Below are 287,277 nucleotides of genomic sequence, written 5' to 3'. Positions count from 1 at the left end.
CATTGGTTGATTCTGACCTTGTACTCAATCCTGCCCTTCCCTTGGGAACTCCAGGCCAACATTTCTGTGACTACAATATATTCGTCCTTAAGGTTAATATAGGAATTGGGAAGGGATCTCTCTCTTCTCAGTGTTTCTGATGTTAAAGTAAGACAATCTTCTTCACGCAGTGGGAGTCTGCTTGGTTCTCTTTCCCATTCTACCATCCTCTCCTGCTAGGTCTTTGAGGCATCTCACAGATCTGCCTGTAGTACTGGCCCCAAGAACCAAGGAAGATCAGGTGAAGGATGAAGGACAATAAGCCTTGAGATCTGTCTGTGGGCCTCTGCTAGTGATCCATTGTAAATAATCCTTCCTTCATTGGTTGTCCAAATGAGTTCATCATAATGACCTGATTCCTCCACTACTGACATGTGCTGATACCCTCTCTTTCCTCAAAGTCCTTTCTGAGATCTTTTCTTGGAGGCTTTGGATGAAGGAGCTTTGACTTCTTCTGGTTGTATGTTTTGATCTACTTTGTCACCAAAATAAGATTATATAGTCTGAGTTTTTTCCCCACTATTTGCTTATTTGTCCAGTCATTTACTTCAATTTTTAGCTCTTTGTTAAGATAGGTCTCTCCTTCCATTGATGGGGATGTGAATATACTATCCCAAGCTTCAGGGGTTTTGTGCAGCTGTTTTCAGAACTACTTCTGGGGACCTGTAAATTTTCAGTTCTTCCACAGTGGTATGATCAAAGGAGAGGTGTTTGATTCTCTCCTGGCCTGTGCTCTGCTCTGTGAGTGACCACAAGCACTCTTTTCTGCCTTGGAACTGTGAGGAGGATTCCCTTTCCTCTACCCCACAAGCACCACCATGCCAGCGTTCCTCCTCACCCTAGGACTCAGGACCACTACCCAGGATGGTGACCCAGATCCAGGCAGAGCAAAGTAAGAGAATCCTGTCTCAGTCACCAAAGAGATCTCTGCAGCCTTCCTCCAATCACTGCTAGATCTCCACACTGTCTGTGGGCAGGGAGCTTCAAAGCAGCTTCTGCATCTGCCTCCCTCCCTTTTCCTTCCTCCCTCCCCTCCCACCCAGCCTCTACATCATCCCATGACTGGGGACCATGTTCCTCTCTCAACCAGGTCCTATAGAATCCTCCCACCTTACCTTGGAAGATTCCTCTGGTGTTTGTGGGTTGAGAAGTTTGGAAACCACCACAGTCGCCAATCTTTTAGTGCCTGAGGCCTGCTCTGCCCTCTCTATATCACCCACAGCCCACTGGACTGTGCCCCACTCCCAGCCCCTCAAGATAGAACTTTCACGTCAACCTTCCAGGGTATTTTGGGCTGAATATGTATTTCACTGTCATTTAGGGATTCGGCTGCTCTATAATGTGTTCAGAGTCATTGTTACAGGCATTTGGAAGGGTTTGGGGGAGAGCTTAAGCTGGTCCCTGCTTTCACTCCCCCATCTTGGCTCCTGCAACCCCTTTTCTCCAACAACTTCTGCTTCTACTAAAGTTTGCCCTTTCTATGTCTCTCCAGTGGAAAAGAAAATGTTGTTTGATAGGTCCCTTAGAATGCTGAATTCAAGAAAGGTCTCTAGTGGAACACCACAAAGTATTTTTATTAATGCATTTTTTGTTCTGCACTTAATGCACACCAATTAAAATGGGCACTTCAATTTGCATAGAAGAACAGGAAAAAGATGATTGTGCATGAAAAAAGTATTTATTAGAGGATGTGGGAAAACTGAGACACTAATGCACTGTTGGTGGAGTTGTGGACTGATCCAACCATTCTGAAGAGCCATTTAGAACTATGCCCAAAAGGCAACCAGATTGTGCATACCCTTTGAAAAATGCAGCAATGCTGTTTCTAGGTCTGTATCCCAAAGAGATCAAAGGAAAGGGAAAGGACCCACATGTGCAAAAATATTTACAGCCACTCTTTCCGTGGTGGAAAAGAACTGGAAATTCAGGACATGCCCATCAGTTGTGGAATGGCTGAAGAAGGTGTGGTATATGATTGTGATAGAATACTATTGTGCAATATGAAATGGAGAACAGGGAGATTTCAGAAAAACCTGAAACACTTGTCCAAACTGATGCAAAGTGAAAAGAGCAGAACTAGGAAACGCTGTACATCATATCATCGACATCTTCTGGTGATCAACTGTGAATGACTCAGCTTTTCTAAGGACTCATGAAGGAAAATGCTATCTACATTCAGGGAGAGCGGATGAATGTTGAACGGAGGTGGGAGCGTGTTTTTTTCACTTACTCTGTTCTTTTTCATGTGTTTTTTTTCCCCTTTTGAACTGATTCTTCATTTACAACCGTGACTGATGTGGAAATATGTTTTACATGATAGCACAATGTATAACCTCTACCAAATTGCCTACTATTTTAGGAAGAGGGGAGAGTAGGGGAGGAAGAAAAATTTGGAATTCAAAAATCTTACAGAAGTGAATGCTCAAAATTATCTTGACATGTAATTTGGAGAAAAATTAAAATATTGTTACACTTCTTTGCAAGTGTATATCTCAAAGCTGTCCTGCTTGTCTTTGCTTCATTCTGGCCTCCCTTCTTCTTACTGCTGTTATTAATGCTTCAATGATCCTCTTTCCTCCCCTTTTCCTACTAGGGATTAGTTTTAAGGGTCTCTCAGCCAATCAAGAGTCTCATCTGTCTCCATGTCCCCAGCATCACAGGGGACTGCCCATATCTCTCTGGGCAAAGGTGTTCCATTTACTAAGATGCATTGTCTGGGTCTGAAAATGCAGGTCTAAATCTGGAGCCTGAATTCATAGTCACTTCTTTTTTTCATGAAGTGGATAACTTGATTCACTAAGAATCTGAGGCCAGCCCAGGATGAGTTCTGTGGCATCACTTCCGTGGTACTTTTCTTTATCATACTGTTTAACCATGAGAACAAAGGCCAGGTGTAAGAAGTTAGGTGGAGTTGCATAACACTGTTCAGAACTTCAGAACTAGGTCTCATGAGTGGACTTCTAGAGAAAGTTTGTGGGGATGGGGCCTCTCTCCCACATTTGGAAATGACCCATCAACATTGCTAGGTGGCCACTGGGTGGGAGATGGGAAAGGAGAAGGCAGGTGAAGATCCATAGATTTAAGAAGGAAGGGATTACAGAGAAGGAAACTGAGGCCCAGATATCAGCAGCACTTTCTTCCAGGTCACAACAGAGCTGTGATTTGACCCCAGGCATGCTGAATCAAAGTGCAGATGTCTGTCATCCCTGCCACCTTTCTTGTCCTGAGAGCACATACATGCAATTGTCAGTGAGTCCCATCTCCATCTGTAAAACTGAGGGGATGGTCTGAATGAGACCTATGGTCCTTCCAGTGTCTCTACAAATATAATGTGGTTGCCAAGATGGTGGGCTAGCTGTTACTGTATACATTGTTCTCTTGGTGCTGCTTAGTTTGCTCATCATTATTTTAATAGATTGTGAGTTCTTATGAGGTTGCTTCTCATTGTCAAATGACCTGGATTCAAATCCTTCCCAGTTCTTTCTGATGATCCTCCTGTGCATCTGCTGCATTCCATCTTCCTGGCTGTTCAAGTACCAGCAAGTTTAGCCACTGATGGTACTTCCTAGATATTACCCATGGGGAACTGATGCCATAGCAGACCTTGCTTAGATACTCATTAAAAAAAAAGATCTCTGTCCAGTTACTTTAAGATGACTTCATGTTCTGCCTACACCTTCTCTTCTTCAGGATATCAGCCCTAATTCTATCAACTGCTGCTCATCTCACTAAGTTATCATTTATTATTATTTGTTACAAGCTATTTCTAACGTATTCTCAATCCCTTTGCAAGATTTCTTCTTTTTATATGTAGTACTTCTTAAATCTCTCTGTGACTACTACATTTTTTCCATATGCTCAGAAATGCCATTTATTATTCTACGGGTTTTCTTTGCTCCCTTGGCCATTACATTCCAGACTGATGAAACATTGGCCTCCGGCATGGGGCATTTAATACATCCTGAGTTTCATGACTGTGTTCATTACTACAATAAACTGTTTTACATATTGAAGAATGATTTGAAACTTTCCCCAAACCTGCTGCCTTTAATTAAACTGAGGTGATTCAGGTAGTAAATTTCTTTCTACCTCCTTTCCTCAAAGATTCATGGGTTTGATAGTAAATTTTAGGCAGATTCTAAAGCCTATGTTGGAGAACCAGATCTAACATATAAAACAAGCTTTCCAAGGAATTAAGTCATATAAATTCTTAAATCATTGAATCAAAGGCACATTTGCCCTGCTCTAGCTAATGGGTGTCTGATGGTATTTTGAACTAAAATCACTTGGTAAACATCCAAAGCTACATGCTTCTCCTTTATCATAGAGTTGATAGAAATCCAGGCTCAGGGTCTACTCTGCAAAATCCCACATTGCCCCAGCAGATCTGGTCCCCTGTGTGGGAACCTAGGTCTGAATTCTAGCAGAAGTCAGGAATGGAGCTGGGAGGAGAATGAAAATGGACCAGCTTTAGCATATTCACAAAATGGCATCTCCAGAAGGGGCTCACCTGATGGAGGCAGGAGACCATGGTGAATAGACCTCAAAGTCTGCCTCAATAGTAGGATGCTGTTCCAGGGTGAAGAAGCCTGAAGCACCAAGGGAAGGTCCAGTTTGAGCCAGTAGGATATGGCTAATTGATATCAATGGATAATAAATGAAGCCCACTGGGGGAATCCATAAGGTATAGTACCAGAAAACCATGCCCCAGACTCTTAGGGTCCCACAGAACCCTAAGAGAATGAATACTAGCCAACCTCTAGGGATCCATCGCCTCCCCCCCTCCTTCATCTTTCATCCATTAGAATGTAAAAAAAAAGTTTATTTCCTTCCTTCCACCAATAAGGACAGTCTTTTACAAATGGGTTTGAAGGGTGACTTATACCAAGATTATCTCATTTGATTCCTACAACTGTGGGAGGTGGGTGCTATTATTATTCCCATTTTATAGCTGAGGAAACCAAGGCTGAAGAAGGTCAAATGGCATGCCCAGGGTCACACAGCTAGAAAGTAACTGAGCCAAGATTTGAAATTATCATCATCTTCCTGAGTTCAAATCCTTTCTCAGACACTTACAAACTGTAGGACTCTAGGCAAATCACTTAACCCTACTTAAATCAGTTTCCTCATTTGTAAAAAAAAAAATCTGGACAAAGAAATGACAAACCTTCCCAATACCTGTCAAGAAAGCCCAAAATGGGGGCCCAATGAATTAGATATGACTGAAAGACAACTTAGAGAACATTTTGATTCTAGGTCCAGTACTCTGGTCACAACACCACCCTGTTGTCTGTGATGTGGCCCTTGTCTGGCTCATACTTTCTTTTGATTTTCCCCCAAGGTCTCTTTGCTTTGAAATTGTTTCATTCCATGTAGTTTAAAGACTATGGATATTTGGGATAGTGACATCTATTTAAAGGTCATTGTCACATATTCACCCCAGATGTTCTATTCAGGCAGATGTGAGCCCACAGACGTGAGCCTTGCAGCTCCATCTTGGGCTTCATCCCAGCTCCAGAGCAGCTAATTTGCCAGCCCTGGGGGACATGGAGGGGTTGGTCTTGACAGGACTTTGTCATTTGGATAACCATGTAACTTTGGATGTGTCATCTCAGCTGCCTAGTCAGGTCTTTCTAGGTACTGTTTGCCACCTGCAGTCCTGTGCCACCCAATCTCCACCTCTTCATTACCTCCCTGGTATCAATCAATCAGTCTGGGCTTCTTAAGGCTCCTGGTGGCCTCCCCTGATTCCAAATGGTGGCTAGAACCCCCTTCTCTATGCCTATCAGCTCATCCACAAGCCTCAGCCTTGTGCTCAGAGCTTCATTACTACCATGATGGGTGGAGAGTACATGTGGATGTCTCTCACGGAATCCTTTGGGATTCTTCGTTTGGGTCTTTGCCATTTCCTATGTTTGTTTGTTTTTTCCAGAAACAAGACACTTCCAATTATACTAAACAAACCTAGTGGCTTATACCTTTGTCAACTTTTCCTATTGCTTGGTGAAATGAGATTTGGTCCAATAACATTCCTGTAATTGTTTAACCTTTAATGTGCTCTTGTATCCCAAATATGAACCACTTGGCAGACAGAAGAAGGGGGCTTGGATTGGAATTCGTATCCTGACTCTGCTACTTACTACCTATGCTGAGATAGCAAGCAAGGCGCTATCACGATCCTCATTTTACAGTTGAGGAAACTGAGGCAGACAGCAGTTAAGTGATTTTCCCATCACATAACTGGTATGTATCTGAGGCTAGATTTCAACTCAGGCCTTCTTACTCCAGGCTCAACACTTTTTCCACTGTGCCACTAGCTGTCTCAGAACACCTGAACCAGTTCTTAGGAACAACCAATCACTGGTAGCTGTGGGATCTCTTCACTTCCATCACCAGCTTTCTGCTTTTCAAGTTAAGACCTGTCAGAGTTCAGCAGTGCATTAATCCATGGGAGGCCAGAAAGGTGATGGCTTAGAAGAAACAGATGAGTTGTGGGCCCTAGGATTCTCTATCCTGGCCATCTTTCCTGAATCTTGAGGCTCTCCTTGATGCTACCCCTTCCTCCACATGGCATCCAGAGCGCCCTTCCCTGATAATTTGCCTATCACCCTGAGGCTGCCACCTTTGCTGAATGAATGGTCTCATGAACATGGCCATCATTTCAGTTGGTCTCCATTCTCGAAAGGAAAGGTTTCTCCTCTCTCAAAGGCCTTCCCAAAGCCATGATCGTGTTGCATTCAGATCACAGAGGACTAGGCAATCAACCTGCTCTGGGGACACATTTTTTTTTTCTTGTAACAGTATTTACAGCCACTCATGTTCATCCTCAAAATTCCAATTCTGCTTAGAGATGTGAACAACAAATTTTGTATGCTGAGATTTTATGAATATTAAGCTAGAATTCCTTCAGCTATCAAATAAGTCATTTACTTGTGCCATAGAAAGGAGAAGCAGGATTCTTTCTACCAGCTGAAGTTTATGTTGTCATCATCAGAATTTCCATATTTTTATAGTTTTATTAGCATTTATACATCACATTTTACATTTGAGAAAACAGCTTTATGCTCATTTTAATGAGCTGCTCTTCACATCTATCAATTAGTTTTAGTAATAGAAACAGGGAAATCAAAAGGATTTTGAAAACGAGGATGGAGCATGTGCATGCAAATCAAGCTTTAATGGCTTCCATCTGTACATGGTTCCCCACGGTCGCTGCAGCTTTGGGCGGGTGGGGATGGGAGAGCAGAAAAGGCACAGGTTTCCTCATACTGGACCAGAAGAACAGCTTAGCTCAGCTCAGTCCAGCTTGAAAATAGGAAGTAAAAGTCAGGGAGATAGCCCTGTTTGTGCATGCATGCACGCACACATGCACACATACAGCTTATGAGGGGCTGGGGTAAGATTTGAGCCCACGACTTCTCCACTCTAAATTCACCTCCCTATCCACTGCACTTTGGAGTTATTTCTGTTTTGTGTTTCTCCTGAATAATGGATGATCTACAAAGGAACTGGGGAATAACCAGAGATGTGCTGGTAAATATTTAACTATAGGCTCTCTGAAAATATATACGTATACTCTATAAATATTTACCTTTAATCTGCATTAGTAACATTCCTCCCTTTCTTAAATCTGGGATATTGATAAACGATAAATCAATATGTGACTTGTAATGTTTGCCTATTTCCAAGGTATAATTCCTCATATTGAAAATTTAACAACAGGTTCCCATGGGTCATTTAGCGTGAGTTCCACAACCTGCCCTGCCCTTTATTTTATATTAGCGTTACACAATAGGATTCTGAGCAGAGTTCCACAGACTTTCAAAGACCCAGTCCACAGGCTCAGAGACCACCCAAATGAGGAATCCCTCTTTGAAATGGTGTCTGTCTGTCTAGATCATCATGACACCAAGTGCCAGTTTAATGAATAGGTTGCCTTCCCTGCTGTGGGCTTCTCAGTGTTCTAGAATAGGTTCCAAGCCTGAACCCATTTTCCTTCTAAGCAGTTTACATGGGTAGCTACAAGTTTTTCTTCTAGGCTATCGACAAGCCTCTAGCTCTGCCTCACTAAATACTGTGTCTTTCTTGGCCTTCATTGTTATCTCTTCTTGTCATTGACTTTGCCAGGCCATCAGGGTAGATTTCTGGGGAAGTAGGAAGACTGATATAATAACTCAGCATGGTTTCCCCCAAATGTTTTCTCAGTAGTCTTTTATTACCTTACCTTTATTATCTTACTTTCATTTCCTACCATGCCCCCCATTACAGAATTTGGGAGATATTGTTTTAATCAAAAAAGGGTAATTTAGGGAACTGAGGCAGTCAAAGGTATTTATCCTAGAGTATTTAACCTAGGTATTTAACCTAGACTTTACTAGAGTCACCCTGCTAGCGTCTGGGGTTTGATTTGAGCTCAGAGCTTCCTGACTCCAGCATTCTGTGCACTGCAGCACCCCAGATCCTTCTCTAGGTTAAGAAAAAGAAAAGGGTGTGGGTGGGAAATGGATACACAGGCTCAGTCCAGTAGTCTATGGGGCAATTGTGTGCAGACTGGCAGCTGAGGGATCACAGATTGTCAGGAGGCTCCCCCACCCCCACCCCACCCTCTCCTGTAGGGAAGGGACAGAGGGGCATCCTTCCATCTCGTCATTACTGACAAGCACAGTCATTAGAATTCCACATGCTCTGATTAGGATTCCATTAGTTTGAGTCTTTCACTTCTGTTGTTATGGTGACTGTGTAAATGGTTTGTAAACTGCTAGGTGCAAACTGATCCAACACCTCCGCTATGCTGAGTGCTAAGAAAAGGAAAGGTTTAAAGCTAAGACTTTTATTTCAGCTTGCTTTGACTTAGTAGAGGGATAAAGTCCAAAGAGAGGTGACTATCATGAGCTCTAAGGGCTGCTAGGGGGCGCCAATCTAGACATGAAGTGATGGGGGCCTGTCCCAGGGTAGGGACAGGGTTCTGGGTGACCTGACTCTGTCAGAGGATAGAAGTACAAAGAATGTGTGTGCATTCACAGAATAAATGTAAAGTGAAAAAATACAAACACAAAATAGTCAAACCCAAGGTTAGGAGGAGGGGGGGGGGATTTGGAGGTGGGGGGAAGGATCTTCTACAAGGTGGAGTTCCAGCTGCCTCACAAAGAAACAGAAACCTTTCTCTATAAACTGGAGCAGCTTAATAAAATTAAGCTTGGTGGAATGGTGATTTAGAAAGATGGGCACAGTTTTAAGAAGGAATCCTCATTTTTCTTGTCTCTTGGTCGCCTATGACAGCAGTCTTGTGAAAGCCTCTGGAAGTCTGTTCAGAATATGGTTGTGTAACGCATGAAAAAGTGCAGAGATTGACCAAGGATGATCAATTAAGTTGAAGCACAATTATTAAAAATACAAGGCCACAGACTTCAGGTTAAGGACCTTTGGTTTAACAATATAGACTCACAGGATTTCCGGGGTGGAAGGCACTGGAAAACCTATCTCAAACTTGGCCCTGAACAAGAATGACCTTAGTCAAGAAGCAGAGATCAACTGCTAGATAGTATGACCTGAGTCGAAATTCAGCCTAAAACACTTACTAGCTGTGTGACCCTAGGCAAGTCACTTAATCCTGCTTACCTCAGTTTCCTCTCTGTAAAATGAGAAGGAAATGGCACAGCTCTCCAATATCTTTTCCAAGATCCCAGACGGGGTCTTGAAGAATCACAGACTATGTAGATGACTGAACAACAATACAAGGGATCTTCCCTTGAACACTTTCAATGAGTGGGGACCTTCCACTCCCACAGTATTGCCCTCTTGCCCAGCTTCAACTAGCAGCAGGATTTTCCTTTCTTTGAGTTCTGCTGCCTTTCTGTCTCTTCAATCTATTTATTGATCAGTAAGCAAGCATTTCTTACACTTCATCCGGTCTGTCAGTGTGTGAAGCCCTCCAGCACTGGTTGGACCCACTTTGGCCAGTGCTAAAATTCCCTTAGAGTTGAGGGAAACCTCAGAGTCATTTGAACTAGAATTCCTCCTATTGTTAGCTATTTCTAGACACCTTTCATATGTATGATAATAGCATGCAATTCTTCTGTGAATTTGTGTGCATATCCTTCGAACACACACATATGTGTGAATGGAGAAGAATGGTGTGTGTGTGTGTGTGTGTGTGTGTGTGCATGTGTGTGTGTGATTCCTTGGCTCTTAGAAGCCTTTCAAATATATTGGATCCCAAGTTGTTCTTTTCTTTCTACCATTTCTCAATTTATGACTTTCATTTTATTAGAGTTGCATAGATTTGTTAATACAATAATTTATCATTTTCATATGATTGATGTTTTATCTTGTGATACCATCATCCCTTGTTTGATGAGGAATCCCCTCCCTCCCCAACTCCAGCTGTGAAAGGAATTAATAGCATTATTTTCTCTCTTTTTTCAAAATGTTGTTACCTTTTAACTTGCGGGTCCCATCTCTATCTTAAGCTTAATTCTTGCTCTGAATCTAATTTGTACCAAATTGTTTTCCAGTTTTCTAAATATACCTAGGCTAGTGACATTGTTTTTTTTTTTCTTTGGCCTTGGAGAGCCAGGAAAAAGAGGGCTCAAAGTCTCCTTTCCCAAATGGATAGGGGAAGGACAGGAAACATCTTGCAGAGGAAATGAAATGGGAATTGACAAGAGTGCAGCACTGGTCAGGATAAGTCTGGGAGGGCATGAGATTGTAGGCCCCTTGAGGGCAGGTACTGTCGTTTTCTCACTTGTATCCCCAGCACTTAGCACAGTGTCTGGTACCACATAATAGATGTTTATTGAAGTGAATGTTGTCACAACAAAAGAAGGAGCTTCTCTTTTACCAGTATAGTTAATATTTCTAAAACTTTGTCAAATGAGAGGGGAGGAGGAGGAGCATAATTGCTTTATTTTTTCTATTTATTGAGTAGCAATTCCCTTTTGGCAAACAATGACAACTTTTAGTTTTAAAAATGTATTTTTTGCTCCTTAAAATGCCTCCACTGCCTGTGCTTTGTAGGGTTTCCAGCACAAATGACTAGGGTGCTTTGTCAAAGGTTCCATCTGCAAGATGTTGATGAACATCTTGTGCTTTGGGGTTTTGGTTTTTGTGTTTTTACTATGATTAATTATGTTTAGGGTCTCCCTAATGACAATCTTTACATTCCATGAATAAATCTAACTTTGCCAGAGTGATTTTTTTCTTCTGTAGACTTTTTACAAGGATTTTAGTTTAAATTTTTGATCAATGCTCATTAGTGATGTTGACCTGCAGATCTCTGTTTTTCCTTTCTCCTTCCCAGTTTTAAGCATTGCTACCATACTGGTCTCATAAAGAGGTTTAGTAGGATGCATTCTTAATTTTTGAGAATAATTCTGATTCATCAAATTATTATTACTTTTTCTTTAAATGTTTAATAAATTTCCCTGTTAGTCTATCTGAATCAGACTTTTGTTTTACCCCACCTTCCATATGCCCCCTCCTTCCACAGCTCACCCCCAGTTGTGAGGAATCTACCTCACAATAATTTTGTTAGATATCGCTATTATAATTTGCATTTTACAGATGGGGAAACTGAAGCTGAAAGAGATTAAGTGGCTTAATAATATTGTGAGCTTCAAATGAGTTAATATGTGAAGTGCTCTCCAAGTTCTAGCAATTATTATTTAGATCCAGACCCTCAGATTCCGTGTCCAGTTTTCTCTCCTTTCTGCATGCACTGACTCTTGCCAGGAGGAGTCTTTAGAGGATGGCAGTCATGCTCAGGGAAATCCACAGCAGTGGCCTGAGGTCACAGCAGCAGCTTGAGCCCAGGAGCTGCTTTAGGGATGTGAAGAAGCCCTTCATTTGTTGCTCCACAAGGATCGATTCCTCCATCCCCTTTGTCCAGGTCCCTGCAGCCCCTGGCCTCTTTCCCTTCTCAGTAGCAGTAGCAACAGCAACAGCAGCAGACAGGATGTAGGAAATCAAAGGTGCTAGGTTTAAAGAACAGTACACAGGCACATGTCCAGATGTGACCATACATGTGCACATGTAAGTATGTGCGGCTCTGTCCTTACAGGATAAATGCTTTAAAGGTTAAACTAGAATATCGTGGTTAGAAAACAGCTCAGATTTTAATCCAATTGTTCTTCCCTAATTTATGAGTTTTACTTAGCCCTCAGCCTCTGCCATTACTTTGTTTCCACGAAACTTACGCATGTAGCAGCCTATAAAATCACACAAGCACACTCCCAGAGGCAACCAACCCTTCTGCTGGAGCCTTCAGTGCTGGGATAGCTACCCAGGGTGATATATCTGCTCAGGCCACCAGATGGCGCATCAAGCTCACTGTTGCTGCTACCAATGCCTGGCCAGGACCTTGATTCCCAAACCTCAGCCGGACTTATCTGTGCGGGACTGGAGTTCTAGCGAAAGGTTCATTGTCAGTCATTTCCGTTGTGTCTGATTCTTCATTTAGAGGTTTTCTTGTTAAACATACTGGAGTGGTTTGTTAATTCCTTCTCCAGCTCATTTTACTTGTCCCAGCTCATGCAGTTAGTAAATACCAAAGGTCAGATTTGAACTCAGGAAGGTGAGTTGTCCAGATTCCAAGCCCAGGGCTCCATCCACTTGGCCTGGAATGGTCCCTAACAGATATCTCCAACCACTCTAGGTTTCCCCACCCCCAAGACTGTTAATTCCAGAAGGATGACTCATTCATATGTAGATAATCAAAGAATGTTCAATTGAACCTATCAAACAAATAAATTAAAATCTGAGTAAGTTGGAAAGTGAAAGACATTACATGAACTTCCCCTGTTGGGGCTTTGTCGGTCTGGGATTTGTTGGTCTGAGATTGTGTGGATCTGGATTTCTCCCGGTTTCCCCCTTTCATCTCGCATTATGCTCCAGATCAGTAACATAGAGATAAGCAGAGACCCAATTCCTTAGTACCACGCTTGCTTCTTCTCAGAATCTTGAGGGTGGAGAAGCCTCGGGGTGGGAGTCATTATTGTCTCTCTGTAAAGGCTTTCTTCATGATGTAAGACTGGATGTTGTTTTGTTTCCACAAATGTTCTTCAAAAGTAGTAAAATTCCTAGGCTGATGGGAGCTGGTGATAAGATAAGCATGCACAACCTGTTCTGCAAGGATGATTGCTCTATTTTATAGCTGGGAAATCTGAGGCTAACAGAGGTGAACTGACTTGGCTGAGAGTAAATGTCTCTGTATCAAAACGTGAAAGCATCTCTCTTTTAAATTGTATCTCTTTAGAATTGTAGCAGTTAAAGTATTCCTTTAGAGGTTATAGAATTTCAAAGTATCTCTTTCAAACTGCACAATTTAAAGTATCTCTTTAGAGATTGCACACTTTCAACGTACAGAAGAACCTCAGTTTACGAGTAACCTGGTGTGCGGATGCTTTTCTGGGTGAGGAAAAATTTTTTGCAAAATTTGTCTTGCAGGACATACAAAAATTCACACTATAAACATCATGTTTAAACTTGAATGGCGTGGAAAGGGATGAAGCTCAACTAGGGCAATTTTTTTTATTTTTATTTTTTGCTTTATTCACTTTTTAAAAGTAAAACTCCCAATCAAAGCAGCTATCTTTTACAAGTTCCACCCCCCCCCTAAAAAAACCATCAAAAACAAGTGTTGTTGGATAGAGTCAAAATCGAACATTAAAAAAATCAGAGTCAAAACATGAAAATGATCCTAAAAAACAAAAAAAGTGAAAGCAGTAGTACTAATCTTACTTTTAGTGAAAGTAGCATAAGAGAGAACACTCCTGACTTTGAAATCCCCCATGTTCTCGTAGAAAGAGATTCTCCTTCCAAGCAATAAACTTTCCTCCTCCTCCTCCCTCTCGTCTCCTTCATGACTCTTCTCAAAGGTAAAATGCAGATTAATTTATTTTATTTTCAGTTTATATTGTATACTAATCATTGCTATTTATTTCAGCCACATTAGGGGCAAAAAAGGTACTTGGAATTATAAAGAATTATTACTATATGAATATTTTTGGGATGTAGTACTGATCATACAACTTTATATTTGTTCCTACGGGAAAATTCACTTTGCAATACAAACAAATCACATGATGGACAGAATCTTGGAATGAATTAAATTTGTAAACTGAGGTTCTACTGTATCTCATTAGAATTGTAGAATTTAAGGTATTTCTTTAGAGACCATAGAATTTTAAATATCTCTTTTAAACAGTGGAATTTATACACCATCTTCTCCGCATGCTTCCACAGGTTGGTGTGAAAGAGACCTTAGACTAACCAAGGCTGTGCTAGTAAAATAAGTCCACACACCCTAACTATAGTAGATATATATATATAATTACATTTATAAATATAAACATATATACATATATGTGCATGTATATATGTAGTATGTATTTATGTAATTATATAAATATACATAAATGTGTTTTAACATTTAATTATATAAATATATTTATAAGCATATAATTATAAAATTATAAATATAAACACAAATATAAAATAATAATAGAATGTATGACAATATATAAATATACATGTATAAATAATTGTTGGGGGTGTAAGCTCAGTTTCATGTGGACAGTCTCGGGCAGGTAAAAGTGAGGACTTCTAAACCTCAGAGTTCTCATGAGGCCCCCCAGGGAACAGCTGGGAATTGAGGCGTGAGACCCGGGCTATCTCGTGCGTTTCTGCCTCTTCTCGTGGGAAACGTGCTGGGAGAGAACATCCCACCCTTGAGATTAACCCATGGTCTGAGCACACCTGTTGTTTACTAGCTAAGGCTGAGAGCAGGCATGGTATTCAGGTGCAAACTATGCGGTGGGAGAGCTTAAGAAGGGTCAGGAAAGCCTGAAGGCGCTCTTCGCACTGAGGGGCCCTTAGAGGGCAGAAGGTCCCTCCCCTCTCCCGCTCCCATTCTCTTGCTGTACGATCTTTGTCTCCTTGGGAGGAGGAGGACTCCTCTCTCCTGAGGAAGAATTCCCCCTGCACATGTAGCCAAGACCCTGAATAAAGCCTAACCCTTGCTCGACTCTGGAAAGTCTCTTCTCTCATACGTTTATCCGGTTTGGCCACCGAAGACCTGCGACAGGTAAGGTAAGACTCGGGTAGCCCTCAGGCCTCAAGGCCGAACAAATAATTATGAAATATAAGTATTAAATATAAAACATGTATATTAACGTAATTGCATATGTAAATATATTTATTTACAGATGTTTATACTTCCAGATTTAATTTAAATATATTTACTGTAGTTGGTGTATGTATACTATGGTAAGCATGGTACTGCTGTATGTATAGTATAGTGCTCTACACACACACACACACACGCACACACACACATGCACACACAAACACGCACACACACACACACACACACACACGCACACACACACACACACACGCACGCACACACACACACATGCACGCACACACACACACACACACACACACGCACACACACACACACACACTTGAAAACAGTAAAGTTAAAACCATTCAATACTGGTTGAAAAAATAGAGAGGCTGATCAGTGGAACCATATACTCACTTAACAAACAGAAGCAAATGAAGTCAAGCACCCAGTTAAGGGGGAATGGACTCACCGTTTGACCAAAGCTACTCAGAAAACCAGGCAGAGTCTGGCAGAGGTTAGGTACGAACCAACATTTAACTTTATATACCAAAGGAAACTCCCCAAAGATGCATGACTTAGGCAGAAAAGTCAAATCTTGAGGAAATTAGAGGACTGAGAAGGAACATAGCTTTCAGAGCTATGGCCAGAAGTAGAATTCCTGACCACAAAAGAGGGAAAGTGGATTGATCACAGATGACATAAGGGATGGTTTGAATTACAGAAAGCTAAAATATTTTTGCAGAGACAGGAAAGAGCATTTGAAATGAAAAAAGGAAGAATTAGTTGGGAGTAGGGGTGGGGAGCAATGTTGTGTGTAGTGCACTTCTCTGATAAAGGTCTCATTTCCAATATACAGAGGGAAGGAATTCAAATTTCTAAGAACAAGTAAAATCCCTTCCCCACCAGATCAATGGATATGAAACAACAGTTTTCAGAGGAAGAAATTCAAATGACCAACAATGATATTTGGAAAACTCTCAATAATAACAGTAATAGCTCATATCTAAACTGTGCTCACTCTTTGGCAGGCACTGTACTAGCACCTCAATTATTATTTCACTTGATCCCCACAACTCTTGAAGGCAGGTGCCATTATTACCCCCATTTTATGGATGAGGAAGCAGATACAAACAGAGTTTAAGTGACTTGCTCAGGATCACACAGCTATTGTCTTGAACTCATGACTTCCTGACTCCAAGCATGAGGCTCTATGCACTGTTGCTTTGAATCATTAATAAGCAGTGAAATTCAAATGAAAACTCTTCCAAGATTCTACTTTAAATTGGCATCCATCAAATTAGCAAGATGACAAAAACAGAAATTGTCAATATTAAATGAGTGGTAGGAATATAAACATAGTAATGTGAGTTGGTTAACCATCCTGGAAAACTTTTAAAAAAATATACCCCAAAAGTTATTTAACTCTGAATATTTTTTTTTGAAGGTGAAGGAGACAGCATTTATTAGGTACTTACTATGTGCCAGGCAATGAGCTAAGTGATGAACATTATCATCTCACAGGATCCTCAGAACAATCTCAGAAGATAGGTGCTATTATCATTACTCCCATTTTACAGGTGAGGAAATTGAGATAGACAGAGGGTGACTAGTCAAGGATCCCATAGCTAGTAAGTATGAAATCAAACTTGACTCTGGGGTAGCTAAGTGACACAGTGGACAAAGTGCCAGGCCTGAGTTGAAATCTGACCTCAGACACTGACTAGCTGTGTGACCCTGGGCAAATCACTTCATCCTGTTGACCTCAATTTCCTCTTCTATAAAATGATCTGGAGAAGGAAATGTAACACCCTCCAGTGTCTGCTAAGAAGACCCCAAATAGGGTTATGAAGAATTAGACATGACTGAGATGACTGAATAACCACAACAACTCCAGACTCAGTGCTCTATCCACTGTACCATCTCTGACTCAGAAACATCACTTGCTAGGACAGTACTTTGGGGAGATCCAAGCATGAATAACGAATGCTGTGATATGGTTAGATCCACGTTTTCACCGCACATTTCTATTGGGCTAAAACAAGTGACCACATTTGATTTACAATTCTACTTTGAATAGTTTGAATTCAAATGATAGGCCAATTTTATAGGATTCATTATCTGCACTAATAGACCCCTACCTGTAGAACATCTCTCTTATATGAGAACTGGAAATGAAGAACCAAGCAACCGATAATTCGGGAATGGGTAAACTGATTAGGGTCACATGACTATAATGGAATGTTTTTATGCCATAAGAAATGAAAACTGGGATGATTTCAGAGAAGCCTGGGGAGACTTGCATGAACTGATGCAGAGTGAGGCAAGCAGAACGGTGATAACTATTTGTACAACAGCAACAGCATTGTAAAGAAAAACAACTTAGAAGACTTAAGAATTCTTATCAAGGCAATGACCAGTAATAATTTCAGAGGACCAATGACAGAGAGGTGAGGGACTCAGGATGAAAAAGGAGATACTCATATCTATCTATCCATCCATCCCTTTTTTCTTTTAAAATATATAATTCATTAAACATGGTACTTTCAAATCTGTTCTGCTTGTCTGATCCTTTTCCTTTTCATTCCCCCTCCTCTTTCCTCCCTCTCCTTCCCTTTTCCATCCTTAACTCTCCTCTCTCTTCATTCCAGGCAGTTAGGTGGTGCAGAGCACTGATAGAGTACCAGTGCAGGAGTCAGGAGGGCCTGAGTTCAAATCTTACCTCAGATACTTGACACTCACTAGCTGTGTGACCTTGGGCAAGTCATTTAATCCCAATTGCCTCATCCTGGGTCATCTCCAGTCATGCTGAGGAATATCTGGTCAATGGATTCAGATGGCTCTGGAGGAGAAGGGAGGCTGGTGACCTGCACAGCCCTCCCTCACTCAAAACAAAGTCAAGTGCAAGTCATGTCGTCATTTCTCTGATTGCATGGTCTTCTTGGGCAATGAAGGATGAACACACTATGTCTCTTCATTCCTCTTGCCTCAAATTGACAAAACTCTATTTCTTTCTATATAGTCTTTATTTTTCTATAGCTCTTATTTTCATGATTTTTTTATAATTTGCTATAGTTTTGCTTTCATAAAACTTTGCATATTACTTCATGATTAATATTTTCTCTTTGCTGTGAACTTATGTTGTTTATTACATCAATTTGATTTTACTTTCTTGGGTTGGCTAGAGAATAGTTAGGAACATATATGACAATGACTCAGAACGAATACTAAATACATAGATTTAAGAATTATTGGCCCAGAGATGATCAAAGAGCCCTGGACAGAGCCTTGGGGGATGCCATTCATTAGTGAGTATGATGTGGATGGTGAAATGGTGAAGGACACTGAGAAATGGTTAGTCAAATAACAGGGCTAAGGCAAAAAGAAAACCCCAAGAGGAATGATGGGAAGAGAGGTTTATAGCAACACAGCAACATCAAACACTGTGAAGAGGTCAAGGAGAATGAGAATGGAGAACAGACTTGGCCACCAAAAGAGCATTTGGAGGAGTTCAGTTATGATGGTGACATGGGGAGGTGGTACAGAAGGCCAATTCTCCCACAAGCACTCCAGTATAGAGGTCAAACCAGCCCTGGATTGAATAATAATCCCCCAAAATCCAAAGAGTATTCAATTTAGGATTATACAATGAACTTCCAGAAAATCTGTGGGTCCTGGGAAAGGAGACCTGGTAGGAAAAGCAGCAAAAACTAAGGTAGACAAATTGGACACCTTTGAAAAGAGCATTCAAACTTACATGGAGACTAAGAACTTTAATCCTAAAAAGAATTGTGGGTCATAAAAGGTGACTGCTGCCATGAAATTAAAAGAAACTTGCTCCTTAGAAGGAAAGCTATGGAAAATCTTGGGAGCAAACTAAAAAGCAAAGACATCATCTGGCGAGCAGTTGTCCAGAGAGTCAAAGCTATGGTTTTTCCAGTTAATAATGTATGGCTGTGAGAGTTGGACTATAAGGAAAGCTGAGTGTTGCAGAATTGATACTTTTGAATGGTGGTGCTGGAGAAGACTTCTGAGAGTTCTTTGGAGAGTAAGGAGATCAAATCAGTCAACATGTAAAGAAATTAACTCAGGTTGTTAACTGGAAGTTCAAATACTGAAGCAGAAGCTTAAATACTTTGAAAATGCATGGTTACATCAATAGATGCAAAAATGAATTTCGATTTAATACAATAATTTGTCTTAAAAATGGTAAAAAAAAATGTTGGAACAAATTAACTGCTCCTTTATATAGTAAATAATATCCAGTTAGGTGATCTAGTGGATAATGAGCTGGCTCTGGAGTTAGAAAGACTTGAGTTCAAATCCACCCTCAGACTCTTAATAGCTTTGGGACCCTTAACAAGTTCATTAACCTCTGTTTGTCTCAGTTTCCACAATAAAGAAGTATAATAATAACTACTTCCTGGTTTTGTTAAAAGAATCAAATGAGGTAATATTTGTAAAAACTTAGTGTAGTGCTTGGCATGTAACAAGTGCTTCATAATTATCTGTTTCCTTCCTCCTCAAAAGAAGAAAAACAAGTTGTCAACAACCATATGGAAAAAAAAAACCCAGCAACACTTCAATGTATGAGTAATAGATAGACAATATAAAATAACTCTCTTCAAACTCACAGGCATCAAATGCAATGATGACAAAAACAGAACACAATTGTTGGAGGGCATGTGAGAAGACAGACTCACTATTGCTCTATTGAAGCTGTGAATTGGTCCAGTCATTTTAGGAAGTAATTTGGAACTGAATTCCTGAAGTCACTTCACTACATACCCCTTGAGCTAGCACTGGAAACCCTTTGACCACAACCTACTACTTGTGGGAGACAATCCCTCATCACAGGGAGAGGAAAAGGAACTGTACATATAAATATATTTATAGCAGCTCTTTTTGTTATAACAAAGAATTAGAAAGTGATGGTATTCCCATCAAGTGGGAAAAGACTGAACAAAGTATGTTACAGGAAAGTAATGGGCTATTATTGTTCTGTAAGCAATGATGCGCTCAAAGATATCTGAGAAGCACTATAGAAAGTGATGCAAAGTGAAGTGAGAAGAAACAGAAATGCAACGTGCACAGTGATTTCAGCATTGTAAAACACAATAACTTTGCTTTATAAATTGTTTTAACTTTCATTTTCACTTTCACTTCCAAGTTTTCTTCCTCTTTCTCCTCCCTCCATCATCCATGATATGATATGATATGATATGGTATGGTATGGTATGATATGATACCCATTTATACACAGCACAACAACTTTGAAAGGCTCAAGACTTCTGAACTTTGACCAAGTGAGACCCCAGAAGATGAACAAGGAAGCAAGTTTCTTTCTACCTGCTGATAGAGATGATGGACAAGGGACTCAACAAGGTGCAGAGACAAACACGACGTTTCAGACACTGAAAATGTGAAATTTTGCTTTGTTTCACTATGTTTCCTTGGTACAAGAGAGGTTTTCTGTGCTTTTTGGCTGGAGGTTGGTGAATTGATGGCAGTAGGGGTGGCAAGTAGGGATAGTAATTGCAAAAAAAAAAAAAAGAAAGAAAGAAAAGAAAAGAAAAAAAAAAAGAAACATTTTCCTTAAAGCAATCTTAGAAGACAACAGAAATTCCTTCAGTGGGAGAGAGATTGACAAGAAATCTTTGGAACTAATGGATTGAGGTTGTTATGTAGTTTTTAAAAACTATACATAATAAATATTAATATATTAAAACAAATAAAAGTTTTTGTTATCATGTTTCAGACTGCATACTAATAAATGTTGGTTAAATAATTCGTTGATCATTTTGGACTACACCTATAGTTTCATTGGTGAGGTTAGTTTTTACAACTAAAGTAGATCAGCACATTTTCCTGAAATGTATGGCCTTAGAGACTCACATTTGAAACCAATAAGTTAAATGACCTGTGTAGATTCACATAGGCAAACTTGAACTGAACTTTCCTAGACATGAATTGAACTCAGGTCATTTGGACTCCATGATCATTTCTCTATCCATTATCCTATATTACCTCTCTATCAATTGACTCTAATTGCATTTCTAAAAGGCAGGGCCAATAGCTTGAAGGATATTCACTTTATTGCGAAGCCAAGAAAATAAAATATAAAGTGGATAGAACTATGGAATCAGAGCTGGCAGACTGTTTATCCTTTTGGTTTCAGAAACAACATTTTGAATCATTTGCAAATTGAGGTACTTGAAATATATTGGAAAATTCAAAAACTAAAAGTAAAAAAGTCACTGCCAGACCCACCCACATGGGTACATATTGCTTCCATATTTCCATGTAATTTCCACATAGATAGTTTACAATAGTCACGTTCAGCTAATGTTTAAGGCAGCAATTTTCCATTTTTATGACTTCTAGATACCACATTAACAACATTTGCATTGATTCTGATAATAAAAAGGCAATCAGTATTCAATGAATTGGAGAACCGTCCTAGGACCAGAGAGCCCAATGTCTGGCTGCTTTTATAGCTCTGTTTTCCTTTTGAGCTCCCCTGGTACCTTTCTTTCACAAACCATTACATTTCACAGTGTGCAGACACCTCGGGAAATTCTTTGGCTTATCATAATAAAACAGTTCCATACAGCATCATCACTAGAAGTTATCCTGCATGTGAGACAAACTTCATTCATGCCTCTGGGACAGTAGTGAAAGGAGGCTCACTGTTGCCCAGAATTCTAGAAAATAAAATTCCAGCTAGTACTTGGTAGAGTCATATTTTCTGCCCCCCCCCCCCATTTTCCCCATACTCTCAAATTTAGTTGATAGGATTTCTCTTTAATTGAAAAAAAAAATGAGCAACATTTTCTTTGGGGCTGAGACAGGAAACAGCGACAATAACAATAAAGGACCTTAGGCAAAGGAAACATCTTAGAGACCTTCATGCAATAGGAGCTAGTGAATTTTTAGCTTTATTGATACATTTTGATTGGGAAAAAATAGACACTTCCCAAAAGACAACTAAAAAGTACAATCCAAAAACACGTTCCATTTAAACACTTAAGAAAAAGAAAAGAAAAAAAGAAAATTTGCCTAAATAAAACATTCTGATAACATGTTTGTAAGTGATATTACACAATGTTTTCCTTTTCTGTGATTGAGTTACTTTTATCAGAAGGGAAGAAGCCTTGTGGCCTTTGGGATCAACTCTTCACACACAGATAAGGAAATCCAGCCCCAGGAAGTGAAGGCATTTAGGGAAGATTTAAACGTGGGTCCTTTGCCTCCAAATCCTTACTTTTTCCACTACACCCCATTGCTACATTTTCTCATCTGAAAGAATAGTTCTAAACTCAAGTCATTCTTGACTTCTCTAGTCCATGATTCTCGATGTAGATTTCTTCTTCTAAAACTTGATTTTTTCCTATAATTCAAATCATGTTTTAAATATATTAGAGGAACCTGATATTTAAAATGGTAATACTTATTTTGTAAAGCTAATGCTTCTTTAAAAATCCTCTATTCTTTTTGGGATCTATGTCTCTTAGAGGAGATTATACATGTCATGTTACATGAAGAGGCACTTGCCTGGCCAGTTTCTAGTGCTTAGCTCTATTACATGGCAGAAGTTAGGAACACTCAATGTGAATTATATGGAGATTGGTTTAACTAAATAGTTAACATGTGTGGGGGAGTGGGTGGGGAGAAAAGAGATGCCAAAAGAAGGCAGAGCTATGTTAGTCAAATAAAAGATAAAAACATAATTCTGGTAACAGCAATATGCCAACTTGATAGCCCTTATTAAATATTTAAAATTTTAAATGTATGAGTCACACAGATGACATTCAACAAGTGTGCTATAAATACCACTGGACTAGATGGCAGGTGGGGTGAGAGTACAAATAAAAGAGAATAATTCATTTCCTGAGGAGCTTGCCTTGTAGTAGGGTTACAGTTTATGAAAAGAAGAATAGACACCAAGATAATGAAATAAAAGAGACATGGTGGGTTCCCTGCCCTGGGAGGTCTTGCAAGGAAGGCTTGATGGCAGCTTGTCAAGTACGTTTCAGGGAGAATTCCTTCCAGGTTTGAATGGCTCTGGTTGGTTGCTGACTTCCTTTCCAACTCTCAAATTCAATGAAGAGTGCCCTATCTGTTCATTGTAGTTGAGCAGTCTTGTCGCCTCTCCATGTTGATGTCACTTGCATTGTTATAATCCTGATAATGCTCTTTTCTCCCATTCTCCATCACTTCACTCAAGTCTTCCTATGTTTCTGTGATTTCTCCAAATTTGTCATACCTTATGGTGATGTAATAATTTATTGCATTCATGTAGCATGGTTTATTTAGTTACTTTCTTGAGGTCTCATTAAGCCTTCAACTTCTCATGATAGGCCAAGAATGTCAATGTACATAAAGTTATTTTACGTGATCGATGATCTTCTTACCATGCAGTCCTGGTAGTAGAATCTCAATTTCTAAATTCTAAATTTCAAATTCTACAAATGTTGGGTAATTCCAATTTATTCTCCAGAATAAATGCATGACTTCTGAGCTGCACCAATGATGAATTACTTCACCTATCTTTCCCATCCCCAGCAACATTGAGTTTTCCCAACTCTTTTTCTTTGTCAATTTGACAGGTGTGAGTTATTCCTTAGGGATGTTTTCTTTTTAAAGATTTTTTTCTTCAGTTAGTGATTTTGAACAAATTTTCAGAAACTTGTTAATAGTTTACTTTTCTTATTAGGCAGTTTGGTGGCATGATGGATATAACATTTCCCTTGGGGCCAGTAAGATCTGAGTTTGAATCCTTCTTTGGATGGGAAGGATCCACTGGGTAAGGAGAGATTCAAGATTGGAGTGAGGGATGGGTTTGATTGATAATTAGCTGGGGAAGGTAGGAGATGATCAATCCTTGATGAGAACAGGCACCTTTTGTCAGTGACTAGGGTAAAGGGGGAGAGAGTGAGAGAGTTAAAGATGTCATCAGGTGACATCTGATGAACATGATGGGAAAAGAGGGAGCTCACATTTGCATGACTTAATCTTCCCAGAAAAGTAAGGGGTAAGATTCTTAGCTGAGAGAAGCTTGGGGAGGGAAGGAAACTTTTGAAATTATTTCTGTGGCGAGAGAGAAAGGGAGAAAGGAGAAACCAAAGGGCTGCCTTGCTGCAGTGAGGCCCAGCTGTGGCTGGATAACATGAATTTGTAATAGAGCCATTTCACATGTCAGGAGATTAACTCCACCTGTATCAGCAAGTCATGAGTAGGACCAGCAAACATGGACAATAGGAAGAATCAAAGTCTCAGGTTTAGCAAGAGAATATTGGTGATAGGACAAGGATGCATGGAATCCAATGACAGAGTACTGGGGGAAATTGAAGTAGCTAACTATCAGATTCAGGTCAAGGTTGGGGGAGGGGCAGTGAAGTCAGAGTAAAGTACAATGAGCTAGAGAGATTGAAGGCCTCAATGAGGGTGAAAAATAGGAATTGTTGTAGTTCAATCATGTCTGACTCTTCATGACTTCAAGTGGGGTTTTCTTGCCAAAATACTGGAGTGGTTTGCCATTTCCTTCTCCAGCTCATTTTACAGATGAGGAAATTGAGACAAAGAGGATGAAGTGATTTGCTCAGGGTCACACAACTAGGAAATGTCTGAGGCTGGATTTGAAGTCAGGAAGATGAGTCTTCCTAACTTCAGGCCCACCACTCTGGTGCACATGATGGTGCCCCCTATCTACTCTATCCCTGACTGAAGATGAAGTCAAAAGGAAGCTCATGATACCATAAACTATCTTTAAGGAAGAGGTGAAGGGATTCTTCAGAGATTGAAGAGGGGAGTCCAACAAAAGAGCCATATGTTTCAGGATACTCACATTTTCTGGGATGCCAGTATAAGTCTACACAGTCTGATTTTATTTTGTCTTTGCATTCTCAACATCTAGTACAAGGCCTTGCATATACTAGGTCTTGAATAAATAGTGACCAGGTGATATAGCGGTTAGAGGGTCGGATATTGGAAGACATGATTCAAACCTTGATTCAAATATATGCTAGCTGTGTGATCCTGAGAAAGACATTTAGTTTCTCTCAGCCTGCTTTCTCATCTGTAAAGTGGATAATAATGACACCCACCTTACAGGGTTATTTTGAGAATCAAATGAGATGATATTTGTAAAGTGCTTTGAAAACCTTTAAGCAGTATGTCAAAGATAGCTCTGCATAATAAGAACACTAAATGATGGTCAAATGAATGAGTGAATGAAAACAATTCTTAGGCACTTTCTGATTACTAAATGCTGGGGCTCTCTGGTTACAAATTCAAAAGGGAGGCAGTACCTTGAGGAGTTTTCATTCTTACAAGGTAAATAACATTTCTATTGTTGAGCATTGGCCAACAAGAAGTACTTTGGTTTTGAAAGGTCCAAGAATGTTGAACACTACAGAGGGGTGGACTGGGACACACTTTCTAGAAGCCATTTAATGAGGATTCCATAGCTGGAAAGATGGGAGAAGGGAAGGGCACGTGGACAGTGGAAAGGTGGATGACAAGAAGATGGCCTAGGAGTCAAGTGCAACAGCTTGGGCGTGATTAGACAGAATAGGGCATGTGAAAGACTCCTCTTTATTGGTACAACTGACAGTGGGGCAAGGGAGAGACAGCCAGATTTCCAGAGAAAGTGTGAGGTTCTCTACACCATGATCTGTCACCTGCAAGGTACATTAGGCAGAGTAGATGGGAGAAGGTGGCTAGTCTAGAAAAACAAAATGACTTGAATTGAACTGAGTTTAATTACTTCTAAATTCATTCATTCTTCCTTTGGGTCAAGCCACTGAGAAATGTATGTAGTCCTACTTTTGTCAGTTGTTGGACTTAAGTAAATTAAACTGAGTGATTTAAAGGATTAATGGAAGAAGAAAATACTATAAAGTAAGATTAAAGTTATTTACATTTTAAATTCCTGCTGTCTCTACAATCAGCTTATGGGCAAAACCCCTTATTGTTAAAAGAAACTTAATTTCTCCTGGTAAACAGTTCTGCTAAATATCTCACATTCTAAGAACCAGAGGGAGTTCTGGTAATTTCAGATTAGCCAGTGTCATTTTTAGCACCAGGAAAATATACTTCCTGTGGATTGACTCTCCACATACCTCCAGTTAATCTGGAGAGTTGAAAGTGTTTACCATCTTCCAGACAACAGAGATAGTCATTGTGTCTTTGGAGGCAGTGAACATGGTCGACTTTCAGAGCCTTACAACTCTGTTAATGGGGTAAGATGGCCTTAGTCACTTGGTATAGAATACAAATGTTTGCTTAGCTGACCACTTATTAGAAAGAATTTCTCTGTCCACCTTGGATAAAGTCACACCAGATATGACCTACAGTCTTTCTTCTGAAAATAAAGGGCAAGCACACATGATACTTAAACATCCAAACCCTCACTAGTGCTTTGACCACAATCTTTTGGCTTTCCTCATTCATTACAATTTTATATTTATAATGGAAATTATAGAATAGATTTCTGTTTGGGTTTGGATTGGACTAGATGACCTGACTGATAGACTGTGGTTCTGTGAGTCTGCGAAACTTTACCCTTGGGTAATATATGTCACTCATTTTCCATAGGGCTATTTTTTAATATGTATGGTGCTGTATAATATTACCATATTTTATCTCTTACTGTCAAAATAATCCAGACTTCTCTGGTTTGAAGGGAGGGCCAAAACATTTTATATGGGTTTTCCAGATTGCCAGGCACCATACTCCTAATCCCTGTGATATGGGAGGCATAACTGTACTCTGAGATCCAAGAAGACCGATTTCCTTGTTCCACAAACAAGAACCACCATCTTCCAACTCTGGGCTGTGGGGGAAGAGCTAGAGTATGTGCATCTTTCTACTCTGCCATCTTGACTCTGACCCCACATAGGGCTAATTTCAATATTTTTTCTCTTTGCTTCTTCTAATAACCAACATAACCTCCTTTTTACACTATGATTTACAAGATAAGGAATATGTTAAGGAGGAAAAGAAAGTGAGCACCATGCAGATCAGCGAGGTCCAGTGATGCTGGAGAAAGCATTTTTTTTTCTCTTTGTGTTACAAAATAATGATGAATCATAGAATATGAGATTTCAGAGGGACCTCAGGGAACAAACAATCCAACCTACATCTCTCAAATGTTTCCTTCCATAGAATCCTTGACAAGTATTGCCCTGGCCTTTGCCTGAAGAGTTCTGTCCACAGTAGGAAAACAAAAGAGGAAAAAATAAACATTTGCCAGTAGAATATGGAGACAGGGTTTATCTATCAATTCATCCATTGAGTTTATCCATCAGTGAGCTGCAGATCTCTTAAATAAATATTGTATATTGACAGTGAACTGACCCAGAACTGAATAAGAAGAAATCAGTTGGATTGTATTTCAGAAAATTCACAGAATATTTCCTGACTCCTGATTCCTCCAGCTGCAAAATCCTGGCTCCTTATCACCAGTGTTCAATCAATAATGGAAAGTGACTAATGGGTCACAGAAGTCCAGCTGCCTTGCAGCTGAAACTTTTCTATTTGTAATGTCTCATTTGTTGGAATGTAAGCTTCTTGAGAGGAGGGACTGTATTACTTCTCTATTTTTACCTTCAGTGCTTTGCACATAATAAAAAGTGCTCAGGAAATCATTCGTTCATTTCTATGTTGGACAAATAAGTCAACTTTTTCTGGCCAAACTGATTTCTGGCCTCTTTTAGACCTTCCCCTCCCCCTCCAGTTGTGGGACTTGATTTACATCTGTTATTATTACAACAGGTGGTGGTTTCATTTCTCTTGTACATTGCCCATTTTTCATCATCAATTACTTGTGTTTCAATAAGTTGGGATTAAGTTTTTTTTTTAATTGAATGTCATGTATTTTCCTCATTATTCTTTCTCCTACCTTTTTTCTAACTCTGATCCTTACTCTGAACAAGTCAGTGGTCTAACTACACACAGACAGCTAGTTAAAGGATAGTTCCCATATCAATAATGAATCTTTTTCTTGTCTGTAGCAATATAATCAATTTCACATTTTGGTGATGGGATTACACACTCATAGCTTCTAGCACTCATCAATTCTTTTCTTAAAGAAAATGTTCATGAGGTAAAGTGTGAGGTTCTTGTTTAGTCTATTAGACTTTGTACCTTCTCCTTCTTTCCTTCCTTCCTCTGAACTCCATTTTTTTCCAGGTTTCTCACCATCTTCATCTCTGCCCATGTTTTCATTGAAGTCACTGAGTAGCAGGATTCAGGTTGATTTTGCTTTGAAGGTCTTGCCAAGACCTTGAAATAATTTTTCTGCATCTCCATCCTCTGTTAATCATGAATTAGCTAAGCAGGTAGGTGGATATAGTGTAGGATTTGGAGTCAAGAAGACCTGAGTTTGAATGCTGCCTCAGACACTTATTAGCCATGTGATCCTGGGCAAATCAGTGGCAATAATAGTAGCATCTACCTCCTCCAGGCTGTGTTGAGGATCAAATGAGTTCACATGTGTAAATCTTTTTATGACCCTCAAGATACCATAGAAAAAATAGTGATTATTATTACAAAGTGCAAATATTTTCATGGTGGTTTTTTGCAAGTAATTATCAATAATCATGCAATAAAAGATGAGTAACTGCCCCAAGACATAGTGTTTCTTTGAAACTATAATAAAACCAACTCCCACAATACATTTATTTGACTATGCAGGGTGTAGTTGGGATCCATTCTTCCCATCAGCTGCAACTTTCATCTTCTTGATTTGTTCACAGTTTGAACATTAGGATTGATATGATTGGCTGCTCCTACAGAATGACCAATCATTGGTCATTGGGGCTCCTTGGGGCTCATTTTCATGAAAAATGAGGCACTGAAATTGGGATTTTGGGGGGATATTGTTAATTTCTAAAATTTTATTGCAAATTATTTATTTCAATTTTTTGTGATTATTGAAACACATTTTCTCTTACTTGGGAATTTGGGGGATATTACCCAATTCATGGCCAAAAGATTTGTAAGAATGCACATGTCATTTCTATAATCATTTAAATTAACTTAGTAACTTCCAGCGTGTGATTAATGCCCAACAACATCCCTAATTAGTTCCTGTATAAATCAAGGTCAGAATATCAGTATTTCTCTTCTTGTTTCTCTGTGACCTACAATTTGGGGCCATTCCAGCAAACGATCACAAACTTGAGCATTTCCAAACAATTCAGCCAGGACTGTTAATGAACTAGACAAGCAAGTGATGAGTTTTCCATCATTGCTTATGGAAGCCAGGAAAGCTCCTAGTTCACTAACTTGGATATTGGCATTGGCACTCACTTTTAACTTCCAGATTTCCCCCCTTTATATAGCATTAATTCTCAAGGACCACACATAGAAGTGAAAGTAGTAGGTGATCTAAGTAGTCCTCTCTCCAACTACAGTCTTGAAGACAGTCTAAAATTACTAACTGTTCTTTCCTCTTATCCCTTACCTAGTTGGGTAACTTGTTTATAGGATGGCCCATCTCTGAGGCCATCAAAGAGCTAGGGGTGAGGTTTCTTAACTTTTTTCCCTTGTGCTTGTTTTGCATGTCTTTATTGCCAAATAGAATGGTCCTTCCTCAAATTTCATTCTTCTTTACCTCTTTGTATCATTTGGCATGCTTTAGTCTCTTCTACTTGATACTCCATCCTTTTTTCCGTTTCCATGTAGTTGCTCTCTTCCCATTTTCCTTGTATCCAACTGACTTCTCACTCTTTTCTCTTGGCTTTTCTTCTACATCACAGGTCCTAACTGTATGAGCTTCTTAAGGACTTGTATTGAAACTTATTCCTTTTTCTTTTGGAACCACGTCAGTGGCTGGTCTCACCAACTCCAATGCCATATTATCATCTTTCTGCAGATGTTTCCCAGATCTCTATAGCCAATCCTATTCTGTCTCTGGAGCCTCAGGTCTGTATTATCGTCTCTTATCAAATGTCTCATAGTCCTCTTCAACTCAACATATCCAAAACAGAACTCCATCTTTCTCCCAAAGCAGCTTCCTTCTTGAAATTCTCTATTATTCTCAAGAAAGCTGCTGCCATCTCCGTTACCCAAGATCATGACCTTGTTATTATCCATGATGTTTTATGTTCATTTATTCCATATAGCCAATCTGTTGCCAAAATTTTTTGTTTCAACTTCAGTGAATCTCTAAGACAGGATCCCACCTCTCCACTCATATGATTACCATCATGGTTCAGGACCTCTTGGCTGGATTATTGCAGTAGTTTTCTAACCTTAATTTCACTCCTTAACTTCGAACCTTAACTCACTCCAATCCATCTTTACAGTGATTCTGAAGTGACTTTTCCAGAGTGTAGGTCCCTCCACCCACTCAGTAAACTCCAGTGGCTTCCTATCACATTCAGGCTAAAATATAAAGTCCTTTGTTTGCCATTTAAATCTTAAGATAACCTAGTGCACTGTTATTTTCCCAACATTCTTATACTTTAGTCTACTCCATGTACACAACAACCCAGTCCTACTGGCCTATATATGATTCCTCCCACACAGCACTTCACATTTCATCAGAATGCTTTTGTATTGACTGTCCTTCATGCCTGGAACACACACACACACACTCTCTCTCTCTCTCTCTCTCTCTCTCTCTTCAATTCCACCTCCTTGAATACTTGGGTTCATTAAAGACTCAGCTTAAATGACAGCCACTGTAGGATGTTTTTCAAAGAATCTTCCCCTATAACTTGCATCAGCTTTGCGCATATGTGATTATATCCATGTTGTCTCTCCCAATGGCACGAAATGTATTCCTTGAAGGGGGGATCCTTTCTTTGTATGACTAGTTTATAGAATAGTGTCTGGTACTTAATAAGTGCTTAATGAATGTTATGGTGGTTAATTAACTTTGGAATTAATTATAGTTGATGTTCTGTTGTATTAATTTCATGGTCTCTTCAACATTTTCCTTTCCTTCTTTTTTAGTATATATTTCTTCAGAGATACACTTTTTCTCTAATGACTGCTTTAGCAACATTACTTAAATTTTGGCATGTTTTCTCACTGTTTTCATTTTATGGGATGATTTCTTATTTCTATAATGTGCTCTTTGGCCCACTTATTAATAATGATAGAATTACTTAGTCTATTTTTGGTATAGTACTTGGATTTCATTTTTTTCATAGTTCCTTTAATAAATACTATTTTAATTTTTTTTATGGCCTATAAAGGATGAGTTTAGGATTACTGTTTTTCTAATTTTATCTGTAAGTTCCTTCTGTCACTAAACAGGGCCATTTTTAAATGTGCTGCATGACTCAGAACATTACTAGACTTCTTGATATTCCTCTTCAGTAATCATTATTGGTCTCATATCTAGTTTTCCCCTACATTCTGTTCAAATCCTTAATATCATATTAAAGATAGAATCACAGATTTTAGAGTTAGAAAAGTCTTCAGAGACAGTTGAGAAAAATCATGTAACTTCATTATACAGCTGAGGAAATTAAAGTCCAGAAATGTGAAATGACTAGCCCAAGGTCACACAAGTTGTAGGTGAGATAACCAAGATTCAAATCCAGAAATTCTGATGCTGGTCCTGTACTCAATGAACTATACCATGATACCTTATTTCCTTTTGGTTTATCTTTCTTTTAGTTTTGGCAAGTTCTGAAGGAGGGATGCTAAGATAATCTGTGATTATTGTCTTGTGATCAAGGTTTTTCACGTTCCATTTAATTTTTGCTTTAAGTCATTAGCACATCATTCACTTGCTCTCTGCAGGAGATGGGAGGACCCAGTGGAAGGTCTTGCTAAATTTGAGCTAAGTTGAATTTGACAAATGTACACAAACAGCATAAGTAGAAAAAAGAGTCATTTTGAAACTACAAGGAAATGATCCTTATTTTCATGATACCTGGATATTTGAGGAGGGATTTAATTTAAGCATCAACCCTATAGGAAATGTGTTCCATGCAACATAGAAGCAAAAAGCTTATGTTATTGTCATTCTCATCATCCTTTGAAATTCCTTTAACATCTACACATTTATGTATTTTGGAGCCATTCTCATTTTCCCCCACGATCATTTTTTTCTTTTCCTATTTCTGCTAAGTGCACAAAAACTCCAGCTTTCTAGCTCTGTGATTCTGGCCAAGTTTCCTTTTCTTCCTTCAATAAAACCATGGAAGTACACTGGTAATGAGAACATATCTGCTATCAATGCCACCAAATCCTGGACACTTGGGGAACAAAAAGAAACTGAAAGAATCATATTCTAATGTCCTTTGCCTTTCACATTGAAGTATATGTGCATAACCAACATGACCTACAGATTTCTTCTTTTTTCTCCCTCTCTGCTTCTGATGTTTGCCTCCACTTTACAACAACACTTAGGTCAATAATAGAGCAAGGACATCAATGGTGAAATCCCCTTCTCTCTTGAATAAATCTAACCAGGGTGACAACTTCCTTCCTCCTTCAGTCAAGTCTCACCCTCAAACTTCACCCTTTGTAATGTTTTCCTGTGCCCTTGGTTAAATTCTCCACAGAGGATTTCCCTGATGCCCTGGAATGCCTCCCCCTAGGGAAAGCAGGGTAGAGGCAAGCTCTCTCTCTCTCTGTCTCTCTGTCTATCTCTGTCTCCTCTCTCTCTGTCTCTCTGTCTCTCGTTTCTCTGTCTGTCTGTCTGTCTGTCTGTCTCTCTCTCTCTCTCTCTCTCTCTTTCTCTCTCTCTCTCTCTCTCGCTGGCTCACTCATAGGAGTCTTTGATATCGTGTTACTCCATTTTCTACACAAAGGAGGAGGTGGGCAGCCTGCTCTCACCCATTACAGATGTTGCCAGTGCTCACTCATTCGCTCATCTAAATTTGGGATTCTTATTAAACTGTCATGTTTATAACTCAGAAGCACAGAACATTAGGAAAAAAGTACTGGCCTTCAAAAGATGGATTTTTTTCAAAGTCCTTAGAAATCTTTAGAAGCTTGATCAATCCCCCCTTTGTCTCTAGCTCCCTGCAAGAGTACTCAGTTATCCATGTAAATTTTTGGATTTCTTCATGGCTGAGGTTTCCTTTGATCTTCTCTCTTTCCAGATTCTTCCTTTCTAGTTATTTTGATTGATCTATCAGTGGCTCTGTGACAGATTATGTTTACAGTGGAAATGGTGATGGATTTGGAGTCAGAAAACTGGGTTCAAATCCTGGTTCTGCCAATTACTAGTTGTGTGACTGTGTGTGTGTGTGTGGGGGGGGGGGGGTCAAGTCTCCTCCCTGGCACTCAGTGTCCTTATTTATGAAATGAGAGAGTTGGACTCTTGTTGTTGAGTTATGTCCAACTCTTTATGACTCCATTTGGAATTTTCTTGACAAAGATACTGGAGTGGTTTATTGTTTCCTTCTTCAGCCCACTTCACAGAGGAGGAAACTAAGGCAAACAGGGTTAAATGACTTACTTAGGTCACATGGCTAGTAAGTGTCTGAGGACAGATCTGAACTAGGATCTTCCTCATTTCAGGCCCTAAATGAGTGGTCTGTCTTTCATGCTACCTCGTTATCCCAGGGTTGGACAAAGTGACCTCTAAGATACCTTCCATCTCTATATCTATGGTGCTATCAGCCTATCAATGCATACATCCTCTCCAAAAGCACACAGATAGCAACTATCTATTGCTTCTTGCCTTGTGCAACACCTGTCACGTCACATGGAACATACAGTGAAGACAGAGACTATGGATTACATTGAATTTGTCCAAAGTGGATGTCAAGTGACATCATATTCCAGTCATCCTATAAAAATTTTAGAAAAAAAGTATCTTTCTACCCTATGGAAGAGCTTTGTTGGAGCTCTGGGTGAAAAAACAACTTTAAGTATGAATATTTCCAAAGAGATTGTTCAAGTCAACATACAGGTGGATATGGCACTTCTGATATTTCCAGATCAACCAAGCATTTGGGAGTCTCAGTGTTGATTGGAACCAATTCTAATCCATTTGCCTTTTTAGACAAGGTTTTATTAAGCACTTTCTATGTACAAGGACCTGTGCTAAGCACTTTACAAATATTTCATTTGCTCCCCACAACAATCCTGTGAGGCAAATGCCATTATTATTTTCATGTTACAGATGGGGAAATTTTATCAGGTTTTTGCAGGCTTACTCACAGGAGATAGAAATTTCCTTCTGTTTCTGTTGCTAAAGAATGGTGTGGGCTCCCTGCCAGGTTCCATTTGACCATGGCAGAGACTTTGTGAGCCTACTACTAAATGGAATGCCAGTTACCCAATGGAATGCCAGCATTGGTAAGTGTCAGGAAGTGTAAAACCACAGATTACCATTCCCTAGGGGACTCAAAGCCTGAGTATTTCAATCTCACCCTGTTGAGTGTATTAGGAACACTGAGAACAGAAAGGCAATAACAAAACCCTCAAAGCTCAGTAGAGTCCCTGCATGGCTTTATTTAGTACAACTCCACTAAGAACAGTGGGTGCACAGACTTTATACCGTACTTGATGTTGTTTGGATAAGAGTCACACCAACTTATTGACTTTTGTGTGGGGGTCTCAAAGGCTAGAAAAGGTCCAGTCACTCCTAATCAATATATTTTTTTCAGCTGAGAGAGGATGAAATAAGCCTATCAACTAGCCACGACTTTAACTCAAAAGAGACCTGCTGGCAAAAAAAAAAATAGACAGCATAATGTTTAAGTTTGTTGTCAAGATATTCAACAGGGAGACAGAAATTTTCTAGGAGGTTTTGGTGGTTATGGGATACAAAAAGTTAGTGTAACTATGCCAGACCAAGTTATCAAAGGACTGGAAAATTAGCTGTCTACTGAACAGCCAAAGAAGAACTAGTTGGAGTCTGATGAGCAGGTAGAGACAAGCCTGAAAACTTACCCCTCATCAGACTCTAAGTCGAAGAAACCACCCATTAGTTGCATAAGGATTGTCTGAACCAAATACTGGCTCAGAAAGTGGCATTCCTAGTAAAGAAAGCACTGTGTTGTAAGTCAACAACCTTGCTTCAAATAGAAATTGACCCTGGTGCACATAAGGGGAGGAGGCTAAACCCTAAGGCAGCATCTATCTGTCTAGAACTTTCATTGTAGACCTTAGGGTACAGAGACACCCCAGAGAGACTTTCAATAGTGGGAGACAGCCTGGGATCACCACATGTACAGGTGTTCTTACTTGCTAATCACATGATGGGCAGCAGCCTCTGACTGATGGTAGATATGGAACTGAAACTCGAGGTACATTCAAAGGCCTTGTCAAACTCACCCTTATGTGAATGAGATCCTCTCTCTTCTAGACCTCATGCTGGCCATACTCACCTCAGTGTTAGCCACCATCGACCACCACTGTATTTACATTTCCCCCAGTAACTCATGTGTACACTCCTCCTTATACAACCTCTTTCCTCCTCCTATACTTTCCTCTAGGGAAAGACGGACCAGACTTACCACAGTTTCTACATAGACCATACCAATATCAAGAACTCATCTATCAGCTCAAGTCTTTGGAATCTGCCCCTTCTTTGGCAGATTTCATTTCACAGCTGTTATCAGTTGAAGAGGCTGCCATGCACCATGCAGTTAGTGGAACAGAACCAGTTCAAGAATGTCTAGACAAGCTTTGAGGCTCTCCAAGCAACTTATTTTACTCATCATCATGGCTGTCTTTGGAGCAGGCTTTCCAGGCTCTTCAGTGGGGCAAGTGAATCAGTGACACTGTGCATGTTCATAAGGTCTGGCCTCATTGTTTTGGCTGTCATAAATGGTATCAGTCAGTGGGTCTGACACTGATTGATTATTACACACAATGTGGATGGGATAGAAATCTCAACTGTTGAGGTTCTATAAACTTAGTTTGGTGTTCACAAGTATAAATTGTAAAGAGGTTCAGATCTACACATTTTACAGAGATGGCAGTTTATTAGGTTGTTTTAATGAAAGACAGCCTGTCTTGGGAAGATACCTGTGTAAAATATGAGCTTGGAAAATCCCATGATTAGTAGTGTGGGGGGGGAGGGAGGGAAAGAGAAAAAAGTGGACAGTCTTTTGCCTTCTTCTAGAAAGTAGTGTTACCAACTCTTCAGAAGGAGAGTGGGCCTTTGAGGGAACTCCATTCAGTCAAAGGGAGGGGGGAGCTGCATAGAATGGCTCAGATGTGAATGACAGTTCAACTTACCTTGTTCAATAGGATGACCTGGTGGCACTTCTCCTAAGAATAAAGTTAGTGAGCTTGAATTCTCTTCCTTCCTTCCCTCCTCCCTTCCTTTCTTCCTTCCTTCCTTCCTTCCTTCCTTCCTTCCTTCCTTCCTTCCTTCCTTCCTTCCTTCCTTCCTTCCTTCCTTCCTTCCTCTCTCCCTTCTTTCTATTCTCTTCCTCTCTCCATTTCTTCCTTCCTCTCTCCCTTCCCTTCTTCCTCTCCTCTCCTCTCCTTCTTTCCTTCATTCTTCCTTCCTTCCTCTCTGTATCCCCTCCACCTCCCTTCCTTCTTTCCTTTCCTTTTGGTACCACCTCTGGAACAAATACAAGATCAATGACATAGCACTTCTAGGTATTTCTCTCATGCCTGTAATGATCCTCCAGAAGGAATAAAACCTGACCCAGTCCCAACAACATCAATAGGTGCAAATGACATGCCTGTGAAAAGAAGGGTAGTTTACAACTTGTCAGAGAGACAGTCTGTCTATTTAGAAATGCTTGGTTTTATACAAAGTGAGATTGGGTACAAAAGGAATATTCTTTCTGTTGAAAGGTTACAAATATTGTAAAGTACATAAAAACAATAGTCCTTTTGACACTGATGCTCAAGAAAATCATTAACAAGGAAATCCCCAAATGAAGGTTTGTTGACCTGGTTGACAACAGGTCAAGGACAATGCACTTGGCCTAACTGATTATTTGGCCAATCCAGGTTACATCTTAGACAGCAAATGTCCATAAGGCACAAGTGCCTGACATTTTGGCTTTTATTTCAATATGAAGATAACTGTGACGAGAAAGCATGAAAAACCTCTCCAATTGGAGCTGACACCTTAAAAAGCAAAGATGGACACCCTCTGACCTGGGGGGAGGGGCACTGCTTTCATGGTGTGTGTTTGTTAGATCTCTGGGATGAATTCATATGGGTGACCCAGATCTACACAAAGCCTCCTTGTTTGGTTGGTATTCTTTTGAATAAAGTCTCTTTGGCATAAGTTTGTGGATGCATAGATTTTCCCAAGAATGTGGAAAGATCCAGTCTTAATGAAAACACTGGATAATATAGCACATTGCATCCCTCCAAAGCAATGGAGCCCCATCCCCCCATGCTGCCATGGTGTGACCATACCCTTTTATTCCACCTCTCACTTCATTACGTTGATAAGCTATGGCATCCTCTATCTTTACGAAGACTCCTCTGTCTTTGGTCTTTACTATTTAGTCTGGAACCCTACCTATCCCAGTGCTCAGGGAAGTCTTTTGATGACTTTATGGCTATTTGGACCATGAGAAAGCGACAGCGCCTCTTTTTGTAGCCATAGTCCATAGCACAATACCTATATAAGTAGGTACGTAATATATGTTAATTGACTGTCTGATAGTGGCATCCTTCCTTTTAATCTTGGGGTCAGTGTAACAGGGCATGACTAGAGAACCTGATCTGCCATGGCAGACTTCATCCAGGTTTAGACATTGCTGATCATATGAACAATCTGAATACATTCAAAGCTGGTTCAGTGCCCAAGGATACAAACATTGATGAACTCAAATTTCAGGAGGCTTTCTTGGGTGTGTGCTCCAAAAGTTTACCAGGAAACTTAAAATGAGGTAGTGCTACTTTCTGTCTGGATGCTCACTGAATTTGGCCCAACATCAAACCTGGAATGTGCACCTCACCCCAGTCAACCCAGGCCCACACTCTGTCACTCTGACCATCAAAACCACGGGGTGAGTCACAAGGAAGCTTTGGTCTCTAAAGTAGACCCCTTTGCTCTGACACCTCTTCTTCCAAGAGCCCAGTGGAGGTGAAGAAGACAAAAGCAAGTTCCAATGCTTATTTCTTGTTAGGATTCTAATTGCATTTTCAATCAGTCTCCACTGAAATAGGACTGAAGCTATGTTCTGTGTATACATGAAGGTTGTTGCTGTTGTGTTCATCCTTCGTTTTCAAAGAAGACCATGACATTAGAGAAATGATGACATGACTTGCACTTGACTTTGTTTTGAGTAAGGGAGGGCTGTGTTAGGTCACCAGCCAAACTTTCTCCTCCTGAGCCATCTGGATCCAGTCACCAGGTTTGAAACACAACAATTGAAATATGTGCATGGGGTGATGAGTTCCCTAGGGCTCTTGAGGAGCAAATGACCAAAGTGAGAGATTAAGTCTAGGGATGAGGCCAAAATGCCAAGACCTTCAGGTGATGGTGGCTACACTCAAAGGAAGGGGGCCAGTCACCTGAACAGTTGCTTCAGGTTGGCTTAAGGTCACTCACTGAAAGTCAAGAACACAGAGGTTCCCATTTGTCTCTGGAAGGGACATTCCATGGCTGTCCTGGTGAGAATGAAAGGAGAGCACAAAATGAAAGAGGTTTTCTGGCCAGTAGTGTATACTAGGGATGTCAAGATTTACCCAGAAGGAAGAGAGGTCTCAGCATACTCAGAGTTTCTGTCGCTTATTCATTGTGTGACCTTGGACACGTCCCTTCTCTCTGAGCCTCAGGTTTCAACTCTGTAAAATGGGCTGGTTGATATCTAAGGTTACTTCTGACTCTAAATCAATGATCCTATATTTAAAAACTCAGAAGAACCAGGATAAAGGACTCCTTTGTGTTGGGATTGGAAGCTCAATTCCGTGTGGACGGTCTCGGGCGGGTAAAAGTGGGACTTCTAAATCTTAGAGTCTTACGAGGCCCTCCATGAACAGCGGGGATTCGAGAAGGTCAGACTGAGCTAGCTCGGCTAGCTCGGGTATTTCCGCCTCTCCCCGGGAGATACGTAATGGGTGGAGTCTCCCTGCCCTCGAGGTCGTCCCGGATCTGGGCACACTATTGTTATCTAATAGCACGGTATTCAGATGCAAACTGTGTGGCTGAAGGTTAAGTAGGATTGAGGAAGCCTGAAAGCTCTCTTAGCACGTGAGGAGCCAAGAGGACAGTAGGCTCCGCTTCTCTTCTTTCCTCTCTCCCCTCCCCCTCTCTCCCCGCTTGTACTTCTACTTCCAATCCCTTAAGATCTTAGCCTCCTTAGGAAATCTCCCCCTCTTCCTCCTAAGGAAGAATTCCCCTGCACTTGTAACTAGACCCTGAAATAAAGCTCAACCCTTGTTCGACTCTGGAACGTCCTTTCTCTCATATGTGCATCCGGCGTGCCCAGCCGAAGACCTCAGAGGTGAGGTAAGAAGACTCGGGTAGCCCACACAGGCCTCTAGGCCTGGCACCTTTGCCTTTCTTTTCATCTGTCTCATCCTTCATGACCTATCTAAAATGCCCTAGCCTTCACAAAGACTCCCTTCCCTGCTCTAAATCAAATCTTTGTATTTTTTTCCTACTGATTGTCTCCATTTGGCACGGTGTCTCTTATACTTAGGAACTGATTAAAAATAATGCTTTAATTGAATTATGGTTACTTGTGTTCATATCTTATCCTTCTGACAATATTGCAGGTTTGGGAGGGAGTGAGGATTTATTTGTTCTTCTGCCTCTCCCCTGGAGAAGTCACCATTCTTTTCCCTCAAGCAATTCTCTCCTTTCTAAGAATGATGTAGTAAGATAGACCACTGCCATGGGTTTCACTGCTTCTTCAGTCAGTCTATAAATATGGAAACAAGGTATGCTACTTATTTTATATTCTTCCATTCTGCCAGTGAAGGTAAGTCAAGAAGGATGCAAAGATGACTAGGCAGGATTATTCCTGTTTGCTCTGCATATCTAGAGAGTATGAGAAAGGTCAGGTATGTGGACCATCACTACCCATGCACACATTCAGTAAAGAGAGCTAAGTTCTTAAGGACACATTTTTTGAGGGGATCAACTACTGAGTTCATTGATGTAGCTTAGAAGACCAAAAAACAGGGTCCTCTTCTTGGAGGTCTGTGCATAAAACACACAGCAACCCTCAAATACTCTATTGGTATGAACATATGTGGCCAATTTTTGCATCATCCATTGATATGTGGGGTCTGTGGCAATGTGAAAAACTCCAGTCAAATCATTCTATTCTCTTTTGAAGTGTTGGGTGGAGAAACATCTGAAATGGAGTAACCTTGAGCATTGGCCATGTCCAATCTAAAATTCGGCATGTTCCCCCTAGTCTATCTCAGCTTCCTAATGCCGCTATTCTAATTGAGGGCCACATTACCCTTCCAATCACTCAGGGTAGTAACCTTTTGCTTTAACCCTCCCCCTCCATAATACATCAGCTTCTAAATCTTACTGGTTTTGCCTTCATACCCAGCCTTTTCTCACCACTCATACATGCACCACCCTAGTCCAGGACCTCAACAATTCTTTCTCAAATGGCTAGTGCAGTGGCCTACAAATTGGTCGCCCTCCCTCTGTTCTCTTCTGCCTCCAACCAATCCTCCACACAGCAGCCTAATGCTCAACTTTCACATCATCATTGTCCTTTATGAAAATCTTTAGTGGCTCCTGATTTTCTAGAGGATAAAAGATGGATTGGCTGGCCTGTTATTAAATGGCTTCCGTGGTCTGGCTCATCTATCTCTATATCCTTTTTGACTTGGTGTACTAATTTTTTAGCCAAAGTAGAACTGCTTACAATTATAGGAGCCTAGAATCACAGATTTAGATCTGGAAGAGACCTTAGTGGTTACAGAGTCCAATCCTCTCATTTTACAGATAAAGAAACTAAGGAATAGATTAAGTGACTTGTCCAGTCTCATATAGATAATAAGTGTCTGGTGATAGTATCTGAATCTAGGTGTTCCTAAGTCCAAGCACACAACTCTAGTCACAACTCCATGTTGTACTCAATTTGTCCTAAACTCTCTTACCTATGTTCTTTTGTGCAAGCTAAGCCTCAAGTCTGGCATGCCCCCATGTCCTTTATCACTGCCTGTTCATTTTCTTCTTTTCCTTCTGACATTTATGGAACACCTTAGATTTACCCAGAATTTTTCCCACCTTACACTCATCCATGTTTGCTTCAATCTTGTGACATCAGACCCCCAGCTCTTCCATGGCAAGACATTTTCTTGGCTCCAGGCATTTTCTCTGGCTATCCCCCATTCCCGAAATTCTCTTCCTCCTCATCTCTACCTCCAATGAAAATCATCTCCTATAGGAATCCTCTCCCAACTCCTTTTAATGCTGGTGTCTTCTCCATTGATTATTTCCTTGTTCACACACAGGAGTTTGTTTCTTACACCTTCCCTTCTCCACCCAAACCCTAGGAGCTAAGTACTGTGTGCACAGCTATCCCCATTTCGTATATGAGGAAACTTTGCAGAGTGTTTCATATCCTATAATTATTCAGTGTGTGTCAGTATGTGTCTCCTCCTTTGCTAATTACCATCTTCCCAAAATAATCTCTAATGAGCTCACTCACCTTCACAATTTTAAGGAACTATCAAGTTTTAGATCTTCCCCAAGTCATTCATTTCAAAGATGAGGAAACAGAGTTCCAGGGAAGGGAGGTCATTTATCAGAGTCACAAATTGATTTGTGATGAAAGCAGGAGTCAGATCCTGGCCTAGGGCTCTTTCTACCATGCTGGGCTCCCTCTCGTGAACTTATTATATAAATTCAGGAAATTTGAATGGAAAACTATTATGAACTAACAAGAATGTCACTATTAGTCCTTTGAAATGCTTCAAAACTTCCTTGGGTTATACTTTGTATGACTACAATTAATAATTGAGCCGAATTAAATCCCTGTATGACTTTGTTCCCTTTTAAAAAAAAAGAAATTGTGTCTGTTTAATCTGCTCCTCCCTATTCAGGGAGATTTGAGACAATAACCCAAGACCCAATAAAGTGATTCTGTCCATATGCAGCACTAAGTGAATGGCAGTTTGGTAATTATCAAAGCAGGGGAAAAATGAAGTGAGTCATTGAAATTTTTCTAGGTAGACAGTTAATCTAGATGATTCACAGTCTTCTGGATTCGTTGATCAAATCAACACTTTCATTGTTGATTTAGATAAAATAATGGATGGCATATTTGTCAGATGAGCCAATCTCTCAAAGCCAAGATGGATGGCCAGTGCATTGAAAGACACTCAGAGTTCAGAATGATCTTAGCTGCTGACAGTGGTAATTCAGACTTGATAATATAAAATATAATGGGCATAAGTGTAGGGTCTGGCACTTGGGTAACACAATCCAGTGGCTAGTCAACAGTTCATCTGAAAAGGGATCTGGGATTTGAATTGACTACAAGCTCAATATTGAGGCAGCAGTGTGACCAGGCAGGTCATAAAGTCAATGCAGTCTTAAGTGGCAAGAAAAGAGACATACCATCCATACCTAATAAGGTCATTGCCTCACCATATTCCCATATGGCCACACAACATCTGGAGAATTGTGTCCATTGGTGGGTATTAGATAAAGAAATACACTGATTAACTGTATCACCTCTGATGATTTTATGATGATGGGTAAGTCATTTCACCTCCTTACTCTAGACAACTCTCTCTGTTGAAGAGAAAGGGCCAACCTATGATGATAGAGAGGATTTCCTCACCCAGAGTAGTTCCCTACTGCAAGGAAATAGCAGTTCAAAGCTTGTCTCCTATTGATAAATTGGGCATTGTCCTGAGGAGGAGGGGCTTGAGCTCATGATAAATGAAGATTGGGTGAAAAAAAGGGGGCTCTACCGCCTAAAGAAGAGAAAGGGGGACATGGGGGATGACTTTAGCGTATCGGTAGGACTTTCACTGGTAACAGGGATCTGTTTGATGCCACAGATCAGAGACAGGGCCATCTTTAGGTTTGATGTTAAGCTTTCCTAGTAGTCTCAGAGAGTAGAATGGATGGCCTCTGGGAAGAGGGGCTTCCTCTTCCTCCTGGGAAGTCTTCTACAAAAGTGACATGACCACTTGTCATAGGTGCTGGTGAGAGGGCGCTTGTTCAGATCTGCATTGTCCCAAGAGACCTCAAGCGTCCCTAATAAGCTTGACTAGTGAACATCCTTGGAGAAATGTCACCCCACCCTCTTCACGTTGTCTTGCCTGTCTTCGTTTCACTGAGCACACAAGCACATGGTCATCCCATGACAAGGAGCCAGGAACTTAAAGGTAACCTCCCAAATCATGAAGGACATCAGGGGCCCCTGAAGTTTGATTAACAACTTACAAAATAGATAACTTACCTTATGTTAAAAACACAACCTTTCCAAAATAGGAAACATTTAATATTGTTTTACATTCCACTATCCTGCAATTTTCAAGACATTCTTGTTAGGCAGGATTTTGATAAATTGATTGACAATATTCTAGAGTCTCTTTTTTCCCCCAAAGATGTACACTTTAAATAAAGCCATTAAGTAGTGGAGAGTGTTAAAATTCTAGAATTCTCATGGTAGGCTAATCAAACAGCTCCATCAAAAACGAAAGGGAGAGAGAGAGAAGGAGGGGGGGGGAGGGAGAGGGAGAGGGAGAGGGAGGGGGAGGGGGAGAGGGAGAAGGAGAGGGAGGGGGAGGGGAAGAGGGAGAGGGAGAGGGAGAGGGAGAGGGAGAGGGAGGGAGAGAGAGATAAAGGGAACTGGGGAGAGTAGGAATCCTTGATATAAATTCTGGTTCAACGGAATCAATGGAAATACCACGTGTTTGTTAACACTTGCTTTTTCTTTTCTTTCCTTCTTTTTTTATTTTGATTTTTAGCATCAGCTAATGAATACTTAATGGGATTACTTGGAAACCTTGCACAGCTAACTATAAAAGTAATAGAGAAGAAATATTGGGATTCCATCGCATTGGAACTTCACTAGTTCCCAGCATCATACATTTCTTTTGTTGTTAATGTGACTTAAATAACTATGTGACTTTAAATCTTGATCCATTTTCCACACTATCAGGTGACTCCTCTTACTTGGAGGCTAGGTTTTGATAAACTAGATATTCAATTGAAAGTAAACATTTCATACCCATTAACCATGCAAAGTTTCCATAAGGCCATTCAAATCTGATAGAGGACAGCATTGTGGCATCTTGTGAATTTGCTATAGGTTATATTGCTGACTACACTCAAAATGATGTAACAAAGTTCTAGACATACTGAACAAGGAGAAACAACACATTGGATTGGAAAACACAAAACTCAGGGCAGGATTCTCACTCTCCCTCCCTCCCTCCCTCCCTCCTTCCCTCCCTCCCTCCCTCCTTCCCTCCCTCCCTCCCTCCCTCCCTCCCTCCCTCTCTCTCTCTCTCTCTCTCTCTCTCTCTCTCTCTCTCTTCTTAAAAAAAACATGTATTGAATTTTAATTGTTTAGTAAAGCAAGCATTACATAATGCTTTCAGTATTTTAAAATTAATGGAATAAAAGTTTACATCCAAAAAGATGAATGGAAAATTGTGCTTTCAGACAGTAGTGTTAGTTATCATACAGGATTTCCCAATTCCCAGTGTGTCTCCCTATGGGATACTGAGGGAATGTCTCTAAGATCACGTCTGCACTTGAAGTTTCCATCCCGGTCCTGTCAAAGGTTAAAGCATGTGCTTGCCTCCAAGTAGCAAAGACACCCAAGGGACAAAAGGATCCAGATCTCCTGCTGAAGATAATAGCATTCCCCAAAACCTCGGCGCTGTCTCCCCAATAAGTAGCTTTGACTCAGACTCTCTGCAAAACATGAGAGTGCCTTGGACTCCTCGGTAGGCAAACAGAGCAGAACTGGGTAGCAGACGGCCAGGAAGGGAAGGCTACTCTGGTGTGAGGTGCCATCAGGGGCTTGTCAGTGCCACAAGCAGATGCTGCTGCTGGAGTGACACGTGGAGCCTGCTCCAGCTGGGGAAAGGTACAGTTTCCCATTGGGGCAGGCACAGAGCTCATATATAGTCTGTTGAGGTGCTGGGGAACTTGGTGGGGCAGATGAAAAGGAGCCCACAGGCAGATTTCCCAGACGAATGTTGTCTGCATTTAAAAAGATCTAGGAGGAAAAGAAACCATAGTTTAATGTTTCTGGACCTGGTAGATCCCTTCAGAACGTTGTCCCAATTCCTGTCATACTCTATAATCCTTGCCCATGTCCTTCCCTATGTTCATCTTCCTGACATCATGGAGGAGCACTTCTTTTGACAACCAAATGATACCAACTGAATTTGCCAGCTGTCTGATAGCTGGTTCCTCATTTTTACCAATCCATCTTAGAACTTGAGATTCTTTTTAAAGGAGCAGAAAATCTGGGCATAGTCAGACATGTAGCTTTGATTAGTGGGAAAAGTAAGTAAAAAAAAAATCCCATGGCTGTAAATTATAAAAGGCAACCCAGATCAAAAGGGAAGGAAAGTTTTCAAGAAGAAATTCTCACCAAAAGCTATTCCCCAATAGAGAAGTGGTCAAAAGACAGAAACCAACAGTCCTCAAAAGAAGAACTGCAATCTATTATCAGCTATATGAAAGAATGTGTCAAAGTCACTAGAAACAAGAAAAATGAAAATCCAAACCCTTGGGAGGTTTCTTCCCATGTCCAGAAAATGGCAAACATGAGAAAAAGATAAGGAATGATAGGAACACTGACATCCCAGCACATTTTTCGTAGAGCAGTAAATTAGTACAAATACTTTAAAAAGCAATTTGGAATTATGCAAATAAAGTGAATAAAATGTCCAAATACTTTGACCCATAAATTTTGTCACTAGCCATATATCCCAAGGTAGTCACTGATAAAAAGAAAGTCCCCATGTACACCAAAATATTCATAGAAATCCTTTTTTGTTTTTAAAAAAACAGGGGAAACAAAGGTTTCCATCCATTGATTAATGACTAAAAGTAATGTAGTACATGAATGTAATGGAATATTATTATACTGGAAGAAACAACAAACATGATGAATACAGAGAAGCATGTAAAAACTTACATGAACTGATGGAAAGTGAAGAAAGTGGAGTCAAGAAAATAAAAAATATAATGATTTCAACAACGTGAAATGAAGAACGATACCTGCAAAACAATCTAAAAGAAATGTTGCAAAATGACAAAAAGTTGGCACAGCCCTATGAAGACATCTACCACTGTTTGCAGGTTTGAGAGTTCAATAGATGTGGAATCGACTTTTTCAATGTATAAAAGTTTGGTAATTTTTTTCTTCTTTGTCTTTTTTCCTTAAACAAAGTTATTTGTTCTATAGGAATGATTCTCCAGAGATGGGGAATGAGAGAGATGCAGCGGGAAATCAAGGTCACATAAAAATAAAACGCTAACAATATCTGCCTTCTCTTAACATTGTTAAGCTGGAATTGTCCACATGCTGAAAGGCCATACTTATATCCACTGATGCTACTAGGGATGCTGTGCCTGGAAAAGAGATTGGGGGGATAAAGCAGAGCTGGATAGGAGTCCAGGATAGCTATTTTCCAGTGTGTAATGAAGCTTTGAATAGAAGAGCTATACAACTAATTCTATTTGTCTCTGGAAAGCAGAGGTAGGGAAAATTGGTTTAAATTGCAGAAAGATAAATATAGGATCAATGTAAAAAAAATGACACTAGCAATGAGAAAACTACATCAAAGTGGGATGGGCTGTTCTAGGGGGAAGTCTAGTCTCCCAAACCACCGGTTTTCAAGTCCCCACTGTGGATAAGCATTTATGGGGTGTGTTGTTTAGAGTGTTTTTATTTCAGATGTGGGTTGGGTGAAGTGGCAGCCCAAGTCCCTTGCAATGCTGTGATTCTGTGATTCTCCATGGGCCTCAGTTTCATTGTCAGTAAAATAAGAACTTTAGACAATATCAAATCTAGGGTCCCTTTAGCTCTGATCGCTATGATTCTATAATCAAAGCAAATGCAATAGAGAAGCATTAAATCAGCAGAGCCGACTGGTCCTCTCTAGCTACTTTTATTCAAATATTTTATACAAATGTGATTTAAGAAGACCCTCAATTGAGTCAGAGTCTGGACCATCTATTTACATAGTAAACATTCAGGAACTATTCTAATGGATATAGACATTTAACCACATTCTAAAATTTGAGGATAGATGTTAAGAATAGTGTATAAATATAGTTTTATGGTTTATAAAGCATTTTACAAATAATATTTTATATGATTCTCACAACAACCATGCAAGGTAGGTGCTATAATTATCCCCATTTTGTAATTGAGGGAATGATGATGATAATGATGAAGAGAACAATGATGAAGATAAAAATGATGATGATGATGATGATGATGATGATATGGTGCTTACTATGAATGAGGCATTGTGCTAAAATACTTTATAATTATTATTTCACTTGATGTTCCCAATAACCATAGGAGAAAGATATTATTATTATATCATTCTCAGATGTGGAAACTGAATTAAATAGCAGTTAAATGACTTGTTCAGGGTTACACAATTATTAAGTGACAGAAGATGAATGTGAACTCCCAACATCCTGACTCCAGACCCAGCTCTGGATCAAGTGATAAAATGAGTACAATATAGTTAAAGACAAGTATGATTCATTAACAGAAGAATTAACTAACAGCAAATATGGTTGAATCATGTTACCAGCAGCAGGTAAGCTGACCCAAGCTGACGTGATGGGATTCCATGTTGAGAAACTATTATTGCACCAACACTTTCTAGCAATGGGACACCTCAGTACTTAAAATTATATCTTATTTCCTCAAAGTGCCATCCACTAACCTTACAAAGATCACCATTCATCCCTATAAGCCTCAATATATAGTTTAATGATCAAAAATAAATTCCTTGTGTGGTACCTAAGATTCTGTTACTGAATTTCTCATCTTGTTAGTCATGTGTCAGTCCATTATGTTGGACCTGGAATTGTGCCATTTCTTACTTGTTCTCACCTAACAGATGTTAAGGTTGAATGAGGAACTTAGCATCCCTTCCACATCTCAGTTAGTCAAAGAGGGGCTTTAGTGAAGGACTAGTGGGATCATCTCACAAAAAACTGTGAAGCAGGATGGGAAATGATTCATTGTCCAGATGCTGTAAAAAAGTCAATTTAGCAGATAGGTTTTGGTCACATAAAAGACGACGTTTCCGTCATTATTTTGTATGGCACCAAAAACCCTATGTTGACTCCATCCATTGTTGGAAGCTTTTGATTCATTCAATAAATGAATAAATGAAAAATGTGAAAAATAAATGCGCTTATCAGCAAAAAATTATCTGAGTAATACATCTAGAAACATATCTAGTTGATTTTTAAGATAACAAGACAAACACAAGCATCACAGGGAGAGAAATTAAAAGACAGAGGGGACCTTCTTGCCAAAGAAGTAGAGAACTTGAAAGAGAAAGTGACAATTTGGAATACTAAATATAGAAGTAGTAGAGCATTTTGGAAGAGATAAGCAAAAGATAACAATACTAGGAAAATTCATGAATTTTATATGCCTGAATTTTAAAGTAGGATACAGATAGATAATTTAAGTATCACATTTCTCCAATTAGAACATAAAATATAAAGGCAAATAATACAAGGAAATTGTAAAGCATGCTTGAATGTAGACAATAAAGTACCGACCAATCCAAGTTACCTAGTACCACTGAGGCAGGATGGGGAAAATATTTCCAATTCAAAGGCATGTAGTAGTTCAATATCTCCACTTCAATACCAAACAAAAACTTATTACAAGTGGTTGGGAGAAAGACCTTCAAATATGGAACGAAGGAGGAGTACAAATTCAAATAACGCAAGATTATTCTATAGTCATGAGAAATCAGAAGAAGAAATGACATAAGATGTTACATAAAAATAAAAGAACTCAAATTACATTTGGACTACATGAACTAAAGATTTTTTTCCATTGGCACAGGGATTATTTGTCTCTATCAATGGATGGTGTTGATATACTTAAAATTTGTACCCTAAAATATTGCTGCTAAAAGTTTACCATATTATTTAGTCAATGAAATCTTCATACATTGTGCAGGTGAACTTCTGACTATTAAGGTGAATTTCAGGCTATCAATCAAGTGGGATTCCCAGTGAAATTTCAACTTAGGAAATCATATATTGAACTCTTGGTCTTATGACACCATAACAAGCAACCACGTGGTTTAGGCTTTATATACATCATGGGGAAATAACTAAACTCAATCTCTTACCAATGGGTTAATCAATATTTTTGGAGACCTTATGATAGAGTATTCACAGTGAAGTGGAAAGAGCGAAGAGTGTATAGTTATGGCAAAACTGTCCTAGTTAATGAAAACTATAAAGATACTCTTGATTCAAGTCTTGCTGAGCCACATATCTGATTCTGGACAAGTCACTTAATATCTCAAAGTCTTTTACCTGGACTCAATTTTTCTTTGAACTGTGAGAGAAAAGATAACAAAGAAACATTCCAAAAGCTATTTTTGATGAAAGCAGCGCCCAAGTTAATAAGGCTTTCCATTTGTAACAAAAGCTTGTGATAGGAGCCCAGTAGGAGGCGTTTATCTCCACACTTCCCTAAACTATGTCCTTAACTTCTTAAGTCCATTCATCCTTCCCTAATCCACAATAAGAGGACTGCACAAATCTAGAAACAATTCAGGAGACTTGCACTGAATGTGTGTTTGAAGTGGGGTAGGGCAGTATTGAGAGATGAAGTACCTTCTTGGGATGCTTTTTTCTGTCTCCCATTTATACTCTGCAGTGTCTCTCCCATATCTTTCCATCTCTACGCTTGACACTGCACAGGTCTATATTAGAATGCCAGGCCCAATGTGGAACAACTAGATAAGTTTTAGAGAAGAAGGAAATGAGTGAGTTTTGTCATTCTCTAGGCCTTCTTGGAATCCTCTGTGTTCTTGAGGCCTTTGAGAGTTACCTCTTTTATTCTAAAATTCCCTTAACATAATCTTCAGTTCTCTCTTCCCTCACTCTACCCTGCCCCTTCATGAAGGCCAAACCCTCTTTAATACCATTGCTTAGGTCCCATCCTCTTTTTCTTTGCCCAAAATCAGCCTTCTGCCCTACTTCAGTCTTCAATCTTTTCCCTATCTATTGGATTATTTCTTGATACCTATAAATACACTCATTTTCCCCTTATTCAGCTCCTAGCACCCTCCCTTGCCAAACTACCATTTTTATTTATTTTTGTTTTCATATTCTTCTATAAGTGCATTTTGTTTTATCCAAAAGAATATAATTTCCTTGAGGGCAGGCAATTTGTCTCCATATGTTCAGTTTCTATTACAGTGACTAGAATAAGCTAAGTCCTTCACTAATAATAACTAGACTTAAATCTAGAATTTCCCAGAGTTCCTAGAGTTAGGAAAGAACTGGGTACTCTCTGATTCATTAGACACTCATTCCCTCTGCTTCCTCTCCTCTTGCTCCTTTCCTATCCTTCTGCAATCTGAACTTGGACCTCATGAAGCTAAGCTTTCCAAAGTCATCAGTGATGTCTCAACTGACCAATATCATTCCCCTTGACCTTTCCATAGCATTTGACACTGATGACCAGCCCACCCTTCTCCTCCTGGATATTCTTCCACTGAGGCCTTTTTGCAACATCTCTGCTTAAAAGCAGACTAAAGGGAGTGGGAAGAAGGTGCCACAACTCACTGGGAGTACTGAAATGCCTTTTACTTGAAGACAGGTTCTTCTGTTTGGCCCCCAAGGACAGAATCAGGATTGATGAGTGCTAATGACAAAGAGACAGAGTGATATTTGAGTATGGAAAAACTTTCAAACAACTAGTGCTGTCCCAAAGTGAAAAGGGGAAGTCTGGAAAGGGGAAGGAGAGAGAGAGAGAAGAGAGAGAGAAAGAGAGAGAGAGAGAGAGAGAGAGAGAGAGAGAGAGAGAGAGAGAGAGAGACAGACACACACACAGACAGAAACAGATACAGAGAGACAGAGACAGTCACAGAGAGACATGCTTCAATATATGTTTATAATTGTAGGATAGTAGGCAGCTAAATGGGATACTGGGCCTGGAGTGAGGATAATCTGAGTTTAAATCAGGCCTCAGACACACATAGTAGTTGTGTGATCTTTGGCAAGTCACTTAACCTCTAGTTACCTTAATCCACTGGAGAAGGAAATGACAAAGCACTCCGGTATCTTTGCCAAGAAAACCCCACAGCCAGTATTGGTGTGGTATGTTCACAAGATCATGAAGAGTTAGACATCATGGAACAATGAGAACAAGGGATATTCACTCAAAATTGTTTCTTTATCTTTTTCCATTGAGTAGCCCAGTCATCGAGGGCAAACACTGTCAGAATGAAATAAAAATCAGATTGTCTTTATCTGGAGGTAAGAACTATTATAAAAGCTGAGACACCAAATAGAGAAGACTTGTGGGAAATTGATGCTAGTTTACCAGGCAATGAAGGGACAAAGGAGGAGAAGTCCCAGTGCAGCAGCAAATTATGCCCCAGCAGGTCAATTGCTAAATGGGTCAGTGAGCCCCAGAAGGTCACAGCTGCTCATGATGACTTTCACCATAGGGTGGCAGCATGCTTCTCTTGAATTCAGCTAGCCAGTGATACCAGTGCTCATTTGAACACTCTGAAACCCTCCTCTCCAAGAGGTTCAAAATGTTCCTGACTTCCTCGTCCCACTTGATTTCTATCCCTTATGATCCATCAGTTCCTGCTTCCAGCTGAGAAAAACTACTTTTCCCCTCAACCCCAGCAATGACAAGAGGAAATGCTTAATTTTTTCATCTGTAAAATAGAGGTGTTAACAGCACTGACCAGTCAGGATTCTTGTGAGGACTTGAGTACATATACTTCTGAAGGCCATTAGGGTGAGTCCAAAAAAGGTTTATTTTTTTTTCTTGGCACAGTTTTGCCACTGGCAGTAGATTTCTTGGGATACAGACTGTCCCCTCACTCTGTCCTACTCACCTCTCCCTCTGTGGATTGTAAGTGAAGTTCTTTCCTGCAAGTGGCCTTGAAGTCTCCTGCAGCTGCGCTCACCTGGATACCTCTGGGTGCTTCCATGATCAAAGACCTAGTGGGAGATTCAAGCCTGGGAAATGAAAAATAAAGCAACCATTAACAAAGAGATAATGTGAATGAGGAGCACCTTTGGTGCAGTGGGAAGGTAGCCAGACCTAGTGTTAGGAAAGAACTGGGTTGGAATTCTGCCTCTACGATTTACTAGGTGGGTGACCCTTGTAAAGTCCCTTGTGCTCACCCAACTTTAATTCCCTCAACTGCCAAACAAGAATATGATTAACATCCCTCTTTACCTCACAGAGTTGGGAGGATCAAATGACATAACATGTTTAACGTGCTATTATATTAAATAATAAAGCTAGCAGGAACTTCAAAAAAATCTTATTCCCTAATGGAAACTGAAAATAAAATGAATAGCTTTTCTCCTAATGAGAAGAGGGAGACTCTTGGCACAAATATTTCATCCTCTCGCTGAGGTTGGCAGCTGCTTTAAGCATCATTTATTGGGTATTGTCAGTTCTCTATCTTCCATTTCCCATTTTTGCCATTAGGCTCCTCCATTCATAGCATTTCCTGTAAATAGGTCAGGGGATATTTACTTCATTCAGTAGTTTATGTGTTATCTGTATTTAGGTCAGAAATTAATTATTTCATACTTTTCCAAGAAGTATCCTCCAGTACAGAATCTTTGCTTTAAAAAGGGTAGACTTAGATTTAATCAGTCATTACTATTTTAAAATTGCTGGCATGCAAAGATTTGTCAACTTATAGGTTTTTCAAAGTTTTCATATTGTCTTTGTGCCTTCTGGAAACTAATTCAAATGAATACAGAAGGTACTCTCTACACCTGTGTCCTATATCTAGCCTTCCCAATGAATGCTGGGAGTTTCAAAAAAAGATCTAAATTTGGAACTTCAAGGATGATTAAAAGGCTGGACAATTAGACCTCTGATAAAAGATGAAAAGGACTGAAATTATTCAGACAGGATAAATGGTCAGGACAGGGCGATTTGACAATGGATTCAAACATTCATGAAAAACATAAAAAGAAAGCAAGGGAATTTGTGGAAGGAAAAGAAAGAGGAGAAAGAAAAGAGAACATGTGAAGAAGGAATCAAGATTCACACTTCTTCTAACACTCACATCTCTCTCCCCTCTATTGTAGCCTTGGACTATTTAAATCAGGTTGACACTTGGTGCCTGAATGTGGCATCCTCCCCTCCTTGGTTTCTGCTTCTTTGGGAGCTCATAACAACATTTGCCATTAGACATGCAACATCCTGGATTTTGTCTGGTAGACAATAACACCATCACCCATGGGTTCCTCGGAGCCGTGCTGTTTCTTGGTAGCCAGAGACACCTTAAAGACTCAAAGGGAAAGAGCTCAAGGAGCAGGATGCAGAAAATGGCTTCATTTCCTTCCTCTAGTTCAGAGTGCACCAAACAAAGCTATGGAGTATTTTGTGGATTCCACATCTGGGCATCCTCAAGAAGCTGAAACTAGATGAACTTCTCCTTATTGGGTTATCACCTTAGAAACCCCAAAATTGTGCATAGGGACTACTGTAATATTCTCTTGCTATTAATTATTCTTAGCATGTAGCACAACTATCTGTTTGTGGATGATCTAATAACTCATGCAGCAGTAAATTTAGACCTGTCAGACCTAACTGAAATGAATATTTAATTAAAATGTGTCACTAGTTGAAAATTGTGTGTGTATTTGGTAATTTTAGGAAAAGCAATTCAATGACTAGAAAACAGGAATAAGTGCCAATTACTTTATCAAATGACTGGATACAGTTTGGTTAGACATCAAATATCTTGCAGCTGGGCTTTATTTGAGTCAGAGTCCTGCTGAATACATATATCATAAGGGAGTCCAACAACATTTCTGTGAACTTATCATGGAAGTATTCAAAAACAGGCTAGATGTTCATTGATATTTCTGTGAATTCATATTCATCACTCAGGCAGAAAACAGTCATCAAGCAATTTCCCATTGCCTTACCTGGAAAAGTAGAGAGGAGAGTCATTGAGCCAGAGAGTGTGGAACAAAGCACTCTTAGCCCAATGCTTTCTTTGTCTACTGCACTGATTGATACTTTCATCAACATGGTCTTCATCAAGAAGGTTAAGGCCACAGTTCCTCTCTGTCTTGTCAGTATGGGCACATCCTTCTGTCAAACCACTGATCTATGTGGATTGATCCATGCCCAAGGCTAGCATTTTCTTCAGGTTCCTGTGGGCACTGCATTGGCAAAGCACCCAGGATCTCTAGCATTTCTCCCTCATTCATCACTATGCTCTTTGTTGACATCTCTCATAGTTCTTGCTGGCAAGTCGTTATGGGTAATATATTGTAGCCTAGTCATTGCATCTAATTGTCTATGATGGTCTTTTGAAGGGTTTTCTGGGGGTTGTAAGCCTTCTAAGATCATAGTGCTCCATGATGGTACCAGATCACTGGGTGGGGGGAATATCACGGTGGAAGCCGGAGCACCTGGAGAGTGCTGAGGGTACTGTGCTGTTTCCCAGTTACAAATCCATCTACTCTCCTTCATTTTTCAGAGAATCATAGAATCTCATAGTGGAAAGGGCCTGGATTCAGGGACCATCTTGTCCAGTTGAGAGCGGGACATTAGGCAACCCATCAAGTGCTGTCTAGGCTTTACCTGGAGTCCTCCAAAACAGAGGGAAGAAGGGAGACAGACACCTGGGATATTGATAATGTGGAATAATTCCCAGGGAGGAAATCAGAATGGTGAAGGGCCTTTGCCCCTGTCATTTGAAGAGTATTCCACTGAACTGGAGATGATCTCTCTTGGAGATGAGAAGTAGGTGGGAGCCTTCCCATTCATTCCACTTGTCAATAGTGAGGATTCCTGAGAAGGTTTTCTTTGCATAAATCCTAGATCTGCTTCTTTTGGAATTTCCATCTAGAACTGACCTTTGGGTCAAATCTAAGTAAGACTAATTAAGCATTTTTATCAAGAGAGCCTTGCATATACTTAGAGAAAGCCATCATGTCATATGAATTAAGCTTCCATTCATCAGGTTCCTCCTATGTGTGAAGCACTCCTGCCCTCCAAGCTCTGACTATGGATGGTGGGTGGGGAGGCAACAGGCACTGGATCAAGCAAATGCTAAGTTGCTCATCTGTAAGGTAGTACAGTGTAATGCAGGCCTGGGGTCAGAAGGAGCTTCACTTACACAGCCTGTGTAGGCTTGTGCCAGGCTTGCCCTTCTACCAGATATCTCCAGACCCAGAGGCTAATTGCAGTCATACCAGGGCCAGCTCCCCTCCAGGGTGGTATTTCTTTGGATTGTTTTGCTTTAGGGAGTTCTCTATAAATATTCAGTGGATAACTGCATTCTGATATTTTTCCTCTGGTTGATTGTAGCCGTGGGGATAGGTAAGAGGATTAGATTCCTCTCCCTTTTACTCTCTCTAAAACCCTTCCTTGCAGGAAGGAAGGGAAACAAGATGTGAATGGGTTGTATAATTACCTGAGAGCTGTTCCCCAGATTTCCATGGATAGGGGGGTGCTTGTGCCTTCAGTTTTTTTCTCATTAGCTATAAAACACACCACTTTGTCCACTTGTGTTGGTGTTCACCCCCTCCATCCGTAGACCTAGGACCAGGGTGGGGAACCTGCAGCCTTTAGGCCTGTGAAGTTTGAATTCAAACAAATAATGAAGTTTGGATTCAATCAAAGAGCCACACTTGAGGAACTAGAGGGCTGCATGTGGCCTCAAAACCGCAGGTTCTCCATCTTTGATAGGATGATTCCTTATTCCTGGGAGTCCCAGAATCTGGACGCATTATCACCCTGGCTGCCTTCCTTGTCAACCTCCCTACTTTTTCATAGTTGGTAAAATGGACCTCTAACCTCTGTGTCTCCCAATGGTCCTTATCCAGCCCCAAGCTCGATATCATGGGCGTTTGGAAACTCAGGGTACAAACAGCTGTTCCGTTGCTATGGTTACATTCCAAGACCTAAGTATCCATGGCAATGCCTGCCAGAGAGTAAATTGAAAGTTACATCAACATAAAATGTAAACATAATGAATGCCAAGTGATATTTCCCTAAATCCTTCAGTGTCACATTCCAAGGGAGACTTTTCCTGCTTTTAGTTCCCACCCTTTGGTTGCACTATTTTTATCCAGGGACAGGATCCTGAGGACAGGCACAGTATTTTTTTTGGTAACTTTCTGTCCTAATCGGGGAAAAATTCTTATACATTTTTAAAATACAGAGACAAATCAGACATCTAAAATTCTGAAACTGAAAACTATTTGAAGTGCCTTTAAAAACTTATGTTTTCATGAATCTGGGTAGCCCGCAGGTGAGAACTATCCCTTCCTCACAGCAGATCAGCATCTGCTAAGCCACACATCAGGGATGCTTAGGAAACCAATGATGGAGTGATTTGCCCAGGGTCACACAGACACTGTGTCAAAGACAAAATTTGAACCCAGAACTTCCTGACTTGGAGACTAGCTTTATCTCTACTAGGGCCATGCTACCTTTCTGGTCAATAAAACATGCACAGTCCAGTCTCTAGCACACACTTAATCAACGTCTGAATGGTTCAAATGAATTGACATAAGTGATAGCAGAGAGGTCCTCTCCCTGCCCCTCTTTGTCAAAGGCACACTGTGAATTTCATCATGTCCCAGAACAGGAAGGCCATGTTGGATGGAATTCACTCTGAAAAGAAGAAGCCAGAAATTCCCATAGGCAATAAGAGATGAGCTAAAAATTTACATGGGCTAGAATGGCATGTCATTGGATGGGCAATCCATTGACTTAGCTGATCAATATTTGCATTCTCCCACTCACTGTGTATGGACCAGATACAAGGGCCAGGCTTGAACTGGAGGAAAAGAGCATGGTATATGACTGAGGAAATTAAATGGCCCAAGGAGTTAGGTTGTGGTAGGTAATGTAGAACTGTTAGGATCCTCATGTGACCAACTGTAACTGATTCAACGGTATCAATGATGAGTATTAGACAGAAGGCTAAAGACAGTTTTGTACATGCTTGTTTGAATGGACCTCCTTATAGAGAACACCACAGTATCAGTCAGCAACTATGACCTGTCCAGGGTTCAAGAGCATTTTCAAAATGCCAGATGGTTTCCCTTTGAGACTTGGGGTTTTGAGATGATGAATGACTCTGTAATGTCATGCTAAGGCCAAATACTGATCATTGTACAAAATCTATACCTAGGAGTTTCTTTAATCCAGATGTCTGTTCCCCTTCTCCAAATTCCTCCATCTTGAAACCTTCTTTCCTTGGCTTATGCAGAAATACTAGAAACAAATAAATGGCACACAGCAAAAGAAAAGGAAAAGAAAGCTCAAAAATGTTTAAATTGAAGAAAATAGCCGGGAACATGTACTCTGTGCACAACTCCATGTTCCCTTGGTTCCTGGGGGCATAGCTTGTGTTTGGGGGAACAGCACCTCACCTTTGAACAAAGCTCTAGGAAAGAAAGCCCTAATCATGCAAGAACCAACACTTACTTGAGGTCTTGGGAAGGCTCTGCTCTGATATGAGGTGTTTCCACAGAGTGTCCAAACACTGCTCCTTCTGTGCCTGCAAGAATCAAGTCACAGAAAATGAATTACTCCACTGTTATTGAAAACAGGTGTGTTATTAGTGCTACTCAAACCTCATAGCACATATGTGAAAAATCTGAATCTTTCAAAGAGCTCATTTTAAAAAGAACTACCACAGGAAAAGAAAAAACATACATATGAAGGGAATAGAAGGAGAAGGAAGAGGAGCAGAAGAAACAGGGAAGGAATCATGCATTTATGAAGTATGTACTATGTGCCAGGCATTGCTAAGTGCTTTACAAATGTTACCTTTCTGCTCATCACACCAACCATGGCAAGTAAATGCTGTTATTATGCCCATTTTACATTTGAGGAAACTGAGACAGAGGTTAAGTAATTTGCCCGGGTTTACACAGAAAGTTTCTGAGATCCGATTTGAACTCAGGACTTCCTAACTCAAATATAGCACTCTATCTACTGAGCCACCTAGCAGTGTCTCAGAAGCTGGAGCAGACAAAATAAGAGGCAGAACAGAAAAAAAGAGAATGACAGAGAGATGTTACAGCAGAGAACAGCCACAATGAAATCCAGACTGCTGGGGGCTGGTCTGTTTGTTAAGCTTTGCCTTTAAAAGATAATGGCATGTCTAGATATTCAAGTCTGTGGAGTGTTTTTACCAACCCCTAGTCCCCCATATGATAGGGATTATATGATCTCATCCTATCTTATCACCACTAGAGAAAACTGATTTGAGTGTTCTTCCACGAATGAAGTCTCACCCATTGCCTGGTAAGTCTGGTAAGTGAAGCTACAGGCTAACAATATATGTGCCTGGGTGCCATTCAGTGGGTAGATCATGGTGACCAAAAGAAATTTACTCATTTCAAATAATGTATTACTTATGGTTACCACTGAGGAAGAAGAAAAGTAGAAAAAACAAACAAACAAACAAACAAAGGGGATGTTTCTGCTGAGCATTCACTCTGAAAATGTATGGTCATAGAACACACAGGCTAGGTGAGGCAGTGGCACAAAATACAAGTGCTGATAGCTCCAATGTTAACTGCTGAAGTCATTGGGGCCAAGGATGCTGAGGATGCTTTAAACTCTACTTCCTGCTGGGATTTGGGCACAGTTCACTGATTAAAAAATAAATTTGATTCCATGAAATGAAAATGCTTCTGCACAAATTATCTCATTTAGTATAAGAAGAAAAGCCGCTGAATGGCAGAAAATTTGTATCAAAGGTGCAGTCTGTTCCTACCAAACAGGCAATGGAAAGAGGCTGCTCACACCCAGCAATACAATGTCTGAGAAACAGATCCCCAACATATCCCATGTGGAACACACATACAAATGTACACATACATACATACGTAGAGGGCATATATATGCATATATACACATATGTATACACACATATATACTATTCATACACATGTGTGTACATATACATATAAATTCCACTTAGGAACAAAAAAGAGCTATAAAGATAAGTGTTATGAATGAGGAATTTTCAAAAGAATTGCAAACTATTCATAACCATATATAAGAATGCTCCAAATTAGACAGTTTGTGGAAAGACAGGCACACCAGTGTATTATGGATGGAGGTGTGAATCACTAGGACCATTTGGGGAAGCAACCTGGAATTATTCAAATAAAGAGGCTAAAATGTCCACACACACTGGGACAGAGATTTCACTATTATGCTTGTACCTAAGGAAGTCACCAATTAGAAGAAAGTCTTCGTATACATCAACATATTTATAGCAGCACTTTTTGTGATATCAAAGAATTTAAAATAAAGTTGTCGCCTATTAATGAGGGGACACTAAACAAAATGTGGTATACGAATAAAATGGGATATTACTTGCCATAAGAAATAATGAACTTGATAAGTATAGAGAAGCATGGAAAGAGCAATATGAATTGATACAGAGTGCTGTAAGTAGACTGAAGAAAGTAACATACACAGTAACTACAACAATGTAAATGGAGAGAACAACCATCAAAAATACAGATAAATGTTGCAAAATTACAAAGAACAAAATTCCAAAAAAGAAATATGAGAAGACACTTCCACCATATCGTTTTGAAGAGGGAAGAAGTCCATGAAGTGAGCTATATTTTACTTACTTCCAGATTTTAAAAAATTTGTCCATTAATTATTCTAACTTTTTCCTCTTTTTTCCCCTCCTTTTACATGGGATGACTCTTTGAGCTGGGGAAGGAGAAGGATGATGGGGAAAATCATGTTGTTGCTAAAAAAAAAAATCCGTAAAAACTTATTTTAAAATGTTTCTATTAAATATTCTCTTTGAGACCATTAACTCAAAACAGCTTAATTCTACTTTGTGGGTAGACACATCTTTCTTGAAGATGTTGGTAATAAACTACTAAATGCTCAGACTCCACAGTGAAATCAGCAGTCTAAATCTTCAGGTCCTAGTGAAGTACTACAGAGCTTTGAGAAGAACAAAGATCAAAGTTTGGGAACGGAAAGAATGATAGATTTTTTTCCACCTAAGATTTAATATGTCAAAATTGTCATTTAAATCCAAATTATGGAACTCTTATTCTTTTCTTAAATCCTTCTGCCTCCAAGTTAATTAATTTAATGCTGAATACAAAAATAGTTTGAGAAAGTAAGATGAGAATACACTTGATGAATAAATGGACCATGAATTCAATTATTTTCTTGAAAGCAAACTACTTGCAGAAATGGATAATTGTCATTAGTGAATAAAATGGGACAACAATTATATAACAGGGTTGGGAAGAGGCTCAGCCAGATCTTGATGGTGTCTTTTGAAGATAATTTGAATCCATCTTTTATTTCGTATCATAATTTCTTGTCAGATTTAGAGGTCATTAGATATGGGACAATGATTCACTTCCTTATGTTTAACTTTGGTTTTTTCATAAACACCAAAGAATATGACTTGAGATGGTTTTAGTGTGTGCAAGGTCAATGAGGTGATGGGGAGAAGAGAAAGGGGGTTAATCCTATCTTGGTGATTTGCTTGCTTCTACACATGGAGGGAGTATATTCTCCATGAAATGGGGTGGGGTTCAGTGACTGGGGATAGATTCATTTACTTGGATTGTTGGGCATCATCAGCTCTCCTTTCATGCTCAACTTATTTTAAAGAGTTTGGTTGCAGACTCGGTCTCTTTTCTTGACTTTTGAAGGCTAGAAAAGAGTGTATCTAAATAATACAGAAAATAAATGGAAAGCTACAAATATCCATAGCATACTGGACTTTGAATAGGAGAGCCAAAGTGGCCCAGTGGACAACAGCAAGAGGTCAAGGGTTCTCTTAGGCAGCCAGTGGTTCCTAGGGTTGGACTCGGGCAGGGGTTATTATGAGGTTCCTGCTTCCATCCATTCTGTTGGTTTTGCCGGTTTGAATGTGTGCCCCAAGGCATCTCAGGAGCACCTGCTACTTTCCAATGACTGGCAGAGAATATAATAAGGCTTTCATGTATAAAGTACTTTAAAAGGTTCAAAGTATTAATAAATATTAATTCCTTTAGTGCTTACACCAGCCATGAGAGGTGGGTATCTCATTACCTCCATTCTACAGATGAAAAACTGAGGTAAACAGTAGATAAGTGACTTGCCTACAGTCACACAAACAGCAACAGAATTCCTGACTTCTGGTCTGGCTTTCCATTCACAGTGCCGTCTTACTGCCCCAGCTAGGTAGCTTGGCTAGAGGAAAAGGACCTGAAGCTCTAACTGGACAGACTGGTTATAAACCCAGTCAACATACATTTATTAAAGGCTTCCTATAGCCCAGGAGCTGTCCCAGATGGGCAGAGCTTCTCTGAAGTCTATGAGACACATCGCACCTCAGTCAGGAAATGGAAACACTCCTGCAGGGGCCACATCCACGAAGTGATCTGAGGGTTCTCCTACCAGTCAGTGGCCATCATCCCAGTGGCCCAGCTCTGTTTCCAAGAGAGCCCAAGGAAGAAGGGCAAGAAATCACATTTTTTTTTCATAAATCCCACAAGCTTTTAAGACAGTGGTGGACAGAAAGGAAGATGCTAGCAAAGACCTGGTGATTCACCCTGGATGTCCCCAGTATTGGCTGATACAGACTCAAGCAATCATTTTACCCTGCCTGGCAGGCTTGGGATCAGTCTTGGGGCGATAAAGGTTTGGCCACCAGGAAGTTGTTTTATCGGTCAGCAGAGGGCTGAGAGGCATTCATCACCCTGCGTTAAAGCTCAAGTGTCACCTTGTGGCTTTGAAGTAGCTCAGACTGAACTGGTCAGACACCACATGACTGATTAGAAAGCACATTGAACTTGATGTCAAAAAGACTCAGGATCATCCTATTAGTCTTCTGACCTGAATGGCTAAGTATATGAAAAGGCTTGACAATAACAATGGCCCCTCTGCTTCCTCTCTTCTCACTCTTCTCTTAACCCTTACAATAATCCAGCTTCCACTTCCATCATCCCAGTGAGGCTACCCACTCCCAAGTTACTGATGTGTTAGTTGTCAAATCTACCAATCTTTTCTCTACTCTTATTCTCCTTGACCTCTCTGTCTCCTTTGACACGGTTCATAACTTGACACTCTCTTCTAGGTTTTCAGAACACTACAAAATTCTCCTAATTCTCCTCCTTCCTCTCTGACCACTCCTTCTCTGTTTCCTTTGCTTGATATTTGGGTGATCTTCTGGACCACATTCTTGAACCATAGGTGTCCTACAGGGTACTGTCCTGATCCCTCTTCTCTTCTCTGTATACAGTACTTAACACCAGCTTCAGTGGTTTTAATGACCACCTCTGTGGTCTGTGCTGATGATTCTCAAATCTACCTCTTACCCCAAATTCTCAGCTGACCTCCAATCTTGCATCTCATATACATTTTTATGTTTATTTATTTATTTTTAGTTTTCAACATTCATTTCCACAAAATTTTGAGTTCCAAATTTTCTCCTCATATCTCCCCTCCCCCATTCCCAAACTCCATGCATTCTGATTATTCCTTCCCCCGATCTGCTCTCCCTTCTCTCACACCCCTCTCTTCCCTTATCCCTTATTCTCTCTTTTCTTATAGGGCAAGATATATTTCTATATCCCATTACCTGTATTTCTTATTTCCCAGTTGCTTGCAAAAACAATTCTCAACATTCATTCCTAAAACTTTGAGTGCACCTTCTCTCCCTTCCTCCCTCCGCACCCATCCCCACTGAGAAGGCAAGAAATTCATTATAGGTTATATATGTGGAGTTTTGCAAAAGACTTTCATAATAGTCATGTTAAGTAAGATTAACTATATTTCCCTTCATCCTATCCTGCCCCCACATTTATTCTATTCTTTCTTTTGACTTTGTCCCTCCCTAAAAGCGTGTACTTCTAATTCCTCCCTCGTCCCATTTGCCCTCCCTTCTATCATCTCCCACTCCACTTATTCCCTTCTCTCCTGCTTTCCTGTAATGTAAGATAGATATTCATGCCAAATTGAGCGTGAATGTTACTCCTTTCTTAAGCCAAATGTGATGACAGTAAACTTCATTTTTCCCTCTCACCTCCCCCCTTTTCCCCTCCATTGAAAAAGCTTTTTCTTGCCTCTTTCATGAGAGACAAAGTGCCCCATTCAATTTCTCCCTTTCTCCTCCCAATATATTCCTCTCTCATCCTTTAATTTTATTTTTAGATACCATTCTTTCCTATTCAACTCACAGTGTGTGTGTGTGTGTGTGTGTGTGTGTGTGTGTGTGTGTGTGTGTGTGTGTGTGTGTATGATCGCTCCAACTACCCAAATACTAAGAAAAGTTTCAAGAGTTACAAATATTATCTTTCCATGTAGGAATGTAAGCAGTTCAAATTTACTAAGTCCCTTATGATTTATCTTTCCTGTTTACCTTTTCATGCTTCTCTTGATTCTTGTGTTTAAAAGTCAAATTTTCTTTTTCAGCTCTGCTCTTTTCATCAAGAATGATTGAAAGCACTCTAATTCATTTAATGATCCTTTTTTCCCCTGAAGTATTACACTCAGTTTTGCTGGGTAGGTGATTCTTGGTTTTAATCCTAGTTCCTTTGACTTCTGGAATATCATATTCCAAGCCCTTTGATCCCTTAATGTAAAAGCTTCTAGATCTTGTGTTATCCGGATTGTATTTCTATAATACTTGAATTGTTTCTTTCTAGCTGCTGCAATATTTTCTCCTTGATCTGGGAACTCTGGAATTTGGCTATAATATTCCTAGGAGTTGCTCTTTTTGGATCTCTTTCAGGAGGTAATCAGGGGAGTCTCTCAATGTTTATTTTACCCTCTGGTTCTAGAATAACAGGGCAGTTTTCCTTGATAATTTCTTGAAAGATTATGTTTCGGCTCTTTTTTTGATCATGGCTTTCAGGTAGTCCCGTAATTTTTAAATTGTCTCTCCTGGAACTATTTTCCAGGTCAATTGTTTTTCCAATGAGATATTTCACATTATTTTCTATTTTTCATTCTTCTGGTTTTGTTTTGTAATTTCTTGGTTTCTCATAAAGTCATTAGCCTCCATCTGTTCCATTCTAATTTTTAAAGAACCGTTTTCTTCAGTGAGCTTTTAAACCTCCTTTTCCATTTGGCTAATTCTACTTTTTAAAGCATTCTATTCATGGGCTTTTTGAACCTGTTTTGCCAATTGAGTTAGCCTATTTTTAAAGCTGTTATTTTCTTCAGCAGTTTTGGGTCTCCTTTAGCAAGATGTTGACCTGCTTTTCATGCTTTTCTTGAATCTCTCTCATTTCCCTTCCCAATTTTTCCTCCACCTCTCTTACCTGATTTTCAAAATCTTTTTTGAGCTCTTCCATGGCTTGAGACCATTGCATTTTTATTTTGCTGGTTTTGGATTGAGAAGTCTTGACTTTAAAGTCTTCCTCTGATGATATGCATTGTTCTTCCTCATCTGAAAGGATGGGAGAAAATACCTGTTCACCAAGAAAGTAGCCTTCTATACTCTTATTTTTTCCCTTTTGGGGCATTTTCTCAGCCATTTACTTGACTTCTGAATCCTTTGTCAAGAGGAGGGTATACTCTGTGGACCTTTAAGTTCTCAGTTCCTCCAAGATGGCACAATCAAGGGAGAAGACTTTAGTCCTCTTCTGACCTGCACTCTAGTCTGGGAGCAACCACAAGCACTCTTGTGTCCAGGATCTGGGAGTAGGATTCCTTCTCCAGAGCCTCCACCAGCTCCACTAGCCAGTGCTCCTTTTCACCCCAGGACTGCCACTCAGGGGTGAGACCTAGATTAGCCATTCAATTCCCCCAGGGTCTATAAGCCAAGGACTCCAAAAATGAATGCTGCCTCTACAATGTCTGCTCCTGGTGGGACCAGACTGAATTCCCTTCTCACTAAAGGGAAAGAGCTTTCTCATTGCCCTTTGAAGCTGTCTTTGACGTTTGCAGGTTGAGCAATCTGGAAACCACAGCTGCTACCTGGGATTCCACTCCCTGAGGCTCGTTGTGATCATGTCCCTGCCATGCCACATGGTCAAGGTTGGGCTGTGCTCTGCTCTACCCCCAGTGAGATAGACCTTTCCTGTCAGCCTTCCACACTGTCTTGGCCTGGAAATCTCTTTCACTCTCTCGTTTTGTGGCTTCTTCTGCTATAGGATTTGTTTAGAGTCATTTTACAGGTATTTTATGGACTATGAGAGGAGCTTCTAAAGGTCCGTCCAACCCTCTTATGCATTTCTTGATGATTAACTTTATGTTACGGTTGGGCTCTGCTCCTGGGATATGAGAGATAATGTCTCAGGCTTCAGATTTTTTGAGTTATTGTTTTCAGAGCTCTATCTGATACTTCAAATGTGTCATGATCCAAGGCCTCCTGTGGTCACTGTTCTTCAGACTTGTGTCTTTGTATATGAATGGCCTCTGGTACTTCTATCTATCCCTAACCTGCAACAGTGTCCCCAATACCTCTTGCTTGTTGTCTCTGTAAATATTCCCACACTCTGTGGTCTAGAAATGTACCACCACCCTCCATCTTCCATTCTCCTGTAGCTGAAAGTATCAGTTTACCCCTGTTCCCTAAAACTGAAACCAAGGACTCCATTGTCTGCAAGTGACCATGATCAGTCCCAGAAATCTAGGCAGGGCTCCCTCCCCTTTGTGACCACACTTACTGGGTTGTACTCACTCCTTGGCTGACACAGCCTTGGACTACATCTATACCTGCTTCCAATAATCTACCCCATCAGCCCCCCTCCCCCTGACCTGTGGAGTTAAAGTTCTCAAAACCTCCAACAAAACTTCCCCCAAAGTTTGTTGTTTTTTTAATGCAGCATCTGTACTTCATTCCCTGTCAGACCACCATCCTAGTAGGTTATGTCTTTCCTAATGTCTTTCTAAGTTATCTTAGGCTGGATGGTTGCTTTACTCCAACTTTTTATTATTTCTGCCACAAAATTCAATTTGAGGCATTATTTTAGGTCATTTGGAGGGTAATCTAGGGGAGCCAAGTAATATGCTGCCTTATTTTACAATCATCCCGCAAAGCACCCCACCCGCGGCATTATCAAAGGGCAGCTAGGTGGCACAGTGGACAGAGCTCAGCTGGGCCTGGAGGCAGGAAGATCTGAATTCAAATATGACTTCAAACACCTCCTCACTGTATGACCCTGGGCAAGTCACTGAGCCCTGTTTGCTTCAATTCATCATCTAGAACGTGAGCTGGGGAAGAAAATGGCAAACCACTCCAAGTATCTTTGTGAAGAATACCCCAAATGGGGTCATGAAAAGTTGCTCATGACTTAAATGACTGAACAACATATTAAAACATTAACCTCAGCAACACAGAAAGAATTGAGACTACAGAATGGAGTCTGCTTTGCCCTGACTGACTGAAGATGTGAATGCCACATTGCCTAATTAATATCAAAAGATGAAAGAAGCATGCAGAACTGTATCTGGAAAAAGGGCTGTCAATCAAAGAAACATTTATGAAATGACTTCTATTTCGTTTTAGGATTACAAAAAGAGGCAAAAGACCGTTCCTGCCCTGAAGGAGCTTACCCTGTAATGGGAGAGACAACGTGAAAACACATATGTCCAAATAAACTACATTAAGGATCAATAGGAAATAAGAGGGAAGGCTTCCTGTTGAAAATGGAAATTTAGTTGGTGCTTAAGCAGGTCAGTAATCAGAGTGGAAAGCATTCCAGGCATGAGGACATGGCCACAGAATATGCTTGGTGAGAGATGCTGTTTGGGGAGCATCCAGGAGGCCAATATCACTGGATCAACAAATATATTTTGGGAATTAAGGTAGAAGAGGAGGAGAAAGGTAGAAGGACAAGAGGAGATGTGAATACTAACCAGAGCACTTTAGAGCTGGTCTTGGAGGAATCAGCAGCAAGGGGGTGACGTGAGTAGATCTGGGTTTAGGAAACTGACTTTGGTGTGTGAATAGAGGAGGGACTGTAGGTAGGAAGATTTTATATGGAGCATTGAGTTTGTGATTCAAAATGCAATAATAATGAAACAAAAAAAGTGCATAAAAAAAGGACAATGTTGTAAAAATAAAAGGAGCATGTGAAAAGCCCCAGGGGTGTGAAAAGTAGCTTGTTACTAATTTGGCAATTATTGAGCAAACTACTCAAAAGGGCCATACTGTTTTTTTTTTTTAATGGATTATTGAAAAACTTTTGTTAGGCTCATGACATTCATTTACTACCAATATGTAAAAATGATCCAGTATATTGGTCCAAATAACCTTCTCTACTAATTACACAAGCAAACAAATGTGATCTCCTTAAATTCTCCTTAAAAAGTGGTGCACTCACATTCTGCCCTATCTCAGACAGTTCCTGGTCCTTCAGTATAGACTGACTATGAGCTCTAGCATAGAGAAACCAGCAGTATCCTTTCTGGTAATGAACTAAGACTTGAGAAGAAAGCGTACTAATCCTCTAGCTTGCCTGGTGTCAGAGAAGACCAACTGCATGCTCACCAGAGACCAGACCAGGCAGAGTCCAGCTCTCAACTAGTGAATATCAAAGCTGAGTCTGTCTGCCATGGCCAACTGTCTGCACCATTCAGCCCCAGCTCTCCCATTCATGATCATCCTTTATTGGGTGGAGGGTGGTGGTTCAGGTAGCAATATAGTTTGGGGAAGCTTAAATAAGATAGTGTGCTAGGTATTCTTGATTATCAAACTCAGGGATCTTAGTTAGTTTGCTTTATATTTTATAGGAATCATAGTAGGGTCAATTTCCCTCTTTTTATTAAGTCATTGAGGGGAGAAGTAAATGACATAAAATAACAGAGAGTGCATATATCAACGGAAGTAAATAAAAGCAATTTGAATGATCAAATCATTGTCTGAGGGCACGCTTTTAGTTTTGGCTGCTCTTTGGTAGTTGGCCTCTGGGAGTCAATTAAAGAACTTAGGTTACTGCAATTGAGCCAGTAAGAGTTACAATATCTTTCTCTCCTCTAGACAGGACACCGATCATAAAACTTTCAAGAAGAAAGCTGTGGCTTTAAACATTTGCGTCTGTGAATGTTAAGAGACTTACTGGAACACTGACATAAAAGTTTAATGGAAAAACACATTTAAAGAAATGAAAAATCCCTGAATGTAATTCTTAGCATGCACTTTTGGAAGCTCCAAATGGACTATAATGAATTTAGAAAGTATCCTAACTAAAGTCCATACACTATTAGCAAAATACAGGGCTCATTACTCTAGGGATTTATGGAAAGATGAATACTTCTTTACCCCAAATGAGGAAGCAGATTGAAGGCAATTCTCAGAGCACAAAATAAATATATTTAAAACTTGCAAAAATTCCTTTGAATCAAACAGGCATCATTTCACAGAGTAATGGTAAAAAATGAAAATGGGAATATGCCATTGGATTTCTCAAATATGGCCAAAAGGGATTTGCACTTGAGAGGGAACCTATACAGCATATACAGTATATATATACAGTGTAGCTATATACAGCTAAGATCCACGTAGAGAATCAAAATGCCTTTCATGGGAGACATTCATACTATCTGGCACATAGTAGGTGTTTAATAACTGTATTACTGACTGATCAACTGACTTACCAAGGCATGTGCTGGTGACTAGAGAGATAAACTAGTAGTTTAGCACACAGAGATAATGACTCACGCATTGCCAGACCTAGATCCATGTTTGGGAGCTTTTGAAGGAAAGTGGAAAAAGAAGGGGTATTAAGTTGCCAACAAAACTGAAAGTCTACAGAGCTATTGTGCTGACTTCATTGTTGTGCACTTGTGAAGTCTGGACAGTCTACCAGCACATGCTAGGAAACTGGACTGCTTCCATTTGAATTGTCTTAGAAAGATTCGGAAGATCATGTGGCAAGATAAGGGACGAGACACTGAAGTCCTTTCTCCAAATGAACTGCCAAGCATTCAGACTCCATTGTAGAGACTGTAACTCTGATGGGTTGGACATACTTCAATGGAAAACATACATTTTTTAATACAAATTTATTTAATTTCAGTTTTCAACCTTTACTTACACAAAATTTTGATTTTCAAATTTTCTCCCCATCTCCATTCTCCCCCTGCCCCAGGACAGTGTGTATTCTGATTGCCCTTTCCTCCAAACTGCCCTCCCTTCTATCACTGCCACCCCCCCCATTCCCTTCCCTTCTATTTTCCTGTAGGGTAAGATGGATTTGTATACCCCATTGCTTATATATCATATTTCCTAGTTGCATGTAAAAACAACTTCTAACATTCATTTTTAAAGCTTTGAGTTCCACATTCTCTCCCTTGCCCCCTCCCCACTCACCCTCACTGAGAAAGCAAGCAATTCAATAAAGGTTATACATGTGTGGTCATGCAAAACACCTCCATTACAATCATGTTGTGAAAGACTAACTATATTTCCCTCTATCCTGTCCAACCCTCCATTTATTCAATTTTCTCTTTTGACTTGTCCTTCTATCAAATGGTTGCTTCCAATTACCACTTCCCCCAATCTGACATCACTTTTCTTATTCCCCGTCTCTTATCTCTCTCCCCTCCCCCCCCACTTTCCTATAGTTTATTATCTTAATAAACTTCTGTAATTGAGTGTGTATGTTATTCCCTCCTGAAGCCAAATCCAATGAAAGGAAGGTTCATTTATTCCCTCTCACCTTCCCCTTCTTCCCCTCCATTGTAAAAGCTTTTTCTTGCCCTTTTATATGAGATGATTTACTACATTCTTCCTATCCCTTTCTATTTCTTCTGCTACATTCCTGTCAACCCTTAATTTTCTTTTTTAGACTCACACTGTGATCTCTCTCTCTATATGTACACATATATATGTATACATATACACATACATATACATACATTGTAGACATATGCATACATATACATACACACATTCACACATAGACAGATATAGATATGTGTGAGTGTGTGTATGTGTATTCCCTCCAACTACCATAATATTGAGACATGAGTTACAAATGTCATCTTTCCATGTAGGAAAGTTATGGTTTCTCTTTTCTGTTTACCTTTTCATTTTTCTCTTGATTCTTGTATTTGAAAGTAAAAATTTCTATTCGGCTCTCGTCTTTTCAACAAGCATGCTTGGAAGTCCTCTATTTCATTGAACTTTCATTTCTTCCCCTGAAGTATTATACTTGGTTTTGCTGGGTAGGTGATTCTTGATTTTAATCCTATCTCTTTTGACCTTTGGAATATCATATTCCAAGTCCTCTAATCCCTTAATGAAGAAGCTGCTAAATCCTGTGTTATCCTGTTTGTGCTTCCACAACAATTGACTTGCTTCTTTCTGGCTGGTTACAATATTCCAAGGAGTTTTTCTTTTCAGATCTCTTTCAGAAGGTGACTGTTGAATTTTAAAAATATTTATTCTACCCTCTGGTTCTCGAATATCAGGGCAGTTTTCCTTGATAATTTTTTGAAAGAGGATGTCTAGGCTCTTTTATTTGATCATGACTTTGAGGTAGTCCAATAATTTTAAAGTTATCTCTCCTGGAACCGTTTTGTACATCAGTTGTTATTCCAATGACATGCTTCACATTGTCTTCTGCTTTTTTTTCATTCTTTTGGTTTTGTTTTATGATTTCTTGATTTCTCATAAAGTCATTAGCTTCCATTTGCCTCATTCTACTTTTTAAATAATTATTTTTTCAGTGAGCTTTTGGACCTCTTTTTCCATTTGGTTTATTCTACTTTGTAAAGCATTCTTCTCTTCATTGACTTTTTGGACCTCTTTTGCCATTTGGGTTAGTCTAATTTTAAAGCTGTTATATTCTTCAGTATTTGGGGGGGGGGGGGTTCCTTTACCAAACTATTGACTTGCTTTTCATCATTTTCTTACATCACTCTCATTTCTCTTTCCATTTTTTTCTCCATTTGTCTTATTTGATTTTCAGAATTCTTTTTGAGCTCTACTATGGCCTGAGATCAATTCATATTGTTTTTCTTAGAGGCTTTGGATGCAAGTGCTTTGATTGGTTTTCTCCTTCTTGCTGTATGTTTTGATCTTCCTTGTCACCAATGATGTAAGAAAATACCTCTTCATCAAGAAAATAAAAAACTCTAGTTTGTTTCTTTCCCCCCGTTTGTTCATTTTCCCAGCCAATCACTTGACTTTTGAGTTTTGTTAAGCGAGGGCTCCACTAGCAGCCTCTGCTTCAGCAGTGGTTGCAGCACTTTGGGGCTGGGGCAGGAGCCTGTACTGGAGCTGGGCCTCAGACCCAACCATGCTTCTCTCTCAGCCAGGTAAGAGACCCTTCCCACTGACTTTTGAAGCTGTCATTAATATTTGTGAGTTGAGAAGTCTAGAATCCACAGCAGTTGCTAAAGATTCAGTTCCCTAAGGCCTGCTCCTGCTGCCTGCATGACCCACCTGAACTGCACTCTGCTCCCAGCCTGGTGCAAAAAATCCTTCCCATCGACCTTCCAGAGTGTCTTGGCCTGGAAATTTGCTTCTGTCTGTCATTTTGTGACTGATGCTGGTCTACAATTTGTTTAGAGTCGTTTTTTACTGGTTTTTTGAGGGATTTGGGGGAAGAGCTCCAGCAAGTCCCCGTTTGTCCTCCATCATCTTGGCTCCACCCCAAACATACATTTACCCAAAAGATTATTTTATGAAGAACTCTCACATGGCAAACGCTCACATGTAGGACAAAAGAAGCAAAACAAGGACTCTCTCAAGGTCTCTCCTTGAGGACTTTGGAATTGATTGTAAGACACAGAGACACTGGCACACGACCAACCTGTATGAAAAGCCCACATCAAAGATGGAGTTGTGTTCTATGAGCAAAGCACAATTGCAGTATTTGAAAAGAAACTTGAAACGTCCAGATTTAGAGACATCTCCCTTTCAAATGTTGATCTGGACTATTGGTGCTCCACCTGCAGTAGAACCTCCCAAGCTCATATTGGTCAGATCAGTCACAGTTGTATACATTGTACATTAATCCTGACATGCTGATGTCATTTTGGTCTTCTTTGAGAATGAAGGACAACAACTTAGCTGAGTAACTTTTATAAATTAATGGGACATCAATCATAACACTGCAAATTTAGAACTCAAAAGAGCCTTGAGAATTCCACAAAGAAAGCATACTAGAACCAGACTATTAACACAGGCAACAGTGTTTCCCACAATTATGCAGACATGACATTGTTCTATAAAAAAAAAAAAACAAACGGTATTTAGTAGAAGTGGTCACACCAAATGTTAATATCCTCTAACTATGGTGTTTTCAAAATACAGAAGCCAAACAGAAGAAACATTGTGGGATCAGGAGAAGGTATGCATTATCCCCTTATCCTTTCCACTATTGGAGGCATCTTATCCATGCTATTTATATAAGCTTACAGAAGATAAGCTCATGACTCAGTGTTATTATTGAGTTACAGAAATCAATTGTATCTTATTCACCTGTACAATAGTCTATAAAACATATAATAGGAAGAATTAATAACTAGGCATTGACTTGTTCCAAAATGATTTTTGTGTCAACTTAAAAATACAAGAAGAACAAGATGTAGAAAGATAATAGCAATGAATTATAAAAAAATAGCAGTAGTTCACATTTCTAAGGCACTTACAAGTTTCAGGTGACTTTCCACTTCTCCAGAGGGGTAAGAAAATAGTGAAAGTGACTCCATCCATAGCCATTTTACACAACTGAACAGCAACACTTTTCTGCTCTTTTGCAGGATTCCAGAATGAGCAATTCTACATTTTCTCTTCCTTCGCAGAAGAGGCAGTAGAGTATAATGGGAAAAGTCATTCCTTTAGAATCAGAGATCCTAGGTTCAAATAACATCTCTGCTACTTGTTACCTCTGAAAAGTGGGCAAGGCATGTTACCTCACCTGTTTGGGTCTCAATTCTCTCTCCTAAAAATGAGGGAGTTAGATTCAGTGGCCCCCCACAGTCCCTTCCAACTCCCTGCCTTCCTCCTCAAATTTTATCATTAGTTATCCCCTGGAGATTTGGAGAAGAGTTAAGTTTCTTTTCCATTTTCCAGGTTATTATTGGTTATGAAAGTGACGCTAAGTTACTCAGGCAGAGCACCTCAAAATATACAATTAACTACCACAGCTTTCATTACCTCATCTGCTGAAAACTGAAATATCAAACAATGATTGCCTCTTGAGGGGAAAAGTGGGGTCGCAGATAGTGAAAGATGTGATCAAATATGGCTTCATGGTTTATTCAATAATGAGGGCCTTTAAATGTCTGGGCATTTCCAAAATCACTGTTTTGTGTATGCATGTGTGAGTATTCAGTCAACAAGCATTGATTAAGTGACTAAGGGCTAGAGAAAAGAAAAGAAAACCAGTTTCTACTCTCAAGCAGTTTTCATTCTGATAAAAAAAGACTACAATCAAGAGAGCAGCTAAAAAGTGTGTGTGTGTGTGTGTGTGTGTGTATGTGTGTGCGCTTGCATATGCGTGTGTATGTGTGGAGACACACAGATAGGGGCATGGTGGTTAGAGCCAGAGAATAGGAGACAGTCTTGGGTCATTCCTCAAAGTGAGTCTTTTGAGAGAACTCATTAATGAGAGGAGGGTCCCACAGAACCACAGTCAGGAGGCTTAGGAGGCATGATGTTTACATACATACTAATGTCATAAAATATGGTGGCATTATTTAAATAATAGAATCTGAGTCATAGAAACAAGAAATACATTTCCCTGCATATCTCTTTAAAAGAACAAGAAAGGTACACAGGAAATAGAAATGGAGAGCTCACTTGAATTTTCCATCAGTCATTGATTATCTCTGAATCATTTCTTCCTCTAATGCAATTTGTATTCACTGAAGGCATACATTATCACCCTCCACTGGCCAAGGAAATGATTACTTAACTTTTTCCCCTGGATGTAGAATTGTGCAGATCTCTACTAGGTATGATGTACTCCAAAACTGAATTCAGAAGTCTTGATGTAAACCCACTGTATTAAGGAGTCACAAATTATTGAGCTCTTCTTCACATACAGAGTATCAATAGTCTATTGATAAAGATGTAATGCTATTAAGGTTGATGATAACCACAGTTTAGAAGGTGGGGCATAGGAGGAGGACTCCCAAACTGATAATTCCAGACCAGTATAATTAGTGACATACAGATAACCTCTGAGTCATTCATAGCTAATCTTGGCAACACATTCTCTCCCTTCTCTATGCCCATACCAACAAAAGTACCTCCTAGTTCAGAGTAGAAAGAAGAACGTGACTTTGTAGATGAGTTAGCTGCCATTTTCTAGGCAATGTAAATACCTTCTGCCAGGTCTGTTGGAATATTTCAGTATTAAAAAGTCTCCCTCCACTCTAGAGAGCTGGCATGGCACAATGGACAGAGAGCTAACCTCAGAGCCAGAAACACTTGTGTTGCAATCCTAACTCTAACACCTACTGAGACAATATCACACTGGTCAAATAACGTAAACAGGAAATTTTCAAAAGAACTATCCACTATCCACAAATTTATGACCAAATGCTCTGTCACAAATACTCAGAGAAATACATATTAACCCAACACTGAACTTTCATTTTACAACCATCGGCACAAATCAAAATGATTCAACTTGTAAGGCTGTCCAGAATATACTAAGGCATTGTTGGTGGAGCAGTTAATTAGTCCAATCTTTCAGTAAAATGTATTTATACTAAAAAAGTCACTAAACTCTACTGTTTGACCCAAACATACCATTACTATGCATATATTTGAAGGAAGTAGAATACAGGGGGAAAATTCCCATAGATGCAACTTATTTATACAATCCCCTGCTTATTTTCTCCTAGAGAAAGACAACAAAAAAAAGGAGAAACAAAATAGGTACCTATGTATTAGGATATGTCTGAATAAACTGATGTATATACAAGTAATGGAATGTTATTACACTTGATGAAATGACTAATATGAACAAATCAGGGAGGTTGTGAAGATATGTATGAACTGATGCAGAGCAAAATAGGAAGAACCTGAAGAATTTCTGTTTTACTTTGTTTTCACAATGACCAGAATAATGTAAGGAGAAACAGTCACAAAAGACAGCAGAAGCTGGATGCTGCGATGAGCTAAGTCTTCAGAACACTTATGATGAGACCTTCCTCCCTATTCTTGGCAGACGAATGGTGGACAATAGGTGCAGGATGGGGCCCATTTTGTCAGAGAAGGCCAGCTGGTTCATTTGTTTTCTTAAAGATTACTTCTTTGTGACAAAGAAAGGTTCTATTGGTGATGGTGGGAGTATGTGGAGAGAGTCAGTGGGAAATCATAGAAAAAGATTTTAAAAAATAGAAATAAAGTATTTCTTCTTCTTTGTAGCCAAGCTCCAAACCAAGGCTGGTTCTCACAGTACCTGTTACTCTCAATCTGTCAGCCCCAATGGTGATCTCTTCCTCGTTGGCAGAAAACAGGACCCTGCCGCCTTCACTTGCACGCACTTCAAAGTTCTTACACTGAGCTTCCACCGCATCTGCTCCTAGAAGAAAGGGAGGGGAGGGCAATAAAATGGGAACAAAACCAACATCCGAACTTCCATACTGTGTCCTTGTTTTCAAATAATGCTTCAAGTGACTGATGGTTTCATCGAATTCCAAAATCTAGGTAGCTTTTAGATTATTCAGATTTTAACATCTAAAACTATTTATGTATTGCTATTTTTATATTTGCATCTAACACATAGGCATTTCTTTTCTGTACTTAATATTTAGATGATGACTTCATTCCCTTCCCTCTACTGACTTCATTTCCAGAGTTTTCTCACTGATATAGGTAATAGTTCCACAATGATGCTTCCATCATGCTATCAAACAAAGCAGAAGAAAAAAATCCGCAATATCAATAGAGATAAAGAAGGAGAACAAGAAGGAGATAAAGGAACAAACTGTCCCAAAGCCAGGATGGTAGTGAGAGAAAATAAATGAGCAATTCTACTTTAAAAAGAATGCAAAGAATATTTCAGGTTTAGAATGATAGGTTCATGGGATGTTCAGGGGAGAGATGACATAGTCTAGACCTGCATTTTCATAATCCTGCTGAAGGTGAAGTGATTTGTCCAAAACCACACTTATTCCCCAGTGGAACCAGAACTTGAACTAAGGTCCTCTGACTCCCAGTCCAGCTGCCTTTTACACCTGCTCCGCTTCGTCTTGGAGGGTGAATTACATATTTAAATCTTTGGATTACAATAAAATGCAATATGACTTCCTTTCTCTTTGTTGGTTTTAAAAGGTGATACTCTTTCAGAAGAGCAAGAAATGGGAGAATATTTTTCTCTTTCTTCCACTGTTTTATATTTGTGTCACTGAGTAGCCAAATTCAACATGAAAAGAGGTTAAAAAGAGCTCAATGTGATCTTTAAAAAATTCTATGTATTTGGGAAGATTTGAATACCATCTTATTGAAAAATACCTCAACTTTAGCTTAAATGGATGGTCACAAACTTAATTCATGTATACAAGTGGCATTAGGATAGGGAACGTCAAATAGACCAGAAAGGCCAGGAAAGAAAATCTTTATCTCATCTAGTGTGATTAAGGTGACATAACATAGGTTCCTCCCCAGGAAGGCTCCGATTCAATTCATCATAACCATATAGGTATAGATGAAATAAATTATTTTACCAACTTTGCCTCAACAGTCAAATATTAAGAAAATAGAAGAAGAAGTATTTTCTCCAATTTCACACACTCACATTCAACAAAAACAAACTAGGATTAAGTGTAAAATCAGCATACATCTATTCGGTGCTCACTACATGCCAGATATTGTGCTGAGTGCTAGGAAATCAAAGAAATAATTAAAAAAACCCAACAACATACAAACAGAAACAAATGCCCTTCCCAAAGGAAATCTTATTCTATTGGGGGAGATAACATTTAGATAATTAGGCATATAGAAGACATATATGGAGTTCATGAAGGTGATCTGAAAGAAGATATTATCTGCTAGGTCCCAAGGAAGTGCCTTCTCCAAGATATTGTCTTACAAGTTAAATCTCAGGAGAATAATAAATTACATAGAAGAATTGCAGAGTTCCCTTGCTGGAACGTCCTACACACACACACACACACACACACACACACACACACACACACACACACACACACACACACACGATATAGCCAGATCTTTTAATCTCTAAATTTGATGGTCCTCAGTCTTCATTCTTCAATATGTTCCTTCAGCATTTGACATTGTTGACCATCTTCTTCTGCTAGATAATCTCTCTTTTCTGGGTTTTCATGATTCAGTTCTTTCCTAGTTCTCCTTTTCCTTGTCTAACCACTCCTCTCGGTCTCCTTTGTGGGGTAATGACCCACATCATGATCCCAACTGTGTATGTTCCCCAAAGTCTCTCTCATAGCCTCCCCATCTCTCTCTTTTTGTCTCTGTTGCATGTGGGATCACTGTCTCTTTCTCTCTCTTATCTCATTTAATTTCATACCATCCTATCTTATCCCATCCCATCCCATCCCATCCCATCCCATCTCATCCCATCCCATCCCACCTCATCTCATCTCATCTCATCTCATCTCATCTCATCTCATCTCATCTCATCTCATCTCATCTCATCTCATCTCATTAATCCCTGTAAGTTTAACTATAATTTCTATGGAGATGCATCTCATATACATCCAGCCTTAGACTTTCTACTGAGCTTCAGTCTCACATTACAAATTGCATATTGGACATTGAAAACTGAAAGTCCTGGAGCTATCTCTAATTCAGCATGTTCCAAACTGAACTCAGTATCTTTTCTCCCAAACTCTTCCCTCTTTCCACCTTATCTTGAAGGTACACATATTCTTTTAGTTTCCCAAGTTCATAATCTCAGTATTCCCCCCCCTCTCTCTTTCTCTCCCTCTGTCTCTCTTTCTCTCTGTCTCTGTCTCTCTTTGTCTCTGTCTCTCTCCTACATATCCAATTAGTTGTCACATTTTCACAATGTCACTTACATCTGAATTCTCTCTACTAACACAGGTACTACCTTACTTCAGGTCCTTCTCACCTTTCAGCTAGATTATTGCAATAGCCTCTGAACTGATCTCCTGCATCTCAAGTCTCTAAATCCTCCATTCTACCTTAAAAACTGTTGTCAAAGTAAATTCCCATAAGTACAGAACTGACCATCACTCCTTTATTCAGTCAGCACTGGCGTCAGTTTATTGCCTCTATGAGAAAAATATATCCTCCTCTATTGTGCTTTCAATTTCCTGCATAACATGTCTTCAAATTATCTTTCATGCCCAAATGGGTATTTCTCTTTCTCCCACTTTACAATCCAGTAAAACTAGTCTTTTATCTGCTCCTCATATAGAACACTCCATCTCCTATCTCCTTGCCTTTGCCCTATTTCTCATGCCTTATCTTTAGTTCAGAGTCCTTTTCTTCTTTTTAGGCTCAAGGTCCATGCTCTATATGAGGCCTTTCTTGATATGTCCAGCTCTCAGTGCAATTTCACAAAATATTGTTCCTTGGGCTCTTTTGTATATAGTTGCATTTACTTACTTTATATTCATGCATTATGTATGCATATATATAAATACATAGCCATGAATATATAGGTCTACACATACATACACATATGCTTATGCACATAAACACTTATTGGCTGATCTATTAGAATGTAACCTCCTTGAGCAGAAAGACTGTTTCATTCTTTGTCTTTGTATCTCCAATGCCTAGACCACAGTAGTTGGTCTAAACATTTGTTAGCTTGTTGATGGATGAAACATCCCAATTTTTTCACAAATATCACTGGAGGGCCTAAAATAGACTTTCTCTTACAAGATTCCAAAGTCTTTCCTGTACAAAACAACCACAAAAACAGAAACAGAATCACAGGAGAACAGGTTTTTACTGACCTGGAACCCACAATAGGGGAAGTCCAATCCTTGAAGAGGTGTGGAGTCCACAGTCAGCCACCTTCTCCAGCCCCCTATTAGAGATTTAAAAGGAATCTCTCTTACCTCATATAGGACCCCAAGAGAGGGAATGGGGGAAGGAAGTGGCCAGCAGTTTCTCCTCATCTCTCCATGTTTAGGAATCCCACTTCTGACACCAGAACAGTTGTGGTAAGGAAACTCCCTTTATTTCAATATAGAATGCGAGTCAGTAAAAGACCTTATTCTGTGTGCTGTCATAAATTAAGGCATGGAAAAATAACCATCTATTGTCACACAGAGAATTATACCTCAATGTGACTAGTGGGCTTTAGTGGGCTCCTGAATATAAACAGTTTCCCACAGGTACTTGGAGCATACAGAATAATGTATTTTCATTCTGGTCTTGCAATTGATTAGAAATTAGCCTAAAATGCAGTGTGTTGTATCATAGGGAAGAGAGACAGACACTTTTTAATTTGCTAAACTTTCATTAGATTCAAGAGTATGAGATGTGATGAACTTTGTTTTTTGGTTGTCCCTACCCAAGAAATGGGGTAAAGGAAGGCAAAACAGGGGTTAGATGCAGTTGTCCACTTCTACTTGTAATGGGAGGGGCTTACTTTAACACAATATTAATCATGTCAAGAAAGGGACAGTACAGTTACCCCCTTCTCCACCGTAGTAGCGTAATAGTAGAAGATGAAATAATATTACTGTGTCAGAGCAGGACAAAACATAAGAGAAGAAAGCTTTAAAATTTAACATATAGAATTATACCATCTTTAAGAGTGGAAATATTTAAGGCATTTTCTAATCAGGAACAATAAAGAATATACATTTTTCCCCTCAGCATTCCATGGTGCATTTACAGAAACTGACAACACACTAGCATGTAGAGAAATTATAAATTCTTGTTTAAAAAACAAATTCTAAAAGCATCTTTTAGAGACAAGAAACAGTAAAAATAGTAAGTATGATAGGGAGGACAAGTTAAAGAACTGGCCCTAAAAGAAACAACCACAATACCTGAATAATGTATTAGTCAAAGAACAAATCATAGAAACAGAAAACAAGAATAGAATAATGGAAATAGAATAATGGTGAGGAAACACGCCAAAATTTCTGAGATGCAACTAAAGCATTTCCCAGAGGAAAAAAGTATATATCTGAGAGAGCATAATAATAGAATAGAAAAAAAGATTATGAATAAATTGAATATATAACTTGGAATGAATAGGAAATCCACAAATACACCTGAAATAAGCATTAAAGAGGAAGTTCCAAAAAGTAGAGGAGAAATGGATCTGTTAGAAAACAAAAAGATTATTGAAGCCATAGAATTAAAAACATGTTCTTTGAATAACTAACAAAATTGAATAACTTTTAGCCAGCATGATTATCAAAAGACATGGGGGAAAATCAAATTATCAAAAAAAAATAAGATGAATCACAATAGAGATGAAAAATAAAAAAAAAATTAGATCCTCCTGTAAAGAATAAGATAATTAGCATAACAGAATTAGACTGTGAGCTCCTTAAGAATAGTCTGGTTTTTGCCTTTGCGTTCTCATTTCTTAGAATGATGCCTGGCACATAGTAAGGTCTTAACAAATGCCTGACGAAGACATAACTTGACTTAAACAAACAAGAGAATAAAAATCCAAATTAAGATATATCTTAAATTATCCAGTTTAACCTGTGGCCAAGGAGCTATGAGAGGAAAAATTGATATCCTGGCCTAGATAGATTTACTGGAGTATTCCATCAAACTTGTGAAGAACAACTAATACCTAATTCACACATTATTTTCAAAAATAATTTGAGAAAACCACCTTATTAAACTATTTTTATGAGAGGAACACAGTCCTCATACATAAACTAGGAAGGATAAGGAGAACTATAGAAAAATATTAAAGAATATCAATGGAAAAAGTAACATCTTAGTAAAAAACCTGCAGTACATGGACAACGCAGCCAATTGACAAGTATTTATTAAGTGCCTATAAGATTCCAGCAACTGGGGATATAAGTACAAATGGAATAATCTGTCTTAAAAATGAGCTGAGTTTTAGATACCCTCTTGAATATTTTTTTTTGCATTAAGCATTCTAAGATTTTCTTTTTTTTATTTTCTTTTTTTAAATTTAAATTTATTTATTTAAGTTTTCAACATTCATTTCCACAAAATTTTGGGTTCCAAATTTTCTCCCCATTTCTCCCCTCCCCCACCCCAAAACACTAAGCATTCTAATTACCCCTATCACCAATCTGTCCTCCCTTCTAACATCCTTCCCTTCCCTTATTCCCATCTTCCCTTTTGTCCTGAAGGGCAAGATAAATTTCTATACCGCATTACCTGTAGTTCTTATTTCCTAGTAGCAAGAACAATACTCAACAGTTGTTCCTAAAACTTTGAGTTCCAGCTTCTCTTCATCCCTCCCTCCCCACCCATTCCCTTTGCGAAGGCAAGCAATTCAATATAGGCCATATCTCTGTAGTTTTGCAAATGACTTCCATAAGAGTCGTGTTGTGCAAGACTAACTATAATTCCTTCCATCCTATCCTGCCCCCCGTTTCTTCTATTCTCTCTTTTGATCCTATCCCTCACCAGGATTGCTCCCTCCTTCCACTGCCCTCCCTTCCATTATCCCCCACACACCCTGCTTATCCCCTTCTCCCCCACTATCCTGTATTGTAAGATAGGTTTTAATATCAAAATGAGTGTGCATTTTATTTCTTCCTTTAGTTAAATGTGATGAGAGTAAGCTTCATGTTTTTTTCTTTCACCTTCCCCCCTTTTTCCCCCCACTGAAAAGTCTTTTACTTGCCTCTTATATGAGAGATGATTTGCCCCATTCCATTTCTCCCTTTCTCCTCCCAATATAGTTCTCTTTTACTGCTTAAATTCATTATTTTAAGATATGATCCCATCCTATTCAATTCACCCTGTGCTCTCTCTCTCTCTCTCTCTCTGTGTGTGTGTGTGTGTGTGTGTGTGTGTGTGTGTGTGTGTGTAATCCCAACTATCCAGATACTGAAAAAAGTTTCAAGAGTTACAAATATTGTCTTTCTATGTGGGAATGTAAACAGTTCAACTTTAGTAAGTCCCTTATGACTTCTCTTTGCTGTTTACTTTTTCATGCTTCTCTTCATTCCTGTGTTTGAAGGTCAAATTTTCTTTTCAGCTCTGGTCTTTTCATCAAGAATTCTTGAAAGTCCTCTAATTCATTGACCATTTTTCCCCTGAAGTATTATACTCAGTTTTGCTGGGTAGGTGATTCTTGGTTTTAGTCCTAGTTCCTTTGACTTCTGGAATATGATATTCCATGCTCTTCTATCCCTTAATATAGAAGTTGCTAGATCTTGTGTTATCCTGATTGTATTTCCACAATATTTGAATTGTTTCTTTCTAGATGCTTGCAATATTTTCTCCTTGATCTGGGAACTCTGGAATTTGGCCACAATGTTCCTAGGAGTTTCTCTTTTAGGATCTCTCTCAGGAGGGGATCGGTGGATTCTTTCAATATTTATTTTGCCCCCTGCTTCTAGAATATCAGGGCAGTTTTCCTTGATAATTCCATGAAAGATGATGTCTAGGCTCTTTTTTTGATCATGGCTTTCAGGTAGTCCCATAATTTTTAAATTGTCTTTCCTGGATCTATTTTCCAGGTCAGTTGTTTTTCCAATGAGATATTTCACACTATCTTCCATTTTTTTTCATTCTTTTGGCTTTGTTTTGTGATTTCTTGGTTTCTCATAAAGTCATTAGCCTCCATCTGTTCCATTCTAATTTTTAAAGAACTATTTTCTTCAGTGAGCTTTTGAACCTCCTTTTCCATTTGGCTAATTCTACTTTTTAAAGCATTCTTCTCCTCATTGGCTTTTTGACCCTCTTTTGCCAATTGACTTAGCCTATTTTTAAAGCTGTTATTTTCTTCAGCATTTTCTGGGTCTCCTTTAGCAGGGTGTTGACCTGCTTTTCATACTTTTCTTGCATCTCTCTCATTTCTCTTCCCAATTTTTCCTCCACCTCTCTTACTTGATTTTCAAAATCCTTTTTGAGCTCTTCTATGGCCTGAGCCCATAGAATATTTATTTTGGATGTTTGGGATACAGACTCCTTGACTTTTATGTCTCTTCCTGATGGTAAGCATTGTTCTTCCTCATCTGCAAGGATGGAAGAAGATATGTGTTCACCAAGAAAGTAACCTTCTATAGTCTTATTTTTTTCCCTTTTTTGGCCATTTTTCCCAACCAGTTACTTGACTTTTGGGTCCTTTGTCAATAGTAGGTTACGCTCTGGGGATCTGTGAAGTCTCAGTTCCTCTAAAGTGGCATGATCAAGCATATACTGATCTGGACGCAGAGAGGGATTTTTGTGACCAGAATCTTAGCAGTTACCTCTCCACCGCCACCTAGCCTCCAGTTCCCAAGTCAGTGCTGGGGGCTGATTTTCAGATAAGCTGGATGGGCAGGGCTGCCATTCAGTGTGAGACAAAGACCAGCTTGTCTAGGGCCTCCACACAGGGTGGAGGCAAGAATCAGCTCTTCAATGCCCCCAGGGTTTTTATGCTCCAAAATATATATGTGGCTGCTGCACTTGCAATGTAGCCTGTGACGTGGCTGCCTGCTGCCGGAGCTATGGGAAGGCCCTTCTCCCATCCTGGCCAGCTGGTAAAACCCTGCCACTGACCTTTGGCGCCTGTGGTTTGAGGGATCTTTGAACCCGCTGCTGCTGGGACTGGGGATTCCATGACTAGAGATTCTGCCCCCAAGGGCTGATTGAAAGCCATATCCTGCAGGGCCAATGCTGGGCTGGGCTCTACACTCTGCTCCACATTCGGTGCAACTGATGTTTCCCGTGGGCCTTTCAGGTCACCCTGAGTTGGAAATCTCCTCCACTCTGTTGTTCTCCACTTCTTTTGCTCCAGAAGTTGTTGAGAGTCCCTCTCTACAGGTATTTTATGGGCTGTGTCGGGAGACCCTGCATATGTGTGTCTTTCTACTCTACCATCTTGGCTCCACCCCCCATTCTAAGATTTTCTAACACCCTTTATATATTATATTTTTCTTAAGATGATTTAATAACTGATCATTCAATGATCTCCCATTTGTGCCATCTGCAATACTTAGATACTTTGTACACATTTGGTGGAGTCTACCTGTTATCCATCTCTTTCTCCTCTTCATTGCCTTCCCACTTCTTTTGAGTACCCATCAAGGACTGTAATGATAGAGGCCAAATGGAAGTGTACATTTTTTTGTTGATTTTTCCTCTTCTCTTCCATTCAGATACCATTTTGTCTTATCCCTTCAGTTTCATAGGTCCTTTGTATTCTTTGCATAATTGAGTCTCTTCCTTTTCTTAAAAATTGATTTTGATACTTTCTTTTTTTTTTCAGTTACCACCCAACTTTTATTTCCAAACTGGCTCCCACACCCATCACAAGTTTGGGAGTGTGAGGTAAAAGAAAGGGGAGAAAAAAGAGCTGAATATTGTTTTTCGGATGCCCAGAAAAACCTAGATGTGGGCAGTGGAGGGGCAGAAACAGAATCTAGGGCTGGGAAAAGGCCTGGCCACTGTATCTGAGACAATGACCAGTCACTAGAATAGGGCAAGTGAAGGAAGGGAAAAGCAAGAGGCATCCTGAGCCCCCAGTGAGTTCCTAGAATGCCGATCCTGCCTCAGATGCCCCCATTAGGCATAGGCATGCCTGGGATGCAGGGCTCACCCTTAGGAAAGGTGGACATATAAAGGGCAGGGGGCACAGGTGGCGGGGGTGCTGCATAGTTCTGGGGTACAGCAGCAGTTGGCAGGACAAGGGCAGTGTCTGGGGCCAGCTCATAAGGCAATGCTTCACCATCTTCCCCATAGGGCAGAAGAAGCCGCTTACCCTTTTGCCTTCGGTTACAGAACTAGCCTCAAACCTCATCTTTGTCCAGGTGTAGCTCTTCTGTCAAGTCACAGATTTGCTGGGGAGTGGGCTTCCCACAACGCCTGAAGAAGCCCTCTAGGGTCTCCTTCATACTGATCTCAATACTTGTACGCCATTTATGCTGTTGAACCTGGGCTAGCACTTGTTCCATACTGCACATCTCCTGAGGGTTGTCAGTGTTCTCAACAGCCTGCAGCCACCTCTGAAGTAATGGTTTCAATTTGTACATATTCCTAAAGCTCAATTGCAGAGCTTCAAACCAGCAGATGGTGGTTTGACTGAACATCTTCCCATACAGTGTACCCAAGGCCATGCCCACATCAGCCTGAGTGAAACCCAGGGAAATTCACTTGTGTTTCAGTTCTTTTGCAAACAGCTCCAATTCCTCTGAGGTTGGTGTGTCCTCCTCTTCACTATCCACAGATGGGATGCCCTCCTCACTGGCTGTTCCGCTTGAACCACTGGTGCTGCTGACACTGCTGCTGACATTGTTGCTGCTGCCACTGCCAATGCTGGTGCCGCCACTGCTGCCCAGCCCTGGGTGGGGCTGCTGGACAGAGGCTGGGTAGAGGGGCCTGGGACCCAGAAAGGTCCCTAGAGCCTGGAGAGAGTGAAGAGGGAGAGGGGCACCTGCCAGTGCCCCAGTGGGAACCAAAACACTGCTTCCCAGGCCTGGCCAAAAGGGCCCTATCCAGGCAGGTGCATAGTAGACTGGGCCTGGATGGATGCAATACTTAGCTTCAGGAACAATGGTCTCTCTGAGGTCTTGCTCAGGAGCCCCAGATGATGATGAGGAAGGGGAAGAGCAGGATGAATCTTCCTCTTTGGGTGGCATGAGGTGAAGGTTGTGGGAGGCACTGGCCTGCCTGGCTTCAGCTCGGGGTGTGGGCGCAGAGAAGGCATACCACCCTTTGGTCTAGCTGGAGTCAGGGGTCGAAGGTCCCTCCACGCTGTACTCACTCTTCACTGCTAAAGGGAAGGTAAAGAAGGACTGGGATGATGGCTTGGGCTGGAATGGTCTTGGGGTGCTTCCCCCAATGTAGCCACCTTTACCATATTGGGAGGACCCATCTGGCATTGTGCCCTGGCCCAGGCTGAAGTTGCCTGGAGGCAGCCTCTCGTGGTTAAATATGCCCAGCTTGACTTGGCTGGCTGCAGCTACATGCAAGGACCCAGACCTTCCCTATTTGATGGAATGGCTTCTTTGCCTCTTCTTGATCCTGGACACAGATGTGGAGCCAAAGCTACTACTGATGCTTGATCGATGGACTGGATGTGTAGGCACTTGGACCTCAGAGTGCACAGGGGGGGCAAGGCCTCCTCAGACTTTGAAGAGGAGACTCTGGAGTCGAGGTTAGTGCTGGGGGCCAAGCCTGACCCCTCGATTTTGATACTTTCTTGAAGCTAAGTGGATGCATGATGCCTGTTATCCAAATTACAAGATATAGTGCATATTTGTGTGTTTGTCATATGGAGACGTTTCATCCATTTGTCACCTGTGGTGTGCATGTATTGTATTTATGTATATGGGTGCAACAAGGTGATGCCTCAGTCATTTACCATCAGTGATGTAGGTGTGTGGCACATTCATGTTTGGTGTGTAAAATCTACATTTTTGTTATTACCAGGCGGCTCCTATAAATTCTCCAAATGTTGCTTGGTTTCTCTCCTAGAAGGAAAGATGAAGGGTGCTGAATAAGGAATTTTCATACCCAAATTAACAAAGATAATAATGTGTTACCTCTTCTCAATTAAAACAAAATGGCAATATGTCTATGATGGTGAGAAAAGATTCCCCTTCCCCTCAAAGTATTGGAAATGGGAGGGAAGGAATGTGTCTTTTCTCAGGAGGGTGGAAAGTGCGAGAATGTCATATATGCAAGAAAGGGAAAGAAAAACAAGTGGTGTACTGGCATATTAGTAATTATAAGACCTTTTCCTTGATAATTTCATGGAAAATAATGTCTAGGCTCTTTTTTTTTTATCATGGCTTTCAGGTAGTCCCATAATTTTTAAATTGTCTCTCCTTGTTCTATTTTCCAGGTCAGTTGTTTTCCCAATGAAATGTTTCACATTATCTACTATTTTTTCAAACTTTTGGTTTTGTTTTCTAGTATCTTGGTTTATCTCATAGTCATTAGCTTCCCTGAACTTGATTCTCTCTTTTAAAGAACTATTTTGTTGTGTGAGCTTTTGAACCTTCTTTTCCATTTGCCTAATTCTGCTTTTTAAAGCCTCCTTCTCCTCATTGGCTTTTTGGACCTCTTTTTCTAATTGAGTTAGACTGTTTTTAAAGGTGTTATTTTCCTCAGCATTTTTTTTGGTTCTCCTTTAGCAGGCTTCTGACATGCTTTTCAAGCTCATCTATGGCCTGAGCCCATTTCATATTCATTTTGGAGACACTGGAGGCAGAGGCTTTGACTTCGTCTGACAGTATGCCTTATTCTTCCTCATCTACAAGGATGGAAGGAGACACCTGCTCACCAAGAAAGTAACCTTCTATGGTCTTATTTTTTTCTCCACTTTTTTGGACACTTTCCCAGCCAGTTACTTGAGTTTTGAATCCTTTATCAAGAGGAGGGTCCTAGTGCTCTTACTCTACCCAGTACTGTGCTCAAGGCTGAGATTCACATCAGCTGCTCAAATCCCCCAGGGGCTTTGGGTGGGGGTGGGGCCGCCACTGAGGACTGAGGTTCAGATCAGCTGCTCAATTCCACCAGAGGCTTTAAGCTGAGCTGACTGTACAATGGACCCAGGTTGCTACCGTGTAGCCACCCGCCACCTGCTGCTACTGCTGCCACCACCAGCTGGGGCCAGTGCTGGGGGAACCCTGTTCCTCTCTCTCCCAGTTGAGAAAGCCCTCCTACGCTGACCTTTGGAGCTTTCTTTGTCGCTTGTGGATTGAGAGAACAAGGACCCTCCCCACTGAGAATTCTGCCCCGGAGGTCTATTCAGGTCCTGTTCCTCCCAGTGCCATGCAGCCAGGGCTGGACTCCACTTAGCTCAGTGTCCCATGAGATAGACCTTTCCTGTCATTCTTTCAGGTTACCTTTGGCTGGAAACCTCTTTTACACTGTTGTTCTGTGGCTTCTGCTGCTCTAGAATTTGTTGAGAGTCATTTTTTACAGGTATTTTGTGGGCTGTGGAAGAAGCACTAGAGTATATGCATTTTTCTACTTCACCATCTTTTACAAGACCTTTTCCAAAAGGGAAAAGAGCTATAGGCTCTGAGGAGGAAGCAGTTGTTTTCCCTCCAAGGAACGATCTAAAGTCATAGATTGTAATGGTTAAGTGAGAAGTTATTGAGTAAGGGTTAGAAGAAGAAGGAAAATAATTATGGAGAGTAGTAGCTAGTAGTAGAAGTACTCCAGTAGCACCTTAAATACTCACTAACATCAATAGTGAGGAAACTCTAAGAGCTATCAGAACAGATGACTACTCCTTACTTCATCTGTCTCCATGAGGGCACAGACGATACTGAGAGAAGGGATCTGGAAAAAACTGGAAAAATTAGGAAGGCTTGGGAAAGAAAGAAAGACTATAGAGGAGGGTCATGAGTGGTGTTTTTCACTTCTTCTTATTGAAAGCAAAGATTATGGAGAGAAAAACTCATTGGGAAATGAAGACATGACTATGAAGACAGTTTGAGAATGAGACTAGGTCTGGACCAGGACTTACAATTAAAAAATGACTTGCTCTGACAGGGGATGGATTGTGTCCTAACAAAAACTGGTAAGGATATATTTGTCTAATATATCACAAATATACTCAAAAAGGGTTTAGAATTTAGAAAGGATATGGGAAGGAGAAAACTACCAACCTCTAACCTGCAATCAAGTACATTGGAGGGAGAAACTGCAATGAAAGAACCAGTCACTAAACATTTATTGAGCACCTACTATGTGTCAGGCCCTGTGCTAGGCACTGGGGATTCAAAGAAAGGCAAAATGTCATTCTTGTTCTGAAGGAACTCAAAGACTAATGGAGGAGACAACATGTATAAACTTCTGTACAGACAAGCCATAGACAGGATAACTAAGAGATGGCCCACATAGGGAAAGACTTGCATTGAGGAAGGGGTAAAGGAAAGGCTTCCTAGTCTCCAACAGGAAATCTGACCAGACCTTGTGAAGAAATGCATCCATTTCCTCTAACTAGGAACCCCACAATTAGATGGAACAAAAACCTTCCAAGTGAGTCTTCCAGAGTTGTTCTGGATGGGAATCCAAGACTTCCTCTGCTTTAGATGGCTTCTCTTCACAGAGACCTTCAACACTGACCAGGGAACTTCAGGAGTGGAGGCTATCCCCTGGCGCTACTGCCTCCTCATGCTGTGCTATATTCTAGGCTTGTCTGGTGAATGCCAGATTGGCTGGTTCTTTTCAGGATAACCTAGCTATGTTAACCAATACTGTGCCTTCACCCATCTTCTCTTTCACAGAGCCATGATGGCTCATGTGCGGCAGTGTGGTTGGGGCACTAGTCCTAGGATCAGGAGAGCCTGAGTGTAAATTCCACCTCAGACACTTCTAGCTGTGTGTCTCTAAGCAAGTCACTTAATCTTTGTCACCTCATTTCCTCATTTGTAAATGGAGACAATAATTCATCTACCTATGAATTGGTACAGTGGATAGAGCTCTGGACCCGCATTCAAGAAGACCTGAGTTCAAATCCAGCCTTAAACATTTTCTAGCTTTAGGAGCATGGGCAAGTCACTTAACCTCTGCCTACCTCAATTTCCTCAACTATAAAATGGGAGCAATAGCACTTGCCTCCCAAGGTTATAGTGGTGATTAAATCAAATAATGATATTTTTCAAGTGTATTGCAAGCCATAAGATGCTATAGAAATGCCTGTTATCATCACCATAATTATCACACAAAGGAGTAGCTTTTAATGGTACAATAATTCCTAATCTAGTCCTATGCCGTCCATAACAGTCCCCTTTACCTGGATCACAAATCTGGGACACAGCATGCCTGTCCCATTTGGAAAGGTTTTTCTGATTTAAGCAAACATTCTAGAAAGGTGGGAACAGAAGCCAGAGAGGTAGGTCTTCATGGGTACAATGGCACTCACCTACAGTCAGCTGGCCAGTAAGTTGCCCCAGGGCATTCCGGGCATTCAGGGTAACATTTCTGTCAGACTGTAGGACCAGCGGGCTGTCCTGGGAAATATGTAGAAAATAGACAGGTGAAAAATGAAAGCCATGTCCAAGTATGCTCACAATATCACCCTTCATAGTCTGGGGCAAGGTCTGACATGAGTCAGGGAATATTTCATGCAAGGTAACAACGAATCCAATCAACGTCTGGGGCCACAAGCTCAGAAGAAGCATCTTCCCCTGTCTTTTTCTTCTACTAGACTGGAATCTCGAGGAAGAAAGGGCAAAGCCTCTATTTTTTTTACACACATATTGTCCTCAGTGCCTGGCACAGAGTTCCACACACAGTAGGTGCTTCCTATCTGCTGAAGAGTTTGGCTTTGCCTTCTTGAAGTGGGCATTTCCACCTGTGTGAACCATGAGGTTAGAAATGATGATCAAAATAAGGTCTCGTGAGAGCCAATTGAAGTGTGGTACAGTGACCCCTGTGAAATGGAGGGGGATTGTGATGTGGAGAAGTAGTCTTCATTTCTGTTATGGCATGTGTATGCATGTGCATGTGAGGGGTGAGGGAAATAAAATTGGTGGCAGAAGATGTCTGGGCAAAGAAGCCTTTGGGAAGTTTTCTAGGTGTGTGAAAGATTAACAGCAACCCTTTCTAATGTCGGATAATGATGGTGGAGGGCCAGTCTGAAACACAGGAATTGCAGGAACAACTGAATTTAATTCAGTTAGTATTTCTGGATGGTTCTGCTCCTCACTGTGCTAGATGGTCCTACTCTCCTTATATAACCTTACTTGGAGGTTGCTTAATCTCACTGGGCTGAACTTGAGTTTCTTTCCCTCTAAGGTGCCTTCCAACTCTGGAACCGAACTCCCCCACATTTAGCCATCCGGTATCCGAATCAGAAAAGGAAATGTCCACAATTTGAGTCTGGAATCCTGCCCATAGTTCACTGATTCACCTAGGATATTTACTGAAGCCTGCTGATTGTCAGACTTTAACAATGATGATCTCAGTCACTTATCCCCAAATAGTCAATATTGACATGAGACCTAACCTGCTGAATTCATTCTAGGTGGTTAGCCTGATTATAGGCAGCCACCACTTCTCTAGCATTGGGGGTAGAGGAGCTTTGTGGTCATTGTTGTTCTACTTAGAGACTCTTCTTAATATCTTCTTCCTCTGCATGGCCAGATAAAGCTCTGGGGTGGAGAGGAGCAACTTAAAAATAACTCATTACCATAAAAAATGAGGGGAATCCTTGGATGAATCATTATGGCCTTCACTGAGTTCTTGAACCTGACGATGGTATAAAGAACCAAGCTCATGCACGTCAGACACTAAATGGTTAATCACTTCACCCATCACTTTTGAGAGAGGAGGGAGCAGAGGTCATGGGAATAGTCTCCCTAGAACCTTCACATCTCTGACGTTGATTCCTCTGTCAAAAGCTCAGCTTCTCTCCATTTCCAGTCTCCATGTCCTGTTAGCAAGGATCTGAAGTTAAATCTTTCAAGTATCTTTTGTCTAGGGGCTCTTTTCAAAACCTCTTACAAAGTCAAGAATTATTCCCTAATTTAAAAGAGATTATATCTGATATATGAAGACCAAAAGGAAGTCTGACCAGGAATGTCCTTGGTACCTTCATTCAACTTAAAAAACAATTATCCTAATAGTTCCATTCCACAAGTATTTATTAAGTGACACATGTGTGCCAGGCACTAAGCTAGAATGATATAATCGTTCCTGTCCTTGAAGAGATTATATTCTATTCTGGAGAAACATGCCCAGAGAAGCAAATGCACCATCCACAAGAAGTAAGTCCAACATAATTTCAAGGAGAAACACTAATAAGTGGGACACTAGGGAAAGCCTCATGTCAGGATGGAACCTGACCAGGTTCTTTGGCCTTTTGGATGCTTCTCCTCTAATCATGGAGACAAGCACACCTAGGCTGGAATTTGAAAGAAGCTAAATTTGATAGAAGTGGAGATGGGGAAGGTGCAGAGCAGAAGGTCCCAAAAGATACTGTGGGAAATCTGAGAAGGGAGTGCTGACCTGGAGGAGCAGGGGCACTCAAGAAAGGTTCCATGCCAAGGTGGCATGTGAGCAGATCCTTGCGCAATGGGAGGAGATGGACCAGTTGGAAATGAAGGCATAAGAGGGTATGAGATTCCCTCAGGATACTGGCAAGCTAGAAGAGACTTCCTAGTAATGAAAACTCCCTGTGATGCTATGAGTTTATTCCAGGCAGAGGGGATAGTCATGATGGGATAGAAGGGAAGTGAAGGTGACAGGGAGAAGACTAAGAAATCAGGGGATACCTGAGGAGGGCAAAAATTGGCATGGAAGAAAAAGTCAGCAAGCCAGGGAGATGGGAAGGAGAAAATTTTGTTGCCAATCAGAGGAATCAAAGTCATTACAGCAATTTTGAGCTAAGAATGTTAATTCTCCAGTGAGTTTGTGATAGACAATACAGTTGGAGGTTATGAGAGTTGAGTAGGAATGACTATGAAGAAAGCTGATACTTTGTTCAATTATATGCTAATAAAACTGAAAATGAAAATGAAATGAAATGGATGAATGGTTACAAAAAGTAAAATGCCCAAATCAACAGACCAAGAAATACAGATTCTAAATAAACTGATCTCACAAAAACAAAGTGAACAAGTTGTAATGGTACTCTAAAAGCGGGGGGAGAAAAGAAAAAAAAAGAGGCTCAGAAGGATTTAAAAGTGAATTCACTCAAGCATTCAAATAAAAATTAATTCTAATTTTATATAAATCATTTGAAAAAAAAGGATATAATGAAAAAATGGTTAGAAGGAAATTCTTTTTATGAGACTTATGTGATCACAGTTGCTAAACCAGAAAGAAATGATGCAGAGAATAAAAAGGTATAGAAAAATATCTTTATGAATACAAGGGTAAAATATTGAATATTGGCAAAGGGGTTGCTGTAACATAATAAAATGAGTATACACAATGACCAAGGTGTACTTATACAAAAATGTAGAATTGGTTCCATATTAGTAAAAATTTTTAAATAAAATTATCATATACACTTGATACTTGATGATTTTCTGGGACATCTGGGGAGAAACATATGTAAAATATGACTCAGGAAGAAGGAATGAGTAAAAGACACATCGATTACATAGAAATTTCACTTCTCTATATTATGAACACTCTCTTTAGAAAAATGAATTGTTAGATATAATTGGGAAAAAAAAATATTTCTCACTTTGCCCCCAAAACAAAATGAACCATTTAGAACTTGACTGTAGAGCATCAAATAATACTAAAAAGAATGAAATTGACTACATTTTTAACAGACCAGAAAAGACGTTACTGACATATGAATTTTCTCTAATTCACCTAGCTTTCTGTATGCAGTGACCATCTATTCATTGCCACTAAGACCAGAATTTGTAAAGATAAAAACTAAAAAGATCAATGAGAAAAAGGATATGATGAGCAAATAAAAAACATTTAATCTTGGTTTATTTAAACAATTAATTAAAATAAAAAAACCTGAGTAATGGCCAATAGAATTGACATTAAGGTCAACTACAATTTCACCCAGAAGTTAAGTCAATGTAACTTAACTGTCCAAATAAGGAGACTAAAAGGGTCAAATTAACAAACATCTGACTTATTTGCTAGACAACAACATGTTAGATTATAAACTTACTTGTAAAATCTCACAAAGGATAATGAGTAATTATTAACAGAGTCATCTCACAAACCAGGAAGAAGAAATGAGAGTAAAAAAAACTAAAGAAACCTTGACAAGATATTCAACTAAATAAACTCATCCCAAGGGGATTTACAAATGAAAACAGAAAGAGAATTACAAACTGAAAACAAAACAAAAAAAAACCATTTGCCAAAAAAAGCCCATCTCAACCACCTGCATCAAAGATAATGGAACCAAGACAGTTGGAACTTAACAACATAGTCCTGAGATACTTATGTAGGTAGCAGAATTGATACTAGGGAGAATAAAGATGTGCACAATAGCCAAACTGCATCAAATGTAAAGAGAAGACATTCATGTTGAAAGCACCGCATTTATGAAGACATTGCGGGACTGATTCACACTCTGTGTAAAGGAAGAGAAAATACCAAAGGAATGGGGGGAAGGGTGGGGAATCTCGGACCTTAATCTTAAATCTTAGTACCATAAAAAAGAAAAAAAATGCTGGACAAAGGGACATCAATGTCTACTAACCTATATGTCCACTCTTTCATTTATTCAAAATCTTGATGAACATTATCTATATGTGAATTAAAATATTAGACAAAACAAACAGGCTTTCAGAAACAATACTCAATCACCATTTTGAAAGTCACTGAAAGATGTAGATAATATAAGACCCTATGATGTTAAAGAGAGAAGCATTTGAATCAGTACAATAAAACACTATCTCACTAGCTATTTTACAATACCATGGTTCCTGCCTATACATCAAAACCATTGAGCATCCTTTGGAGTATGAACATGTGATTCATGATCTTTTTTAAAAAAATTAATATCTGTATTTTAATATAAATGGTTTTCTTTGAAATCCTGTGTTTTATTTCATGCATTTGAAAGTGTTTTCTGATAAGGGAAATATCAGTCCAGATACACCAGTTTGGATAAGTACAGACTGTGCCAATGGGAAGTATAATAGAGGACCCAAGTATACTAGAGCTGGAAAGAATCTTAGAGCTCTTTGAATTCACACTTCACACTTTCTAGAGGGGAAAACTGAGGCAAAGGGAAGAAAAATGACTTGTTCATGTTTAGACTGGTAAGATGCAGCTCTCCATACTCTGAAACATTGATATTCAAGAATATTGCAAGCAGATTGAGGATAACCTTTTTCATAAGAGGAAAAATTGTGTTCAATTCTGGCATGAATTATTGTCCACTCCTAGAGTCTAAGATGCACACTTCAGCCTTCAAGGGCATGTGTGCACATGCATGCACACACACGCACATGCACACACACACCTACAGTTTCCCACTCTTGAAATTGCTCTAAAAGTTACTCACCCACATGAATATCATATCCTGGATAACACAGTTTCTTAATATGTCTGGCATTGCCAGAGAGGATAATTTAGGAGGAAAATCTTTTGAATGATTATTGGTCTCATTGGGGAAACTCTGGAATATTTCATGGATTGATGCAACCAGTACACAGAGGACAAGATTTGTTTCGATTGAATTTTATAAATGTTAAAGTATTTTTAATGATGCCAACCTTCTCCATAAAACAAAGGCTTATCTTTTTAAACACTTGTATTCTTCAGGTGATGCTATTTGCTTGAGTAACATGAACTACTACGGTCTCTAAGACTTAAGATCAAAGGTCACAAAGGTGAGTGGGAACAATTCAGCATCTGATCAATAAAAATTCCTTAGGAAAGTGACATAAAATAACAAGTTAGAGAGCTGCATGAGCACCATGGAGTAGAGCGGTCTTATCACAAGAGTGAGAAATTAGAGATAGATTATCCATGTGTTTCACCAACAGCGAGGCAAGTAACCTAAAAGGTCCCACATTGTAGGGTCTCTTCTGCTCTCCAAGGTTCTTGGGGGAGAATGAAAGTAAAAGAAACACATGATGGGAAAATGAGGATGGGTTAAGATCTTGGCTAATAGATGACTCCATCTATTCACAGTGATCAGACCATAGATTTGTGGGAGGATCCAAGTAAAGAACAATCCAGAACAACTTTATAGCTCAAAGATGAGAGGTGGGCTCCTAGCCAAAGCACAATTCATTCCATCTCAATAGTGCTAAAATTTAGACCAAGTATTCTAAAAAGGCAATATTTGCCAAAGGGTCATGAAAAACATACATAGTAAGTACTATTTCTAAGGGAGCAAAGTTCTTTCAGAACAACTTGTAGAGAGTTTTCCTTGTTTCAAGTCGAAGGGTGTGCATAGGTTGGTTGAGCACTGACTGAATCAAAAGCTGCTAAATTTATTATGACATCTACTGACAAGCATGTATAGCCACGAAGACTAATCGATAAATAAATAAATGTTTCTTAAGAATTGTGTCAGGAGCTGTGATGGACAACAGAGATATCAAGATATAAATGAAATAGTCCCTCATGTCTAGGAATTTACATTAAAATTACAGATGTTTAGCATCCATTTCCTTCCTTAAAAATTGTTATAAGAGAGGTATAGGAATATTCCAAAAGACTTTGGTGGAAGGAAAAACAAATGTATTAATAATGACCATGAATATAAATAATATTATCTTATCCATATGTTTTAGGGGAGTAGCAGAATGGATTAAAGAGTAAAACTCAGCAATTTCTTTCATATAAAAAACTCTCCCTTAAAAATATAAAAATCCATAAAGAATTAAAATGAAAGGTTGGAGTAGAATTCACTTCTATTTAACTCAATTAAAAAGAACTATATTGGTATGGTGTCATTCAAGGTAACAAAAACAAATACATGTAGTTGAGGTAGATAATAAACCTATATTATGTTTATAGCTATCCAAGATGATAAGTCAATATTGCTGTTAAATCTCCATATGAACTGAATGGCATGACTTTTAAGTACCCCATATAAAAAGTACTGAATTACAAGAAAACTGATATAGTAAGAAAACAACTGCTGGACACTTCATTAACTCTTTTTCAGACTTAGCTAAATCTAATTCAAATATAAGCAATAAAGAAATTAAGAATCTCAACAGAAGATTGGAGGGGAGACCTACATACTCAAAGATATATAAACGTTGGTGATTAATGAAAGGGAATCAAAGAATATATACATATATATCAACAGCATGAAATACCTTTGAAAATAAACAAAAACCATCTCTTAGTGAGTGTAAAGGACTCAAAAATGAATGTGGAAAGATATCCTGAGCAGACCATAAGTCAGTGGGAATTGCAGTCTTTAAGGATAATGGAAGAAAGCTTTATAATTTAAATGTAGGATAAATGCTGCCATTAATGGTCAAACTTTAGGCATTTAATAGGTACTTACTATGTGCTAACCACTAGGAATACAAAACCATAAAGAAAATAGCCGCTATATTCCAGGAGCATATAGTTTTCCCTTAAAAAGATAACTTTCCATTCATCCTAAAAGATAAGCATCATATTACAGAAAAAAATTAATTCCAATAAAAGAAAAAATACGCTTAGACACACCCAATTTTAAAGTATGTAATTTAGTTTTTATTTTCTTTTTAAAAATATTTTTACATAATAATAATAGCTGATATTTATATACTGCTTTTAATTTAATTTAATGACTTACAATTATTATCTCATTTGATCCTTACAAATAGCCTGGGAGGTGGGTGATATTATTATCCTCATTATATAGAGGAGGAAACTGAGGCAAAAAAGGTCAAGAGACTTACCCAGAGTGATATAGGTAGTAAGTGTCTGATGTTTTTTGGACCCTCTTGGCTTAGAGTGATTATCAGTAGTAACTGTTTCTCTTTCCCTTCCAGTTTGATTTAGTTATTTTTTTCTTTTACCCATTAAAGGGCCCATTCCCTGACTACTTCTTAAAGAGGCCTATTCAGTGAATAGGCATTACCTCATTCTAAGTGAGTACCCAAAAAGGACTTAGTCTAAAAGTCTCCCTTTGCATTCCGGGCTGTCTCCAGTCATCCCAATGAATATCTGGTCACTGGATCCAGATGGCTCAGGAGGAGAAAGTGAGATTGGTGACCTTGTACAGCACTCCCTCACTCAAAACAAAATCAAGTGCAAGCCATGTTATCACTTCTCTGATGTCATGGCCTTCTTGAAAAATGAAGGACAAAAGCAACAACAAGTCTGACACTGGATTTGAAATTACTTATTTTTGACTCCAGGCTTGGTGCTCTACTCACTGTGCCACTTAGCTGTCTCTTAAGTACAGAGACTTCGTTATTTGTTTTCCAGTTCAAAATTCTCTCCTTTCCCTATTATCTCTCTCATTCACTGAAAAGGCAAGAAAAACAAAACCTATTACAAATTTGTGCATTCATGCAAAATAAATTTCTTCATTAGCTATAGTCCAAGAAAAAAGCAAGGAAAAGCAAGAAAGAGAAGAAAATATGCTCCTCTTTGCACTTTGAGTCCAGCATCTATCTATGTGGAGGTGGGTAGCATGTTTTATAATGAATCCTTTGGAACTCAGGTGAGTCAGTAATTCTTTCAAAGTTGGTTATCTTTACAATTGCTATTATGTAGATTGTGCTACTAGTTCTGCTTACTTCACTTTGCATCAGTTTGTACAAGTTTTCCAAGGTCTGCTTGAAATCATTTTCATCATTTCTTATAGCACAATGGTGTTCCATTACATTCATACACTATAGCTTGTTCAGACATTCCCCAATTTATGAGTTTTCCAGTTTCCAATTCAGTTTCCAATTCTTTGTTACCACACAAAAAATGGTAACTATAATTTTTTTTTTGTAAATATGAGTCCCTTTTCTCTTTCTAATCTGGGCTGTAGACATTGTAGCAGTGTTGCAGGGTCAAAGAGTATGCATAATTTTGTAGACTGTGCCTCATTTCTTATAGAGACCTATTCACTGAATGGGCATTACCTCACTTAAAGTGAGAATAGGAAAAGACCTTAGCCTAAAAGAGTCACAGTTCCATATTGTTCCCCAGAATGATCGGACCAGTTCACAGCTCCACCCAAAGTGTATTAATATGCCTATATTCCTATAGCCACTCCAACATTTGTCATATCAGCCAATCATAAGGGTGTGGGGTGGTACCTCAGAGGTTGTCTCAATTTACATTTTTGTAACTATTAAGGATTTAGAGCATTTAGGCCTGAGTTTTCAGCATACCTAATTTTAAAAAAGATAAAATGAAATACTAATGCATTGAGAACACACACACACAAAAAGAGAATCAGAAATAATGCAATGTCTCAAAACAAATACCAAGTGGAAATACTGACTGAAAATTAATGAACAAAGACAACTGAAAGACAAAGATTTACCAGATAATAAAAACTCACAGCTGTTTTAAAAGGCCAATTAAATAGGGTTGTTTTTTTTTTTTTAAGGAGATAAGAAAGATTTCCAAAATGTAAAGGAAAGTGACAGTGAGGATATTGACTACAAAGCAAATAGAAATAAAGAAAAAAATGTAATACCCAGTTGTATTCCAGCAAAACTGAAAGTATAACTAAGTAGATGAGCATTTACCAAATGGAATATATTGACTGAAAAATAGGAACTAAGAAACACAGAATAATCACAATACATCAAAACATAAACCATGGTTTTCATCAATAGAAATGAAATAAGCCACAAGTAAATCCCTAAATGGGTAAGGGGCTCTAAGTCAAATGGAATTATAGGGGATTTCCTCTTGGCTTTTCTGATTTTTGTTTTGTTTTTGGTGAAGAAGAAAAGGAATAAATAACTTTTCCAGACTATGTCTATGAAATCAAATATTATCTTGACACTCACAGCATGGAGGAATCAAGTCAAGAGAGGAAACTGTAGACCTAAAGATCCCTAACTAATACAAAATATTGACATGTCAACAAAGAGGCTAAAGTAATCTAGATCAAAAGGTTCGTCTGGCCATATAAGATTTATAGCAGGAATGCAAAGCTGGATAACATCAGCAAAAAGGTTCTGTTTGCTTTTTATTAGACCCATAATTTCATTGGTGTATGAACCCCACATGAAGACATTCCAGGTGCCAGTGCAGACTTTTGATTGTTCTGCAAGTTTAAATGTGGCATGGAAAATGAGAGGTTGTAGGACTTGCCCAGGATCATACAGCTAGTATATGTCAGACACGTGATTTGAACCCAGTTCTTCTGGATCCTAAGGCCAACACTTCATCCATTTTACTAGGCATCTCTTATTGAGGAGTTATAAATGTAACAAAGCATATGAATAATAAACATAGTCAAATCGTATTATCATTGAACACAGAATAGTCTTTGTCTATATCAAGCAACAAGCACTGATTATGGCTGGAGACTATAGTCATGTTTTCTTTCCTTGTCTAAATAGCAACTACTATCACATTTCTTGCCAATAGGGGCACTGGAGAAATCTTTCTTGATTTAACATACTGACAGCTCTGAGTTCTGTCACTTGCTGCCAAGGGACAGGCTTCCAGTCAAACCCTCTGTTCATGGATTAAACACTGAGAACCAAACACATCTCAGGATTTAGTTACTTTCCACTCCAGTACATTGCAGGGCACCCAGATCAAATGAAATATTTGATAATCTGCTGATTATGGATAGGGTTTATTTTGTGTAGTGATCAAAGATAAACCTGGATGCTAATGGTAATCTTCTAAAAAGATATCTTTATTCATTTTCTCACTGTATCCCAATGGTTACTTAGAGATGTTGCCTCTAATTGATAAGCAAAGCTCCTGTTTAGTATCATAAGGCTAGAATATCTACTATCATCCATCCATCTATCTATCTATCTATCTATCTATCTATCTATCTATCTATCTATCTATCTATCTATCTATCTATTCATTTTTAGAGAGAAGCCATATTTTAATGGAAAGAAAATTGGAGAAGAGACAAAGCCTCCAAATCCAGTGCAGGTTCTGTTAGTCAGGAGTGCTGTAACTGCTGGTTAGTCCCTTCTCCTTTTTAGATCTCACCTAATCAGTGAAGGTATTGCACTACGTGATCTGACAGGACCATTTCAGTGCTGAAATGCTATGAATTTGCAAAATTATGTAAAGTGGTTTGTAGTGTAAAGAGCATACCAAGAGGTTAATAGAAAGGTTACGGTTAGGGAGTGCTGGGAATGAAGCAAATATAGTGAATTAGCCAATACAGAGTCATGGTATGGGAAAGGGTTTAAGAAATCATTATGTATAACTCTGACCAAGACAAGACTCCCCATCTAAAGGACACTTGTGGTTTTTTAAATAGATGAATCATTACTTAATTTGATTTGTAAAAAAATAAAGAAAACGAAATTGTTAGGATCAAAGAGCAAAAAGGTGACTTCATGACCAATGAAGAAGAAATCAATTGTTAGAAATTGTTTTGCTCAATTATATGCCAATAAAATCACTAACCAAATGAAATGAATATTTACAAAATATGAAATTTCTACATTAACAAAATAAGAAAGAGAAAATGGAAATAATCCACCCCTAGAACAAAAACTTGTACAAGACATAAATGAATTCCCAGAGGGGGGAAACACAGGACCAGATAGGTTTTGAAGCAAATTCTAGTAAACATTTGAAGAGCAAGTAATTTCAGCACTACAAAACTTGTTTGAAAAAAAATAAGAAACGAATGAGTCCCACCAAATTCCTTCTATCTTACAAATATAGTCTTGATATCTACATCAGGGAAACCCAAAGCAGAGAAATAAAACTATAGATTGGTATCACTATTGAATGTAATGCACAAATGCTGAGTAAAATATTAGCAAGGAGACTACCTTAACATATCTCAATGATTACTAATATGATCAAATTAGATTTACACCAATAATGTGGAGTTGCTCCAATATTAGGAAAAAAACCCCAGAAACCTAATTGACCATATTAATAGTGACAACCATAAAAATTAACAGATGCATAGAAAGCTTTTGACAAGTTACCAATTCTATTTAAAAAATTAGAAAGAATAGGAATAAATGAATTTTGACTTTTGACCCATCAATACAACTCCTGGGTTTGTAGTCATAAGGGATCAAAGAAAGAGGAGGAAAAAAAACATAGAAAAAAATATAGCATCTCTTTTTGCAGTAGAAAAGATTTACAAACTATTAATTGGGGGAATGGTTGAACAAGCATATTAATGTGATGGAATGCACTTATAAGAAATAATGAAGGGAATAATTTCTGAGAAATGTGGAAAGACAGTGAATTGAACAGAAACAGAAGGACATTTAGTGCAGTAACAATAATATTGGAAAGGCAAACAACTTTGAAAAACTTAAAAACTCTGATTAATGCAATGAACATGATTCCAGTGATCAGTAATGAAGTATGCTACTTATCTCTTGACAGAAAGGAGATTAAGAGGGAAGACTCAGGCTTACACACATGCACAGACACCCCCCTCCCCTGTTCCACTTGCACATGGTCAATGTCTGAATCTTGTTTTTTTGACTACACGTTTGTAACAGGGGTTTTGTTTTTCTAGTTTTCTCAGTTTGGGGGGGAAGAGGAGGGGAAGGAAAAGGGATCAAAAACAGATTTTAATTGTTTGGAAAACTAAAATAAAATACAGTGTCACACTGAAAAGAGAAACTTCACAGTAGGATGATCATAGAACATTTCTAATGACACATAAAGATGTCCAGGGAAGACTCATGAAACCTGCTGTCCAGAGCTGAGTGGGCAGTCAACTAGAGTGTTATTGGTCATTTTTTTTTATAGGTGTGATGTTCATTGGAAACATTTTGTCTCAAGTCAGCATTAGATGGAATTGGACAACAGTCTCAGTGCATACTTGTCTCCACCGCCTCATGGACCTGGAAGGAATTTGGAATCTACACTGGGATTCAGATGGGATTTGAATCTTGTTTGTGGGTGTCATTCTCTCTCCATTCCATTTCTCTCCAGGGTCATAGTAATACCAGCACCTTTGTCAATCATTTTGGTTCATTTCACCAAAACAGAATGGGTTAGAAGAAACTGTCAAGGTAGCCACTTAGGTAGTGATACCTAACTTTAAAAAAAAATCAGGTGGATTGGGAGCAATCATTTTGTATTTCTCACAGAAAGGAGATATTTGGTAGCACTTTTTGGGACTGAATTGAACTGAACTGAATTGACAGCTTGAAACTGGGATGATCTTTACTTGTCCAGTGTGTACTTCTCTCAGTCTCACTCTGCCCTGTCCAGCACAGTAGAACTCTCTTATGTTCCTCACCCCTGTGAGCAGGAAGAAGGATATGGGCAAATAGTAGGAGTCTGCATTAAATAGAAATGAGGTGAGTGGATCAGTCAGTGATCAATCAAGAAACATTTCTTATGCATCTACTTTGGGTCAAGCACTGTGCTAAGTATTAGGGATATAAAAAGGAGGCAAGAGCCAGTCTCTGCCCTCAAGAGACTTATAATCAAATAGACAAGCAATATGTTAACACATATACGAAAGCAAACTAAATACAGATTAAGAGGGAATGACTAACAGAAGTTAAGAGGGGCTGGGGAAGGCTTCCTGTAGAAGGTGAGATTTTAGCTGGAATTTAAAGAAAGCCGTGGGAGTGTCAGTAGTCAGAGCAAAGGAGAGAGAGCATTCTCTGGAAGACTGCCAGAGTGAATGAGTGGAGCTGAGAGATGGTTCGGGCTTGTAGGAAGAACAGCCAGGAGACTGGGGCACTGGATTTACAGTACGTGAAAGAGAGTAAAATGTAAGAAGACTGGAATGGTAGGACAGACAAGTGATAAGAGGTTTTTGTGCCTAGCAGAGGATTTTGTATTTGATTCTGGAGGCAATAGGGAGCCACTGGAGTTTATTGAACAGGGAAATAACATGATCTGACCTACATTTTTGGAAAATCCCTTTAGTGACTGATTGGAGAATGGACTGGAAATTGAAGAGACTCCACGCAAGCACACTGCTCACCACCCCCTCCCCCCACCTTAGCTGTTAGAGTCGTTCAGGTGTGAGGTGACACGGACCTGGGCCAGAATGGTGGTATTATGAGATGAGAGAAGGGGGCATATTGGACAGATGTTACAAAGGGGAAATCACTGGGCCTTGGCAGCAGCTTGGATATAGAGGCTGAGAGATGGAGAAGAAGCTGTGATGGCTCCAGATCTGAGAGACTGAGAGAACCGTGTTGACCTCTACAGTAACGGGAAATGTAGGAGGACAGAAGATCTAAGGGAAAGTGTAATGATTCCAATTTTAGACACACTAAGTGTAGGATTTCTACTGGAAATCCAGTTTGAGATGATGGAAAGTTATCTGGAGATGCAAGATTTTGAGTCAGCAGAGATATAGGAGCATCATTAGTATACATATGATGCTTAAAAGCCTGGGAGCTTATGAGATCACCAAGTAAAGCAGTTTAGAGGGAAAAGAGGAGAGGTCCCATGACAGAATCCTGTGGGACACCTACGGTTAGAAGGCATGATCAGAGAGAATACAGCAAAGGAGACAGAGAATTCCCATTCATAGGAGAAAAACCAGGAGAGAGGGTGTCCTGGAAACCTAGAGAAGAGAGAGTATTAAGGAGGAGAGAATGCTCAACAATGGCAAAGGATACAGAGGTGTCAAGGAAAATGAGGATTAAGAAAAAGTCATCAGACTTGACAACTAAGAGATCCTTAGTAACTTTAGAGAGAGTTTTGGGGGGATGGTAAGGTTGGAAGGCAGATTGTAAGGGGCTGTTGTTCATCCTTCATTTTAGAAGAAGACTGATGACATCATGTATGATGTCTTGACTTGTTTATGAATTGGTTTTAAGTGAGATAGAACTGCCCAGTCATCAGCCTCACTCTTTCTTCCAGAGTCATTGAAGTCTACTGGCAGGACAAAAGTCAGGATGACTAGTGATGACTCAAGATGCAGTGGATTACCTTAACATCTTCCATGTCTGGCCAAGCTCTAAGTGCTCCACAGTGCATGTTTCAGCCACCTTCATGGCATTGGAACAAATTGTTCTCATCTGCCCATTCTGCTGGGGAAGTTTTCACTTGATGGTGGAGGGAGGAGTAGTATCTCTGGTGTGAGGGCTGCCAAGCCCTTTTTAGGTCTGTTTATCTACCTTTAGTGTCCACCTTCACCCAACTCTCACCTTGACTCCAAGAAGCTGTAGCATGTGCTGTGGCCACACCCTGGTCAAACTGTCTTGGGAGATGGACCAAACCAGGATGAAGGTAACCTGAAAGCTTGAAACCCATCAGTGAGTTAGGGGGATATTTACCCTGAAGCACATGAAGAGTGTAAGTGATTGAGAAGAAAGTGAAAGAAGTAGAGGCACCTATTGGAGGTGGCCATTTTGAGGAGTTTAGTCACAAAGAAAAGAAGAGATATGGGACAATCATTAGTGGGGATGGTAAGGTCAAGTGAGGAAACATGGGCATGTTTGCAGACAGGAAATGAGCCAATATATGAGGAGAGATTGAAAATAAGTGCAACAGTGGGGCTGACAGAGGGGACAGTCTGGCGGAGGTGATGAGATGGAATGGGATCACTTCAAGCAGCCACAGGGCAAGCCTTGGTAAGCAGGGAGCCCACTTCATTTGGTGCTCCAAATACAAATGAAGATGAACTATTGACTGCAGGAGCTATAAAATAAAAACCCAAGCATATGGGTCCAGCTATTTGTAAGCCTGTAGCTGAAAATCATGGAAACCCAGAACATTTATAGGATGGGAGTTTCTTGTGAATGTACCCCTTGCTCAGAATGTGATCACAAGAGCAAAGTGAACTTTCTTACTGATTGGAATTATGTGCTGTGTCCCAAGGCTGTCCACATATATATCCAACACAGACAGGGGATCTGTCCTTGTCTTGTTCTCATTCCTCATCTCTTCTTCTTTGGATCCCTGTTTCCCCTCAAGACTCAGCTCAGGTGCCGTTAGTTATGGGGGAAGAGAATAAATATTTATTAAGTACCACTATGTGCTAGGCAATGTACACACAGGCCTTTCCTGTTGTCCCTAGTTGTTAATGTTCTCCTCCCATATTCCTTTGCAGATAAGTATTTTATGTATGGTTTACTTGGTGCATTCTTTGTTTTCTCTTAGCTAGGTCTCACCCACTCCAAGCAGAATCTAAATTCCCTGAGTTGGATTTTAAAGTTATTTGTGGATGATATAATAGCGAAAAATTCCAAACCAAGCAAACTAAAACAACAATAAGAAAAACAAAAACAAAACCCCTAAAGACCCTTGACCTAATTATGGCTAATGAGTGGGACATGTATTGTTTGTGCCGGTAAGACTCATTGTAAAGAAGAATATGGAAATTCGAAGCAAATTCCAAAGCTCTTTGGACACGGAGAAATTCTAAATCAATCCTAAGTTTGGATAGATGGGAAACCTGATGAAGTGGGGTCATGAGCAGGCACCAGATAGAGACAATTGCCTTGATTGCTGTGAGAGTGCCACTGTGGCCCATGTGCCAAAGGTAAAAGAGATCAGACACAGATCTTCCTCATGCTGAAGTTAATTTTAGTATCATACAGTGTGGTAGCCAATAAATCTTCTTAGGTCAATCAACTGTCGGCAGCTCATCCACCAACACGCTATTGTGAGAACAACCCTGGGGATGTTGTGGTTTGAAAGAGATGAGTGATTAGGAGGAGAAGGCACCTTACAACTCATAGGCAGGACTCATCAATCACAAGGCTGCAATTCCTTACACACTGATTGCATGCCTAATGCCAGTGCCCTCTTATCTACACATCCATTGATGCATAGCCCGGATCCAAGGAGTCATGGAAATACAAAACCTCCAAATTAGCATGACTTCCACATCTCCAGAATGCCAAAGATGTTTCTACTGCAGCAGAGGCACAAAATCTCTTGACTGTGTTTGATTTCAAATCTAATATAGTGTGTAAAGAATTACTGTTAGGTTTTATCTTTTGGAAAAAGAGAAACATTTACATTAAACTTTTTGACTGCTGGTTTAAAATGGCCTGTGATAAAATACAAATGTTAATCATTCTAAAACTCTGAACACTGACAAACTCAGAACGGCAATAATCTTTTCTAGCATGGTGCTTGGCACATAGATAATACTGAATAATGAGTTTTCATTCATTCATTTGTTCATTCAACCACAGGGCAGCTTTGATGCCCAGGGCAGTGCGTATATCCAGGTGTGTGTATTTTTCAGAATCATACACAAGTTGACAAGGGAAGACTGTCTTCTTCATAAGTGCCATCCTTGACCTTATATGGTTCCCCTTGCCAAGATCCAGGTTTGGATTTTCAAGAGACAAGATTCATACTTATAGTTGAGGCCTGAGGGGACCTAAAACACCAAGCCCAGCGAAGATGCCTGGAGTGGTGAGGATTTTAAAATTTGCTTTGCCTTGTTTTGCTATTCATGGAGAAGACAGGCTTGATCATCATTTTCACTCGTGTTGGAGGAGACTTAGCAGACTGAGTATTTAAAAGATTTTGCGACTGTGAAAAAAAGAGCTTTACATAAAATGTGACATTGTCTCAGTACCATTCTCTGTAAATTCTTTCCACTAGGACTCACTTGGGGGAGGGGGAGGTCACACTCATCTGCCTCTCTTCCCCCATAACTGACAGGGATAACGTAGCTCATAATTTCTCCCCAGCTCCCTCTCTCGGCACGGGTGTCTCATGTTGCTATGGACAGGACCCTGGGGAATAGGCTTTTAGCAACCTCACCCACAGCCTCACAGGGAAAGTAGAAGGACCATGTGGACTTCCCTCATGATTCTGTGAGAAGTGAATGCTGGAAATGTCCAAGGGAGTCCCAAGTAGGGAGGAAGATGGGCATGATGGCACAGGCAAATTAAGAAGTAGAGAATGAAGACAATGAAATATAGTGACCTCATAAAACAGCTGGAAAGGGGTAGAAAGAAGAAAAATTCCCAAAGTAGGAAGGGAAGAATTTTGAACAATTAAGTAAGTTGAGTCAAATTTTATTGGTCCTAGGCCTGAACACAAGGGATATCTGCCAATTGGAATCTTGAAGTAAAAGGAAGACATTCTAGACAGGCAGGTTAGAGAGAGAATAGAGGTATATTCTGAGAAGACCAAAAAAAAGTTAAACACATGGATGTATGAGCCACAATGAAGGAATGGTCATGTGAGCCAAAGGGTCATAGAAGTTGAATATCAAATGACCCCTATTGGTCATAGGCTGACAATGAGCTGGAAATCTTGCCATACCCCTCTTCCCCTTCCAATGTTAATGAATCCATTTCACCTCAGCTTACCAGGGGTAGTCATGGTCCCTTCCTCCCAGGGATGCTATGAAGGATCAGGATGATAAGAGTTAAAGAGGAATGAGAAAAAAAAAAAAAGTTTTGTTGACACTTTAAATACAAGTATCATCCTGGATTGAGGCTAAGGGAAGAGAACGCATGTGAGAAATGAAACACATGTGGGAATGTGGTCAGAGGAGAATAAGATGAGTCAACTGCCAGGTGGATCCCATTTAGATTAATTCATATAAGACAGTTTGTAGATTGTTTAGGGGTAGAGAAAGGATTAAATAGGCTAAATATGGGACCAAAGGAGCCACTGGATTACCACATGCTATCAGTACACATACATAGCATGTGAAGTAGGACAGAACATTGTCCCCTGTCCAATAATACAGAGTAGGAAAGGGTAAAGAATTGTATGAAGTGTTCATGGAGAAAGGAGGCATGACTATGTGAATAGAGAAATGGAAAAACAATTCAGAGGTAAGTGTGTGTGTATATGTGTGTGTGTGTGTGTGTGTGTGTGTTTGTATATGTGCATGGAAACAGTAAGGAAACACCAGTGCCAAGTTTACTGTAGATGGTACTTAGAAAGCAATAAAAGGAAGAATAGTACAAGAGAGAGGAAGTCAAAGAAAACTGAGGGAAAGAGAAGAAGCAAAATGTAAGTAATACAAGAGGAAAACAACAAAGACAATTCAAAAGAATACTTGCAGAACATAAAATTACATAGATACAGCAAAAGCACAATTTAAAATCAGAAAATATAACATAAAGAGCAGAGTAACAGAAGTACAATGAGATCTATCCCATCAAGTTCTGAGAGAAAAGAAAGAGGATTGATATTTTAGGGCCAGGAATTAGTCATGATTTGTCTTTCTATCTGTAGTGTCCAGATTGTGTTATGTATAGAGAGATACTTAAAAATGGCTGCTGGATTGCACTGAATAGTATAAATATAAAGCATGTTGCTCGTGAATTGTGTATCCACTTGGGCAAGGAGAATTAAAGAAGCAGGCTTCAGAGATATAAATAACGCAGATATTGGAACAAGATACTTGGTAGGTTTACAGATGTCACTTGGAATGTGTATGTTGAGGAGGGAGGGATTCAGAAATTAATATACTTGCTCCCTGAGGGGAAAAAATCTACTTAAAAACACAGAGAACAAGTCAGATTGGTCTCAATGGGACTTAATTATGTGAGGTTGATCATACAAACAGTTAATTTCACAGAAATAATTGTGAGCACTTGGTATTATAAATCAGCTAACATCTATTGAACATAAACTATTGTATCACAAGGATTGTGTCTGGCTCTGGGGATACACTGATATAAACAGGAATCCATTTCCTTAAAGTGCATATGTTCAGTACTGAGCATCCACAACACATCCCAAAGATGTAAATTCCAAGAGTACACAATGTAATGTTAAGAGGGAGAATGTGGTCTTTGAGGAATATAGGAAATGCCAAACTCAGTGGAGGATGGAGCAGCCAGCCCAGAACCTTTTGTTAAAGTCACACCAGATCCATTACAGTACAGCTTTCATCTCAGGCTGACTGGTTTGGACAAAACTAGTCATTCTCCAACTCCATGGATCTGGGCACTGTCTATACAATATCCAAAATCGTTCAGGTGCACCTGTCTGTGTCTGTTTCTGTGTTGTTGTTTTTTTAAGACAGATTTCCACATGAGGAGATTTAACTCTCTGTTACAAGGGTCAGGACTCTACTGAATAGCAATAATCTTTCCCTCTTTTCTCCCTGATCTTTGTATTCCTGTACTTGGGAGGCAAACTGAAGAGCATGAACTCTATACAAGAAGATAGAAATCTAACTGGTGTATCCAGAGTAGTGATCGATAAATACAAGGGAGTTTGAACAGAGGGAGTTCTCATCGGTGGAACATGCTAATGAATGGCACTATGAGGGTTCTGTTAGCATGTTCACACTCAGAAGCTTGTTTGTTAGGGGGGAGGAAAGAAGTGTGGCAGGAGAAACTTATCTCTGTATTGATTGATTTTTAGCATATAAACTCCTAGGTATCAGGGATTTTTTTTCCACTCTTTGGATTTGTCTCCTCAACATGTAAGGTAGTGTCTGGCACATAGTAGGTGCTTATTCAGTATTTGCTGGTTGATTGTTCATTTTTAAAAATTAATTATCTTCAGTGTCTCTTGTAGAAAGAGGATGCCTATTAAAGCCCCAATCATAGTCTACCAGGATAAAACTCACTAATTTGCTCACTGCAATGTACTTGGAAGAATCTGTGTCCTAGAAATTACCCTGGGCCTCACATCCCCTTCTTTTTTTGGTCCCTCAATCACACATTCCCATGCTTAGGGCAGCCACTGACTAAGTTTAAGTAGGTCCTTAATCATAGTTTATTGACTGACTGACACATCTAGCCCCTAACAACACAACAAGAAGAGAGGATTAGTTATTCCCTCTCTAAAAAGTCGATTTTGTCCAGTTGAGACACATGAAGTTTTTCCAGTGTTATACTTTCACCTAATGGCAATTCAACACAATTGAATGCAACACGCATTTTTTTTTAACACTGATGACATGCAAGGCACCATGCTATCAGAAAACCACTGTACATATTAGAAGAGCTTGGGAAAGTCATCTTTGCTATTAAATAACAACAAAACCCAAACTAGTAAATAATTCTAACTACCTGCGAGAGGAAGGCACAGCTGTGACCGCATACATACCTTTCTGGAATGGATTTCTTTCACATACAATGGAAGTAGAAATTCAGATATACCTTCAAGTCGGATTCCTTCCTTGGTGACTCTCAGATTCCCCATCCCATCCTATAAGCAATGAAATATATTTCACTTTTAGCGATGACTACAGAATGAATATCCATCAACACAATTGCATGATAGTGGAAAGAAAGCATGGGGCTCAGATAATTCAGGAAAGGATTAAGAGGAAAGAACAAATTCACTGAATGCAAAATAGGGCATATTTCACATCTAGATGGAGAATTCTAGGGAAAAGTACACAGGATCAGTGGACCTGGGACATTTGCAAGTCTCCATCGAGGATACAGCTATGTGATACAACTATAGAAACATCAGGTAAATCAGGTAATGATAATTGCCACCCAATCAAATGAGGAGATTTAAAAAAAAAATCTAAAACATAGACATAATCTTTTATGTAGGTAGCTAGGTGGTAAGGTGGATAGAACGTTAGACTTGTACTTAGGAAGGCCTGGCCTGAAGTTCTGCCTCACATATTTATTATCTGTGTAACCTGAGACAACTCATTTAAACTCTTGTCCTCAGTTTGGCTGTAAAATTAGGGGTTGGATTCAATACTATTTAAGTTTCCTTCCAGTTCTAAGTCTCTGATCCACAGCTGCTGTGAGTGTTATGTGGGAGGAACAACAAGAAATATCATTTGGCTGGACCAAAGGCTATAAGGAAGAGAATAGCATAGAAAAGGGGTAGACATAGTCAATCAGTCAGTCAGTCAGTCAATATTTGTTAAGCATCTACTATGTGCTGTTGAAGCCAGACTGTGAAGGGCTTTAAATGTCAAGCTGAGTAGTTTGTATTTTATCCTAAAAGTAATAGAGAACCACTGGAGTTTAATGATTTTGGAGAGGGGGTTGACATGATCTTTGCTTTAAGAACATCACTTGGGTAGATGTGGGGAGATATGGGGGAGAGAGGAAGAGAAGAGAAGAGAAGAGAAGAGAAGAGAAGAGAAGAGAAGAGAAGAGAAGAGAAGAGAAGAGAAGAAAAGAAAAGAGAAAAGAAGAGAGAAGAGAACAGGAGAGGAAAGATTTCAGGCTGGCATAAAAATTAGGAGGCTTGTGCAATTTGTTGTTGTTCAGCCACTTAAGTTGTGTTTGACTCTTCGGGACCCTATTGGGTCAAGGTATTTGGCAAAGATACCAGAGTGGTTTGTCATTTCCTTCTCCAGGTCATTTTATAGATGAGGAAACTGAGGCAAACAGAGTTAAGTGACTTGTCCAGGAGCACATAACTAATAAGTCTGAGGCTGGATTTGAACTCAGGTCTTCCTAACTCCAAGCCTGGTGCTCTATGTACTATGCCACTTAATTATCCATGTACAATAGGCCAGACAAATAGTGAGGCCTTGAACTAGGGTCATATTTGAGTAGTGAGAAAAGAATAGAATGTAAAAAAAAAAATGCTGCCAAAGTAAGATCAAGTAGGATCAAGAGTTGGCAATAGCCTGGATATGTGGAGTGAGAGAGTGATAATTGAAAAATAAATCCAAAGCTGTCAAGCTGGAAGACTGAAAACACAGCGGTTCCCTTGACCAGGGAGAGGAGTATAAAAGGAGGGATGTTTCTGGGGGAAATAATGAGTCGTATTTCAGACACACTGAGTAAGAATCCTGCAGGATATCCAGCTCAAAATGCCCAATGTAGGAGATGCAGGACTGGAGTTCCAGAGAGAGACTAGGGTTGGACAAAGGATCCTGCAGTCATGTGTCTAGCGATCGTGACTGCGTCCATGAAACTGATGTGGCTAAAGACAAAAGGCACATCTGGAGTTCCAGGAGGGCATGAGATGTAGAGGAGAGAAAAGGGAATTCCTGTAAATGACTTCTCTTTCCTCAGGAAAGCACAAGGTGAGGTTCTCCACTGAGAATGTCTTGGGAGGCTTTGCTGCGGGAAATTGAGGAAAGAAGACACAACAGATGCAGTGGAGAATGAGAGAGGGTCTCCATTCAGTTGGTGTGGGGCTGAAATATCTCCTCCCTGAGGGTTACCTAAGTGAGCACATGAAGCCCAAGCAGTTTCCAGTGTGTGATGACTCTAATGCCTTAAAGATGTGTGTTGTGTGGTTGCCATGGAAGTGCTTCATCTTTGACCACTTTCACTCTCCTCTGTTTCTGTCTCTGACATCACACATAATAACACACAATAATAACAAGTCCCCTGATGACAGAGCTGAGTGGTTTACAAAGTCATCTCCTGACCAGTCCCCCCCCCCCCCCCCAGTCCCCATGAGGGAGATGGCAGGATGGTGTCATTTTTCAGTTTTGGCAAGATGAGGAAAGTGGCTCAGAGGGCAGAAGGGGAATGCCTAAAGTCACCCAGCAACAAAGAGACAGGAGATTCAATCATGACCCTCTGGAGAACCACAGAAAAGCAGAACAAAAGTTGATTTTGAACAAAAATTTCTTCAGAAGGATGGATCTAATGCTTCCAAAATCACAAATGTGATATTGTGTATATGTGGGTCTGAGATAAAATCACTGAGTTGCTTTGATTTGTATTTCTCTTATGACTAATGATATTTTCAAGTGGTTGTTTGCAATTCTTTTTTGATAACTGCTTTTCACATCCTTTGGTAACTTTTCCTTTAGACAATGATTTTTAGTGTTATGTATTTTTATTATTTCTCTGTATTAGAAAACATACCCAAATTTAATATATTTTTCCCAATTAAAAACACTATTATTCTTATTTGATTTTGTTCAGGGAAAGAATTTTTAAATTCATTTTTCTCAATTTTTAATTCTCTTCCTCCATCTCTCTTTCTCTCATCTGTTTCAAAGGCAAGAAAACACAAAACCCATTGAAATATGGATAGTCAATGCAAAGACATTTCAATTTCATGGAATCAAATTATCTGTTTCATTCTTTGTGATCCTCTCCATTCCAAATTCAGTTAGGGTTGGGTTAGAGTTAATAATTATGTGCCCTAGCCATGGCTGTGAAAGGTAATTGATGTTGTTCTTTTCTCTTTCCATTCCTTTTATATTGTGATTTTTGAATGTAGTATTTGGCCTGTGACTGATGCAATAAACAAAAGACATGTCGACAGAAAACATATCCAAGTTTGGTGATATCCTTGAATGTGACTTTGATTAATTCTGGAAGGCTGAAGTTGGAAGAAAAATAATGTATCTCCTATTGTGAGAGTGACATGGAAGCAGAAGGTTAGGTTGGGGTGCTGGAGAGGCACTTCTTGGTGCAGGGTGCTCCTCCAACTACCCTCTGCCCAACTGGGCATCAGGACCTTTTATACCCTTGTTGCATGAGAAAGCAATCAGATTATGGGGGACCTGAGAGGTTACTAAAAGCATAGAGTGAAAGTTCTTGAAGCTAAGAATATACCAAACCTAGACACTTCCTTCTTTTGCCTTTCTCTTCATTCTGGGAAATGGTACAGTGTCTCATTAAGTGCTCAACTCAATATAATTCTATCTCTTGCTTTTTTATGGGAGGGAGAGAGCTAAGATGTGGACAAATGGAATCTACCTCTATAAACAGCAATGTGAACTGCTTGCTAATTCCTACTTCAGCAAAATGTTGAACCTCCCCAAATTGTTGCTCACTGCATTGTCATTACTATCACACTATTTGCACGGATCAAGTGAAAATTTAGGGGCAATGAATCTTTTCTTTTTTTTGGTATGATGAATGCTGTTACAGGTATAGATAAAGTAGTTTGAGCCCTTTAGAAAGACTGGAGACACATGTCTGCTTCAGCATGAACTTAGGGGTAGTGAAGAAAGAAGGGATGACCTTAAAGGAATCCATAAGCTAGAGGGCATGTTATAATCATACACTTAGACTAAAACAAGTTTCCAGTAAATGTCACTGTAAAACATATACGCACACACACAGAGACCCAACAGAGATAAGCCCTTAAAGCAGACATTAGCTGAGCTAACCAGATACTACGTGTTCATACTGCAAGGAACTGGGCTGCCTCTCCTCCAGCTTCCATAATATTCAGATCATGCATTTATTTTATTCTCATTGTGATATATGGTGTAAGCAGTTCTAAACCTAATTCTTGGCAAACTTCTTTCCTGTTTTTTCAGCAATTGTTGTCAACTAGGGAATCCTTGTATAAGTTAATTATGTCCTCAAGTTTATTGAATACTGAATTATTCATTGGAATTGTTTCTGATCCATCTTTATTCATTCTGTTCAATGGATTTATTTTGTCTATTTCTTCACCAGTACTAAATGGCTTTAGAGTAGAACTGGAAGTCTAGTGGTTTGATTTCTCTTTCATTCCTACTTTTACTCATTGTTTTCCTTGAGATCCTATGTCATTTGTTATTTCAAATGAATTTCATTACTCTTTTGGTCTAGGACAATAGAGTACACCCTTAGTAGTTTGATCAGCATAACACTAAACCTATAAATTATTTTGGTAAATTGCCAATTTATTATAGCTATAGAGCCTGACGATGAGAACTCATAATTTAAATCATTCTTTATTTCTTTAAAGAGTGATTTGTAAGTGACTCCATATAGGTCTTGCTTATGCCTTCACAGATTGACATTTTTTAGTAATTTTTGAATGGGATTTCCCTTTCTACTATTTCCTTCTGGATTTTGTTGTTCCCGTATAAAAATGCTGGGGATTTTTATAAACTAATTGGTATGTTGCTAAATAAATGTCCCCAATTATTTCCTTCCTTATTCTCTAGGAATACTGAAATAAACAATTATGTTGTCAGGAACGAGGGAAAATTTTAGCTTTTTGATTATGCAAATTAATTTCTTTCTTTTGTCTTATTGCTATTGCTAACATTGACCCCATGCCAAATACCATTTTTCAGACTTTTGTCTGCACTAAAATGGATGATTGTTGTCCTTTGTCTTCAAAGAAGACCAAAATGACATCACCATGGTAAAGTGAAATTTCAATGTGTCCAACTGTGGCTAATCAGACCAATACGAGCTCAGAATGCTCTATCACAAGTTGGGCATATATAGTCTGTGTGAATATTTGGGGTGGATATTCCAAATTTGTGCATCCTGCATTTACTTTGTGCTATCTCAATTCTGCTTTGCTCAAAGACCACAGTACCCTTTCTGATATGGTCACGCCATGCTAAGCAATTCTGTGCCAGTGTCTCCCATGTTGCACAGTCAAATCAAAAGTTCTTGAGAGAGACCTTCTTAAGAACGCACCTGTATCACTTCTTCTGGCCACCATGTGATCACCTGCCCCATGCAAGTTCTCCATAAAACAGTCTTTTTGGCAGACATTCGGACAACATGGCTAGCCCATCAGAGTTGTGCTCTCTGAAGCATAGTTTGAATAGTTGGCAGTTCAGCTTGAGCAAGGACTTCAGCATCTGGTATCTTATCCTGCCAGGTGATCCTCAGAATCTTCCTAAGACAGTTCAAATGGAAGCAATTGATTTTCCTGGTATGGTGTTCGTAGACTGTCCATGTTTCACAAGCATATTACAATGTGGTTAACACAACAGCTCTGTAGACCTTCAGTTTGGTAGTCGGTGTAATACCTCTTCTCTCTCAAACTTTTCTTTGGAGCCTGCTAAGCACTGAACTAGCTCTGGCAATGAGTGTATCAACCTCATTGTCAATGTATACATTTCTGAAAAGTATACTACCAAGGTAAGTGAACTTATCCAAAACATTCAAAACTTCTCCACTTGTTGTAACCGATGGTTCCATATATGGATGGTGTGGTGGTAGCTGATGGAGCACCTGTGTTTTCTTGGTGTTAATTATTAGGCCAAAATTAGCACAGGCAGCAGAGAATAGATCCAGACTTTGTTGCATCTCAGCTTCAGAGGCTGCATTGAGTGCACAATCATCTGCAAACAGAACATCATGCACCAACACTCCCTCCACTTTGGTCTTGGCTTGTAGCCTTTTCAAATCAAAGAATTTGCCATCAGGATGGTAGTTAACCTTGATGCTATGTTCATCTTCATTGAAAGCATTTGTTAACATGGCTGAAAACATCATGCTAAAAAGCATGGGACCAAGCACACAGCCCTTTTTCACTCTATTGGTGACCGGCAAGGCACGAGAGCATTGTCTATCATCCAGAACTCAGACAAACATGCCATCATGAAATTGATGTACAATATTGATGAACTTTTCTGGGCAACCAAACTTTGACATAATTTTCCATAAGCCTTCATGACTAACAGTGTCAAAGACTTTGGTCAGATCCACAGACATTGACCTCTGTTTTGCTCCTGGCATTTCTCCTGGAGTTGTTGATCAGCAAACACCATATTGCCCTTTCTGAAGCCACAATGGCTTTCAGGTATATGACCATCTTCCAGATGAAGGATAAGCCTAATAAGGAGGACTCTAGCAAGAATTTTGCCAGCAATGATTAAGGGGGAGATCCCTCTGTGATTGTCTCAAGACAATCTATTCCCTTTACCTTTATAGAGATGGACAATGGAGGCATCCTTGAACTCCTGGGGGATAACCTCCTCTTACCATATAATCTGGAAAATTTCAGTCAGCTTTTGTATGAGCAATGGTCCTCCTACCTTGTGAATATCAACTGGAACAGAATTAGCACCAGATGCTTTGCCACATGAAAGGAGCCTAATGTTCCTCAAAACCTCTTCTTCAGCTGGAACTTCAGGTAAGGAGGGATTGACTTCAGCCTAAGGTAAATGGTCAATGACCTAAGCATTCATTGATGATGATCTGTGTTCAACCCATCTCTCTAGGATCTTGTCCTTATCACTAATCAATGTGGCATCATCAGCACTGAGTAGTTGTGATGCACCATAGATTTTTGGTCTATAAGTGGGAATCATAAAAGCACTTTGGATTGTTATTATCAGCATAAAACTGAATTTCATCTGCCTTCTTACTGAGCCAGGAATCCTGCATCTCTCTAAACTTTGCTTGTACTTTGCTTTTGATGGAATTAAATGTTGCCTTCTTAGAGGTGGGTGAACTAGTCGGCTAGTAAATCCTGTGGAGTTCTCGTTTTTCAATTAGCAGTTTCTGAATTTTCCTCAAACCATCATTTTCCTCAAACCAATCTGGGTGTTTGTGAGTGTTCTGACCCAGAAGAGCAAATGCAGTGCTGTACACCAAATCTCTGAAAGCTGCCCACTCCTTTTCGGCTCCACTGTTGCCAACTGTGTGTTGGCTCAACTTTTCCTCCAAGTTAGTAACAAACTGTTCACACTCAGAGAAGAGTTCTAATTTGTTGACATTAATTCTTCTAGTAGTCATTTTGCCTTGGGGGTGGCGCTTTTGATGAATGGGAATATTTAGGTTGGAAAGAATAAGTCTATGATCAGTCCAGCACTCAGCATCACACATTGCCTTTTCCACTCTCACATCTCGTCTGTCTCTTCTTACAATCACATAGTCTATTAGATGCCAGTGTTTGCTGAGAGGGTGCATCCATGAAGTTTTATTGCGTTTAGGTAAGTGGAAGACAATGATGGTAATGGGAAGGTCATGTGATGCACAAGTCTTCAGCAGTAAATGACCATAGTTGTTGCTGTTTCCAACTCCATTCCTCCCTAGGACTCCCTCCTGAGTCTGGTAGTCTGAGCCTACTCTATCATTTAAGTTTCCCAGAATTATAAGCTTGTCTTCTTTTGGCACATTGACAATAGTGGTCTCTAGGTCTTCATAAAACTTTTCTTTGCCTTCATCAGGGTTTGTCATGGAGGGAGCATAGGCACTGATGGTGGTGGCATGGCATTTTCCTGTGAGTGGCAATCGCATTGTCATAAGCCTGTCATTCATTCCTTTTGGCAGGCATACCAGCTTGCTGATTAGGTTAGTGCTCCCCTTCACTGTGCCCACTCCAGAAAAAGATGTTTCTAGCTCTAACTTCAGTGAACTGGCCTTCATTTGCCAACTTTGTTTCACTCAGGAAACATCACATTTGGATGTGATACCTGTTGAGTTCTCTTGCAACAAGAGCAGGGCTTTTTTCAGGTCTACTGGATTTTGTGCTGTCCATTAGTGTGCACACGGTCCATTTACCAACGGTGAGTGGAATTATTTTTGTATATGTTTTCATACATTTTATACATTTTTTTTGTGTTCCGACCACATAGTGGGATTTCCCACCTGCCACGTTAATCAGTCCAGGGTTCGGTAAGCAGGCAATGTTTAGGGAACCTTTTCTAACCCCCTTCTTCACACCAAGAGGAGAACAGTGCGATCCTTAAAAAGGTTGCTCAGACAACCAGGGTAGCTGCCGAGTCCCACTGTTGCTTCCAGTGAAAAACGACCCTATGGCCTGGGCTGCCTGTGTGGAGGGTTGTGTCTACAGCTCCCAGTGTATCCGCACCTGCTGCTTCATCAGTTGCCTGTTGCCACAGGATTTTGAGGCGTAATAGTGAAATGATATGAGTGACATCTTTTGATTCGTGAGTAAATTGGATTTAAGTGAGGCAGAGTTGCATGAAATCGTCAGCCTCACTCTCTCCTCCAGAGTCATCGTAGTTCAGTGACAGGACAGACACCTGGAGATGGTTCAGGATGTAGTGGATGATCTTGGCATCTTCAGTGTCTAACCAAGTTCTAAGAACTCCATATCACCTGTTTCATCTGCCTTCATGGCTGTTGGAACAAATTGTTTGTCTCCTCCCATTCTACCAGAGGAAGTCTTCACATGCTTGGGGTAGACACCCTCCTAATTCATAGATGGGTTTGAGAACCCTTGGTTACCCTCAGCCTGGTTTGGCCTGTCTGCTGAAAGGCTCACCAAGGTGTGGCTCCTGTGCATGCTGCAGCTTCTTGGAGCCACAGGTGAGAGTTAGGCAGAACAGGTGGACATGAAAGGTGGACAGAGCCCCAAAAAGGGGCAGCTAGGTGGTGGATAGAGCACCAGTGCAGGAGTCAGGAGAACCTGAGTTTAAATCTCAGACACTTGAAATTCACTAACTGTATGACCTTGGGCAAGTCAATTAACACCAATTGCTTCATCCTGATGAATATCTGGTCACTGGATTCAGATGGCTGTAGAGGAGAAGTGAGACTGGTGACTTGCACAGCCCTCAAAACTTAGTCAAGTGCAAGCCGTGTGAAGGAGATAGTGCATATAAACCGAAGTCCCCATGTGCCAGGCATAGGGTTAGCTGGGAGAGAAAACTACAATTCAGTCACTGATTTCTTGGTGAAGGGAGTTCTAAATGACCCCATGCCTCACCCACGGGGTGCAAGGGTGACTGACTACCACCCAGATTGCCAAACTGGAGTGAATGTTTCATGGGATGAAAGAGCAGGATCTGAAAATATCTCGACATTGGGGCCAATTTATTAGAGATGATTTTAAGATTCTGTATTTGGATTAAAATATAAAGAAAAGAAGGTGCAGTGCCCAGATCGATCTAGAGGAGACAGGAGCAGCAGGACTCCTCATGTGAAAGAGATGCAGTCATTTTTGAACAGACAGGTTCATTATGAGCCAGGGTTATACGGCAAGTGCAATCCCTCATGTCATCTCTGGTGCACTGATAGAAATAGTGTCCACCCAACCTTGGTGGTGGGATAGAGATATGGAATGAGAAAGAATGGTCCTCTGTCGTGGGGGTCAGATAAAATTTGGAGTATTGTTGGCAATTCTTTTCAGTGTTTTAGAAAAGATGTTGAGGAATTGGACACTTTCAGAAAATGGAGGCCAAAATGGTAAAGGGCCCAGATTTCACGTCCTAAGAATTATGGTCAATCAATAAATATTTATTAATCACCTACCATTGACTAGGCACTGTGCTAAGCTCTGGGTTTACAAATATTAAAAGACAGACAGTGCCTTCTCTTAATGAGTTTACAATCTAATGGATTATATAATTTCTTGGTCTGAACAACCTAGGATGGCTAGAGAGAGATGAGAAGAATTGGGGAAATCATTTCTTATGGAAGTGGCAATGGATTTGTTTGGCTGGATCTCCTAAGGGAAAACTGGGGATACAGAATGGCATTTTCAGAGAGCTAGATTGAAGCCCACAACACAATAATAACTTCTCCAAATCATTCTATAGTTGTTGGAAAGTGAAATGAGATAATTTAGAATCTAAGAGCTTCACACTAAAAATGGTTAATTGTTTTATTAATGCAGTACCAACTACAGCACATATGGCCAGTGATATCTAGCCAGCCACAAGTATTACAAAGGATTAGAAATCAGAAGCCTCCTCTAACATCAAATAACAAAGGCGAGCCAGCCAGCTGAGCTAAGCTCCCTACGTGGACGGAGAAGTAGATGTCTCGAAATTATTTTCATAAAATACAGACTGAGGTTTTCAGCATTAACTATAACAAAAAAAGAAAAAAAAAGAAAACCATAAACTCAAAAGAAAATACGTGCTAACCCCTCTTGGAAATTAGGACATTAACACTAAGTCTTCCCCTGGTGGGGCTTCTGTTGATAGGCCCCCCTCTGAAATTTTGCCTTAGTTACTACTAAACCCTGATATAAATCCAAGAAAAAAACACATCTATGTGAAATACACATGTAATATTACTTGGACATTATATAATCTGTCTTCTAAATGACAGACTTTTTTTCCTACAGTTCTTGAAAAAAGGGGTGAAAATACAAAGAGCTCTGATGATTCTATTAGCTTTGGAGGAAAAAAAAGTCCTGTCTGAATGACAGAGGGTTTTTGAGGGGTGCAGTTTTATTCTCTTTACACCCTTTTCACTTGAATCCTGATCTCCTGCCCAAAACCACTACTGTTCTCTCCCACTGCTAATTCCATCTGTTAAAAACCCAATAGAATTGAGGATATCATTGATTACAGGACCTTTGAGGTCACTGAGTCCAACCCTCTGATTTTACATTTAAGGAAACTGAGGTAGACTTGCCCAAGGTCACATAACTATAGGAAGAGTATGAGGCTGGATTTGACCTCAAGTCTTCTTGATCCCAAATAAAGCAGTCTTTCCACTATGTCATGTTGTTTCTTTCTGTTTGAATAATTAGATAACAATCATTATTTCATTCAATCACCAATTCACTGTTTTTTGGGGGAAAGGTTTTTTTTTCTTTACTTTGTTTGGGCGAACTGTTCTGTATGACAAAGCCAAAGATTCCTGCCATCTGACTTATCAGCACCCAGAGCAAAATCTGGTGAAGACATTGTATAAAGAGTCCCACAAGTGATCTGAAGTGGCCATAAGAAACACGTTGTGCTTTCATTTACACTGCTAGGGTCCTGTTGTGTAACCAACATTTATTCAATAACCCATTTGTTATTGGGCAGTTGATTTTTGCATTTCCCAATACATGGTGTACTGAGAATTGGGACTTCACTTTTTATAAACAAATCCAGTAAACTGCTGAATTTTTCCTCCCAGTGCACAAAATCCAATGAATTGTGTAAATGAATTCTTGTTGTGTGAACAGTAACTTTAGTGAAAATATTAAAATTCCTTTCATAAGAAAATCTAAATGGATAAATCCCAAATTCAAGCTATCTGCCAAACATGGCTTTGGTTTTGCTTCTTAATGAATTGCCTTATTTAACATTCTCCCCCACTGGCAAGTGTGACTTCTGAAAGACCTCTAGTAGGAATCCTTAAACAACGTCCAGGAATATGACTGTTGCTCTTTTTAAATACATGCATCTTGATATCTTTTTTTGCTGTAACTGACTTCCTTCAGAAGCCTATGTTTTATTTTATGCATTTAAAAGTGAGAGAGATTATGAGGAGTGGATCATAAAGTGGATCCTCACCCGTACTCGAATCAACAGGAGCCCATGGAGATCTGGTCTCCTACAAAGGACCAACCTGGGGGCTAGAGAGAAGCAAAGAAGATCCACAAGAGAAGCTCCCTTGCCTTCCAGGAATTATGGTCTTGGAGGACAACAAAGGCATGGGACCAGGAAATAACATAACCACGCAAAAGAGGGGTCAAAAGACTTCACAAAACCCACTAATAGCTAAGACTTTGGAAAAGCCTGGTGTAGATAGATAGGAGAAGGGTTAGAAAATTGCATTTCTACTCCTACTCCTAACCCTTCCTCTAGCATTCACTACTTGTTTGACTCCGGGCAAGTCACTGACCCTCTTCGTGCCCTGGTTTCTTTCTCTGTAAAATGAGGACCATGATACTAGTCACAAGAACCTTGAGGATGAAATGAGACAGAGTGTACAATAGTCACTTTCAAGACCATAGTGATAGAAAAACATCCTTCTGATGCTGAGAGAAGGTTATTCGTTTGACACAGACTGAAAAGGGTTGCTGTTCAGTCATTTTTCAGTCTTAACCAACTCTCAGTGACCCCATTTGGTTTTTTCTTGGCAAAGATAGTGGAATGGTTTGCCATTTCCTTCTTCAGCTCATTTACAAATGAGGAAACCAAGGCAGAAAGGGTGAAATTACTGGCCTAGGTCACACAGACCTATCTGAAGCCAGATTTAAACTCAGGTCTTCCTGAGTTTCCTGCATCTAGGCCTGGACTCTACAGTGTCCATCCATTTTATTACTACAAAAAGTATTACAAGCTATTTTTAAATAAATGTTCCCTATGTGCCACAACCAAGACATAACATTTGCATAGTCTCAGCAATGATTCTCACTCCCTTCTACATTTGTACAATGAGCCTATTATGTGTTATTTATCACCAAAATTTAGTGACCAGAAGACAATTCTGTAGTTGCCTGGCACGGTCATCTTTTCTGGCATTAAAAAAATAAAGTCAGGTAGGGAAAAATGAGGAAGATCTGCATAAAAGCAAAACTAATCTAATCTCAGATAGAAAGTATTGACTCAAAAGAGGGAGGAGAAAAAAATCAATGCTAACGAAAGGAACAGAGAAAAAAAATCAAGCCTATGTATGCCACCTTTAAATGAGAATGGATCAAAGGATTGTTTTTGTGGTCAGCTTTTGTTTTCAAAGAGCACCAATGACATCACAGGTGATGTCTTGATTTGTGCATGATTAGATCTGAATGAGGCAGAGCTGTAAAAAGTTGTCAGGCTCACTCTTCCTGAGCTGTAGAAGTCCAGTGGCAAAACAAAAGTCAAGATGACTTGATACTATGGATGATGCAGTGAATGATCTTGTTATCTGGTAAGTGACCAAGCTCTAAGCACTCCTCAGCACCTGCTTCAGCTGCCTTCATGGCCATTAGAAGACGCTGTTCTCATCTGCCCATTCTGATGGGGGATATTATTACATACTTGGGGTAGACATCCCCTCAATGAGGCCTGTTGGTTACCCTCACCTGTCTACTCTCATCTATCCACCCTTATCTGGTTAGACCATCTGTCAAAATGGTTTTGCTGGTGTGTGGTCTCAGCATCTGCTACAGTTTCTTGGAGACACAGGAGTGGTAGTTCTCTCTGAACACCCTATACACTGGTAGGGGTGACAGAGAGGGAAGAGTTAAGAGTAGCTAAAGGCTTATGAACCTGAGCAAAAAGGAAGATGCTGGTAACCTCATCAAAATTACAAAAGTATGGAAGGGATGAAAACGGTTGAAAGGCGGAAGACAGAAAACTTTAAGTGGCTAAACAGGATACTATGAGATACTCAGGCATGAATTTGTGGAAGCTTTTCCATTCAAATTCAGGTTATCTTGAACTATCTTTTAGAAGTTAAGAATATTCAACAATTCACATATATAATCAGATTGTCATTTGCGTTTTTATTTCAGAAATTTAAACTCTAAAAATATCAATGTTAATAACCCTATAGATGAAAAAAAACTTATAACCACACTACATCACATAATTTGGGCTAAAGTTACATTAATTCAGAATCACTAAATCTTTTGTTTTCCAGAATTCTTGGAAAAAGTGTCTTTTTATAGTTAAAAAGGGAAAAAACATTAATACAGATAAGAATGTACTAGTAGTGACAACATTAGAAAAAGTATAGTATTAGACAATAGGATTAAACAACAAAATAAAAGGCAAAGACTGCACGTGGAAGAAAACAAAAACCTGGATCAGCTATATACAAGACACACATTTGACATATAAAGGTATAGAGAATGAATATGAGAGTTTAGAACAAAATCTACCATGAGACAGCCGATTTTAAAAAAAAGTGGAAGATGCAATCACACTATCAAAAAGAACAAAATCAAATTAAAAATTTAAAGAGAGATAAACAGGGTAATGGCATCAGTATTAAACATAGATAATGAACTAATACCAACAGTAAAATGTTTTAAATAGTACAATAGCTCAATCAATAGAAAAAAATAATTTCATTGTAAAAATTAGCCACAAAGTAATTGTAGCAGACTTTAATATTCTTCTATCAGATTTTGAAAAATTCAGAGAAAGATAAGCAAAACAAAATAATTGAATTCATTGAATTATAAGAGAATTTAGAGCTGAAAGACGTTTTCTAAATGGGAACTTTTAAAAATATATACATTTTCAAGCACTACTAGTTACTTTTCACAATAACAGATCATATGCTAAGCCACTAAAGAAATTAGGAGAAAATAAAATCTACAAAATTAAATTGAAACCTTATAATCACATCCTGATAATAATGAATGGGACAAATAATTCATTTTTACATGAAAGAGAACGATAGCAATGAGACAGCATGGTAAAATTTGGGGATATATGTAAAGGAGACATCGGAAAATGATATCTGAAAACATTTCCAAAATAAAAAAAGAGGATTGCTGTATTGAATATATAATTAACTAACTATAAAATCAATCAGACTCTACAAAACAGAGAAGAAAAATGCAGCTATCAAGGAATAGTTAAACTAACACAACAAAATAAACCTCCCCAAGTCATGCTCAATCCATTTACTTAACAATTTTTCCTAACATGTGGTGTCCAAAACTGAAAAAATTTCTTTATATGTGATCTAACTAGAAGAGAGGACAGAAGAAATTAAAGAAGATAAAAGAAAATTATTCCTAGTTGCTGAAGACATGGTGTATTATTTAGAAAAGCTCAGAGAATCCATTAAGTATCTGAAACAACTAATACTATCAGCAAGATAACATAAAAACAACAACATTTCTATATCACGATAATAAAGCCCAGGGAAAACTAAGAAAGAAAAATTCCACTTGAAATAATTTCAAAATGCATAAAATAATCAAAAATCAATCAAATATGAGATGTAAAATATATTAAAAATGATTTCAACAACTAGAGGGATGTCCATTTTCATGGTTGAGCTTCATCAATGTAATAAAAATCATTTTACTTTAATTAATTTGATATTCTATCAGTGAAATTGCCAGTGGGGGATGCTTTATAGAGCTTGACAAGATAAGAAAAAAATTCATTTGGAGAGGAAAAAAATTCTTAAATTAAAAAAAATTCTAGAAAAATTAGAAATGAAAAGTGAATGGCAGTTTGTTTTCAAGTAACATTGACACAGTAATCAATCCAATAATTTGAAAGTACATATGTTTAAATATGCTCTCAAATTTATATATATATATGTATGTGTTCAAACTATTAGATTGACTAGTGCTTCATAAATACACATATCTATACATTATTCTATAAAATTAGGGCTGTGAAACATTTAAAAAAATATTAGAAACAATTGAACTCAATAACCCAGTTTTCAACAACCCCTAAAGCAAATTAGTTGGTAATGAACTTTCTATATTAAGGAAAACAGGTAAACACTTTGGAAGAAATTAGGTTAAGGTCACCTTCTTGCACTAGAATACAATAAGTTCAAATTAGGTAGATGACATAAATATTAAAGAGCACACAACAGGGACAAGAAGAGAACAAAATTAAATATATTTATATTTTTTTTAAATTGCAGAAACAATATCAGCAATAGCGTAACTAAGGTAAACAGAGAAGTCAGTTTTCTAGTGGGAGCAATTTGGCAACAAATACGTCAGATAGGAATCTAATATGCAAAACATATAAGGGATGAACATAAATATATAAGTTCAAGAGAATTTACCAATGAGTAAGTGGTCAGAGGATATAAGCAAATGGTTTTCAAAAAGAATCATAAACTATTAACAACTGTAAGAAAGACTGAACTAAATAATTAATAACAGGAGAAATGCAAATTGAAGTAACTATGAAGTTTCATCTCATACCTTGCAACTGGCAAACAAAGATGGCAAAAGATAGAAATATTTTATGTTGGAGGGTTTGAGGATGGCACATAAAACAATATACTATTATTAGAGCTGAAAATTCAAACCGTTCTGGAAGGAAACATTCAGCTATGTTTAAAAAGGTGACTGAAGGATTCAATGTCCTTTGACCCTGTGTTCCAACTACTAGGAATATTCCCTAACGAAGACAAAGATTGTCGGAAAGATACCATGTACACCAAGAGTCAAAACAGCACTTCTGTTGTCGTAGCAAAGAAGTGAACTAAAGTTAATCCCCACCAAGTGGAGAATGGCTAAACAAATTGTGGCACAAGGATGCAAAGGAAGGTTTTTGTGCTATAGGAAAGACTAAATAAGAAAAATTCAGAGAAGCTGAGGAAGACATATAGACTGACACAGAGTAAAGGAAATGAAGGCAATAAAACGAGATGTACAATGACTAAATTAGTGTAATGGAAAACAAAATTCTCTAGAAATGAAAATATATGCAGTAAAGTTACAAGAACCAAGCTTGGCCTGGAGAATAAATGAGAAGTCACACAATCTCCCCCCCAATCTCTTTTGGAGAGGTGGGAGATTGGGAAATGTTAAACATGGCACATACACAGTCATTGGCAATTTGTTGATTTTTCTGAACTGATTTTTAAAAATTTCTTCATTGGAAGAGATAAATGAATGGAGGAGTATGGAGAGATATATCAAGAATAGAATGCTAGGTGAAACAATAAAGTAACTTTACACATACACACACACACACACACATGCACACGCACACACACGAAAAGAAACGTCAGATCAGCAATTTTACTGCTATAGACTCCCTCCACTGAAGGGAAAACACATCCTTTCCATGTGCCATTAGGTGACCCACCTGAGTTGCTCTTAATTACTTCTCTCTCTGTCTATATATCTATATCTGTATGTAGTTATGGCCATTTCTCTGTTTTGTTCTTTGTCTCTGTCTGTTTCTATCTCTAACTCTGCATTTGTCTCTGTGGCTCTTTCATTCTGTCTTTCTCTCTCTGTCTCCATGTCTCCATCTGTCCATCTGTCTGGCTTTCTGTTGGTCTCCCTCTCCTCCTCCTTCCTCTGGTGGTGGCCAACCTTCTAGTAATGTGCCCTCTCTGCACTTAGTGTTTATCAGTAATTGAACAATATCCTTGAGACTCAAAGGACTTCAAGGCTGATGTGACTGGTCAGAGTTTGGATGCCTCTAACTTAGCCTTTAAGAAGCAATGGCCATCTCCACACCACATTGAAGTATGAGAAGAAAATGATGGAAAGATGCACCATTTGTTAATGTAATATGAATCACTGAAATCAAGGGATGGAGCATGAGAATACAAATATTCATTTTTCAGGTTTACTCTCTCCATAAATTACTTATTTAAGGAATTATGGTGTGATCCTCTAATAATTTTTCCACTTGAAGATTAGGAGACGTTCCATGTTACATGGTGACCTCATTTGAAAATAGCCTCCAGGAACAGTACATTTGTGAAACTCAAACTCTCTATAAGACACAAAATAAATAACACCTAATGAAAGCAGGTCATAAATCAATCCACAGTGAAGGCCAGAAGCCAATCTAAGATATACAGCCTTAAGCTCCAACTTTGGATCTGCTTCAGCAGTTATTTCATCCCTAGATTGTTGAGTTTAGTGGGGGCAGTGAGGTGGTGCAGTGGATAGAGCACCAGTGCAGGAGTCAGGGGAACCTGAGTTCAAATCTCACCTCAGACACTTGACACTCACTAGCTGTGTGACCTTGTGCAAATCACTTAACCCCAATTCCCTCATCCGGGGTCATCTCCAGTCACCCTGAGGAATATCTGGTCACTGGATTCAGATGGCTCTGGAGGAGAAGTGAGGCTGGTGACCTGCACAGCCCTCCTTCACTCAAAAACAAGGTCAAGTGCAAGTCATATTATCATTTCTCTGATGGCATGGTCTTCTTCGGCGATGAAGGACAAACACACACACTGGTTAGGTTTGGTTCTCATCAATATACATGAGAAATCTTCGCACCACCAAAGACCCCTTTCCCCTGTCCATCTTTGTAGAATGTTTGTAGGGCCCCACTGTATGTGCTAGGAGAAGCAGATCTTCTGTACTTAGTAAGGTAGTCTGTGAAGAAACAGGATTTGAAATAAAATCTCCTCTCTGTACTGAGCTACCTCTGTGAACATGGTCCAGTCCCAACACTGCCCCAAGGATTGGCATCTTCATCATTGAAAGGAATGACTTGGTCCTATATGGGATCTACAGTCCCTTCTGCTTCAGTTTCTATGATCCATTTATTTTGTGCTAATAGAATTACTCATTGAAGGTAGGGACTGCTTCATCTTTATCTTTGTATACCTTGTGCCTAGTACAATACCTGGCACATAGTTGGTGTGTGGTAAAGGTTTGTTGATTGAATCACTTAAATGCCATGTACCTCAGTTTCCTCATCTGTAAAAAAGGGGAGACTGGCTGGCCCTGAGGTATCTTTCAAGCTCCTAGGTTGAGATGCTATAATGCTATATGATTGCGCAATGGTCTCTAGATATTAGCTTTGTCTCTAGGAATACATTTTTATAAACCTGGGGTGCAAATTGAAGAAAAATATTAAACATTCATGTGAGGAGGGCAAAGGAACTTTCTATTATAAGTACTCTCATTGGCCTACTTTAAAGGAGAAAGAGATGGATAAAAGCGGAATGTCAAGTTTCTTGACTGAAACTCTTACCAGCAGCAGATGACATATTATTTCCCTGCCTGCCACACAGAACTGATTGGAATCTCCTTCTTGTACTTTGTCCCAGTTAAGGAGGAAAGAGTTTAATATATCCACAGAAAAAGAATGCTCACGAATTCACACACATCTTGATTCAACAACATTGCACATTTTTTAAACACCTACTTTCCACAGCATGTCATGACCCATGCTTTTTGTCAAGAACTCACCCCCTCCGTGGAAAAGATACTGAAACCCATGTCACAGGGAGTCCCCACCCCAATAAAGCAAGGCATGGCATGGCTGTTGAAGGAAGAAAGGATCTCCATGTGTAGAATATAGAAGCATCACTGGCTGTGGACACCTGTGCTTAATACCTTGAAGAGTTCAAACCACTGCCCAGTTCAGGAGACCTGCCCCAGAGACACCAGTCTAGAGAGATACTGACACACAGCAGTAATCCTTGAGAGATCCACATCCACATTAGTGTGTATCTCTGCTCTCCCAGGGTCTCACTGGCCTCTCTTCTTTACCTCCAGCCTGGCAACACATTCAGCTCTGCAGCCACCATGTAAAGTCCACTCTAAGTATCAATTCTGGGACTCAGGCTTAACCTGTCTGAAGGAATCCAATGATTGGAGATAGGATCCTGCTTAATATGGTGGCAGCAGCTACTGACCTGTTCTCACAGTTCAACCTCCCACCTATTCATGACACTCACACCCCTCAGAAACCCATCTTTTTACAGAAGGAGACATCAAATTATGATGATAAAAAGTAAGCCACATCAATAAAGAATGTAAAGCTTTACAAAATGCTTCCCCTAAAACAATCCCATGAGACAGAACAAATATTATTATCCTCATTTTTAAAGAGAAGGAAATTGACTGTCAGAGAGTTGAAGTGATTTGTCCATTACCTCTTAGCTAGTAAGAGTCAGAGTTGAGAAATGACCCAGGTATCCTAACCTGAAGTCCAATTATCTTTCCTTTCTACAATGCCTCAAATAACTACAACGCAAATGAGACTTTGTCAAGCATATGTGAGAGATCTAAGGTGCTTTGAGATCAATTGAGGAAAAAGATTATTTCCAGCTTAGGAAATAAGAAAAGATTTCATGGAGAAGGAAGCATTTGAGTCAGTCCAAAATTGTGAGGTGAGAGGCAGAGCCAAAATGGCAGAGTAAAGGCAGAGACTTGCCTGAGTTCTTCCCCAAACCCATACAGATACCTTTAAAAATGTTTCTAAATAATTTCTAGAGCAGCAGGACCCAAAAGAAGACAGAGGGAGAATAATTTCCAGTCCAAGACGACCTGGAGGGTTAAGAGGAAAGGTCTGTTGCCGCAGAGTGAGAGAGGAGCTAGGTACAGCACAGACTGGGCCAGGAAGCTAGGAGCAGGCTTTGGGAGTGACTGAGTCAGCAGTGGCCATAAGGTAACTTGATAGGGACTAAGAGGAGCTAGGTCTATCATTGCAAGGTGGGCTCCTTTTAAAAAGATATACAATTTAGGAGTCAAGAAGTGGAGTAGAAGCATAGACCTGCAGAAACTCCCCTTGTAGCCCAGGAAATACCTGTAAAAATGACTCGAAACAAATTATAGAGCAGCAGAAGCCACAAAACGACAGAATGAAAGAGATTTCCAGGCCAAGACATCCTGGAAGGCTGGCAAGAAAGGTCTATTGCACTGGGCTTGGAGCTGAGCACAGCCCAGCCGTGGACACATGGCAGAGACAGGACTGGAGCTGACCACAGGGGCTGGAATCCCAGGCAGCAGCTGTGGTTACCAGATTGCTCAACCCATAAATGCCAAAGTCAGCTTCAAAGGTCAGAGAGAAAGCTCTTTCAACTGGGTGAGAAGGGAACACAGTCTGTCCTTGCCAGCAGCAGCAACTGCAGCAGCAGCCTCCATTTTTGAAGCCATTGGCCTAAAGCCCCTTGGGGAATAGAGTAGCTGATCTGGATCTCAGCCATGGTTGGGGACCCTAGGGAGAGGAGGAGTGCTGGCATGCTGGAGATGGTTGCGGCTCTGTAGAAGGAACCCTCTTGGGAGATCCTAGGCAGAACAGAGTGGTTGTGGATACTCACAGACAAAAGCTCAGGCCAGGAGAGGAGTAAACTACTCACCCTTGATTGTACCACCTTGGAGGAACTGAGAACTTACAGGTTCCCAGAGTATACCTTCTTCTTGACAAAGGACTCAAAAGTCAAGTGATTGACTGGGAAAATGCCCAAAAAGGGAAAAAATAAAACTATAGAAGGCTACATTTTGGCAAACAGGTATTTTCTTCCATCCTTTCTGATGAGGAAGAACAATGCCTATCATCAGAGGAAGACATAAAAGTCAAGGCTTCTGCATCCCAAACCCCCAAAATAAAAATGCAATGGTCTCAGGTCATGGAAGAGCTCAAAACGGATTTTGAAAATCAAGTAAGAGAGATGGAGGAAAAATGGGGAAGAGAAATGAGAGTGATGCAAGAAAATCATGAAAAGCGAGTCAACAACTTGCTAAAGGAGACTCAAGAAAATACTGAAGAAAATTACACCATGAAAAATAGGCTAACTCAACTGGCAAAAGAGACTCAAAAAGTCAATGAGGAGAAGTATACTTTAAAAAGCAAAATTAGCCAAATGAAAAAAGAAGTTCAAAAGGACACTGAAAAAAATAATTCTTTGAAAATTAGAATGGAGCAGATGGAAGCTAATGACTTTATGAGAATCCAAGAAATTACAAAACAAAACCAGAAGAATGAAAAAACATAGAATATAATGTGAAATATCTCATTGGAAAAACGACTGACCTGGAAAATAGTACCAAGGGGGAGACAATTTAAAAATTATAAGACTACCTGAAAGCCATGATCAAAAAAAGAGACTAGACATCATCTTTCATGAAATTTTCAAGGAAAACTGCCCTAATATTCTAGAACCAGAGGGTAAAATAAATATTGAAAGACTCCACCGATCACCTCCTGAAAGCGATCCAAAAGGAGAAACTCCTAGGAATATTGTAGCCAAATTCCAGAGTTCCCAGATCAAGGAAAAAACATTGTAAGCAGCTAGAATGAAAAAATTCAATTATTATAGAAATACAATCAGGATAACACAAGATCTAGCAGCTACTACATTAAGGGATCAAAGGGCTTGGAATACGATATTTCAGAAGTCAAAAGAAATAGAATTAAAACAAAGACTCACTTATCCAGCAAAAGTGAGTATAATACTTCAGGGGAAAAATGATCATTCGATGAAATGGAGGTCTTTCAAACATTCAGAGCTGAATAGAAAATTCGACAAAAGTATCAAGCGAAGCATGAAAGGTAAACAGGAAAGAGAAATCAAAAGGGACTTACCAAAGTTGAACCGTTTACATTCCTACATGGAAAGACAATATTTGTAACTTGAAACTTTTCTCAGAATTTGGGCAATTGGAGAGATTACAGACACACACACATGCGCGTGCACGCACACACACACACACACACACACACACACACATACCGAGCACAGTATGAATTGAATAGGAAGGGATAATATGTAAAAAAAATTAACGTGTGAGAGAGGAATATATGGGGAGGAGAAAGAGAGAAATGGAATGGAGCAAATAATCTCTCATAAAAGAGGCAAGGAGAAACTTTTCAATGGAGTGGAAAAGGGGGGAGGGGAGAGGGAAAAAATAAAATTTACCCTTATCACATTAGGCTTAAGGAGGGAATAACATCCACACTCAATTTGGTATGAAAATCTATCTAACACTAAAGGAAAATAGGGGAGAAGGGAATAAGTGTGATGGGGGGAGGATAGAAGGGAGGGCAAGTGGGAGGAGGGAGTAATTAGGAGTAAACACTTTTGGGGAGGGACAAGGTCAAAAGAGATAATAGAATAAATAGAGGGCAGGATAGGATGGAGGGAAATACAGTTAGCCTTACACAAAATGACTATTATGGAAGTCTTTGCAAAACTACACATATATAGCCTACATTGAATTGTTTACTTTCTCAGTGGGGATTGGTGAGGAGGGAGGAAGGGAGAGAAGTTGGAACTCAAAGTTTTAGGAACTAATGTTGAGAAATGTTTTTGCATATAACTGGGAAATAAAAAAATACAGGCAATGAAGTAAAGAAATCTATCTTGCCCTGCAAGAAAAGAGAGACGATGGAGACAAGGGAAGGGAGGGCAGATTGGGGGAAAGGGTAATCAGAATTTATGGTGTTTTGGGGTGGGGAAACGGGAGAGATGTGGAGAAAATTTGGAACTCAAAATTTTGTGGAAATGAGTGTTGAAATTAAAAAATAAATAAATAAACAAACAAGTAAATAAATAAAATTTACCTATTTTTCATTTCTCTACATTTACTTCCACAACAATTTGAATTCAAAATTTTCTCCCCATTTTTCCCCACCCTTCTCACCTCAGGACAGCATGCAGTTCATCCACCCATTCCTCCAGTCTGTCTTCCCTTCCATTACCCCCCTTCTTTCATTCTGCTCTCCTCTACTTCCCCACAGGGCGAAATAGATTTCCATACCCCAGTGCCTGTACATCTTATCTTTCACTTGCATGCTAAAACAATTTTAAACATTCATCATTAAAGCTTTGAGTTCCATATTCTCTCCCTTCCTCCCTCCTCACCCACCCTCATTGAGAAAACAAGCAATTCAATATAGGTCATACATGTGTAGCAATGCAAAATACTTTCATAATAGTTATGTTAGGAAAGACTAACCATATTTCCTCCTGTCCTATCCTGATATGCATTTATTCCATTTTTCTCCCTTAATCTGTCCTCCCACAATAATGTTTGCTTCTGATTATCCTTTTCCCCAATTTGCTATCCCTTCTATTATCTTCCCTCTCCTATCCCCTTCCCCCTTGCCTTCCTGCAGGGTAAAATAGTTTTCCATATACAATTAAGTATGTGTTATTCCTTCCTTAAGGCAAATTCCACTAGGGTAAGGTTCATTTAATTCCTTTCATCTCTTCCTTCTTCTCCTACATTGTAAAATCTCTTTCTTGCCTCTTCTTTGAGAGATTATTTGAGACATTCTAACTCTCCCTTTCTCTTACTCCTACTACACTCACTTAACAGTAAATTTTATTTTTTTTAGGTATTTTCCCTTCATATTCAGCTCACAAACATACATACCCCTACAGACACATATGCATTCATTCCCTCTAACTACCCTTATATTGAAAAAGGTCTCATGAGTTACAAATAACATCTTTCCATGTAGGAATGTAAACCATTCAACTTTAGAATGTCTCTTTAGGTGGCATAATCAAGGGAGAGAAGTTTACTCCTCTCCTGACCTGCACTCTGGTCTGGGAGCTCTCAAACCTTTTCTGCTCAGGATCTGCAAGTAGTATTCCCTTTCCAGAGTCTCCACCAGCTCCACCACACCAGTATTCTTCCTTACCCCAAGGCCACCACTCAGGACTGTGACCCAAATCAGTGGCTCAATTCCCCCAGGGTCTGTAGGCCGAGGGCTCCAAAAATGGACACTGTTGCTGCTGCCACCACCACCTTGGGCCAGGACTAGGAGAGGAACCTGCTCCCTTCCCACCCAGAGGAATAAGCTTTCTCACTGACCCTTTGAAGCTGTCTTTTGGCGTTTGTGGATTGAGGGATCTGGGAACTGCAGTTTTTGCTGGGGTTTCTGCCCCTGAGACCTGTTTTGGTCATGTTCTTGCTGGTGCTACATGGGCAAGGCTGTGCTGGGTTCCGTGGTTTTTGCTCTGCTCTGTGCCTCATGGGATAGACCTTTCTTCTCATCCTTCAGGCTGTCTTGGGCTGGAAATCTCTCATTCTGTCGCTTTGTGGCTTCTGCTGCTCTAGATTTTATTTGAGTCATTTTTACAGGTATTTTATGGGCTGTGGGGGAAAAACTAGAGTAGGTGCATCTTTCTACTCTATCATCTTGGCTCCACCCTTTTTTGTTTTTAAAGACAACTTCTTTGGGGGTCTCTATTGTTTCCCTTAGCAGCTCCTGAATGTTACCAGTGAAACTGAAGAGTGTCCCATGAACAAGGTGGGCTTTGAGTATCTATAATACCAAGACTAACCTCTGACATTCCAGGGGTTTTATGGGCTGTGAATTGCTTTGCCTATTATATGTACCTTTCTTCCCTTACTTCCTCTGGCATACTCAGTAAGAGTCCACTATGATCAAGCATTTACTGCAAGTCCTATCGCTGGCTGTTGAGTTGTCGCTTGGTAAATGTACAAAAAGGGGACCATATTAACCCATTTTGACTTTGAAATATGAGAAAGACCCTTTTTATGTGTTATCTTCTCCAATTAGGTTCTGGAGCTCAGGGAATGTCTTTTTTGTTTGTATTTACATCGGTGTAACAGCACTTAGTATAGTACTTGCTTGTTGACTACTCTGACCTAGGCACAGAGAGTTGTGTAGGGATGGTGACTACTTTATTTATGACCTAGCCCCATTGATCCATTATCACATGGTCTATCTAGACCAGTCTTTCTTAAACTGTGGATCAAGAACCACCATTCAAGAAGGGTTGAGGGGACTGTGAATGGAATAATTAAGAAGTCCTGGTCTAGACAAACCTATTACTTTGATTGGGCCATTTATCTTTTCTTCTGTTTCCTTTCTCACCTAGATAACTGAGTGGTAGCTTCAAGCACACAAGCCTAGGTGACCATGTGAGTGTCAGAGGTTAATGAAATAGGGGCTGCAGTTCCACAATCAACTGTTATTGTGGAGCAGCCAGGAAGTACTGGGATCAAGGGAAGAGTCAGGATTTGGGCCTACAGTAATGCCTCCATCCATGGCAATACAAGAATGATGACCTAGTAGAATTGTCTCACAATGCTGCAATCTCAAGAGGCTTACAATTGCGGTATCCCTGCTAATTGAAATGGAGCAAGAAGTTCAGATAGTGAATCCACAAATTTAGTTTAAATTCTTTGGTTAATGCACATGGTGATTCTCTGTGGGAATGATGGCTAGTCTTATACCCAAGTAGCTAGGTAATACAGTGGTTAGAGCAGTGGATTTGATGTCAGGAACACCTGAGGTCAAATCCAGCCTCAGACACTTACTATCTGTCTATCTCTGAGCCAGTCAGTTAACTTCTTTCTGTCTCAGTTTCCTTATCAGTCAATCAGAATAATAATAGAACCCAGCTCTGAGGGTTACTGTGAGAAGTAACTGAAATAATACTTGTAAAGTACTTTGTAAATTCTAAGGAGTTCTATCAATGTGATTATTAGAATATTAATATTTCAGAGTTGGGAAGAGCTGGCCTCTGAGTTGTGCAAATTTTTTTCTCCAGTCTCTATTTTGTTTTGGTTTAAAAGAGAGGAGTGAGAGGTACAGATTAACGATCTTGGAAAAAACAAGAAACCATTCAATTGAATAAATAGAAAAGTATCCAAGGAATTTTGCTAAGAATTGAGGGCAAGTTCTCTCTGTTCCTGTTTGTTGGTTTCTCTCTCTCTCTCTCTCTCTCTCTCTCTCTCTCTCTCTCTCTCTCTCTCTCTCTCTCTCTCTCTCTCTCTCTCTCTCTCTCTCTCTCTCTCTCTCCCTCTCCCTCTCCCTCTCCCTCTCCCTCTCCCTCTCCCTCTCCCTCTCCCTCTCCCTCTTCTTCTCTATCTGTACCTCTACCTATCCCTCTACCACTGGCCATGCCATTGAAGAAGGGACCATCAGGAGACAAGGCCTCCAGTCAAGGACAGAGAAACACATGGAGATGGTAACTCCAGAAAAAGGTGATACAAACATGGACAAAGATGGCTATAGGATGATAGCAGAGAGAGGTTTTTGTAGTTAATGTTCAGAATTACTCCTTCAACCTCAAGAGGACCTTCTCTCTAGGGACCTGGCCCACTAAAGTGAGTGGGAATGAGGAGGTAGCTTTCAAAGGGATCTCGTATTGGCATCGCTTATTTGGTCCTCACAACTCTGTAAAATAGGTGATGATATGTTCCTAATTTTTACAAGTAAGGAAACTGAGACAGGTAAAGGATAAGTGCCATAATACAATTACAAAGTTATCTGAGGCTGCTTTTGAACTTGGATCTTCCTGACCCCAAGTACAGCACTCTGACACACACACACACACACACACACACACACACACACACACACACACATACACAGTAGCCTCAAAGGAGGCGTATGTCTTCCCACCTAGAATAGAAGTCCTTTGAGAACAGTCACTATCATTTCACTTTTGCATCTTAGTGTTTAGCATAGTACCTGACACACAATTTAATTAATATTTCTTGATTGAATGATTGAGCCTGTAGTCATTTGGAGCTGAGATGTTTACTTTGAACTTTGCTTCCCACTGAAAATCAAACTCACATACTTGGAAGAAGCTTCTTAGAATCTCAAAGTGAATCTTCGAGGTTTTAGACATCCTGAGATTTTTTTCCCCTTTCAAAGACATCATTAATACTCCAAGCACATCATTTTAAATTCAGTGAGATGGATTTGAAAAGGTCAAATCCAGTAGCTGTTAAAAACCCTGCACCCATCAACAGTCTGTCTCGAAGGACTTCTTCAGCAAATTGTAACGGAGGATGTTCAAATCAGAAGATAAGCCTTTAGAGAGAGCTAGAATTAATCCTGGAGAAAGTGGTCTGCTCACCCAGCCTGGGGGCATAGGCCAATGGAACCCTAAGTATCATGTCCCACATACATATAGACCTGACAAGATCTTCAGTTTTGTGTCTGGAAAGGAAGGACCTGAAACTGGAACATGGGAACTAGGAGGAGTCATGGAGACAGTTTCCAAGAAGTGTAGACTAAGCGTCACTACTACTTCCCCCAATGCTATTGAGGCACATCTATTTGAGCCATCTTCTCCCAGAGATCCCTCTTGGGCTCTCCAGTATTTCTGAAAACTGAGAGGGTGATAAGGATCAATGGAAAGTCCAGAAATGGCAGTGAACAGCAGCGAGTATTGCAGTCCTATGCTTCACAGCCAGTATGGTTAGTATCTCTGAGTTCAGAGAAAAAGTACAAACACTGCTGGACAGAGTACCAGAAATGTAATGTCATGGGAAAGAGTCAGGTCAGTAAGTTTAAATGTAAGGTGTTTAAGAAGAAGAGGCCTAAAATGAAGAGAAGTGTGTCAAGGATGTTCCAGCAGTTTCAAAGGATACAACTCTGAAGAGGAGAATGGGGGCAAAAGTGACACATAGGAAGAACAGGGGTGAGGGGAGTCTGGATAAGAGAATGGAAAGTGGGGAGTAGAGATGGGGCATGAGTATGTCCAGTGTTATTGTTCAGTTGCTTCTGACTCTTTGTGACTTCATTTTGGGTTTCCTTGGCAAAAATACTAGAGTGGTTTTCCATTCCTTTCTTCCATTCATTTTACAGATGAGGAAACTGAGGCAAATAGGTTTGAGTAACTTGTCCAGGGTCGCACAGCTAGTAAGTGTCTGAGGCCATATTTAACTCAGGAAGATGATTCTTTCTGGCTTCAGACCTGGCAATCTATCCACTGCTACTTAGCTGCCTCTATATACAGCATAGGAAGTCATCAGTTCATCAATGGGAGAGGAAGTGGTGGGTATGAAGTAGATAATAGTTGAGGGACAGAGGACCTTCTACAACTCAGTGGTTTCTAGGTATGATATAACACTTTTTGCAGGGGTCTCAGCCTTGCTCTTAGGGGACAGCTGGCTCTATTTTGATATCTTGTCCCTGCCACTGGGGAGGTGGGATTTGGGAAGCGGACCAGCTGGGGAAGGGAGGGAAAGATCTTCCAAATTTTGTTCCTCCAGCACTTATAAGTGTTAGACTCAGAAAAGACTCTCAGCCAGCTCTGCTTCACAATAGGGTGCCTGGCAAATGTTGGACAGAGAGTAAGCAAGGTGGGGGAAAGGCTTCTATAGCCTTCTCCTGTCCACCCTTTTGTGGCCAGTGGCATCTGGATCAAAATATCAATGAATCTTTAATCAATTGCCTTCTCCACTGGCTTTCTGAAATGCAGTGCTGATGGGCTTCTTCATGACCTTTATGTATAATCAGAAACAGGAGAAAAGCTTAAAAGACTTGCCAGAGATTACATGATTTTCTCTCCTTTTCTCTTCTCATACCTATTGGTTTGAAACATGTGGACTTCAGTCACAGGGACAAGAGCAAAAATAGAAATAAGGGGAACGTATGCTGATTTTGATACCAAGTCATTCTTTAAGAATTGGTAGAAAAGCATGGTTCTTCCCATGGTCAGAGTTACTCCTGGAATGCAATTGGAACACTATTCAATGTCTCTAGAAAACTAGTTCACTGTGGAAAAATCACTTCATCTTTTCCCACCTCAGTTTCCCCAACTGTAAACGAAAATGATGGCAGTTATAGAAATTGCTAGCATTTACGTGATGCTTTAATGTTTGCGAAGTACTATACATGTCGCTTCATTTTCATTAGATGCCCACAACAATTCAGGGAGTCAGGTGCTATTTTTATCTGCATTCTAAAGATAAACCAAGGCAAAGAGAGGCTAAGTGACTTGCCTAGGGTCATGTGGCTAAGAAGGGTCTCAGGATGGATTTGAACTCAAGTTTTCTGACTCTCTATTCCACCAAACCAGAATAATGGTAGGGGAATATTTTTTTTAAGTGCAGGGGATCTGAGAGGAAGCTCATTGTCGGCCTCACAGCCCTCAATTTGAGAGCTGAGAACTCTGAAAGCCTCTGCTTTTACTCCAGGGTGTCCAATGAGGGAACAACTTTGGCATCACCTTAAAGATAGTGCCGTTATATTCGATACTCCAATGCATTCATTAATGGCCCTGATGAATATTTATTATTGTTAGTCTGAGGGAGTCAAATGTAACTGGTGCAGATGTGGAAAAGAGATATTAACAGGTCTGAATTTCTAGGTATGAGAGAAATCTTCAAAGATTAAAAAAATAAATATTAAAATTGAGTTAACAAATCAAAAGAGACTGATATGAAGTCTATGAATTCAGTGAAAGGGGATTTGAAGTAATACAAATAAAAGGAAATACGAGTCTGTTCCATCCATGCCTGCTGGGAAGGCATATAAAAGTATCAAAACAGGAACCAGAGTTGGCATTTATATTGGCTTTAGGATTTGCAAAGTTCTTGGTGCATGTTATCTCTTTTGATGCTTCCAACAACTCTGGGAGATAGGTGCTATTATCATCCTCATTTTACAGATAAAGAAACTGAAACACATAAAAGTTAAGTGACTTTCCCAGAGTCATACAATTAGAAAGTAATTGACTCAGTTTTGAACTCAAAACTCCAAATCTAACACTTTACCTACTGTGCCACTGTGCCACCTAGCTAGGAATGATAAGAGCAGACGAATCATAATGACGGTTCTACTACATATAATCATGGTCACATGATGCTAACCACGTGGTCTATCAAATTCATCATGTTAATTCTGATAGGGATGACAAGGAAGGAGTGGATCATAAAAGGGTATAATAATACCCCAAAGTGAGGGACAGACAGGAAAACCTCAAGCCCTTGGTGCAACTGGTGGTACAGGCATAATTATATTGGGATGCCAACACAGCCATTCCATCTACTGGAAGAAATGATCTCTGAGATCCCCTCTAGTTCTCATCCTTTGACTTAATGACCTTGGGATGCACAAGGATCTTCAGGTCTAGTAGAATGGTGCCATATATTGATCTACAACAAGTCACATTGAGATTCCAAATTTCAAAGACTCATCTGAATTAGAACTGGAAGGAACTTTAGGGACCATCTAGTCAAGCCTCCTTACAAAAAGGTTTATGGATAATCTTTGTTTCCATTCTTTTCATCCATTTGAGGTGTAAGGGATGCTCAGGAGAACCAGCTCTGCTGGTGCGAGGACTACTGAGCAACTTTCAAGGCTGTCCATTTACCTTTCACCAAACTCTTACCTATAGCTCCAAGAAGCTGTAGTATGTGAAGCAACCATACCCTAGTCAAACCATCTTAGCAGACAAACTAAACTACTACCCAACTGGCCTTAGGGTAAATGCCAGGCCCCAAACCTGTCAGTGAGTTAGGGGGATGTGTACCCAAAGCATGTGAAGATAGCCATCAGTGAAATGGACAGATGGGGACAATGTGTGCTTAGAGCTTGGCCAGACATGGAAGATGCCAAAGTCATCCATTGCATCTTGGGCCATCGCCATTTATCCTGAATTTGTCCTGCCACTGAACTCTGATGATTCTTGAAGACAGAGTGAGGCTGATGATTTTGTGCAACTCTGCCTCACTTAAATCCAATCTACATATGAGTCAAGACATCGCCCCATGATGTCATTGAGCCTCTTTGAAAAAAAGGAAAGGACAAACCACAACTTGACACTTCTCAATTATACTCCCTTCTCTTGCATACAAAGATTTCCTTCATAACAAAAATGTATTGTTCAGTATAAATCTATAGTGACCATGTTTAAATATTCCTGCCCCACTTACAATCCACCATCTCTCTGAGGTGAGTTATGCTTTACTCTCAGTGCTCTGAGGTCATGATTTGTCTTTGCATCGATCAGATCTTTGGAGTCTGTCCACGATGCTTTCCATTACGTTATCGTAATTATGAAAATGGACTGTTCTCTTGCTTCTGGTTTCTTCTCTTTGTATCAATGCATAAACTATTCCTTGCTACTCTGAATTCTTCAGTCAGCACTTCTTACAGAGCAATAACATTTTGTTATACTCACTCACATACAATATTTTGTTCAACCATTCCTCAATCAATGCACATTAACTTCAAAGCAAGTTCTTTGCTACTACCAAACAGTGTTATAAGCATTTTTGTACATGCTGATGTATGATCATTTTCTCTGTCTTTGACTTCCTTGGAATATGTGCCCAGTAGTGCTATTAAGATCTCAAAGAATATGTACAATTTAGCATTCTTATAAAAATATTTATTTCTAACATTTTTCTTGTTCAATTTTGAGTTTCAGAATCTATCCCTACATCCCACCTCTTCCCCACTTACTGGAAGGCAAGTAGTATATTAATTATATGTATAAATCATGTAAAACATATTTCCATAATAGTTATATTACAAAACAACACACAAAAAGCAGAAAATTATACTTCAATTTGCTCTCAGAGTTCATTAAGTCTCTCTTTGGAGGTAGATAGCATTTTTTTCCCCATGAATACTTTGGAATTGTTTTGGATCAGAATAGCCAAGTCTTTCAAGCTGATCATCATTACAACATTGCTGTTACTGTGCACAATGACTTCCTGGTCCTCACGTCATTTCCATCAGTTCATCTATTTTTTCCGATGATTTTCTGAACCGCTTCCATCATTTCTTTTAGCACAGCAGTACTTCATTACAATCACGTGCTACAACTTATTGAGCCATTCTCCACTTCATGAATATCCCCTCAATTTCCAATTCTTTGACAGCATAGAAAAAGCTACTATAAATGTTTGTACATCTGTGTCCTTTCTTTGGTTTCTTTAAGGGTGTAGACCTAGTGGTGGTATTTCTGTGTCAAAGGGTGTGCACAGTTTTAATAGACCTTTGGGCATAGTTCCAGATTGGTTTCCATAATGGAAAACACAGCCCCACCAATAGTTCATTCATGTACCCATTTTCCTTCATCTCCTCCAGCATTTGTCATTTCTGACAGGTGTGAGGTGGCACGTCTGGTGTGTTTTAATTTGCCTTTCTCTAATCAATAGTGATTCACAGCATTTTAATATGCTTTGTTAGTTTTTCTTCTGAAAACTACCTGATTATCTCTTTTTACTATTTATCAATTACAGAATGGCTATTATTATTTATTATTTTATAAATTTGATTTAGATTCCTATGTCCTTGGGAAATAAGGCCTTTATCAGAGAAACTTGCTGGTGCTCTTGTCATGCTAGAGGCCTGTGCCCACTCTGGTATTGTAGACCTCTCCTGTGGTCTTCCTATGTTGTCTTAGGTTAGATAAGTGTATCCCTCTGACCTTTTGTAGGCTTTGCCACTCCAAAATTTGCTTTGAGGCATTATTTTAAAGTTGTTTAGAGATGAATGTTGGGAGACCTGACCTGGGTCCTGTCCTGTATGACACCATTTTGGTTCTGTCCCAGAAACCTTTTAAAAATTTATACTTACACAGTTTTATGTGATAGTTTGGCCAGTTCATAGCCTCAAGAGTGCATGAGTGTACTTCTCTTCTCTTATCCCCTCCAATATTTATCCTCTTCCCCTTTTGTCATGCAGGTAATGTGAAGTAAAACATCAGTGTATTTTAACTTGAATTGCTCTTATAATAGTAATTTGGAGTGTTCTTTCATGCTTGTTGATACTTGTAATAGCTTTTTTAAAAGAATATTGTCTCACGTCATTTGACCATTGGTCTAGTGGAGAATGGTTCTACTTCTTAACATATTTCTATCACTTCCTTAATTATTTTGGATTATATGCATTATATTGCATTTTCCCACTCTACTGCTTCTATTTTTATTCTAACTGCATTGGTTTCCTTCATGCAGCAGGGTGTTGTTGTTGCTTCTTTTTTAATGTAATCAACATTATCTGTTTTATATTTTACGATCACATCTATCACTTATTGGGTTAAGAATTTTCTTCTTGGCCCTAGTTATGCAAGATAGCTTCTTTTATTCATTACTATATTTTTCATAATTACGTAAGCTTTTACATTTTGGTAGCTTATCCATTTGGTTCTCAAATGACTATATAGGGTAAACTGCTGCTCTAAATCTAATTTCTGCCTGAGTCTTTTTCATTTTTTTCAGCAGTTTTTGTGATAAAGTATCCACACCCCAAAAGTTGTTCTTCTTAGATTTGTCAAACACTAAATACTAGGTTTAGTTACTTCTAGTTCTTATTTGTCCAAATATATCTTTGTACAGAGTTGAGCACGTAGCCACAGTGACTTACCTAAACTCAGAAAGGTTTTGGCAAGGAACATAACTCAGGTTTTATAACCTCAAAATTAGTGCTCTTTCCACTTTAACATAATGCCTCTACCTACTAATTTAGAGCCCAATCAAATGCTTGCTAATAGTTACGCACCATAGATTGTGCATATAAAGAGGACAAAGGTGATCCAGTCATGCATCATCTGCCTGGGATCCAATCAGACAATACCATTTTATTTTACCAGTGGATAATAATCATAACATTATGTAAAACCACTCCTACTCACCTAGCATACAATGATCTCTTAAAACGTTATGGCCTATTGACTAAATAAGTTTAATTATTTCACTCTCAGACATAAACAGTATAGATAAATAGGTAGATGGATGGTTATTGGGGAAAATAATAGTTGTTTTTTTTTTTTGTAAAGATGAAAGTCATGGTTTATTGAAGTCAGTTCTTTACTTCATTAACTGGTCATTTTACAACTGTTGCAGAGTTTTGTCACAATAATATTTCATATGTATTTTACACTTGTCTTACTTTTGAAGGAGAAATCTTATCTAGAAGCCACGAGCACAATGAAAATGACAGTAATCCTTGGCTCTGCTCAACTTTCCCACGTCACTGTTCTTGTTCCAATTATTAACTGTGCTGATGATTTCTCACAAAATGCCCTTGGGAAATGGATTTGTTGATCATGAATTTTAAGTAAGGAGTAAGGCTAAAAGAATGCCTATTGCTCTTCATTCCATATTTAATACAATTATTACCCTGCAAGAACTGATACATTTGCTGAAATTGAATTAATTTTCCTTTTAGCTACATTTCTTTGTAATGTTTTATCTTTTCATTCACAAAAAGCAAATTACTCATTTTAGATGATTTCAATTAGAAGCATGCTTATACAAGCTACTATGAATTTAGAAAGAAAAAAGTTACTCACATTTTCAAGGTGAAATTCATTCTTTTTAAAAAGCAAAAATATTCCCCAAAGTCCATCTTTAATGCTTTATTCAGACAGGGAGGTTGACCTGTGTTTTGGAAGTGAATTGTCAACTCTCTTAGGTAGTAGATTCTACTAATCTGGAGAGATTCCGAGCAGAGGCTTGGCCATAGGCTTTATGATTATTGTCCTAAGAAAGTCTACCTAAGGAGAGAGAGGCCCATCACCAGGTTTAACTACAGAGTGATGAATTTGGGGCAGCAGGAACTTTACAAGAATGTCAGTTAAGTTGCTGATATACTGAGCTATGAATCAGAAGAGGAAGCACTCTCATCTACATTATCAGAGATGCCTGAAACAGTAATGCAAGAAGGGACTGGAAATGACTTAGTAAGCATAGAACATTGGGCTGTGATCAAGGACACTAGCTTCACATGACCAACCAATAAAACACAGGGTAATGGTACTAATTGACACCTTTGCCCCATGTTTTTAGAGCTTTTACTGGGTTGAAATAAACTGCTTTACTGGATCACATGATCAGCAAGATGGAAGACAAGCATTTCTGCAATCTCCTCACTCCTCAAACTTGAAGCAAAGAGTTATGGGATAAATTTACAATGATGAAAGATAAACACACCAGTAAGTTAAAGGCCTTATCACCTAAGGAACTTGTCAATAAGAGAAGAGAATGATCTATAGATCTTCCTTAGTGCCCATCCCTAATCCCTTTCCATATACCCTGGCAAGTGAGCACAAACAAACTTGAATAGTAATTAGCTCTGGAGTGGTGGTTCTCTGAAACAGCAGGGCTCAGCCCAAATATGACCCCTGACTTCCATTCCATAAGAGATGGCAGGTGTTTATCCTGTCCGTCCAGTCAACTGAAGAAAATGAGAGCAGAGAGAAAAACTGAAAAAAATGTTCTAGTACAAGTGCTAACACCAGGCCTTAAAGAGAGGATACTGGAAAACTAGCTGCAGCCTGTACTCCTCATACCATTCTCCATATCCAACTGGTTACTCAGGGCAGGGACACAGGCCAAAAAAACCCCCCATATTATTCATGAGAAGGCTGAGAAAGCTTTTGAGTCTAAATATTAATAAAGAAGATCCAGAAGATGAATAAAGGTAAAGTAACAAAGGAAAGGCCAAAACCAGCAAAAATAGCAAGATAAAAATATTCACAAAAATCCCAGAACACAACAGATAAGTAGGAATATATAAAAATATCATAATGCACTATAAAAGCACATCTAGCACATGTTATGATATGATGAAAAATTAATGAATAACACTAAATGAAAGACAGAACATGGTAGATGTCCTAGAGAAAGGAAGAAACCTAGGAATGGATTAAAAGAGAAATTAAATTGCTAAAAGAAAAGTAATTAGAAGTGTATTTGGGTTAAAAAAATAACGTTTGCAATGCAAAAATATATCTCTCAAAGCAAAACAGACAACAACCAAAAAACTAAACAATCCTCTCTATAATTAACAAAGTAGGAAAAATTGATTTGATTGTGGAAAAATTGTTCTATATGCAGATATATTGAGAGAGAGATTTACAGATTTGAAATACAAAAATGCTGAACTTGTGGGGAATTTGACAGAAGAAAATGTGGAGTGAGGACCTTAGAACTGTCAAATAATCAATCAGTAATGTTTCAATGCACAAAGCCGATGTGTGAGGCACCACGCTAAAAGTCAGAGGCAAAGACAGGACTGAAGTATCCATTGCTTCCAAAAAGCATGCATTATTTTTAAAATTCATCTTTGTTTAACTTGCAGCTCCAAATCCTCTCATTTTCAGCTCTTTCTCAGTTGAGAAAGCTAGAAAAACACCTGTTACAAACATGTATAGTCAAGCAAAACGTCCCCTTTTTTGCTGGACCACCCATATCTATGTCTCCATCCGTCCATCCATCCGTCTGTCCTATCTATCTATCTATCTATCTATCTATCTATCTATCTATCTATCTATCTATCTATCTGTCTGTCTGTCTGTCTGTCTGTCTGTCTGTCTGTCTGTCTGTCTATCTATCTATCTACATGCGCATGCGTATCAATCTGCACTCTGAGTTTATCATCTCTTTATCTGGAGGAGAGCAGTATTTTTCATCATGAGTCCTCCTGAATTGTGGTTGGTTATTTTGTTTAAGAGTTTCAAAGGTTTCTTAAAAAATGATTTGCCTTTAGAACATTGTTGTTATTATACAAATATTCTCCTGGTTCTAAAAAACTTAAGAATATGAGGCAGGATAATACATGTAAAGCACTTTGCATATGTTATAACAGTAAAAAATGCTCTCTTTACCATTACTATTATTATCATCATCATTATTATCATCATTATTATTATCATTCATAGCAGCAGTAGTAAAATAGGTGATGAATATGGTCAATACAGAGAAGACTGGAAAGACACGAGATGATGTAAACTGAAGAAAGGAGACCCAAGAAAACGTTATACATGACTGCAACCATATGAATGGAAAGAATAAGACAAAACACTTGGTAATGATGTTGTGAAATTCCAAAGAATTAAACTTGGCCTCAAAGAAAAGATGGGAAAAAATTCTCTCCTTTGCCTCCCTCCTACACAGATGTGTGAGCGACCATGAATGTAAAACATTAGATATATGATCAGTTTCAAAAAACCCCAATATCTTGAGCAGTTCTGCTGACGTATTTCCTCTTTTCTCTCTCTCTTTTTTTCTTTTAAAAAATTCTTTGTAATATGCAGTGATTCTTTGGGGGGAGGTTGGAGTGGACTATAGAAAGAAATTGAGGTAATTAATAAAGCTATCAATGGAAATTTAGCATCAAAAACAAACAAGATTGTAACTACCAAACAAGATTGTAACAACAAGGGTTGTCTCACCAGAGGCAGCAGTGCATTGTGACCAGTGTCTTTTATCCAAATACCAGATCATTCTGGTCTTATTTCATGCTTACACACAGATTATTCAAGTGAAATTCCAGAGAGCTTCCTCCTGCTGGTTGGGGAGTTTCCCTGAACATGGAATGGGATATGAATGTTTCCCAGGACATTTTTAGTACGCCTCCCTTCAGATGGGGTTATAACTCTGAATCACCTTCCATCTGGGTTGTGGAATGACTGACCCTCTAATCCCTCTTCAGGACTGATCAGTGCTGTCATCCCTATTCTAGTCTCACAACCACAATGCAATGCTGTTTAGCAGAAGTTTTAATTGTATGATTTATTTTTTTTTTTTCCGTAGTAGTTGCTGGTGCCTTTAAAAAGGACAGAAGTACGGATGATTTCCACAAGGTTTCAGGGATACAAATGGAGCTGCTCATTGAAAGATATTCCTGATAGAACTATCGTCACAAGTATCTAAATCCCCTACAAGTGGGACATCACCCGTAAAGGAGCCAGTTAATCACGACTGAGGATGAAAAGCTCATTAAAACCATTGCATTCCAAAAATTTGACAGCCACTATGACTGACAGCTAAAATATATCCATGTTTGCTGTGAATTCAAGCCAATAATGGTCAAGGAAAATTATTGGGAGAAACATTAATGGGCTTAAGCTCATTAAATCCAATTTAGTCCAAAGTTTAGCAGATGACGTGACTCACAAGCAGATACATCAGCATTTACCAGAAGTTCCAATAAAAGGTGACTGAAGACAACTGTTAGGAGAAACTATGCTAATGACCTGACACTTTCTGATCCACAAAAAGTCCTCTTACTCATGTGCATGTTAAGATTCAAGTCTGCAACTGGATAAATATTTACAATCTGTATACTATGTGCAAGAATCTGGGGATACAAAGACATGAAGAGAACAATGCTTTAAAAATAGCTTTTGAATGCATCTGGGAAATAGCCCACTGACAATATACCTGTCTAAAACGAATACATTCACAAAAGCAAGGTTCACAGAAAGTATGGGAAACTTAACTTAAATAAAAAGTGAAAGTTAATAACCATGGTAAGGATAAACCAACACAGTCAAAAATCATGGTATGATTCGCATTGATCTACAAAACTTTTCACCACACCACTTAAATGAAGAAATGAAGACCACTGATAGAATGTTCATACGGAAAAATTGTCCAGAATATAACGGGAAATATTGAGTAAGACACAAGGAAGAGATAGAGTTGGCAGATGTCAAATTATATGACTAAGTAACAAATAGTGAAGACTTTTGAATGGCAGATGGCCAGAAAATGATCTTAGCCCAGCCTCTTACATCGTGGATGCAAACCAATCACATGCAGAAAGATACTGTCAATGTAACAATGATATGAAGAAGATGTGGCTTCACTCAATCTCTAAGTTAGTGCTTAGTGGAGTATTGGCTTCAGCACATGGAAAAATCTGGGTTCAGATCCTGGCTCTAACACATAATGACTGTGTGCTTACGATCAAGAGACATACCCTCTCAGGGTGGCAGGGAATTCTCTTAGACCGTAAGTCATAGGCTGGGTGCTGACCTGCCTTTCAGAAAGGGGATGTCAATGCCAGGAATTCTTGAGCTCAAAGAAATCCTCAAAAAAGAAAAAAAAATCATGCATTAAAACTGTTTGGATAGGGGCAGATTCATTAACAGATATGGAATTAAGGATTTTAGAACAGACAAAATAGACATAAAATTAAAAATGAATTTAACTAGAACAAGACAAATAAATATGAATTGAGAAAGAAATTGTATAACACTTCTTTGAGAACTCCCTGGCATCAAAAAAAAAATCTGTAGAACACTGATACAATCTAAAGAATATGGGTTATTTCCCATTAGAGTGAAGCAAAGTGAATATAAAATGACATGCAAGTTGTAATTCTAAAGCATCCTTGCCCAGGCATCAAATTGACAAATATATTGGAGTTCTATGCAAATTTACATCTGATTGAGTTCTTATTTGGTTCAATCCTTCAAGAAAATGACTTGGAATTCACAAGATTATCTATTTAGAACTGTAAGTTAACTGAGAAGGCACATAGCCCAATTCTTGCATTTGATGAAGAAGGCCCAGAGACATGACTTTCTCAAGACAGTCATATACAGAGGCACTCTTTACATATATGAAAAGAAAAATTTTGAACCACTCCACTATCTCTGCCAAAGAAAACCCCAACTAGGGTCATCAAGAGTTGGACATGGCTGAAGTGACTGAACAACAACAAAAATTCATCTCTCTGTCCTATGCCCCCAAATCCAGAATGAAGCATCTCAATGAAGTACTAACCAAAACATGCATGGGCTTCGATGAAACAAACACACCACAGGCTTTATGACTCAAGGAAGTCAGCAACAAAATGAAGGGCCTTTTGGACAAAATTCTCACAGCCTCATTATTTGTAATAGCAAAAACCAGCAAACAAATCACCTCTCAAAAGTGGAATGATTGAACCAGAACAATGACTGATAATTCTTGTACCTGAGGACAACACATTTTGTGGGAGTAAGGAATTAGTGACAACTGATTAAATAAATGAATGCAGAAAAATGCATTCAGTAAGTGCTCATTATGTGTGAAATCAATCAGACCTCAAGTGTGGCTGCAGCAGGGAAGGGGGCAGTTTCACCTCCAAAGGGTCCAGCCCATGCCTCCTCAGGTGTTGGGTGGCAGATTAGATCACAGTTATGGAAACCTGGAAGTGATGTCCAAGGTCACAGTGAAGGGTAAGACTTATACCATGGAGTCCAAGCCAAAAAAAGTAATAGAAAGGGATAAAGTGCAGGACACAAGGTCTCTGGACTCCTTTAAGAAGGAGGAAGCACATCAGAAAATACCAGTGTTCTAGTGCTGAGTTCTAGTTGACTTGACCTAGTTGTGGCTCTGGGCTAAAAAAATTTTGGTACTGGAATGCCACAGAATATTACTGTACAGTAAGGGATGATGGCTGTGAAGAATTGAGAGAAATTTGAGGAAATGTGTAGTAGGTGATGAACAGTGAAGAAAGCAGAAAGAGGAGAACAATCTATCATCCTAACAATAAAATAAATAATATGGTCAAAGCAACAGAAATGAAGGTAACATGAGACAGCAAAGAAACTAGAGACGATGGATGGTGGGTCCAAATGACTAGAGTCAAGACAAACATCCACACCAAAGATGCTAGTTAGTAGTGATGCTTAATTGCCTTTGGGAAAGTATTTTGGGGTGCATGGTGTGGTGTTGTGTTTGTTTTTATTGGGGAGTGGGCTTATTTAATTCTTTTTTGGGAAGTATTTTCTGTGTCTAAAAGATAGTATGACCCAAAAGGAGCAGGGACTAGGTCAGTGCTTTCATTGTATCAGGAACTGCATGTAGGCCAGAGTCGTCTGTGCACCTACTTGTGTCGACCTGGAAGTTTGGTTACATGAGGCAAACGGGTGAGGTGATATGAAAATTCATATTTTTTTATCCACTTAAAGCGAGCTAAAGCTAGCTAAAGCTAGCGAACAGGTACGTACAAGGAGTCAGAACCTAAGTTATGACTGTCTGATAAAAGAATGACAAAGTTTTTATGTTTTAGCACAATCCCTTGCTGTCTGTGTCCTTCAGATTGAGGGTCTCTGTGTATGTTGAACTGTACCGTGAGAAGGGAAATTTCTTAGCTGAATAATTTGTGAATACAAAGTGACAAGACAATGGACAAAGTTGTGCCACTTGGAAATCACGATCCCAGGATATTTGGTTTTCCCTATACAACACAGGCCTCTGAGACAGCAAGATAAGACATGTCCCAGCGTGCTGGCTGCAGGCATTCTGTCACAAATAGGGCTTTGAAGTTGCTGACACAGGAAAGGGCATTTTTAGAGTGCAGTTAAGGATTCAGATCGTTTAGTTCAGGCTTCTGCCTTTATCGGAGTTCACAATGGTTTGGGGAGAAGTCTACACTAGTCTTATAGACTATTTGCAGACAGTTGTTGGCGTGGCATCCCCCTCATTAAGACTGAAAGGTTTGACTGTATATTCCCAGTGCTTATTACAAAGCCTGGGACACAGAGGTCACCTGATAAATGCTTGGTGAATTGACTGGTCTAGACAGTTGAATCTTAGAGTATTGCCAGGTGAAGTGACTTTTCTGAAGCACACAGAGGCAATGAGATAGCATGATGGATACTGTACTTGACCTGGAGTCAGACCCAGTTCAAATCCTGCCTCAGACACTGACCAGCTATGTGAACCTGCTATCTGCCTCAGTTTCTTCATTTGTAAAATGGGGATAACAGTGGTACCTACCTACCAGGCTTGTTGTCAGGAACCAATGACATAATATTTGCAAACCCTTTGCCAACCTTAAAGCAAGGCATAAATGTTAGCAGTTAGGGTTAGGGTTAGTGGAACAGTAAAAAGCATGGGAACAAATGAACCTTCCTTTAGTAATAACCAAATATAGTATAATCTTTAATGGAGAAATGCTAGAGGTCTTTCCAATAGGATCAGATATAATAATAGCAACAGCAATACTAATGATCAGCAGCATGTGTATAACATTTAACGTTAGCAAGGTACTTTATAAATATTGTTGCATCCATTTAAGACAAAGCAAGAAGGCTGCTGTCACCATTCCTATTTGATATCGTTGGAGTAATGCAGCTATTACAAGACAAGAAAAATGGAAAGAATATATCTAGTCAAATAACAAACACATCTATCTGAATTTGTGGATGATAGGATGCTGTATTTAGGGAATCCTAGAGATTCAACTAAAAATAATGGAACAGTAACTACAGCAAAGTAACAGGAAATAAAATAAACCTATAAGAACCATCATCTTTTCTGTATATGAGTAGCAATACTCACAAGAAGAGACAAGAAAGAAAATTCCATTCAGTAGAGCTACAGAAAGTCCAAAATAGCGGGGTGTCCACCAACCAAGACATGTTCTGAACTGACATGGAAAGAGCTACAAAACACTCTTTAAAGAAATGAAGTAAGCCTAAAGTAATTACAGAGTTATAAACTGCTCATATTTAAGCCAGGTTAATATAATTTGAAAGGCTAATATATCCTAAATTTGTTTCTAGATTTTGTATCATACTAAACAACCAACAGAACAAGTTACCTTTTTTTTTTTTTTTTTAGAAATAGATCAAAATAATGACAAAAATCCTTCTGGAATAAAAAATACTTAAGATCAAGAGAAATAATGGTGGGGGATGAGGAAGCAGGAAGAAAAAAGGTCTAGCAATGTTCAGACAGACCATAAAACTGTAGTCATCAACACTATTTGGTCTATGTTTAAAAAAATTAGAAAAGTTGACCAGTGGAACAGATTAGGTGAGCAAGCCTGAGAAGCAGTCAGTCAATGGCATAGTGCTTGATATGCCCCAGGACACCACCTATTGGAACTAGGATTTAGTATCTGACAAAAAGCTACTGGGCAAATTACAAAGCAGTCTGGCAGAAGTTAAGTAGAATCAGTCAGTCAACTAGCCTTTACTAAGCATCTGTTCTGCACTAAGCACATTGTTAAATGTACAAAGTGTACAAAGAAAAGCAAAAAAAAGTCCCTGCCTTCAAGGAACTCCCAGCTTAATAGAGGAGACAGGCTGTACACAACGATGAAAATACTAGATGTTGACTGGTAAATTGGGACTCCTTAATAGAAGGAAGGCTTCTTGTAGAAGACAGGGTTTTAAGGGACTTGAAGGATGCCAGGGGAGTGAGGAGGGAGAGAATTGCAGAGATGAAGGGCAGCCAGTGAACAAGCCCAGATATGGATATGCAAAGCAAGGTGAGAGGAAAAGTCAGGAGGTCAGAGTCACTGGATCATGGAGTAAAGTGCAAAATGACTGAATATGTAGCAAAGAGACAGGGAATGAAGGATGTTAAAAATCAAACACAGGATTTTAAATTCAATCCTGGGGTACCAGGAATCCACTAAACCTGATTAGAAAGGTGTGGGTACGGTCAGAGTTGGGATGAAGGAAGGAAGGAATATCACTTCGGCAACTGAGTAGAGGAAAGACAGGAGTGGGGAGAGACTTGAGCCAAGAAAACTCTCCAACTCACTGTTGTTGTTGCTTGTCCTTCATTTGGAAAGAGGACCAAAGACATCATGCAGAGATGTCTTGACTTGCATGTGAACTGAATTTAAGTGAGTCAGAGTTGCTCAAAGTCATCTGCCTCACTCTCTTCCCCAGAGTCATCAAAGTCTAGTGGCAAGATAACTGGTGATGGGCTGGGATATGGTGGATGACCTTGGCACCTTCATCGATGGGTGAGGTGATGAGGGTCTGTACCAAAGTGGTGACAGAGTCAGACAAGAGAAGGTGTATGGACAAGATGTTACAAAGGTAGAAACAACAGGTCTTGACAAATTGGACATGGGGGACAAGAAAATCAGGAAATGAGGAAGATGCCTAGGCTTTGAGCCTGGGGATTAGGAGGACCATGGTGTTTACTCTCAACAGTAATGGGGATAGGAGGGTTAGGAGGTAGAGAAGGACCAAGCAGGGGAACCTGCGGCCTTGAGGCCACATGTGGTCCTCTAGGTGTTGGGGTGCAAACTTTTCACTGAGTTCTACAGGACAAATCCTTTTATTAAGGGGATTTGTCCTGTGAAGTTTAGATTCAGTCAAAGGACCACACTTGGGGACCTGGAGGGCCACATGTGGCCTCAAGGCTATAGATTCCCCACCTGTGTTTGGGAGGAAGTAATGAGTTCCATTTTGCACATGTTTAGTTTAAGGTATCACAAAGATATGCAGTTCAAGAGGTCTAAAAGGTAGTATGAGAGGCAAGCAAGTCAGTAGAGAAGTAAGTGCTGGTGAAGGAGAATTGAGAATTACATGACCAGAGAGGATAACTGTAACCATAGCAGCTCATAAGCTCACCAAGTGCAATAGTATAGAAGAAGGAAAGAAGAGGGCCCCAAACAGCTCTGGAGAAACCCAAGTACAGAAGGTATGGTCTGGAAAATGTTGTTGAGCCATTTCAGTCATGTCTTTTTGTGATCCCATTTGGGGTTTTCCAGCAAAAATATTGAAGTGGTTTGCCATTTCCTTCTCTAGCTCATTTTATACATGAGGAAACTGAGGCAAACAGGGATAAGTGACTTGCTCAGTGACAGCTCATAAGTGTCTGAGGCCAGATTTGAACTCAGATCTTCCTGACTCCCGGCCCCATCCTCTATCTGCTGTGTCACCTACCTGGAGGAGGGTTTAGCAAAGGAGACTGAGGAGCAGTGTCCAGATAGGTTGAAGAAGAGCTAAGGGAGAGCAGTATCATGAAAACTGAGAAAAAAGAGAATAAAAGTATTCACTATCTGAACAAAACTACTGGGAAAACTGGAAAGCAGTTTGGCAGAAACTAGGTATAGACCAGCATCTTACACCAAGATAAGGTACATCAACACAAGGCCAAAATGGGTACATGATTTAGATATAAAGGGTGATACCATAAGCAAATTAGGAGAGCAAGAAACAGTTTATTTCTCAGATCTATGGAGAAGGGGAAAAGTTATAAGCAAGCAAGAGTAGAGCACTGTAGGATATAAAATGTATATTTTGAATATGTTAAATCAAAAAGTTTTTGCACAAACAAACTCAATGCAAGCAAAAATAGATGAAAATAAGGAAGCTAGGAAACATTTTTTATGGCACTGTTTCTGATAAAGGCATCTTTTCTCAAATATATAGAGAAATAAGTCAAATTTATTAGAATATAAGTCATTCTCCAATTGACAAATGGTAAAAGGACAGTTAGTTTTCAGGTGAAGAAATCAAAGTTGTATATACTTATATGAAAAAATGCTCTAAATCACTACTGGCTAGAGAAATGCAAATCAAAGCAACTCTGAGGCACCACTCCACACCTTGTCAGATTATCTAATATGACAGAAAAGGAAAATGATAAATGTTAGAGGGGATGTAGGAAAAGTGGTTTACTAGTGCACTATTGATGGGGTTGTGAACAGATTCAACCAGTTTGGAGGGCACTATGGAACTCTGTCCAAAGGATAATCAAACTGTATATACTCTTTGAATCAGTAATACCACTATTAGGTGTGCACTCTAAAGAGATTAATAAAAGAGGGGAAAGGATGTATTTATATGAATACATTTATAGTAACTCTTTTCGTGCTGGCAAAAATTTGGAAATTGGGGGAATGCCCATCAACTGGGGAATAACTAAACAAGTTGTGGCATATAATTGTATAACTACTGTGCTATAAGAAATGATAAGCAGGCTGATTTCAGGAGAAAAACTGGAAAGGTTACACGAACTGATGAAAAGTGAAGTGAGTGGAAGTGGAACATCGTACAAAGTAACAGCAATATTGTACAATGATCAATTGTGAATATCTTAGCTCTTCTCAGCAATTCAATGACCCAAGAAAATTCCAAAAGACTCACGATGGGAAATGCCATCTACATCCAGAGAAAGAACTAATGGACTCTGAATGCAGATCAAAGCCTACCATTTTTCACTTTTTTGTTTTTCCTTTTGGTCTGTTTATTCGTTTACAACATGGCTAATATGGAAATATGTTTTACATGACTGCACATATATAATCTATATCAAATTGTTTACCATCTCAGGGAGGGGAGAGGTGAAGAAGAGAAGGGAAGTAACCAAAACTCAAAATTAAAAAATATATATTAAAACCTGTCTTTACATATAATCAGAAAAATATTATTAAAAATAAAAATAAGGATCTGTTATAGAATTTCCCCAAGAAACAAAGTCAGGTTCATTGGATTATGGTTTATAGGCTTGTTTTCTTCCTTTCAAAAACTGAACATTTGCCATTCTTCTATCTTGTAGCACTTCTCCTGATTTCCACAATCTTTCAAATATCAGTGACAGTGGAAGTTCTGCTCCTCTCTTTATCTGCCTGGCTAGCCTTCATCTTTTAAAAACAAATATAAAAAAGTTGGAGAGAATGTAGAAAAATTGGAATGCTAATGCATATTTGATAGAGTTGGGAACAGGTCTAGCCATTGTGGAAAACAAGGAACTAAACCTTTAGGGCTGTAAAACCCTACAAACCTTTTGACTCATCAATACTGCCATTGTATATAACTCAAGGACAAAGACAAAGGAAAAGGATACATATGTACCAAAATATTGATATCAACTCTTTTTTTGGTGGCAAAGAATCAAAGACTAAATGCCCATCAACTGGGGAATTGCTGAACAAGTTATGGTACATGGCTGTGATGGAATACTATTGTGCTATATGAAATGATGAAGGTGATACTCTCAGAAAAACCTGGGAGGAATGATATGAATTGATGCAAAGTGAATCAAACAGAACCAGTAGAACAGTGTACACAGTAGCAATATTATTATGATAATTAACTGTTAGACTTAGCAACTTTGATCAATAAGTGATCCACAATAGTTCCAAAGGATTCATAATGGAAAATGCTATTCACCTTCACATGGAGAACTTATGACTCTGAGTGTAATTTGAAATATATTTTTCTCTTTCTATTTTTGCTTCATTCTTCTTTTTGCAGCAATGTCAGAACAGATTTTATATGACTACACATGTGTGATTTCTTCCCTTCTCAATGGGTGGGAGAGAATTTGGAGTTGAAAGTACATTTTTAAAAGGCTGGGGAATAGGAATGGGAAAGGAATGGACTCATGAGTCCATTGGCCCAAGGAAATGCTGAAGGAAGAAACTGCCTATTTCAACTGGTTATTTTCCACACCTCAGAATCTTCAGAATTTCTATTGGGCCATGAGAGATTAATGGTCTGTGTAGGGTCATACAGTCAGTATGTGTTGGAAGTGAAATTTTGGCCTAGTCCTTGCTGGCTCTGAAATCAATATTTATCCACAATGTGGATAAATTCCACAGTCTCACCCCAAGTCATCTTTAACGAGCCAGAAATGAATCTCTTGCCCATGGTAACTTAGATTCTGCTACTGGGTAACTCAACTGAGGTCAGTTTTGCCCTCATCTCGTTAAGGCAAAATATTTGCATACATGCATACATGCACAAATACCTGTATACATACACACAACACATGTATACTTATGTACCCATAATAGATGTACACATAATACAAATTTCTTGTCATATGTGACTCAAAAACTACCTTCCCAGAACATACAACTGCTTTCTCAGAAACTATGATAATTGCTTTTCTCAGAACACTGGACTAATGCCCCAGACAAGTGAACAAGACCATCCTTCTTACATATGCCTACCACATGTATGTGTTTGTCCAAATGTAAGCAATGGCAGAACATAGGCTGAACTTTTATATGCTTTTATGCAAGCCTTCATTTGAACCTGGATGGTAGGTTATTTTAAAAAGCACCTTAAAGAAGATGATGGCAGTGTACTACCATATCTCACTCTGAACTTTTTTCACCTCCTTCTCAATAGTCTTTCCTCTGGCATAGGCAGCGCTCCTCCCTTACTTCTTTCATTCACAATACAGTTACTTTTCAGTTTGCCTTCATGTCTAATCCTGTTATAATGTAAGGTCTTGAGGGCGGGGGCTCTTTTGATTGCTTGTATTCACATCTCCAGGGCTTAGTAAACTGATCCTTGAAGGACATGGCTCAAGGCTTGTTCAGCACCTGGTTGGTCTTCTACTGATATTAGCAAGTTAGTTAATATCCTTGATAAGCTTCTTTGTATAGAATTGAATGTGGTGCTTCAGATGTGGTATAAGGAAGAGGTCAGTGAGTACAGGGCTTATCACATGTTTATTTTTGGGAGATGGGGCCTTATTTAATCATACTTTTATACTTCCTCAATCTTGTACTTATGAAGGTACCATTATAATTAACATTGTCCTCCATCCTCGTCATCAAATTTGGGAAATATATTCTAGAACATATAAGTTGTTGTTCTTGAGCCTGGGCGTAGCTTAGTCGCTAGAAAACTGGAAGACATTTGAAGAGGGAGGCTGGCTGGGGAATATCCAGAGCCCCATCTACTGGCTAAACAATATGCTATATCTCTTAGGAAGGTAAAATATTTAAGAGAAAATGAGCCTGCTTGTTTCTTTGCAGAACACCAGAAAGCTGAACTGTGAAAGTAGTTGAATTCCCTATTACAAGCAATCCTAGCACTCAGCACACCTGACTGCGAGGTGACTGGGGGATGGCTCAATGTTAAGATAATGGGAAAAAGGTTAGTTATCTTCTTATCAGTTAAAATTTCATAGGAAAAAAAAAACAGCCCAGGGGAATAAGAAGCTGTCCTGGAATTCTGAAGAGGTAGAAAGAAACAATTCTGAAGAAGACGGAGTGATTGGTAATTGCTATCTCCCTCCTCTCATTGACCTTGATGAGCCCAGAGAATATCTCCCCGGGAAAAACTCTGAAACAGTGGGAGCAGCTAAAGGGGTAAAGAGATTCTTAGCCAGTGAACCTAGGAAGATCATTAAGGAGGGTCTCTCTTGCTGTGGCTGCACTATGACCAGTGCAGGATCAGAGCTATCCCAGACAGCTCCACCTCAACAAACTGGGAGAAGATCCTGAGTACCAAGGGGGTGAAGTCAGCAACTGCCAACACGAGGAGCCCAGGCGTGCCTCAGCACCCTAGGGGAATCAACAATTCACTAGAGCAGATGGGCTCATCAACCACTGAGCTTGCCTATGCTTTAGCACAATAGAGGAGACCTCCTGTGGCCAGACCACCACTCCCCCACACTTAACGCAGCTAGTTCCAGGGTAACTCTGGGGAAACCGAGAAAGACTTCACTTGGCCTCTGCTTTCAAACACCAACCAGCTCAACACCAGCTGGTAAGCAGCATTTTAGCTTCTAGCTAAAAGAACCAAAGGCCACAACACACAAAGCTTCAAGTTTTAGGCACAAGAACTGTGGGACAGAGCCCCCTGTGCCCCAGATGCAAAGATCTGCTTTAAAAACAAGGAAAAGGGTGATTATCATGAGTAAGAACCAACACAGAAAAGAAAAGACCATAGAATCTTTCTATAGGGATAAGGAACAAAACACAAATACTAAAGTGGTCAGCATTAATATTGTACATCCAAGCTTGAAAGAGCTCAGAAAAATTTTAAAAGCCAAATTAAAGAAGTAGAAGAAAAACTGACCAATGACTTTAAAAAATACAAAAAAGAAATCACAGAAGAATTTAAAAGGACAATTGGACAAATAGAAAAGGAAATATAAAACCTAACTGGAGAAAATAACTCCTCAAAAGGAACAATTGGACAGATGGAAAAGGAGATGCAAAAGTTAACTGAAGAAAACAATTTGATAAAAATTAAAATCGGGCAAGTAGAAGCTAATGAATCTATGAGACATCAAGTACCACTCGAACAGAATCTAAAGAATGAAAAGACAGAAGAAAATTTAAAATATCTAATTGGAAAAACAGCTGACCTGGAAAATAGATCCAGGAGAGAAAATCTAAGGATTATTGGTCTACCAGAAAGCCATAATGAAAAAAGGAGCCTGGACAATATCATCCAAGAAGTCATCAAAGAAAATTGCCCAGAAGTTCCAGATCCAGAGGGCAAAATAGTCATCAAAAGAATCTACTGTTCACCTCCTGAAGGGGATCCCAAACTAAAAACACCCAGGAATATCATTGCCAAATTCCACAACTATCAGGTGAAGGAGAAAATACTGCAGGCAGTCAGAAAGAAACCATTCAAATATTGAGAAGCTACAGTCAAGATCACACAGAAATTGCAGCTTCTATATTGAAAGATCAAAGAAATTGGAAACAGTACTCCATAAGGCAAAGGAGCTGGGACTACAACCAAGGATTAATTACCCAGCAAAGTTGAGCATAATATTTCAGGCAAGGAGATGGACATTCAATGAAATAAGAGATTTCCAGACCTTCCTGATGAAAAAGCCAGAACTCAATAGAAAATTTGATCTTGAAATGCAGGTCTCAAAAGAGGTATACAAAGGTAAAATGGGGAAAAAATACTTGTTACTCAATATGGGTAATCTATTTACATCCCTATAAGGGAAGATGATGCTCATTAATCTCGAGAATTGTATTTTTATTATGATATATAAAAAGGGATATATATAGATAGAGGGAGTGGGTACAAATTAATGATGTGATAGTAAAAATGTGATTTAAAGGTGCAAAGGGATTGTAATGGGGAATGTGAAAAGGAAGAGGCAGAAAAAATAAATTACATCACAGAGAGAGGCATAAAAATATATTACAGTAGAAGGAAAGAGGGGAGGGAGATGACCATTGTATGAGAAGTATTCTTATTTGATTGGGTTTAAGGAGGGAGCAACACTCAGTTAAGTATAGAAATGCAACTACTTCTATAGGCAGTAGGAAGGGAAGCAGGGAAAGAAAAGGGAGGGGAGGCTGAAAGAGAGGGAAGAAATACTAAGGGAAAGGGGGATTAAAAGGGAGGGGGGCTGAAAGAAGGGAGGGAAGACTGAGGGAGGCTGTGGTCAAAAATTAAAACTCTATTGTGGAGGAGAAGGTAGAAGGGAGAATTAAAAGGATAAACAAGGGGAAAGAGGATGGAGGAAAAGACACAGATAGTAATCATAAGTATGAATGTGAATGGGATGAACTCTCCCATAAAGCAGAGATAGATAGCAGAATGGATTAAAAACCATAATCCAACGATAAGTTCTTTACAAGAAACACATTTGAAACGGGGATATTCACACAGGGTAAAGGTCTAAGGTTGGAGCAGAATATATTGTGCTTCAGCTGATGCAAAAAAAAATCAGGGGTCCCAATGCTAATCTCAGACAAAGCAAAAGCAGAAATAGATCTAACCAAAAGAGATAAGGAAGAAAACAATATCTGGCTAAAAGGCCACATAGACAATGAAGCAATTTCATTCCTAAACATATATGCTCCAAGTAGTATAGCATCCAGATTCTTAGAGGGGAAGTTAAGGGAGTGACAGGAAGAAATAGACAGCAAAACTATACTACTGGGGGACCTCAACCTCCCCGTCTCTGAACTTGATAAATCTAACCTCAAAATAAACAAGAAAGAAGTTAAGGAGGTGAATAAAACTCTGGATAAGGTAGATATGATAGATCTCTGGAGAAAAGTCAATGGGGATAGAAAGGAATATACTTTTTTCTCAGCAATACATGGCAGATATACAAAAATTGACCACGTACTAGGACATAAAACCTCATAATCCAGTGCAGAAAGGCAATGATGGTCAGTGCAACTTTCTCAAGTCATAATGCAATAAAATTTATAGTAATCAAAGGCCGTGGAAATATAAACCAAAAATTAATTGAAAATTAAACAATCTAATCCCAAAGAATGAGTGAACTAATAAATAACAGTAAGAGGTGGTTTATGGAAAAATTCATTAAAAGCCATAAAAATAAAATTGATAAACCTTTGGTCAATCAGATAAAAAAAAAAAAGAAGAAAGCCAAATTACCAATATCAAAAATGAAAATGATGAACTAACCTCCAATGAGGAGGAAATTAAAACAATAATTAGAAATTACTTAACCCAACTATATGCCCATAAATTTGACAATCTAATGACATGCATGATTATTTTTAAAAATATAAATTGCCCAGATTAACAGAAGAGGAAGTTGAGTACTTAAATAACTCCATCTTTGAAAAAGAAATTGAACAATCCATCAATCAACTGCCTAGGAAAAAATCTTCAGGGCCAGATGGATTTACAAGTGAATTCTATCAAACTTTTACAGAACAGTTAATTCCAATACCATATAGACTATTTGGGAAAATTGTCCAAGAAGGAGTCCTACCAAATTCTTTTTATGATACAAATATGGTTCTGCTACCGAAGAGCAGAGGAATAAATGGAACTTTCCATGTAAAATAAGCAGTATCTACCTAAAGCCATCAGCAAGCATTATATGTAATGGGGAAATGGTAGATGCATTCCCAATAAGATCGGGGGTGAAAAAAGCATATTCATTATTATCATTGTTATTCAATATGGTATTAGAAATTCTAGCTGTAGCAATAAGAGAAGAAAAAGAAATTGAAGGAATTAGAATAGGCAAAGAGTAAACTAAGTTATCACTGTTTTCAGATGACATGATTATACACTTAGAGAATCCCACAGAATCAAGTAAAAACCTACTTGAAATAATAACAAAACAACTTTGGCAAAGTTGCAGGTTGCAAAATAAACCCACACAAATCATCTGCATTCCTACATATTACTAACAAAGTCCAACAGCAAGAGATAGAAAGAGAAATCACATTTAAATCTAAGGTAGGCACTATAAAGTATCTGGGAGTTTACCTGTCAAAACAAACTCAGGGATTATATGAACACAATTACAAAATATGTTTGTGTTCATCCTTCATTGGCAAAGAAGACCATGTCATCAGAGAAATAATGACATGACTTTCATTTGACTTTGTTTTGAGTGAGGGAAGGTTGTGCAGCCTCACTTCTGATTAGCTAACATGACAAAACAGGAAGATGATAAATGTTGGAGAAGATGTGAGAGAGTTGGAACACTAATTCATTGTTGGTGCAGCTGTGAGCTGATCTGGAGAGCAATTTGGAACTATGCCCAAAGGTTTACAAAAACGTGCATCCACTTTGATCCAGCAATACCACTTCTGGGACTCTATCCCAAAGAGATTACAGAAATGAAAAGGGTCTCATAAGTACAAAAATATTTATAGCAGCTCTCTATGTGGTGGTCAAAAACTGGAAATCAAGGGGATGCCCATCAATTGGAGAATGGCTGAACAAGTTGTGGAATACGAATGCAAAGGAATACTATTTTGCTATGAGAAACGATGAACAGGAAAACTTCAGGGAAGCCTGGAAAGATTTATATGCACTGATGTTCAGCGAAAGGAGCAGAACCAGGAGAACTTTGTACACAGCAACAATCACAATGTGTGTGGAATTTTTCTGGTAGACTTAGTACTTCACTGAAATGCATGGACTTAAATAATTTCCAATGGACTCTTGAGGCAAAATGCCTTCCACATCCCAAGAAAGAACTATGGAATTGAAACAGAGATAGAAGCAGACTACTTTCTTTTGTATTAAGTTTTGTTTTACTTTATTTTATGGTTTCTCCCATTCATTTTAATTCTTCTATGCAACATGTATTTAATAAGAAATTATGTGCAGATCCTACATAAGAGTGTATGCTGTCTCAGGTGGGGAGTGGGGAGGGAAGGGGAATGAGGAAGAGGGAGGGAAAAATATAAGATATATGGAAGTGATTGTCGAACACTGAAAACAAAATAATTTAATTTAAAAAAAGAAACAATTCTACTGTGGAGGAAACAGAGAAATTGTGTAATGAAACTAATAAGCATGCCCAAAGGACTGATTATTCAACTTGTTTTTAAAATGGAGCTCGGGGCGTTATCTGAAAACAGAATTACTTAGCAAAGAACTTCCTATTTTGGAAAAAAAAATTCCTGAAAAACCTGGAAAGGAGTCTGGCAGAATTTAGTTTTAAAACAACACTATATACCATACGTCATTGCGTTTGTCCTTCATTCTCAAAGAGGACCATGACATCAAGATGATGACGTGATTTGCAGGTGACTTTGATTTGAGAGAGAAAGGGCTGTGAGAGGTCATCAGCCTCACTTTCTCCTCCAGAGCCATCTGGGTCCAGTGCCCTGATATTCATCAGGATGACTGGAGATGGCCCAGGATGAAAGGTATGACCCTGGCCATTATAGGCGAAGGTTTTATCAGATTTTCATGCTGAGTGAGATACACCCATTCAATGAATAGCCCTCTTCAAGTAGTTATTATTGGGATTGCCCCTTTTAACAAAAAAAAATCAAACTGGGAGGGGAAGACTCTCAGGATTCCAGGGTAAAAGAAAAACAATTACTATTTAGTATTTACATTCACTCTGTGCTAGGTGGGCAAGGATCTGTTGCCCAATCTATGAGCTCAAGCTTGGTGTTTCAGCTAGAAATCTAGCCAGTAAACACAAAGCAAAAAAGATAGCTTTTTGCAGTGGAAGTGTGCCTTTCACTGGGTAGATTACTGCAGGCAAGGACAATGATCCAAGAAAATTCCAAAAGACTTCTGATGGAAAATGCCGTCCATATCCAGGGAAAAAACGATGGAGTCTGAATGCAGATCGAAGCATACTATTTGCTCCTTTCTGCTTATCTTTTTTTCTTTCTCATGTTTTTCCCTTTTTGCTTTCATCCTTCTTTCACAAGATGAGTACTGTGGAAATATGATTAATATGATTGTACATGTATAAACTATATCAGATTGCTTGCTGTCTTGGAGAGAGTGGAGGAGAGGGAGGAAGGGATAAAAATTTGGAATTCAAAATCTTATAAAAGTGAATGTTGAAAACTATCTTTACATGTCATTGAAGAAAAATGTTAAGTGGAAAAAATAAATAAATGAAATAAATGAAAGCTATTAAAAATCATATAAAATGTTCCAAATCATTAAAAAAAATATAAGAGAAATGTATGTACGTCAAAAATACCTTGGCTTTTACCTCACATCCATCAAACTGGTGAGGATGACAAAAAATAGAAACCATTTTGGGGAGTTGCGGACAAAAAGAAATACATATTTACATCAGCACTGTTTTGGGGAGGGGGCCATAAAGGACTCAAAACAGTAGATTCCCATTGATTGGGGAATGGTAGAACAAATTGTAGGAAAGGAGTGGAATGAATGTAATATTTCTGTGTTTTAAGAAACAATGAATGTATTCAATACTAAAAAGTGTAGGAAGACATGAGTTGATGTATAGTAAAGTAGGAAGAAGTAGGAAAATATTTCCATAATCATTATAGCAGTGTAAATGGAAAAAAAAAAACAATTGACATTTCACTTTGTGATGTATTTTAGATAAGTTTGTCCCCCAAAGAAAAGTATGTGAAAATGTGCTGACATTTTCCAATTCTTTCTAGAGGTGGAAAACCGTGAGCATAGAATTTTACAGATCACATCAGAATTTTTGGACATATTGGCTAGTTTTGCTGAATTGTTCCTCTAATGATTTGCTATAAGTGATGGCCCTCTACATTTGGAGGAGGATGAATTGGGAAATGACACAGGATATGTAAAAACACAAAGATATCAATAGAATGACTGAAAACATATAAATGTGTACAAGATACTGCAACAGGAACAATTAGCAGAGTATAGATACAGCACTGTCATGTAGTTTTTTAAGAATAGTGTTGCAGGCTAGAGATCAGAATGAAATGAGGCTGGGGAGAATGGAGAAGGAACTCCAAGGTAATTGAAAAACCCTGTGTGTGGAGAAGAATCAAAGAAAGGCTAGCTCCACTGCTTCCGTGCAGAAGTAGACTAGAGAAAGACAGGAAAGTCCTGAATAGCATGATTCAAAGCTGCTACTCTAGAACTCCCAAGTTTGAGAATTCTAAAACCCAAGGTTCTAGAGAGAAAAAAGGAAAGGATAAAGGAGAGAGAAGGAGAGAAGAGAAAAGAAGGTCTGGAACAGGACCATCATTTGGGGGAAAAATATACTCTAAGCATGGTCCTGGAGATGGAAGAGTAGTAAAGGACTAAGCCACAATATAGGGAGAAAAGACTGTCAATATTAACATGCATCGTTCAGATGGTAAATGTTTGATGGGAAGCTGCGGCAACTCTCAGTTCATTGTTTTCCTTTAAAGTGTCCAAGACTTTATAGTCATACCACCAGACTATGTTCATAAATGTTAAGGAATTTTCTCTTTAACAAATGTAAGGTCATGTCTGTTCTCACTGAAGGGCAAACCACAGGGGGATGCTATGAATCTAGGGGGATGGTCAGTCAATTCCTGAGGAATGTTTTCTAGGAACCAAAATTTGTACTAAGGTTTTTGACCCATGCTCACTTCTCATTCCTGTGATGTCCAGGTACCTCCTATGTATAGGACTTTTCCTCATTCTCTACAGTTGAGTATACTTTTCCCTATAGACTATACTCCTGCTTAAAATTATTCTGAAATTACTTAGTATAAATTATATTTATCTGTGCATATAACTTTTTCCTCTACTTTAAAGTTAGGGACTATGTAATTTTTTCCAGAGTATCCCCATTACTTAGCAGAGTACCACGACTCAGTATCATGCAAATCAAACCACCAAAAGCACCAGAGCATTAATTTATAGATATAAACAAAAATGATGACATAATTCATCAGAAGGAACAAACCAGAAGGATCTAGTTTGAGAATCTGAAAGGAAATAACAAAAAAAATAGTACGAAGGAAGGAGGCCTACTAGTACCAGATCTTAATCTATATTATAGAGCAGAAGTGACAAAAACAACTTGGTAGTGATTTTAAAACATAGAAAAACTTCAGTAGAACAGATTAGATATGTAACCCAGAAGGAATGAAACATGGTGTAGTGTTAGGAAAACCTAATAAATAAATTGTCCTCCTGGCTCTACTCATCTCTTTCTCTCTGTCTGTCTGCCCCTCTCACTCTCTCTTTCTGTTCATACAAATCCTCCCAGTTTTCTCTGAATGTCTCATCATTTATCATTTCTTAGAGTATGATAATATTCCAAAACATTCATATGCCATAATTAGATGAGCCATCTCCCAATGGATGCCTTCTTTGTAACTCATTCTTCATTGCAATTAAAACTGCTGTTAAAAATAGGAAAACCTCATGCCCTAACTAAGGGCATGAGGATTCACTATAAAACCAAAATAGCTGGCAAAATTGGAAAGCCATCTGGCAAAAATTACATTTACACCAACAATTTGCACCATATAACAAGAAGCACTCTAAATGAATACTTGACTAAGAATAGGGTATCATATCATAAATTAGAAAAGTGATGGAGAGAGAATTTAAAACTATACAACTAAGGGATAAAGAATGTATTTTAAAATATATTTCTAATGACATAAAATTAATTTGTGGGAGAAAAAAATCAATGCAGTTAAACTGAAAAGGGAAATAGTTAAGCAGAAAACATATTTGCAACAACTATATTCGACAAAAGTCTGACGCTAAAACCTCCTAGGGAACTGATGAAAATTTATAAGGCCTGAGTCCTTCCAAGTTCTTCCACAAGAGACAAAGTTAAACATGATAGCAGGCAACTGCCAAAATGAAAAAATACAAAACCATATAAACAACGATATTCAGAATGCTCCAAATTAAAAATGAGTGAAATGGAAAGTAATACAGTTGTGAGATTCTGTCTTATGATCACCAGACTGGAAGAGAGGACAAAAAAATGGAAAATAATGGTTTTAGGAAGGGCTTTTGGAGGACAAGAATAATAATATGTGATTAGTGGAGCTATGAACCAATTGGAGCATTTTTAAAAACAATTTGGAACAATTCCTCTAGTGTTGTCAAACTGCACACATTTTATGACCCAGCAATAATACTATGACCACACTTATTCCCCAAAGGGGAAAAAGATGGAGGATAAGGACAAATACACAAAACTATTTTTAACACCATTTTTAATTGCAGCGAAGAATTAGTTACAAAGAAGGGGTCCATTGGGGGATGACTCATCAAATTATGGCATATGAATGTTTTGGAATATTATCATACTCTAAGAAATGACAAATGGTGAGAGATTCAGAGAAAACTGGGAGGATTTGTATGAACAAAAAGAGAGACAGAGATGAGTAGAGCGAGGAGGACAATTTATTTATTAACTATGGTATTTTAAAGGAAAAGAACTTTTAAAGACTTCAGAAATCTAATCAGTCTGGTGACTGGTAAAGACTATAGCAGATTAATGAGGAAGCATGATTTCCAGTTCTTAGCAGAAAAATGGTGGATGGTAGGTGCAAAATAAACCGCACATTGTCAAATGTAAGCAACGCGTTTATCTGCTTTTTGTGAAAAAAAATATGTATGTAGGTGTGTGTGTGTGTGTGTGTGTGTGTGTGTGTGTGTGTGTGTATATATATATATATATTTTTTTTTTCCATAAGAGAACTTCCTCTGTTGGACAGTAGAGGATTTAGGGAGGGAAGTGATAAGGCAGTAACAGTGATACTAAGCAAAAAAGGAAAAATGACAAAAAAAGGATAAATGAAACACAAGCATAGAGGAAATGTAGGAGAAATTCAGAAGATGGCACAGATGAATACAGCTATATGGCCACAACCATGTGAAATGTAATAAATACTTTAAAAAAAACCAAGCTACATGTAATAGAGTCACAGTTTCATATATAATCTTTACTTTCTGTTCTTTATTTGTGATAATGCTCATATTTGTTGCTATTTGACTTCACTGTAGTCTTTGTAGAAAAAAATGGAACATGAGAAAAGCCTTATAAGAATAGACCATAAGTTAAGTCATCAGAACCCAAATTGTGTAGACACTGAGCTTAACTCTAGGATGCACAGGTGGCCAGATGTGGCAGACCCTTTGGATAGACTTCTGAGGGGCCACAGACCAAAAACAGTTTCATATTCTGTCTGTGAATTGCTTTTCTGCCTTGTTAAATGCCAGCACTTTCATGTAAGATTCTACAACTTATTTTGCATATTTATTTATTTATTTTTGCTGGCATGTATTATTGTTTCTATTTTTAATGAAATTATTTTTTTCTGACAGATAACTATAAAGAGGTAGCGAGAAAAAAAAACTTATCTCCTCCATGTCTGTTAGGAGCATCAAAAATTGAACATGTACAGACAGGATAAGTGTGTCCTAACTTGCAAAAAAAAGACAACGTGATGGCTACAAATATTTTAAAGCAAATCGAAGGGTTTTTGTTTTTTTTTACTTAAATAGCAGTCAGTGCCTCATTGATATCATTGGATGCCATCGGTCATCATGAGTCACACCTAGCATGACCTTGGCATACCACCACGCATGTGCAGAAGGAGGATGGTGACTACTGATGAAAACTGAGACAGTTGCATTGTCTGACCATCGGCAGAGAGCTGCTATACTTACCACAGTGAAATTCATCACTTTCAATATCCATATTGTCATGGCTAAGTTAACAATCGCAGTAACCAGAAGCAGGAGAACAAAGAAGTATAAGCACCTCTTCCTCCATCCATAAATTCCAACTGGGTAAAATTGAGGATTCTCCGTTCGAGGCAGGTGATTCTGCTGTGTGGCCAATATGTACTGTTCTCGGGTCATCTGTAAGGGTGGAAATGACATCATCAGGAAAAAAAATCTGTAACAAGTACCTTGCAACTGAGTCCCTCTGAAGTCAGTCCCTGGACCATACTCAGGGGCAGTGCATGCCCCAGAAGTGACTCCTTGTGGATGTTGGAATCATTCAAATTTAAAGTACCTGACACGTGACTCATCATAATGATCATTCCGTTAGTATCTTACACATTCCCTCAATGTCACTGTGGCTTTGCAGAAGACCTATTATCTGATAATGGCAATTTGAGAAACTATATGCAATTTCCAACTACTGTTTTCTTCCTGTTTTGAATCTCAGAAACTAGAGACTTAAAGATTGAGTTGGAAGGCACTAAGAGTGTCTAGTCTAATCTAGTTGCATTTCCAAGTGCAGAAGCTGATTCATACCAAGGAAGCAGATGGGATCATAGATCAACAGGTAGAGATAGGACTAGAACCCAGATCTACTGACTTCTAGTTCAGTTGTCTTTTCTTTTGACCATACTACCTTGGTTGATCATTGAGTCCTGTCACTAGCACCCCCTTAAAATCCTACCAGGTTAGTTATGGCAGGAGAATTGGTATACCACATGTCTCCTAAAGGCATCACCACCCATATTTGCCTGACCTCCTAGTAGGTGTTGGTCGACACTATGTGCAATGTGGAAAGGTCTGTCTGCCATCCTATTAGGTGCCAGGCACTATGCTCAGCATGAGGCACACATATGCAAAGACCACACATATGATCTCTCTAATGAAGAATTCAGGACAATGTATTCTTGTGCATACTGACATGTTAATGAATAGAATGAAATTGACTTTCCTGGATTTTCCATTCTGAGGAGAGGGGACAAAAAGGACATTCACAGAATAAATATAAAGAGAATAAAGACAAGGTCGGTAAATGTAAAGTTCTATGGGAGATGGGGGACACTGGGAGCTGGGTATTAATGAAATGCTTTACATGGAAGCTGGTGCTTGAGAAGGATATCAAATGAAGAGAAGGGTTCGGAGGAACAGGTGAAGAGGGAAGCATTCCAGGCATGGAGGACAGGTAATTTCTTAGAACAATAAGCTGAAAGAAGTACAATAAAATCATCTGCACATATAGGAAAAAAGATTGACTTACAAAGGGCATCTATTCAAGTTTTTGTATGCAGCATAAATAACAATAGTTTTGTTACTGTTATTGTGCTTGTAAGGATGAAAAAGGTAATCAAATACAAATAAAACCTAAAATTGATGTGGAACATCATCATGGATTTTAGTTTTGGTTATCTGAGAAAATACAGCCATTCAGTTTTTTAATTATAGTAACAAAAAATATTATCATTATCAAGCTGAAAGGAAAATTTTGACATGGTATTTTTGCATGAGTATAGGAAGCAACCAATTTAGGTATTTCATATTCTGAAGTGAACAACTAAATCCATTATCTGATGCCTTGAACCTACCAGCTAGGAGGCACAATAGATAGACTCATTTTCCTGAGTTCCAATCCAGCCTCCAACTCTAGCTGTGTGATCCTGAGAAGTCACTTAACTCTATTTGACTCAGTTTTATCATTTGTAAAATGAAATAGAGAAGGAAATGCCAGACCCCTGCAGTATCTTTGGGACTCCAATGGGTTCCAAAGACTCAGACATGCCTAAAAATTGACTGAGCAACATACTACCTGGCATTTTAGATAAGACAAGTCAAAAAACATTTAGTGTGAAAATTCTTTTCAAAATAATCCACTTACTATCTTGAAAGATTGATTCCCGTAACTATTTATGAAATGTTTTAAAAATGTATTTCTTCATAATCAGAGTACTATTAATTTCCCTTTTCCCTTTGGCTATCAGCTGTGCACATATCAATTCTGTGACAACTGCCACTGATTCCACCTCCATGACGACTCCCCCAACAAAGTGGATAAGTTGTATGTTCAATCAATGCACCTGAGAAATGACAGTCCTGAATGATGTTTGTGGCACAGGTGGCATGTCAATGAATTCAATATTTGCATTTTCTTTTCTTTTTTTCAGTTTTAATTTAGTTTTATACCTGAGAACTCAAGCAATATTAGCAAACCCTTCAGCATTGAATCTGTGTTTCTTTGTTTTCCCAGTAAAAGAAAGAAAAGGTACTCAAGAAAGGAAAGAAGAAAAGATGGAAGGAAGGAAGAAAACAAGCATTTATTGAGAGACTACAAGGTGCCAGGTGCTGTGATGGGCACATAGAAACACCTGATTCTTACAGCAACTATGAGAGGGAGGTACTATTATTGTTTTACAGAAGAAACTGAAACAGAGAGAGGGTTAGTGACTTGCCCAGAGTCACACAGCTAGTAAAAGTCTGAGCTGAATTTGAATTCAGGTCATGCTGATTCGAGCCCCAATACCCTAGGCCCTGAAAAAGTGAATAGTAGAAAACCAGATAGTATTAACAAAATCAAAACTAAATAAATTAATAAACAGAGATGAGTATTGGTAGGGACCCTGTCTCCCAACCAAACATTAACAATTTGCCAATTATAAATAGGAATCATTCTCAGCTAGAGACACATTCTTGCAAAGGTAGGTTCTTGACATGGCAAAAATGACAATATTACATAAATTAATTTATGTATTCAGTGCCATGCCAACAAAAGGTTGTTTTATAAAACTAGAAAAAATAATAAATGCCCATGATGAAAATACAATCTTCATGTTAATATTTAAAAAAAAAAAAAGGAAGGGAAAAAATGGCGGAGTGATCAATAAATGTTCTCTCCCCCTCGCCTTGTTGACCTTGAAAGAACCATAAAATATTTCCCCAGAAAAATTCTGGAACAGTGGGAACAGCAGAAGGGGCAAAGAGTCTCGAAACACCCGAGGCTAGGAAAATCGCTAAGGAGAATTCCTCTTACTTTGGTGGAGAACCAGAGCTCCAGCGGGGTGGAGCCTGGCAACCAACACCAGGAGCGCAGGTATGCCTCAGTGCTCCAGGGGAAAGGGGAATACACTAGGGCAGCCCAGGAATCACCAAGCTTGTCTTTGCTTTAGCTCAGCTGAGGAGAGCTGCTGTGATCATACCACCCCTCCCCCACACTTAACAAGCTAGTTCCAGGGCTAATCCAGGGAAACACAAACAGAATTCACCCAGCCTTTGTTTTCTCACACCAGCCAGCTCAGCACCAGGTTCTTTAGCTGAAAGAACCAGAGGCCACAACACACAAAGCCTCACCATCATGAGTAAGAAGCAAAGGAGGAAGGAAAAGACCATAGAATCTTTCTATGGTGACAAGGACCATAACACAAATACCAAAGAGGTCAGTATTGAGATTGTCCTCCCATGTGAAACTTCAGAAGGGAATATGAACTGCTCGTATGCACAAAGCATTCTTACAAGAGCTAAAGAAAGAAATAGAAGAAAAAAATGACCAATGATTTTAAAAGTATGAGGAATTAGGGGTCCTGAGGTTGAATGTTAGCTCGGAAAGTCATTATCTGTGTGCCCCAGGACAGCATTGGTTACAGCTGGAACCATAACAAATACTCACAGATTCCAATACACACAGATGAAATTCTTCTAAAGGACAGTGAGATCAATGAGGAGATCCAAGTCATCTGAGAACTGGGGGTGGTACATACCAGCTCAACATCCGCTCCGCACTTGGATTTGTCCTGGAGACAGCAGAGAAGAGAGCACTGGACTTGGCCTAAAAATAGATACTAAGTACTAATCTCAGAAATCTGATGCACAGATGAGTATCCTCTGGAATATAAGCTGTGTTCAAGGACCCCGTATGATGGAAATCACTTTCAGCTCCATTCAGTAAATTCAGTAGTCTGTACCTGTTACTGGCCTTTACTCTTCTTCAGTGTAGTGATTACTTGTCCCAAAAATACGTCTGGTGGTTTTGACTGGTTTATCACATACTCCAAGAAAGTTTGTCAATACTCATCATCCTTTCTGGTAGGGAAATGTTCATCTTTCTATAGCTACCTTAGGGTAATGGGCCCAAAGTGTTCTAATATTTCAGAAAGTTTCGGTAGGATCCTTTGCAAATCTTTTGGGGTCCATTTTACAGTTCTGAAAGTGAACACAAAGTAGGATAAAAATCAATGACCAAATGACAATGAAACATGGTACCCACATCCTGAAGAGAGAGCATGGTGTCAAGGTACAGAATGAGATGAACGTTTTTGGATGTTGCATTTATGGAAACTTGTTTTGCTTAATTATGCATATTTATATAAAAACTTTTTTTTTCTTTTTCACTGGCTCAAATGTGAGGTAGAGGAAAATAAATTCTCATTAATTGAAAAAATAAAAGTAATCTTAAAAGCATTTATAAAGTGCTTAAGTTTGAAAATAATGTTATAAATATTATCTCATTTATTGTTAACCTTACAACAATCCTGGAAGGGAGATGTTATATCATCTGCATTTTACAGTGGAAGAAATTGAGGTAGATGTCAAATGGTTTTCACAGGGTCATATAGCTAGGCTGGATTTGAAATTACTTTTTTCCCCTGACTTCAGGATCTATGTCCTATCCATTGGACCACCTAGTTTCCCCTCAAAGAGAAAGGTGGGGATCAAGCATTCTTCTGAATTGAAGCTGGTAAAATTAGTGATTTGTAATAAAAGGCTTCACCAGGAAGAATTTGGGTTAATACTTATGGATCTTTCTGATTTTGCAGAGAAGTCAGTGTCAATCACTTTCTTTGGCCAAACTGTTTTGTTGTTTGCTGGGTGAACTGTGTTTAGGTTCGTTTTTTTTTGTTTGTTTTTATCTAACTCATTTTTCTTTTATTGAACTTCTTGTGACACTGGGATGGTCAGAAATCCTTTATTCAGGCCTGGGGTGGTGTTTAGGTAGGGAGTTCTCTTTCAGCTCTGATGTCTCTGCTTCCCACAAATTTCACATTGACATTTGAGCCATGTTGACTTCTTTACCTAGTTCTTGGGACTGTGTATTGCCTTATCCTTTTGAACACTGCTCTCAGCAGCTGATGAAGGGGATCTAGAGACTTGGAGAAGCTTATATTTTCTGGATCCTGTTTTACCTGATTTTCTTTTATTACTTTTCCCCATTAAACTGCTAATGTTTTCTCCTGCACATGTGAACCAGGTACTGAAGAGATCTCATACTGCCTTTCCATAGACCTCCAATGGCTCTTTCAAGTCACTCCTACCGTGGTGGTGCTTGCCACCAGGACCACACCTTCAGAACCCTGCCTTGCTTCTGATGACTGTTAACATGGCACAGGCTGCTGCATACACTGCTCTTTGCAGGTCCTGTGACGGTTTTGAGATTTCTGTCAAATGTTGCTAGAAAATTCATTTTTGCCTGATGGTACGAGCAGATAGCAGCTTTGGGGGAATGCTTTTGTCTGTTCTAATTGGTTTATTATTTGGATTCATGCTATTATCTCAACCAGGACTTTTTTAAAATGCCAGTTCAAATGTACTCACATTCCCTTTTCAAAAAGAAAAAAAAAACATTTGCAATGGCAGTGCTACTTTCTCCATCTGTTTGGTTATTAGGAAAATGTCTGGAGGTGAGGATGTTCAGGTACATCAGATCTTTCAACATTGTGCTCTTCTCGAAGCGTCTGTAGAAATGTTGGGGCTTATAGTTGACTTATTTACTACTTCCCAATCACCTCAGTCTGTATTTGAATAACTCTTCAATTGATCTAATTGAGGATGAGGGTTGAGGTCATGATCGTGGTAATGACGATGGCAATTATCATCAACATCAATTTTTGTTGTTAATGGTTGCTTTTCACTAGCTGTAATATGGTGTTATATAGGACTACACTGGTAAATATTTAACAACATACTCTCTGAAAAAAATTACCAGTAACACAGTTTCAAGTTTAATCTGCATTATTAATATTCATCCTTAAGTCTAGGCAATCAACAAAGGAATAAATCAAGTCCTGATTTGAAGCGTTTGTTCATTTCCAAGGTGTAAATGCTCACCTTGAAAATTTAAAAATCAGCTCTTCTGAGTCATTATGAGTTGGTTGTTGACTACTGGAGAAAGGATTTAGAAGGGGGGAGGGAATTGAGGAGAGACTGAATTATGCAGACAAGACTCCATGAGTGCCTGAATTTGGGTGGTGGACATTAGAATCAATGGGCAGCAAGGTAGTCCAGGGGATACAGTACTGGGAGCCTGGAGTCAGGAAGACTCATCTTCCTAAGCTCAATCTGGCCTCAGACTCTAGTTGTATGATCCTAGGCAAATCATTCTACCCTGTTTGCCTCAGTATCCTCATCTGTAAAATGAGTTGGAGAAGAAAATGGTAAACTACTCCAATATTGTCGCCAATAAAAGTGGTCCCCAAGAGTTGCGTATGACTGAAAAAAGACTTCACATTAGAGTGAATAAAAGAGGTCAGATTTGAGAGAAGTTGTGAAAAAAGAAATACGAAGTGACTGAAATTTAAGAGTGAAGGATTTATTCCTTTAAGTTTTCAATCTTGGTGACTACAATGAAAAGTGATAGGAACATTTGGAAGAAGAGTGGGTTGTGGGGAAAAGATAGTAAATAATCCAAATACCTAGTATATTAAGCATTTCTAAAGTATGCTATCAGTTCTCTGACTTTGTATGTTTCTGTCACTTCACTGGCTTATTATTTTTTTAATGTGGATATTGTAATGAGAATAGTTGAAGTCAGGTTGGTTTTGTTTTGGAAGACAGAAATGGGCTCCTTAGAAGGGCCGAAAAACACATTCCGGACTGAATCCTGGGAGCCAGTGAAAGAATTATACAAGTGTCATCATCAATTACCATCTCTGGCACCTCTCCATGATATGACTGTCAATCCACAGTAGCAACTTTTGAGAAGAAAAAGGTGATATCAGGAGAAGGTAAAATTGAATCCCCTTTTCTTAAGATTCCCCTTTTCCTTTTTGCTGATTTACTTTAGAAGCTTCAAAAGAACTCTGATATTGAGATTGCTGATCCCCTCGGCTTTCTACAAGACACTCAAAGTTTCCAGTACAGTCTCTCTCAAGATGAATAAACACAACCATCAAACAACAAATTACATTTTTTTAAGGAAGTGAGCCCTTTGAAATTATTGCTCCTTGCCCCTCCCCGATACATATCATCCATTTAACCCAATTCACTTAATAGAATGCCTTTTCAATTAACTTTCATAATAACTTGGGTCATGTTTGCATACACGTTTGAGCTTCTTTATGAGTCACAGATAAACTAATTAGCTACATCTCAGGCAAGGACCTGGAACCATTGGTGTTTGCAGACTACTAAACTGTCCACAGCAAATTAGAAAGACAGGAGATTGTCATGTTCCCTTCATCTCTCAAATGTTATAAACTGGAGCATGTAAACGAAATGAAAATTTGGTGAGTTCATTTGCTTGGAATATTTTGCAACTGGTGGAAAAGAATGTAGACTTCATTGGTTAGTGGAAAAACTGTAAAGCAGTCTGGAAGAAATTAGGCTTAGCTTGACATCACACGCTATATACTACCAGAATCCCCAAATAGGGGTTAAATACATACATACATACATACATACATACATACATACATACATACATACACACACACATAAATGTATATTTACATAATACATAAATATAGTGGCCATGTGATAAATATATTGGAGAAAAAGAGATAAACTTCACAGCTATGAATTGGGGAGAATTCTTGATCAAACATAAGGCAGAAATACTCAGAAAAGGGAAAAAATGAACATTTTTGATTTCATAAATGTCATTTTTTTTTTGCACAAACACAATTAGAATAGTTCAAATTAGAAAGGAAACAGTTAAGTAGGAAGGGAGAAGATGATGAATTCTGTTTTGGACAAGTTGAGTTTTAGGCATCTGCAGGATATCCAACTCAAATGTCCACAAGGTAGCTGGTAATGCAGAACTGAAACTTAAGATGGAGACTAAGAGTCATATGTAGATTTAGGTATCATCTGCATAAAGCTGATGACATAAAACATAGGCAATCACTAAGCAAGGTAGTATAGAGGGAGAATAGAAGGTGGCCAAGGACAGACCTCGCTGGATACCCACAATTTGTGAGTGTAACATGGGTAAAGATATAATAGTGGAGACTGAGAAAGAACCTTTAGACAAGTAAGGGGGAAAACCAGGAGAGAGCAGTGTCACAAAAACCTAGAGAGAAGAATTTATCAAAGAGAATAAAGTGAATGAAAGTGTAAAAGACTGTGGAGAGGTCAAGAAGGAGCAAAATAAGGCCACTAGATTTGGCAATTAAAATATATGATGACAGGAATGAAGGAAATGATAGTGTCAGAAGATGCATGACTGATATGAGATGAGGAGGGGGAAGGAATTTGGTGACATATCTTGACTTTTCCTACATGAAGCCTTAGGTAAAGTCTATCCAAGAGGACTGAGGAAGGAGTATGGTAGGAGGTGAGAGTGAAAATGAGAACATTTGGAATAGACACTGTGGTGAGAGGGATAGTGAACTGATTAGAGAAATAGAAATGAATCACCTTCCTGCAATGTATGCCTCATTGAGATGATGGAACATCATTTTAAGTGGACCCAGGTAGCAGAGTTTGGTGATATTTCTCTCAATTCCATTCTGTAACAAAGGGATAGGACTGAAGGAGGCAGAAGCCGGGGCGGGGGGGGGGGGGGAGAGGTGGAGGGTGGCGCGTAATCCAAGGCTGAGGTTTGGCAGTGTGAGAGATCATAGGGCACCAGGCCAGTGACTTGGGAGAAGAAAATTGACCAGAGTTGAAATGGTTCACCAATAATAGGAGAAATGCACATTAAAGAACTCTGAGAAAAAAAAGAAAATAGGAAGTATTGAAAGTGCCAGGAAGGATAGACACTCTAACATAGGATTAGTGGAATTCTGACTCAGTCCAGACTTTCTGTAAAACATTTTGGAATTACTCAAAATAATAATGATGATAGTTAACATATATGACTTTAAGGTGTGCAGAGCACATATACACACATACATACATATATACACATTCATGTGTACACACAAACATAAAAATGAATTCTGATGGGGTGGGGGGCTAGATTAAGTTGACACTGCTGATATGACTGCTTTTTGAGATCAGTGTGTGACTTATCCTCTCCTGTAAGCTCTTTGAGAGTAGGGACTTTCTGTGCACTTATATTTTTGTGGTTGTGATTGTTGTTGTTTGTGTGTTTGACCTTCATTCTTGAAGAGGACTATGATACCAGGAAGGTCATGCCATGACTTGCAAGTGATTTGGATTTAAGTGAGGCAGGGCTGTGAAAAGTCACCAGCCTCACACTCTCTGGAGCCATCCCCATGGGGCCAGTGGCAAGATATAGATCAGGATGAACTGAAGATGGCCTCAGATGCAGTGGGAGCCCTTGGCCTTTAAGGTCTTTCCCAAGAATCAGTCTGACTGAGACAACACCCATTCAGTGATTAAGGCTAGTTAAGAAATGAGGCAAAGAATGGCCTCTTTTACCTTGTAAGAAAAAAAAAAACAGTCTGGGAGGGGAAGACTCTCAGGGTTCCTGGCCAAAGCAGAAACAACACAATGCCTGACACATGGTAAGTGGTTAATAAATGCTTATTTCTTCCTGCCTTCTTTTCTTCCTCCCTCCTTCCCTCTTTTCCTTCATTCCTTCCTCTGTTCTTTCCTTCTCCTACTCATATTATTTTCTTCAGTGGCATGACTTGATGACTCACCCTCTACACAGTTTACTTTCCTTCTACCTCTTTGGCTTACACATACTTGGCAAGCTGCACCTGCCTTAGTCTTTCTCTGTGTCCTTTGATTTTTGCCCCAAATTAAACTTCACATTTTCATATCCACCTTCATGTCAGTCTGAAAACATAATTTTCTTGGTGATTGAGGTCTTTCTAATCACTTTTTCTTTGTCAATCAAGTTACACACACACACACATACACACACACACACAGTTAAATGCTATAATTAAGTCCTGGCCCCAGCTGCCTCCATGTGCGGAACTTCTTTAAAAGGGGACCCTACCCTCACCCCAGGCCACTCCACCATCCCAGTGCTCAGCAGGGAATCTGGACTAAAACTATGATTCCACTGGCATAGACACCTCTGGTTGAGGAGCTCCCGCCACCAATCCAGGCACTCACCTCAGAAATTTACCAAGAGTTGCCTGGAACCTTGAGGTTACATGACTTGGCACAAAGCCAGTATGTCTCAGAGAGCAAGGTGAAGTGGGATCTGAATCTGGCTCCTGCCAGTTCCAAGGCCAGCTTTCTATGCACTGCACCACACTGTCTCTCACCTAAGCATAGCCTCCCTTCACATTTGAAGCATTCAACCACATGGTTAGTAAGAAAACTAGAGAATGTCCAGAACAGACAAGTCAAAGTCAGCCTAGTGACCATAGGGGACTTGGTAATTATTGCTCACTCTTGGCATCTTTTACTTGGCTTTGTGCAGATAACTACGGCACCCTGTTGGGGGTGTAAGCTCAGTTCCATGTGGACAGTCTCGGGCGGGTTAAGGTGAGAACTTCTAACCCTTAGAGTTCTCATGAGGCCCCCCAGAGAACAGCAGGGAATTGAGGTGTGAGAGCGAGATATCTCGTGCATTTCCGCCTCTTCCCATGGGAAACGTGATTGGAGAGAGCATCCCCGCCCTCGAGATTGGCCCGGGTCTGGGCACACCTATTGTTATCTAACAGGCACGGTATTCAGGTGCAAACTACGCAGCAGGAGAGCTTAAGTAGGGTCAGGAAAGCCTGAAAGCTCTTAGCGCTGAGGGGCCCTTAGAGGACAGAAGGCCCCTCTTCCTTCTCTTCTCTCTTCCCTCTCCCCTCTCTCCCCACTTCCACTTCTGCTTTCCTTCTCTTACTGTAAGATCTTTGCCTCCTTGGGAGATTCCTTGCTCCCTAAGGAAGAATTCACCCTGCACATGTAACCAAGACCCTGAATAAAGCCTAACCCTTGTTCGACTCTGGAAAGTCTCTTCTCTCATACGTTTATCTGGTTTGGCCAGCCGAAGACCTGCGATAGGTAAGGTAAGACTCGGGTAGCCCTCAGGCCTCTAGGCCTGGCAGCACCCAGTTGCCATATCTAAGCAAATTGAGATAAGAGCAAATCAAAGAGAGTTATACACTTCTTTTTCCTTATGTTACATTTCTTTGTATCTGAAATTAATTGAACTAGGCATTTCCACACATGGGGAAAAGGAAAATGTAGATCGCACATGAAATGGTGCATCTTACATGTGTGTGGTTTGTTTTTCTTTTGAAATCTATCTTAAGTACAACCTATAAGTCTCAAAGTTCTCCTACTCGTACGTGGTTCTTTCTGGTCGTCCTTGTTACTCCTGGATATTTTTTTTAATGGAATAATATATTTTCTTTTTTTAAAATTAAATTATTTTACTTTTTTTCAGTGTTCTACAATCACTTCCATATATCGAGATTTCTCCCCCTCCCTCCTCTTCCTTCTCCACTCCCTCACTGAGAGAGCATGCAATTTTATATAGATCCCACACATACATTCCTATTAAATACATTTTCGCCTTAGTCATGTTGCATAGAAGAATTAAAATGAATGGGAGAAATCATAAAACAAAACATAACACAAAAGAATTTGGTTTGCTTCATTCTGCAATCAAATTCCATCATTCTTTCTCAGGTTGTGGAAGGCATTTTTACCTCAAGGGTTCATTGAGAATTTTTGAAGTCCTTGCATTGCAATGAAGTATTAAGTCTGCCAGAAAAAATTTTTGCACGCTGTGGTTGTTATTGTGTACAAAGTTCTCCTGGTTCTGCTCCTTTCACTCAGCATCAATACATATATCTTTTGAGGCTTCTCTGAAGTATTCTTGTTCATCATGTCTCATAGCACAATAAGATTCCATTACATTCATACGCCACAATTTATTCAACCATTCCCCAATTGATGGGCATCCCCTTGATTTCCAGTTTTTGGCCACCACAAAGAGAGCTGTTATAAATATTTTTGTACATGTGGGACCTCTTCCATTTTTATGATCTCTTGGGAATACAGTCCTAGGAGAGGTATTCCTGGGTCAAAGAGTATGCACATTTTTGTAGCCTTTTGGGCTTAGTTCCAAATTGCAGTCCAGAATGGTTGGATTAGCTCACAGCTCCACTAACAATGAATTAGTGTTCCAACTCTCCCACATCTTTTCCAACACTTATCATCTTCCTCTTTTGTCATGTTCGCCAATCTGATAGGTGCGATGAGGTATCTGAGAGTAGTTTTGATTTCCATCTCTCTAATCAATAGTGATTTAGAGCATTTTTTCATATGACTATAGATATCTTTAATTTCATCCTCTGAAAACTGCCTGTTCATATCCTTTTGATCATTTAAAAATTGGGGAATGACTTGTATTCTTGAACATTTGACTCAGTTCTCTATACATTTTAGAAATGAGTCCTTTATCACAGACACTAGTTGCAAAAATTCTTTACCAGTTTTCTGCTTCCCTCTTGATTTTGGTAGCCTTGGGTTTTTTGTGCAAAAACTTTTCAATTTAATGTAATCAAAATTATCCATTTTGCACTTCATAATGCTTTCTATCTCTTGTTTAGTCAGAAATTTCTCCATTCTCCATAAATCTGATAAATACACTATTACTTGCTCCACTAATTTGTTTATAGTATCAATCTTTATACCTAGATCATGTACCCATTTAGACTTTATTCTTGTGTACAATGTCAGGCATTGGTCCATATCCAGCTCCCACCACAATGTTATCCAGTTTTCCTAGCAATTTTTGTCAAGCAGTGAATTCTTATCCCAGAAGCTGGGTTCCTTGGCTTTATCAAACAGTAGATTGCTATATTCCTTGACTATTTTGTCTTGAATACCTAACCTATTCCACTGCTCTACTTGTCTGTTTCTTAGCCACTACCAAGTGGTTTTGATAATTGCGGCTTCATAATACAATTTGAGATCTGATAGAGCTAGACCACCTTCCCTAACATTTCTTTTCGTTAGTTCCCTTGATATTATGGTCCTTTTGTTCTTCCAAAGGAATTTTGATATTACTTTTTCTAGCTCTACAAAATAATTATCTGATAGTTTGATTGGTATGGCACTGAATAAGTAAGTTAATTTAGGTAGAATTGTCATTTTTTTTTATTATGTTGGTTCAGCCTATGCCCAAGCAGCTGATGTTTTTCCACTTTCTTAGATCTGACTTTATTTGTTTGAAAAGTGTTTTGTAATCGTGTTCATATAGTCCCTACGTTTGGTTTGACAGGTAGACTCCCAAATATTTTATATTGCCTACCTTAACTTTAAATGGGATTTCTCTGTCTATCTTTTGCTGTTGGGCTTTGTTAGTAATATATAAAAATGCAGATGATTTGTGTGGGTTTATTTTGTAACCTGTAACTGTGCCAAAGTTGTTTCCTATTTCAAGTAGTTTTTTACTTGAATCTCTGGGATTCTCTAAGTATGTCATCATATCATTCGCAAAGAGTGATAGCTTAGTTTCTTCTTTGCCCAATATAATTCCTTCCATTTCTTTTTCCTCTCTTATTGCTACAGGTAACATTTCTACTACCATATTGAAAAATAGTGGTGATAATGGACATCCTTGTTTCACCCCTGATCTTATTGGAAATGCATCTAGCTTATCTCCATTGCATATAATGCTTGCTGAAGGTTTTAGGTAGATACTGCTTATTAATTTATGGAAAGTTCCCTTTATTCCTATGCTCTCCAGTGTTTTTAATAGGAATGGGTGTTGTATTTTGTCAAAAACTTTTTCTGCATCTGTTGAGATAATCATGTGGTTTCAGTTAGTTTTGTTGTTTATATGGACAATAATGCTAATAGTTTTTCTAATATTGAACCAGACCTACATTCCTGGTGTAAATCCTACCTGATCGTAATGTGTTATTCTTGTGATAAGTTGCTCTATTCTTTTTTTGCTAAAATCTTATTTAAAATTTTTGCATCTATATTCATTAGAGAAATTGTCCTATACTTTTCTTTCTCTGCTTTGGCTCTTCCTGGTTTAGGTATCAGAACTATGCATCATAAAATTAATTTGAGAAGACTCCTTCTTCCCCAATTTTTCCAAATAGTTTATATAGTATTGGAATTAGTAGTTTTTTGAATATTTGGTAGAATTCGCTTGTAAATTCATGTGGTCCTGGAGATCTTTTCCTAGGAAGTTCATTGATGCTTTGTTCAATTTATTTTTCTGAGATGGGATTATTATGTATTCAACTTATTCTTCTGTTAATCTAGGCAATTTATAATTTTTTTAAAAATAATTATCCATCTCACTTAGATTGTCGAATTTATGGGTCTACAGTTGGGCAAAGTAATTCGTAATTATTGTTTTAATTTCCTCCTCATTGGAGGTGAGTTCACCCTTTTCATTTTTGATATTGGTAATTTGGTTTTCTTCTTCTTTTTTAATCAAAATGACCAAAGGTTTATCGATTTTATTGGCTTTTTCATAAAACCAACTCTTAGCTTTATTTATTAGTTCAATAGTTTTCTTAATTTCAATTTCATTAATCTCTCATTACTTTTCAGTATTTCTAATTTGGTATGTACTTGGGGATTTTCAATTTGTTCTTTTTCTAGCTTTTTCAACTGCATATCCAATTCATTGATCTCTTCTTTCTCTATTTTATTCATGTAGGTATTCAAAGATATAAAATTCCTCCTAAGAACTGCTTTTACAGTATCCCATAAGGTTTGCTAAGTTGTCTCATTTTTGTCAATCTCTTGAATGAAGTTGTTGAGTGTTTCTATGATTTGTTGTTTAACCAACTCATTCTTTAGGATTAGATCATTTTGTTTCCAATTAATTTTTTGTTCTATCTTTCCATGCCCTTTTATTACATATAATTTTTGTTGCATTATGATCTGAGAAGGATGCATTCACTATCTCTGCCTTTCTGAACTGGATTATCAGGTTTTTATGCCATAGTACATGGTCAGTTTTTTTAAAATGTGCCATGTGCCACTGAGAAAAAGGTATATTTCTTCCTATTTCCATTCAGTTTTCTCCAGAGATCTATCATATCTAGCTTATCCAGAGTTTTATTCACCTCCTTAGCTTCTTTCTTCTATTTCCATACTGAATAACAATTTTTCCCCTGTTTACCTTTCTATGCCTCTCTTGAGACTTATGTTTGAAGACTGAATTTTCTATTGAGCTCTGGCCTTTTCATCAGGAAGGTCTGGAAATCCTTTATTTCATTGAATTTCCATCTCCTTGACTGAAATATTATGCTCAACTTTCCTGGGAAATTAATCCTTGTTGTAGTCCCAGTTTCTTTCCCTTACGGAATATCGTATTCCAAATCCTTCCATCTTTTAATGTAGAAGCTGCAAGGTGCTGTGTCATCCTGACTGTAGTTCCTCGATATTTGAATGCCTTCTTTCTTGCTGGCTGCAGTATTTTCTCCTTCAGTTGATAGTTCTGGAATTTGGCAACAATATTCCTTGGTGCTTTTAGTTTGGGATCCCTTTTGGGAGGTGAAGGAGCATTCTTTTGATGACTATTTTGCCCTCTGGATCTAGGACTTCGGGGCAGTTTTTCCTGATGATGTCTTGGAAGATATTTTCCAGGCTCTTTTTTCATCATGGCTTTCTGGTAGACCAATACTTCTTAGATTTTTCTCTCCTAGATCTATTTTCCAGGTCAGTTGTTTGTCCAATTAGATATTTTACATTTTCTTCTATCTTTTCACTCTTTAGATTCTGTCTGAGTGGTCCTTTATGTCTCATTAGCTTTCCCAGTTATAATTTTTAATATATTGTTTTCTTCAGTTAACTTTTGCATCTCTTTTTCCATCTGTCCAATTATTCCTTTTAAGGAGTTATTTTCTCCAGTTAGTTTTTGCACTTCCTTTTCCATTTGTCCAGTTTTCCCAGTTAGGTTTTGTCCTTCCTTTTCCATTTGTCCAATGTTCCTTTAAAATTTTTCTGTGATTTCTTTTTTCATATTTTTTAAAACCATTGGTCAGTTTTTCTTCTATTTTTCTAATTTGGCTTTTAAAATCCTTCTTCAGCTCTTCCAAGAATGTTTTTTGTGTTTCAGATCAGTTCATATTCCTTTCTGAAGGTGAAGATGAGAGTATAGTCTCAATGATGACCTCTTTGGTATTTGGGCTTTGGACCTTGTCCTCATAGAAAGAATTTGTGAGCTTTTGTTTTCTTCTTTGCTTCTTACTCAAGATGATGATAATCACCCTTTTTCTGGCTTTTAAAGTAGATCTCTGCTTCTAGGACACAAGGAGCTCTGTCCCACAATTCTTGTGCCTTGAACTTGAGGCTTTGTGTCTTGTGGCCTCTGATTCTTTCAGCTGGAAGCTAAAATGCTGCAGCTTACTTAGTACTGAGATGGCTGGTGTGAAAAAGCAGAGGACAGTTGAAGTCTTTCTGGGTTTCCCCAGAGTTACTCTGGAGCTAGCTGCGTTAAGTGTGGGGAAAGGGTGGTCTGACCACAGGAAGTCTCCTTTGCTGAGCTGGAGCATAGTCAAGTTCAACAGTTGGTGATCTCATCTGCCCTGGTGTCTTCTCGATTCCCCTGGGGTGCTGAGTCACTCCTGGTGTTGGTGGTTGTAGGATCCACCACTCTGGGGCTCAGTATTTCCTCCAAGTTTGCTGAGGTGGGGCAGTCTTGGACAGCTATAGTCCTGCACTGGTCCCCTTCAACCACAGCAAGAGGAATTCCCCTTTGGGATTTTCTTAACCTCACATCCTAAGAGACTGTTTACCCCTTTGTCTGATACTAATGTTCCAGAATTTTTCTGGGGAAATATTTTATGTGTCTTTCAAGGTCAACAAGGGGAGAGGGAGAGAGCATTTACTGATCACTCTGCCATCTTGTCTCCTTGAAATTGAAGAAGGTGACCTACAGACATTTAATCTGTGGACTGATAGTCTCAGGAACAGTCACTGCAGATACTTGGGGCTCCCCAGATCTCACTTGCTCGGTTCCACTGTACTCCCATCCTGGGTTGATATGCCTGAGATTCTACAGTGCGGCCACTGCCACAGAGCACCCAGGGCTTCCTGCTGAGCCTTGCCGTGACAGGGACACACTGATACAGCCTGTGTACTGTGTGCACCTTCCCATCGACCTTCCAGTTTGTCCTGAGCTGTGAATCTGCTACAGTCTGTCTCCTATTGAATTCTGCCCCTTCAAAATTTGGTCAGATTTTCTTTTTATAGGTATTTGAAGGAGTTTGTCTAACAGATTAGGTGGGTAGTTGCTCTCACTCTGCCATCTTGGCTCCACCCAGGACAATATATTTTCAAAAACCATTCAATGAGCATTTCCAACTACAGGCTAGCTGCTGTGAAAATTACAACACCAGACCACTGCCCCTCATACAAGATTCCAAAGAGGGAATCCAGGAGCAGGAAGCTGAGCTCTAAAGCAAGGAGTGATTGCTCAACAGGGGACAAAGGATAATGTATGAGTAAAATTACAGAGTGGTTTGTGTGGAGCAGAGTGTGTGGAGTGGTTTGTGTCAGAGGAGATAAGGAATGCTAAAAAAGTTGAGTGGCATTATAAACTTAACCCCAAGAGGCAATTCACCAAAAGGCAAACTGAAATCAAACTGACCAAGTGAAGCAGAGATGCAAATGCTTAGTTGCAAAACCACAGAGTCTCGGATATGTACGGGACTTCAGGGGCCAGCTAGTTTAGCCCATATCTAAATTGGAATTTGATGAATTTATCAGACAAGAGGAATTAAGCTCCTATTAGAGTTTGTTGGAAGTAGCTTGAAGGAATTTAAATGAGCTGGTTATTACATTTTCAGTGTGAACATTTATACCAAATAAATGAGCATATGCTGCAAATCATGACTTGATTTGTTGTTTGAATGATTATCTAGACATAAGAAACTGGTGGACAAAGTGTTAATAAAGAACATTAAACTCAAAGGCATGTTACTGGTACATTTGCCTTTTCCAGAAATCAGGTTGTTAAACACTTGTGAGCATGCCACTAGGAGGTACCCATTACCTCTTGAAAAAGCCAGTTCCATGTTGGCTGGAAATCTGATTTTAAAGAAATTTTTTCTTTATGTGAACCTAAAATTTTCATCTTTGAAACACCTCTCTGTTTCCTTTTATCCTTCCTCTCCCACATCTACTCCAAGGTTTGTCTCTAGGGTCAAGTAGAGGAACTCAAATCCCTTTGCCACACAGTAGCCCTTCAAACATGTTGAGAGCTACCATGTCTCCTTTCATTCACTTCTCACTTCATCCTTTCACCTCCTGCTCTCAATCACCCTTTGTCTCTTCCCCACTCAGTGGAACTCTCCATACTTGCACTTCCTTTACTTTCAATCTTTTCTGAAATCTCCAATCTGAGCTATAACCTCATCAAAGAGATAAGAGAAGTGTGTGTGTGAGTGTGTGTATATATGTATGTATGTGTACATATGTATATATGTATACATACACATTTGTGTATACCTGTCTCTAGCAACAGTGATTTCTATGGAATTCAACTTGTTATTTAGAAAATACAAAATCCTTTCTTGGAATAGAGAAGCAATCAAAATACCCTTTTTCTTCATCCATGGAAAGACAAATAAATAGTGGTAAAGAGCAACAGAACTCCCAGGAAGGCATGGAATAAACAATTCTAATCAAATCTTAAGTGATTGGGTTTATGTTCAATACATAAGGGATCCAATACTCAAGACAATTGTGATTCCTCTCTTATTGCGGGTTTGGTGAGGGGTCTGAGCTATGCTGTATGCATTCAGTGGGTCACATCATAGGAAAAGTTGTTAGCCCCAATTCCCTGCTTTTCTTTTTTGTCTGGTCAGCTGACTCTTTATGTCATGTTGGGTCAATGGAATTGGCACAGTGAAAGCTGTACTCTGAAAGAGGTCAGAATGTTTCAAGTACCTCATTGGAATTGAGGAATAGACCTGGCCTTCTGCCATGTTGAAATTCTGGTGGTTATTTCAACAGAATCAAAATCAAATACTGTGAGAAGGAAGGAGCCTTCTGGACCATTAGTCTGAGTCAAGTCTGAGAAAGAATGTTCTTTGTGATACCCCTTCACCCAACAAAGTGTCCTGCAATGGGGGTGGGGTGGGGGTAGAACCTACTGCCTCCTGAGTATATTCATTCCATTCCAGCATGACTCTCAATAATCAGAACTTTGTCCTTACTCATGCTTCAAGACTGCAGTGAATGTGGGATCTCACAGATATGAATGAGCGCTCCTGCTCATGTAACAGACAATAATAACCCATCTACCCCTTCTCATCTTTTGCAGTTCTTGTTCATACCCTCCTCCCAAAATGCCAAGGGGAGTATAGACGTGCATTCCAGGAACCTTCTTCCAGTTTTTGCCTTTTGTTTTTTAGAGCTTCTGTGAATACTAGTGGTATCCTTAGATGAATCGTCTCTTATTTCTGGCTCTCTCCCTATAAGTTAATCCCACTACTTTTAGCAGTACCATATTAGGAGTGGATAAATTGCTGAGTTTGAACCATGGAGAAGTGGGCTAGAATCATGCCTTTCCTTACAAAAATTTTCATGGATAAAGACTGTAGAAATTATTGTCCCCATTTTACAGAGGTGCACTCTTGAGTGTCTTAGAGAAGAAGTGATTTGCTAACTGTATGTGCATGGACAAGTCATTTCCCCTCTCAGAGACTCAGACAAGTTTTTTTCTAGATTGAGAAGTGGAAGAGAGACCATCATATCCAACACCCCAGCCCCCTCACCTCGGCCTTGTTTGTACAGATGTGGCAACTGTAGTCCAGAAAGGGGAAATGCCTTGTCACACACAGTTATTGAAATATCTGAGGCAAGATTCTGATTTAGGTCTTCTTGTCTCCAAGTTCAGCATCTATCAGTGACATCCCTGAGAGATCTCATAGTCTGACCTCAGACTATGGCTATATCTGCTGTCCAAGGAACTGACCAACTGTCCCTACAAGATCTGGTTTCTAGGTGGTGACTGTTGTTTGTTATACCTAGAAAATCTAAGGTAGTATTACAATCTATGTTCAATAAATGGAGAATTCACACCTAATTAATCTAGTGAACTACTGAATAATTAGTAGTAAGAAGAAAAAGAGGTGGCATTTTGACAGTATAGCCCTTTAAAGTTTGCAAAGAACTTTACATATGTTATGTTCCTCAGTCCTTACAACAATACTAGTAGGTTGGTGCTATTATGATTTTTATTTAACAGATAAGGAAACTGAGACAGGCAAAGGTTAAGACCCTAATGTGGTCATATTTCTAGGGAGTGGTTGACCCAGTAATTTAGTTCAGGTCTTCCTAACAGTGCCACCTAATTGTCCTCCAATATATAGGGTATACTGAAGGTCAAAAACTATTAAAGCTACTAAGAACATTGAGATACCTTAAATTTTATACATACACACACACACACAAACACACATACACACTGTTCCCCCATATGTCTCTTGGGGGAGACAGAATGAAGGAATCAATTGTACATCTTCCAGGTCACCTTCAAAAGCACTGCTTGCATGTCTGCCATGGCCTTAGCACCCTGTTACTGGATGCTGCATCTATACTCACATTATGATTGTTCAAAGTATCAGGTTCTATTCAAGAACTGTCTGGCCTCCTTTAGTCTGATTAATACCACTTTGATGCAGCTTAACACAGGAGTAATGCTGTGTTTTTTTCTCCCAGTTACTTAATTTGTTTTTCAAGCTCAATTTTGGCCCTATTTTTTCTCACCTAAATTAGGCTGTCCCTTCCTTGAGTGAATAATTATCTTCTTTCTCATACCTGAACAGTGTCTCTTATCTTTTTATTACTAATAAGAATTCACACAAATTCAATGAATCTGAACATTGCCAAGAGTAGAACCTAGCTAAGGTCCTTATCACTGCTGCTGAATTCCTTGACAGGTGTCAAACTTGTGGAAGCCTTGTCTGTCTGGTCTGTTTGGTAAACCTGTGAAAGAATAGTCTGAAGTCATTAACACCTCCTGAATACATGCTATTTCCCTGGTGCAACTGGCTCATCTCCATCTGAGGGCAAACCCATTCTTCTCCCAGGGCCTCAGCTCCTTCCTCTGAACCCACCCAGACACGGTAATCTCTGTGGCTCTCCCACGTCATAGACCTCATTTGCCTTTGTCTCTTAGCTCACCTTTGTCTGCCACAAACATCTGTCACACACCAGTCCTGGCTTTGCTGGCTTTCCAATATGTCTAAATTCACCCTTTCCCTTCACGTTGCCCTGTTGGGCAGGTTCTGGCCTGTGTGCAACAGTGGATATATAGATAAATACTGATAACACAAGTAGCATTTATAGAGTGTTTTAAAGCTTCCAACGTGCTTTACCAAGGTTATCTCATTTGACGAGGCAGTTGGCATTTTGATTAGACACCAGGCCTGGAGTCAGCAAGTTGTGGTTGTTCAGCTTTTTTTTTGTCATGTCCAGCTCTCTGTGACTCCCTTTGGCATTTTCTTAGCAAAGACATTGGATTAGTTTGCCATTTCCTTTTCCAGCACATTCTGTAGATAAGGAAATGGAGGCAAATAGGATTAAGTGATTTTTCCAAAATCTCACAGCTAGTAAGTATCTGAGGACAGATTTGAACTAAGGAAGATGAATCTTTCTGACTGCAGACTTAATGCTCTATCCATTGTGTTACCTAGCTGCCTCAGCCTCAGACATTTGCTACCTGTGGAACTCTGGGCCATATATTAGCAGAGTTCTGACTCAGTTTCCCCAACTAAGATAAGGATCTTATGAGATAATGTTTTTGAAGTGCTTAGCATTGTGCCCAACACATAGTAGGCACAAGTTAAGTGTACATTCCCTTTCTATTCCCTTCCCTCCCCTTCTCATAACCACCTTGAGAGGTAGGTACTATTATAATCCTCATTTTAAATATGAGGAAACTGAGGCACAGAGAGATTACATGACTGACACAAGAAGACACAGGATGACACAGCTACTAAGTGTCGGTGGTAGTACTTGAATTCAGGTCTTCCTGGCTCTCAATCCACTGGGCCACTTGGTTGCCACTAAGAGAAGACATACACATTTGAAGATCTGTGCATGGTCCATGTGTAAATCCCCTTCAATGCCCCAATCACTAGCATTCTCCCCCTTGCTTAAAGGTATATAAACTTCAGACATAAGTGTAGTGGAAACAAGTCATCAATCCACACGTTAGATAAGCAGGTGATATGATCCCCTGACCTGAATTAGCCTGGCCCTATGTGACAGAGAAATGGGTCTATCATGGCACCTGTACCCAGTACCTTCCAGCTTAACAGAATCTGACAGAGTTTATTCCCCAGAAGTAAAACTTTTCAGGGCTGACAGTACCTACATCGAATGAACTGCACCCTTGCTTTCTTTAGATTTTAAAAGTACTTTCATGGAAGTTCCAGTCAGAATACCTGGGATCATTCTTTTTAGATTGTGATTACCCTCCTGAGGGCCAAGACAGTTTATAACTTAACCAATGGTTAAATGAATGAATGGGTAAAAAGGAAGGAAAGAAGGAAGGAAAAATAAAGGAACAAAGGATAGAAGACTTTGAATGGATAGGTAAAATCACAGACTGAAATGCAGAAGGGACTTTAGAAATCAGTCAGTCTAAGCCCTACCCCCTGTTATATACAAATGATGAAACCAAAGTCCCAGAGAGGAGAAAGTCATCTTCTGGGATCTCCCAGGTAGACATTAACAGAGGTGGCATTTGGAACTCATATCTTCTAATACCAGAGTCAAGATTCTTCCTACTCAAACACACTACCTTCCATATTGAATGTAGAGAGACTATATAGCACCAAAGGCTCCCTACATGTGAGATCTGATGCCCAACTAGATTCTAGCATCCTTCTGAACAAACCTTCTGTTTTCCTTACAGAGCCTACAAAGAACAGGGTCAGGTGATAAAGACTTCTTGTCTGCCAAGATGATAACTTTCACTGACTTTTGAAGATCTCATTATCAGTTTCATACAGGATAAAGTGAAGGTCTTGACTGGCTCTGTACACTCTGAGCAATTCTTTTCTCTCTGCTTCAGTTTCTCAAAAGGGTGGGACATAGAATAAGAGTTCTCTATGCACTTAGGATTGTAGGATGAAACAATCAGAGATTTAGAGCTGAAAGCGGCCTTAGAGATAACTGAGTCCAACCACATCCTTCATTTTCCAGAGTCAGAGACATTAAGTGACTAGCCCATGCTTCCACTGACAATAAATGCTGCATGTGAGAGCTCTGGACCCAGGACCCTATCGGCCATACACATCATTTCAATTCAAGAAACATCAAACTGCTGCTTCTACTAAAGCGCATACTAGCTTGATGATACGAAACAAACACAGAAATCAGAGGATCATTGGCCTATGGAGCTTATAATCTACTGGACCGATGGTAATTGGAGAGGGCTCATAATATATACACACAGAAGTAAATACCCATAATTTCATGAGGAAGAGAGCCAAACCCCCTGAATGGAAAGGGCCATCTGGCTGGAGCCTATGTTGAGCTGTGATGCAAGACAGAGATTCTGAGGTGGAGTAAAGGAATCACTATATTCCAGTTATGTGTACATGCACTGGGGGAGGGGATGGAATGTTAAGTGGGCACAGAGACTGATATAGAATAAGAATTTAATAAATGACTGGTGGTTGACTAACTGACTGGCTGAACTACTGAATATATGAAGATGAATAATGAGAGATAAGTCAGGGAAGCTGGGCTGGAGTCAACTTATGGGGGGCTTTTAAAGTGTCAAATGATATGTTGCACTCTGGGAAATACATATTCTTCATCCACTTTTTTTCCTCAATGAATAGATAAGTCCATCTCTGTGGGTCACTGTGGGTCTTCTTGGCAAGGGAGATTAAACATCAAGAATTGCTACCTTTTTTTGTTGGGGCTTGGAGGTGACCCTAGCATCCCAAGGACACTCCTAAGAGAAGAAGGTAAGCTCTAAGTGGCTTGACTCTTCAACAGATTATTTACTGCTAAAAAACCAAACAGACTACACAAAAAAAGGCTCACTATCAATCAGCAAGTTGTTGGGTGATGAATTCTGTTGCTATGGTGACACCGAGAAGAAACAATCCCAGGCATGAGTGCCCTCCTCCCTTCTGCCATGTTCTTATCAATTAGAAGAGGGATGAGAATGAGGTGAGAATCACATAGTTCTTAGGACATCTATAAAATTTTACTTAACTTTGAATACTCTAAATGTGAGATCCTTAACCCACAAATGGACATACTGTGGGACAAGTGGAAGGATGTCAACCTTGACATTCTTCCCATGAAACAAAAGAAAAAGTGAACTATAGCAAAATGGAAGGAACTTTCACAGGTTTGCCTTGGAGAGGAAAATGAACAAGACGTTGGAGTTGATTCTGCTGTACCTCTAAAGCAATCAATAATATCATTTCATGGAACACTTGGTGATCATGGACTTATGACAAACACTTGCATAAACACCATTCTGAGAAAAATTGCAGCCTATCCCTCTCTTGTTACTGCAGAGGATGAGGAGGTAGAGTCTTTCTTTAAACAACCTGGTGAGATCCTCTAAACGAACTCAAATTGCATTGAATATTTGGTAGCTTAACATAGGATAGGCATATGGGAATACAATAAAAATGTTGTGGCAAAATGCTTCTCAAAAATACAAAATAAGACAGGCTCAAGGCTTTTCAGCCCCCTACAGATCCAATATGGTGCCAACTCCTGTTATTTCTATCTCCCCAATGCATCGTCTCTCATATATGACCCTGTGTTTAGATCAGTATTTCTCTTCTCCCACTTAAAACATGGGTGAATTTTACCCAATAACTCTCTAATTGGTGATAACTTCCCAATTATCATAGAGTAGAGTAGACAAAGTCCTAGGCACATGGAATCTAGGCCTCTCAGACTAGGTGAGCATAAAAAACCATGTCAGTGACAAGGCTGTTATAGCCAGATATGGTTCTAGATGAAGCTGTCCAAATCCAGAGAAGTGAAGGACCATTGTATCACTGCTGTGTAAGAGTACAGTAACACAGGAGCCAAGAGGGGATGGAGTCAAGATGGAGAGTAGAAGGAGAGACCTGTAGAAGATCCCCCCATAACTTATAAGATACCTGTAAAAAATGACTCTAAACAAATTCTAGAGTAACAGAAGCCATAAAACAACAGAGTGAAAGAGATTTCCAGCCCAAGGCAGCCTGAAAGGCCAACAGGAAAGGTCTATCACACCAAGCGCAGTGCAGAGTGCAGCCCTGCATGAACAGGACTGCAGCAGACCTCAGGAGGCAGAACCCCTGGCAGGAGCTGTGGTTCCCAGATCCCTCAACACACAAATGCTAAAGGCAACTTCAAAGGTCAGTGAGAAAGTTCTTTCACCTGAGTGAGAAGGGAACTCAGTCTGGCCCCAGTGACCCCAGGGATGCAGCAGTTGCTGTGGCATAGTGTACACTTTAGGAGCCCTCAACCTAAAGCCCCTGGGGGAATTGTGTGGCTGATCTGGATCTCAGTCCTGAGTGGCGCTCCTGGGGTGAGGAGAAGCTGTGGCTGGCCTGGTGGAGCTGGTGGAGGCTCTGGAGAGGGAATTCTATTCACAATATTTCAGGGGAAAAAATAGACACTCAATGAAGTAGAGGACTTTCAAGCATTCTTGATGAAATTACCAGAGCTGAATAGAATTGACTTTCAAACACAAGAATCAAGAGAAGCATGAAAAGGTAAACAGGAAAGAGAAATTGTAAGGGACTTACTAAAGTTGAACTGTTTACTTTCCTCCATGGAGATAATATTTGTAACTCTTGAAACTTTTCTCAGTATTTGGTTAGTTGGGGGGATCATGCATATAGAGATGGAGATGGCTGTGGAGGAGAAGTGAGGCTAGTGACCTGCACAGCCCTCCCTTACTCAAAACAAAGTCAAGTGCAAGTCATGTTATCATTTCTCTGATGACATAGTCTTCTTCAGCAATGAAGGATGAACACAAGACAGAGAGCACAAGGTAATTTGAATAGGAGGGATGATATCTAAAAAAGTAAAATTAAGAGATGAGAGAGGAATATATCGGGAGGAGAAAGAGAGAAATGGAATAGGGCACATTATTTCTCATAAAAGAGGCAAGAAAAAGGTTTTTCAATGGAGGGGAAAAGGGGGAAAGGTGAGAGGAAAAAAGTGACACTCTCATCACATTTGGCTTAAGGAGGGAATAGCATGCACACTCAACTTAATATGAAAATCTATTTTACACTACAGGATAGTAGGCGAGAAGAGGATTAGTGGGGTGGGGAGTATGATAGAACCCAGGGCAAATGGGATGAGGGAGTAATTAGAAGTAAACACTTTTGCGGATGGACAAGGTCAGAAGAGAGAATAGAATAAAGGTGGGGCAGAATAGGATGGAGGAAAATGTAGTTAGTCTTACACAACATGATTATTATGGAAGCCTTTAACAAAACTATACATATATAGCCTATATTGAATTGCTTGCCTTCTCAGTGGGGATGGGTGGGGAGGGAGGAAGGGAGAGAAGTTGGAACTCAAAGTTTTAGGAATGAATGTTGAGAATTGTTTTTGCACACAACTGGGAAATAAGAAATACAGGTAATGGGTTATAGAAATCTATCTTGCCCTACAAAAAAAGAGAGAAGATGAAGATAAGGGAAGGGAAGGGTGTGATAGAAGGGAGAACAGATTGGGGGAAGTGGTAATCAGAATGTGTGGCATTTTGGGGTGGGGGGAGGGGAGAAATGGGGAGAAAATTGGAACTCAAAATTTTGTGGAAATGAAAACTGAAAACTAAAAATAAATAAATAAACATTAACAAAAGAGCAAAGTAACATAATCAGAAAAACTCCCATACCTGCAATCAGCTGAGTCTTATGTTAGGATAGAATCCCTTTCATGGTTTGTTTGTGTTTTTTTGGTATTTATATAGTGTTTACTATACTCATCATGTTCTAACTCACTTACTGAAGAAAGTATTCTGAGACATAGTTCTAAGGCTTGTTTTATTTTAAGAGGCATTAATGTTTGCTTTTATCTTTGTGTATCTAAACCCATGGATTTTGTGTTGAATACATCCTTCTCTTTGTTTGACTGATAAAATTGCTCCTCCTCCTCCAAAGTTTAGAGAATTCTTCTTTTTCTTTTACTTTAAGCCCAGTGCTGCTCCCTGGTGTCTTCATTCCATGCTGTCTGTCTTAACCCTTTGCCTCAGACTGGTACCAAGCTCTCCACTTCTTGCCCTGGTAACTGGTGATTTCTTGCCAACTCTTCCCACCCATACCCTGGAGCATGTCATCCTATGACCATTGCCATTCTATGCTGCTAGTGACCCTCTCAAAATCAGCTGGGACTGTTTCCTCCAAGAGGATGAAAGCTTACTATGGCCAGCAATTATTTCATGCGTATATTTGATCTTGTACTAGCAACACAATAGATATGCCCATTGTTTAACTGAACATAAATAAATGTTGTATTTTATCTAAAGACTCTATACGAAGTCATACAATTGAGTAATAGTTATTTTTTTAAATTTTTCTTGTGAATATGACTTGTTGACTTGTTATACAAGCATCTTTGCAATCCACTGGTAAATTCTTCTTGTTCCCACTGAATCATGTCTTTGATGTTCTGCTCTGTCTGAAAATTTTATATACTTCTTCAATATCCATATTCATTACACATACTGGTTTGTAATTTCATTTGTCAGTTTTGGGGGTGACAAGTATATTTGTCTAAAGTACTGGAATTGGAAATGGTGTCACCTTTCTTTGTTTTGAAAGTCTCTAAGGTGTGACAATGAGAGCAATTACAGTTACAATGAGAACTATTGAAAGGAGAATGTGGAATGGTAGGTAGTGAGCCCCCCCTCCCTGGAGGTCTCTAAGCAAAGGCTTTTGCTTGGGGGCATTGGAGAATGGAATCTTACTTATGTATTGATTGGATCAGTTGATTCCATAGGTCTCTCTCAACACTGAGATTCAATAGAGGAGAGATTTGCTCCTTAAGAGTTTGGCAGAATTTATATTGGAGGCTGTATAGGCCTAGGATCAAGAGTCTATTTAAAGGCCTGCCTTAAATATAATTCTTTATTTTCCTAATACTTTTCGTTTTGGCAAACCAAAGCAACTCAAACTCAGAAACCATTAATGGAAATGTTGCAGATCATAACCTAGCTATATCTGACACCTTGTGAGACTCTCTCCACTGTGCTGTCCTGAAATCACCCCAAAGGGCAAACCCAGTATCTGGGGACCTGGCCCCCTTTTCTCTCAACATCTTCAGAGGATATTAATCAAATAAAAGCATGGATTACCTGTGCTCATTCCATGTGACAAGCCCATCTTTTTTTTTTTTCACCTCTACATTTGGATGGAATTCATTACCCACATTTCCTTCATTATTTCGTGCTTGTAATCCTACATCCAACAAAAACCTCACTATCATCTGTTGAATAATCCTCAATTTGAGTACTTTGAAGATGCTGTCATCAAAAGGCTTGGAAGCATACAACAATTAATATATTCCCCCAAAAGGCACTCTCCTCAAACCTTCTGGAGCAGAGGACTGGATTGGCTCCTAGACCATGGTGAACACATCCATTGTATTGCAGGCAGCTGTATGGGCAGGCTGCTATGGTTACGTTAGTGAAATTCTCATATTGTTTAGAAAACAAGAACCTCATAGATACTATCCTTATAGCTATGCTTGTTGTACTGACTCGAATCAAAGGACAAATCTCTAGACCCCATTTTTTCTGGTGACAATTAACAATGACAGTACAATTCCCATCTCTCCCTCTGAATGTCACATAAGCTCCATCTCCACTCTTGAAGTTCACAGGGAAGAGCTTTATCCATGATTATATGAAGGAGCAGCATGTTTGTCAGTTGCCAGAAGAGATCTAAAACTACATCTTTTGCTCCATCTCTTTGCTTCTCCATAAAGTCTTTGATGCAGCAGCTGCAGAAATATGTTATTTTGCATTCTCTCTCTCTCACATATCCTCCCCCCCCCCCACCACCACCATCATCATCATCACACGCTTTCCCATTAGCCATTGCTTGGTCCCTTAGACCCTTTTCATTCTCCATCTGTCTCTCTCCTTCCTGAAGCTTTCTCAAATCAAGATCAATGTACTGTCAGACCAACTGGTCATCAGCCCTGCCTTTCACTGTCTTCTGCATTTGGCTAGAAATCTGTTTGGTTGCTTCATGGAAAATGACTGTCAATTGCAGGAGCATTCAAGAGTAATAAGTAATTTATAGCCACTGCCACATTTCCACACAAAAATAGAATAAAGGATCTATTACCATATAGGGTAAGAAATAATGTCCATTTGAAAATCGATTATTTGGAATCAGGCACAAGTCCTTGTTGGCTTGTTAAATTATTGGGATTAATAGCATAGGGAATGGATTCTGTCACATACCTTGATGGATAGAGTGTTTCTAGGATGATCCTGTTTGTCAAAAGTTCAGCTCAACACAAAGGCAAGGAAATACCTGTGACCTTTGGAAGGAGCCTTTTTTAAAGTCCTGGAAAGCCCCTCCTTGAGCAGATGTTACTGATGCTGATCTAGTGAATAATCCTATGAAGGCCTTGGAAGCAGAGTCCTGGCAAGGTGAATCCTCTTAAAATAAGTATGTTGCCCTATCCAAGAGACTGACTGAAGGAATGAATGAAAGAATAAATGAATGAAAAAGAATATGAAGACCTTACTACATACAAGGCACAGTGCTAAGTGCTGAGGATGCACATAAAGATGCCAGATCATCTCTGTTCTTAAGGAGCTCATAGTATAGTGGAGGACGCAAAACATATAGGAGGGGTAAGCTGTTCAGTCAGATCAAAAGGCCCCACGGTCCTTGGGATTTAGCAGCACATCTCATGTTAAGGTACATTCTTTAATGTCACCTCCACATCAGCTTCTGCTATTGAACCATTTGATAAGGCCAAGGAATGTGGTGGGGACACTTTTCTGAAGCGGATTTTGAAGGAGCTGCAAAAATTAGTAATGATCATTCAACTTTATCAAAAGAGATCCTATCAGAGAAAATGGAATTCATGTCAATAACACTAAACCATGATGCACAGCAACATTTCTGTACAGCAGATTACAATCAATACTTTTCCTAAATCCAGGAGGGCTTTCCAAGAGATGGGACCATCCAGACTTCCAAACTCCTAGCATAGAGACAGAGAAGGAGAAAAAAGGAGAGAAAGTACAAAGCCAGGCTATTACTCCTTGGGTCAACTCTACATTGGAGAAGTGAAAGCATCTCCTAATAAGAAAGTTTTAAAAATTCTGACCCTGTCGAGAGGGGAGTGGGGTGCCCCCATAATTCAGGCCCCCCCCGGGAGGTAGAAGCTGAGAGGCGGCTGCAGACAGGGGCTCCCCAAGCGGGCGGGAGCCTGAATCCATTGCGGAAGGTCTGCGCATAAACCCCCTGAGGGAACTGAGCCTGAGAGGTGGCCCTGCCCTGATCTCAGCACCAGATCATAATCTCATACTGAATAGCAGCCCTGGCCCCGCCAAAAGCCCTGAGGCTGGAAGCAGCATTTGAATCTCAGACCACAAACACGGGCTGGGAGGATCAGGAGGTGAGGTGGGTGTGAGGAAAATATTCAGAGGTCTAGTCACTGGCTGGGAAAATGCCCAGAAAAGGGAAAAGAAATAAGACTATAGAAGGTTACTTTCTTGGCGAACAGGCATTTCCTCCCTTCCTTTCTGATGAGGAAGAACAATGCTTACCATCAGGCAAAGACACAGAAATCAAGGCTTCTGTGTCCCAGCCCACCCAATGGGCTCAGGCCATGGAAGAGCTCAAAAAGAATTTTGAAAATCAAGTTAGAGAGGTAGAGGAAAAGCTGGGAAGAGAAATGAGAGACATGAAGTCAAAGCATGAACAGCAGATCAGCTCCCTGCTAAGGGAGACCCAAAAAAATGTTGAAGAAATTACCACCTTAAAAACTAGCCTAACTCAATTGGCAAAAGAGGTTCAAAAAGCCAATGAGGAGAAGAATGCTTTCAAAAGCAGAATTAGCCAAATGGAAAAGGAGATTCAAAAGCTCACTGAAGAAAATAGTTCTCTCAAAATTAGAATGGCACAAATGGAGGCTAATGACTTTATGCAAAACCAAGAAATCACAGAACAAAGAGAGAAGAATGGAAAAATGGAAGATAATGTGAAATATCTCATTGGAAAAACAACAGACCTGGAAAATAGATCCAGGAGAGACAATTTAAAAATTATGGGACTACCTGAAAGCCATGATCAAAAGAAGAGCCTAGACATCATCCTTCATGAAATTATTAAGGAAAACTGCCCTGAGATTCTAGAACCAGAGGGCAAAATAAATATTCAAGGAATCCACAGAACACCGCCTGAAAGAGATCCAAAAAGAGAAACTCCTAGGAACATTGTGGCCAAATTCCAGAGTTCCCAGGTCAAGGAGAAAATACTGCAGGCAGCTAGAAAGAAACAATTCAAGTATTGTGGAAATACAATCAGGATAACACAAGATCTAGCAGCCTCTACATTAAGGGATCGAAGGGCATGGAGCAGTATATTCCAGAAGTCAAAGGAACTAGGACTAAAACCAAGAATCACCTACCCAGCAAAACTGACTATAATACTTCAGGGGAAAAAATGGTCTTTCAATGAAATAGAGGATTTTCAAGTATTCTTGATGAAAAGACCAGAGCTGAAAAGAAAATTTGACTTTCAAACACAAGAATGAAGAGAACCATGAAAAGGTGAACAGCAAAGTGAAGTCATAAGGGACTTACTAAAGCTGAACTGTTTACATTCCTACATGGAAAGACAATATTTGTAACTCTTGAAACATTTCAGTATCTGGGTACTGGGTGGGATTACACATGCACACACGCTCACATACATAGAGACAGAGTGCACAGAGTGAATTGAATAGGTTGGGATCATATCTTTAAAACAAAATGAAATCAAGCAGTGAGAGAGAAATATATTGGGAAGAGAAAGGGAGAAATTGAATGGGGCAAATTATCTCTCATAAAAGAGGCACTCAAAAGACTCATTAGTGGAGGGATAAAGAGGGGAGGTGAGAGAAAAACATGAAGTCTACTCTCATCACATTCCACTAAAGAAAAGAATAAAGTGCACACTCATTTTGGTAGGAAAATCTATCTCACAATACAGGAAAGTGGGGGATAAGGGGACAAGCAGGGTGGGGGGGATGATAGAAGGCAGGGCATGAGGAGGAGAGTGCAATTCGAGGTCGACACTCATGGGGAGGGATAGGATCAAAAGAGAATAGAAGTAATGGGGGACAGGATAGGATGGAGGGAAATATAGTTAGTCCTATACAACACAACTATTATGGAAGTCATTTGCAAAACTACACAGATATGGCCTATATTGAATTGCTTGCCTTCCAAAGGGAAGGGGTGGGGAGGGAGGGAGGAAGAGAAGTTGGAACTCAAAGTGTTAGGATCAACTGTCGAGTAATGTGCTTGCCACTAGGAAATAAGAAAAACAGGTAAAGGGGTATAGAAAGCTATCTGCCCCTACAGGACAAAAGAGAAGATGGAGACAAGGGCAGAGAGAGATGATAGAAGAGAGAACAGATTGGTCATAGGGGCAATTAGAATGCTTGGTGTTTGGGGGGGGGAGGGGATAAAAGGGGAGAAAATTTGTAACCCAAAATTTTGTGAAAATGAATGTTAAAAGTTAAATAAATAAATTTAATAAAAAAAAAAAAAAAGAAAGAAAAAAAAAAAAATTCTGACCCTGATAGCCTTAGTTCTGGAGAGGATTTTCCTCTTACCCTGTAAACAATTTTCCTTTTTTTAAAAAATGTTCTTTAAATTTTGTTTTTAATTAATGGGAATAAAATCACGTTTCCATAACACAGTACAGTAAAATAGATAATTATATATGAAACTGCAAATTCACTATGCCCAACTTGCTATTCCTTTCAAATACTCAACAAAATTGCGTTAGTTAAAAAAAATTTCTTCCCTCTCCCCTTCTGCCCTGCCCTAGAGATAGCTACCATTAGACACAAGTAAGTATATATATATATATATATATATATATATATATATATATATATATATATATATATATATATATATATATATATGCAAAATTATTCTATACATATTTTTATTTATCAGTTCTTTCTCTGGATGCAGATAGTATCTTTCTTCATGTGTCTTTTATAGTTAATTTGGGTGTTTATTATAGATAAAATATCTTATTTGTTCAAAATTGTTCTTACAATAATATTACTATTACTGTCTACAGTATTCTCTTGGTTCTTCTCATTTCACTCTTCATTATTTCATGCAACTCTTTATGTTTTTCTAAAATTACTGAGCTCATCATTTCTTACAGCACAGTAGTATTCCATAACAATCCTACACCACAATTCGTTCAGTCATTGCCCATTTGATGGGCATCCCCACAATTTTCAGTTCTTTTCCATCACAAAAATTTGCTATAAACATTTTAGAACTCATAGGTTCTTGTTTTTCTTGTTTCCCTAATCATCGTTAGAAGCAGGCAAAGTAACAGTACTGCTGGGTTGAAGGGTCTAGCCAATTTAATAACTCTTTGGTCATAATTCCAGATTGCTCCCAAAAATGGTTGAATCATTTTATAATTCCACAAAGAATGAATTAGTATCCCAATTTTCCATATCTGTGCCAAAATTTTTCATCTTCCTATCATTTTAGCCAATCTGTTAATAAAATGCTACCTCAAGATTATTTTAATCTGAGTTCCTCTCATCAATAATGATTTAGAGCATTGTTATTACTATAATTGTTTTGATTTCTTCATTGGAAAACTTCCTGTTTATATTTGTTGACCATTTATCTATTGGGGAATGACTTGTATTCTTATAGATTTGACCAAGTTCTTATTACTATTTGTGAATTTCCCTCAATCTTATTTTTACTCACTCTTTTCCTTCTCAGCCTTTCTTTTTACCCTATTCCTGTTGTCTTAGCTTTTCCCCTTATGTTGCATATTTTACCAACCTCTCTAAAATTCCCTTTCTAATCTTCTCTCCCACCCTCCTAATCTTCTTCTATACATCCTTTTAAAAGTTCTTTCCACACCCTATCCCCGAGTTTTTTCAACTCTCTAGAAATTGACTCTTCAAGCATATACTTTGTTTCTTCTTTAACCAAAATGAGTATAAAATTCCAACATTACCAGTCTGCCACCCCCACCTGTTTCCTCTCTATTAACTCTTCCTTTCAGGCACCACCTTTATGAGATAATTGCTCATTTTTACCTTTTCCCAACCAAATTTTGTTTTCAAGAATCACTCAATTATAGCAACTCAGCCACAACCTTTCTTTCAAACAACCTTCGTGATGATGTTTCCAGAATACTGATAACATTTTCCCATCTCATAAATAAACAGTTTAATCTTTATCAGTGCAACAGTCATAAACTTAGTCTTCAATGAATTCCTTGCTTTTACTCTGGATCTTTTATATTGAATTTTCCATTGAGTTCTGATATTTTTGTTACATATACTTGAAAGTCTTTCACTTCATCAAATGTCCATTTTTTTTTGTTAAGGATTATACCTAATTTTACTAGATAAAGCAATCTTCCTCTTAAAACTTGGCAATGGTTCAATTCCATTCAAACAATTGATCCCCCCACGTATTGATCCATAGTGAGCCTCTTCCTCATGTAGAGGGTTTTAAAAGAAGAGATACCTGCCCCCTCCATCTCTGATGCCCCTGAGGCATGGGCACCAATGTGACCGAATAGGCACAGAGACAGGTTATTTCTCATCTTTTCATCCTCCCTTGCTGCTTTAAGGATTTCATCACCATAGTTGTCCTCTCCCAATCTCTTTCCAGATGCTTTCACAAGGCTACCTCTTTGTTGGCAAGGACTACTTGTGCTTTTGTCTGGAACATCGTTGGTTCTTAATAAGTGCTCATTGATTTGTTGATTTGCGTTTCTATCACAGTGTTTGGCATCTAGTAGGTACTTAGGAAATGTGTGTGGGAACTTAATCTGCAGATATTCTTCACCAGTTTTTAAGGTTGGGAAAAAAAGGAAAAAAGAATCCCTCCTTTGGTGGGCAGACCTGGGGTGATAATTCTGTTCTTTTTTGTACCGAGTCTTGGAGACAGACATACAACCTATTGCAGCTCTTGTCCTTGAAATCTGGCCACTTGCCAGGATCTATGGGGTTCAGGTTCTGTTGATACAACTTTCAAAACCCCTGGGTCTCCCCAACTTCACAACTCTGAGGCATTGGTTAATGACTCTGAACTACTTTTTTAAAATCACAATTTCTTTAAACTTTAGCCAACTATCTCACCCAAATGGAAAATGTACCACTACTTATCAACCATATTTTTCACATTCATATTGGGAAGCATCCACAAAGAAGGGGACAGTTTTTCCATTATTAGCTTTTGATGTTGCAACATCTTTCCTGATTTTTAGCAACTGCTATTGAAGGGTGACATGTCTCACATTAACCTTGGGTTGAACCCATCTCACATTCACTTACCAAAACAGGAACCCCAGTAGGGGTAGACTGAATGACTCAGGTATTTTGCACAATATTGTCAACTCACCCTCTGTACATGAGGCCACATATACAGAGGTAGCAAAATGGAAATGGAGCAGCAATCTTATGCCCTTGGCATCATCAGACAAATAGGGCTTCCCATGTTCAGACACTGGTTTGATAGAGAACTCTCCCCAGCCAATTCTGACAATGTCTGTCTGTTGCCTACACAGGTGCTGAACACCATCGTTCTACAAAGAACTCAGAGAGTTGATATCTTTGCCATTGTTTCAGATTGACTCACAAATCCTTCAGTTTTGCTTTATCTCATAATGTACCCTATTACTGTAGTGCAGGTGGTTCAGGAAATGATATCTGGCAGGGAAGTGTATGAGACAGGGTCATCCAGTGGGGTGAGACAGGTGACTATTGCCATCCATTCTCCACAACTGACAGATTGTGAGTTGACAGAATTGACTTGTCAAGTGTTTAAAAAATCATGGGTGGCCTGACATAATAAACCAGACATATGTTAACCGAACATTCTTTCACTGACTTCACAAACAGCATACAGAAAGCCTGGTCAACAGAATCATCAATAGTGAGAAATATGGCTCTGATCACCAGCACAGACACATGTATAATCTTAGGCCCTAAAGAGTTATGCCTTCTAAAAAGACTCCAAAGCACACGAGTCAGTGCTGGAATGGAGCAGTACCTAAGCTGGTAATAATGAGAGAATATAGGGGTAGGAAATGTAGCCAGACAGCTGGACAGATATTAGACAGATGATAGCAAGCTATCTAGATGTGCATATCTGTGAGCTGGGGGGAAACAGAGATAGAAACCTAGACAGAGAGATATATCTGTGTTGTGGGTGGAGAGGAAAAAGAAAGGAGAAAGATATAAGAGCTGTTATTTCCAATATTCGCTGGACATGAATGAAAAAGATCAACTTCTGAGCTGAAAAACTAGGGCAAAACCAAGTCATGTTTAGTGATTGGCTTCTGAAAATTGAGTCTGCCATCATTGGCTGCTCTCTCAAAGTTCTTGAAGGAATCAGCTGCTCCTTCCAAGGGCTCACTCCCACAGACCGCACCATGTCTCCCAGGAATATCTGCTCTTTCCAAATCTACATACTTCTTGAGGAGATATGAAGAAATCATCCTGACTCTAGTTTGGGGGGAAATAAATGATAGAGGCATCTTCCGTACTCCTCCAATCTCTTCTCTCTAGCTGAAGCTCTCTAGCAATAAGCACGTTCAAGCACTCTGTTCAATGTGAGCCATGCACACCTAAACCAAAATGACCCACATTCTAGGCTCCTCCAGTCCATGCTCTTGTTCCATCCAGGGTCGATTATTGATGCATTCTAGGCCAAGTACCATTTCTGAAACAGGGTGAGACTAAAGCAGTTTTTGACCAGTCCTTGGAATCAAGAAGGGGATGGTAACATGGTGCCCAGGTCAGTTTTATGAACTAGGTCTTTATAGTATGGGTTATCACCATGCTCAATAGATCTGAAATGAATGTCTATTGTGTTAGAGGTCTTGGAGATACAACAGGGAGACCTCATCTCTGCAGTTGTAGGACTCACAGTCTGTACAGGATAAGAATGCTGGGTCTGTAGACAGGAAGATCTGAGTTTAAGTCAGACCTTAGACACTTACAAACTCTGTGACCCTGGGCAAGTCACTTCACCCTGCTTGCATCAGTTTCCTCATCTTCAAAATGAGCTGGAGAAAAAAAAAATAGAAAACCACTCCAGGATCTTTGCCAAAGAAATCCCAAATGGGGTCACAAAGACACAGACATGACAGAAAATGATGAAAGTAAAAGATTTAAATCATGAATGCCAAAATGAGAGCACATATACTGAATATAAATAAGGAATGAAGATAGTCTTTGTATCCCCAAAATGCCCAAGAGGATCTCCATCTCAGCTTCTCTTCTGCACTATTTATGGAAGCAAACAAAAATTAAATGGGGGGTCATTACAGTGAGTAAACCCTGCTCTGGTGACCCTGAGCTAAAAACCATAGCAACCGATCAATGATACGTGAGCATTCCACACATTCAATTAGGCCTAAATCCACTTAGTTCAAATATTGCCAAGCCTACAGCTTTCACTTGAGTACAAAGATGAGAGGAAAGATTATGGAAATGCTTTGGATGGTGATATCTCCTAAGCTACTAGTAGAGTAGCTATCAGAAAGGCAGAGGAAGATAGTGACCAATGCCCATCACCCCCACCCCTCCACTTCCAAACCATCTTCATACCCTGCTGCCTGCACTGGGGCCACTCTCCTTCTCTCTTTCCACTAGCAGAATCTTGAAGTCCACCCTGGATGGATGAAGAGTGTTCATCTCCACTTCCCAGGCATCTCCATGCTGACACTCCACTCCCTTTATATCTGTTATCTTTCCCCACTAGAAAAATCAGTGCCTTAAAAGCAGGGATCATCTTGCTCCCTTTTATCTGTCTCTCCCTGATTAACAGAGTGCCCAGCACATAAGAAGTTATCTATTGAGTTATGAACTTGGCCATGCCCTAGTCACTATGAGGTCAGGCTGTAGCTTCTTTGTGATTATTCCTACTTTTCCTAGATGGTCACCTCTTTAATAGAAAATTCTAGATGTTTCTCCAGGAATTGAGATGAGGGAAGAAGTGAGCATTTATATAGCTCCTACTCTATCATTTGATCCTCACGACAACTCTGAAGTAGTTGCTGTTATTTTTGTCATTTTATGTTTGGGGAAACTGAGGCAAACAGAAGTTAAGTGACTTGCCCAGAGTCCTATGCTTGCAAATTTCCAAGGCTGGATTTCAACTCAGGTCATTCTGACTCCAGGTCCAGTAGTCTCTCAACCGTACCACTTACCGGCCTAGCTGTGCTTGGTGAACCTAAGGTTCATCTATCTGACACTGTGCAGAGTCTAGTCTGCTGTTTCTTAAGAGGTGGGACAGCATTCGCTTTTCTCAAGGCCTGTGACCCCTGACCCATTCTCCATGATCTTTTGAAATTAAGGACAATGGCTTGCAACTATATGCCCCCAGGTTTTGAAATAGCATGGTATGTGGTTCATGGAAACCTAGTCCCTCAGACTTAACAATGCACATGGAAACAAAGAAACTGAGCCTATCAGGCTTGACAACTGATTGGATTTGGGTATTGAGAGAAAGGGTCATCAGAGATGACTCCACGTGTTCAAGTCTCATGTAGTGCCATCAACAAGAAACATCAGAAATAGTTCCAATTTCTGTGTTCAGAAACTCATGCAAACCGAACTTAGCATTAAGTCATACAATGACTCAGGATGGTCAAATGTCTCCTCTTTGCCCTTGGCCAAAAGCATTAGATTCATTATAATGAGAAGATAATATAGAAAGGTCATATGAGCAGAGGGAACGGGAGGTAGCCTGGAGGCTCCTTCATCCCAAAGAGCAATGAATCTACCTTGGGAATGTTAGACAGACATCTGGATTGAAATATAAGTATGTTGTGGTTGCATTTCTAACTTTTAAATTAACTGACAGAAACTGGAACCAACAGTCAGGTTATCATGACAGATTCTTCCTTTTCTCAACCAGTCAATGGATTATAATGCAGTCACTTGCACAGCCATGAATGCAGCAAATTAGGAGGTAAGTCTATTTGTCTCCCCAGATGTACCCACCGTAATAGGCACATAACCATATTTAATACTAATGCAGCATTGCCTGGACACTGGGGACATTGATCAATCTGAGAAAATAGAAGCTCATTAAATTTCAATTTTAAGAGGATACTGGAATCAAAGTTCATGGAATATGGACAAAGAACACAGATGTGATGCTTCAAGAGACTTGAGTGATTTACAGGAAAACACAAATCATCCCTCTCTACCAATAAGCATGTCATTAAGTTCCTTCCCCTCTTTTTTATCCTATTGTATAATTCATTCATGCAGTGTGGTACAGTAGAGAGAGAGCAAGAAGGAAACCCAAAAAGAATCAAAACACATTTGGGCTTAAATCCCAGTTCTAATCCTTAGTTACTATGTGGTCATGAGTAATTACATAATGTCTAAGATTCGATATTTTCTCATAAATCTGGGAGGGATTGTTGAATCCCTGGATGACAGAGTTAAGATCCCTCCTGCCCCATCTCCTCCCACACCCTATACAAGCTAAATCAATGGTACAATGTGAATAAGAAAAAAAAAAGAGAAAAATATAAAGCTTTACTCTGTAGTAAAAAATTCAAATTCACAAGGTTATGGAAAATATGTGACCATAGTAGATCTTATTTCTTAAAAAATAAAAGATTTGAAAAAATCAGAGTAGACTACAAGCTAAATGAGTCAACAGCATGATATGTCAGTCAAAATATCCTGGTCAATCTTCATCAAGGCACGTGTAATGTGAAGGCATAATGAGGGATTAAATGATGCGATTGTAGACAGCCCTGCTAAGATGACATTTGGAATAATGTGCCTGGTTATGACTATTCTGCTTTAGGACAGACATAGGCAAGCTCTAGCATGTCCAAAAAAGGGCAGGTTACAATGTAATCAAACTGAAGAAAATGCTCAAGGGATGTGATTGAGATACCAAGGGATGCTTAGCCTGGATCATTGAAAATTTATATATGCAGATGAATCTTAGATTGATTTATCAAGTTCTACCATCATATGTAACCTTCATTCTCACCTTTACCTATTGGACATTTCTACTGTTTGGTACAGGGCCTGGCACATAACACATGCTTAATAAATGTTTATTGAATAGATAGATGTATGTCCCATATGTGTTTTAAACTTAATATGCCTAAAGAAGAGTTCCTAAACCTACCCCTTTTCCTAACTGCCCTATCACTCTTGAGGGTATCTCCATCTTCCCAGTCACCTAGACTCATCATGTAGGTGTCATTCTCAACACCTTCACTCACTTCACATATCTAATCTGTTACTCTTCCTGTTTTTTCTGTCTTTGACATATGATGCTGGCATGTCTCATTCTCTCCTCTGACACATCTATGTCCAGTTGGCTTGCCTGTCTCAGTTTCTTTTCCTAGTCCAACCCAGTGTCCACTAAGCTATCAAAGTGATTTGCCTAAAATGAAGGTCTGAATATATCACATTATTCTTCTACTCAACAAGCTCCAGTGGCTCCCTAATAACTTCAGGATCAAATACAAAAGGCCACATTAGTCTTTCAAAACCTTTCACAATCTGGTCACCTCCTAGCTTTCCAGTCTTCTTACATTCTACTTCCTTTTTCTTCATAGTCCAATCTCATTGACACCCTGACTGTTCCTGGAGTCACACCCTCCATCTCCCAACTCCCAACTTCTCTCCTTGTCCCAACTCCGAGCCTACTTCCCATTTATGTTGCTTGCTGCCTCTACCATTAGAATATTCACTCCTTGAGATCAAGGCTATGTTTCTGCCTTTCTTTGTATCTCTAGTGCTTAGCATGAGGTCTAACTCATAGTAGACACTTAATAAATGCTTGATTACTTGACTTGAGTTGTAGAGAGTATTTGAAAGGTTGTCATTTTCAAGATGGAAGAGATTTTTCTCTCCTTAGTTTCAGAGTCAAGCTGGAAATAATGGGTAGAAATTAAGTAAAGGAAAATGTGATATGACAATATGATAATCAGGCAGCTAAGTGGCTCAGTGTAGAGCACTGTGTTTAAGATCAAGGACACTCCTCTTCTGAGTTCAAATCTGGCCTCAGACATTACTAGCTGTGTGACCCTGGACAAATCACTTCACCCTGTTTACTTCAGTTTCCTAGTCTGTAAAATGAGCTGGAGAAGGTAATGACAAACCATTCCAGTATCTTTGCCAACAAAACTACAAACAGGTCATTTGTATTTGGACATGGATGGAAAATGATTGGACAGAAATAAAAAAAAGCACCACATTTATACAGTGCTCATTATTTATATTGTGGTGTGCTAAGCACTTGATAATTGTTATCTCATTCGATGCCCCAACCAACCCTGGGAGTTAGGGGATATCATTATACCCATTATACAGAAGAGAAAAATGAAACAACCAGAGATTAAGTGACTTCCCCTCCATTGCACGAATAGGAAGTGTCTGAAGTTGGATTTGAACTCAGGTTTTTCTATCTACAGGTCCAGCTTTCTATACATTGTCCCATCTAGTTACCCTACCTAAAAGTGTAACTTAAGATAATCCTTTTTAATAAGAGTTGCTACCACCAAACAGAACGAACTGCCATGGGAGGTGCTGCTCATCATGAAGGTCTTTTGGAAGAAGCTGGATGACCAACAGTAGGGGTCAACAATGTGCCTTGAATTCATTAGTATTTGAATTCCCTACCTGCTCTGAAGTTACAGGATCAGAAACTAATTTCTACCAATGACCAGCACATGTACTGATAATCATCTTTGGCATTGTGATTTATTCATTTAACTAATTAACTTGTTACACTGCTGCAACATGAAAAATCTTTTTAAAAATAGTATGTCATTGCATGGTAAGAATCATAAGTGAGAATGTGTACTCTTATTTGTGTAAAAATGTGGGCAGAAAATCGTGTGTCACCACAGAAATGACAAAGTCGTTGTTGTGGTATCTACTGTAGGCTTGGTTCCTGGCCTGTGGAGCAGATGTAGCCAGGTAGGCCAAAGATAAGTAGAAAGCACGTGAAGTTGTAGACAGCAGCAGGAAAAGAGCCTCAGCTGGTGAACAGGGGCTGAATGGTGTCATGACTTATATCCTCTCCATCTACCCTCAGTATTCTACTTGAGAAACATAAAATTGACTGAGAATAGTGAAAGTTCAACGGCCTTAGACACATACTGGTTGTATGACCCTTGACAAGTTATTTTACCTTTGTCTGCCTCAGTTTCCTCTTCTTTAAAATGCAGATAATAATGGTACCCATCTTACAAATTTGTTGTGAAGATCAAATGAGGTAATATTTGTTATATAGAAAAAAGAAAGCCTTAGCACAGTGTTTAGTACACTGTAGGTACTTAATACATACTTATGTCCTCCTTCCAATTCTTTATTTCTTAACAATCCTTTTTCTATGTGGGATAGTAGTGTCAAAACTGAGGCATGCTTCATGCCTGATTCATGTATGCTGGGTACTTGGTATTGCCCTCTCCCCACCCACTCCTCTGTTGTGAAGAATACCTTGGTCTAGAAGTAGAAATCAAATTGTTCTACACAGTTTGGCAAGGGTAGCCATCTCTGGGTGTGAGGGGAATAGAAAAAAAGACATTTACATGATTATTATATATTTTTAAGGAATAGCAAGGTATATATAGCAGATTGGCAATTTTGTGTGCAATCATCTTTTTTATTATACTGTATTATAGAAATGCATGTTTATTCCATAAATTTTAAAAATTAAATGAATAAAAATTTTAAAAAAGGAAATTATTCCAGAGGACTCTGAGGTGGGGGTGTGATTGAAGCACTGAGAACATTGTTCCTTTCTGGCAACCCCAGAACAATGAATTCAGGGCAAATCTTGAGAGCAGATTGAGGCCAAGGACTGGAGAGGTCGCTGGCCCCTGTGATTTCTGTCTAGTCCTGCCTGATTAGGCACTGTGCTGGAGTAAGAAATAAAACTCATTTGGTAGGCATACCTAGTCCACACTCTGAATTTTCCATATCTGCATCTTTGTTCATAAGGCATATTATTGCTGAGAAATATTTGGATGAACTAATAGAAATAATAATATGAATCATTCCCAAAGCTTATTGAAAGCACAACTTTCTCTCCCAAAGGGAGGCTTTTACTTAATATTCATTCTACATGAACGGAAGAGGAATTCACAATATGTTGCTTTCCAGCATAATTTTGCTTAGAGGAAGAAAAATTTGTTATTCTAAAATTATTCATTGAATATTTTTCCTAAATTCCATATGAAGGAATTTCTGAGATGTTTCAAGTTGGCCAGTCAATATTTGTTAGGTACCTACTGTGTGCTAGCCACTGCTCTAAGCACTGAAGATACAAAGAAAGACAAAAAGTAGACTTTTCCGCTGAAGGATCTCACAGTCTAGTGGAGAACATAACATGCAAACAGCTACTGAAAAACAAGGTAAAGACAGGGTCAGTTTCAAATATGCAACAGAGGAAAAAAAATCAGAGTAAAGAGGAGGAGGGAAAGGCTTCCTGTAGAAGATGTAATTTGAACCACAATTTGATTTTCCCTCCATAATATCTCGAGAAAATGCCCCCTTTTCTCCTCTGATACTACCAGCCCCGGGTGCAGGGCCTCCTCACCTCCTGCCCAGAATATTGAAATGTCTTGTTGGTGGATCTACCTACCTCAAGTCTCTCCCCATCATTTTCCTTACCCTTGTCTTGTCCTCCTTCTCCCAGGACATAGATGTGTAAGGGATATGAGCTGAGTAAAGAATGATACACTAGCTGGGCACAAAAGGGTCACCTTACCTTTGAGCTCCTCTTCACTGGTACCAAGCTTGCATGAATACCACAAACTAGCCCATCCAATAGAACGGGCTATGCAATTGGAGTTCATCTCTCCTCCAGCAGGAGCCGGCCTTCTCTTAGTGTCTAGATTTCTTTTCTAGACTTTAAATAAAGTCTAGCTTTGTATATCAAATTATGTTATTATACATATACATTTATGATTTAGATATATGTACATATTACACACACATACACATTTTGTCATGGGGATTGGAAAAAAGGTCTAATCTCCCATTTTGTCACTCATATAGCTCATTTTATTGAAGAAATGAAATCTATCCCGAAAAGAGTTTGAAATGATCTCTAGAAGCACAATAATGCTCATGTGAGCCTCAAGATAACAGACTAGACAATGTCAGAGAGGCTGAGAAAGAGTAGGATTGAGGACAGGTCATTAGATTTGGCAGCAAATAGACAGTTTATAGCTTTAGAGAGAGGAGTTTGGGTTGAATGAGGATGTTAAGAGCAAGAAGATAAAGTTAAGTGAGCTTGTAAGCTAAGATGGTTTTACATATCTCTGATGTAACCCTGAAAATGAGAAGAGTAGATTTAGTAAATAACATAGTTTCAGGCAGTCCTGGATTCAAATAATGTTTCTAATAATATGAACTATGCAACTATGGACAAATCCCTTCAGTTTTCTGAGCCTCAGTTTCCTTACCTATGAACTGGGGATAATAATGCCTACAATAATTAACTTACATGTCTATTGAGAGGGACAAATTAGGTTCTAGAATTGGAGATATAGAGTTTAAAGGGACCCAAAACATAATTGAGTAAAACTTCCCTACTTTACAGATATGTAAACTGAGGCCCAGTGAGGTTGAAATGACTTGCCCAAGGTCACCCAGGTAGCAAATGTTGGAAGTAGGATTTGAATCCAGGTCCTCTGACTCCAGAACCAGGGTTATTTCCTCTCTACCACATGATCTCATTGTGTCCTTTGAAGCATTACATAAATGCAACTTATAATTATTATCTACAGAAAAGCTTTTTCTTTTGTCATTATCCCTATTGGAGGCATAACAGTAGGCTCTGTGAGAATGGCCATTAGGAAATTTTTTGTTTTGGATGAGGATTATATCCATTCCCCATAAAATCTCAGGCTAGGTTTTTAGGCCCTGGACATAGGGCAATTAGCAATCCCCCTCAAAAAGCTCTGGGTGATTTCAATCACTACTCAGAGAAAATCAAGGATGTCACCCCAAGATTAAGCAATATATGCCTTCAGACACTGCCTCTAGAAAGTGTTGTACTTCTCATGACGTTTTCATGAAATGTTTAAGAAAACCTACTTTTAGAACTCCACTAGCAGAATCACTCTTTATGTGCAGATTTGCCACTGAGCCATCCTGGTAATGGATCTACACTGAGGATGATAATCATCCTTGTTTCCCAGGCTGCTTTGGACCTTCAGACACTCCTGCCCTGGCCTCATGCTCCAAAGACAAAGGTGTGCAAGGGGTATGGCCAGAGTGAAGAATGATCTACTCTGCCAGGAACCAAATGGAGACTTTAACTTGGATACCCTCTTCACTGGTACGAGGCATGACTGGATGTCACAAACCAGCCCATACAATGGAACCATAAGCAAAGCTGAGGAATTGACATTCCCTTCCCTTCCAGATGTAGCCTGTTTTGTCTTAGTGACAAAGGAAGACAAAGCCTGCTAGTATATGAGTATGTTATTACTTACACACACACACACACACACACACACACATTTCACACCCACATACACACATATGGTCATGGGGATTGGAGAAAATGTCTAATCTATTATATTGTTGCTCTCATAACCTGGCTCAATGAAGGAATGAAATCTGTCTGAAATCCTCTACATATACTCACAACAAAGTCTGAAGAAATTTTTAAAAATCAGATCATATAATGCACAGTTATATCTTTACTGAGAACAGAAAATAAATAGAGGAATATTTTCAAGAACATAAAATACCCTAACTAGACCAGAGGGAGAACTTAAAGAATCCAATTTAAAAAAAAAAAAAGAAATAGATCTGAAGGAAATACCAAAGGAAGAAACAAAAGCTCCTGGTTCTGATGGATTCACAGGACAATTCTATCAAACTTTTAAACAGCAATGAGTATCCAGACTTTACAAATTATTTTCAAAAATTGAATCCTACTAGAACCATTTTATGAGATAAATACAGTCTTAATGCCTAAACCAGGGAAAAGTAAAACAAAGAAAGAAAGTTAAAGGCCAATATCATTAATGGAAATTGACTGAAATTTTAAAAATAAAGTCTTATCAAATAGAATACAGAAATTAATCCAAGAAATCATGCATTATAATCAAGTGGGATTTAAAGCAGCGTTACAAGTATGATGTGACATTAGGAAAGCAGTCAAAATAATCATATAAAAACAAAACATCCAAAACCACATGTCAAAAAACGTAGAAAAAATCTTTGGACAAAGTACGATACTCTTTAATGCTAAAAACCCTAGCAATTATAGGCATAGAGGAACTTTTTTTAATATCAGGAAAACATCAACCTAAAATCCAAAGCAAAAATAATATTGAATAATGACATCAAAATATAAAAAGAAATTTTAATACACCTCTTCAACCAGTCCAGGACTTCATGAAAACACTTAGAGAACCTGTTGTAGCTGAACTAATAAAAACACAGAAAATCAGACAGGGAACCCTTAGCAACACCACAGAAAGGGAAGCCTAATTTGAATTTTTATTTGTGAAGCCCCAAGGTGTGCAAAGGACACTCAGAGCTCTGATGGGGAACTCCTAGGGGAAGCATTCTAGTGACTTCCTGATATGGTTATCTTCTATTGATCTTTCCTATATCTTGTTTGTACATAACTGAATACTGTATCCTCCATTAGAAGATGAGCTCTTTGAAAGCAGGGACTATCTTTTGCCATTCTTTGTATCCCTAGCACTTAGTGCAATGCCAGACCCACAGTGGGCACTATATAAATGCTTATACTATTGACCTGAGGAAGATAAAAGTGGCTGGACTCTGCCCAGAGGAGTCCCACAGCTGAGATTAAAAGACCATTTAGCCCTTGTTTGAACATCAAATGGGATGCAAAACAACCCAATACTCTATCCTGGCAAATTCTGGAGGAGATAGAAAAAGGCAGTACTCCTAGTAGGATACTTTCTAGGGGGAAGGAAAAACTACCTAACCCCCTGAATAAGGCAACCTGGAAAGGGAGAGAAGACCACCCAGTTTCTAATGTCCTAACTAGGGGAGTCCCATAAGGGAATAGACAATTGCCCAGTACCCTCCCCCAAAAGGAAGCTTCAAGGAGGACAAAAGACCAGCTGATGCAAAGATCAGGACAGACAACAAAGAGTTCTCTGACTGGGCACACTGAGGTGTGCCAAAGCTCAGACACAGCAAGTGGAAGTTATCAAAGGAAATCTAGGTAAATTATATCTGGATCAATGAGAACCTTGCAAGTCTTATCCAGGGATGAATGAAGGGAGAACATCAGTCCTTGGCACTGTCATAATTCAGAAAGTAAGGCTTGAAAAAGAAATAGATGCTATAAGACACAGACAATAGAAAACTATTGTGGAGGAAAGGATGCTTAAGGCACAAACCCAGAAAAAGAGAAAAATTCCATATCATTTACATATAAAGCCTTAAAGAAATTTTCAGTTTTGTTACTACCTCTATAGAAATTCCTAAAAAGAGGCTAGAATGTTAAAAAAATGTGTAAATTAAATGAGATTAAGAATCATTGGACCAAGTGAAAACCATGTCAAAATGAAATGCCTGGATTATCATATTTCAGGAAATAGTGAATGAAAACTGCCTAAACTGAGTAGGAATAGAGAGCATAATTAAAATAGAAAGAATCTGATGGTCACTTCCTGAAGCACCAAAATGAAACCTCCAGGAACATTACAGACAGAATATAGAGCTTCTAGATCAAAGAAAAAATATCTTGCAAGTTGCTATAAATAAGGAATTCAAGTACCCAAAATGTCATGTTCACTACTGCACAGAATTTGGCAGCAATGATAACAAAAAGGATGACAACATAAACAAACTAAAGAAGAAGGAAGAAACTACTTTTTCACAATTATGGATAAGGGAAGAGTTCATAAACAAAGAAAGAATACAGAGAATGACCAAGGATAAACTCAAAAATTTTGATCATAAGATTAAAAAAATTGCATAAACAAAGTCAATTCAGTTAAAATTAAAAGGGAAATAGGAAATAAGGGAATAATCTTTGCAGCAAATTTCTCTGATAAAAGTTTAGCATTCCAGATATATAAGGGACTAATCAAGATTCATATTAACAAGAGCCATTCCCCAACAGCTAAAAGTTATATTAACAAAAGTTATATTAACAGACATATAACTAAGAAAAAAAACACTAAACTATCAACAAATAAATGAAAATGGCCTTTCAAGTCAGTAATAATTAGAGAAGTGTTATTAAAGAAATTGAGGTTCTACTTTGCATATCAGATTGGCAAAGACAGTAACAATAATAATGAAAGTATGTCAATTATTGGTCGGCTGTGGGAGAAAAAAGGGACATGCATGGATTGTAGGTAGATTTGTGAATTGATACAGTTATTCTGAAAGCAACTTGAAATACTGCTCTAAACGTCTCAAAATTATTTATACCTCTTGACCTAGTGATATTACTATTGATGATATCATCCCAAAAAAAGATCAAAGAAGGAAGAAATGTACCCCAGATATACAAAAATATTCATAACAATTCCTTTTTTAGCAGTAAAAAATGGGACTCTAAGTAAATGGTTGTTAATTGAAGTGTGTGGTTAAAGAAGTTACAGTATTTGAATGAAAAGGAATATTATTGTTCTGTAAAAAATAATAAAAGGGATGGCCTCCTGCAAATGTGGGAAGACTTCTGTCAACTGATACAGACTGAACTTAGCTGAACCAGGAGAATGATATATACCATAACCTCTTCCGAAAGAAAAAGTGACTGAAAGATTTAAGAACTCAGATCAATGAAATGGCCAACCATAACTCCAGAGCAGAGAGCAGGAAGAATGTTAGCCATATCCTAACGGATGAACTCAATATGAAGAATGAGGCATACTTTTTGTTTGTTGGTTCAGTCATTTTTCAGTCATGTCCAACTCCTCATGACGCCATTTGGGTTTTTCTTAGCAAAAATATTGGGGTGTTTGCCATTTCCTTCTCTAGCTCATTTTTCAGAAGTGGAAACTGAAGCAATCAGCATTAAGTGATTTGTCCGGGGTCACATATCTGGTAAGAATTTGAGGTTTCCTGACACCAGGTCCAGCACTTTGTCCACTGGGTCACCTAGCTGCCCCTTTTATTTTCTGGATGTGGTCAATGTGGGAATTTGTTGTGATTGACTGTATATTTGTTAACAAGGGTTACATTTTTCTTTTACTTTCTGAAATTTCATAGGGGAGGGATGGGAACAAGAAAAAATGAATATTCACTGGTGTAAATATTAAGAAAATTTTTAAAGTAAGTTTGAATTGTAGACACAAAATCAGGAATGGAAATAAGAGTTCCAGAGAAAAGGGTTAGAAGGAAAATAAACATCTTAATATGTGACCCAATACCTGCTCAAATAAGAGAATGTTTTACAATTATACTGAACGACACAGAGGTGAATGACTCCATAAGATGAAAATAAATTTTAAAAATATGAGATGAAATAGAAAATGCAAACTATCTTTCATGATATAAATATTAAATAAAACAACTGATGTGGAAAATAAGTTGAGACAAGAAGATCTATCAGGAGATTTATTGAAATGGAAATACCTGAAAAACTTGACTATAAAAAATCCTATATTTTATATTTAACGTACTTGTGAATGAAAATTTCCCACATATATTAGATCAAGAGCACAGTGGAAATAGAATCACTCAGTCACCTGCCAAAAGTAACACCCAGACAAAAACTATTATTGTCATAGACAAGATATAGAATTTCAGATTAAAGAAAAATAATATGAAGAGCCAGAAGAAAAAATTCAATAACTGAGAAGCCACAGTCACAAACAGTAATAATATGATAATATCATCTAACATTTGATATGCATGGGTATTCAAGAAGGAGTAGAACATCTGCTGTTATTTGACAATTTAGGAAACTGTGGCAGATAGAAGTTAAATGATTTGCCCAGGGTTACACAACTATGAAGTATCTGAGGCTAAATTTCAACTCAGGTGACTGCACTCAGCACTTGATCCACTGGGTCATCTACCACCACTGTCCATAGGAAGAATAAATAATTGTATATGAATGTAGTGGAATACTATTTTACAATCAGAGATCATTTCCAAAATTCAGAGAGAACTTCCTCCAAATTGAAGCATAATGAAACAAAGAAAACCAGGAGAATAATTTTTGAAATGACAACAATTTTGCAAGAAAACCCCTTTGGAAAGAATTAAAAACCCTGAAGAATGTGCTGACTAATCCAGAGGAGCAGTGACAAAGCATGAGCTACCACATGACACAGAGTCATATGCAGGACATATGGAGACACTTTTTGGGAACGTGTTCCAAATGGCTGCATCTGTTCATCTTGATTATACTTAATCATGATATGGATTGTGGCTTTCATTTTTTATTTTGGGTGAGGAATGGTAGGGGGTGAGGGTTGAAGCTAGGAAAAGCATTAGAGAAAAAGAAAAGCAATCAAAAGTAATCAAAAGAGGCATTAAATCACCCTAAAATTCAGATGGGAAAAAGACAGTTCCAAGGAAAACAAGATAGTTTCAAAAGGAATATGCTGACTTTTTAAAAATACTTATATATACTTTTTATATACTTATTAAAAAATCAGGTTGTGGGTAGCAATGGAGATTCATGTTTTCACTTATCATTTGTTTCTGTTTCCTTTGCATATTGAGATGCAGTCTCCTTTTTTATCTTTAATAAATTAATGTTATTATAAATATAATAATAATGAGAATGATAAATCATTTAAGAAGCCATGAATTCATTGGTTTGGTCCTCTGGCCAGCCACTCTTGTAGATTTTCACAACTCAAGCAACATGGGTTCATGGATCCAAAGCTGAGAGATTCCTAGTTCAATAAATAGTCTTGGAGGTTTTCTGTCCCCCCAGATATTTGCCTTACCCTGGTGATGAATCTCTCCAAAGTGTGTATGGCCCCCCTTCTTATGACAGACACACAGCCTACCCTTGGGCTTCCCCTCCAAAACATTCCCCTAGCAAAGGACATTTCAGGCTGCAGCTTCAATGACATGGCCTTCAATAATCAAGGGTCACATCCACAATGATGCCTTGAATAAATAATTAATTTTATTAATTTTATTCATGCCTTTTGTCTTTCAATTTCAATCATGGCAGTCCATCCATCTCCTTCAGAAGGGGTCCTCTGATTTGAGGAGGCAACAATCAAACAAATATATTAGATGAAATGCACCTCTTTGGCCACATAGCCAGTAGCCTTTCCAAGCAGGGTCCTGCCTCACGACGATAAGGAAGAGGTTTGATTCATTGCCTTTTTTTTAGTGGCATTCACTAATTTCCCATTTACTTTGAGCACTGCTGCAGTGATCTTCTCATTTACATTTTTGTACTCATTATGTTGATTCTTCGCATAGTTCTGCTTACCAGTAGGGAATCCAAGTGCTATTTTCTCTCTGTTCGGACAACATTCACTGTTCCCATCTTTTGTCATTATCAACAATTTGTGTGGCATGAGGCAAAACCCCAGAGCTGTTTGAAACATAATTTCTTTTATTACACTAATAGTCGTTTCTTCCCCATGCTTTGTCTCTCCCTGGTTTTCAGAAACGTTAATTCATCAAAAAGAATTTGAGAGAAAATCTTTTCCATTTACTTTGCTAGCTTGGGAATTTCCTATTTTTGTAGTGATTCATCAATATCCTTTGAATCTCTATTCAGTTGGTATATAATTATTTGTAGTAGTTCCTGAAAATTATTTTTATTGTTTCTGTTCATTTGAAAAATACTTTGTTTTGTCTCCTTTACTTCGTTAGGTTTACTAATAGGTCTTCCCCCCCAAAAAAATCTAGTTCTTTTTATTAAATTCCTTTAGTATTTTTATTTTCATTAGGATTATAGCAAATTAGCTACCTTGATTAAAGGACAATAAGGGTAAAATAAAATTAAATAAATAAAAATTAATATGATGAAGCAACAATAAAGAAAAAAATAAAAAATAATAAGAACTATGTATATAAATGATATGTTTACAAAATAGAGAATTAAAAAAATATAAATATCCTTACAGATCTATGCATATCTATAAGAATATCTCATATACATACACATGTATGTAACTTACAATTTAGAAATATAAAATTCAAAATAACAAAACCTAAGATAGAGATCTCCTGCTACAGAAATTATTCTCACAATTTGAGATAAAAAACACTTTACCAAATGTCATTTTTAAATAAAACATCAAAAAATAAAAAGGATGTAGACTAACATCATAAGCAAACATCTATTCAACAATTTTGAATAAAAATCTTTCCAAGAAGGCTATAATAATATAATCAAAGATTCTTTAGTAGAACCAAGTGGAATTTCTGCTGGGGTATAAATAGGGTTAAATGTCACTAAAAGAATAGATATGACTGATCATTTCCAAACATGATAATCCAAATCAATGTGCTTATACCAGAAGGGGTCTTTGAGAAATCTTTGAGAAAATAACCATGTTAAAAATCTCATGGTCAAATGAGCAGAAGTGAGTCTGTGATCCAGGTTTTTTTTGAAGTATCTTTTCATACAATTGTATTCTTTTGAATATGATTTGGGTTTATTTTTTCTCTTTGTACCTGATCTATTCTGGCATATAGGAGGATATTTTTAGCTGTTTGTTTTTGTTTTTGTTTTTTTTTGAGCAAGCATATGTCTATGATCTCACGCTAATTGGGGAAACTAGAAGCTGCTCAGATAATTACAGGAGTAAAATAAGGCTATTCCTTATCTCTGCTGTGATTTTATATACTTTAAAATAAGCCAGAGATATCAACAAGGTAAGGGATACATTGAAGAGCATATTGAAAAGCAAAAGAAAGATAAAATTGCCTTCCTTTGCTGATGAATAAGGTTTTATTTAAAAAAATCACAGAGAATCAGCATGAAACCACATTGAGATAGTTAATAGCTTCACTATAGCAGTAGGATACAAAATAAACTGAAAAATTTACCATGTCTTTATAGTAATAATAAATTCCACAAATAAATAAACAGAATGGAAGTTCCATTGCAAATAACTACAAAAGGTACTTGACCATTAACTAAAGTATACTCAAGACCTACATGAGTTTGCTAACATTCAAACCAGGTAGTCAGGTGGCCAAGTTGATAGAGAACCCAGCCTTCATCTTCCTGAGTTCAAATCCAGCCTCAGACACTTATTATCTCTGTGATACTAGACAAGTCCTGTTTGCCTCATCTGCTTTCCTCATCTGAAAATTCAAAATTCTAAATCATACTATGTAACAGAATTATTTGTAATTCTTTTTAAGATAATAGTATGAAGAAGAATCAGAAAATAACTCAATAACTGAGGGTTTCATAAACAGAAGATTATAAGTTGCTTAGGGGGAAGACATCATACATGACAAGAACTGCTTAAAAAACTCTAAAGCATATGATGAAAAATTGTTTAGACCAGCATAAAATAACAGAAGAAAACCTCATTGAATACTTTTACCAACTATGGCTAGTGTCCAGAGTTCTTAACTAGTCAAGAGATAGATATGACCACAATACATACACATATGTGTGTGTATTATTAATTAAATGCTACTGAAAAATTGCATGTATAAATTTAATGCAGCTTTACTAAGAAGGGAAGTAGTAAAAAAGAAAATGAATTTGTCTTGCACATTTCTCATACAAGTATGATAGCCAGATATACACAGGAAAGTGACACAAGACCAAAAGCTCTTCCTTAATAGATAAATGCACAAAGGATATGAATAATCTTCAAAAGAAAAGTTTCAAACTCTTTTTAAACATAAAAGATGACTATAATTCATTAATAAGAAGAAAAACAGAAGTCAAAACAACCTTGAATTTTGACCTCACATCTACCAAATTCATAATAATTACAAAAGGTAAGGAAAGCAAGAAGTCATCTATGAAGTGCCTACTATGTGCTCGTCACTGTACTAAGAGCTTTAGAAATATTATGTCTCTGATCTTTATAACAACCCTGCAAGGTAGTCATTATGATCACTATTTTAAGGTTAAGGAAATTGTGGTAGATAGGTTAAGTGACTTACCAGGGGTGACATAGCTAGTAAGTGTCAGATCTGATTTGAACTCAGGTCTTCCTGTCTCTAGAACCAGCACTCTATCTCCTATGCCACCTTACTGCATCCCTATACCATACTAAATGCAAGTTTGTCCAGCCTTGACTAGATGGTTTCCAGCGTTGCAGGGCTGGAGTGGGGAGTGGTAGAGCCCCTCCTAAGTGAGCCCAAGCTGCTTTCAGAAATTTCGTGCACCCCATAACAAATTTAAATTAATTTCTTCTCATCTTCTTCCCATTTTTTCCTTGTTCTGCCCTATGAGACAAGGTATAATAAGAAATACTTGTAAATGATAACTTTCCAAATATTTAAATGCAGATTGTATACCTTCTATGCCTCTCTACCCAAACCCCCACCAAAGTCTTTTCCACAACCTAAATATACTTAAGCCATCAATGCATCTTCATCCAGCAGGCACTCAAGACCCTTCAGTATCCTGATAGCACCTTATAATCTTAATGAGATTTAAGATCTTACCTGACCATTAATAGGCCTCATGTGGAGCCCATTAAGAGGAGCTTTCTTAGGGGATGCCTGCTTGTAGCAAGGCTTTCACACTTTTTGCTGATTTCTAATTAGGTACTTGTATCAGCAAGGATCTTGGCATGTACAGGAGGGCCTGCTGTACAGGTTCTTAGATCTACTTTTCTAAAAGAAAAGCAACTTTTGAGGGGTCACCAATAACTTTAATCAAACATATATATCAACAGAGAAAATGCAAGCAGAGGATATAAGGACCAACAGACAGGGCTTCCAACCATTGCCATAAGCAATACACACATCACAGATCAACAGACAGATCCAACTGTCTGACCATATATACATAGTTACCAGAGAGAGAAGCACCAACATCTGGGTTTCCAAAGCCAGGGGGTTCCTTGGCAGCTACCCAGTCTTGTCTGGCCAAATACTTCAATGAGTCAGCCTCAAAACAAATCCTCAAATCAGAGTATATATACACTTTTTAGAGCCAGAAAGGATTACCTGATTAGAAATTAACCAAAGTTGTGGGCCTTCTTACAAAACAAATCTCCCCTAATCAATCTTCTCTTAATGGACAGACCATTAATGGGTGGGGAAGATCTGTAACTCTCATAATTAACATTACAGCACTGACTCTTGAGGGTTGTGATGCCTTCTGGGTTTGAGATGTGTATTTACACTCTGAGTTGATATTTTGCTTTGGGGGCTTGCTTAAGAGAAGGACTTTGTGATTTCCTGATTGAGACTTTGAGTAGCTGTAGGTTCAGACCCTCTGACTGCTCAGATGTAGACTCTCTTGATCCAGGGAAGCATGTAAAGTGTATAGCAAAATTGCTTTGATTCAGGCAGCAAAGTTCTGCTACTGATATTTATTTCCTTGCTTATATTTTCTCTCTGTGTGTGTGTGTGTGTGTGTGTGTGTGTGTTTGTCCTTGAAGAAGACCATGCCATCAGAGAAATAATGACATGACTTTGTTTTGAGCGAGGGAGGGTTGTGTAGGTCTCTGCATTTTCTCTGAAGTTCAGAGTGCCTACTTTTCCCCTGAACTAGTGCATGTAATTTAAAAAGATTTCTGACCCCTTAACCAGCTATCTTTCCTAGGAAAACAAATCTAAGAACCTGTGTTAGCAGTTATCCTGGGTAGGTCCATCTGGTTGCTATTACACATCCCCATCCAGTTTTTTTTCACAATGACTCAAAAGTTCTTTCTGAGATATTTTATCCCAGTGATTGTTTTTATTTTTACTTGCAGCCTCTGGTCTATCTGTTGTCCCCTGAATTGAGCATTCTAATTCTTGCCTTTACACCCTCACACAAACTGACATATAGACTCTCTCCCTCCTTAAACTTCTTCAGCTTAGGGCTTGTCTCTAGGCTTGTTCAATCATCCCAGTGGAGTGGAGACTCTTGGAAGACAGAGCCTGTTCTCTGGTTGACTTTTTCCCACATAAGGCTGATTTCAGTGTTTTGTTAGTATGATATAATTAACACTTGCTTTGGGGATTGCATTGTTGGATTACAAAATCCCTGATTGGTTTTACAACCATAGGTGACATTTTTTTTTTAACACCTGAGTATGTTGGCAGTTGTAAACTGTGCTTGTATGTGTGCAAAGAAAAAAATTTGAACATTTATTTAGAGAAGTAAGAAAGGACATTACACTTCATCTAATTCCATCACTAACAGAGGAGGAAACTGAACCTCAGAGAGGCTAAATGCCTAGCCCCAGTCACTGCTTTTAAAAAGTTATTTCAGCCATGTCTAACTCTTTGTGATACCATTTTGGATTTTCTTGGCAAAGATACTGGAATGATTTGCCATTTATTTTTATAGTCTGTGGGCACAGAGGTGGTCAATGATAGAGCTAGAATCTAGATCAAGATCTGCTGAATCTAGAACCAATGTTTCTCTTTCCTACTTGTCATGACCTCTCCTTGAGGAATTCTATTCTTGATCCCTATATCCTCAAAAATATTAAAAGTGCTTTTATTGCAAAAGGGTTTCCCAAAGTCCCCTCATAATACTGCTTATACTTCAGTTGCACAGTAATGCAAGTGTATAGATGTTCTTATTTTGCAATATAATGACTTCATCCTCTGATCCCAACAGTCCATTCCATTGTCCCCATCCATTGTGCAGAGCCCTTGGACGCACTGCTGTAGATTGACTCTCTTGCTCTTGGGAACCTTTCTGATGACAATTCATTACCTTTACAGTCATTATTATGATAGAAAGCTTGAAATGTTTTGAAATTTTTGGCACAGTAGTCACTTTTGTTATTGCTGACAGAATTAAAATCTAGCTTCAGTGAATTATGTTATAAACAAAAAAACTACACCTCACTCCATTGGGAGTAATCTGCCCTACACAAATCCAGGCTAACATTTCAATGGAATTGTTAATCAGGGACTATTTACAGCTGCACCTGCTCTTATTTGTACATGAAGCTGTGTAATCACTGTCAGTTCTTCCAGATCGTGGCAGCCAATAACCATTAATGTACCAGAAGGGCAATTAGAGAGGATCCCCATCTGTTCTAGGATAGAAGGGGAGAAACACTGGCTGCAATGCAAAGACCACCAAGGGAAATCAATGGAGCCACCAGGAAGGTAAAACTTGAGAGTCCTTGAATCCACAAATGACCATCCCTCTCCATTTTCCCCAAAGACCTTCCTTTTCCTATGATGAAATGTCAGACCAACACAAAGTCATGGGCAATATGACAACCCATCCTAATTTGTTCAAATATGGCCTCAGACACTGACTAGCTTTGTGACCCTGGGCAAGTCACTTATTCCTGTTTGCCTCAGTTTCCTCACCTGTAAAATGAGCAGGAGAAGGAAATGTCCAATGATTCCAGCGTCTTTGCCAAGAAAACCTCAAATAGGGTCATGAAGCATTGAACATGCCTGAAAAAAATGATGGAATAACAACTTCAAAATGAAATTTATCTCATCTTTAGAAGAAGAAAAAGAAAGGAGGTGTTTACTTTCAAGGGATTTTCTAAAAAGACATTTGTACCAATGGTTTATCCTCTCTGTAGAAGGGATTGATAGCACGATCCTAATAGAGTTAAGTTAATTTCATCAGTTTCTGAGTCCCATAGTTTCCATCTGCACAGCCTCTTTCTCATCTATACTTTATTTTTACTGGCAAATTCCTGGACCATTTCTATGGGCTATTACTATCTTCACACATCTATTTTCTCAAGCACCTCATCAATTTGTCAAAATAGTAAGTCTCCTTAGTATTAGATCTAGTTACATCACATCGGGAAAAAAAGAACATGTCGCTATTTCCACACCCAAACAGTGCTAATAAATGTTTAACAACCAGCTCTTTGGGAAAAAAAATATACAAAGGACACACTTTTATGTTGAATATGAATTACTGACACTTTCTCTGTCACTTAAATCCAGACAGTTAATAATACAATAAATCAAGGGCAAACTTATAGCATTTGTCTACTTCCACAGTATAAATGATAAAAAGAAATTAACCATAGGCTCCCTCAAGCCAGTTCAAGAAGACCCCAGCACATCCTTGTTACACACCTTTGCTGACAGTCACTTATACCTAGAAAATCATTTCCCTGTCAATCAAAGAGAGAACACTCATACATTACTTTAAATTTCACCAAGGGCTTTACTGATGTTATCTCATTTGATGTCCACACCCATCCTATGGGGCAGGTGCTATTATTATCTCTGTTTGAAAAATGAAGAAACTGAGGCTATGTTTAATACTGCTTCTTAACCCTGGGGTGGGGGGAGTGGAGAAGCTGAACACACTATAATTATAATGACCAAGTCTGGCCCATAAAGTTGTGAGAAAAAATGTAGATTTCTTACTTCTTTGCTGAGTGAAGGGTTACGGGTGTGGGACACTGTACAATCATACTTGTTCATCTGTAGGTTAATTTTCTTAACTGCTTTTTTCTTCTCTCAAGAGAAAATAACTTATATTACAAAGAATGACTCTTTTGTTGGGTGTGGGGGAAGTATTCACTGAGGCATGAAGGTGATATAAAAACAAAACACCGATAAAATAAAATTTAAAGTAAAAAAAATGCAACGACCAATATTGGTTCAGTTGGTGGGCAGCAAGCAAGCATTCTTTCAGTTTCCAAATGGAAAATGGTATGTACTTTTCTTCAGAGGCACTATATCAGGCAGTTTCCTTAAGTGGCTTTTTAGGGCAAGGTTCTTTGAGGTTTACATGGTGTGAAGTGATCAATGAGTCAAAAGGAAATGATCATGGAGGGTCCAAAAGAGGAACTTCTGCTTAGTTGCCATCTTGACCTCTACTGAGGAATTCATGCACACATACACACACACACACACACACACACACAGCCCTTCACACACACATACCCATGCATTTTATGTGTGTATGCACACATGCAGATATACATATATACATGTATATTTACATATACATATGAATGAATAAATGTATTTGCATCTATATATAAATATATTTCCACTTTCTCTCCTCTCACTCATTTTTCACTATCAAATGAAATATTTTAATGTGACTCTATTTTTAAATCATCTTAAACTTTGTAATAACAAAAAATCCAAATACTAGAGTATAATAACATTTTAAGTCAAATGCTAAATCATTCTCTTCTATTTCATTAATACAGGAACTCCTGGTATGGACATTTAGTGCCTTTCACCAAGGCAAATGAACTCCTATTGAAGGCAGGGACTTAAAAAGTTAGTCAGTTTCCTGATACAGTGAGATGTTAACCTGGCACCTTCCAACCCCTCCAAATGGGCTCTTGGACTCATCAATTACCAGCAACTCTTCTCTTAATGACTCAATCGAATGGTCTTTTAATGGTCTTTTCTCCTCCTTTTCTTTTTTTAATTCAGTAGAAGACAACCTTTATTTCACCCCATAAAAATGTGCAGAATAAGCTACAAAAGCCAAAGGAGATAATAAACTGATACAAAAAATGAACAAAGCCCTCACAGCAGTTGTCCTGAAAAGAACTTGAATCAGGGGTTATCAACGGGACACCACTTTCCCAGTCTCATGAATTCCTAGGCCTCCCGCAGTGTCTTGTATAGTCCTTTACAGGCCTGGTGTGGTTTCTGAGAGGAAAGCAGCCATTCCTGGGTCTGAAATGAAACACGAGTCCCTTCCCATTGGACCTGCCCTAGCTGAACCACTCATAGAAATAACAAGGATAGCAGGCACCATTCTATTCCCATTCCCCACCTGTATCAGGGTTCTGGATTTCATCCTTCAGCAAGTCATGTCACTTGACATTGATTCGGTCATTACTAGGTATCAGGCACTGAGCTAAGTATTGAGCATACTATAAGCCAAAAGAAATATGCCCCCTGCTCTCAAAAAGCTTATATTCTAAAGAGAGAAGACAAGACATGAAAGCAGGCTGAAAAGACTGTGGTAGCCATGTGTGTTCATGCTGCCAAAGGACAGAGAATCAGAAGAAGAGTGAGGAGAGGAACGAAGGATGGCTCTCCTTGGCTCTTTCTCAAAGTGGACGTTCCATGAGAAACTCACCAGTAGGAGAAGAGGCCACAAAGGCACCTTTCTCAGTCCTCACCCTTTTTGATTTCTGCAATATTTGACCCTGTTAACCACCCCCTCTTCCTGGATCTCTGCCTCTCACTGGATATTCCTGATGTTGCTGTATCACAGTTGTCTTCTACTTGTCTATCTGTGTTCCTTTGTAAGAATTATCCTTGTCCCATCCATTCTACATGATATTTCCCTGGACTCTATCTGTGGTACCTCTTTATCATTCTCTTTACTCTTTCTCTTACTCAGCTTTGAATTTCTCTTTCTCAACACCCTTGGACTGCACTATCATTTCCATAGGAATAATTCTCAAATCTGCATTTTCAGGTTTACCTTTCCCCTGAGTTATAGTACTGCTTCTCCAACTGCCTGCTGGACAGCTCTGCCTGGGTGCTGCTCAGTTACTGAACTTCTGTATGTCTCCAAGAGAACTCAAGATCTTTCCCCCTATATCTAGGATATCTCCTCACTTCCTTATTTCTGCCAAGGGTACTATTCTTCAAAGTACCTACATTCACAATCTAGATTGTTGACTGTTATTCAATTGTTTAAGTCATATCTGGCACTTCCTATCCCCTTTTGGGGTGTTCTTGGCAAAATTATTGCAGTGGTTTGCCATTTCCTTTTCCAGCTCATTCTGAGGAATGTGAGATGAGGAAGGTGAGATGAGGAAACTGAGGTAAGCAGAGTTAAGTGACTTCTCCAAAGTTACACAACTAATAAGTGACTGGGGCCAAATTTGAACTCAGGAAGATGAATCTTCCTGACTCTAGACCCAGCACTCTATCCATTGAGCCACCTTGCTGCCCTCACAATCTAGGAGTCATGATCAATTCTTAAACTCACCACATCCAATTCATTTCTAAGCCATGTGATATTATCTCCATATCACTTCTTTCTTGCATCCCCTTGTCATCATTCACAACCCAAACATTCTAGTTCAGGTCCTCATCACTTCCTACTTAGATTCTTGAAAGGGTTGCCACTAGCTTTCCTGCATGAAGTCTACTCACTCCCCAATCTATCTGTCACATGGCTATCACACAGATAGTTCTGAAATGCAGATGTGCTGATGTCACCAGAACTCACGGTGCTCCTGGGGCCTTGTACTGCTTTTGGGATAACATACCAACTTCATGGTTTAGTCTTTAAATTCTGTCACCAATTGGCTCTAGACTACCTTTGCAGACTTCACAGACATCATTCTAAATACAAACTGGACAATGTGCTCATTCTCACACACAACATCCTGCTATCATGCTTGTGTACAAGTTTTTCTCCAAGCCTGGCAAGCCTTCCCTTTCCACTTTTGGCTCGCCAAATGCCTCATTTACTGTAAGTGTAATCCAATCACCAAGCACTTAGTAAACATATACCATATGCCAGGCTCCATGATAAGTACTGAATATACAAAGAAAGGCAGAAACAGTCCCTCAACTCAAAGGGCACCCAGTGAAAATCTAATTCCTTCAAAAGATATTTTCTGATCTCTCCAGGTCTTAGTTTCCTCCTTGCACCAAATCACCCTGTATTTTTTTTTCTGTTTGTATTTTATAAATCTTGGGGAGCATACATTTCTAATGACCTTCCAAAGGGTCAAAGAGTAATGAATCATCCTGGGGAAAATTTAAAAGAATGTGTGCAGGCATACATTTACCAGATTCCTCAGGTTTCATTTTCCTTTGTCCTAGAAAAGACTTCTTTCCTTGGGCTTTGTGAGCATTGGGTAGAAAAGTGATGTCCATCCATGTTCCATTTTGGATTTACCATCTAAGAATCTAGAGTAGAGTGGCCAACCCAGCAGGATAGAGTAAAATGAGAAGTGGGATGACTCTTGGAGAACTCTGGGGGTATATAAGGAGTCTTTGAACAATACTGGACACCTAGTGTCTGGGAATGGATGGAGTAGAAGTAGAAAAGGATAGGTAGGATGAGAGGATGACAAGTGTTCCATGAACCATAGTTGCACAGTGAGATAAGGAGGCTCAACCTGCAGTATTTCCCTTCTCAGAGGGCATTGTCACTAAGAAATATTGGTGGGTAGGAAATCTCATACTTGCCAAGTCATTCTTTTTATTCTTTGATCCTTCCATTCACCAAGGTGGGGAGGAATGAGAGGAGAGTCAATTCTGCTACAGCAAACCCTGAAGATTGTAATTCAATAGCTGTTGAAGCATGTTTTCTAGCATAGCCTACCTTACTGTGCTTCTAAAGGATTCCTTTATAGAATTCCTATAAATTACAAGGCCATTAAAGGGGAAAGATTAACTTTTCAGTGACTATAAATGAAAGTAGGAAGGAAAAGAAAGAGGGAGAGGGAAAGAGGGAGAAAGAGAGGCAGGAGAAAGAGAGAACATGAGAGAGAGGCAGAGAAATCGAGACCGAAATGTTACAAATGTCAGAATTAGTGACTAAGCAAAATTTAAAGGATTTTAGGGCAATTTTGAACATATTCCAGGTCATCTCTTTACATGCACATCAAATTTGAAGCCAAGAAGGGATTTGAGTGGGTCTTCTGTGGAGCAGAAGGGGAGACTATGCTCATGTCAAAAAGCCCCTCATGGTCCTGGCCTCTCCTGTGCTGCAGCCATTGTGTTCACGTCTAGAGAGCAGTGCTACCAGTTGCCAAAACATAGAGTGTATCTCTAATTTGGCTAATTAATTAACTTAATTATGAGCAAGCCTGCTATTCTTGGTGGAGTTCAGAAAGCAGGGGAAGGAGCCAGATGTGAGTGGTCAGAAGTTTGGAACTAGCACACATGAATGCCTACCACAACCTTGTTTAGAGCCTGCTTCTATATCTATCCTGCCCCCTTCAAGTCTGTACAATAAAAACTCCTTAAGGGCAGGGTCTAAGCCCTGGGCTTGCTTAGCCTGCTTAGCCTAGCACCTGGCCTATAGGAGGTGTTTAATAATTTCTCATTGATCCATTGGTTAATGGATTACTGCAGGTGCTCATGTGGTTGCTCACATTCTAGGTATGTGCCTGAATCTCTTGCCTCTGCATACAATGAGAGCTCAATATTTGCTCCATAAATTGATGACATATTAACCCTTGTGCCACTGTGGAATTATCCATCACCAAAATCTGCAGCTCTTTCTTCCCAAGGAGAAATGCAAGTTCACATCTCAGAATTAGTTAATAAATGCTTTCTAAATACTGAAAATCAGTCAATAGACCCACAAACCTATGAAGCACCTACTATGTATATAGGCAGTAGGTACTGGGGATGAAAAGACAAATTCCTATTCTGAAGAAGCTTAAGAGGGAGCAATATACAACCATATGATTGTGTGTGAAATAAGTCTTTGGAAAATAAAGACAAAGTATATACAAATACAGAAGAGAGCTACAAGTGAGGGCCAGAGGGATAAGGGAAAGTCTCCTAAGAGGTGGCACTTGAGGGGGTTGACATTTAAAGACTTTCACAATATAGTCCCGATCTGCCTTTCCAGTCTCACCTCACAAACAACACTCCATTTCTGAAAATTGACTTACTATTGTCTTTATACAAATTGAAGATACACAGAAAAAACACATCCACATTTATGGAATAGTATCCATTCAACTTTGATATGACAAAACAAAAAAACTAACAAAATATTGAAGAGTTGGCTGAATAATACCCATCTTGAATAACATATTAATTTTACAAGGTACAAAAAGTACGGTGAGATGAAGCATCTTACAATGTGTGACAAAGACCGACCAAAGATAATGGTTGCCAAGGACCTCTACCAAGAGGATTAAGCTTGGGGGAGCTGATCTGAACAGCTACATAGACACTGACAATGGAAATGGACATCCCTGACTAATTTGGCTTCCTTTCTTTTTTTCCTTTGTGGGAGAAATCACAACTGGGAACTAAACCTGGATTCTATTGCTCCAATTGCTTTCTGCCAGGAGAATTCAGCTGCACTGGTTGGGTGGTGATCCTAACAAGTATGTCAACAAAGACTCAGATGTCTTCTATCTATTACCTCATTTGAGGGAAGCATCATAAATGAGAAACAGCTGATTTACGACTATGTGTACAATCACCAGCACTGACGTGACACCGCTCACCTAAAATCCCCAGATAATGCAAAAAATAGACTTGAAAGCAGTTACCAAATCTGTTGATGAGTTTTACTTTCAATTGTGACTAGAATGAAGGTGGCTTTTATTTACTGTATTTACTAATGTGGGGAGACAGTGTCCAGATTTTTTATTTCAAATTTAAGGTTTTTTTTAAGGTTTCAGGAAATATTAAAACTGATCAGACTGTCCCGAGGAGATTATGAGCTCCCCCAAAGTTCAGAAGAGGCTGTGAAATGCAGTTACCTCACCACCACGTTTTAGAATCCATAGTCACCTTCAAAGTTCAGCTCAGGAGTCTCCCCTTATTTAAGGATGCTGGCCCCCAACACCTGGCAATTTACTTTGTATTGACTTAACAAGGTTCTATGGAAGGCAACTGGAACCCATTTCCAAAAGCCAGTTGTCAAATTTTCAGCACATATGCATTAACATCTTGGAAATCAACAAATGCTACAAATCCGGGCTTGATTTTTTGTTTTGTTCATTGTCTAGACCTAAGAAAGTTATTGAAAGTATGTTGACTCATTTACATATTGTTGCCAGTCCTGTTTATCAGTTGGTGTTCGTGGAGAAGACCCCAAATCTGCAGCTTCTTCCTCAAGTCCCCCTACCTGCAGAGTGTCACATTCTTACTACTTTGGAGAGGACCCAACCTCTTTTGCTGAGGCAAGCCTAAGTGAGCTGTCTTAGAGCTATCTGTAAAAGCAGACTCACCTGGAAGCCATTACTGCTCCTCAGTGAGTAGCCCAGTAATGTGTTACAACCATGGTGGACTTAGAATAAAAACCTTTTAATTCTCTTTGCCTTGAGTTTTGCCTTGTTAATCAGGGTAAAAACCCAATGAAGAATTTTTCCTTTCAACAAAGGGATGGAACAAATATGAATTAAGCAGATTAAACTTAAAAGTGTGTTGTGCCACTCATTTTCCTTTTCTTCTGGAGAGCTGGTTGTTAAATATTTACTGTCACATTCCTGACTTATAAACATGTACATGTTGTCTCTTCTGACAGAACATAAGCTCCTCAAGGGTAAGAGTTATCATGCTGAAGTTGTCTTTGTTTCTTCAGTTTCTACCATAGTATTTGAAAATGTCTTTAGATCTGGAAGAGTTTCACACAAGTACAAGTCAAGACATCAGCCCATAATTCCATTGGTCCTCTTCAAGAAAGAAGGGGACAACAGCAGCAACTGCATCACCAAGAGGCCAGTAATTGGTTGCTTGACTTCATTTTGTCACAGTCGGGGCCAGCTCTAAATCTAAGATCATTTGGTGGTGTCTGTGTGAGACCAGATCACTCTGGATCTGCCAGAAGAATCTATTCAGGCTCCTTCCTGGGGAATGAGCCTTTTCAACATGAAGAATCCACTTTTGAAACTGTATATAACCATTGCCATTTGTTCCTTTTGGGTGCTGTTAGCCTGGCTTTCCCCTGACTCCTCTGCTCACCATCTCGGCAGACTCTGATGAGCAGAGAGAAAGGTCAGTTCTGTTGCTTTCTGACTTCATGATATTCAACTGGAACAGAAAGAAATCTCTGCAATGTTGGAGGCTTGGACAGCGTGCACACCAACAGTGAGGCTCCAGATAAGTCAATTTCATGAGATCTTGGTGCAATGGGCCTGGAGACTGGGATGAATGTTGGTGCCAGATAGGCCAAAAAGTTCCATGCTCACTGAACTACTTAGAGCTCTACGGACACAAAACATCAACATGGACTTCAGTACTCAGTATTATTTCCAAAAGCCCAGATGAGATTCAGAGTGCCTGAGAGAGCACAAGCTCATTCACGGCTGATAATATTTCTGGGAGGGAAGGAGGAAGGGAACAATCATTTATATAGAGCCTACTATGTGAGCAATGCTTTAAAAATTCTATCTCATTTGATTTGGCAACGACCCTGGCAGGCAGGTGCAGTTACTATTCCCATTTTAGAGTTGAAAAAATGGAGGCAAATAGAGGTTAAGCAATCTGTGCAGGATCACATAGTAAGTGTCTGAGCAGAGTTTTGAGCTGAAGTCTCCCTGACTCCAAGCCCAACTTTCTGTCCTCTGTAGCTGCCTAAGATAAGTGAGATAAGAGACATGTTTACCTGTAGAAGGGTCTCTGGAAAGCTCCACTGGTAAAAGTCTTAGGGAATAAGTGGATAAAAGTTTGAATGAGTAGATGAGACTAATTTTAATTAGCCTTGAATGGTCCATGTTCATTATCTCTTAAAAACAAAATAGCCAGATTAGGGGTGGGGAGAGACTAACAGAAAGATAGAAAGAGAGAGATAGGGGAGATAGAGATGAGACAGAAATAAGGAGAACAGCAGAGATACAATGAAAGAGAGAGAAGATAGAGAAAGAGAGGTGCAGAGAAAAAGACAGAGAGACAAAGAATATAAGAGAGAGAAGACAGGAAAAGACAGAAAGGGAGGGAGGTGGAGAGAAAGAGAGAAAGGGGGGGTCAGAAAAAGACAGAAAAGGAGAGAAGCAGGGCAAAGCAGAGGAACAGAAGACACAGAGAGAAAGAAAGAAGAGAGATGCCCATTCTACGGAACACTTGGGGTCAAACCCCATTCCCACATCACACGGGCCTGGCATGACTCTTCCCCTCTCACTGGTCCCAAACAACTCTAACATTTGGGGATCAAAGTCAGAAGACAGTGTGAAGCCCAGGTGAAGATTTCAGTTTCTCACTGGGAGTGAGGTCCCCGTGCCAATGAAAGCCCAGGTCTGGGCCACTGAGGAATAGTCTTATGGCTCCATATGTGGGGGCTTTATCCTCCAGAAGCTACTCAAATACTTCACCCAGACTTCAATGTTACACTGAACAAGGTAAAGCTGTGGGGCAAACTTGAGCAGCAAGCATGAAAGGTACCAGGTCCTGGATCAGCCCTGACTCTTGGCTCTGTCTTCCAAGAGCTTGCTGGGCTTTTGTCAGCAAGATGTTCAGGGCAATGCTCCATAATGTGTGTTACAGTGACTGAAGGATCTCTTCCCTTTGGTGAAAGCCCATACCACAGAAGGGGAGAATGGAGAAACACAACACAGATGACAGAAGCAAGGAGGATTGGGGCTGGGCAGGGCCTTGGAGACCCTCTGGTGCAGCAACCTCCTTTTACAAAGGAAAAAAATTGAGGCTCAGGGAGATCAATGGATCCGACTAAAGCCATATGACTGCTAAATAATGAATGTAGATCTGCAGATTAGGGTTTGGGAATTTTAGTTCTCTGCTTTTCCCCAAGATGTACACCTAGAAATATTTTCAAAAAAAATAAAGGAAGAAAGATAGAAGGAAAGTCAGGAAGGAAGGAAGGAAGAAAGAGAGAGAGAAAGAAAGAAAGAAAGAAAGAAAGAAAGAAAGAAAGAAAGAAAGAAAGAAAGAAAGAAAGAAGAAAGAAAAGGAAAGGGAAGAAGGAAAAAAGGGAAGGAAGGAGGGAGGGATTTAATTGTCTCTTTTCTACAACCCAAATTGTAAAGAAATAAAATCATTTCTCTTAATAAATAATTCAAACTTTTCACTAATTCAGACATGATACTCATATTCATATAATATTCATGTATGCATGTGTATTTGAAGAAAAATTTCTTCAGCTCACAAAGTGATCTCATATGGAACTGATCTGGCCTACACTCTCAAACACATCATCGCAAAAAAATCATATATAAAAAGATGGCAGCCAGCCAGGCAGATTGACATATCTTCTTTCCTTCCTCTCCCTCTTCCTCTCTTCTCCTCCCCTCTCTTCTCCTCTTTCTCTTCCTTCCTGCCTTCTCCTTTCACAGGGAAAATATTTTTATTTTTTATCTCTTTTTTTAACATTTTTATGTAAAAGTCATTTAACCTTTTACACAAGCACAAGGGTAATGAGCTCCTCAGTTAGGTCTCTGCATATTGCAATCCATTGCCTATTCCTTAGCCCTTCTTACATGAAGCCTCAGTTTCTGTATCAGTAAAGTAGGCAGAATGCTACTATCAACCCTGTTGGGGTTGTGGTTGTGGTTGTGATAAAGGTCAAATTCAAAGGGTAATTGAATATCCAGCAAACCAATAAAACACATCTGTAAAAAGTATTCTTAAATTTAAATATTTTGGTTCTTTGACTTTTCTACCATTATCTACTCCTTAGAAATATTTCTAATCAAACTAACAGAAAGAGAATTGAATCATTCTTTCCATTGATTCTGCTTATCTTATTGGAGAATGATCTCAAGGTCCTCCTTTGGAGTACCATGGAGAATGCACAGGGACTCCATATTGCCCTACCTCAAGAGCAAGCATCATGTTTGAGATTTCAGGCTGTGACCTGGCTCTTTGAAAGTATCCAATTAGTACACTGACCAGGATTTGCAAGACACTGGGAAGTCTGAGTAACAGATGCACTCATTTGCTAAACTACTGTGGAGGCCCCTAGTGGCACATTTTTGCTAAAAAAGTAATTAACTAAGCACAATATAATAGTTCTGAGCCTATTAGGAAAGTTGCCTAGGAATTTAAATAAATTTGCTATGATTAGAAGTAATGAAATCTTGAAGAGTGCCAGATTTAATTGCAAAAGTTGCTCAGTTAGCATGCCTAATATTGGGACTCGGAAATGGGTGGGAATTTAAGGAAGGTTCCTCTTGTTCCAAGGCTAAGTTAGAGAATACAGTCTCAAGGAAGCTTAGCATTTTCTTAGTTGCATTAGGGAAATTTGAAGTGGGATTGCCAACAAAATTACTAACAGTTCACACCTACAACAACCATGATTTTAAGAGGAGGTCCTGAACTGGGTACACATCAAGAAAATTTGGATGAAATGGGAGGAGGGAGAGAGATTGAGTGGATTAAGCCAGAGTGTCTACAGAGTGAGCAAAGACTTGTATGTTAAAATAATTTATATGGCACCTAAAGGTTAAAAGGAGACAAACAAATAACTTCTTGGCACAAGTTTATTTTCCCTGCACTCAACACAAGAATAAGCAAAAGAACGTTGTGCATGCTCTGTTGCTCGACTCCCAAGGAGTTGGGATGTGGGATCACATCTAGCCATGTCTGTTCATTGGTTTGAGAGCCCTTCTCAATCTCACCCCAACTTCCTGCTGCAGCCTTATTGGACCCTCTTCCCCTTCCTGCACTCTCTGCTCATCTCTACCTCCCCCACACGTGGCAACTTCTCCATGCCCAACTACTTGACTGGGGGTCCTCATTATTTACCTGGGCCTCATAGAATCTTTCTCTTCCCTTCATATACAACTCAAGCATTCCTTTCTGTATGAAGCTTTTCATAATGGTCCTAATGCTAGTGCTCTCTTGGCCAAGCTACTTTGTGATACTACGGTATTGAATATATAACATGTATTTCGGTCTTATATGAGGTGTCCTGAAATTCTTAGTGCTATTTTAAATAGCACTAAGATTTTTAGGACACAGATACCCTGTAACACAGAATACCATATTCTATACTATATTTTATAAAATAATATATTTTATAATGTACCATGGTTATTGAGTAACATATAATACTCTATATCACATATAGTAGTTAAATAGATAACTATCATATAGCGACTGAGCAGTAATCAGGTAGGGCAAGCAAGAGAGAGTAATGTTCCACAAATCTGGAGAGAAGGGAGTACCAAGAGGAGGTGATATTTGACAGCATCATCAGCTGCAGAGAGCTCAAGGACAATGAACATTGAGAAAAGGTCATTAGATTTGATAGCTTTGGAGAGAGCAGTTTTGGTGGAAAATGTGGTTAAAAACCAGACTGCAAAGGCGGGTGGGGGGCAGAGAGGAAGTGGATGCCCTAATTTGTCAGAAGGCATTCAGACATGAAAAGTAGGAGATCTGTGGGATGTAAACCAGCAGGGATGGGTAGAGAAATGAGGATGGGGGAGACAGCAGAAGAGACAGAAGTGAAAGTGGGGATAGGACAATGGACTAGAGAACAGATGACGTGATCATCAGGGCAGGTAGAAAGGTTTGCCTTGTCAAGGAGAGCAAGGGGAGAAGGAGAAAGAAGCCAAAGGCTCTGGACGATGTCACATAAGGAGGAGGAGAGAAGGGGGCTAAGTACATGATGAGGTTCTGTGTCTGTTCAAGATTTATAAATATTGACTGATCAGCTCTCTGGGGGGGGAAATAGAGTGGGCAAAAGCTTAGTATCAGGGAAATGGCAAAGGAATGGCAGGTGCTCAGATCATGAAGTGACCCTCCTGGGAGGGTTCACAGGAAGCAATGAGCCCGAATCACACAGGATGGGAATATGAGGATAACTTGGGGGTACATTAGTGGAGGAAACATCCCTGCCCCCAACCCTGTCACAGGAAAATGGAGCCAGGCTTCAACAAAGATGCTTCCAAGGGACGTCACTAAACAAGAGAATAGAAGCCCATCTTGTCGGATGAAAACTATCCCCTAGTCGTGTAAATTTTCACCCCCCCCTCCATTTGGTGTTGCTTCTCCTCAGTTCCAGGGTTGCAGTAGCTGCTTTGTGATGCAGAATTTTCTCCTTTGATCCCCTGGGAAGCCAGTATTACTTTGCACTCATGCAGCTAGGTATTTTTAGAACACTATTTCCACTATGTAAGCAAAACTGGGACCATTTGTCCAGGCCCCCCTACAGAGCTCTAATGAGGTGATGTTGCTAGAGTCAGTCAAAGTCAGTTTTGAGGGTCCCACTCCAGGTTGCACATCATAGTCACGGACCATGTTTCCAACCTCAAGAATCCTTGAGCCCAAGCTTTTCCAAAGCTGTTTTTCATCACAAAACATACTAAAATGGTGTTGACAATTGCCCTACCCCCACTCAATTAATTCTAGGGGCTCGCTAGTACCTCCAGAATAAAAATAGAAATTCTGAGTGACCTCTATCCCAAAGCCCATTTGTATGGAATTTTATCCTTGTTGGGAGAGATGAATGCCTTGACTGGTGTAAGGGGTGGTGTGGAATTGGTAAGAGGAGAAAAAACTGTAACCTTTGTCAGTATGGGGACAGGGATTACATTTTTTTGGTGTTCAAAGGGTCTGTCTTTCAAAGCCCATTCCAATCCTCTTGCACTTTATTCTCTCCTATGTAAACATGGAAAGTGCTTCATAAATTTTTGCAGGACTGTTGTGGACTTGAGAACTCTTCCAACAATTCTGGAGAACAATTTGGAACTATGAACCAAAGGGTTATCAAAATGTGATTACCCTCTCTCTCAGTAATATCACTACTAAATTTATATCCCTAAGATATCAAAGAAAAGAGAAAATAACCTATATGTATAAAAATATTCATAGCACTTCTTTCTGTGGTAGCAAAACATTGAAAATTAAGGGGATGCCGTCAATTAAGGAATGGCTGAACAAGTTGTGGTATGTGATTGTGAGGGAATACTAATGTGTTATAAGAAACAAAAAACAGGATACTTAAAAAGAAACAACTTAGGAAGACTTATACGAGCTAATGCAAAGTGAAGTGAGCAGAACCAGGAGAACATTGTGCACAGTAACAGCAACGTTATAACAGTGATCAATTGTGAAAGACTGAGCTAATTTCATAAAGACAACCATCTGAGGCAATTCCAAAGGACCCACAATGAAAAATTCTATCAAACTCCAAAGAGAAAACTGATAAACTCCTGAGTATAGATTAAAGCACTTTCTTTGTTTCTTGCTTTTTTATTTTTTGCAACATAGGTACATGAAAATATGTTTTGCATTCTATCTCCTTCAAGATGATTCACCCCTCTTGGACACTCAATGGTGGGAAGCCAACCTCTGGAAGATAATCACCCTGTTGCCTACCCTTCACATTCATTTCCAAGGCTATCAATGCTTTCTCTAAAGTACAATTCCTCTAAGCCTCCATTAGCAGAAATGGTTGTATCTTTCTGTAAGTTGGGCCATGATCCAGCTCACTGTTTGTGATGAGACTGTACATCCATCACTGCGAAATGGGAATGGAGGCCAGGGCTAAAGGCTTGGCAGGAGATCCGTCAGTACATTGCGTTTGTGGGTGAGGGAGCCATGGCTTCCTCAAAGTGGTCCATGTTTTATTAAGAAGGTGGCTGAGGCTGATCAATTAAATTCTGAAAGGAGGATTGTGTGACTGTCTGACTCTCACCTCTTCTTGTGCTATTGCTTATAAAATACATATATGGCCACTGATATATGAAGTAATGAAGGTTGTGCCCATAAAGTCTGGTTTGGGCATTTCTTCTTAGCTTCAGACAATGTAGCATTCAGTGATGAAAGGGCCCTTCAACCTGATGGAGTCCAACAGTTTTATTTCCTAGAGAAGGAACTAGGTCCTGGAAAGGCGAAGGAATTGCCCATGGTGTCCCTGGCTGGATGAAAGCAGAAATGGAACTATGGTACCCAGGTATCCCAAATCCCAAGTATATTGTTATGCTTTCTTCAGAAAGTTTGGAGGGCAATTCATTAGAAAATCATTACGAAAAAGCAGTATGGTACAAAGGTCCTTATTCTTGTTTTGTATGGCCCAGTCTCTTTTTGAGAAGCGAGGTGGAGCCAAGGCTTGCATTGTCAGAATAATGTTTTCAAAAAATCTTAATGGAATCAAATGCTCGATTTAATCAGTGATTAGTGAAAACAACGATGTAAATTTTCCCATTCAAATTTCCCTGGGAGGGAGAACATCTAGAGGGTTGTCCTAAACACTGGTAGTCCTGAGTTCAAGGTCTGTCTCTGTGCCATGCTCCTTGTGTGGACCAGAGAAAATGGTTCATCATTTCTCAATGTCCCAGGGACCTACAATTGTCATTCATAGATGATTTTCACACATCTAAGTGGAGGGAATTTTCACTTGGATGAATTCATAGGGCTGGATCATTCCTTACCCCTTCAAATAAAATTTCCTTTCCATGTGGAGATGATTATGCTCCTGATTGGGCACCATAGAGCAAGGGGTCCAAAAGCCTTTAACAAGGCTCTGAAACTGGGAGTCAGTGTGGTATATACCATAGAAGGAACACTTGCTTGGGAATCAGAGGAGCTGAGGTCTAATTTTACTATGCACCACCAATTTTTCTTAGCCAGATCTGCCTTTGTCAGATGATGGATGGAACTAGGTGGCACCTAAACACTGCAGCCTAGGATATCACATTTAGTGGCTGGCCGTATTCATGGAGATCTTTGTAGGGAGAACTGGATTACTTTGCCTCTAGACACAAATGTACTTTAGAAGTTGTGTACATCCACATGTACACACACACATACATATACACACATATACTCGAACACAAAATAGGTTTCTCCTTCTTACTTTTAGTGGTAGGGATGTGGAAGAGATGAGGGAAGAAAGACAAGAAGCTTCTACAATCTCTCGAAATGACTGTGAGGCAAAGGCCTTGCAGAGTTTCTCACCATTTAATTTTCTACTTCTGATTTGGCAGCAGAGAGCTTCATAGTCCTGGAGACAGAATGTGAATAAGTGTGAGCCCCAGAGTAACAGCCCTTCCTGGCTCTTGAGAGAATTTCCAAGGACTGTGAACAGGTGCTGTTAATTTATTTCCCCATCAGCCACCCTAGGCTTCCCAGGGGGGCGCCTTCATGAGAGTCCCCCACTCAGGTATGGCATTAGCTCTTCCAGGCTGCTGTGAGCATACCCTGTTTCAGCAGCCTCTCACTTGGGTTTGCAAAAGCCACCGCTGACCAGCATTAGACATCTAAGAAGCCTTATCCAATAGGTGGGCATGTCCAACAGCTGACCATTTCCCCAGTGGGAGCATGTGTCTGGGGATTTTCCACACAGTTCTTTTTGTTGTGGTTGTTTTTGCTTCTTCTATGTATCCCCAGGGATTAAAAAATCCTGGAATCTTATCGGGGAAAGGCTTTAAAGGTTACATGAATGTCCTTCCACCTATGAGAGGAATTAAAGTGCCAGTGATTTCCAACATTAATAACTATGCATTAGGACAATTAGTGTTTCAAAAAGGATTCACCATGAATAGTTCTTTAAAATCAAGAATTCTGATGAAGGCAGTGATCACCCATATCTCCAGAGGACCAGTTGTGAGTGCAACCCTGTCCTGACACAGAGATCAGGGAGGTCGGATGCAGAAGAGACACATTTCTGGACATGGATAATGGGGGATTGGTTTTGCTTGAGTACGTATGTTTGTCAGCTGGGGTTTGGCCCATTCTGTTCTCTCCTCTCCTTCTCTCTCCTTCTCTCCCCTCCTCTGCTCTCCTCTTCTCCCTCTCAATCTGCCCTCTCTTCTTTTTTTTTTTCTCTTCTAACAGTAGAGTGGTAGGGAGAAATAATAAATGCTTGATAATTGAAAAACATATTGTAATTACACACATAATTTATTTAAAATTATATGTACAATTATATTCATTATCTAATTATATAATATTTTAATAAAAAACAAAACGATTCCAATGATAACATGAGAACACCTTTTGGTTGAAATTAATGTTTTCAAGCTTCAGGGAGGTCAAGTCCCATTATCTCCTGGGGACAGGGTACAGTAGAAAGGCCTTAGTATTTTTTCTTAGCCATAAAGACCATCGTTGCTACCCTGACATTCTATCCTTGTCTTTCCTCATCACCTCCTCTGGACATATTTGAAGTTGTTGGCATCTTGGACTTGTCTCTGAATGCAGTCTATACTTTCCCAGTTTCGTCTACTCCTATCACTGCAAAGCTTGTCATGCTCCATCCCCGATCACTGTCTGTGCCCACCAGCACTTTGAAACTAACTCAAATGCCGCTTTCTCCAGGGAACCTTCCCTTGCTACCTCTGTCTAGAATGACTCTACCCCCCTCACGTGTTACACAGCACTTCATCCTGAACTCTATGAAGCTGTTATCATGCAATACTGTGCACTAAAGCCACAAGTGCAGATTAGCCTAGAGCTCTGGGGTGGTGAGCTCTGCTCAAGTCATTCAGTCAAGAAATCATGATGAAGCATTTTCAAGGTGGCAGGCACCATGCTGGGCAGTGGAGAGAAGGAAGGAAGGAAGGAAGGAAGGAAGGAAGGAAGGAAGGAAGGAAGGAAGGAAGGAAGAGAGAGAGAGAGAGAGAGAGAGAGAAAGAAAGAAAGAAAGAAAGAAAGAGAGAGAGAGAGAGAGAGAGAGAGAAAGAAAGAAAGAAAGAAAGAAAGAAAGAAAGAAAGAAAGAAAGAAAGAAAGAAAGAAAGAAAGAAAGAAAGAAAGAAAGAAAGAAGCAAGCACATATTAAGTGCTCAGGATGTTCCTGGCTCTGTGCTAGAGGATACAGAGGTGAGCACGAAGCAGGCTCTGCCTTCCACCTGAGGCCAGAAGTAGAACTGCTCATTCTCTGAGCTTCTCTCCCTCAACCTTGAACAAATGCTTTGTACACACAGGAGATGTAAAATAATTATCTATTGAGGGGATTCTTGAAATGAAAATTTTCTATAGTGCATCAGAGTCTCCAGCAATTCATGGCACTGAAGGACAGGACAGGCAAGTGCCCCAAATGTCAGCTTCCTAAGACACAATTTTTCCCTTCTCCCCCAATCCAGTCCCCAGCATCACAGGTGCTCAGATCCTAGAAGATGCCAGGATTCTGTCAATTAATTGGAGTCCACGTTTCATGTGACCCAGATAAAGAGCCTTCTTTTTTAAAAACAAATGAAATATGTCCTTTGAAAACATCTGCCAGTGAAATAGCAACAAGATACAGACAAGCCTCAGTGTCCTGTTTGATCACTGCAGGCAAGTAGGACCTCAGGGAAAAGTCAACTCTGCATCTGGCCCATCACCTGATTCCCAGTTGTCTCTGTCTCTATGGCAGCTACTCCTGGGCAACTGCTGCCCATCAACTCCTCCCACTGGCCCCAATTGCAGCTAATAGTTAGAGTTTATGGAGCTTTCAGCTTTTCAAAGTACTTTACAAATATTATCTCATTTCATTCTTATAAAAACCCTAGGAAGAAGGACCTTTTTATTATTCCTATTTCACAGATAAGGAAACTAAAGGAAACAGAGGTTAAGTAACCTTCCCATGGTCACAGAGCTAGTGAGCACTTGAGATTAGTTGTGAAGTAAGGTTTACTTGACTCTAGACTCTGTGCTCTATCCAGTGCACCACTTGGCTCATTGCTACTGCTCATTTAGGAAAGGGGGCAATGGCCCCCAAGAACAAGCTGACCCAGAGGAAGTTCATTTCCTTTTCTTGTGGGATGACTAGACCAGGGAAATGCTGTGGATATAATAATGGTCAAGCTCTCATTGAAAGTACTTTCACGTTGGCCAAAAGTCTTACCATCATTGTCCCATCTGAGTGCCACAACCACCACCACCCCCGTGAGGAAAATGGCACTAAGAAAACTACTTCCCCTTTTCCTGATGAGAAAACTGAGGTTCATGGAGCTTAAGGGACCTGTCCTTGGTCACGTGTTAGTAGGTCAGGCAGAGGACCTGAACTTACTAGTCTCTGATTCTAAGCCAAAGAAACTCTCCTAAGTCATACTATTAGACTTAGACAAAATGTTAGACAAAGTCACTTCTGTTATTTTCCTATAAAAGGTGGAAAGAGATGGGTGAGAAGACAGTGTATGTAAGTGGATTAAGAAGCAGTTCCCTATCACCACTGAAAAAGTATTTGTTGTTTGATATCAACTTGCAGGGAGTTCCTGGAGGGAGAAGAACCCCGCATCATATCCCTGGTCCTATGCTAGGTGATCTTTTTTATCAAGGATTTGAAAAAAGCCATAGATGTTCCACCAATCAAAACTGAAAAAGACATAAACCTGAGAGGTAAGGAAGGGTTAAGGATCAAAAAATTATGATTAAAGTAATGAATCAGATCTAATAAAATTAAATGAATAGAAAGACATGAAGTATCCTTCATTTAGGCTCAAAAAATCAGCTTCTCATATATATGATGAGAAGGAAGTGTAGCTAGGGTTTATAGGATTGCAGAATTAGGTCTGGAAGCAGGGATGTGCTGGAGCCAGCTTGTGGAATTTTGAAAACCAATTGTTAAATTTTCTGTGTGAGCACTGACACCTCAGAAATCATCACATCTTACAAAATCGGACTCAATTGAATGCATTATTTAAGAACGCAATGGAGAAAATTTTAATATTGCAAATTAAACTTAAAATCATTATGGGTACATTTTTTCCCTCCTGGAGAGACAGCCGCTAAACATTTACCAGTACAACCTTGATTAGACGAGATCTCAGAAATCTTTAGCGCAAGCAACACACAAGCGGGATCTCCAATGTGACTCATCCACTAAATGGTCTTCCAGTCTCTGCTTAAAGACCCCAAAGGAGAAAGAAAAAGAAAATGGCAACCTCTCAGGGATTCTAATCAAAGTGGGAGGCTGTAACTAACATTACTCTGGGAGACCCTATTCACCAGGGTAAGAAGGAGGTGGGACAAGGACTCCCACATACTATATGTTACACATTGGACGGGGGGAATTAGAAAGAAAGAGGCAAAGAAAAAAACTTCAAGGGCTAAATTAACCAATACATATCAAATGAATTAAACAATATACCAAAACTGTATTAGAATCGGAGTCCCTCACCACTCTCCACCTCTCTAAATAAAGAATCAAAGTGCCTTTTCATTTTTTTTTATTTGGGGCTATGCTTTTTTATTTTATTTAAAAGCCATTCAGTTTTGATTTGTTGTTCCCATATACACTGAAATATTCTGATATGCATTTATTAGTGGTTTGTAGTAGTCTTTTGTGGGCCCTAGGTGGTGCTGCACTGGATAGAATGTTGGACCTGGATTCATGAAGATTCATCTTCCTGAGTTCAAATCTGACCTCATTCACTTACTGGCTGTGTGGTCCTGGGCAAGTCACTTAATCTTGCTTGCCTCAAGGGAACATTGTACCTCCAATTTCTTTGCCTTTACACTGGCTGTACCCCATGCATTGAATGATCTTTCACTTTACCTCCATCTCCTGGATTCCCTGACTTCCTTCAAATTCCATCTAGAAGCACCTCTTTTATAAGGTCTTTTCTTGTCTACCATTATTCTAATACCTTTCTTCTGAGACTAACTCCAATTGATCCCATCTCTGTCTGATTGTATGGCATTATTGGTATGGGAAGGGACTTATGCCTCTATTAGATTAGACTCCCCTTGAAAGCCAGGACTGTTTTTGCCTTTCTCTACATCATTACCCATAACACTGGGTTACACCTGAACACAGTAGGTGTTTAGTAAATGTTGGTTGGTTGAGTCTAACATATCAGGTCCCAAACTTCTATGAATGAGTTTCTCAAGGAGAGGCAGACAGGTGCAAAGAAAGATGACGACAATAGTAACTGACATTCTTGGAGCACTTTCAATTCGGAAAAACATTTGATGCATATACTTTTCCTGGGTCCTCACAATGGCCTGGCAAGACAGTGCCTAGCCCTTCTAATCCATCTCTCTGAGAACAAACAGAGGGTCATCTTGAAGAGGCTAGAAATGCCTCATAACACACTCTCCAGCACTGCAGGCCTCAGACAAAACAATCAAACACATATGCCAATATTTTCATCACTCAAAGTACCTAGTCAATGCTTCCTGGCCAATTCTGTCCTAAACAAATACCAAAAGAAGACTTTTTTCCTATCACGGAATCCTGTTCTGAGGGCAAAGGAGATAGGATGACAACCAAGAATCACCTACCCAGAAAAAGTGAGGGTAATCCTTCAAGGAGAAAATGGACACGTAATGAAACAGAGAACTTTCAAGCATCCCTGATAAAAAGACCAGAGCTGACTACAAAATGTGACTTTCAAAGACAAGATTCAAAAGACACATTAAAATGTAAACAGCAAAGATAAATTGTAAAGGGATTCAATAAGGTTAAATTGTTTGCCTTTTCATATGGGAAGATAGGTAGATAGATAGATAGACAGACACACAGACACACAGATAGATGATACATAGATAGATAGATAGATAGATAGATAGATAGATAGATAGATAGATAGATAGATAGATAGATGGACAGATAGTTGTAACTTCTAAGAACTTTCTCGTTATTAAGGCAATTAGAATCACTGCATAGAAATAGGGAATGGGTGTAAGTTGGCTATAATGGGATGTATCTAAAAATAAATTCAGGGGTAAAAGACACAAGGTGGGAAAATGGAAAGGGGTAAATTATCTCACATCAAAGAGCTTTTAACTGTGGAAGGGAAAAAAACTGTGGCAGGAAACCCTTGAACCTTATTCTAATTGAATTGCCTTAAAGAAGGAATAAAATGCACTCAGGTGGACACAAAAAATTCTATCATATACTATAGAGAAAGAGGAAAGGAAGGAGATTTTGAGAAGTGACAGGGCGATAGGAAAGATAGAAGGAGGAATAAATAAGGGAAAACTAGAATGGAGGGAAATACACAGTAATCATAACTGAAAAAAATTTACAAGTTTCTCTGATAAAAACTTTGTTTCTCAAATATATAGAAAATGAGTCAACTTTATAAAAATGCAAGGCATTCCACAATTGATAAATAGTCAAAGGATATGAACAGGTAATTTTCAGATGAAGAAATCAAAGCTACCTACAGTCATGTGAAAAAATACTATAAATCATTAGTGATTAGAGAAATGCAAATTAAAACAAATCTGAGGTACCATCTCACACCTATCAAACTGGCTAATATGACAGAAAAGGAAAATGATAAATGTTCAAGGAAATGTGGGAAAAAATGGGACACTGAAGCACTGTTGGTGGATTTGTGAATTGATCCAACCATTCTGGGTGGCAATTTACATACCTCTTGACCTAGCAATTCCACTACTAGGTCTGTATTCCAAAGAGATAAAAAAAAAAAAAAAAAAAAAAGGAAAAGAACAAGTATGTACAAAAATATTTATGACAACTCTTTTTGTGGGGAGGAAGAATGGGAAATAGAGGGGATGCTGATCAATTGAGAAACTGCTGAACCATCTGTGGTATACGATTGTGATGGAATACTATTGCGCTATAAGAAATGATTAGCATGATGGTTTCAGAAAACCTGGAAAGACTTACATAAAGTGTTGAAAAGTGAAAGAGGAAAACCAGGAGAACAGTGTACATGGTAATAACTATACTGTTAGATGATCAACTGTGAATGAGTTAGCTATGCTCAGCAATGCAATGATCCAAGCCAGTCCCAAAGGAGTCAGTATCAAAAGCGGTCTCTACCTCCAGAGAAAGAACTGCCAATGTCTGAAAGAAGATCAAAGCAGACTTGTTTTGACTTTATTCTTCTTGTTTATTTTATTTTGGTCTGTGTTTTCTTTTACAATATGATTACTATGGAAATGTGTTTTGTATGACTATATATGCGTAACCCATATCAAATCTTTGCTTTCTCAATGGGTGGACGGGGGAAGGGGAGAGAGCAGGATCATTTAGAACTAAAAATTAAAAGAAAACAAAGGTTAAAATGGTTTTTACATGTAATTGGAAAAATATAAAAGGAATTGGATTATATGCCACAACTTTGAATAGATAACTTGGCCCATGATAGTCGAGTGGTGTTAGGATAAGTTTAATTGTAGCAGTAGAAAACCCCTTATTCAAAAGAATGCCAAAAAAGTATATGCCTTCTCTGATGCAGAAAGTATTCTCATTTACCCTTCATAAGAGCTAAATGGCCCACGTGTCAACAGGATGAAAGAGATAGCAAAATAGCTTCATTCTTGCAGACTTCCCTCTTTGTCTAAAACATCCAAGAAGCAGATTTTAACACTTAATCAACGAAACGGGAGTACGAATTACTAAATTAGAGTGTTCCAATTTGCAGAGACCTTAGGACTGTTACCCACACACTCATCTCAATCATCCTCCATGAAGTCCCTGGGCTGCCTGACATCTTTGTAAAGGTGCTTTGTTGTGACAATGTGAGGGTATATCTCAGATCATTGAGCTGTAAGAAACAGGCATGTATGTATCTATTTGGTGTATGTGTGCATGCAAATATACACACATATCTATGTATCTGTATCTATATATCATGTATTATATATGAAAATTCTGAATTAGTGGGATTTTTAAAGGCATGCTTTCAAATCCTGGCTCTGCCAGTTATTATATGCATAATTTCACTTAGGCAAGTCACTGAACATCTCTGAGCTTCATCTGTAAAGTGAAGGGTTTAGGACGAGCTAAGATTCAAGATCTAAATCCATGTTCCTCCTATCTAGGCTTGTCAAGGTTTAAGGAGGGAGAGATTTGTTGTTCCTGAATCCTGGCTTTAGATGAGATTGGAGTTCTGTTGTCCTGGGAGTTATTAGGGCTGAGGAGCCCTTCTTCTTCCTACAGGTAGTCAGGGGATTCTAGCTAGATGTCTGAGTAAAGACACACAAAATCCAGTTCACCTTCATCAGCTCCAAACAGTAACATTATGTTAAGTAAGGCAAAAGAACCTCTCACATACTATGAATCCAGGATTCGCTGTGTGAGTCAGTTTCCAATGCATGCATCCTGGTGGGAGAAGGGCATATGAGGTGCTCAGAGAGATGAGCCTCTGTGGTGGGAAGGCTGCCAAGGACTTTTCAGGACTTCTCATAGACCTTTGGTATCTACCTGTCACCCAGCCTTCACCTGTGGTTCCATGAAGCTACAGTATACCCAGTGGCCATATCCCAGTAAAAATTAGCCCATCAGTAGATGGGCTAAGCTAAGTAGAGAGTAGCCAATCAGCCTCAAACCCATCTGTGTATTAGGAGGATATGTACCCCAAGCATGTGAAGATTTCCTCTGACAGAATGGGTGGATAAGAATAATGTGTTCCAACAGCCACAAAGGTAGCTGAGGCAACTACTGTGGAGTGCTTAGAATTTGGTCCAACACCGAAGATGCCAAGGTCACCCACTGCGTACCAAGCCACTGAAATGTCATCATGATATTTGTCTCACCACTGGATTTTGATGACTCAACAAGAGAGAGCAGTGCCAACAACTTTATGCAACTCTCCATCATTTAAATCCAATTCTCTGGCAAGTCAAGACATCACTGTGGTGTCACTGGTCCTCTTTTAAATAAAGGGCAAACAAAAATAACAGCCAGTAGGGGTGTTATCCTCAGGGCCTGGCCCAGGAAAGTGGGATCAGGTTTTTTCCCTAAAATGCATTGAAATTTTCTTTGATATACAATTGGATTTGGGGAATACATCTTGGACCATGTACGCCTTTCTTGTCAATGAAGAACAAAACTAGGCAACATGGGGCCAGTGGCAGGGGTCTTCAGGCTCTTCCTCCAGGATTTGCTCCACAGACCAATAGAATGAACAAGTACATGGGAAACCTCAGCTCACATTCAGGCCTCTGTTGGAATCAAATGTACCTTCAGTGAATATCCTTTTCCTTCTTGGAATGTCCTCTCTCTGCTATGGCTAAGTAAACTTCCTTTATTAACTGTCAACAAGCTCACTTTTTTCCCGTAATAGATTAGAGCCACTGGTACACTTGGATCCCTTCAACAGGCCTTCCCATTGAATTGGACGCCCATCCACAGTCACCTTAAAGAACTGGCACAGGGGATTCCCAGTGTTGTGGTTTCTGCAAGATTTCTTGTCATCATCTGCGCCTCTGAGGATCACGCAGACTTTCTAATGGCGATTCATCGTCCTTGCCATGGCAAAGAAACCCATTTATTATTTCATTTTGTTTGCTGTTATGTATCTCTGGACCACACACATTATACTTTGTCTCCTGGACTATTTTTCATTTATCATGAGGCATGGTCTTTATACATCCATCAATTTCTTTGCCTTTGCCCTTCGAGTGACACTAGATTACAAGTATTCTAAGAGAGTAGTATTTTATTACTCAGCCATACATCACCACCAGCAAAATATTATTGTTTAAAAGAGGGACCTTTGTTTCAGGGAAAAAAACTTAAGATCATTAAATGAACTAATTTCCCAAAGACACTTGAGTCTCTTTCTTCCAAATTCAACTCAGGGCAGATTGGGGCCACTGTAACTCTGCAATGTCTGTCCAAGATATATGCCATATTGAACTGGACTTAGGAGTTATTAAAGCACTTGCATATTAAGAGAGTGAGCAAAGGAGATATGGGGCAGCTAGGTAGTTCAATACATAGAATGGTCACCCTAGAGTCAGGAAGACTCATATTCCTGAGTCCAAATCTGACCTGAGACACTCACTAGCTGTGTGACCCAGGGCAAGCCACTTCAACCTGTTTGTCTTAGTTCCTCGTTTGTAAAATGAGCTGTAGAAGGCAATGACAAACCACTGCAGAATTTTTGTGAAGAAAACCACAAACGGGGTCACAAAGAATCAGACATGACTGAAAAATACCAACTCATACATAAACTATTCATACATATGTGTGAGTATATGGGTGTATACATATACATATATGTATATGTGTGTATACATACACACATATATAAACATGTGTACATGCATTGTAGAGGACACTGTTTTTCAGTATCTTTCCTATGTGTATGTGTTTATATACATATATATATGTACATATATATGTATATGTGCTAGATATTGAGAAATGAAGCCCTAAAATATGCACATATGCACGTATGCATACATTATTGAGAAACAATACCATCAAGGTGTTCTCTCTTACATCATTGATCAACTTGGTGAATATTATTCTAAGCAAGCTATGCTTCCTATTATTGTTTTCTTGGGTAGTATTTTAATTTTTTCGTATATCCCATTATGATCTGTATTGTTGGAATTCCCATGTGGGTGTTCTACTTTCATTGACTGAGGAAATATTTTATTATAGAAATGTTGATAGTTTTCTTCTCCCCCAATATTAATTGTCTTCCTAGTTTTATATTTAAATGTTTTGTAGGTGATCTGATTTAATTAAGCCCTAAATGATAAATTGTTGGTAAATGCATCTCCCCCAATTCTGATATACATATTGATAGCGTTTATCATCATCCATTATCATATTCCAAAAGAATTTACAATATTCATTTCTCCTAAATTGACCATATCCTTGAACAATTTTCTAGAAAATCAACTGTGTTCTGACTAAAGTACCTTCTAAAAGAAAAATAATTAATAAACTAAGGAGAAACAGGAAACATTATCACAAGAAAAACTTGCAAAACAAAATAAATAGGCCAGAGAGAGCAAAGAAAAGCCAAAATCCACATCCTCCAAGGACGACCCTAAATAGTAGACAAATACCGTAAGATAAAAGAAGTCAAGGTTAAAGCTCAAGAGGAAAGAATACAATTACAAAACAACTAGATTTTCAAAAGATGGAATGAGCTAATCGTCAAAATTTACATCATGGTTAAGAAAATCAGTAAGGAATATCTGGCAATCTAGTATCTATGAGAGACATAAAATATTCAAACATAGAGGAAACATGAGACCCAGCTAGTTGAAATATAAAAAACAAATCTTAAATCAGAATAGAATGTTGAAGGAGATACAAAAAAGTATAGGGGAAAAACACAGCAGGAAGAATACTTGAGATTTTTGTACACCAAATCATTGGAGCTAAAGAACAAGGATTATTCCAAAAATATTTTTAAAAGACTCACTATCTAAATCTCATATTCTAGGAAATCATACAAGAAAAGAGAATGTTTTAAAGTATTACAAACAAAAGAAAAAATACAAATTTATAGATTATATAGATTTTCATCACAGAGGAATCCTGTATTTAAGTCACTTAGAAATGTAGTCACTAATTTCTAGAGTTTCAACATTCAGAAGCAAATATTACAATCATCAGGAAGGAGCAATTAATGTATCACAAGACACTAATTTGAATCACACAGGATTATTCAATGTGGAAGAGAAATACTGACTATATATGTAGCTAGAGAGGATAGACAGATATGGAAATGAAAAGAAAAGATAGAATGTATTAATCCCCAAACTCAGGTTCTATCCTCCAATATTGCCAGTCTTGCAAAACTAAGTGCATTCTATCCTGAGAAAAGATGTTTATTATTCCTTACTGAAGACTTCAAATATTTCCTTGAAAGAAAACTAGAGCTGAGCAAGATTCTTTTTTTCCATGTAAATCAGCTCAGCAGCTGAACTTCATCAGGCAAGCAAGTATTTAAAGCAGGAATTTTGTCAGAATAATGATGACTTAATGTTTACATCATGTTAGGAGCAGATGTTTGTCTCTGAAATCTCACAATACATGAATGTATTGGAGAGAAAAAAAGTACTTGGAATTAACGCAAGATTGTCAAATAAGAAGTAAATCACCTGAAGAAACTTTGTACAGAGGGAATATAATTTCTTTAAATTGAGCTTCATGGGTTAACTCAACAAATTAAGAGGTTCAAGGGGTGGAAGAGGTCACAAAAATGATTCTAAAACCACATTCTCTGTTGAGGAAGTACAAAACTAAGACTGAATCAGTAAAACTAGAATCTTGGGTTCTGTTTAGTATGGAAAGGAGAAGAGATTAGACGTCTGAGTACAGACATAATTTTGTAAGAGTGAAAACAAAAAGATCTTATGCTCCAAAAAATCCAGAGCATTATTAATGTAAATCTCAACGAATTCAACTTTGTCATGAAAAAGAAGCTCATTGTTGTGTGGATTAGAAAGCAGAAGGCAGCAATATTGTACCTACAGAAAATAAACCCAAAGCAGAGGGAAACATGATGAATTCAAATAAACATAGAAGGACTCACACAAAGTAACATAAAGGGAATAGGGGAAGAAACAGAAGTAAACAAAATCTGTGTGCGTGCGTGTGTGCGTGCATGTGTGTGTGTGTGTCTGTTTATAGGCACATACATAAACATAGATATACTTGTACACACAACCTGCATGGAGACATAAAAAGAAGAAAAACTCTTGTTGCAATGCAATGAACAACTTTGATTCTATTTTATTACTTTTAAAACACACACAGAGTTCCTTTTAACATTTGGTAAACTATGAAAGTGTGAGGTGACATGTCCTATTAATATTATTTGCCTTTTTATGTTATTCTGTCTAAAATTTGTCCAGAAATGATATTTTTTTATCTCTAGAGTTTTTCAAATTAGTTCATTCAGATTTGTTTGCTGTGCCAAATTACAATTTGTTCATCCCCTAAACAAAAGAAATGACTTGTCACAGGCAGCTCCTTTGGTGGACGAGGCCACCTTCTAATGCCCTCTCATGTCTGCTGATGCCCACTACTCCCATGACTTGTTCGCTTCTTGCCTTGAGGTCCTCCACTTCTCATTGCTCAGAGTTCTCCTCAACTAGTTTAGCCCATATCTATGACATTGATGTTCTATAGTCGCTTTCATGTGATGCCAAGATCTAAGTGCATTTTGTCCATCTCCTGTCTCCTTGACAGTTCTAGATTTGGGAACAACAATCCAGTAATGCCAAGGTCATGGTATGGTGTTTCATGGCCCACTCACTATTCTTTGAACACCATCCTCTTATAAATATTATCTTGCATTATCATCATCTAAATTATTTTGAGGGCAGAGACTATCTTTACTTTGCGTTTATATGCCTAGACCTTATCAGGATAGCTGGCACATGGTAAGCTCTTAATGCCTTTTTTCATTGATTCATTCATTCGTTACATAAATTTTTGTATGAATGCTATTGCTTCTCTCACGTTACATGGTGTAAACTTGGAGTCTCATTCAAAGACTTACAGAATGTGACAAAAGATGGGGACAATAAAGGTCAGAGAGGCTGTGGAAAAACTGACATCCCAATATACTCAGTGGATTTATGAATTGGTCCAGTCATTCCAGAAAGCAATGTGGAGTCATACCAAGAAAGTTACAAAAATATTCAACCGCCCCCCCCCACATGGAGATCCCACTAGAAGGCATTTTCAAAAAGAGGGTCAAAGAAAGGAAGTTTCTTTATGCAACAGAATGTTTCTAATACCACTTTTTGTAGTAGTAAGAATAAGAAAGCAAAATAGGTGCCCATCAGTGGAGGATGTCTAAGCTAACTGTGCTATTTGAATGCAATGGTCTATTTCTATGCCGTAATCAAAATGCCAAGCAAAACAGGGAAAACCCAGAAAGCAATGTACATGACTACAGCAATGCAACTGGAAAGAAGAGAAAAATAAACAAAAAAAACTGAAGATCTTGGGATTATAGTTTTCAAGATTGGCCCAAAGAAGAGTTGTGAGAATAAGTTTCCTCCTCTTACCTGTCTCCTTTTTGTTCAGAGATAGAGGGGAATAGACACAGAAATTTGAATAGGACTTGATTTACGTGTAGGTTGCTTTTGCTGAACTGTGATTTTTTTATTACTTTGCTAAAAAGAATAGCTCTCTAGATAGAAAGGGTAGGGTCCTACCACACAGAGTTTTGAGAAGAGAATTCAAGAATATAATAGCTTTTTAAACCATTCTTGATGTTTTAAAAAGAGAAAAGCAGTCATAAGGACTCTGTCTACATCAGTTATTATATAGGTGATTATCATTCACAATGTTTGTACCAAAGAACCAGAAATTTAGAGGCAAATATACTGTACATGTGGTGCTAACTGCCTTGTCAGGGACTGGGTACAGTTGATTCATCCAAACATTTCAGAATTTGTTAGATTGCATAAAGGTCCTTTCACTGTCCTATTTTGCAATACACATTGTCTTATATTCTAAAATGAACCCTAAGAATTAACAGTCTTTGACTCTTTAAAATTTGCTTCAGAATTTTGAGTGCAAAAGATGAATATCCCCTTTCTTGGCCTGAATTTGCTCACCTGGAAGATGAGTGAGTCATGTTAGATGACCTTTAAAATCTCCTCCAGTTGGAAATTTATGGCATTAATATTCTTAGTTGAGTCGTGATATTTCATTTCTCTATAGAAATGCAGGAGTTTTTGCTAACAGAAGGTTTTGTTTGTTGGGTAGCCATACTCTGAACATACAGGATATTTTCATAGAGTCATAAGACAATAGTATCCCATAGGGTCCATGCCAAATGGCCACTTTCCAAAAGCCTATCATCCACAGGGGAAGATGTCCTTGTTCCATTGTGTAAGTTAATAGCTAATGATTGGACATTACATACATAAAGACAAGCAAAGAGTTCATGGGGTTTTATGTCTTAGAGACTGCCCCATCCAATTAATAAGGGTCAATCCCTCATTGTCTAGTTGGAAAAGTTGAGTCAGAGAAATGAAATCACTTGCCCATGATCACAAAGGTACCAAATGAGAAAACTAACATTTGAACCTATGTTCTCACACTTCAAATCCAGCAATCTTTCCAGAGCTCCGCTAAGTTATCCAGCTAATCCTCACCCCTACCCAATATGTACTGCTACTTAGCCCTCAACAGACAGTTTGGGGATTAATCCACCTAGGTAAATCAATCCATGCATTGTGTAGGTTCTCTCATTATATTAAAAAAAGGGCACAGTGAATAGGTGTTATGCTCCCCAGATTTCTATCTTCAAAATCACACACTCCCAAAGCTGACTGGCATTATGATGACTTCCTTCCTTTCATCAGTTTTTGTCTGCAGAGGGAGAGAGTCCTCGGTGGGGTTAATGACGACCCTCTCAATCCCTAGTCCGCTGACAAGAGCCCCAACAAAGAGAGGAGAGAGGATGTTATGCCCCCCGAGGGGCTGGTTAATATTAGCAAAGCTAAGAAGGACAATAATTGAGATGGTGATAATGCCCCCCATTTCTAGAGTACGTTCAGGTAGACGGAGATATAGAACTGTAATGGGGAAGCAGTTGCAGAATGAGAGGAGTCAGTCATGAGGACTGCCATTTCCATCAGAAATCACTCCAGCTCCTCTAGTCCCTGTAAAATTCCCACATAATGGGAAATAAGGCATAATAGCAAATGGCGAGTGGAAACTGTGTTTAGCAGGCTGATTGGCCCAGAAGGGCATGAGGTGACACCTCTGACCTCATTTTTCTTTGGGAACCACAAAGATCTTTACTTGCTAAAGAAACAAAGATCTTCCCAAAGCCATTGGCAAAGTCCTTACAAACAATCAACTAAGAAAAATATAAATGCCTTACCTCTGCTCTAGATCTAGAGCTCCTCAAGCCCCTTGACAATCATTGGAAGGTCTGCCATTTCCCATACTGAACTTGACTGTAACATCACTGCACCCTCACACCAAAGATGGCCACTGTTACTGCAGGGCTTGGGCTTAGGGTAAAGTGTATAGAAGTATCTGCATATCTTCCTTTCTTTTCACAAATGTATCCACATGGCCCCATGCAGGTGGAAGTCACCAATCACCAAAGGAGCTAAGGAATTGCTTCATATTGTGGTGGAGCCCTGTGGTTGGTTCATGAACAGATAATTGGCATATTGGCAAAATACTGTGTCCTGAATGAGCACTGCTGGAGACTCACTGTTTTCCAATCTCTTTCCCAGGGCGCAGGTTCAGTAATTCCAAGCTGATCCAGCCTTGTGGCACCTGAGGTACTCTACTACACACTGTCCACCTGTGCTTTCTTTGCTCCATTCTTAGGTGACTAAGGTGCTTCCTCCATACTCTGGATCATGTGGAGCACACACTGTGAGGCCATGTTTGAACACTTCAGGTTTTTCGTTAAAGATTTTTTTTCCCCAGAATTTTCTCAAAAGGAATGACATAAACTTTTCTCTATAACATTCCAAATACAAGAAGGATCATGAAGCTGGTGTTTCTAACTCATGGGGAACGGAAGTCTAATAGATTCAGAATAAAATAAATGAGCTTAGCAGTGATTTGAAAAGATGTTAAAAGGTACTGAAAAGTATTTTAAAAGGTGGAGAAATTATCTTCAGGTAGAATTTACTCATCTCTAGTAAAATAAAGGCCCAAGGGGGTGTCTTTTCCAGAAAAAAAGATCCTTTAATTTTGATAGAGAATTTGTCCATGGAGAAACCCAATGTGTTGCAATGGCATTTGACAATAACCTAGTTATCGGTGATCTTCCTTGTAATTTCATTGACATAAGGAAACTCTCCTGTGTGAAAGCAGGTCAGCACCTTCTTTCCATCTTCTAAACTTAGGGCATTGCCATGGGTAACTCATTCCATCAGTGCTAGAGGTAGGATTAGAACTTAAGTCTTCATGGCTCCCAGGTGGCTTCCTGGCTGTCGGTTATTATGACCAGCATCCTATTTGAAGAGGAGGAGGGTTAGGGTTGCACATACATACATATACCTACATATACCAATATATGCATATATATGTGTTAGGGTTAAGGTTACACATACATCTATATACCTATATATACAAATATGTGCATATGTGTGTGTACATATATTCCTCATATGAAAAATAAATATGGAACATTGTGGGGAGTATTATAGGATACAAACAATCTTTGCCAGAGAAGGAGGTAGGCTTGGCAAGTAGCAGAGATAGGGAAAAATACGGGATATCCTTAGGGATGCACTGGGACACATAGTATGTTATAGAGGAAGAAATTAGGGATGAAAGGAAGGCAAAGGTAGCCAGCTCCACTGGATCCAGGTGGTTGCTTTGGCCTTGCTTCCTAGTGGATTTGCACAGACCAGAGGCAGAACCCAGGGAAGTGGGGACAGGGCTGCTTCAAAATAGTCCAGCTAGATACAGTTTAGTCACCAAAATGATACGAAAGGATCATGCAGGAGTCAGTAGGGATTTTTGGAAGATAACTTAGATAAGAGTTTTAACTGACAATGACAAAGTAGTATATGTGTGCGTGTGTGCATATGTGTGTACATGTGCGTGTGTGTGTCTGGGAATATGTGTGTGAGAGAGAAGCAGGGAACAGTTAAAATGCTATTATGAGTCAAATAGCTTCTCTAGGTTTTCAGATCAGGTCTTTTTCATGAAGAGATGGAAGAGATCCTGGGACTAAGGGATAAAAGGCTGTAGAGAAGCTCAGCTAACCATCATGCTTGTTGTTTTTCAGTCATTTCAGTGGTGTCCAGTTCTTCATGATCCCATTTGAAGTTTTCTTGGCAAAAGCACTGAAGCAGCTTGCCACTTCCTTTTCCAGTCCATTTTACAGATAAGGAAACTAAAGCAAATAGTTAAATGATTTGCCTGGGGTCACATAGCTAGTATCTGAAGCCAAATTTGAATTCAAGTCTTCTTGACTCCAGGCCTGGCTCTCGATCCACCATACCACCTAACTGCTAAGGCCAGAATAGAGTTAAAAAACAACAGCAATGCCAACAATGCTACGGTGACACCAAGCATAGAACATGCTGCTCAGTAGAGGCATAGGAGAAACATTCTCCAGAGGAACCTCCCTCAGTGAGAAAAAGCAGTCCGGAAACCCACTGACATTTCTGAAAGACAGTAGTAGTGTGGGAGCGCAAGAAGTAGTTTTAGAGGCAAAAAGAATTCCTTCCCAGATATGACCTCAGGAGCTTGGGCTGTCCTGGCTGTGTCTGCTTCCCACCTTTGTTGCTCTTGGTTTTACATATTTCCTGAGTTTTACCTTTTCCAAATAGTTGCAGCAACTTGTGAAAGAACGTGCCCCTATGATGGAAAGGGAAAAGATTGTTCTTGTTGCTTATCTTATTTTGCTCTTTAATCAATGCTTGCTTTATTATGAACTAAAATTCCTGGTGCTTTCCTGGCAAAGGAAACACTTTAATGAGGACTTATTTGGCAGGAATTTGGGTAAAGGCTATACTGCAACATGCTTCAAATGTAGAATAATTTTCAAGGGAACCTTGAGTGTACTAGAAATAAAAAAGCCAGAGTGCATCCTCCAACATAAGGAGGATCCTCCCCCACAGAGGTGCTCTTGTGTTTGAGTGCTGCTGATGCCACATCCATGAGAACTTTGGAGAAGAAGCAGATGATTCATGACAGGGTAGTAGAAAGACAAACTACCGTATTTTGTCATAAAAGAAGAGAACCTCCTTCAATTGCCTGTCTTCTGTATCCTCCCAAGTCCAGGTTTTTCATTTTTTAAATTTCCCATTAAGACTTTGCAGTGAGCCCCTGGCATAGATGTTGTTGTCACTGGACTTTTTTTGTAAACAAAAGATTCTCAATAAGATCCCTGATGAGAATGGGATGGAGGAGAGACTGCAGAGTGAATAGGGGGATGGGGCAGGTAAGGCTGAAAAAGGCTCCAGGAGACCTTCAATGAAAGCACAGAAGGATCTTAACGGAATACCTGAAGAACCACCAGGAAAATATAGGTAGCTCATCCATGGAGGATCACCTCACAAGTCACCTTCATGCTGAACATTCAGAATGCAGTCCTACTATGAGAAAAAGCATCAAGGCATTGGATGTTAGGTGAGATTGGCATCTGTGCTTGTGTATTCTCATCATGAGAGCCCTGATTTTACTCCTGATGGTACATGGCACAATAAACATGCAGATGCACTGTCTCCTGACTTTCTTTATGCTGTAAGTTTACGCTGATCACTAGGGAACAGAATCGATCATTCCTCAAATCTACCCCATCCTTTCTCCTACTCCAAGTTCCATGAAGGCAGAGGAAATGAATTATTTTTATGCATTTCAAATTCAAGATCATTCATCTTTATTTCAGATCCATTGCAATTGCATTTTATAACCAGTACTCATATATGAGTAAAATGATAATAGTGACTTCTTTCATTCCAACTTACAATAAAAAAGTAATTCTTTTAGGGAAGCATAGAAAATGTTTCAAGAAGTCACTCATGTTCCAGGAAGAAACATTTCACCCACATGCCCTTTTACTGGATCAGATCCTGAAATGGTATCAGCAGGACACAGATTAAATGCATTGCAGCTCTACTTTGGAATCACGAGGGATAAAAATGGTTCCTGAATCTCTTCAGTGTCAGGTTGTTCCCAGTCACCAGTAATATCATGGACACCTCATTAGAACCCTTAGACCTGGTATTTGGAAATGTGCACATTAGGGGCTTTTCTCTAAAACGAAATCCAACAATTTCAGTAATCATTACTTGTTATTATAATATTGTCAAGTAATCAGAAGAGGCTTTAGCTCTTTGAGGTAACTAGTATAGGTAAATTCAATATTCTTCCACTAGAGCAATAGGAGCAACGACAAAGTGAGATGGATCCTTCGAGGTCATTGAGTCCAACATCTCCATTTACAGAGGAGAAAGTTGAGGTCTGGAAAGTCAATGTAATTTACTCAAAGTCACAAAGATAGTAACTAGCAGAACTCCCTTGTCCACTGTCATCATGACAAGGAGGTGATCCTGGGTTCTCAAAAATGATTTCAACACATCAGAACCTATCTTGTTACAGTTTCTGTCAAGGTTGAAAACTACTAAGCCTGGGTCCACTGAATAGATTTGTGTCTACTGTCTGAGGCCTAATCTAAGTGTGGGATTAGAGGCTCATTGGTGGATGGGATTCATATGACTAACAAGATGGAAGATTAGACATTTTCTCCAAACGACTGCAACCTTCCAATCTTTCATAACAAGTAATTTAATACCATCTAAAAATGATTACAGTAAAATGTAGGGCAGGTAGCTAAGTGGTTCAGTGGATAGAGTGCAGGGCCAAGAGTAGGGAAGACTTCAGTTTCAGCCTTGGATACTGACTTACTAGCTGTGTGAATCTGACCAAGTCATTATTTAACCTCTATTTGCCTATTTAGTCATCTGTAAAATGGAGACAAATATAAGCACTTACCTCCCACAATTATTGTGAGGATCAAATGAGGTAATATTTGCTGGTTAGCGGTAATAGTAGAAGTAGCTAAATAAGAGATATCTCTGACAAGATATAACCTAGGCAAGATGTAATGCCAGTTTGACCTTAGATGGCACTTCAATAAACAGAGAGCAGGGATTGAAAGGGAAGCTGTAGAAGGAGAAATAGCAGGAGCTGCTGATGCATGGAATGGGAGAAAGGGAGGAGTCCAGAATAAAGCCGAGGGTACAAAATCGGCTCTAATAAGGATACTTGTGGCTTAGACAGAAAAAGAGCTTGGGAAGAGTGACTTGGTGAGTTCCAGACATCTCCAGGACATTCATTTTAAACTTTTAATAGGGAACAGGTGATGTATTCCTGACATCTAAGGGGAGAGATTGGGCTAGACATTGATGAACACACACACACACACACACACACACACACACACACACACAGGCATACAGATGGATAGAAAGAGAAATCATAAGGAAATACAAAATTCTCAAGAAAGGCTAAAATTAAATGGAAAATAAATCAAAACCTGATGAAATACAGAATCCTGGAGACTCCTGAAAGGAACAACAACCAGAAATTGTTTTTAAAATTGCTTTAACTGTTTTGTTTTCAAAAAGTGATTTCTAAAAAATCTATGAAATCGTTTTAAGAAAGTGAAATCTATAAAAGAAGAAACTGAAAATAAAAATATATGAGATATTAGACCTCTGAGTCAATTTTTAAAATCTCAATTAGCAGACAAGAAAAAATGAACCTGACACAAGAAAAAAATTCACAAAGGGTTCCTAACCCCAACCTTGAAGGCAGGGTGCACAGAGACATTAAGGATCATGAGAATTCCAGAAGAAAATGGCCCAAAATCAAAAGCAAACAACTCACAATGACAAATCCCCCAGACACTGTCATTCAGCACACAATGCATGGAAATGGCCTGGACTTTCTGCATATAGAAAACAAAGCACCAGTCAAAGCGATTTCAAGGACAAACAACAAATGCTGTCAGGGGCAGGTGAAAAATCTTCAAATAGAAAAGAACAAATTCAAGCAACTCAACATTGTTCCTTTACTAATAGACATGGACAATGACAACAACAGCAAAAATAATGCTGAGGGGGATCGAGCACAAGATTTGTTCTGAGAATTACATTCTAGTCGCTGTTACATGAAAAATAAAGGAAGTTAGGCTGCAGGCCCATGGGACACCTACAGATCTGAGCATGAACATTAATGAGAAAACCTGGAGAGACGTCCACGTGATGTGGTCAATATGCCACTTTCCCACATCCCCACTAATTCACCAACCCCTCTCAGAATAAAGAATTCTGCAACAAAGGTAGAAGAATTCAAGTTGAAGCCACAGAATAAAAAGAAAGAATCCTAACAAGATATTAGTCTTTTGAATGAATGTGGGAGAATGTTAATCCTTAAAGCTCTCCCCCAGCCACCCAGCACACACAACCCAATGAGTCTTCACACTCCTGGCAAGGAGACACAACCAGAAAAAGAAAATGGTAGAGGGCCTGGGCCAGATGACCCAGTAGCTTCAAGTGTGTCTATTTACCTCACTCCCTACCCATCCCTCAATGTCAACAAGTAAAAGAAATCACAGCTGTCTAGTCGAATTAGAGGAGAGGGAATATTTCCTTCTATCTGGAGCAGCTCCTATATTAACCACATCTTGACTTACTGAGAAAATGTCAAGAGTGTCTTTCCAGCCCTCCCCTTATCTTTGCCAAATATCTGCTGATCTGAGCTCAGGCAGAGAAGAGTCAAGGAAAAACTAGGCCAAGGTGCCAGTTTGAATGACTGTATTGGGCAGGAAGGAAGGAAGAGGGACTGAATTTATAATTTTCATATCTTAATATAAAAACTTAATTAAGAAAATAGTAAATGAATTGATGGAATGCGCTTTTGTAAGAGAAGAGACAAACAGCTTTGGTATATAAAAAATAATGAAGTCAAGGAAATCTGGCAGAAGGAGGACAAAAGGAAATTGTGTTAAAAGAATGCATCATTTGTACAAAAGACAAAGCCTTTGACCTCTAAGACAAGATTTGAAAGGACAACTTAAAGATCATAAATCTCTCAGAAGAACACAAGACATTTTTAGAAAATAAAACAAAATAGCACGATATAGGATATCTTACAAGAAAAATATCCACTTCCTCAGAATATAGAAGACAAAGCAACAACCTATAGAATCCATAGATCACCTGCAGGAAAAACAAGCAAAACCAAGGAAAACAAAAACCTACTCCAAGAGACACAGTGGTGACGTTTAGCAATTTCAAAGACAAACAATAATTCCTTTTTTAAAATTAATTTATTTATTTTTAGTTTTCAACACTCATTTCCATAAAATTTTGAGCTCCAAATTTTCTCCCATCTCTCCTCTTCCCCCACCTCAAGACACCATGCATTCTGATTGCCCTTTCCCCCTATCTGCCATCCCTTCTATCACACCCCTCCCTTCCCTTATTCCCATCTCCTCTATTTTCTTGTAGGGCATTTAGATCAATTCCTATACCCCATTACCTGTATTTCTTATTTCTCAATTGCATGTAAAAACAATTCTTAACATTCGTTCCTAAAACTTTGAGTTCTCACTTCTCTCACTTCTTCCTCTCCACCCATCCCCACTGAGAAGGCAAACAATTCAATATAGGTTATATGCAAACAACTTCCATAAAAGTCATGTTATGAACTACTAACTATATTTCCTTTCATCGTATCCTGCCTCCCATTTATTCTATTCTCTCTTTTGACCTTGTCCTTCCTCAAAAGTGTTTACTTCTAATTACTCCTTCCTCCCCTTTGCCCTTCCATCATCTCCCTTGCCCTACTTATCTCCTTCTCCCCTACTTCACTGTACTGTAAAATAGATTATCATATAAAATTGAATATGTATATTATTCCATTCTTAAGCCAAATGTGATGACAGTAAACTTCACTTTTTCCTTCTTACCACTCTTCTTTCCCGCTCCATTGAAAAAGCTTTTCCTTGCCTCTTTTGTGGGAGATAATTTGCCCTATTCCGTTTCTCCCCTTCTCCTCTCAATATATTCCTCTCTCACTCCTTAATTTTATTTTTTTAGATATCATCTATTCCTATTCAATTCATCCTGTGTCCTGTGTGTGTGTGTATGTATATATATATATATATATATATGTATATATATATATATATACGTATATATATATATATGTATATATATATACATATATATATACATATATATATAAAATACCTCTAATTATCCAAATACTGAGAAAAGCCTCAAGAGTTACAAATATTATCTTTCCATGTAAGAACGTAAACAGTTCAACTTTAGTCAGTCCCTTATGACTTCTTTTCCCTGTTTACCTTTTCATGCTTCTCTTGATGCTTGTGTTTGAAAGTCAAATTTTCTATTCAGCTCTTGTCTTTTCATCAAGAATGCTTGAAGTTAGATGGCGGAGTAGAAAGACGCACATACACATAGCTCCGAACCCACAACCCATAGAACAGCTACAGGGAAGTAACTCAAGGCGAATTATGCACCCAGAGGCCACGGAATATTGGAGCAAGGGAGATTTCTGTTCCAGAGAGACCTGCAAACCTCTCGCAAAAGGTCCTTCACGCTGCGGACTGGGCGCCAGGACTGGGAGCTGAGTGCAGCCCTGCCGCGGCTGCGGCACCGAGAGGAAAAGATCCAAGCGGGCTTCAGGGACGGAATCTCCAGTGGCTGCACAAGTCCCTCCACCCACAGGTGACGGGGGTCAGTGAGAGAGTCTCTTTGGCGGGTTGAGAGGGGAGTGTGGTGCCCCCATAACTCAGCCCCCCCCCCAGGAGGTAGAAGCTGAGAGGTGGCTGCAGACCGGGGCTCCCCAAGGGGGCAGGAGCCTGGATCCATTGTGGAAGGTCTGTGCATAAACCCCCTGAGGGAACTGAGCCTGAGAGGCGGCCCTGCCCCAACCTGAACACCTGAACTTAATCTCACACTGAATAGCAGCCCTGCCCCCGCAAAAAGCCCTAAGGCTGGAAGCAGCATTTGAATCTCAGACCCCAAACGCTGGCTGGGAGGATCAGGAGGCGAGGTGGGTGTGAGGAGAATATTCAGAGGTCAAGTCACTGGCTGGGAAAATGCCTAGAAAATGGAAAAGAAATAAGACTATAGAAGGCTACTTTCTTGGAGAACAGGCATTTCCTCCCTTCCTTTCTGATGAGGAAGAACAATGCTTATCATCAGGCAAAGACACAGAAATCAAGGCTTCTGTGTCCCAGCCCACCCAATGGGCTCAGGCCATGGAAGAGCTCAAAAAGAATTTTGAAAATCAAGTTAGAGAGGTAGAGGAAAAGCTGGGAAGAGAAATGAGAGACATGAAGTCAAAGCATGAACAGCAGATCAGCTCCCTGCTAAAGGAGACCCAAAAAAATGTTGAAGAAATTAACACCTTGAAAACTAGCCTAACTCAATTGGCAAAAGAAGTTCAAAAAGCCAATGAGGAGAAGAATGCTTTCAAAAGCAGAATTAGCCAAATGGAAAAGGAGATTCAAAAGCTCACTGAAGAAAATAGTTCTTTCAAAATTAGAATGGAAGAGATGGAGGCTAATGACTTTATGAGAAACCAAGAAATCACAGAACAAAGAGAGATGAATGGAAAAATGGAAGATAATGTGAAATATTTCATTGGAAAAACAACTGACCTGGAAAATAGATCCAGGAGAGACAATTTAAAAATTATGGGACTACCTGAAAGCCATGATCAAAAGAAGAGCCTAGACATCATCTTTCATGAAATTATCAAGGAAAACTGCCCTGAGATTCTAGAACCAGAGGGCAAAATAAATATTCAAGGAATCCACAGAACACCACCTGAAAGAGATCCAAAAAGAGAAACTCCTAGGAACATTGTGGCCAAATTCCAGAGTTCCCAGGTCAAGGAGAAAATATTGCAAGCAGCTGGAAAGAAACAATTCAAGTATTGTGGAAATACAATCAGGATAACACAAGATCTAGCAGCCTCTACATTAAGGGATCGAAGGGCATGGAATAGGATATTCCAGAAGTCAAAGAAACTAGGACTAAAACCAAGAATCACCTACCCAGCAAAACTGAGTATAATACTTCAGGGGAAAAATTGGTCTTTCAATGAAATAGAGGATTTTCAAGTATTCTTGATGAAAAGACCAGAGCTGAAAAGAAAATTTGACTTCCAAACACAAGAATGAAGAGAACCATGAAAAGGTGAAGAGCAAGGAGAAGTCATAAGAGACTTACTAAAGTTGAACTGTTTACATTCCTACATGGAAAGACAATATTTGTAACTCTTGAAACATTTCAGTATCTGGGTACTGGGTGGGATTACACACACACACATGCACACACACATACACACATAGAGACAGAGTGCACAGAGTGAATTGAAGAGGATGGGATCATATCTTAAAAAAAAATGAAATCAAGCAGTGAGAGAGAAAGATATTGGGAGGAGAAAGGGAGAAATTGAATGGGGCAAATTACCTCTCATAAAAGAGGCAAGCAAAAGACTCATTAGTGGAGGGATAAAGAGGGGAGGTGAGAGAAAAACATGAAGTCTACTCTCATCACATTCCACTAAAGGAAAGAATAAAATGCACACTCATTTTGGTAGGAAAACCTATCTTACAATACAGGAAAGTGGGGGATAAGGGGATAAGCAGGGTGGGGGGCATGATAGAAGGGAGGGCATGGGGAGGAGAGTGCAATTTGAGGTCGACACTCATGGGGAGGGATAGGATCAAAAGAGAATAGAAGTAATGGGGGACAGGATAGGATGGAGAGAAAAATAGTTAGTCCTATACAACACAACTATTATGGAAGTCATTTGCAAAACTACACAGATTTGGCCTATATTGAATTGCTTGCCTTCCAAAGGGAAGGGGTGGAGAGGGAGGGAGGTAAAGAAGTTGGAACTCAAAGTGTTAGGATCAACTGTCGAGTAATGTTCTTGCCACTAGGAAATAAGAAATACAGGTAAAGGGGTATAGAAAGCTATCTGGCCCTACAGGACAAAAGAGAACATGGAGACAAGGGCAGAGAGGGATGATAGAAGAGAGAGCAGATTGGTCATAGGGGCAATTAGAATGCTTGGTGTTTCGGAGGGGAGGGGATAAAAGGGGAGAAAATTTGTAACCCAAAATTTTGTGAAAATGAATGTTGAAAGTTAAATAAATAAATTTAATTAAAAAAAAAAAAGAATGCTTGAAGTTGCCTATTTCATGGAATGACCATTAATCCCCTGAAGTCTTATACTTAGTTTTTATGGGTAATTGATGCTTGGTTTTAATCCCAGCTCCTTTAACTTCTGGAATATCATATTACAAACCCTTTGATCCCTCAATGTAAAAGTTGCTTGGTCTTGTGTTATCCTGATTGTATTTCCACAATACTCAAAGTATTTCTTTCTGACCACTTGCAATATTTTCTCCTTGACCTGGGAACTCTAGACTTTGCCTACAACATTCCTAGGAGTTTTTCTTTTCAGAGGTCTTTCAAGAAGTGATTGGTGGATTCTTTCAATATTTATTTTACCCTCTGCTTCTACAATATCAGGGCAGTTTTCCTTAATAATTTCTTGAAAAATGATGTCTAGGCTCTTTTTTGGATCATGGCTTTCAGGTAGCCCTATAATTTTTAAATTATCTCTCCTAGATCTATTTTCCAGGTCAGCTGTTTTCCCAATGAGATATTTCACATTGCCTGCTATTTTTTCATTCCTTTGGTTTTGTTTTATAATTCCTTGATGTTTCATAAAGTCAGTAGCTTCCATCCGCTCCATTCTAATCCTTAAGGCATCACTTTCTTCAGTGAGCTTTTGAACCTCCTTTTCCATCTCACCAATTCTGCTTTTTAGGGCATTCTTCTCCTCATTGGCTTCTTGCATCTCTTTTGTCATCTGGGTTAGTCTATTTTTTAAAGTGTTATTTTCTTCAGCATTTTTTTGGCTCCCCTTTAGGAAGCAGCTGATTCATTTTTCATGACTTTCTTGCATCGCTCTCATTTCTCTTCCCAGTTTTTGCTCTACTTCTCTTACTTGGTTTTCAAAATCCTTTCTGAGTTCCTCCATGGCCTGAGATCAATTCATATTTTTCTTGGAGGCTTTTGATGAAGAAGATTTTTTTGTTTTCTTCCGTCTGCATGCTTTGGTCTTCCTCGTCACCAAAGTAAGATTCTATAGCCTGACTCTTTTTCTGGTTTTCGCTCGTTTCTTTAGCTATTTGCTTGACTTTTGAGCTCTTTGTCAAAGTAGACCTTTGCTTCCAGAGGGGGTGCAGGGTGTACTGTCATCCCCTCGATTCCCCCACAATCTGTGGGTCTAGAGCTCCAGAAAGAGTTGCTGTCTCTCTCTCTCTGCTGCTGCTGCTGCTGCTGTTGCTGCTGTGGGTTCCCCTGCCCCCTCCCCGCTCTGCCACCCTAGGGCTGGGGCCAGACCACTCCACTCTCCTGCATTGGTCCCACAGGCTTTTTCCACTGATCTTCCAATTTGTCCTCTGGCGTTTTGGGGTCCTGAAGCCTGAAAACTGCCACAGTTGTGAGAGATTCAGTTTCCTCAAGGTCTACTCTGTGCCAGCACAGCACTGGACTGCCCTTTGCATGGTGTTATAGACACTTCCTGGCAATCTTTCAGTCTGTCTTGGGCTGGAAATTTGCTTCACTATGTCATTCTGTGGGTTCTGCAGCTCCAGAATTTGTTTAGAGCTATTTTTTTTACAGGTATTTGGCTGGTTTGGGGGGGCATTGCTCTAGAAAGTGCATACTGTTACTCAGCCATCTTGGCTTCACCTCAGCAAACAACAGTTCCTACACATTTCCAAGAGAAATATTTTGAAATGCAAAGGACAGGTAATTCAATTAGCACACAATTATTCCACACCCACTTATAAATTTCATATGGGAAGGGAATAAAATATACTGAAAAGCAAAGGTGTTCAAAATGCCAGCCAAAATGGCATTCATTTCAAAGCTGAGCCTTATTATCAACTAAAAAAAAATGGAGTCCAACAAAAGGGAACAATTTGAGCCATCTTAGCAGAAAAAAGATATTACTAGAATATTCAAATGACAAGCAATGGAAACAACAGGAACCTAATAAAAGCAGTGAGGTGGCCCAGTGGGTTAAGTTCCAGGCTGGGAGTCAGGAAAATATTTTGTCCTGAGTTCAAATCTGGTCTCAGTCACTTACTTGCTGTGTGACTCTGGGCAAGTCAATAAACCCTGTTTGTCTCAGTTTCCTCATCTATGACATGAACTGAAGAAGGAAATGGCACACTACTCCAGTGTTTTTGCCAAGAAAACCCCAAATGAGGTCATGAAGAGTCAGACACAACTGAAACAACTGAACAGTGATTTTCTCATATGACTGAAAAACAACAATGCAACAGGGGGTAAAAAAAAAAAAAGAAAAGGAAGAAAAAATGACAATCTAGAGAATGAAATAAAAAAAGAAACAAGGGACAAAAGAAAAGAAGTCAATTTCACTTCAATTCAATGAACAATGAGTAAGCATCTACTATGTGCTAGGAACTGCTAAGTGCTGGGGAATATAAAAAGAGGCAAAAGACTGATCTTATTCTCAAGGAGCTCACAATTTAAAGGGGAGAGAACATGCAAACAACGATATTCAATGCAAGCTCTATACAGGATTAATAGGAAATAAGAGAGCAAAGGTACTAGAAGGAAGGGGCCTTAGGAAAATCTCTCTGTAGAAGGTGGGACTTTACTTGATACTTAAAGGAAGGCAGGGACATCGGGACTCAGAATGGAGGAGGAAGAGTATACTAGACATGGGGGACAGTTAGAGAAAATGCTGGAGCTGAGACCTGCAGTATCTTGTTTGTGGAACACCTGAGAAGCTAGGGTTCCTGGTTTGAAAACAAATGTGTTGAGGAGTAAGGTGTAAGAAGACTGCAAAGGTAGGAGGGTACAGTTATTAGGACTCTGAATGCCAAATACTGGTTTTTGTATTAGCTTCTAGGAGCAATAGATAGTTATTGAACTTTACTGAGCAAAAGGGTGATATGATCAGATCTACATTTTAGGAAAAATCATTGTAATGGCTGAATGGAGAATGGGTTGGAATGGAGAGGGACTGAGGCAGGCAGACCCACTAATAGGTGATTGAAGCAATCAAGATGTGAGGTGATGAGGAGAGTAGTGGCATTGTCAGGAGAGAGAACAAAAGTTTCTGGTAGATGTTGCAAAGATGAAACTGCAGGACTTGGCAAAACTTTGAATATGGGTAATGAGGAATCCCGGATGACTCCTATATTGGAAACCTTAGATATCAGAAGTGTCCCTCTATAGTAACAGAGAAGTTAGAGGGGAGAGTGTTTAGGGGAAAATAAAATGGACTGAGTTTTGGACATATTGAGTTTAAGAAGTATCCTGGACATTTGGTTCAAGATGTCTGAAAGACAGAGAGATGTAAGATTGAAAGTCAGCAGAGACAATGTGGCAAGAAAGGTAGATTTAAGAATAATCAGCAGAGAGATGATAATCAAATCCATGGGAATTGATAAGATTGTCAAGTAAAGTAGAATAGGGAAAGAAAAGAAGACGACCAGGGACAGAACCCTAGGGGTCACATTTAGTTAGAGGATGTGGTCTCAAGGAGGATCCAGAAAAGGAGACAGAAAGGATAAGTCAGGTGGATAGAAGAAAAACAAGAAGAGAGTAGTGTTCTAAAACTAGGGAAAGGGTTAACAATAGCAGTAGCAGCCAGTGGTGTAAGAAGCTTGTAGGAATAGGGTTACAACAAAATACTTTAAACAAACCTAGTCATAGGTGCAAAGAATTGCCTTAGAGGGATGTGGATTTTTTAAAAGTAATACAAAAGACATAAATGGGGGAAAACATAAACCTAAATCTCATAACTTTAAAAGTAAATGGACTAAAAAAATCCAGTAAAATAAGTGCATGGCAGAGTGGATTGCATAATGCTACAGTCTCTTGCTAATAAGAAACTCATCTAAAAAGCAAAAACATACATAAAATCAAATTGAGAAAAGAGCACAAAATTTGTTTCGCATCTCATGAATCCACAAAAGCATGACTTGAAATCTTACTATTACACATGAGCTTATGAATGAACTTAACTATATTACAGTAAACTTAAAATAACCATACCTATACTAACATAAAATTTATATTACCAAATGACATAAAATCTAAATTCATAAAGGATAAACATTGAATCGCAAAAGTCTTAAAAACAAAACACCAATTAGAGACAGAATTGTACAAACTTCACAAAGTTAAATAACAAGGAAAAATACAGAACTCAATGAACAGCTGGAATATTTTTAAGTACAAATTTTATAGCAACTTTTGAATGGTGATACTAAAGAGTATACATGCTTGTGAACATCACATGAAATTAAAAAATGAATTAAAGAAAAGAGAAATTGAAAATAACTGTTAAAAATAACTCCTAAATATACCCTTTACAGATCATAACACAACAAAGATATTAAGTAAATCTGGGACCAAAAACAAAAGGACAGACTTAATAATGAAATCTTAAATAAGGTATGGATTAAAAAGAAAAAGAAAAGAAAAATATAACTGCGACAATGTCAAGATAACATAGTAATATTTCTAAGATGTGGCTAAATAAGTCCTCAAAGTGAAAGGAGACCCCAAATTGCATAAAAATGGAAAAAACAGACTTCATAAATTGAGTATAATTTATTGAGAACTTGTTACTCAGAAAATTAACAAACACAAAATGAGCACAAAAGAGGAAATCTTAAAAATTAGAGGCGATAACTTGAAAATAAAATGAAGGAAAATTGATCAGGCAAATCTAGTGACAGGAGGTGAAGCGTCTTCTGTGAATAGTCAAAATATTAGGTGGGCTGGATCCCACCACTGTCTGGAGAGGGCATCATGCACAATGAGTCTGAAAAGAAAATTTGAAGCCTAGATGAGAAGGGCCCTCAAAGCTAAATGAAAACATTTACATTTTATCCTAAAGCCCATAGCAAATCCCCAGAGATGGTTGTGAAGAATTGTCATTAGGTCAGCTCTTACTTAATGAAATTTCTTTGGCAGAAAGGTGTCAGACAGACTAAAGCAGGGGAGAGTTGAGGCAGGGAATCCAATTAGGAGGCTCCTACAATTATCTTAGCCAATACCTCTGAGCGACCAAAGTTATTTTCAAAATAATACTAAGACATTTCCATTTCCAATATAAATATCAACAGATGCAACTCATGTGGACTAAATGTCTTTGGAGTCCTTAGAAATTTTTAAGACTGCAAAGGGGCCTAAGAACTTTGATCTGATGGAGAGATGATGAGGGCCTGAGTTAAGGGTGTTACCACTGAAGGTTGAAACATTGAGATTTGGTAACTGATTGGTTGTGCAAAGTAAGGGACTGTGAGGAGCCAAGGAGAACACGGAGATTTCCAAAACCAAGACTGGAAGAAAAGTGGCAAACTTGAGAGAAATAGGGACATTTGAATGAGATATCCCTGAAGATAAACAGAGAAGGTTAGTGATAGAAGATACAGAAAAAGTTTTGAGTAAATGAAGAGATTTATATTAATTGCCCAAAGATGTAAGATACTGGTGCTGCTACAAAGGATCACTTTGATACCTTATAGGAGTAGGAAAAAACATTTAGAAACATATCCACTTACTAATATATGTGTACAAAGAAATGATGCCATTGTTGTAACATTTACATCTCTGCCTTATGCTCTGAAAAGTTCTTTGGAGATATTTGAATACTATAAAATCAACAAGGATATTAAGAGACTGATACCTGCCAAGCATTGTCCAGGCAGCGAGGGACACAGTTTTGTGGCTTAACAATTGAGGGGAGATAATTGTGGGGTTTTTCTTCTTTCACTCCTTCCCCACATTAAAAATAAGGGGATTAGTAAGTAAACTATCAGTCAGTTAAATTATGAAACAAAAGAGTTTGGGGAGAATCTTTTATTAAAGAGCTAGGAAGAAAAAAGAGTTAGGTGGGACATTTAGAAAATCCCCACTATCTCATCCTATCAATTTCTGGCTACTGCTTTCACTTCATTATTTCCACCAATTTGCCTTGGATCCTTGAAAATAGGCACCAAAGGAGGGCCATACAAATCAACTACCACAGGGGGCTGAACAAGATGGACTCCATTTGCCTTGGATCCTTGAAAATAGGCACCAAAGGAGGGCCATACAAATCAACTACCACAGGGGGCTGAACAAGATGGACTCCATCTCCCTCTCCCCTTCCCACTGCTTTCCTATGCCAAATACCATGCATATATACTTGTATTCTATATGTATATTGGAAATGCTAGGTAAAGTCTGCTTACTGATCAAGGGATCTACCTTCCTGTGTCTTACATTCCAATGTCATGTTGCCATAATAATGAAAGATGGTGGGGATGTGTGAAGCTACATATGGTGATGAAGGAAAGTGACCAAATGATGCCCATTAAAACAGAGGTGTCTGTGGACAACCCAGAAATCATAAAAGAACAGCAATAAATTCTCAAATTGTTCAAAGTAGAAATTCATCAACAAAGATCTGTAAGTAATCTGTGTAGCTGAATTAATCCACCATTTATTGGTACTTGGGATATAAATATAAAGAATGAACCCTGCTTTCAAGCAATTTCTATTCTATTAGGAAAGACAACATAGACATGTTCAGGAGGGCATGCACGAAGTGATTCTGCCTGTTTCCAGCATAGCGTGTAAACTGAGAGAGTGCTGGGTCATTGTGGGGATGGAAAGGTGAACTCCATGATTTCTTGCTGATGGCCAAGTGGGACTCAACAAGTGGGCAATTTGGTGATACCAAATCATCCCCTTCTTGGCTATAGGGCATGAAGCAACAAAAATATCTGTTATCCCCAAAGTGCCCAAGCACTGAGTTTGTTTGAACAGGAGATAATGATTCTGTCCATGTCCTGTTGAACCTCTGGTAACAGAAGGTTATATAGTGCAGTGGGGTTTGACACCTAGCCACTGGGCAAGTGAGTGGTCTCCACTTCAGAGATACTGGGGAACTCCTCCTAAGCAACAAGAGGAATGAAAAATGTGTGGATATTCTGCATAGGATTATCACATGATTGGGAATAGCCCATTTCCCACTAGTTATGTAGACAGAACTCTCTGAATACACAATCTGACTAAAGACAGTCTGTCTTTTTTCCATAATCTGAGGCTAGGGGGTATGGCCTCATTCACTTCCTACTGTAAGGGGGGAGGACTGGAAGACCATCCCTTCCCTCTTGGCCTTGTGTCCCTGAGAAATGGGCATGGAGTGTAGTCTGTTTCACTTATCTCTTTCAGTTCCAAGTGCAGGAAGGATAGCCCTGACTTGGGAGTTCAAGATTCAGGCTGGATGTTGTATTCAGACCAACAAGAATTCAGCATTCCAGGATGCTAACCTAGTGAGGTTTTAGCTTTCAGCTTGGTGGGACTGAAATTATATAAGAACTGAGTCAAGCTGAAAGTCAAGTCCCCACCACACTCCTACAGAGGCTGAAGGGGTCGAGAGGTGATTAAGCCCCTAAGATTGAATGCCCTTGCTGTACTTGGAAACAAATATTACTTTGTAAAAGCTAAATTGGTCTTAAGTGGTTAAATGTGGTAGAAATTCTAGCTACTGAGCCCCTAAAATTAGGGAGGATGAAATCAATGTGGATTCTAGCCAATGGCAGAGAGGAGAGATTCCACCCTCAGGGAACTGGAGATAGAACTGTGTAAATATAATACACCTGGAAGTCAGACAGTGGGGGGAGAGCAAACACAATAAAAAAAAAAAGATTTTTTAAAGATATAATCCAGTTAAGGAGGAAGGGCAGTTGTGCAGGTAGCCTCATAGAAGGTAGGCAGCTGTACCTTGAAATAAAAGAGAGATTTCACGAGTCGGAGGAAAGGAGGAAGTATATCCCAGACACAAAGGAAGGGCCAGGACAAAAGCATGGAGATGGGACATGGTCTGCTGTGTCTGAGGAACACAGAATGGTTCAGTTTGATGGACTGTATCATGTGTTAAGAAAACTAATGGATAATGAAGCTGAAAATAAGGCTGAGGACAAGTTAGAAAGCGTGGGAAAATGACAAGCAATATAGAGGCAGCTGACTTCATTACTCTCAGAGCTCTGAAGGCAAACATCTGTATACTCAGTGGAGAGGGTGACGGATTTTTTAGTGTGAAATAAGCAAATGAATTCATCGTACAGAATATTTGCAAAGAATATGAAGGTCTATATTTGTGTATATGAAAGGGACAAAGCCAGAGAGTCATGGAGAAAGGGAGAGACAGAGATGGAGAGAGCATCTAATTGATAATTTACTATGAAAGAGGAGGAAAATTTCCCAAATGAGAAGGTAGTAGTAAAAAGAGTACTGACAATAGCATCAGAGAAACTGAGTTCAAATCCTGGCTCAGCTACTTATAATAATGTGACTTTGGGCTTCTCATCTACTCACTTTGGGCCTCTGTATTGTCATGAATAAAATGAAGGAGATAGATTGTAAAGTTTTTAAGGTCAGTTGTGGATTAAAATATGTAAACAAACAAAACTAAAATAAGACAAGAGCAATGAAAAGACATAAACTCAGTACAAGCCAAAGCCATTGACCTTGAAAATAAAATGTACAGAGTTCACTTATGTGTCACGGGTCCACCAGAAGACAGGGACAATAACATGAGGCAGAAAAAAATGAAGAACATTGTCCACAATTGATTACAGAAAACAAATAATTGATCAAGATAATTCACAGATCAATTCCCTACAAAATATTCTCCAAGGCTTTAAATTCCAAAAAAATGATTATCAAATTGAACAATTTCAATGACAACAAATTCTGCAAGCAGACAGAAAGAAAAAACACGTTCCACTATAAAGCAAACACCTACAGATGAATCATTGTCTTTCATGGAAGGGAATCACAAATGAGAGATTGCATAAATGGAGAAGATAGGATGGGGATAGTGAGGGATGGGAGATGTAGCAATGCTTAATTCATGGGTGAAAAGTAAAGAAATGGGGGGCTCACAAAGACCCTCAAAAAGAAGAAAGGGTTGTGGGAAAATATGATCAAGATTGTGATGGAAACTTTCTGGAAACCAGTGAGAGAAATGATTAGTTCTTTACTGTATTTAATAACTAAATATTGAATTAGGACGAAGTCATTTTCTACTTCCTCATCCAGAAACATTCTAGTGTGGGAAATCCTCCTCAAAGACATATACTGCCAGGAAAGCTAAGATCTAATCAAAGATTGTAAAGAAATTCCAAGTTTAGGAGAACAGGTGGATTCTTGCTCATAGTGTTATATTGTTTACTCAGACAAATCTTGGAAAATATGCCTTCTCCCTTTGGTAAAATGGGAGATATGAAACTTGACAGATCTCTTTGGTCAAGGTTTGGGTGCTCATTGTCATGTACTCTAAGACTTTCATTGGAATAAGTCCTCCTCTCATTATAATATTCATTCTCTCATTATGTGTTAATCAGTCAGTGTTAGTTGCCACCCTCAGGAACTCCCACCCTTCCAAGAGCATATAAGCATTGAATGAGTTCCATGTGGGGTCTTTGGCATTTGAGAGTGTCATTGATCCCTTTATTAATAAAATACTAGCATTTTTAATAAAATAATTAATTCCCAAGAAACTATGTCTGTTGAACATCATACTGGGAAGAATGAGTAGTCTTACTTCATGTATAAAGGAGAATGTGCCTCTGAAGAGTATTCCCATGAGAGAAGGAGGAGGTGTGTGTGTGTGTGTGTGTGTGTGTGCCCACATGTGTTTCTGTGTATGTACCTGTGTGTGTGTGTGTGTGTGTGTACATGATGAGATATAGATACTGTTCTTAAAGTAAAATTACACTCAGGGAGGTAAAAGGGAACATCTGGCAGAAGTGGGATGTCAGGGCCTTTGAAAAAAAGAGAGACCATGAAGAGGGTAGGGCTAATTCTCAATTTTAGGACAAAAGCTGAAAAATGGCAGAAATAAACAGATGATGTGGCAAGAACTAAAACGGCAATAACAGAGAAATTAGATAGAAGGGAGAGTTCAAACCTGGCTGTATATGAGGTTTAAGCCCAGGAGGGACACACACATTATAAAGAAGAAAGCAATAAGGTTAGAGTCCATGAACCAGAAAACAGAATTCCAAATAAACTAGAAGAGAAGAGAAATCATGAGAGAAAACTTCTTTAACAAAGAAATTCTTAAAGAGAATTATGAAGATTAGAAGATCAGGTAGAAGGTAAAAAATTATGAACTACTGGTTTAACTGGATGAGGGAGATACAAAGGGTAAAAGAGGAAAAAGGAATAGGAAAGGAAGAAAAAGAAAGGAAGAAATGAAGAAAGAGAGAGAGAGAGAAAGAAAAGAAGGAAGGAGGAAGGGAAAGAAGGAAAAAGAAAGAAAACAAACATGTAGATATAAAGAAAAAAGAAAGAAAAGAAGGAAGGAAGGAAGGAAGGAAGGAAGGAAGGAAGGAAGGAAGGAAGGAAGGAAGGAAGGAAGGAAGGAAGGAAGGAAGGAAGAAGAGAAAGAGGGAGGGAAGGAAGGGAGATAATTTAAGGTTCAGTACCTTAGGATAACATAGGCAAATGGAAGTGGAGGAAAAGAAAAGAGTCTGTAGAAATACATTTGTCTGAAAGCAGTGCAGTCAAAACTAATTTCAAAAAGAAAGTAATGACAAAAGAAAAGGCATGAAATAAATGTAAAAAAGAAGAAAATGGAAACTAATATAACTTCAAATATTATGAATTAAAATCATCTAATAAAAGCTAAAGAAGGGGGGTGGAGGCAAGATGGAGAAGTAGAATGACGAACCTGTGGAAGCTTCCCCTCATAGCCCATAAAATACCCGTAAAAAATGAATCTAAACATATCCTAGAGCAGCAGAAGCCATAAAACAATAGAGTGAAAGAGATTTCCAGCCCAAAGCAGCCTGCAAGGCTAACAGGAAAGTTTTATCATACTGGGCTCTGAGCAGAGGTACAGGACTGGAGTAGGCTTCAAGGCACCACTGGCAGCAACTGTGTGTCCCAGATTCCTCATCTCACAAATGCCAAAGTCAGTTTCAAAGGTCAGTGAGAAAGCTCTTTCACCTGAGTGAGAAGGGAACACAGCTGTCTAGCCCTGGCCCCAGGTGGCTGCCCTTTCCATCCTGGCCTAAAGACCCTGGGGGAATTGAGCTGCTGATCTAGATCTCAGCCCTGAGTGGAGTCCCTGGGGTAAGGAGAAAGGCTGGCTGGCATGGTGGATGCTCTGGAGAGGGAACCCTACTGATAGATCCTGGGCAGAACAGAGTGCTTGTGGTTGTTCAGAGACAAGAGTGCAAGGCAGGAGAGGAATAAACTCCTCTCCATTGATTGAGCCACCTTTGAGGAATTGAGAACTTACAGGTCCTCAGAGTATACTCTCGACTTGACAAAGGACTCAAAAATCAAGTAAATGGGTGGGAAAATGTCCAAAAAAGGGGAAAAATAAGACTATAGAAGGCTGCTTTCTTGGTATTTCCTTGCATTTTTTGGATGAGGAAGAACAATGCATACCATCAGAAGAAGACCTAAAAGTCAAGGTTTCTACATCCAAAACCTCCAAAATAAATATGCAATGGTCTGAGGTGATGGAAGAGCTCAAAAAGGATTTTGAAAATCAAGTAAGAGAGGTGGAGGAAACACTGGGAAGAAAAGTGAGAGTGATGCAAGAAAATCATGAAAAGTGAGTCAACAGCTTGCTATAGGAGAGCCAAAAAAATGCTGAAGACAGTAACACCTTTAAAAATAGACTAACTCAACTAGCAAAAGAGGTCCAAAATGCCAATGAGGAGAAGAATGTTTTAAAAAGCATAAATAACAAAATGGAAAAAGAGGTTCAAAAGCTCACTGAAGAAAATAGTTCTTTAAGAATTAGATTAGAGCAGATGGAAGCTAATAATTTTACAAGAAACCAAGAAATTACAAAATAAAATCAAAAGAATGAAAAAACAGAAGACAATGTGAAATATCTCATTGTAAAAACAACTGACCTGGGAAATAGATCCAGGAGAGATAATTTAAAAATTATGGGACAACCTGAAAGCCATGATCAAAAAAAGAGCCTAGACATCATCTTTCATGAAATTATCAAGGAAAACTGCCCTGATATTCTAGAACCAGAGGGTAAAATAAATATTGAAAGAATCCACCAATAACCTCCTGAAAGAGATCTGAAAAGAAAAACTCCCAGGAATATTGTAGCCAAATTCAAAAGTTCCCATGCCAAGGAGAAAATATTTCAACAGCTAGAAAGCAACAAGTCAAGTAATATGGAAATACAATCAGAATAGAATAAGATCTAGCATTTTCTACATTAAAGGATTGAAGGATTTGAAATATGATATTTCAGAAATCAAAGGAACTAGGATTAAAACCAAGGATCACCTACCCAGAAAAACTGAGTATAATATTTTGGGGAAAAAATGGTTACTCAATGCAATAGAGGATTTTCAAGCATTCTTGATGAAAACACCAGAGCTGAATAGAAAATTGTACTTTCAAACACAAGAATCAACAGAAGAATGAAAAGGTAAACAGGAAAGAGAAGTCATAAGGGACTGACTAAAGTTGAACTGTTTACTTTCCTACATGGAAAGATAATATTTGTAACTCTTGAGACTTTTCTCAGTATTTGGGTAGTTGGAGGAAGTATGAACACAAACACACACACACATGCACACATACACACACATATAGACAGAGAGCACAGGGTGTGTTGAATAGGAAGGGATGATATCTAAAAAAATAAAATTAAGGAGGGAGAGAGGAATATATTTGGAGGAGAAAGGAAGAAATGGAATGGGGCAAATTATCTCTCATAAAAGAGGCAAGGAAAAGCTTTTTCAATGGAGGGGAAAATGGGGGGAGGTGAGAGGGAAAAAGTGAAGCTTACTCTCATCATATCTGGCTTAAGGAAGGAATAACATGCATGCTCAATTTGGTATGAAAATCTACCTTACACTATAGGATACTAGAGGAGAACGGGATAAGTGGGGTGGGGGGATGATAGAAGGGAGGGCTATTGGGAGGAGGAAGCAAGGAGAAGTAAACACTTTTGGGGAGGGACAAGGTCAAAAGAGAGAATAGAATAAATGGGGGGCAGGATAGGATGGAGAGAAATATAGTTAGGCTTACACAACATGATTATTATGGAAGTCATTTGCAAAACTACACATATATAGCCTATATTGAATTGTGTGTGTATACAAATATGTATATATGTATGTATGTATATATATATATATATATATATATATATATATACAGGAAAATAATCACATATGACATAATATAACTACACATACATTTGTATTATGACAATGAACATCTCTACATATGTGGGCATTATGATCAAGTTGATCTTTAAAAATACATGGAAGTTCAACTTCCTTGGAAAAGCAATTGTTGCCAAGGAAAAATATTTACAATAATATACCATATTAAAATTAAAACAAAACCCCAAATCACTTGATTACACCAATGGATGCAGAAACAAGCCTTTGACTGAGTATAATTGTTATATAAACCCAAAATTTTAATAAGCATTTAATTTAGGCAACTTCAGAGAATTAAGAATTAAAGTAATTGAGAAGATGTATAGTTCCAGTAAAATAGCAATTCATAAAATGGATCCACACCCTTGATAGCATTTTTATATAGTAATAACAAAATCCAGGAGGAAATCACAGAGAAGGAAATCTCCTGCAAATAACTACAAAATGCGTATAACATCTGGGACTCAATCCCTCAAGGAAACTAGAAACTTACATAAGTAAATGAAAGAAAACTATTTTAAGACATAAAGAGTGATGTCATTGGAGAGCTATTCATTTCCTGTATTGCAGCTTTGACTACATAAGAAAAAAAAATATCACATCATTTAAATTAATTTATATATTTAGGAGGTAACAACTCAAATTCAAGGAGGCATTTTGCAGAGCTAGGCAAAATAGCAAATTCGTCTGGAGAAATGAATGTAGAAACTCAAGAGAAATAATGAAAAGTAAATGAGTAGGAATCACAGTTTCAGACCTCACATTTATTTTAAGGCTGTAATCAAGGATACTAGTTGGTACTAGTTAAAAATAGAAACGTATAGAAGTGGAGCAGATCAGAGAGAAAGAATCAGAAACAATTGAACTCCATAACCTAGTGTTTTATACACTCAAGAAAATAAATTACTTTGGGAGGGAAAAAAAAAAACTGCTGGGAAAATTCAGAAGCAGTTTGACAGAAATTGCATTTCAACTAAACTCTTACATCCTTTAGAATAAGCTCAAAATGCTCAAAAAGCTCAAAATACAATCCTGAAATGAGATCACACAACTGAAAAAAAAATTGAGGGGTATATGATCAGGTTCCATTAACAGCTATCACTATGGAGAGAGTTCTTAGCAAAATAAGGGATAATAGTGATCATGAGAGATAAAGTAGATAACTCCAATTGCATTAAATTGAAAACTCTTTTCCCCCAAATAAATCCGATAGCTAGGAAAAGACATGAAAGAAAAGAAAGATGTGGATTAAATCTAGTATCTTTGATAATTATCTGAGATTGAAGGGATAGAGAAATAAAAATAAAAAAGGATAAGACCAAGAACCATTTCCTAATGGATAGGTGGACCAAAGATACGAATAAAGATTTACAAAGTATTGAAAATCAGAGAAAAGCAAGTTCCAGATCTTCAGTAATAAGGGAACTACAAGTTAAAATAGTTTAGAGATTTAACCTCACACTTAGCAATTTGGTAGAAATAACAAGAGATAGAATTAATCAAAGGTTGGAAGAATCAGAGAAAGAAAGCTATCTTAATATCTTAGAGGAAGAGCTATGAATTAACCCAAAGATTATGGAAAGTAACTTTCCAACTTGAATTTGAAAACAATGAATAAAAGGCTCATGTCCAGAGATCCCACTGTTTAAAAACACCTCTACACTTCCTATGTGGTGATAGACATAGATGAAAAGATAGATTATAGGTAGATAGATAGATAGATAGATAGATAGATAGATAGATAGATAGATAGATAGATAGATAGATAGATGGATAGATAGACAGATAGATAGGTCAGTAGATAGATGGATAGATAGATAGAGAGATAGATAGATAGATAGATAGATAGATAGATAGATAGATAGATAGATAGATAGATAGATAGATAGATAGATAGGTAGGTAGGTAGGTAGATAGATAGATAGATATAGAGATAGACAGACAGAGACAGACAGACGATAGATAGATAGATAGATAGATAGATAGATAGATAGATAGACAGATAGACAGATAGACAGACAGACAAATAGGTACAGAGATAGACAGACAGACAGACAGACAGACAGACAGATAGATAGATAGATAGATAGATAGATAGATAGATAGATAGATAGATAGATAGATAGATAGATAGATAGATAGATAGATATAGAGATAGACAGAGACAGACAGACGATAGATAGATAGATAGATAGATAGATAGATAGATAGATAGATAGATAGATAGACAGACAGACAGACAGACTGTTGTTGTTCAGTCACGTCTGCCCCTTTGTAGCCCCTTTGGGGTTTTCTTGGTGAAGATACTGGAGTGGTTTTCTTTTTCCTTCTTCTGCTCTTTTGACAGATGATATAACTGAGGCAATCAGGATTAAGTGACTTGCCCATGATCGCACTGCTAACAAATCTCTGAAGCTGGATTTCAACTTGAATCTTCCTGACTCGAGACCCAAAACTCCATCCACTGTGCCACCTAGCTGCCCCATAGATAGATAAACAAATAAATAAAATGAATCAAGAAATCAAAGAAACTCAACATTCCACAAACTATTCAGAGTGGGAATCAACTCCCTTCCCTCTTACCCTAGGAAATAACAAGAAATCAAGCACATAAGCCTTGATTTAGGGTTAGGACTAAAATGTATTATCTGTTGTGCCAAAAGACACAATGACTATGAAAAGTTTAGAGAAATATGGAAAGATTTAGAATAGGCAATTCACAGTGAAGTCATCTATACTAGGGAAACACATCCCCAGCACCAATCACAGAAAGAAAGGACACAATAGCAAACAATAACTAAGCATCACAATTTTTTTCTGTTTAAATAGTCTCAGAGAAGAGTTGAAGAAATGCTCCCAAGAATAATGGTACAGGAATGCCCCATATAAGGCCAGACTTTTATATGAGCTGATGATCTATTTTGCAGTGTGTTTTTTTTGGTCTTTTAAAATATTTATCTTATCAGATGGTTGACTAGTTAAAGGAAGTTTTACATATATTTAGCCGTATAAAAATAAAAGCTATCAATACCTTTTTACTGAAATAATGTCATTTTACTTGTGGTAAAGTCACAGAGAGTTCAGCTATAAAACTAAACCATAAAAAAATTTTAAAGAATTCTATCTTGATGTTTGAAAAGGAGTGTGCATACTTTAAAACAATGAGAACAGACTCCATTTCCTCTAGATTGTTTATTCTGATAGTTCCAGATAGTTTCAGAGATGTTTTTTTAAGCTGATTTTTAGGTAAAACAGGAAACACAAAGGAGGAGTAAAAAAAAAAAAAAAAAGACCTCTTCCCTTTTTGCTGAAGAGGGCACAATGCAACCTCTTCCTTTCGAACAAGGAAATGAAAAATCAGATCCCTTAAGCCTTCCTCTCCGCAGCAGTAGCCTGAAACTAACTTGCACTGCATTGTTAAGGGGACTTCTAGATCTCCGGAGTTCAAGATGTTTTCATTTTTTGCTATGTATAAAACTACTAAACATTAGAAACATTTCTTCTTAGAAAGGTGATACAAGGAGTTAAGTGGTTACTTGTTACTATGATGAGTATGCCCTGATGAAACCCAGAAAGAAATGTAGAATTTTGGGGCACATGCCTTTAATTAAGTTAGAGACAGTTATCCATATTTGGAAAAAAAAAAAGGTTTTTGATACAATTTAAAATAGCTTTACAAAATGTATATTGTCATAATTGCCCATTGAAACTCACAATTAGGTAAAAGAAGCTCTATTTGTTCTCCCTCTATCTTCTTTTCAATGC

General features: G+C 39.0%; 1 protein-coding gene and 1 pseudogene across 1 annotated transcript; both read right to left on the bottom strand.

The window, feature by feature from the left end:
- Positions 1-44,510: 44,510 nt before the first annotated feature.
- Positions 44,511-170,325, bottom strand: SGCZ (sarcoglycan zeta). The gene is made up of 7 exons (XM_072622373.1): positions 170,131-170,325; positions 110,747-110,848; positions 90,126-90,213; positions 75,579-75,701; positions 57,700-57,772; positions 52,112-52,235; positions 44,511-45,234 (listed from the first exon to the last, which is right to left on the bottom strand). Exons 1-7 carry the CDS (start codon positions 170,323-170,325, stop codon positions 45,040-45,042), a joined length of 900 nt encoding a protein of 299 aa, XP_072478474.1. The 3' UTR covers positions 44,511-45,039.
- Positions 84,773-86,139, bottom strand: LOC140513069 (POU domain, class 5, transcription factor 3-like; annotated as a pseudogene).
- Positions 170,326-287,277: the final 116,952 nt, after the last annotated feature.

The sequence above is a fragment of the Notamacropus eugenii genome, chromosome 7 (genome assembly GCF_028372415.1).
Source record: "Notamacropus eugenii isolate mMacEug1 chromosome 7, mMacEug1.pri_v2, whole genome shotgun sequence".
NCBI classification, from domain to species: Eukaryota; Metazoa; Chordata; class Mammalia; order Diprotodontia; family Macropodidae; genus Notamacropus; species Notamacropus eugenii.
This window is presented reverse-complemented; position numbering and strand designations above follow the sequence as displayed.

Excerpts from the sequence above, each read along its gene's own strand:
- SGCZ (XM_072622373.1), bottom strand. The coding sequence starts at position 170,325 with ATGACCCGAGAACAGTACATATTGGCCACACAGCAGAATCACCTGCCT. Across the intron at positions 52,236-57,699 it reads GAGCCTTCCCAAGACCTCAA|GCTTGAATCTCCCACTAGGT; the intron begins GTAAGTGTTGGT and ends TTCATTTCCCAG. Across the intron at positions 45,235-52,111 it reads TACAATCCACAGAGGGAGAG|ATCTTTTTAAATGCAGACAA; the intron begins GTGAGTAGGACA and ends TTTTCCTCCTAG.